At 51.0% G+C, this 222,923-nt stretch overlaps 4 protein-coding genes and 1 non-coding gene across 19 annotated transcripts; 2 read left to right on the top strand and 3 right to left on the bottom strand.

Moving 5' to 3' along the window:
• Positions 1-1,095: 1,095 nt before the first annotated feature.
• NELFA (negative elongation factor complex member A) lies at positions 1,096-27,128 on the top strand. The gene is made up of 11 exons (XM_008018126.3): positions 1,096-1,375; positions 17,656-17,827; positions 19,842-20,003; positions 22,021-22,110; positions 23,516-23,646; positions 23,735-23,804; positions 24,056-24,144; positions 24,990-25,101; positions 25,765-26,030; positions 26,183-26,282; positions 26,382-27,128. The coding sequence occupies exons 1-11, from the start codon at positions 1,133-1,135 to the stop codon at positions 26,564-26,566; spliced, it is 1,620 nt and encodes a 539-aa protein (XP_008016317.1). The 5' UTR covers positions 1,096-1,132; the 3' UTR covers positions 26,567-27,128.
• Positions 27,129-27,625: 497 nt separating this feature from the next.
• Positions 27,626-140,964, bottom strand: NSD2 (nuclear receptor binding SET domain protein 2). Of its 5 annotated transcripts, none has more exons than XM_008018127.3 (22): positions 140,818-140,964; positions 109,017-109,642; positions 105,273-105,435; positions 92,628-92,794; positions 91,019-91,501; positions 78,609-78,753; positions 74,307-74,425; positions 71,064-71,145; positions 69,847-69,971; positions 58,467-58,598; positions 57,506-57,629; positions 56,211-56,411; positions 54,446-54,625; positions 53,937-54,093; positions 53,598-53,803; positions 51,759-51,862; positions 50,047-50,316; positions 48,621-48,737; positions 34,944-35,085; positions 34,456-34,562; positions 33,107-33,311; positions 27,626-31,156 (listed from the first exon to the last, which is right to left on the bottom strand). In XM_008018127.3, exons 2-22 carry the CDS (start codon positions 109,611-109,613, stop codon positions 30,885-30,887), a joined length of 4,098 nt encoding a protein of 1,365 aa, XP_008016318.1. In that variant the 5' UTR covers positions 109,614-109,642; positions 140,818-140,964; the 3' UTR covers positions 27,626-30,884. The 5 variants fall into 5 exon arrangements, with proteins under 5 accessions (XP_008016318.1, XP_072868673.1, XP_008016319.1 ...); XM_073012572.1 differs by lacking the exon at positions 140,818-140,964 and adding an exon at positions 119,477-119,564; XM_008018128.3 differs by lacking the exon at positions 140,818-140,964 and adding an exon at positions 110,627-110,709.
• On the bottom strand, positions 35,186-35,310 carry LOC119618858 (small Cajal body-specific RNA 23). Its single transcript, XR_005235221.1, has one exon.
• Positions 140,965-156,947: 15,983 nt separating the features above from the next.
• On the top strand, positions 156,948-199,960 carry LETM1 (leucine zipper and EF-hand containing transmembrane protein 1). 4 transcript variants are annotated; one of them, XM_008018131.3, is made up of 15 exons: positions 156,948-157,320; positions 163,842-163,902; positions 170,688-171,138; positions 176,195-176,338; positions 177,829-177,966; positions 179,851-180,054; positions 185,199-185,318; positions 187,034-187,165; positions 187,681-187,824; positions 188,239-188,298; positions 188,516-188,647; positions 191,716-191,850; positions 194,283-194,470; positions 195,381-195,519; positions 196,811-199,960. In XM_008018131.3, exons 1-15 carry the CDS (start codon positions 157,239-157,241, stop codon positions 196,958-196,960), a joined length of 2,280 nt encoding a protein of 759 aa, XP_008016322.1. In that variant the 5' UTR covers positions 156,948-157,238; the 3' UTR covers positions 196,961-199,960. The 4 variants fall into 4 exon arrangements, with proteins under 4 accessions (XP_008016322.1, XP_008016323.1, XP_008016325.1 ...); XM_008018132.3 differs by having other exon boundaries at positions 188,519-188,647; XM_008018134.3 differs by lacking the exon at positions 188,239-188,298 and having other exon boundaries at positions 156,949-157,320; positions 188,519-188,647.
• A 2,652-nt stretch (positions 199,961-202,612) lies between these two features.
• On the bottom strand, positions 202,613-218,210 carry FGFR3 (fibroblast growth factor receptor 3). 8 transcript variants are annotated; one of them, XM_073012577.1, is made up of 18 exons: positions 218,008-218,210; positions 217,427-217,637; positions 211,911-212,180; positions 211,623-211,688; positions 209,901-210,070; positions 209,702-209,825; positions 209,422-209,612; positions 208,383-208,533; positions 206,935-207,125; positions 206,489-206,637; positions 205,990-206,111; positions 205,801-205,911; positions 205,527-205,717; positions 205,294-205,416; positions 205,141-205,211; positions 204,786-204,923; positions 204,537-204,642; positions 202,613-204,366 (listed from the first exon to the last, which is right to left on the bottom strand). In XM_073012577.1, exons 2-18 carry the CDS (start codon positions 217,533-217,535, stop codon positions 204,217-204,219), a joined length of 2,433 nt encoding a protein of 810 aa, XP_072868678.1. In that variant the 5' UTR covers positions 217,536-217,637; positions 218,008-218,210; the 3' UTR covers positions 202,613-204,216. The 8 variants fall into 8 exon arrangements, with proteins under 8 accessions (XP_072868678.1, XP_008016336.1, XP_008016335.1 ...); XM_008018145.3 differs by lacking the exon at positions 208,383-208,533 and adding an exon at positions 207,612-207,756 and having other exon boundaries at positions 218,008-218,209; XM_008018144.3 differs by lacking the exon at positions 208,383-208,533 and adding an exon at positions 207,612-207,756 and having other exon boundaries at positions 202,613-204,363; positions 206,489-206,634; positions 218,008-218,189.
• Between the last annotated feature and the right edge of the window lie 4,713 nt (positions 218,211-222,923).

The following is a 222,923-nucleotide window of genomic DNA, read 5'->3' on the forward strand; positions in this document are numbered from 1 at the left end:
CCAGCCCTGATCTGTAGCATTTGCGGGTTTCCACCGTGTGACTTCCGCAGGACTGCCAAGTTCAAGCCGCCAAGGCCAGGGCACTGCCAGCAGCTGGGCTGAGCCCTGTTCTCCCTGCGTTCCCACTGCCCAGTGGCAACAGCTGTGAACGGCGGCAGGCTCATAGCAGTGGAAGAACAAGGAAAAGACCTTTTAAAAAAAGATACTATAATACAGAAGCTAGGCAAGGCGGCCCCGGCCTGTAACCCCAGCACTCTGGGAAGCAGAGGCGGGCGGGCGGATCGCTTGAGCCCAGGAGTTTGAGACCAGCCTGGCCAACATAGAAAGGCCTCGTCAAAAAGACAAAAGAGTAAAATGAATTTAATAAAATGAGGTTCAACTTTTACTCATGTTTGTACCTAATGACAAGCTCGTAAAACTGAAAAGTTCACTATTGGCTCCTGCCCATAGGCTCCAGGCCGAGTAGGGGCCGGGGCCTCCCTGCACTGCGGGGTCACGGGTGCCCCGGGACCACTCCCCGAGCGCCCTCCGACCCGCATGCTCAGCGCAGCTCCGTTGGCGGCGCGCCACGGGCAGAGCGGGTTCAGCGGGGAACGGAAGCTCAGCGCGGAGACTGGGATCCCGCAGGCTCACTCCGCAGGGCCGCGGCTCCTCTCTGTGCAGGTGCTGGGCCCGCAGGGGCGGGCGACGAGGTCCGCGCCGAGACCCAAGCGGGGAGAAAGCGAAGAGCGGAGGACGGGGCAGGCGCACCGGGAACCTCCGCCCCTACGCACGAGCCGAGAGTGCGGCGCTTGACACCTGCACTGCAAACGCCAGGCCGCATCCCGAGCTCCCAAGCCGCGAATACGCGCGCCCGCTCGTGACGTCATCTTTTGCGGTCTCCCCGAGAGTCGGCAGCGGGCGCCGCCATGATGCGTTACGGAAGCCGATAGTTCTTGCCCGGCGTCACCCCGTCGTTCCGGCTCTCGACGTTGCCACAGAGCTTCCGAGAGACGCGGCCGCCACCCAGAAGCGCTCTCGTTGGAAGCCCCGCTCGTGGGGCCCTGCTGCCTGCGCCGCCTCTGCCGCCCGCAGCCCGACGGGCGCCGCCATGTTGGGGTCCTAGCCGGGGGCGTGTAGGTGTCTTCATAAGATGCCGGGGCTGCGGCGCGCGCTTTCCCCCAAGATGGCGTCCATGCGGGAGAGCGACACGGGCCTGTGGCTGCACAACAAGCTGGGGGCCACGGACGAACTGTGGGCGCCGCCCAGCATCGCGTCCCTGCTGACGGCCGCGGTCATCGACAACATCCGTCTCTGCTTCCATGGCCTCTCTTCGGCGGTGAAGCTCAAGTTGCTACTGGGGACGCTGCACCTCCCGCGCCGCACGGTGGACGAGGTGAGGCAGGCGGGGCGCCCCGCGGCCTCCAGATTCCCAACCTTCCCACCTCCGACCCGCACACCCTACTCCTGCCCCTGCTCCGGACCCTCCTCGGTCCCTCCCCCACCTTCCCATCCCCCTTCAGACTGTCAGCCTCCCCAGGGTCCTCAGCCCTCACGCCCCCTCCTCGCTCCTCCTAATCCCTCCCTCCAGTCCTCACCTCCCCCTGGGTCTTCATCCCCCGCCTCGATCCTCATCTCCCACCTCGGTTCTCATCCCCACCCTGGGTTCTCAGCTCCCCCACCCCGCACCTCCTCGCGCCCTGGGAATCCCCCCCAGGGTCCTCACCTCCCTACTCTTCGTCCTCACCCCTACCTAAGTTTTCACCTCCCCTGGGATCCTCAGCCTCCTCCGCGCCGGGCCCCGGGTTCTCACTACGACCCCCAGTTCCTCACTCCCCTCCTTGGGTCCCCGGGTACTCATCCTCCCCCGCCCCCGGTCCTCACCGCCCTAATCCCCCACCGTCCCAAAGCGACCCACTCTCGGGGTGGGGGTGCGCCGGCCCCAGCGGGGTCTCCCGTCGGGGACGCAGCCCTGGTGACCAGGGCGAGGGCGGGGGTCCCGAGAGAAACCCATGTGAGGAAGGGGCGGCCTGTGCTCTGCAGCTCCGGTGTCCGCTGACTGCATTCTCTTGTTCTCACCTCGCAAAGACCTCGGCCGCCCGGAGCGCTCTATGTCCATTTTACTCTTTTCTGCACGCTGTTTGGCGTCATTCCAATGAGTGGGTGTGTGAGGTTTGTTTTCTTTTTCCTCAACGTTATATTGTATCTCTTTCCGTGCGAAATAAACCAAGTAGTTTTGCAGACTATTGAAGCCCCGTGGTTGTTTAAACGTTCCCGGCTACTGGTGTATTATATTATAGGTTGTAATTGTTTTTTACTGAGATATGACAGGTATGGAAAAGTGCATTTTTGTTCAGTTTCACGAATAATAATAGCATCGTGAGCCACTCCTGTGATCCTCACACAGGTGGAGATACAGAACCATGCCTGTTCCTTGGAAGCCTCCCATTGGTAATCACAGCCTTCTTACTTTCCCCTCCCTCATTTTGGAAAGGTGATCATTTCTGTACCATCTCCCCGGTGTTAGCAATTATTTATGCACCCCTGAATGGCACAGCTTGATTGCCTGATTTGGACTTAGTGTGATGGTATCATAGTGTATTTTGTGTGTGGCGTGCATGTGCCCTTTTGGTGGACACCTTGACAGTTTCATCCAGGTTGCAGCTGACTTGGTTTAATTTTCACTGCTCTGTGGTATTCCTTTGAGCACGAAGCACTCTATCCATTCTATCACAGTGACACATTTAGCTTATGGCCAGTTGTGTGCTGTTGTAAATAATTCTGTTACTACATTATTGTGATGTGTTGCATCAGGTATTTGGAATCTTGGGATTTCTCTAGGGTATGATATCTAGGAGTGGAATTGTGGGGATCATAGGATTATGCCAAATTATTTTTCAGAGTGTTTTGTTTTTGTTTTTTTGTTTTGTTTAAGACCGGGTCTGGCGCGCTGTCACCCAGGCTGGAGTGCAGCTGCACAATCATGGCTCACTGCAGCCTTGACCTCCTGGGCTCAGGTGATCTTCCCATCTCAGCCTCCTGAGTAACTGGGAATACAGGGTTTCACCATGCTGCTGAGGCTGGTCTTGAATTCCTGACCTCAAGCAGTCTGCTTGCCTCAGCCTCCTAAAGGGCTGGGATTACAGGTGTGAACCATGGCACTCGGCCTGCTTCTTGGTTTTCTGTTTTGAGAATTGTATATTCAAATCTGCTTTTAAATTCTCTTTTTTCCCATTGTTTTGTAAGAGTATCTTTTTTATTATTATAAATGCTAGATGTCAGTCCTTTTTCAGTTACAAATATCTCCCAGTTGTCCTTTGACTTAGCTTCCTGGAATCCTTTTTTTTTGTTTTTTTGTTTTTTGACCCCAGGCTGGAGTTCTGTGGCCCGATCTCTGCTCACTGCAAGCTCCGCCTCCCGGGTTCACACCATTCTCCTGCCTCAGCCTCCCGAGTAGCTGGGACTACAGGCGCCCGCCACCACACCCGGCTAATTTTTTGTATTTTTAGTAGAGATGGGGTTTCACCGTGTTCGCCAGGATGGTCTTGATCTCCTGACCTCGTGATCCACCCACCTCAGCCTCCCAAAGTGCTGGGATTACAGGCGTCAGCCACCATGGCCGGCTTTTGTTTTTCATTTTTTGTTTTTTTTTGAGACAGCGTCTCACTTCGTCACCCAGGCTGGAGTCTAGTGGTATAATCATAGCTCACTTTAACCTTGAACTCCTGGACTTAAACAGTCCTCCCTCCTCAACCTCTGTACTAGCTGGTACAACAGATGCTCTACCACCACGCCTGGCTAATTTTTGTGCGTGTGTATGAAGATGGTGGGGGTCTTACTATATTGCCCAGGCAGGTCTTGAACTAGCATCAAGTGATCCTCCTGCCTTGGCCTCCCATAGTGTTGGGATTACAGGTGTGATCCGTGCGTCCAGCGTCTTCCTGGAATCGTGGATGAATAGAAACTCCTAGTTTTTACGTAGATGGTGTATTCATCTGCCCACTATCATTGGTGCCTATTGTGTCCCCAAGGGACATGCCCGGAACACTCCCTGGGTTATCTTGGCGTAGCTGTACGGTTTTGCCTTTTGCACTTGAATCTTCAGTCTGTGTGGAATTGATTGTGTGAAGCAGGGAGTCTAATTTTCCACGTGGATGTCCAGTTAGTCCAGCATCGGACGTTGATTGAAATGACTGTCCTTTTCCATTGATCTGCACTGTAACTTCTGCTGTGGATCTGTTTCTGGGCTGTGCTCTGTTCTTTTGGTCATTTACATATTGATGTGCTAATAACCCACTAAGTCGGTTCCTGTCACTTTATTTCTAAGTCTTGTTAGCTGACGGAGCAAACCCTCCCACTGTATTTTTCTCTGGGATCATCTTTGGCTATTCTTGTCCCTTCACACGTCTACCTGTATCTTCTATACTTACTTCTTCCACACATAGAGCCTGCCTGCTGGGATTTTAAGGCTGAACCGAATTTGCAGTTCATTCTGGGGTGTTGTCCTCTTTATATTGCATCTTATAATTTGTGGGTGTGGGCATATCTATTTAGCTGTTCTTTATGATCTCTGTAGAGGCCTTCCATCTCATATATTACCACCTAGTTAGTATTTTCCACGCCGTTGTACATGGGGTCTGTTAGTCTTAGTTTTGACTTGTTGCTGGTTTAAGAAACGCAGTTGAGGCCGGGCGCGGTGGCTCAAGCCTGTAATCCCAGCACTTTGGGAGGCCGAGACGGGCGGATCACAAGCTCAGGAGATCGAGACCATCCTGGCGAACACGGTGAAACCCCGTCTCTACTAAAAAAATACAAAAAACTAGCCGGGCGAGGTGGCGGGCGCCTGTAGTCCCAGCTACTGGGGAGGCTGAGGCAGGAGAATGGCGTAAACCTGGGAGGCAGAGCTTGCAGTGAGCTGAGATCCGGCCACTGCACTCCAGCCTGGGCAACAGAGCGAGACTCCGTCTCAAAACAAACAAACAAACAAAAAAACAAAAAAGAAATGCAGTTGATTTTTGTGTTTTGTGTTTTGGTTTTTGTTTTTGAGACAGAGTCTCACTCTGTCACCCAGGCTGGAGTGCAGTGGTGCGATCTTGGCTCACTGAAACCTCTGCTTCCCCACCTCAGGTGATCCACCTACCTCGGCCCCCCAAAGTGCTGGAATTACAGGTGTGAGCCACTGTGCCCGGCCTGATTTTTGGATAATGAGTTTGTGACTAGCATCTGTGCTAAAGTTTTGCTAGTTGCAAAAATTTTTTTCTATAGAATCTTCTTGATTTTTCTGTGCATTTCATATTATTTTTCTTTCTCCAATTACCTTTTGTTTTTTTCTTGTCTCACTGGACTGGCCAGGACCCTCCTTCGATCACACAGGGAGAACTTGGAATGTTTTGCCAGTAAGCATCATGTTCCCTGTTGTCTTTAATAAATACCCTTTATCTAGTTAAGGAAATTCTCTTCTTAGAAGACTTGTAAAAAAATCTTTTAATCATGAATTATTAAAAAATAGCTTTATTAAGATATAACGTATAGCTGGGTGCAGTGGCTCATGCCTGTAATTGCAGCACTTTGGGAGGCCAAGATGGGCGGATTGCTTGAGCCCAGGCATTTGAGATCAGCCTGAGCAATATGGTGAAACCCCGTCTCCATAAAAAATATAAAAATTAGCCACGGGTGGTGGCACATGGCTGTGGTCCCAACTACTTGGGAGGCTGTGGCGAGAGGATCGCTTGAGCCTGGGAGGTTGAGGATGCCGTGAGCCATGATTGCGTCACTGCACTCTGGCCTGGGCTACAGAACAAGACCCTGTCTCCAAAGAAAAAATATATTATTTATATTATTTATGTACCATATAATTATGCCAGATAGTTCACAATTTAAAATGTACAGTTCAGTGCTTTTTAGTATATTTACAGAGTTGATGATCATTCTAGTCAGTTTTCGAACATTTTCATCATCCCCCAAATAAATCCTATACTCATTAGCGTTTCCCCAGTCCTCTTCCTCCCCACTCCTAGGTGACTAGTAATCTAAGTTTTGCTTTATAGATTTGTCTATTCAGGATATTTTATATAAATAGAATCATACATTTAATGTAATTTTTTTTTTTTTGAGACAGAGTCTTGCCCTGTCACCAGGCTGGAGTGCAGTGGCGTGATCTCGGCTCACTGCAAGCTCCGCCTCCTGGGCTCACGCCATTCTCCTGCCTCAGCCTCCCAAGTAGCTGGGACTACAGGCACGCGCCACCATGCCCAGCTAATTTTTGTATTTTTAGTAGAGATGGGGTTTCACCGTGTTGGCCAGGCTGGTCTCTATCTCTTGACCTCGTGATCTGCCCGCCTTGGCCTCCCAAAGTCCAAAGTGCTGGGATTATAGGCGGGAGCCACTGAACCCTTTATTTCCTCTTTAAAAAAAAAAAAAAAAAAGGTTGCCTCTGCAGAGCATGCAGGTTTGTTGCATAGGTCTACGTGTGCCGTGGTTTGCTGGACCTGTTGACCCATCCTTTAAGTTCCCTCCCCTCACTCCCACCCCCAACAGGCCCTGGTGTGTGTTGTTCCCCTCTGTGTGTCCATGTGTTCTCAATGTTCAGCCGACTCCCGCTTATGAGTGAGAACATGCAGTGTTTCATTTTCTGTTCCTTTGTTAGTTTGCTGAGGATGGTGGCTTCCAGTTTCATCCATGTCCCTGCAAAGGACAGGATCTCATTGCTTTTTATGGCTGCATAGTATTCCACGGTGTGTATGTATCACATTTTCTTTATCCAGTCCTTCATTGATGGGCATTTGGGTTGGTTCCATGTTCTTGCTATTGTAAGCAGCGCTGCAGTAAACATACATGTGCATGTGTCTTTATAGTAGAATGATTTATAATCCTTTGGGTGTATACCCAGTAGTGGGATTGCTGGGTCAAATGGTATTTCTGGTGTTAGATCCTTGAGGAATCGCCACACTGTCTTCCACAATGGTTGAACTAATTTACATTCCCACCAACAGTGTAAAAGCCTTCATATTTCTCCACAGCCTCTCCAGCATCTGTTGTTTCCTGACTTTTTAATAATTGCCATTCTGAGTGGCATGAGACGGTATCTCGTTGTGGTTTTGATTTGCATTTATCTGAAGTTCAGTGACGTTGAGCTTTTTTTCATGTTTATTGGCCTCGTAAATGTCTTCTTTTGGGAAGTATCTGTTCACTTCCTTTGCCCACTTTTTGATGGGATTGTTTGTTTTTCTCTTATAAATGTAAGATCCTCGTAAATTCTGGATATCAGATGGGTAGATTGCAAAAATGTTCTCCCATTCTGTAGGTTGCCTGTTCACTCTGATGATAGTTTCTTTTGCTGTGAGAAGCTCTTTAGTTTTATTAGATTCCATTTGCCAATTTTGGCTTTTTTTCCTGTCACTTTTGACGTTTTTGTCATGAAGTGGTTGCCCGTGACTGTGTCCTGAATGATATTGCCCAGGTTTTCTTCTAGGATTTTTATGGTTTTGGGTTTTACATTTAAGTTTTTAATCCATCTTGAGTTAATTTTTGTATGAGCTGTAAGGAAGGGGTCCAGTTTCAGTTTTCTGCATATGACTAGCCAGTTTTCCCAGCACCATTTACTGACTAGAAGATCCTTTCCCCATTCCTTGTTTTTGTCAGGCTTGTCAAAGATCAGATGGTTGTAGATGTGTAGTGTTACTTCTGAGGTCCCTTTTCTGCTCCATTGGTCTATGGGTCTGTTTTGGTAGCAGTACCATGCTGTTTTGGTTACTGTAGCCTTGTAAGTATAGTTTGAAGTCAGGTACCGTGATGCCTCCAGCTTTGTTCTTTTTGCTTAGGATTGTCTTGGCTACACGGGATGTTCTTTGATTCCATATGAAATTTAAAATAGTTTTTTCTAATTCTGTGAATAACGTCAATGGTAGTTTGTTGGGAATAGCATTGAATCTGTAAGTTACTTTGGGCAGTATGGCCATTTTCATGATATTGATTCTTCCTATCCATGAGGATGGAATGTTTTTCCGTTTGTTTGTGTCCTCTCTTATTTTCTTTTTTTTTTCTGAGATAGAGTCTTGCTCTGTCGCCCAGGCTGGAATGCAGTGGCACGAACCAAGGCTCACTGCAACCTCTGCCTCCCAGGCTCAAGCAATTCTCCTGCCTCAGCCTCCCGAGTAGCTAGGATTACAGGCTTGTGCCACCACGCCCAGCTAATTTGTGTATTTTTAGTAGAGACGGGGTTTCACCATGTTGGCCAGGCTGGTCTCAAACTCCTGACCTCAGGTAATCCGCCTGCCTCGGCCTCCGAAAGTGCTGGGATTATAGAAGTGAGCCACTGTGCCTGGCCCCTCTCTTATTTTCTTGAACAGTGGTTTGTAGTTCTCTTTGAAGAAGTCCTTCACATCCCTTGTTAGCTGTATTCCTAGGTATTTTATTCTCTAGTGATTTTGAATGGGAGTTCATTCATGATTTGACTCTTTGCTTGCCTATTAAAATCACATTGATTTTGTATCCTGAGACTTTGCTGAAGTTGCTTATCAGTTCAATAAGTTTTTTGACTGAGTCGATGGGGTTTTCTAAATATAAAATCATGTCATCTGCAAACAGAGACAACTTGACTTCCTCTCTTCCTATTTGAATACCCTTTATTTCTTTCTCTTGCCTAATTGCCCTGGCCAGAACTTCCAACACTATGTTGAATAGGAGTGGTGAGAGAGGGCATCCTTGTCTTGTACCGGTTTTCAAAGAGAGTACTTCCAGCTTTTGCCCATTCAATATGGTATTGGCTGTGGGTTTGTCCTAAATAGCTCTTGTTATTTTGAGATACGTTCCATTAATGCCTAGCTTCTTGAGAGTTTTTAACATGCAGGGATGTTGAATTTTGTATCAAAGGCCTGTTCCGCCTCTGTTGAGATAATCATGTGGTTTTTGTCTTTGGTTATTTATGTGATAGATTATGCTTGCTGATTTGCATATGTTGAACCAGCCTTGCATCCCAGGGATGAAGCCGACTTGATCATGGTGAATAAGCTTTTCGATGTGCTGCAGGATTCGGTTTGCCAGTATTTTATTGAGGATGTTCACATTGATATTCATCAGGGATACTGGCCTAAAGTTTCCTTTTTTTGTTGTCTCTTCCCAGTTTTGGTATCAGGATGGTGCTGGCTTCATAAAATGAGTTAGGGAGGAGTCACTCCTTTTCCATTGTTTGGAATAGTTTCAGAAGGAATGGTACCAGCTCCTCTTCGTATTTCTGGTAGAATTCAGTTGTGAGTCCGTCTGGTACTGGGCTTTTTTTGGTTGGCAGGTTATTACTGCCTCAATTTCAGAGCTTGTTATTGGTCGTTCAGGGATTCAACTTCTTCCTGGTTTAGTTTTGGGAGGGTGTATGCACCCAGGAATTTATCCATTTCTTCTAGATTTTCTAGTTTATTTGTATAGAGGTGTTTATAGTATTCTCTGATGGTAGTTTGTGTATCTCTGGAGCCAGTGGTGCTATCACCTTTATTATTATTATTATTATTATTATTATTGGTGTCTATTTGATTCTTCTCTCTCTTCTTTATTAGTCTGGCTAGTGTTCTATCCATTTTGTTAATTTTTTCAAAAAACCAGCTCCTGGATTCGTTAATTTATTTATTTTTTTTGAAGGGTTTTTCGTATCTCTGTGTCCTTTAATTCTTCTCTGATCTTAGTTATTTCTTTTTTTCTGTTAGCTTTGGGGTTAACTTGCTCTTGCCTCTCTAGCTCTTTTAATTGTGATGTTAGGGTGTCGATTTGAGATCTTTCTAGCTTTCTAATGTTGGCATTTAATGCTGTAAATTTCGCTCTTAACACTGCTTTAGCTGTGTCCCAGAGATTCTGGCCCATTGTCTCTTTGTTCTCATTGGTTTCAAAGAAATTCTTGATTTCTGCCCTAATTTCATTATTTACCCAGGAGTCATTCAAGAGCAGGTTGTTCAATTTCCGTGATATTCTGTGGTTTTGAGTGAGTTTCTTAATCTTGAGTTCTAATTTGCACTGTGATCTGAGAGACTGTTGTGATTTAGTTCTTTTGCATTTGCTGAGGAGTATTTTACTTCCAATTATGTGATTGATTTTAGAATAAGTGCCATGTGGCACTGAGAAAAATACATGTCCTGTTGATTTGGGATAGAGAGTTCTGTAGACGTCTGCTAGGTCCACTTGATCCAGAACTGAGTTCAAGTTCTGAATATCCTTGTTAGTTTTCTGTCTCGTTGATCTAATACTGACAGTGGGGTGTTAAAGTCTCCTCCTGTTATTGTGTGGTAGTCTAAGTCTCTTTGTAGGTCTCTAAGAACTTGTTTTATGAATCTGGGTGCTCCTGTATTGGGTGCATATGTATTTAGGATAGTTAGCTCTTCTTGTTGAATTGTTCCTTTTACCATTGTGTAATGCCCTTCTTGTCTTCTTTGATCTTTGTTGGTTTAAAGTCTGTTTTGTCAGAGACTAGGATTGCAACCCGTTTGTTGTTGTTGTTGTTTGTTGTTTGTTTTTGCTTTCCATTTGCTTAGTAAAGTTTCCTCCATCCCTTTATTTTGAGCCTGTGTATGTCTTTGCATGTAAGATGAGTCTTCTGCATACAGCACACTGATGGGTCTTGACTCCTTATCCAATTTGCCAGTCTGTGTCTTTTAATTGGGGCATTTAGCCCATTTACATTTAAGGTTAATATTGTTATGTGTGAATTCGGTCCTGTAATCATGATGCTAGCTGGTTATTTTGCACACTAGATGCAGTTTCTTCATAATGTCTTTGGTCTTTATATTTTGGTGTGTTTTTTCAGTGGCTGGTACCGGTTTTTCTTTCCATATTTAGTGCTTCTTTCCGGAGCTCTTCCAGGGCAGAGCTGATGGTAACAAAATCCCTCAGCATTTGCTTGTCTGGAAAATATTTTATTTCTCCTTCACTTATGAAGCTTAGTTTGGCTGGATATTAAATTCTGGGTTGAAAATTCTTTTCTTTAAGAATGTTGAATATTGGCCCCCAATCTCTTCTGGCTTGTAGAGTTTCTGCAGAGGTCTGCTGTTAGTTAGTCTGATGTACTTCCCTTTGTAGGTGACCTGGCCTTTCTCTCTGGCTGCCCTGAACAGTTTTTCCTTAATTTCGACCTTTGATGATTATGTGTCTTGGGGTTGATCATCTCGTGGAGTATCTTAGTGGGGTTCTCTGTATTTCCCGAATTTGCATGTCGGCCTGTCTTTCTAGGTTGAGGAAGTTCTCCTGGATGATATCCTTAAGTGTGTTTTCTAGCTTGTTTCCATTCTCCCCATCTCCTTCTGGTACTCCAGTCAGTAGTAGGTTGGGTCTTTTTATGAAGTCCTATATTTTTTTAAGGCTTTGTTCGTTCCTTTTCATTCTTTTCTCTCTATTCTTGTCTGCATGTCTTATTTCAGTAAGGTGGTCTTCAAACTCTGATATCCTTTCTTCTGCTTGATGGATTCAGCTGTTGATACTTGCGGATGATTCACAAGGTTCTTGTGCTGTGTTTTTCAGCTCCATCAGGTCATTTATGTTCCTCTCTAAACTGGGTATTCTAGTTAGCAATTCCTTAACCTTTTATCAAGGTTCTTAGTTTCTTTGCATTGGGATAGAACATGCTCCTTTAGTTCGTTTTTTTGTTTTGTTTTGTTTTGTTTGTCTGTTTATTTTTACCCATCTTCTGAAGCCTACTTCTGTCAACTCGTCCATCCAATCCTCCATCTAGTTCTGCGCCCTTGATGGAGAGACATTGTGATCATTTGAAGGAGAAGAGGCACTCTGGCCTTTGGGGTTTTCAGCATTTTTTCGTTGATTCTTTCTCATCTTCATGAGTTTGCCTAGTTTCAGTCTTTGAGGCTGCTGACCCTTGGATGGGGCCATTTGTTGTGGTTGTTGTTGTTGTTGATGCTATTGTCATTTTCTGCTCGTTTGTTTTTCCTGCAATAGTCAGGTCCCTCTTCTGTAGGGCTGATGCAGTTTGCTGGGGGTTCTCTTCAGGCCATTTTCATCTGATTCACTCCCGTGCCTGGAGGTGTCACTAAAGGAGGCTGGAGAACAGCAAAGATGGGTTCCTGCTCCTTCTTCTGGGACCTCTGACCTCGAGGGGCGCCCACCTGATGCCAGTAAGATCGCTCCTGTATAGGATGTTAGTGGCTACACCATCTTACATTCTCCATAGTGATTTTTGAGTGTTCAGTCTCTCACATCCTTGCCAACATTTGTTATCTTTTTGATGTAGCCATCCTAGTGGGTATGAACACAAGGGAACTTTAAATTTTATCAAATGCTTAAATATCTATTGACATGTAATTCACCACATTAACAAAATACCTTTAATTGTAAACCAACCTTGCATTCCTGAGGTAAACCTAAATTGGTCATTTTATGTTGTTGGATTATATCATCCTGAGGTTTTGTATAGGGATTTTGTATTGTATCTTTGTTCTTGGGTGAGATTGACCCGTAGTTTTACTTACCCAGACTGTCTTTGTTGGATTTTGGTATTGGGGTTATGCTACCCTTAAAAAAGGATTTGTAACGTATCTGGTCTTTTCTTTCTCTTTGGAAAGTTTGTTTACTAATGGAGTGATTTCCTCCTAAATATTTGGTAGAACTTGGTAATGAAGCCTTCTGGACCTGAAATTTACTTTGTGGGAGGATTTTTCGGTATTGATTTTTGTTTTTATGAGTTTTGTTTGTTTGCTTGTTTTAATGCATAGTGTCACTGTCACCCAGGCCGGAGTGGCAGTGATGTGATCATAACTCACTGTAACCTTAAACTCGTAAGCTCAAGTGATCCTCCTTCCTCAACCTGCTGGGCAGCTAAGACTACAGGCATGTACCACCATACCTGCCTACTTTTCTTTTTTTTTATTTTTTTGTAGAGAGAGTGTCTCAAATACCCTTCTGTCATCGAGGCTGGAGTGCCATGGTGTGATCTTGGCTCACTGCAACCTCCACCTTCCAGGCTCAACAATTCTTGTGTTTCAGCCTCCTGAGTAACTGGGATCACAAACGTGCACCACCATGCCCGGCTAATTTTCGTATTTTTAGTAGAGACGGGCTTTTGCCACGTTGGCCAGTCTGGTCTCAAGCTCTCGACCTCAAGTGATCCACCTGCCTCGGCTGCCCAAATTTCTGGGATTACAGGCATGGGCCAACATGACCAGCTCAACATCTTCTTTGTAAATGTCAAAAACATGTGTAGTGATTATTTCTTATTTTTTCCCCCTTGATCCATCTCACCAGATGTTTGTTGATTTTATAAGAATTTTCAAAGTACCAGCTTCTGGTTTTGTTGATCCTTGCTTTCTGTTTCACTAATTTTTGCACTAATTTTCTTCTAATTACAGTGGTAGCTGCATCCCACAAGTTTTGATAGTCACAGAACTGTATCAAGTCAAAAATATTTTTAAATTTCAATAAGTTCTTCACTGATCCCTGTGTAATTTAGAAATGTTTCTTAATTTTCCTACATTGGAGGGGAAGAGATTTTAGTTTTGTTTTTATTATTAATTTCTAGTTGTATTGAGCTCTTGTCAGAGAATATGGTTTATATTATGTTAGTTGTTTGAAATTTAAGATTTGCTTAATGGCAAAATATATGGTCAGTTTTTGTAAATGTTGCAAGTAAGCTTGCGAATCACATATATTCTCTAGTTTTGAGATCCATTGCTCAGTGGATGTTCATTAGGCCAAATTTCTATAATCATGTTGTACAAATCTATTCTGTTCTTACTGTTTTTTGTTTTAAAGGTGTGGTGTCTTACTATGTTACCCAGGCTGGACTCAAACTCCTCAGCCTCCCAAGTATCACAGGCATGTGCAGCTTGATTTAAATTTAAAAAAAAAAATCAGTGAGAATAGGATTTGTTGATCTCCCCATTATGATTATGGATTTTTCTATTCTTCCTTCTCAGCTTATGCGGTATATATCTTGGGGCTGTGTTATTAGGTGCATCCAAGTTTATAGTTGTTATAGTTACCATGTGAACTCAACCTTGGATCTTTACATAGAGATCTCTGTATTTAGTAATGTTTTGTTCTTAAAATCTGCTTCTATCTAATATTAATGTAAGTATACCAGCTTTATTTTATATGTATTTTTCTTGGACTTTGTCCTTATGTATTTTGAGAAATTGTGATAAAGACCTCATTTAACTAGACTGTGAAAGGACTAGGCCATTCTGGGTAATTTACTTCTCTGAAAACAATTTTTTTTTAATTTTCTTGGTATTTAAAAAAAGGTTTATAAGACATTCTAATTTATCTATCTTAGTTTTCTTTCTTCATTTATTTAGGGGTCTGGTACCTTAGGGATATCATTCTGAAAATTAAACTTTTCTGCATAGGACCATAGATACAGGGTGACTAGAATAGATGACTGGGCTGGATGTGTTCCACAGTGTATTGGGCAGGATTCTCCAGAGAAACAGAACCAGGAGGGTATACAGACACACACATGCACACACACCAGGAGAGCCAGTGATGTAAGCCCTTAGACTCGAGACCCAGGAAGAGCTGATGTTCCAGCTTGAGTCTGAAGGCTGGAGAAGACCAATCTTCCATCTCAGACGGGCAGGAGTTCCCCTTCCTCAGCATTTTTGTTCTGCTTTGGTTTCCAGTTGATTGGATGAGACCCTCTCAACAGTAGGGAGGGCCCTCTGCCTCAGTACAATTCAGATGTTAGTCTCATGTAGAAACATCCTCACAGACACACCTAGAATCACGAGGGACTAACTGTCCAGGTACCCCATGGCCCAGTCAAGTTGACACATAAGGTTAACCTTATACATGGCATCTGCTACAACTTGTGTTTCTGAATGAAGTTCTGCAACCAGTTCACTGGTTTTGTAATGTGGGTGTTTTTTTTTTTTTAGACAGAGTCTTACTCTGTCGCCCAGGCTGGAGTGCATTGGCGCCATCTTGGCTCACCACAATCTCCACCTCCCAGGTTCAAGTGATTCTCCTGCCTCACCCTCCCCAGTAGCTGGGATTCCAGGAGTGCACCACCATGCCTGGCTAATTTTTGTATTTTCAGTAGAGACAGGGTTTCACCATGTTGGACAGGCTGATCTTGAACTCCTGGCCTCAAGTGATCTACCCGCCTCAGCCTCCCAGAGTGCTGGGATTACAGGCATGAGCCACTGTGCCCAGCCAATTTTTAATTTTTTTAAGAAATGAAATCTTGCTCTGTCGCTCAGGCTGGAGTGGAGTAGTGCCATCTTTGTTCACTGCAGCCTCGAACCTCTGGACTCAAATGATCCTCCTACCTCAGCCTCCTGAGTAGCTGGAAGCACAGGTGTGAGCCACTATACCCGGCCCTGTTCCTCTTAAAAGCTTAGTAAATAGCAGTCCTTTATACCAGGGACGAGGAGGAGAGATTTTAATGATGTGATAGTTTATTCAGTAAAGGGTACAGAAGTGAGTTAGGGCCCCTGCTCTCTCAGAATTACAGACCTCACAACATAGGCCCGGGCTGGGCATGGTGGTGGCGCCTGAATTCCCAGCACCGTGGGAAAACGAGGCAGGAGAATCTCTGGGACTGGGGAGGCAGAGGTTGCAGTGAGCTGAGATACTGTCATTGCACTCCAGCCTGAGTGACAACAGCGAGACTCTGTCTCAAAAAAAAAAAAAAAAAAAAAAGGCCCCAGGAGCTCGTTCCCCCCTTCCACCAGCAAAAGGCACCTTCCATGAAGCCGGAAGGGGCCCCCACCAGGCAGGGAATCTGCCAGCGCCTTGACTGATCTTAGACTCTCCACCTCCAGAACCATGAGAAGTAAATTTCTGTTGTGTGTAAGGCAAGCATTATCTTTTTTTTTTTCTTTTCTTTTTTGAGATGGAGTTTCGCTCTTGTTGCCCAGGCTGGAGTGCAATGGCATGGTCTCGGCTCACCACAACCTCTGCCTCCTGGGTTCAAGCGATTCCCCTGCGTCAGCCTCCTGAGTAGTTGGGATTACGGGAATGCGCCACCACGCCTGGCTAATTTTGTATTTTTAGTGGAGACAGGGTTTCACCATGTTGGGTGGTCTGGTCTCCAACTCCTGACCTCGTGATCCGTTCACCTCGGCCTCCCAAAGTGCTGGGATTACAGGCGTGAGCCACCGCACCTGGGAAAGCCGAGCGTTTTCTAACAGGTGTCCAAGTAGAGTAAGACAAGCTTCAACATACGCATTTTGGAGAGAGAAAACATTTACTCCATAACAGTGGTCCTTTTTGTTTTAAATTAACATCCCCGACTTTTTTTATCTTTACCGCCCACTTGCCTCTTGGCAGGCGTAGGGTTTCCCTGGGGCTGCTGTGAGGAGGCAGCACTGGCTGGGAACAGTGGGGCTGGGCGACTGCCAGAGTCACTGTGTGCGCAGCGCCTCCTGCAGCCACGTGGCATCTTCTCCAGCAGCGTGCGCTGTTCCCTGAACTCGGGTGGGCGTCGGGAGTGAGGGCTGGGGGCACAGGGTCAGAGGCCGAGGCAACACCCTCCCTAATGCCCAAGGAACAGAAGGGCTGGGCCACGCGGAGGTTCTTGACTCCTGAGGGCAGCTGGGTGTCCTGCAGGGCAGATGCAGGGGGGGCTTGGCAGCAGGCAGGCTCCCCTGGCACGACCTCTGACCTCTGCCCCTCGAGCCAACTTCCCTCCAGGCAGGAAGCCCATGAGGACAGTGAGGTCTGAGAGGAAGCTTTGGAAGGTCCTCCCACTCAGAGGCCACCAGGAGGTGCTGCTCGCGGGGACGTGATGGCCGCAGCCCTCTTAGTACAGGTCTCTGGCGCCTGACGCAGGGAGTGGGTGTCAGGAATGCCTTGTGCTGGGGTTTCAGCCCTGGCGTCCGGACAGGGCAGGCCGCTGTTGTTCAACCCCAGCTCCTGCCAGCCCAGCCATCTCACGCTGTGAGCAGCCCAGTGGACCCGTGGCAGAGGCACAGGCACGCCACGGCCTGGTTCTCTGCGTTTCCTTGTGGGAGGGGGTTTATGTGGCTGAAGCAGGTCCTGGTGTGGATGGATCTGGCCTCCCAGGCATTGAGGGAGCGCGGGGTGCACCTGCTTCCTCCACCCACATCGCCCGTGGCCTCCCAAAGGCCCTGGCCTCACTCCAGGTCCTGGGGCCACCTCCAGGCTCCATGCACGCCACCTCCCAGCGCCGTCCAGACCTGGAGGTGGCCATCCCTGCCCAGATGGTGACTAGGCTGACCAGCTCAGCTGGCACGGGTGCTGCCCAGGCCCCACCCCCTGCTGCCTGGGCACACACCCCCTGCGGCAGGTGACTCCACCCTGCTACTGTGCTCTGCTGTGCTGGGCACCTGCCTGCTGTACGCCCCTCATCCCCAGGATGCCCCGCTGGCAGGCTTTCTGTGGGGGCGGTGGTGGCCCCGGCGTCTCAGCCTTCAGGTTTTCTTGCATCTGCACACCGGTGGGGGAGAGCAAGCCCAGCAGACTGGGTGCTGCTGGGAGGTGGGAGGCTGCCAGGGGGGCACCAGATGCCAGGCCTTGCAACCTGGCAGTGGCTGTGGCAGCTCAGGGAAGCAAGGTGGCCCTGGGGTGAGGCCGGGGGCTCAGAGGAAGGAGAGCCCTCAGGAGGAAGTGTTGGGGGAGACTGCCAGAGAGCCCTGCCACTGCCCAGTGCCCATTCAGAAGCTCAGCAGGGAGTGGGCTCGGAAGTGGGCAAGGGCACGGTGGCACTGGCAACATCCTGTCTTGCAGATGAAGGGCGCCCTGGTGGAGATCATCCAGCTCGCCAGCCTCGACTCGGACCCCTGGGTGCTCATGGTCGCCGACATCCTGAAGTCCTTTCCGGACACGGGCTCACTTAACCTGGAGCTCGAGGAGCAGAATCCCAATGTTCAGGATATTTTGGGAGAACTTAGAGAAAAGGGTATGTTGTGTGGCTTTAATTCATGTTGGGAGGAGGGAAATGGATCTTTCTTGAAAAGTTTTTTTCTGAAATGCATTTGATTTTTAGACTGTTACGTTTTTCCATGTGTCCTGGTTCCTAAAATATTAACTGTGTACACACCTTCTTCCCGTGTAAGCTGCTGCCTGGCTTTTTGCCATCTTTGAAAACAAACTCAAAACTACCCACAGGCCCCATCCTCGCTGCTGCGGTGTCAGCGGGGGGCGGTGTTGGCGGCGGGGGGGGGGGGGGGGTGGCGGTGTTGGCGCCACTCGCGGTCTCTTCCTGGCTGGCTCCATGAGGGCAGGGGCTCTGCCCATTCAGGTTGTATCTGCAGATCCTAGATTCTAGGGCCCAGAACATTCCCTGGCCCGGAGTACATGCTCAGAAATGCATGTTGAAAATATCAGCAATTCAGTTGTTTAAATGTGAACTGAAAATTGCTTAGAAAATATTCGCAAGGCTAGGCTCCGTGGCTCTCTCCTGTAACCCTAGCACTTTAGGAGGCTGAGGTGGGCAGATTACTTGAGCCCAGGAGTTCAAGACCAGCCTGGGAAATATAGCAAGAACCCATTTCTACAAAAAATAAAAATTAGCTGGGCTTGGTGGCACGCGCCTGTCCTGCCAGGTACTTGGGAGGCTGAGACGGGAGGCTCACTTGAGCCTGGGAGGCCAAGGCTGCAGTGAGCCATGATTGTGCCACTGCACTCCAGCCTGGGTAACACGGTGAGAACGTATCTCTTTTTTTTTTTTTTTTTTTTGAGACGGAGTCTCACTCTGTCACCCAGGCTGGAGTGCAGTGGCGCGTTCTCGGCTCACTGCAGGCTCCACCTCCCGGGTTCACACCATTCTCCTGTCTCAGCCTCCTGAGTAGCTGGTACTACAGGCGCCCGCCACCACGCCCGGCTGATTTTTTTGTATTTTTAGTAGAGATGGGGTTTCACCGTGTTAGCCAGGATGGCGTCAATCTCCTGACCTCGTGATCCGCCCGCCTCAGCCTCCCAAAGTGCTGGGATTACAGGCGTGAGCCACCGCGCCCGGCCAAGAACGTATCTCTTAAAAAAAGAAAAAACAATTTGTAGATGGTTTTGAAGAACATGTGTTGATTGGATGCTTGTGCTTTTCTGAGTTTCTCTCCTGCTTTGGACAATTGCCACTGGTTCCTCAGAGCCCAGACGTTGTGCCCCAGCTCCTTCAAGGGCAGCACCCAGAGAGACAGGGTTGTGGGATGGAGACATCGAGGCTGCACACTCCTGCAGAGGCCCTCCTGGCCACCCCCCTGCAGGTGACACCTCTGCCCACCTGTGAGAGCACACACCACGCAGATGCCTCTGGAGCAGTGGTCTGGACAGGTCCACCCCACCCAGTGGTGTCTCTCAGGAGTGTCCCGCAGGCAGGAAGGCCGAGGGCGGTGAACTCTCATCTGCCTGCCTGGGCTTTTTCTCCAGGCGGGACACGTAGCCAGTTCAGGTGGGAGGTTGCCTGTCCCTGTGGGGCAGTTCCTGGGCTCTGAACCCTGGGTGACCATGCGGACTGAGGAGATGGATGTGGGCAGTTTGGATGAGGGCTGGGATTCCAGGAGAGACCACCGGCCTGGTTACCCTTGGGGATGGGAAGAGAGAAGCCCCAGATGGGGGGTCCTTCTTACATGGGGATGGGATCCATTAACATTTTATGTTCTAGAAGTGCCTGGAGCCCTCCAGGAATCACTGTACCATGTCCACTTGTGGTTCTCAATATCCACGGTGCCAAACTTTTTCCAGTTTGCAGCCCTCTCGAGGCACGCCCACCTCTCAGGCGTTCCTGTTCTGAAAACGCTCCTGGGTGTTCTACTGGAGCCGTGGGGAGTCAGTCTCTCGGGGACCCGAAAACAGCTGCAGCTCCCATGACCTAACCCTCGCCGAGGAGGGTGTGGGGCCGGGCAGCCACCAGCTCCTCTCGGCGGGGAGCTCTGCGGCCTGGGCGCCCTAACCGTCGTGTGGTTCTTACCGCGCAGTGGGCGAGTGTGAAGCGTCTGCCATGCTGCCACTGGAGTGCCAGTACTTGAACAAAAACGCCCTGACAACCCTCGCGGGACCCCTCACGCCGCCGGTGAAGCATTTTCAGTTGAAGCGGAAACCCAAGAGCGCCACGCTGCGGGCGGAGCTGCTGCAGAAGTGTGAGTGGCCACGGCCGCCATCGGGCCTTGTCTGTGTAGTTTCCACTCATAGGTTTCTTTAGGTTCTAAGGAACCAAGACTGCCCCTTCAGGATAGCGTTCTGGGCCGGGCATGGTGGCTCACACCTGTTGGGAGCCTGGGGCAGGTGGGTCGTTTGAGCCCAGGAATTTGAGACCAGCCAAGAAACCCCATCTCTACCAAAAATAGCAAAAAAATAGCGAGGCATGGTGGTGGCGTGCCTGTGCTCCCAGCTACTTGGGAGGCTGAGGTAGGAGGATCACCTGAGCCCGCGAGGTTGAGGCTACAGTGAGCTGTGATCACACCACTACACTCCATCCTGGGTGAGAGTGAGACCCTGTCTCATAAAAAAGAAGATGAAGTTCTGCCTGAAGTTTTTTTTTTTTTTTTTTTTTTTTTGAGACAGTCTTGCTCTATCGCCCAGGCTGGAGTGCAGTGGCACGAGCTGGGCTCACTGCAAGCTCCGCCTCCCGGGTTCAGGCCATTCTCCTGCCTCAGCCTCCCGAGTAGCTGGGACTACAGGCGCCCGCCTCCACGCCCGGCTAATTTTTTGTATTTTTAGTGGAGACGGGGTTTCACCGTGTTAACCAGGATGGTCTTGATCTCCTGACCTCGTGATCCGCCCGCGTCGGCCTCCCAAAGTGCTGGGATTACAGGCGTGAGCCACCACGCCCGGCCAAAGTTTTTTGTTAGAAGTTTATTTATCACTATATTAAACTTTGTGTTCTGAAAACATGCTTTAAAAACTTCAGAATTTAAGCCAGTCGTGGTGGTTTATGTAATCCCAGCACTTTGGGAGGCCAAGGCCAGCAGATCACCTGAGGTCAGGAATTCAAGACTAGCTTGGCCAACATGGTGAAACCCCGTCTCTACTAAAAATACAAAAATTAGCCAGGCGTGGTAGTGCAGGCCTGTAATCCCAGTTGCTAGGGAGGCTGAGGCAGGAGAATCGCTTGAACCTGGGAGGCGGAGGTTGCAGTGAGCTGAGATTGCACTCCAGCCTGGGCAACGAGAACAAAACATCATCTCAAAAAAAAAAAAAAAAAATCAAAAACTTCAGAATTTTAGGTTAAGGCATCTCTAATCTCTGTTACCAAATGAACTCTGTGCCAGCTGAGTCCCGCTGTTGGGCACGATGGGTGCCGTTGTGAATGGCTGGAGGGGCACCGTCCTTACTGTCACGTTGCTACCTTCTTGAGTGGCCAGTGCTCTCAATTTGACTTGAAAGATAGTTAATCATTTCATTTAACGTTTTCCCAAAGCACGACAAAGATTACAATAAAATCATTTTATTTTGAATGGTTATAGAATGAATATTTATAATGTACATCAATACCCCGTTTCTAGAGAATCCAAATGAAAGGCTGACAGCAGCTGTGCATGGGTCTTGGCTGGAACAGGCAGCAGCCGGGGCCCAGTGCTCTCCAGGAGGCTCTGTGCAGCCCCAGGGGCACTGGGTAGCCCATGAAGGACTCTGCTGGCCCCTTGGGCCCCACCCCACAGTGGAACACATCCCTTTTGAGGGCCAGCAGCGGCCTCAGGCTCTGCTTTGGGCACTCAGTGTCCCCTGACCCTTCAGCCTCACTGAACCAAGTCAGGAAAATCTCTTTGTTTGTTTCTTCCTCATATTTTTGTGTCTAGACCATGCTGCTGACCCTCAGCGAGGAGGGCACTCCCACTGAGCCAGGGGGAGGCCTGGGTCGACGGAGGGGGCCAGTGAGGCCCCTCAACTCCTCCTCTGCTGCTTCCCCCTGCCGTGGGGTCCTGGGAGGTGCAGCCACAGCCGCCCAGCTCCCGAAACTTGCTCACCTGAGTGAGTTTCTGACTTGTTGTAATGTGCGAGCTGGTGTCAGGCCCTGCTCGAAACAGCTGCTCATTAGAGAGAATGCAGTGTTCACAGCTCAGGCCGTCGGATGAATCCGCTTGACAGAGATGCGTTTACAAGGGCCAAGAGCTCTTGCTCTGAGGATCCCTGACACATGTGACCTCTTCCTTCCAGCCACGGAGACCGCCCAGCAGCTGAAGCGGAGCGCCGGGGTGCCCTTCCACGCCAAGGGCCGGGGGCTGCTGCGGAAGATGGACACCACCAGTAAGGCCCCCACCCCGGTGCCACGAGCCTTGCTTTTAGGGCAGTGCTAAGGGCTTGACCTGGAGACTCGGCTCCCTGTTGGGGAGGTGGTGCATGTGAATGACCCGCAGGCAGCAGTGTTGGGAGCACGCGGGAAAGCGAAGGCGCCGGGGCAGTTGTACCAGCTTCTGCCCTTGGGGAGCGCCCTGGGAGGGTGCGTGGGTGCTGAGACAGGAAGGCCGGGATCGGAGGACAGCGTTGGCCCCTGCTTCTCTGCTGTCGGCAGCGGCTTTCGGCCTTCCCAGCTCGGGCTCTCGGCCCCAAGTGCTGCTCTTGGGTTCCGAGTGTCCCTGGGAGGCTCCGCGGGGAGGGCGTGACCGTGTTCAGCCGCCCGCGGGGCTGCGCCCCTGCGCCCCTCCATCTGCCTTGTGCTCTCAGGGCTGGGTGTGAGCTTCAGCAGAATGGACCCTGATCACAGGAATACGGTGTGCCCTGGGAACCATGGCAGGGCATGCTCACCCCAGAGGGTGCTGGATAGTGACCTGGGGGCCAGAGGGCAGGACGGGTGCCGTCGTGTGCTGAGACAGCTGGGTGAACTTGCAGATGGGTGGGGCTGGAAGGGCACCCTGCATGCAGCCCCCGGACCAGCCTGGCTTAGTTTATTTGGGCTCCCATAATTCCACAGTGTTCACATGGGACCTAGTAGACGGCATCTTGGGTCTGCTGACTGTTGTCGCTGCGTTGGGGGGCCATCCCCAGGTCACATTCCTGCCCACCACAGCCAAGGTTCCACCTTGCTCTCCTCTGCCCCGCCTGGAGCAGACCCTTGTCTTTCCACCCCAACCAGGCATCCCAGTGCTGGGGCTGCACCTGCTGTCCCAGGGAGGGTGGGCCAGCAGTTGAGCAGTGTGTCCAGCCTGTCCCAGTGTGCTAACGGCATGGTCCGCCGGGTACCCTCTCTCCGGTCCTGGCACCATGAGAGCCGCGCATGCCCTGAAGGGTGTGTGTGGGCACTGGTGGGTAATGGCGTAGGCCTCAGGAGCGTCCTCGGGACAGGAGGACGAGGCTCGGGAGGGCAATCCTCGAGCCCAGGCTCCTGGCTTCGCGCCCCTGCCTGTGGACGCACAGGAAGGAGCCAGAGCTCAGCCTCCCGTGCTGGTGAGAGACTCCACCGGGTGAGATCCTGTGGCTGGGCTGGGGTGCCGCTGTCTTTGGTGTCTTGGCAAAGTGTGAGATTGTGGCTCCAGGCACTCCCCTGCTCCCTGAGGTCTGGGATTCTGGGGGTCCTGCCCGCTGCCCGCCAGGGATTTGGCCCTTCCCCACTGCAGCGCTAGCCTAGAAGGGGTGGGATGTTCTGGGCTCAGAGCGGGTGGAGGATGTTTGCCGGTCACTGCTGCTGGCCCTGACAGTTGCTGTCGTCCTCCAGCCCCACTCAAAGGCATCCCGAAGCAGGCACCCTTCAGAAGCCCCACGGCGCCCAGTGTCTTCAGCCCCACGGGGAACCGGACCCCCATCCCGCCTTCCAGGACGCTGCTGAGGAAAGAACGGGGTGTGAAGGTGGGCCCGTCCCCCAGCTCCTGTGGCGCCCTGAGGCCTGCCGTGCCCTGGTGCTGTCACTAAGGCAGGGCTGTGCTTGTCTTGGCAGCTGCTGGACATCTCTGAGCTGGATATGGTCGGTGCTGGCCGAGAGGCGAAGAGGAGAAGGAAGACTCTCGGTGGGGATTGGGGCCTGTGTGGAGGCGGCAGTGGGGGTCCCTGCGGGCCCTGCCCAGGTGGGGTGGGGCGTGTCCACGCTCAGCGGGCAGGGCTGTGCCCCTGTGAGGCTCCTCTTCCGTGGGTGGGCGCCTGCTTTTCTCCTCGCTCCTTGGCGGCCTCTCCTGGGAAGCTATTTGCTTCCCTGTTGCTGCCCCGAGCTGAGCCTGCAGACGCACCTGGGCACTGGTGAGGACGCCTGTTTTGTCCATAGATGCGGAGGTGGTGGAGAAGCCAGCCAAGGAGGAAACCGTGGTGGAGAACGCCACCCCGGACTATGCGGCCGGCCTGGTGTCCACACAGGTAGGGCTCAGGGCCGCACCCCACGTCTGGCACCGCTGCAGGTGCCCCTCTTGTTCCGATTGTGGCCACTCTAGTGTGTTCTGTTGGATAATATATGTATGTACATATGTGTGCGGTTTGTATTTATGCATATATGTGTATATGAGAGGCAGTGTGGGCCGCATCCTGATGTGGACATCAACTCAGGCTCAGAGCGGGAACCTGCCCCATGCTTGCTGGATGGGCTGCTGGGGGAGTCCTCCTCACCCCTGTGCCTCAGTGTCCCCTGTCAGGCAGGACTGGTGGAACCTGCCTTGCAGGTGGCCGTGAATGGGCACAGGACAGGCCTGTGCGGCTGCTGGGTGGTCAGAGGCCTCGGTGTCCTGGAGACCAGGCCCTGCCTGCGGGTAGGAGGCAGCCGTGGGGCGCGGCAGGTGCACAGAGGCTACAGTGGGTCGTCTGAGGCCAGGGCCTGGAGGAGGCCACACTGCAGGGTCACTTGGGGATAAGAAGCTCCTTCCTTCCCCTCGCGTTCGGGGTTTCTTTCCATGAGCCTCTTCCTTTTATATCAATGCTTCGTGGTAAGAAAAAGCATCAGTTCTGTCCTCAGAGATGGGCAGTTTGGGCTCCCCAACCCCTCCCCTCTCCTACACAGGAGCCGCTCAGTCCCCAACTCTGCTGGGGCACCAGGAGCCAGGGGTCCCTTTGCCCAGCCCAGGGAGCTGTGGACAGTGGCCCCCACCTTCCTGCTGTAGCTCGGGGCGGGGGCCACAGCTTGTGGCAGTGGAGCTCCAGGTCGGGCCGTGAGTTAGCACATGCCGGAAGCATGGCCTCTTCTGGGAGAAACCTTAAACTCTGTGTTCCAGAAACTTGGGTCCCTGAACAGTGAGCCTGCGCTGCCCTCCACGAGCTACCTTCCCTCCACGCCCAGCGTGGTTCCCGCCTCCTCCTACATCCCCAGCTCCGAGACGCCCCCAGGTGAGTCTGCTGGCCCCAGTCTGGAACCAGCTGAGCTGCCCACCAGGACGTGGCCTTGCCCATGGGCGCTGCCAGGACTGCGGTTCCCACTCCTGCATCTCTGTTGTCCCCCACCCGAGGCAGATGCCCTGCTTGTCAGCTTGAGCTCCACGACACAAACCAGCTGCTTTGCCCTGCCCGGCCCGTCCTGGGCACAGACAGCTGCCCCAGGACACCGCAGGAAGGGGATGGGGCTGGCAAGGGTCTTCTGCCAGGTGACCCAGCTGTTGTTGCTGGGTAGCCGGGAGGGGAGCCGAGGGCCATCCCCCCTAGATGGAGGGCACTGCCAGGCTCACGGCACCTCAGGCCATGTCCTGGGCCCCAGGGGCTTGAGAATACGGCCTACCTCTCTTCCCACCAGTGCCTGCGGTATGGTGACCTGCTGCAAGCCAGCAGCTGGCCAGAGTCCAGACATGTTATCTGCGGGTCTGGAAAGGCCTGAGACCACTGGCCTTGCTCTGACTGGGGCTCCTGGGCCTGTGCCCTGGCTGGGGGCCACAGGGAGTTCTCGTCCGAGGGTAGCAGGACAGAGAAGGGGAGCTGAGCCTGTCACCTCCAGGAGCGCTAGGGTTTGGGAACAGGGTAGCGGTCCAGCCCCCTCACCAGGCCCCGGTCTACCTGCAGCCCCCTCCTCCCGAGAAGCCAGCCGCCCACCAGAGGAGCCCAGCACCCCGAGCCCTACGCTGCCAGCGCAGTTCAAGCAGCGGGCACCCATGTACAACAGCGGCCTGAGCCCTGCCACACCCACGCCTGCAGCGCCCACCTCGCCTCTGACACCCACCACACCTCCGGCTGTCGCTCCTACCACTCAGACACCCCCGGTTGCCATGGTGGCCCCACAGACCCAGGCCTCTGCCCAGCAGCAGCCTAAGAAGAACCTGTCCCTCACGGTAGGTGTACCCTGGCGGGGCCCACAGGCCACCAGGTAGGTGGTATGGCCCTGGTCACCTGCTGTGGCATGGGGGTGCCACAGTGCCTGCAGGGGGATGCAGGAGGTGGTCCTGGTGGGGCCCTGGCACCCACACCCCTCTCCCCGCTGTAGAGAGAGCAGATGTTCGCTGCCCAGGAGATGTTCAAGACAGCCAACAAAGTGACACGGCCCGAGAAGGCCCTCATCCTGGGCTTCATGGCCGGCTCCCGAGGTGTGTTCATTAGGCAGGAGGGTCTGGGGTGCACCGGGCCGGGTGGGAGGCAGGCTCTTTGGCCCCAGACACCCACCCAGCAGCTCCTGCTCTCCGCAGAGAACCCATGCCAGGAGCAGGGGGACGTGATCCAGATCAAGCTGAGCGAGCACACGGAGGACCTGCCCAAGGCGGATGGCCAGGGCAGCACCACCATGCTGGTGGACACAGTGTTCGAGATGAACTACGCCACGGGTCAGTGGACACGCTTCAAGAAGTACAAGCCCATGACCAACGTGTCCTAGGGCCACCTGCCTCACAGCTGGCCCTCACTTGGGGGCTCCAAGGGACGATGGCTTTGCCGGCTTAAATTAACCAGACAGCGGACACCTGGCCCACGAGGTCCCCCAGCCACCGCCCTGCTGCTGACCCAGCCTGTTTTAAGTTCTGGATGCATTTCTCTGGGGTGTTTTGGGCTTATTTTTAAAATTTTAATATGGGTTCCTTTTTGTGTGATTTAAGACACTTTTTGGACTCAACGTTCCATTTTTGAATGTAGTAAATTAACCAAAAAAGTTACAACTTCCTAATTTTAGTGACAGCTCTGCCTGTTAGACTCTTACTTTTTAAAATCTTTTCTATTTTCCTCGCTGGGGCAGTGCCCTTGGCACGGTGGTACTGGGGGTGGGGCAGGGACACCTGACCACACCAGAGTGTGGGAGACGGCAGGCCTTGTCCCCTGCCAGTGCCTGCCTGGGAGTTTTGTATTCATCTTTTGTACAGTCGTGGACATTTAAGACAGTATTTGGGTACCTATTTTCATTGTAAAACTATCTGAACCATTAAAGTTTAGCTTTTCTAAAGAAAGCCACCATGGCTATGTTTGGGGCCAGCTTGTCCTCCCTGCTCCGGGGACCCAGTCCCTCCCTAGGCGGCCGTCAGGATGGGGTGGTCCAGGGCTGGGGGCTTCCTAGGACACCCTGGCCCACAGGGTGAGGAACAGGTAGGGTCAGCCCTCGGGGCACTCCCTTGACTTGGCTGCAGGCCTGGGGACCACCCGGCTCAGTCGACTGCAGGGCTGCAGGACAGCAGTGGTTCCTGCTCTCCAGACCATTTCGCCTTCAATGGGAATTTGGGAAGCAAATTATTTCTGAAAGAAGAAAGCATTTTTCCAAAGTCAGTTACGCCTGCTATTTCCAGTATTTGTTATACTTCCCAAGATGGCGCTGCCTCTCCCCAGCGGGTCAGGTCAAAGGCAAAATGACACGGTCAGGACAGGGAGCCCCACCCATGGGAAGCATCAGCGCCACGCCCAATCTTTGCAATTCAAAGTAACTGGAAATAAAAAATCAAACAATCCCATGTAAAATAAGTTAAGAAAAAAAGCCTTTAAAATGTTTTTAATACAAAAATACTCATACACAATTTTCCAAACACAGCTTTCCATTTTAAATGCTATTTTCCCCCAACTGGCAAGTCTCAAATCTCTATTTCAGTATATCCCCCCCCAAAAGTGAATTTCAAGTTTTTAAGTCTAACTATCAAACCTGGTGACAGCACCCAGTATTCCTAAAAGGAATCTGACCTTATATTGTATGAAGTTTAGACACCAATAGGCACATTTAAGTTTGTATTTAATTTCTGACAGGGCATTTCACACCTCAACAGGGTCTGGTGAGGCCGTGACACCCCATGGACACAGCATTTTACTCTACTGACTAACAGTCATCAACTACACTCATAGGATCAAGATATTTGGCAACTGACAGTCATTTGCATTAACTTGAATTATAAAACATTTAATTCTTGAAAATAAGGTAGTTCTGGAAGATGGGCACTGCGCACACTGGGGTTTAGACGTCAAGACAAACACCATGAAGGGAACCCAGACAGCCGCGGACGGGTGTCACCAAAAGAAAGGCTGGCCTGAGGATGGACAGCTGGGTTCTCACTTCAGGTGCCTGAAGAGTTTCCCCCACAGGTGACTACGTTCTAAGCTGCCCAATCGGACATATCCCCTGTGACCACACGCGGGTGGGTATGGGTTTAGGTGCAGATCCTGGTTTTGGATGCCAAGGAATCCTGAGGGATTGGGGCAGTTTTTGTGTTTTGCTTCACATTAATGACAAAGAATTGAAGCCGATGATCAGGAAGCCACCGCATCCTCAGAACAAAGCTGGGCAGGGCCGGGAGCCAACCACACCCACAGTCAGAGCTGGGGGCCTGGTCAGCCGCGGTGGAGAGAAGCCCTGCAAGCTCAGGGCCGCTACCCCAAAGCCTGGCTCCACCGAGTTATCAACGGGTATTCTAGAGACATTCAAAGTTAGTGTTATTTGCTCATTAGTTTAATAGGTTTTGGAAAGGGGGAGGAACCATATTTAAAATTTTTGCAGTATTTCCTTCAGAAAGATCATAAAATAATTTGGAAGTATTATCAAAGCGATTAAAAGTCACAATATTTCACTACTGTCAAAAATAAGTTAATATCTGCTCCCCAAAGTGCACTGCAAAGCCGATTCTGATGTTTTGACGTAAGCATTATTAGTCCCTTAGCTGCCGGAAAGGATCTTTCGGGCAAGTGACAGCGAGGCCCTGGAGCCTTAGACTCTAAAGGCCAGGGCCACACGTATGTGGGGACACTGCCCGGCCTGTCCCTATAACAACCTTCCAAGTTAGGGCATAAGGAGCATAAATCTATGAGCCGATCCAGTATTTTCTTAGGACAATTTGAGAGAAGTTAGAGTCTGAACTGGAAAGCACTCCCACCCCATCTTAACCAGCGAGTGCATCTCAGAGGCCACGGCCACACGAGCAAGTCAGTGGCCTCTCAGCTCGTTTCCCCTGCGTCCTCTGTGTAGTTAACTTTGCTGCGGGCTGTGATGGGAGAAGGGACAGCCACCAGTCAGTGAAACTTCCAGTCAGTGCTCAGGGAAGCGTGGGACCCTGTAGGCCACACACCCCAAACCCCACGCTTACAGGTCACAAAACCACAGAGTAGCCAGTCTCAGGTCCAAAGACACTGCAGTTTACCAAGGCATGAAAGATGCCACAGAAAATTAACAGGAGCCTCAGCAGCAGTTTTCAAGGGGAGTTTTGTAAACTTCTCTGCAATATGGATGTGTCCTCCTTAGGTTATTTTAAGAAAAGGCCATAAAAAAGCACCTGCTGCTGAATGTTCTCTCCCTCCTCCCTCCCAGACAAGCAGCCCCTCAGGGCACATGGGCAGAGGCACACACCGTGCCCCCTTCTCAGGGTGCTCCAGACTTCCCAGGGTCGAGGATCCCTCAAGAAAGAACCAATTCTTACAACATATGTAGTACTCAGGTCTCACTTTGTAGAACTGGACCTTTTAAAAACTAAAGTGAAACCTCACAGGAAAGTGGGTGTCAGACCTGGCCTAGACCAGTGCCCATGACACACGGGCAGGGCACACACACCTGCCAGGCAGGCCTCCACCCCCACGACCACACCTCTCAGTGGGTGCCCTGGCGGAGGGCGACTGATGAGCAGAGTCTGCGTCTTCCATCAGCAGACCCAGAGTGCTGAGATGGAAGCCACTCTGAGTCTCTCTGGAGACCCGCGGGTGCTGTGGTCCCTGGGGCCTGCCGCGCCCTGCGGGGCTCCCTAAGTTGTCACTTCCTGTGCTCTAAGCGGACTGTGGTCTCAGGCCCTGTGGAAGTCACTCCTTTCGCCATGGAACTCAGGGTCGCATCAGTAAAGACACATTTCAGTCGGTGGTGATTTGTGAAATAGGTTTAGCAAAAATATATTGAGAATAAAAATCAGAAACTGGTAAAGAAAAGCCAAATGAAAAAAATATACAAAGTTCTCCCCCAAATGTTGATAAGAACCTAGCGAGTTCAGAAGATAGGCCCAGGTGAGACGCGGCCCAACCCGGCCAGGCCTCGAAAGTGCTCCGCGGGAACTACACGCTGAAGTGGACGTGTTATTGGCATTTCATTCAAATCCACGAGGAGAAAAAACGACGGGAGGAAATCTTACAACACCATTGCTGCCACCACCTGCGTGGCCAGCTTCTCACTAGGATGGAAAAGAAGCATTTCTGAGGAACAATTCACATTAGTACAAAAAAATGATACAGCCGTTTCCAAAGAGCAGAGTAATGATCACAATGGCGGTTTCGAGGAATCCAGGGTCAGTCCTCACACAGGCCTTACCCGGCCTCTCCTGAGTGGCGACGGCGCTGAAAGCAGAAGCAGAGCAACGCGAAGCCGAGTTTCTAGCGACCCTCGGGAAAAGCCTACGCTACACATTTCAGAGGAGATTAAAACATTCCATATGCCAATTAACTTTAACCTAAAAAAATAAGAGTGGGAGGGAACCTTGACATTCTGAGAAATTCAAGTGTGGCGGTAACGCTGAGGAGTGAGGCTGTTTGTCCAGGAACGCTGAGCTGGGCTCAGACGGTCATCAGTGCAGACGCAGCAGATGCTGCTGAGGATGGCTCAGTGGTGGGGAGGCGCTCCCTCCCGAGGAGGCCTGTACGTCTGTGTCCTGGCGGCTCGAGCTGGGTCCTCTGGGCCAGTTCATGCTCGCCCTCTCCCGCAGGCAGGGCCGGCTGCCCTACACCGCCCGTGGATCCGGCCAAGCTGCCGCCTGGCGCTATTTGCCCTCTGTGACTCTCCGCCAGCCCCTCCGCCGCCGCCTCTTCCCCTTTGGCTTCCCTGGCTCTGGCGGGGGCTTCTCAGTCTTGGCGCTTCTGACCGATGCCGCCCCTAAGTCATGCTCACAGCAGTAGGACCGCCCGTCCGGGGTGCAGCTGAAGGCTGTCCCGTCCTGGTGCTCCTTACAGAATGAATTGGGGCAGAAGTGGCAAAATGAAGTTGAAGGTTTGCCACACACGTCACAATGATGCCAAGGACATTCCCACTTCCCTGCAACAGAACACAAGATATGAGCACACAGAAGTGACGGAATCACAACTTCAACTTTCTCATGGTTGAAGATGACTTACGACTGTCAGGTCAAATGAACACAAATTAAAATAGTGCTGGCTCCAGCTAACAGGATGGGCAGACAAATTGTCTCCACTGCAGTCCGGGCAGGCTCCCTGGCAGGGCCTGTTGACTCCACAGTACCTGTCAGGCCCCTAAGGACCACCTGTTAACATCTCTATGTTTCAGCAACTGAGACAGGAGCTGTGCCGGGTGCAGGAGTGTCCCCCGGCCCCGCGTGGACAAGCAGGGGCTGCTTTGCTCATTTTCATGCCACCTGTCCTCTCCCAAGAGACTGATTTTCAACTTGGGTATTCATCTTTCTGGCATGACTCTGTAAAGGCTCTGTCAGGTTAGGGACCACCCTCTCACACCCGTGGCCAACACTTTATCGTGTGTCATCTTTACCATACAAAAGTGTTGTTTTTCACACAAATATCTGAATTCTTTTTTTTTTTTTTGAGATGGAGTCTAGCTCTTTCGCCCAGGCTGGAGAGCAGTGGCACAATCTTGGCTCACTGCCGCCTCCGTCTCTCGGGTTCAAGCGATTCTGCCTCAGCCTTCCAAGTAGCCAAGATTACAGGCACCCGCCAGCACGACCAGCTAATTTTTGTATGTTTAGTAGAGATGGGGTTTCACCATGTTGGCCAGGCTGCTCTCAAACTCCTGGCCTCAAGTGATCCACCCACCTTGGCCTCCCAAAAGTGCTGGGTTTAGAGGCATGAGCCACCATGCCTGGCCTGGATTTTCTTTTTGTAGTTTTTTTGGTTTGGGATGGAATCTTGCTCTGTCGCCCAGGTTGGAATGCAATGGCACTATCTCGGCTCTCTGCAATCTCGGCTCACTGCAACCTCCACCTCCCGGGTTCAAGCATTTCTCCTGCCTCAGCCTCCCGAACAGCTGGGATTACAGGTGCGTGCCATCACACCAGTCTAATTTTTGTATTTTTAGTAGAGATAGGGTTTCACCATGTTGGTCAGGCTGGTCTCGAACTCCTGACCTCAGGTGATCTGCTCACCTTGGCCTCCCAAAGTGCTGGGATTACAGGCGTGAGCCACCGCACCCGGCCTCTTTTTGGTTTCTTGTTTTGGGTAAGGGCCTTTTAATTTTTCTTCTGTGATTCCACAGTCATGAGCCCCATGGCGACACACTGCAAGATTGTAACGGAGGCGGCTGCACCCTTAGGTGTGAGCCATGATGTTTGTGCAGCACCAGAGTCATCTCACGACCCATTTCTCAGACTGTCTCATCACCAAGTGGAACAAGACGCTACTGTTTCCCACTGGCGCCTGTCATCTCTGAAATGCGTGGTGCTGGAAGGTGGAGCCCACTCTACTTTCCTTCAAACGGAGCCAGATCTGCAGCTCGTCAACCAGCGGCGCCTCCTGGTGCACAGGTGTCTCTGGGGACAGCCTGCCCTGCGCATCCAGGACAGGGGCTCTGGGCCCCTCCGTTCCCAGTGTAGTGCAGCCAGGCCAGACCCTTCTGGCCTGCCAGGGAGACGCAGGTGCCGGGGCTGCTGTAGAGGCCTTTCTCCTAGGAGGGGCTTTAGTTCCCAGGGCCGCCTCCTTCCTGGCCGCCCCGCCCCCACAGCATGGATGAGAGCCCCAATTCTGCAGCTGGGCCTCGGGCTGCCTGAATCCCTCCTGGAGGTTCCAGGGGCTACCCCGTCACCACATATCTTCTCTGCTCGATGCAGAGATCTAGAATGTGCGGCTGATGGAACAAAGAAAGGCTCTGCCACCCTGGATCAGGGCCTTTGCTGCATGAGTGCCTGATGCGCCTGCACCCAGATGAGGCCTGGTCAGCAGGAAAAGCGGCAGCAGGAGCCACCATCAGGTGCCTGCCACACAGACACAGCCCCAAGCCACCATGAGGCTGCACACCCACCGAAGGGCCGCTTGCCAAGGCCCAGGCAGGACAGGTGGTAGGCCTTGGTGCAGAACTTGCGGTCACACAGCACCAGCTGCCCGCCATCGCCGCAGCGGAAGCACTCGTCCTCTGACTGCCTCTTCCCTTCCCCTTTTGCTCTGCGCCGCCTGGTTTTCTTCTTGGTCTTTTTGCCCTTTTCCTCTGAAGAAAGGGTCGTTGAGGTCTAGAGTCAAGAATTAAGCACAGATCACCGGAAAGAATTACACAGGCTGAAGCAAACAGAGAGAGAGGGCAGAAGAGCAAGTTACAATCCGGAAACTTCAGAGATCTCTGCAGGTGCCCAACACGAAGAAGGGAGGAGAGGAGTGTCCTCCCCGTGCTCCCCAGACATCCTTAGACTCACTCAACTCAGCGTGAAAAAGCTGAACAAAGACTACGACTAGAGCGAGCTTTGTTGGAAGCCTGCAATGATGCATCTCAGCAGCATCTCAGCAGACACGCAGCTCCAGGATCTGATGGGACTCACGAGCAAAGGAGGCCACCACAGGTGTCACAGTTCCCGCCCACCACCCGGGGTCTCCTCACTGGGAAATTCCACAGGCACGTGCCCTCTGGGTGGCAGTGACCTGAGGGCAGTGACCCTCCTCAGCAACAAGGCTGAGGACAGACGCCGGCTCAGGGCCGAGCTGGTGCCACTGTCAGGCTTTCAGGCCCAGGTTCTACACAGCACAGGGAAGGGGTGCAAGAGTGCCCCCCCAAATCTCTGTCCTTCCTGGAACCTTGGAAGGTGACTGTATTTGGAAATAGGGTCATTGTCAATGAGATCTGTTAAGATGGGGGGTCACACAGTAGTAGGGTAGGCCCTAAGTCAATAGGACCAGTGCTCTTATAAGAAGGTCAAGTCAACAGTCATGTTCGCAGGGAGAATAGTTGGGCGGTGCTGCCACAAGTCAAGGAGCGGCAAGGGGTGTGGCCGCCACCAGGAACGGGAGACAGGTCTGGGAAAGAGCCTCCCGAGGAGGATTCGGAGGGCGCACAGCCCTGCCCACACCCTGACTTCAGACTTCTGGCCCCCAGAACTGAGAAACGATATGCTCCTGTTAAGCCCTGCCGTCTGTGGGGCATTGTTCTGGCAGCCCCAGGAAACACTCTCAGTGAGGAACTCTTAACAACTGGCCTTTGTTGAGAGGCACTGTTGTGCCCTGCTTGGGGAGCCATCCTCCCCAGCCCACAGCAGGGACCTCGCTCCCACCTGTCCAGCAACAAACCAGCCTGGAGGAGGCCACTGTTCACGGTGAGGCACATGTCTCTAGGGGTGTAAAATGCCAATACAGAGCCTGGGCGGAAGGCAGGCATCACAGCCTTACCTTTGGTCTATCCCCGAGGAATCCACTGCAATTGGAGGCTCCACACCGACAGACCGTTTTTTCATTGCCCAAACAATCGAGGTTGTAGTTAAAAGTCAGCTCCGTCCCTGGGAGAAGAGCAGACAGACACCAAATTGGAAACACCTGCCTTTCTCTTCCAACGCTAAGGGCCGTGTATTAGGTCAACAAAAATACTCTGTTATTTTCGTATCTATACTGGCTTGATCCATGGCCTTTCAATTTTGTTTGGTAAAAGACATTCAAACCAAAAGAGACTCCACATTAGCACCCACCTCCCCCAGAGCCTTTCCAGTCCAGCCCCACGCAGCTCACAGCAATGGCCACTCTGCCCCCATAGCCGGAGCCCCACACAGGGTCTGGAGCTTGTACCTGCAGGAATGCCGCAGACAGCAAACAGGCCCACGCGAGTGTCCCCATAGCCAGGAGCCCCCACACAGGGTCCCCAGCAGGGTCCCCAGAGCTTGTACCTGCAGGAATGTCGCAGACGGCAAACAGGCCCACACGAGTGTCCCCGTTCACTGTCCACTTGAGGGTCTCACAGTTGGGCTGGCAGCTGTGATTCATAAATCGAGAGTAGTTTCCTTTGGGGCCAGCGTCAATTATACGGTCCTGGAAAGTCAAGCGATATATGAGATCAAGTGTTAGCAATCGTGTTATTTTTAAAGGGAACTTTCACCATCATAAGGCACATTGAAGAAGTTGTGTTCCTTGTTGTACTGAAAACCGTGGTGCCCCGTGTCCACTGAGACAGGACACCCCCAAACCAGTCCTGTTTCTCTTGCTCACAGAGGACAGGTCAGGACCACGTGGAGAGGACCGAGCCTTAGTGAGCGCCCAGAAGGACAGGACAGGGAGCCGGAGCTCCTAGCATCCTCCATGATGGCAAACAAGGGAGCTAAGGTCAACACCAACAGCCTAGCTAAGTGGCACTCAAGGACAAGAACAAGACTCACCCTGGCTGGGTGTGGTGGCTCACACCTGTAATCCCAGCACTTTGGGAGGCTGAGGCAGGCAGGAATTTGAGACCAGACTAGCCAACATGGTGAACCCCCATCTCTACTAAAAATACAAAAAAATTTAGCTGGGCGTGGTGGTGGGCGCCTGTAATCCCAGCTACTCGGGAGGCTGAGGCAGGAGAATCACTTGAACCCGGGAGGCAGAGGTTACAGAGAGTGGAGATTATGACATTGCACTCCAGCCTGGGCAACAAGAGCAAAACTCCGTCTCAAAAAAAAAACTCACCCAACCAAAAAACCAGCAAGGGATGCAAAGAAACAATTCGCAAAGAGCAAATACAGGCAAAGGTGGAGAAATGCAGATCAGAGTGACAGTGAGCTCTGACTTTGCACCATGGCGCTGATGTCACGTTGGCTGAGATGAGGGGGTGGCCACAGGGCTGGCAGGAAGGCTTTCGAGACAGCAATCTGATAAAGAGCCCTGGGAGTCACAAATGCAAGCACAATGTGGCCTAGAACTGACCCACTGAAATCCAGGTGCCTGGAGGCCAAAGGCAGGAACTGGAGACAATATATCCACCCAGCAGCGGGGGACGGACAGCCCCGGCCTCCACCCAGCAGCGGGGGACGGACAGTCCCGGCCTCCACCCAGCAGCGGGGGACGGACAGTCCCGGCTTCACCCGAGGAGCCGCCAGATCCACCACACAACCGCGTGGGGGAAAATCAAAAGGCCACATAAAGCATAATAGTCATGTGTTCACGCAAAACCACGTGTGTGAATAGAGATAAATACAGGCATACGGACATCCATAAGCTAGCTGTCTCATGGTCCCAGGAAGCAGTAGGCTTCGGAGACACTATTCGCACACCACCTCTGACACACCTGCCCACGCACCCAGCCCTAGTGCAATCTCCCACGGTGCCCCTGTCTGGGACCGCTGGCCCCCTGTCCTTTCTACATACCCACATAGGCCATCCCTTTAAAACCAGAAATGGTACCAGAATGTGGTTTTCTGCAAGGTGCTTTTCACAATAATGAAATACACTGATCAAGCCAGAGTGCCACTCTTCAACACCTGCATGACACCCCCTAACACAGAAGTGGGGGTGCTCATCCGCCCTCTGTAGATGCTTTGTCATGACGCACTGAGCCGTGGTGCTGACGTGCACATTGGCATGCACATCACTTCTGCAGGACACCAGGGACAAGGACAGCATGGGGCATGCACCTGGGACATGCCACCAAAGCCAACAATGACAACCCCAGCCTCTGACGCCTGGCAGCACCATGTCTAACCTACATTCCTACCATTACCAGCAAGGTCCAGTGCCACTTCCTTCTTATCAGGCCAATTTTCATCTGTGGGTTGCCTGCCATGTCTTGACCCTGTTTTATTTATCTTAACTGATTTTCAGATGGTGTTCCCTAGATATTCCAAACATCAGACCCCTTTATAACAATGTGTTGGCCGGGCACAGTGGCTCACATGTGTAATCCCAGTACTTTGGGAGGCCAAGCATCACTTGAGGCCAGGAGTTTGAAACCAGCCTGGACAACATGGTGAAACTCTGTCTCTACTAAAAAGACAAAAATTAGCCAGGTGTGGTGGTGGGCACCAGTAATCCCAGCTACTCGGGAGGCTGAGGCAGGAGAATCACTTGAACCTGGGAGGCAGAGGCTGCAGTGAGCTGAGATTGTGCCACTGAACTCCAGCCTGGGTGACAGAGTGAGACTCCATCTCCAAAAAGAAAAAAAAAATGTATCGAAACCTTTCCCATCACTTCCCAGCTCGCAAGGGAATCTTCCCTGCGCAATGTCTTTTCTCACAAAGCTGCAACTATTTTACCCTTTTGCTTCATGCATATTCGGTTTGCTGAATAGCTGCATGCAGCTTTTCCCACCACACAGATTATGACATCCATCTCCCCCTCTCCTAGCTGTTAGTCCATCTGGAATTGGCCTTCGTAAGTGGTATGAGGGGAGGCATCAGTGCGTGGTACATGGGCTGCCCAGCCCTGGCTTTGGCCACACTCCCCCTGGCCAACCACCTGGGTTTGGGCCCCGCTGGAGTCACAGGAACACCATGGGGAGCACTGTCACCCCCAGGGGACGCCCCTTTCCTACAGTAAGGCTTCAAGATAGAGCACTGGCTAGACCTGCAGATCTTTCCTTCTACGTGGACTCTGAAGTTGCCTGTCCAGGTATATTTAAACGTTTTTGCTATTTTTATTGCGCTTACAACGAGCTTGCACCGGGGAAGATTTCCACCCTCACAGCCTCTCCTTTCCCAGCTGGGACATAGCCCGTGTCACCACTCGTCCATGTCATCTCTCGTGTCCTTCAGTGACACTGCCAAACTTGCCAAAGAAGCCTGCTGCATTCACATACATGCATCAACGCTCTTTGTGGCTCTGCATATATGAGGAGGGTAGAGGAAAACCTGTGGACCTGGCCTCTCTCTGTTGTCACTACAGCTCACATGAGGCCATCACCAAACACCCGTCTCATTCTCCAAGAGACACCATTTGCCTCTTGCTGCTTTGCTGCAGCCTCAGTGGGGACAGGAGCGGCATGAGCGTCCTGACTTCTGAACCGGCCACAAGTGTCTGGCTCACCAAACATCAGCTGGCAGCCGCTGATGTCCTTTAGCAAGGTAAGCACAGTTGTAGTCCTGGTTTCTTGGAAGTTTTCGTCAGGAATAGGTTTGAATTTTCTCAAAGTATCTTCTGGTGTTCATGAAAATGACCCTGGATTTGTTTTCCTCCTTTACCTACTGACAGGGTTGCTAAGCCCTCCTTGCGGTCCTGGGGTAAACCCCACTCGGTCACAAGGAACTGCTCTCCATGCTGCTCAGGTGCGCCCTGCCGGCTGGCACACACCCTCACAGGTCCCAGGCCCCTCTTCCCATGTTCACACACAGGTCCACGCCCTGGCTCGGACCTCACGCCTCAGTACGTGTGTCTCTGAAAAATACACAGCACTGTTGTGGGTTTGTAAGAAGAGATTTACTTATTTCTATTGTTTGTTTTTGTTTCGTTTTTTAATTTCTAAGTCTCTGCTTGGTCTCTAAACACTTCCTCCAGTATATTCTGTCCTTCTTTTTGACGAGATGAATTCATGCTCATCATCTGTCCAGAATCTCTGCCTTCAACTAAGAGGCAAACTCGCCGTCAGCTGTCTTCATTGGCCTTTCTCCTGGATCCCACAGGCTAGTGGGAAGGCCCTAAATTTAGGGTGCATCTCATCCCCAGTGGTGGCTCTGGTGTCAAAAAAGCCGCCTTCTGTCTCACTGAAAGTGGTGGGGCCTGAATTCCACCTGGTCTGAGAACAACTCCTTTCTTCGACTCTACCTTGGCATACCTTTGCCCATAATTGTTTTTTTAATTGAGACAGGGTCTCCCTATATTGCCCAGGCTGGTCTCGAACTCCTGGGCTCAAGCAATCTGCCCGCCTCAGCCTCCCAAAGTGCTGGGATTATTGGTGTGAGCCACTGAGCCCAGCCTGCCCACACTTTTATTTTTAACCTTCCAGAATCTTTGTTCCTTGCATGCTGCAGGGAGTTCGGTTTTATGATCCAATCTGGAAGTCTTTTAAGAAGTAAGTGAGCCCATTTCCTCTTTCCAGATATGCTGGGCACAGTTAGAACACATTCATGTCTTGCTTGTTTCTATGGGCTTTCAGCCTTTCACTGTGAGGCAGAGGGGCTGCTGGATCTCCTGCTGTTGGGGACTCTGTCCTCTCCTATTGGCGGCCCTTTACGTGACCCGTCAACCTGCACGCCCGCATGTAATGTCCCGGACACCCTTGCCCCTGCTTGTGCACACTGAAATCAGCCGGGATCCCCTCCCTCAACTGCCCCTCGAGCCCAGCTCTCATCAGTGGCATTATCTTCATGCTCTCCTTTGCTCCAGAACACACCTCAGCTTCTGCTCCCACCTGACTCAGCGGCTCTGGCTCACCGGTGTTGGGGATGAACTTACCCTCCGTTCTCCCTGCTCCTCCCACTGCCCCTTCTGGTGGGGGCAACATGCTGAGTACGCTGCTGCCACTGCCCATCCTGTTGCTGGAGCTTCACCTGATTCTGCTGGAGGCTTGGAGCTCATCTCTTAGCAGTTGACTCAGGAAGGACGTGTTCCTTTAATTCTCTATGCTCCAACCTGCATCTCTGTAGTCGTTATACCCAGAGAGTCACATGGCTGAATGGACACCCCTGGCTCATTCCATGGAGCCTACCCTGTCCGGGGCACTGGGTTCTGCCATGAAGAGCCTCCAGCTGGCCCTATTTCTCCCCTTAGAAGCAATTTAGGTTTTGTTTGTTTTGTTTTGCCTGCCTATCTACAGGATTCTTGGCTGCATCCAGTAATCCTATTTATGATGTTGCCCAATCTGACTCAGCCCCGCTGAACCACTCTCTGGCCTGCTTGAATGCACAGTGCCTCTCCTCAGCAGTCTCTGCCCAAGGCGCCACTCTCATCCTTCTCTCTTTCCTTCCGACCTTCCTTCTCTCTCTCCCCCAGGTTCTTTCAGCTGCACTCTGCTCACTCCCCACATCCACCCTCGTGCAGTCCTTGTGGTTCCTACTCTCTAGTGTGTTCCTTGAGGTTTAGGCTTTGCTTAGAAAATAATTTTCTTTTCCTTGTTTCACTCCTGAGTTCTACAAGTTTCCAATCTAGCTCTCCTTTCTGCCTGGCTATCTCTGAATCCTCATATTCAAAAAATTTGTGATGAATATTAGGGTACAACTTTTATCTGCTTTGTGATAAAAATTTTTCTAAGTGGCTTTTCTCCATCTATAAGGAAGTTCTGCTGTTTTGGGTCAGGATTTTGTTTGTTTTAGAGACAGAATTTGTTGCCCAGGCTGGAGCACAATGGTACAGGACCTTGGCTCCCTGCAGCCTCAGCCTCCTGGGCTCAAGCGATCCTCCCACCTCAGCCTCCTGAGTAGCTGGGACAACAGGCACATGCCACTGTGCCCAGCTAATTTTTATTATTTTTTAGTAGAGACAAGGTGTTGCTGTGTTGCCCAAGCTGGTCTCAAACTCCAGGCTGGCCTTAAGCAGTACTCCTGCCTCGGTCTCCCAAAGTGCTGGGATTATAGGCACATGCCATTGCACCTGGCTGGGGTTTTCTTACATAACCTTTTCATCATTCTCTGAACAAGCTGGATTTCCTGGAGCGGGTACTGGCTGGACCCCAGGTTTGTCTCACTGCTGTCGGCTTGATGGAGGTCTCCTCACCACAGAACCCAAGTCTCTGTGGGCCCTCAGAGCCTTGGGTCCCTTTCTCTCTGCCTTCCAGAATGTTGCCTTCCTTTTGGAAGGTGATCCTTTCAAAGATGCGTCATCTCTTCTTCTCAGGAACTCCCCATGCCTTCTTTTCCCACTGCTCCCTTTCAACTCTCAGCTCTGCTGGGAGCAGGCCCAAGTGCTTGCTCTGGCTGCCAGGCCACACTCCCACATCACTGCACTCCCTGTGCTCAGGCGACACTGCAGGTCTCCAGTACTTTTCTCTGCCTGTTGGACTTCAGTGGATGGGTCTGTTTGTCCCATCGTTTCTTTTTTTTTTTTTTTGAGACGGAGTCTCGCTCTGTCGCCCAGGCTGGAGTGCAGTGGCTGGATCTCAGCTCACTGCAAGCTCCGCCTCCCGGGTTCCCGCCATTCTCCTGCCTCAGCCTCCCGAGTAGCTGGGACTATAGGCGCCGCCACCTCGCCCGGCTAGTTTTTTGTATTTTTTAGTAGAGACGGGGTTTCACCATGTTAGCCAGGATGGTCTCGATCTCCTGACCTCGTGATCCGCCCGTCCCGGCCTCCCAAAGTGCTGGGATTACAGGCTTGAGCCACCGCGCCCGGCCACATAGTTTCCATGAAGATGTACTTTGTGTATATTTTTTGTTCTGGAAGTGAGCAGCTGCCATCTGCTACCAGAATCCTATGAATAGATTTGTTTGGCTGTGAATCACATTCTCTTAGTTTTTTCTTTGAACACTACCTTTAGGATCTTTCCAAACTGTCAGATGTGCATCTCATCTAATTCTTCCTCTCCATGCTGTCTCCTGTGTCTCCTCCACTCCAATAACTACAAACATTAAGGCCTGTGGGAGCCTTTCCTTGTTGTTACTATGTACTAACCCTAATGTGAATCTTAGTCTTAACTTATACATTTAAACCACTTACATATATTGTGGTAATTGATATTTTGATTTTTTTTTTTAATCTGTGCTTTCCAATTACTATTGTTCCTCTTTCCCCCATCTTCCTCCCTCAGGTTCTACTAAATTGACTTTTCCTCACTCTCCTTTTTGCCCTTTAATGGTGTGGAAGTTACATCTTCCACTTCTATTCATTTAGCAGTTTCCCATGTAGATGTCACATGTATACTGTGACGAAGTCTAAGGTTAATAAACCTCTTCCCTCCACCCTCACAAAACAAGCAGCTCACCCTGGCGTCACCACAATCCCGATGCTCCCTGTGACCGTCAGTGTTCAATGCCTCCTCCTTTTCATCTTCCTTCTTCCTGCCATGCAGTCATCATCATCCACCATAATTTGACACAACCTGACTTATTTAAGACATATCCACATACCCACAAACTTGTCTGTTCACCTTTACTTCTTGGATCTCACATTTAACTTCTGACATTCAATGTTCTTCTTCCTAAAATATCTCATTATTTCATTCAGCTAAATTATACTGATGGTCAGCTCTCTCCATCTTTGTCTAAAGTCACAGATAAGCAGGGCACTAGAATGCAAGGTCTAGGGTTATGTTCCTTGGTGTGTAATTTTTGAATATGCTGCCAATTTGGTTTGCAAGCACAGATGCTCCACTTGAACCTGTCCCAATTTCTCTCCCAGACAGTATCAAAGAACTGAAATTTCCCAGATCACCCATCCCGACAATAAGACACCAGACTGACTACCTGCTGCCTGTTGACCTGTATAACCTGTATAACCACTTGAGTCAGCTGGGAAGACAGATTTGAGGCTGGTCTCCCGTCTGATGTCACCCACGTGAAAGCCCTTCTTCTCTGGCAATACTGACTGCCTCAGCGATTGGCTTTCCCTGCGGTGAGAAGGCAGACCTAGGCTGGAACCTCAGTGTCTGGCAACACTTACAATGGAGCTGTGTCCCAGTAAACCCACTGTTAAGTTGGAAATATCTTTTTTTTTTTTTTTTTTTTTTTTTTGAGACAGAGTCTCACTCTGTCACCCAGGCTGCAATGCAATAGCGTGATCTCAGCTCACTGCAATCTCTGCCTCTCGGGTTCAAGCGATTCTCCTGCCTCAGCCTACTGAGTAGCTGGGATTACAGGTACCCACCACACAGGCAGCTGGGATTACAGGCACACCCAGCTAATTTTTGTATTTTTAGTAGAGATGGGGTTTCACCATATTGGCCAGGCTGGTCTCGAACTCCTGACCTTGTGATCTGCTGGCCTAGGCCTCTTAAAGTGCAGGGATTACAGGCATTAGCCACTGCACCCAGCCTAAACTGGAAATACCTAAGTCACAAATGCATTTAATATACCTAATCTACCAAACATCCTAACTAGCCTGCCTACTTATATGTGCTCAATTACACTGGCTTACAGTTGGGGAAAATCATCTAACATAAATTTGAATGTCCCATGTAATTTACTGAACCCTATACTGGAAGTGGAAAACAGAATGGTTGTATGGGTACAGCTTCCACTGAATGGGTATCATTCTCACGCCATCGTGAAGTCAAAAAATCGTAAGGCAAACCGCCCTAAGTTAGGGGCAGCCTGTATTTTGGTGATTTTTCCATCAATGTTCATACGGGACATTGGTCTGTAGTCTTTTTTTTTTTTTTTTTGAGGCAGAGTCTTGCTCTGTCGCCCAGGCTGGAGTGCAGTGGCGCGATCTCGGCTCACTGCAAGCTCCGCCTCCTGGGTTCATGCCGTTCTCCTGCCTCAGCCTCCCGAGTAGCTGGGACTACAGGCGCCCGCCACCTCGCCCGGCTAGTTTTTTGTATTTTTTAGTAGAGACGGGGTTTCACCGTGTTAGCCAGGATGGTCTCGATCTCCTGACCTCGTGATCTGCCAGCCTCGGACTCCCAAAGTGCTGGGATTACAGGCTTGAGCCACCACGCCTGGCCTGTAGTTTTTCTTGTAGCATCCCTGTCTGGCTTTGGTATCAGGGTAATGCTGGCCTCATGGCATGAGTTTGGAAATGTTCCCTCCTCTTTAGTTTTTCTGAAAGAGTTTCAGAAGGATTGGTATTAGTTCTTTTGTAAGTGTTTGGAAAAATTTATCAGTGAAGCCATCAGATCCAGGGCTTTTCTTTGTCGGGAGAATTTTTTTTTTTTTTTTTTTTTTTTTTTTGAGACAGAGTCTCACTCTGTCACCCAGACTAAAGTGCAGGGGCACAATCTCGGCTCACTGCAACCTCCACCTCCCAGGTTCAAGAGGTTCTCCTGCCTCAGCCTCTTGAGTAGCTGGGATTAGGCACAAGCCGCCACACCTGGCTAACTTTTGTGTTTTTAGTAGAGATGGGGTTTTACCACATTGGCCAGGTTGGTCTCGAACTCCTGATCTCAAGTGATCCACCCAACTCAGCCTCCCAAAGTGCCGAGATTAAAGGCGTGAGCCACCACGCCCAGCCTGTCAGGAGATTTTTAATTACTGAGTCAATCTCTTTACTAGTTATAAGTCTATTCTGATTTTCTATTTTTTTTCATGACTTAGTCTTGGTAGTTTGTTTCTAGGAATTTATCTATTTCATCTCGGTTATCCAATTTATTGGAGTACCGTTGTTCACAGTACTCTCTTATAATCCTTTTTTATTTCTGTAGAAGCAGTAATAATGTCTTCACACACCCAGTTCTGATTTTAGTTATGTGAGTCTTCTCTCTTTTTTCCTAGTCCATCTTGTTAAAGGTTTGTCAATTTTATTGATCTTTTTAAAGAACCAACTTTTGGTTTCATCGATTTTCTTGAGTTTTCCAATTCTCTATATAATATTATAACTTGAATTTATACAAGTTGAACATTAATAACATAAAAACCCTGCTCCTTTACAGCTCTGTCCCCACCGTTTTCAGTCACTGATGTCACAAACTCACATCTTTATATACTGAGTGCCCTAAAACACAAGCTGGTAATTAATGAGTAAAACTAGTAATGCATGAGTAGTTTAAATTATACAGAAAACAAAATGTTAGAATTTACAAACTAAAATTAAAATACCAGCTTTTAAACTAGTAATTGTTTTATAAATGTATGTCTCTCTCTTTTTTTTTTTTTTTTTTTTTTTTTGAGACGGAGTCTCGCTCTGTCGCCCAGGCTGGAGTGCAGTGGCCGGATCTCGGCTCACTGCAAGCTCCGCCTCCCAGGTTCACGCCATTCTCCTGCCTCAGCCTCCCGTGTAGCTGGGACTACAGGCGCCCGCCACCTCACCTGGCTAGTTTTTTGTATTTTTTAGTAGAGACGGGGTTTCACCATGTTAGCCAGGATGGTCTCGATCTCCTGATCTCGTGATCCGCCTGTCTCGGCCTCCCAAAGTGCTGGGATTACAGGCTTGAGCCACTCTCTTTTTTTTTTTTTTTTTTTTGAGACAGAGTCTCACTCTGTCGCCCAGGTTGGAGTGCAGTGGCATGATCTCGGCTCACTGCAAGCTCCGCCTCCCGGGTTCACGCCATTCTCCTGCCTCAGCCTGCCGAGTAGCTTGGACTACAGGCGCCCACCACCACACCCGGCTAATTTTTTAATATTTTTAGTAGAGATGGGGTTCCACCATGTTAGTCAGGATGGTCTCAATCTCCTGACCTCGTGATCTGCCCGCCTCGGCCTCCCAAAGTGCTGGGATTACAGGCGTGAGCCACCACGCCTGGCTCTAAATGTATGTCTCTTAAATCATGTAGACAACAAACAAATGGAGTTATAAACCACTGTTACAACGATACAAACTTTTATAACTGACCATGTATTTACTTTGAGATTTTTCTTCTTCATACAACTTGTAGTTACTGTATAATGTCCTTTCATTTCAACCTACAAGGCTTCTCTTCATTACCTCTCTTGACCATTACTTGCAGGGCAGGGTCTAGTGCTAAAAAACTTCTTCAGCTTTTATCTGGGAGTGTCTTAATTTCACCCTTACCTTTGAAAGACAGTTTTACTGCATATAAGAGTCTTGGTTAACATTTTTTTTTCTTCTTTTAGCACTTTGAATACATTGGCCCACTGCCTGTAGGCCTTCAAAATTCCTGATGAGAAATGTGCTGATAATCTCCTTGAGGATCCCTTGTGGTATGGTGTAGCTTATTCCATCTTGAATTGTAATCCCCAGGTGTTAAGGGAGGAACCTGGTGGGAAGTGATTGGATCATGGGTCAGTTTCCTCCATGCCATCTCATGATAGTGAGTTCTCTCAAAATCTCATGGTTTTATAAATGGTAGTTTTTCTGGGGCTCTCACACACTTCTCTCCCGTGCCACCATGTGCAAAGGTACTGTTCGCCTTCACCACGATTGTAAGTCTCCTGAGGCCTCCCCTGTGATGTGGAACTGTGAGTCATCGATTAAACCTCTTTCCTTTATGAATTACCCAGTCTTGGGTAGTATCTTTAAAGCAGTGTAAAAATAGACTAGTCCACCTTGTATGTAATTAGTAGCTTTCCTCTTGCTGTTTTCAAGATTCTTTGTCTGGTTTTCGAAAGTTTGATTATAACATGTCTCAATGTAGGTCTCTCTGAGTTCATCTTATCTGGAGTTCATTGAGCTTCTTTAGATGTTTATATTCATGTGTTTCATCAAACCTGGGAAGTTTTCAGCCATTATTTTTTCAAAAGTTGTCTCTGCCTCTTTCTCTCTTTACCATCTGGGACTCCCACAATAGATATGTTGGTCTGTTTGATGGTAGCCCACATGCCCCTTAGGCTCCGTTCACTTTTCTTCAATCTTCTTTTCTGTTTCTCAGGCTCAACAATTCTTTTTTGTTTCTCTTTATAGGTTTTCTATTTCTTCATTGATGCTGCCATTTTGTTCATACATGCTTTTCTTGACTTTCTGCAGGTTTTCCTTTAGTTTTCTTAGCATCTTTAAGACAGATGTTTTAGAGTCTCTGTCTAGTAGATCTGTCATCCGGCCTTTCTTTTAGGGACAGTTTGTTTATTTTGTTTTCCCTTTAAATGGGCCATATTTTCCTGTCTCTTTGTAGGGTTTGTTGTTGTTGTTGTTGTTTTCTGAACACTGGACAAGTGAGTCTAATAAGTCTAATAATGTGGTAACTCTAGAAATTAGATTCTTTCTCCCCTTGCCCTGGGTTTGCTGTTTTTGTTATTTATTGTTCTTATTTTCTTTTGATTGTTGCAGGCTGTTTCTATGCAGAGGATCAACCCAAGATGTAAATTTAAGGTCTTTCCAGATCTTTTTTGAGCCTGTACCTTTACCTGAGCATGCATAGTCACTTTCTAATTTTCTAAATTATCTACTTTTCCCCAAAGCTGCTTTTTGAATGTCCTAGTCTTTTAATGTCTGGCTCCCAAAAGGGGAAAAACAGAAAAATGAAAGAGGAGGGCAATTGGTGCTGGCCCTTTAAATCCTCTTGAAGCTACATCAGCTGGAGGAGGAGGGGCTTGTAACAACTGAGGGAGGTGTAGTAACAACGGCAGCCCACTCTTTGTCTGCACCTCTGTGATCAGAAGCAGCAATCAGGGATCCTGAGCACAGATACCCACTATTTGGAGAACAGGATCCTTCTTGCTCACCTTGCACACAGCTTGAGGGGTTCAGGGTGTGTTTATGGAGATACATATGGATATACGTATACACACACACATTTTTCCCCGATCCTTTGAAAGTCAGTTACCGGTATCTGACCTCTGACCCTAAAAGCATCACAAGTCATTCTCTTGCGCAGCCACAACACCTTCCACACCTACAAAATTTAACATGAAGAACAGCGTCTTGTCCAAATTAAAATTTTTCCCACTGCCCCCAAAAGCATACTTTATAGCTCCTCATCCCAGATTCAGGCTCTGATCAAGAAGCACACACTTCCTCTGGGTAATTCTTTAGTTACTCTCTTTTAACTCAGGATTCTTTTGTCCTTCATGACACTGACTTCCTTGAAAGGTCTAAGCCCCACGACCTGCAGTGATTGACACAGAGCCCAGTGCTCGCCCGGAGCAGGCTCCACTGGCCACCGCTGCCCCACTACTGCAGCGGTAGGGGATTTAGCTTCACCAGGGACCACCTGACAAGGTCCCTGGAACCATTCTTATTTTCACAGCAGCCCTTTCTCTCTAGATCTCATCACATCTGTCTTCTATGAAATGTTCAACAATTTTTATCTGTGATCATTGTCTATCTGGTTTTCAAGCACTATTATTAATCTACTCTTTTAAAAATAGCCAGACTTTTCTACTAGATGACGAGCTTAAGGGCAACAAAAGGCAGAAACATGTATTCTATCTCCCTTCCTTTCAAAGACCACTCAGGCACTAAGGAGGCCACACTTCCCCAGCTGAAGTTATCCAGAAGCCAAAAGCCTGCTGTGTGAGGGAAAGGATGACATGCACCCCCACGGGGCTGTGGCCATTTAAGGAGCTGCCCTGGAAGGGCCCGGCAACACCTGTCAGGGTTGGGCATCAGGCCCAGAGCTGAGCACTCCAGATGCACTGTCTTTTATCCATGCCCACTTTTACACAAATCATCCCATCCTCCTTTTCCTGAGAATATTGATCCCTCTAGCACCTAGGTTCCAAAATGCTTAGAAACATGGGCTTCACACAAGCAACAACCAACCAAAAACGATTCTGCTACACAACAGAGAAGATGCTGAGACCTTACCCAAAGAGCACTGAAAATGAAAAAATAAAATACAATCTTTTTGAAAAAACAAAAGAAGATGCTCAGACTTCCTCGTCTGTGTCCTCTCTACTTCCCTGCCCTGTTCTAAGGCTGCTTGGAATGCTCTGCATGCACACCCGGACAAGCAGAGCCTCAGGGTGCCTGAGTGCTGAGAGGTGGTTAGCTGTAGCCCTCTGGCGCAGCTGAAAGACATGCTGCACCTCAGAAGAAAACATGCAGATGTTTGAAAATAAGCAGCCAAGGAGAGAAATGTTGGCGCCACCACAGGGCAAAGTCCAGTTCTACCGGTGACCATCAGGGCTCCAGGTCCAGGACACTGCAGAAGCTCACAGTGGGGTACCCTTCCACATTACCTTGTCTATAGTGAGCATGTAGAAGTGGGTGATGTCGTTCTCATGTGCGTGCTTGATTCTCGCCATGCACTCCTCCTCATCGATCAGCTCCCCGACGTACTCGTTAACAAATTCTCCCTGGAAATCACAAGAATGTGGCCATGACAAAAAGCGTGCTGACCAATCCTCAGTGTCGGGGCTCAAGACTCCCTATCATGATCACTTAGAACGGGCACCACACACATCAGCATACCTCCATGGAGGGCGCATACAAAGTCTTCATACATTAAATTCAAAGGATCTCAGACATATCTGTATGTAAAGGTTGCCAATGAAAAATGTATTAAGTATTCATGAAGTGGCAACATGCCAACCCTTGCTTCTTACATGACCTTGTCTCAGGAGGGCTGTCTGATAACCAAGCTTCTACATAACCCACTTTACACAGTGATCTCCACAACAGAAAAAATGGCTACAAAGTATCTGACAGGATATACAGAAAGTCTGGGTGAATCAGCAGTCAGGCAGGTGAGGAACAAGGATGCTGGGGAGGTGTTTCTAAGCAACCTTTTGTGCTGTTGCTGGAACTGGCACCAGGCTTATGAACTCTCTGTGCTGGATCAGCCCTGGTATGGACCTGGGGTCTGAGACCACCCACCCCTATGCCATGCCAAAACACATCAGGGTCAGCAGTTCCAAATGTCTCTTAGTCCCTGGATGTCCTTGGGATGCAGTCTGGAAGCAGATGCAGGAGGTCAGCAGTCCTGGTGTCTACCAACAGCTTGGTCCTAGACTGTGCCAGGACCACCCCTCACAAGAGCAATCTCCTTACGCCTGCCTGGTGAGTGCTCCCAAGCACCTGGCTGCTAGCCCAGAGGAAAATGGGTCACTTCACGAATCTTCCATTTCAATAAAAATAACCATCAGAATTCTGACATAAGGCATGCTTTAAGGGAATGTATGAGTTTTAGCAGATATCTTTCATGTAACATTTTAAAATATTCAATTGTAATAATTCAATTCAAAAAAATATTTCAGGTCAGGCACCAAGGCTCTTGCCTATAATCCCAGTGCTTTGGGAGCCCTAGGCAGGAGGATGGTTTAGGGCCAGGAGTTTGAAATCAGCCTAAGCAACATAGCAAGACCCCATCTCCAAAAAAATAAAATTATTAGGGCATGGTCGTCTATGCCTGTAGTCCCAGCTGCTTGGGAAGCTGAGGTGGGAGATGGCTTGAGCCCAGGATTCTGAGGCTGCCATGAACTACAATCATGCCACTGCCCTCCGGTCTAGATGATAGAGAGACCCTGTCTCAAAACAAAAACAAAAATCTTTTTTTCCAAAAAATACCATTCTCACATGAATACAAAACCACCACAAGCAAACCTAAGTCTAATTCCCAGTGAACCGTAATTTCTCAAAAGCAGGGGAGGCGATAATGGCACATACCTTTCTGATATCCCTCTTGGCGACCAGGCCCCACCCTTTGCCATCTGTCTTGATGATCTTGGTCTCTGGGTACTGGCGCTTGGTGAAGCACTGGTTCTGGCAGAACTCGCCTGCGGGACACACCTGCGGGTGGCACTCAAACATCAGCATCCTGTTCAGACACTCCGAATCAAAGCCACAAGGATTCTCATCTGTGGGCTTGCAGTTGCACTTAGGGATTTCTGAAATATCCGCTGTGTAGATCTGGACTTTCCCGTAAGGCTTATTCACCTGCAGGGAAGGAGTAAGCTGTCTTGGCCCGCAAATGAATGAAGAGCCTTCCAGATACCCTGGCACGCCCACCACGGCCTCTCCTTACCCAGCCTCCAGGTGTCCTTTTAGAAAGTTTCAGAGGCCCGACTGGGACACACTCCTCAGAACAGCCCTCCCCAGATCCCAGAGGAGCTCTCCTCTGCCTTCTTAGCACAGGAGGCAGGCAGGGCAACCAACGCCCTCTCACGTTATTTTATCTTAGTGTCTGTGGCTTCTCGTTGATGAACAAGAGCTGACACGTATCCAGTCAGGCCATTGTAAGATGAAGAGAGAAAACGCATGTTGACTGCTTAGTACACTGCAGGGTGTCCAGCAAACGCTGGGTAAGAGCTCTTCTGAGCAGCTTCCCGACCCATCTCTCTGACTCTTCCTTTACCAAGCACCAGCAGTGAGCCACATGGGAGGCCCCCCCGGGGGGAGCAGTGCTGGGCAGGGGGGCACACCCTCTGCTCTCATGACCTTGTGGTTTATCATTAGTGAAAGACAAGCAACCAAATAATAAAGCAGTAGAGATAGCTGAAAATCCGCTGGGGTAGAAATGCACAATCTTAGGAAAGAGGTGGCGAAAGACACCCCTTTCGATGCTGTAGTGTGACAAACTGTACCCTTCGGAGAACAATCTGGGAATATTCCCCAAGATTCTAAACATTTCAGGCTCTCTGACCCTGTGATTCTGTTTCTGGGAATCCATCCCAAAGAAAATACTATATAAAGATGAATACAGAGTGCTTTCTTTACACACAAAGATATTGACTGCAGCCCACATTTTACAAGCAAAGGCAGAGCGAGCACTTGACCTCCGGCACACTGATCACAAACACTCGTCACGAACGGCCACAAGGCTCCTGGGGATGCGGCCCAAGAGGCACCAGCTCTGAGCACAGGCAGCCCTGAGGGGCCTGGAGCTCTCACAGAGCCCTGCCCTGGCTGCACTTCCTCCTGCTGGGGCTCTGGAGCTCACTAGAATAAACAGAACTGGCAAGCCCCCCACCCCACACCCCGCCTTGGTCTCTGAGGTAGAGGATCTATGCCTTTGGGGCTCGGTCACTGAGCCCTGCTCCCATATGACTGACTCCCAGCACTTAGCAACAGCCTGGTGGAGATGGGAGGCTCATCCCTCAGCTCCTCCTGCTCCAAGCAGCCTGGTCAGGACTGTCACCCCAACCCCTTTGCTAGCTACCAAGCCAAGCCTCATGCTCCAAGGCGGAACCAAGAACCCCCATGCAGATCCCCCCATGTCATTTGCTCATCATCTCTTGCGTGGCCATCCATGCCAGGCACCACAGATCCTGGCTGGTGACAGTCCTCTCCCCAGCTATAGCCTGGGTGTGCCTGAGAACCGCTCACAGCCCTTGGGGAAAACTCCCTCCACACACATGCACACAGCTCCCACACGCCACCTTGATGTGCTTGTATGGTGGGGGCTTGCGCTCGCTCTCCTGTGTTTCTCGGGCTTCCCTCTGAAGCTTAATTTCACGAAAACGAGCTTCAGCTTCTTGCAGTGCTAAAAAGTCAATGAAATAGGAGTAAAGATTTTAGTAAATAAAGGTAACTACTTTCAAGTTCCATATTTTTATAGTTCACTCTAAACTTTCAATGTTAAGTATTAGTTTCTGGTTCCCATAAAACTAGACTCTATGAACAACTGTCAGTGGGCAGGTATTTTTAAATGCGGCCAAGTGTGTGAGGCAGAGGAGTGCTCAGAGAACAGCCATCACCTCTCTACAAGGCAGGCCCAGGGCGGAGTTCTATCAGGAGCTCCCTGTCCTCCACTATGGCCTAAGGACAAAGCACCAGGGTCAAAGCCTGGGACTTGCTGTTCTCAGACAGAAAATAAAAATGCACCTGAGGCCAGGTGCAGTGGCTCACGCCTGTACGCCTGTAATCCCAGCACTTTGGGAGGCCGAGGCAGGCAGATCACCTGAGGTCACGAGTTCAAGACCAGCCTGGCCAACATGCTGAAACCCCGTTCTCTACAAAAAAAAAAATTAGCCAGGCATGATGGCAGGTGCCTGTGGTCCCAGCTACTTGGGAGGCTGAGGCAGGAGAATTGCTTGAACCCAGGAGGTGGAGGTTGCAGTGAGCCGAGATCACACCATTGCACTCCAGCCTGGGCCACAGAGCAAGACTCCATCTCAAAAAACAAAAAGCAAAAAACAAACAAAAAAAAACATGCAGCTGAGCTCCTCTTGAAGCGAAAGGGGCTCTGAGAGATGAACCACAGGCTCAAGCAAGAATAGAGGAAACACAAACCCCTACAATCCGTCCCGAGGCGGCGGCCAGTCCCATGTCAACGCTAGACGTGTCCTGTGGTCTGCCCCGTTTCTGCGGCCGCAAGTCAGCCATAAAGGGGTCTGGCACTACAGGATACCCACATCCATAGTCAGGAGACTTCGCCGACAGTCGCACCAAATACATCAGGCCACCTCTCAATTTCATCTTGCCCTCTTAATAATTTTTAAAACTCTTTCAATGCCTACTTGTTCTTTATGAGGCCTCTGGGTGCCCACCATGCACTCCTACCACTCAGTGAAGCCTGCAAAGCTTTTGGCAGCACGGAGCTAACAGAGCTTTAAATGCGTGGGTCCCCGCCTGCAGCCACACAGGAGCGAGCACTGACCTGGCTGCAACACAGCGTGTGCTTCTCCCTGAATGAGCCATATGTACACCCTGGGTTTTCCCTGCTGGCCTCATTCTCTCTCAACCTGTGTCATAAACACCAGTTCCTCCAGTGAGGGGTCACACCCCATCCTGCCTCCCGCAAACGTGGGTCGCCAGCCGGCCATGCCACGTCGTTGCTCCTGCCTCCCCGCAGCTGGGGAATCAGAGGCCAAGCACCTTGTCTGCTTGACCACCCGATTCCTCATGCGCTGAAAGGTAAAGTGAGCCCCCAAGAGCCCGCTGCACAAGGTCCAGACAACAGATTCCTTCAGATCTGCATTTTACATAAAGGCAAGCCATGGAACATTTCTGTAAATTAGTACTAAAAATAATTTCTGAATAATAGGTTTACAGAATTTTAATGAAATTAATCACAAACCAATGTTACAAAAGTTATCAGTGTATCTTACTGTATGCTTAACAAATAAACCAGACTGCAAACTTTTCCCTAATTTAAAAATACAGATTGAATGTGTAGTCCAGTATTTTCTACAAAGATCAAATTTTTAAAAATAGAAATTAGGGGTAAGAAAATGCACGAGAGTGCTGTCTCACTCTCTATCTGAAAATCTCCATACCGTTTTTGAAGACTCTTCCGATCCCTCTGACCCCCTGGTAGCGGCTGCCCCGGTCCCCCTCCATGTACGGGAACACTCGCGCCTGATGCGTCCAGTAATAATCTTTAGACCCAAAGAAAAACACAGGGAATTCTCCAATCTCGTGCTTCATTTTCTGAATATTTGGGGGAACATTTTTGGGATGGCAAACTTCTGCCGGCCACCATCTATTATAAATATTAAAAACAGGATTCACAGACTCCTCAGAGAGAGCGACAATAATTTCAATACTTTAAGCACTGTAAAGCGAACACATGTGAACAGAAAAAACATAAAAGCATACGATTCTATGTCTCACACCTGTAGTTCCCAAGTTTCACCCAAATGATATCCTGGAAGTGCAGCTTCTTCCCAGCCCTGCAGTCGTTGCAGAACCAGCTGCCATCAGGCATCTCGATGTTCAGGCAGTCAGGGTGGAAGGCCGCTGGGCAGGACTCGCAGCACAGAAGGCTCCCCCCTGCAAGAGGAGAGCGAGGCAGCCAGGCTTAGCCTGTCTGTTATGGCTCAGCCCAGATTCAGTGCTTCACAATCTACAGCTATTACAGCCTTAACTTATAAACATCAGTTTAAAAACAGTGATCTGTACGTTAGCACAAAAGCAAACGTCATTTTCACCACAAATAATTTCCTGTATGTTTGCGAAATGATTACAATTAATTTAGAACTACTGCAACATACTATGAATGTGAAGACGCAGAGAACACTGTCAACATCAGTGAACACAGCACAGACAAGGAATGAACCTGCCTTGACACGTGGCTCCTGGGAGTGTGAGAGGCGTGTGCCGCAGACACCCCCAGGCCCCTCACCTTTGGAGCACACAAAGCACCAGCTCACGTTGACGTGGGCGTGGTGTCGCTTCCCCTTCCGAGCAGTGAAGTGGGCAGTGCAGATGATGCTGTTGGAGGCGATCACTGAACATCCTGCTGCCAGACAAGCATCCCCGCTGTGATAGGCAACGGGGCAGCGGACACACCGCATCATTTTACCTGAAGGCAAAGAAACACACCCTGAGGACCCCGAACATTGACTCCAATCACAGTGAAAAGAGCAATTAATAATTACTCATCCTCCATGAATTTGAAAAGTTAATGCTAAAATGAAATGGAGGTATTTGATTTTAAAAAAGCTTTCAGAGCAAAGGTGCTTCAAAACAATGTTTGAGAAAATGGTCATACATCTAAAAATGCTGTGTTTTTTCAGCCTGGGCACTGCAGGCATCTGGGGCATGTGGCAGCCATCCTAGGCAGTGTGCAGTGTTGAGCAGCACCCCTGGCCTCTACTCACTAGATCCCCAAAATATCCCCAGACATTGCCAAATGTCCCCTGGAGGACAAAATTGCCCGATAAAGAACCACTGGTGTTAAGAAGTACAGACAACCTGCCACCCTCACCCCACACACCTAACATTAGATAATCCAAATGTAATTTAATATAAAGATGTTTTCTTACATATGATGGGCCATTAAAAACAGAGCAAACAGGTTGGGCTTGGTGGCTCATGCCTGTAATCCCAACACTTTGGGAGGCCCAGGTAGGAGGATTTTTTGAACCCAAGAGTTCAAGACCAGCCTGGGCAACACAACAGAGAGACCTCGTCTCTACAAAAAAATAAACAAAATTAGCCAGGCATTGTGGTCCACACCAGGTGGGAGGATCACCTGAGCCTGGGAGGTCAAGGCTACAGTGAGCCGTTATCACGCCACTGCATTCTAGCTTCAGCAACAGGAGACCCTGTCTCAAAAAAAAGAAAAGAGGTCAGAGCAGTGGCCTAATAGTTCAAGACCAGCCTGGGCAACATGGTGAAACCTCATCTCTACAAAAAAATATAAAAATAGGCCAGGCGCGGTGGCTCACGCCTGTAATCCCAGCACTTTGAGAGGCTGAGGCAGGTGGATCACCTGAGGTCAGGAGTTCAAGACCAGCCTGACCAACATGACAAAACCCTGTCTCTACTAAAAATACAAAAATTAGCCAGGTGTGGTGGCGCGTGCCTGTAATCCCAGCTACTGGGGGGCTGAGGTAGGAGGATCGCTTGAACCTGGGAGGCGGAGGTTGCAGTGAGCTGACATGGTACCACTGTACTCCAGCCTGGGCAACAGAGGGAGATTCCATCTCAAAAAAAAAAAATTTCAAAAATCAGCCAGGTGTGGTGGCATGTGCCTGTAGTCCCAGCTACTCAAGAGGCTGAGGCAGGAGGACGGCTTGAGCCTGGGAGGTCAAGGAAGTAGTGAGCTGTGATCGCACTGCACTCCAGCCTGGGTAACAGAGCAAGACTCTCTCTATGAAGGGGGAAAGAGAAAAAAAAAAAAAAAGCCAGGACAAACAAAATCTATCAAAATGGTCCAAAGGTTGCCCCTCTCCTAAAGTTAAGCATCTTTAGGGTGATATTTAGGATGGAAAGAAGAAAAAGGGGGACAGGTCCTTTGTCAAAGAAAACCCAACCCAGCTGACGTCCAGTTAGTCACTCAAGATAATTAATGCTCTTTGGTGACAATCCCAAGAGCCCACCTTCCCAAGTGCCCATGGGCCTGCATCTGAATCCACAGCAAGGCTGCGCAGGTGCACCTGTACCTTTTGATGGCCTTGGGTTTGAAGGGTTGGAAGCGTGGCAGCTCACACAGCTGTGAAGGGGGCAGCGGAAACCTCGGCTCTCAAATACAGTCAGAGGGTATTTTTTCACACAAGCCTCATGGTAAAATTTTCCACACTGAGTTACCACACAGCGCTTAACATCTGTCTTGCTCTCTTTACACACGAAACATGAGTGAATCCCTAACAAAAAGTTAAAGAAGGGGTGGAGAGAGAGGTGCAAAGAACAAGAATTAAATTGCAGTTCTGAGCCACTAAAATCAAGCAGCTCCTCTTCAGAGGCAGCCACGTTGCTAAAGCACCTGGCCCTATTTCCAACCTTGCTCACTAGTCCAAGCATTCTCCAGCAAAAAGATCCAGCCATCAAGGATTACCTTGCTGTGATCTGAGCTCCAGCTTCACCTGAAATACAGGAGAATCTTACTAGGCAGCCTGGCTGGGAAGGCCCAGTCTAACCGGCAAGAAGCTTGAAGGAAGGGGCTCCTATGAAAAGAGGCCTTTCCTCCTCGAGAGCAGCCGGCCAGTGGTGGAGCCATCACTCATGATTCTGGGCAGGCAGACAGACACTCCCAGAAGTGAGGTGCTGCTGCGGGACTGCCACGGCCTGGGAGACTCTCCAGGTGTCTTCCTGACCCAGGAAGTTTTCTGACATGAGCTAGGAGACTCCTTGGGCCCGGTGAGTAGGCAGGAAGGGCCATGGCTGTGCAGCTGTCCTCTCATCATTCTCACAGACCCCAGACTGTGCCAGGCGACACCTGATGCAGTAACATGGAGGCAGAACAACAGCACTGACAACTCAGGACAAGCCTGGAGCTGTTCTTTCTGTTGAAACTGAGGATCAAGGTGACACTGTGTCTTCGTAAAGAACTCTATGTTCCTATGGACTTCAGTGTTTGGTGACCAACCAGGTTACCCGTACCCTTAATGTGGCACTGTCTGAGCGGCAGTGCCCTGTGGTGGCCGCCTCACACACAGCACAGGCTCAGGCCAGCCCACAGGATGAAAAGCCCATGACCTATCATCCTGCCCCACCCTGCCCGCCACCTGATGGAAAGGTACCAAGGGGGCACATATGATTGAAATCAGAGCAAACCCTGCAGCCACTGAGAGGTGGGAACACCTGCCAGGTGTGGGCTGCAAGCTCCAGAGAGGGCCAGGTGGTAGAGATGGGGAGGGAGCATGTCCACTGCAGGCACCTCAGGGCAGGACTTTGTGCAGGGGGTTGCAGGAGCAGGTGGCCAGCCAAGCTGCAGAGCTGCCCGCCCGTGGGAACTTGCCTGAGGCACACTCGCTGCAGGTGAACCTCCCTTCTGGCCTCCGGGAAAGCCCAAGGCAGGCGAGGTGGAAAGCTCCGCAGCAGGGTCCTTCACAGAGCAGGAGGCTGCCTGGCTTCTCACACAGCTGCGGGGGCAGAGCAGGCGGGTAAGCAGCGCCCAGCAGTCCCTTCTGCACCTCTTACCGCAAGGTAAGCCGTCTGCTTCTGTCTCCAGTAGCAGAAAATCCCATTTTGCTACTCAAGGATATATAACAACATGCATGGGCAAACGTCTGGCCCGAACAGAACGAACAAATACAGAATCAGATTAAAACCAGATGACTGTTACAGAAAGAGGCCAGTCCTTAGCAATGGCAAAGGAAATAACAGGATCACAACCCTGAAGGATACATCCAAGATATTTTAAATCAGATTTGAAAATCAACAGAAATCAAAGGCATCCTAATCCAGATGGCAGGTGCCACGCTGAGTGCAGGCAGTATTCACACTTCCCTCATCAACTGCCTGGCATGGAAGCTCCCATGCCATCTTCAGCTGACGGATGGGGCAGGACTGAAGCACAGAGGGTAGGTGGCCTGGCTGGTGTCCTGGGGGCAGACACAGGTCTAGTGATGGCCCCCTCAGCCCACAGCCTGGCCTGTCTGGTGTGCGTGTCATCAGTGAAGCTAAAGCAGGCCTAGTACCTCGGCTTTTCCAACAGGAACTTTATGTATGTGTGTGTGTGTATTACATGTGTATACAAATCTCATCCTACATGCGAATTATGGATGTTAATGGAGGCAACTTAATCCCAGGATTCCACCGGCAGGCAGTCTGACCCCTTCAAAACAGAGATCAGTGAGTGATGGTGAGATTGGGGAAGGGGTCTAGAGGGAAGAGAGAAGACACTACAAATTCGCTCTGCATACCGGGGCCCCAGTCAGACACCAGCACAGACACAGCGGATGCTGCCTTCCCCTCACCTGGCACACGTACTCCTTTTTGGCAGTAACTCCTCGCTCAGACTTTTTGGATGAGACAGACACTTCAGTTTGTGTTTCATCTGCACTTTCATATGGGGACTCCGAGGGCTCGTCTCCCGGGCTGTCCGAGACCTAGAGATGAAGGAGGCGGATGACAGTTCACTAGTCGCAGAACACAGTGGGTGGCCACGCCCTGCAGGCAGGCTTGTCCCGCCCAGCCCCACCACCCTCCAGTCTTTCTCAGCACTGGCCTGTACTGCCAGTGATTTCACAGTGGAACCATCATCAACTGGTTTTTGTGATAATAAAACCCGTAATTAGACTATGTAGAAAATTCAAAAATGGACTTTATTCTACCTAGTATTTAGTATATATATGCATATAAGAGGCATATTCCTTAAAATGAAGGAAGTGTTATGAACATCCAATTTGCTCTAGTAGGCGAACTAAGACAGGCTTTGGGAACAAGAATCTTGGCCCTTCTTACCTAGTCTGTTCAGGTTCTACTACTCTAAGGTGGGAGAAACATGCTAACACCAAACGAATGTGTAAAGGAACCACAGATGAAGGAAGTGTCAGCCTCATCAGGTGACCATGCTGTCCAGCTGCCTCCAGGGCGGAGACCATGTGTCCTTCCAAGTATGTGCCTATGCGGGGGTGCAGTCAGGAGAGTCTTCCGGACTCACACCACAGGCTGACCGTTCGGTTTCTCTTCTTTCTCCCATTGCCTATTTTTCCTGGTATTTCACAGTTCACTTGTTCTCCCCACCAGAGAAGTGAGGTGGGCAAAGGCAAGGTAAAATCTACCTACTTGATTCACATCTGAGTCTATAGGTAAAAGGTCTGGGATAGAGGCATGGAATCCCTGAGCGAGTGGAATGGCTCGCAGGTTCTATCTCTTCTGTCTCTGTCTCCCCTTCATTTAACAGAAATCACTGAAGACCAGGCTGAAGCCTCACCCTCATGAACACAGCGTTTCACCCTCACCTGACAAGCAGCATCAACAAATGTTTAAATGAATAAAATAGAGAATCTTCTCTTCTGTCAAATCAAGTGTTTAAAAAATTTGGTTTTTATTTGATGTTAGGTAAGTGTTGAACACTGAATTTTGGAGATGAAACAGAGCAAAAGCGTAAACTACATTTCCTGTACACCTTAATCATCACAAAAACAAGTAATCATGTTATCGGCTTGCTGTTTGCCAATGAACACAAAGTTAGAAATTGGAATTGGGCCACATTAAAAAATAAAAGCCAACCCCACCAGGGACTCTGACCAATCCTGTGACCTTATCAATGAGCTTTTCCACATTTAGCTGACATTACAGGGAGCGATGGAAGAAAAACAAATTAAAAACAAACACAGAAGTGTTTGCTGACTTCAGAGTAATGTTAGAGTGGGCTTTTTTTTTCTTCCCCCTCCAGACGGAGTCTTGCTCTGTTGCCCAGGCTGGAGTATAGTGGCGCAATCTCAGCTCACTGCAACCTCCGCCTCCTGGGTTCAAGCGATTCTCCTGCCTCAGCCTCCTGAGTGGCTGGGACTACAGGCGCCTGCCAACAAGCCTGGCTAATTTTTTTGTATTTTTAGTAGAGATGGGGTTTCACCATGTTGGCCAGGCTTATCTTGATCTCCTGACCTCGTGATCCACCCGCCGTGGCCTCCCAAAGTGCTGGGATTACAGGCGTGAGCCACCGCGCCCGGCCAGAGTGGGCTTTTTCCAAGGGCTTCCGTCGGCTCTGACTGGTGACTGTGGGTGGTGACAGATGTGAGCCGCTCTTCTCGTCTCACTAGATACATCTCCTGACAGCACAAAGTCTAAAGAAAACGCGGCCTCTTAATCTTGATTTCCTCACCTTTTCTAGGAAGATGGACTAGTGTCATGAACACTAATCAAAGCAGTACACATTTTAAGGCTTTGTTACTGTGAGGCTGCCGGGAGGGCCCTGAGGGGGCCGTAGCTCACGTCCTGCTCTTTAACACCCACGAAGGGCCACCTGACGTGCTCTGAGTTCAAACCCCAAATTTAACAATCCCTCAGATATGGACTCAGCACTGGGGACCTGAGCACTTGAGATGAGACTGGAGGGGGTGCCAGGGGAGCACAGGGCATCGGGAAGCAGTGGCCACACTGTCTGGGGCCCCACTCAGAGAGTCACCCACACAGTCGCCCAAGCTGACCCATCTGATGGGGGAATCAAGGCCCAGAGAAAGGGGCCTCCTGCATGGCTCAGAGGAGAGAGCCCCAGTGCTATCCACCAACCCATGCTCTTCCCTTAACGTGGTGGAACAAACTTAAAAAGCTTTAAAAATGAGGAAAAAAATGCATGGAGAGAAAGACAGAAAACACAAAGCAGTCCTGGGTCAGAGGAAGGAACAGCACCTTTTATTTCAGATTTACAGAAAAAGTTAGCACGTTTCCACTTGGAGAGATTTCCTACATTAACAAAGTCTGTTTTGAGGAAATAAACACTGAATACATATTTTGAATGGAAATATATAAATGTTAACGACACACATGAGGCTCATTTCCTGATCAGGGTCTGGGACCCACATACAGAATACAGACCTTACAATAGTACAGTCCATGACACAGATTGTAAAGATTCCGACTTTTTCCCACCACACCCCCTCCCAGCCACTGGACAGACAACTAGCCACAGTCGGGGAGGATCCAACGCTCTCGGCTCGGCAACCACCCGCAAGGAGAGCAAAGTACGAGGGCGTCCCACAGCGAGCCTTACTCCAGCCGCAGGCTCCACCTCCACGCACCAGGTGACGTGACTCACTCGGAGAAGCCATTTGTGGAGGTGGCACATTCACCTGTACGGTCCCAACACAGTCCCAAATCTCAGTCTACAATATCTACGATCTATTCCATATCCAACGGGATGCATTTGGAAAGGAAAACTGCAGGGACTGAGCAGACACAGACTGTCAAGAACTTTCCCGTTGCTTCCCACGTCCACCACAGCCATGCTGCAGCACTGAGCTCCGAGCAGCTTAGCTCCTGACTTTTCAAAGTTTTCTTCAGTCTGAAAATACTTTCTCCACTCTCTACTCAGAATAAGATAGTACCAAGTTGCCTATTTGCCTTAGAAATACATTCCTTCAGGGCAGGGAATGCAGTCTCCTTGATCTATTACAGGGACTTTTCAAGATGATATTACCAAACATAATGGAACCTAGTGAACACATTCCAGCCAACTGCTAAAAGCACATGGCCCTTCAGGGTGACCTATGTGAGCCGCAGTCAGATGCCACCTTCTGTGACTGCAAAACAGCCCCCTACTCTTCAGAGTGGTGTCATACACATTGAGTTTTTAATTTTTTGACAAAACAAATCCCTTCACAACTTGAATACGACATCGTTTTTGAAATACAATTACAGACCTTGAACAATAAATATTTCTATAAACTGACATAATTTTCATGTTGAAGTGATGCTTTTGTAAAGAAGGAAGTTGATGGCGAGAAGTACCTCCACAGTGTTTGCGTTTACAAATGACAACAGCCCTGTGCTCAGCAGATTAAATGACTGTGAAATCAAGACTAATCTCAAACAGGTCTTCCAAGTTAACAGCACAGTAAAATGTTAGTCAAAATTAGTCACTCATCATCTACAATACTATAGTTCATAACAATATTTATTAAAATGACCCTTCTAAGTTACACAAACTAGAAACTTCCTGGCTACCACTAAATTCTAGGGTCAGGGCTGGGGGTGAGTCTCTGAGAATAGAGGAAGTCTCCATTCACAGAGCACCGCTGCGCACCACAGTCATCTTCTAACCTGCACAGGCTTTTGTGTAGCCGTAGCCACACAGCCCCAAGCAGGTGGCAGCAAGGACCAAGTGTCACCTGTGGCCACAGTGAGGCCAGGTGGCTGCTGTTCCCAATTCAAGGCCTGCCCCTGTCAAAAGTAAAATGAGTCTAAAATATCCTATCAACCCAACTTTGTCCCACTGTGTCCTGAGCAGCGGCCATCCCACAGGGAGTGTGCTGGGGAGGAGCCTGGTCCGGCTGACTGCAGGCAGCAGGCTGTGCACTGTCGGTAAAGGTCTTGAGGACAATGACAAAACTGCCCACAATACACCTGCTTCCACTAGCGCAGTGCTGAGCAAACCCCCCATCAGCCGGACCACGACCCCCACCCCTACCTCAGTCGTTTCTTGAAAATACTATATGCCCGGATGGTCAGCATGCTTCAAAATATTACCCGAGAGTTATATGCAAAAAGGCCAACAACTACAGGTAGGCTAGAAAAAAACATAAATGTGGACCTAACACGTAACCATGGAGTTCAAAGGTATCTAACCAACAAGATGAGGCCTGTTGGGCTGCTGGAGAGACACCCTGCTGTGAGAATATCCCAAAGGAAGCATGCCCCTTGCTCATCCAGTAAAGGAATCAGATGAATATAATACAAATAATTTTCTACCTGCTAGTCAATTTGACATCACTGCCAGGTAAATTAGTGGCAATTTCTAATATTCTAGGTAAAACAATAAAAATGGTACCCAAAGTGATCAAAATCAATTTCGTTGACACAAAGTCCTAAAATATGAGTCAGAATATTTCTTTTAAAATAAGCAAGATCCGCCAGGTGCAGTGGCTCATGCCTGTAATCCCAGCATTTTGGGAGGGTGAGGCAGGCAGATCATGAGGTCAGGAGTTCAAGACCAGCCTGGCCAATACGGCGAAACCCTGTCTCCACTAAAAATACAAAACTTAGCCAGGTGTGGTGGCGGCTGCCTGTATCCCAGCTACTTGGGAGGCTGAGGCAGAACTGCCAGAACCAAGGAGGCGGAGGTTGCAGTGAGCCGAGATTGTGCCACTTATTGCACTCCAGCCTGGGCGACAGAGTTAGACTCTGTTTCTAAATAAATAAATAATAAATAAATAAATGTAAGACCCCCCCCCGCCCGCAAATTTTAGAAGCTAATAACAAGCCAATAACAGCTTTGAGAGTATTTTGAGAAACCTTTTCTAATGATAGTTACTTCAGTTTCTCTGGCAAAAGACTATAATTTAGCTTTATAATCTCAAATATAAACTGCAAACCTCAGCAATTACTCTGTTTGTAGATTTTTTTAAAACTAAGGTGATGAACCTATTGATTTTAAACGCATAAAATGTTATATTTTCACACTAAGTCAAAAGGGCTCTCACCTGGTCTGTATATAAAAGTTACCTGGTCAGAGGAACCTTTTAAATTAATTAACAATTTAAAAGGGCTAGATATGTTAGAGAAGTGTGTTATAAGTCAAATGAAAAAGAAATGAAGCAAGCTTGCCAAAGTCAAAATGACCTTATTTTTCATCTACTGCTATCAGACAGGAGCCTCTCCAGTGAGGGGAATCGTGGCTTTATAGTCCTCCAGGCACGTCTCAGGCCCAGATGCAGTGACTGATGTCAGCCATCAGAGGAGCCTCTGCCGCCAAGGCAACCCTTTCAACTCAACTCGATCAAACGAGCCAAGGACTTTTCCCTCATTTGGAAATGCTTATACTGGCTTCCATGCCGGGACACAGAGGAGGACAGAAGCCCAGCTCGCAGCCCTGCTACCACAGGTGCCACCTACTCACATCAGGCTTCTGGCAAGAGCCCTCTCAGGAGCACTTTCTTATCATCTTAATTTTATATACATCCACAGGCACTTTTTTTGGTTTTGGAACTAGATGCTAATTTATAATCTTACTTTTCTTTTTTAAACATTTCTGTGACAGACTCAGCACTTGTGCTGGCAGCCTCACACACACCTCTGGGCACAAACCGTGGGCAAGGAAGGCCAGGGCCAGGGTCAGGGCAGCACGGGAGCAGCAAATTTGCTCCTGACAGCATGGCTCTCACACAGCTGCCTCCCTCCTTTCCTCTGGTGTGCTCAGCTCTTAAAGTCTCCAGCTACATGAAACTCTCCAAATGCCCATCTTCCCACCCCACCCGCGTCTTGTTCCCCAGTCCCTGAGCACCCCATTTTAAATCTACCTAGGCTTCTGTGTGAAGTACTTAAACAAAAAACACAAAATCAGATCCCCCTAGAGCTGCGGGGACCCTTCGGAGATCCTCTAAGCACCACTCCACCCACTCAAGAAGCAGCAGTGGGACAGAGGACCCCCGGACTCCTGTCCGAGGACTCTGCACATCACACACAGTCACCCTGTGCCTTTCACCATATGAAAGATTGTGTGTCATGAAACCTCACTTAAGTTTCCTACTGGTTTTAAGGAACAGTCTCTTAAAAACACTGGAGCTGTTTCTAGTTGGGAGATACAGGTATAAGAAATAAAATGTATACTCAAGATAGCACTGAGATGCAACTACACCTAGAGTCCGTATGAATGAAAAAAGACATTTAATTTTTGCATGAACACTGAGGAAAGGCCCACAGATCCATCTAGAGCAAGTGGGGCAATTTTAGAAGCAGATATATAAAGGCTTGATGGTCCAGTGGCTCTCAGATCAGTCTTAGAAAAACAATTCAGGACCTCTATTGCCAATACGTGCACGACCTCAAGATGCCACCCTATTACAATGGAGTACTTACATTTTTAGAACAGCTACAATCTAACCTTCTATATACTCTGACAAGTTTTCACCTCTTGTGAATGCCTCAAGTTTTACACTAGAGAGCCACCTCCCCTCGCCAGGCACAGACATGGTGTGGTGTCCGAAGCGAGTCAAATGGGACTAAAATGGTTCCATGTATGACAACCAAAATTCATCTCAACAACCGGCAATTCAAATGTCTTAAGGCTAGAATGTATCACCATTATTTTAAGGTTCTTATGAAATGAAGGAATTCCATGTTAAATTAGTAGCATAATGAATTTCTGTACTCTTGGCAAGCCAATGGTCCTCTCTAAGTTCTTTTAAAACAAGAGCTCTTTCCAGCCACCTCCTTCAGGAAACCAGGAGATGGCCCTCTTGGAAAACTCCGCTCCTCTATGATGAGCCCACTCCTGGCATCTGAAGTGGGGCAGTGCTGCCACACATGGGACTGTCCTTCTCACTGCAGAGTGCTGAGTTCACTAACCCCCACCCCCCTTCTCAATGTCCCCAGGGAACGATGTCACCTCCCGCTGAGAAACACTGTCATGCCCGTCCATGTTCCCCCGTGTGCTCCTTGGGTATTCAGCTGATGCCGACGTCATGCTGCTCTTTGGAAACCATTTGGTCATTTGCAGGGTTTCACTTTCTCCATAATAGAGAGGGAGCACCAACACATTGGCTGACTTCTAATGCATCTATCAGTTATGGGCTAGCTGGCTGGTCACCCACGCAAAATTCATCATGCTGTAATTTCAAATGAAATAACCTTCATTTTCACCAAAAGCCTTTCAGGGTAGAGTCTTTACTTTGGGTGACTGCTTACTGAAACAGAGCCATTTTTATACCATCTTTTTTCCCCCCATCTTTAAATTTCATGATTTTTTTTGGAGAATTTTAATTTTACTCTTGAGCTTTTTCATGTCCTTTGGAGTAACATAGCTTAGATTGCTCCTAGGCCATCTTTGGGGCTACGTATCCTGCAACATTTGAGCACAGCCAATAGAGCGACCCAACCAGCCCTCAGCCATATAGTCCAGCACCCTAAAGCGCCACACACACAAATCCAGTGTTCTGCCACTTCTAGGTTTATTTCATCCTCGCATGCATAATGCAGTCAAGAGGACCACTGTTCATGCCAAAGCAAAATTTATGCTTTTGGATAAAAATAGAATGATGGCGATTTTATCATTTTTATTATTATAACCATTATTACTGTCACAATAGGAAACCATGGAGTCCTGGCCAGGCACCCTAAGCGTCTTACATGCGTTACATTACTTAATGGTTTACAACAAAATATTAGTCAGAAACGTTCATTAAAGATAAAACACAGCCAAAGAATCTGCTGGGAATGAACTGTGGGCTACTTGCATGGTACTGTGAATAGTACGCCTTCTGCTTTTATGAGCTGAAGGGCAAGTAAGCCTTTTCCTCGCCATGCAAAAATGCAGACACCTGGGGCAGGACACCAGGCTGCTCCCCTACATTAAGACAATGAAACATGAGGGCTGATGCTCTACAGAAGCAACTGATGCAGCAGTTGGTATAAATAACCTGATTACAGTATCCCCCTGGTCCGGGGCCTTGGATCAAAAGGGTTAAATGGTTCACAACAATACTGTAAATGGTATTTTTTTCTAAAAATTTACTGTATCTAGTGTCATAATAAAACTGTTTAGTAAAAAAGGATAGAATCAAAACTCTTCCTGCCTCTTATGTTGGAAATTAGTGTAGTATCTACAATACTGAACATATCTCATTGGCAATAAGAACAGCTGATGAGGACTCCTCCTAACATGTGCTGTTAGTTTGTTTCTGAGGGTACCGACGCTGATATTTTCCACAAAAATCCAGCGAGTTAAAAACTAGAGGAGAAGCAACTCTAAGAGGGCCACCCGTTCCGTGCAAGGCCCTGCTGCAGCTCTGGACAGCCCCCAACTAAAGGGCCTGCCTTTCAACTTGAAATCTACATGGACCACTGGAATATGAATGTGTTTCTATTATGAGATGAATGTGATTGATTAAATGGCCTTGATTAGGTATCTTACCTTGGTCTTAAAATTTGTTATCTGTTTTCTTCATTGTATGTGTTTATTAATACCAGTAAAAACAGATTATCACACATCTTCCATAAAATGATTGTGATAGAAATGTCACTGAGTGTGTACGATGATACGCCACCTGCAGCAGCATCCTGGAATATTACATCATTCTAAGTGCAGTACAGGGCAGCTGGGTTCAAATCCAACTTGACTGGTGTGGGCTCCCACAAAAGCTGTTACCAGTGAAGGCGAAAAAAATAAGAATTTGCTCTACTAAAGGAATAAAAAATGAAGTTACAAAACACTTAAATCACATTAATTCCTTCACAGGTCTTTGTCATGCAAGTGTGTAATTTTAATCTATTCTCTTCCTCAGGGTGATGTAGTACCATGTAATAATTATTCCAATAAAAATTTTTATCACATATACCTTTTTCAAGAAGAATTTAAACTATAACATGACCTAAAGTGTTCTGAAATACCAACCCTATGAAAGTACCTTATTTCAAACAAATGTGATGAAAGGGAGGAAATACAAACATGCAAAGGGGGTGTGACCCAAATGGGTGTGTGTCAGTGTGGACCTCAAACAGCAATTCTCATGGTCACCTAACTCACATCAGAATCGGGCCCAGCAGTCAACAGAGTGTTTTTTATAACACTACACTTTGCCTCATATGCTAACAGGCATTCAGTATTGGAAACATCACAAACATTTACTGTAGTTCAGTCGCATTAATACATAATAGACAAGTTTATTTGTTCACCTAAAGTTGTTTTAACAGCATAATTCTATAAAAATGAACACTAATGGAAGATTTATCTAAGCCATACAAAAGTAGCTTAATGGAAAAGACCCAGTAATTTAAATGTTTTCATATAAGGAACATGATGCACACTATGGGATCTATGCATCACCTTCAAAATGTAGGAAGGTGCATTGATTTCACATATTTAATGTTTTATATAAATGTATTTAACAAGCTATCAGCTTCTGACATTCTAAAGAATTAAAAGTTAAGTCTAATGATGATAAAATACTTCATCTAAGTCTTCTCAAGGTCAGAACAACTGCCTAGGCCAGGGAGACTGAGCTCCCCTGACTCATGGGCAGGCCTCAACCCCTGCTGCACTAGCCTCATGCATGACTCTGAATCAAAGTCTTCGATATACATGACTTAGGATTAGGAATAACAGACAAGATTCCAGCAGGCTCCATGTTCTCTCTATTGTACCTGACAACAGGATAAGCAACAACTCAAGTGAATAACTGGACCAAAATTATGATAACAGAAAAACTCATTAAAAATGTTGTTTAAAGCAAAAATCTCAACTTCAGTGAAAAATGTTTAATATTCTTCTTTGGAACTATAAATGACCTTTCATTTACTTTTCTAGGATTTTAACCTGAACTTGGACAGAAAGAAAGGAAAAATAATTTGTATAAAATTTGCCTTTCCATATTTCAGTAAGCTCCTAGATGTTTCCGTTAATAATTCTTACTGCATTTTCTCCAGTGTGTCCCAACGTCACAAATGCTTAGTTATCTACATGTATCAAACTGTAAACCAGCCCCAGTCCCACCATCCATGAGCAGGTCTCAACCACTACTGAGCTGGTTTGAGTCACTGCAGAAAATCCCACTCGGAGGAGTGGTCGCTATCTGCACCACCACGAAGGACTCAGAGCGGCAAGCCGCAGAGCTCTCTGAGGCCCGCACAGGCTGCCCAGGTCCCTCACCTTCCTGCACTGGAAGGCCTCCTCCTCTAACGAGTGGAAACAACTGAGGCACACCCCATCCTTCCTGGGGACCACAGCAGGGACCTGGTCAGAAGTGCCGCCTTCTGACTCAGCACAAGTAAGGGGCCTGTCCAGCCCTTGCCTCACTACCCTGTTCCAAAAGGGCCCCCAGTTATCATCCCCTCATAAATATGACAAAAACAGGACCCATGTCTACAATGAGAAAATCAGCATCACGGAGAACCAAATAACAAGAAATTAAAACTCCAAAGCTCTATGAAGGTAATCCCTAAAAATCAGGAAACCAAAACTACCTCTGAACAAAAAAGTGTCACACCTACATTCTGTGGCTATTTGTTTTGCTTTTGGCAACAGCAAAAATTTTAGGTTTGATAATAAAGTCTAAGTGTCATGTTACAATGATGGCAGGCAGCAGTCTCAAATGGCTTTATTTTGCTATCATATACTTTGCAAGTCCAGAACACAGGAGTCATATTACAGTGGTAGTTCTGACTCACCTCAACACTCAAGTAACTAAAAATGTGCCAGAATTTAAAGGATCAAAGCCATGAAATGCATGAAAACAAAGAAATCTTTGGCTTCCTCCATGAGCCTAGGTCTGGAAGCAACAGGAATCAGGTGTGGTGTGTGAGTCGCCCTCCACCCCACTCAGTATGTCAGCTCAACTGACACTGTGCCCTTTCAGAACCAACGCAGACTTACTTCCATGTGAACTCTTACAGTGTGAGGGCTACACAGAACACAACATTCTTAAGACAGATTTTAAGAACTATGAAACTGCATCAAGACTGAAGTATACCTGTACATGTACACACTGTGTGCGTGTGTATAAAAAGTGCTCAAACTAACATAGTGCACTGTTTGTCCATTTCATGAATGTGAGATAGCCATGAGGCCCTAAAGCATCTGCACTGGCAGTGAGCACCAATGCTGCATTTATGAAGTCTGAGCGTTACTCACACTGCAGCGTGGGCAGCTAAATGGCCTTCATACCAATGCCATGGTTACTGTTATTATTATTATTTTACCTCATTCTCAGTTAAGGATGCAGAAGGAGATGAACTTTTGCTAAACCCAAGAGCTGAAGATGCTGCCGTGGAAGCCCGATTTCGCTTCTTCAGTGGTTTGCAAGCATCAGACAGATTTTTCGTTGCTGTAAAATAATTTTGGTTTGTAAAGTTTCAAATCATAAACCCTTAATCTTTTTACCGCTTTAAAATTACCCCTCAAATAAGTGAAGTTCTAAAGATGAATCTTCTGAATTCCTTTGTCCTTCTGGCTTTTTATCATGGAAAAAATCTGAACATAAACAAAAGCAGACAAACTGTACAATGAACCCCATGTCCTCACTACTTGGCCGCCAAAACCATCAACCTGGGGCCAGCACGGCTCTATCCATATCCGGTTCCATGTCCCCCTGCCAGATTATTCTGAAGGAAATCCCAGACATATCATTTCATCTATAAAAAGTTGAGCACAAATCTCTAAACCTAAAGTCTTACATATAACCACACTACTCTCATGCTTAAAAGTAATAATGCTCTTATATCATCAGCTAGTGTTCAAATGTCCAATTGCTCAAAAATGTTAAAAAAAAAAAAAAAAAACAGAGTCTGTTTAACCGATTTTTAAAAGCCAGTCCAGCACCTCATGCAAAACAAGAAAAACAGAGCCATTCCCAATCCCCCCTCACTCTCCTCCCCCAAGGTTTTGTTTTCCTTTTAATTAAGAGTTGGAGAAGGTATAACTTCTTCAATAAGGGATCAAACAGGTATTTCAAAAAGATACCTAAAAGGTAAAAGGAAGTGTAATTTCCCCTTTTATTTTTTGGCAGTTATTTTTCATATATGTTTTAAGCTAGTTTCTTTAGCATGTGAAATATAAATAATGAGCCCTTACTGTTAGCTTACATGCAGAGGGTCAGGGTACTGAAGGGTGACAGAATCTACAGTAGCAACTGGCACCATCAAGAAACCTGAAAACTTCTGGCTGAAATCACTTTTCTAGTAAAATTTCAAACTGAAAATAATAGAGCCAAGTAAAAAGTAACTTTAAAACAGTTTATTTTTCAACTGCAAGAGAACCTCCCCTTCCTTCTTTTTCACTCCTAGCTTAATTGTGGATTCCTCCCCTGCCCTGTTCCCCTTCACCAGCCCCGGCCTTCCCCTTTCACACTCTCAACCCACCCACCCAGCCCAGCCTGGGCACCCAGAAGCCAAGAAGGAAAGGGCGCTGACCACATTACCTGCCTGGCTCTTGAGCGAGGAGGCTGCCTCCATGGCCTTGTAAGAGCTTGTTCTGGCCGTTTTGTCAGTGATTGTGTCTCTCTATTATTTAAAAAAAAAAAAAAAAAAAAAAAAAAAAGGAAAAAAAGAAAAAAAAGAAAAAGAACAACAAAAGGAAAAGAAAGGAAAAAAATCTCCTCATGTGAATGAACACAGGTTGCTGAAAAGTTTCGTGGCAGAAACTTCTTCCTTTGGAAATGTGTTCCACACACAAGTCATCCGTGGTTGCCCAATCTCAGACTTTTTTTCACAATCTGGACTGATTCTTTCTTCGCACCTCCCGCTCTCGCATCTGTCAGGAGGGCGAGGTGGGTGGGGCCACGCCAAGACCTGCTGCAGTCATGTGGTTAAGACACCTGATACAAGTCGTATTTAACATGCACCTAGACTCTCCACTGAACCCAGAGCAGAGCATGAACATGAGAAAAACTGATCCTTCCATTCAAGAGGTGCCCAATCAAGTTAGACTCAGCCCTGCTAAGTCAGGACCAACATTACTAGTATCACTACACTGAGGATTTCCAATTTTTAGACAAACTCCCGATACACCTAATGAACAAGGATCATCAGTAAAATATGTCACAACTGAGAAAAGCAAAAAAAGGGAGAAATGATCATGAAGCTTTTATCAAGGGCCAAGATTCTGAAGGGTGTGGCTGAAAAATGCCCTGTCCCCAGAGCACTAGAGCAGTGCTGCCCAGGGAACGACTTGCCACTCCTGCACTCATACCCAATCTCACCCACCTGCCTGGAACCAGAGCTGGTAAGACAGGATGCAGTGGTGTGGAGTCCAGAGGATCATGCACAAGGTGACAGGAGAATGCACTTGAGACGGTGCCCAGCATGTCAGAAGTGCTCAGTGCACATTGGGTGTCATATGTGGTTTGGATCAGGTTTATAAAACCCAAATCTGAAGAGACACCACTACTTCTTTTTATCATGTGCTATCTCCTGAGATAGTAGCTAATAAAACATTACTAGCCACTTAATGTGAATTTTAGTATTTTGAGTTTCCAGGGTCACGTATTTTTTAGGTATACTATTTACACAAATATTTCAAAGCAATCAGTTTCAGTATGATTGCCAGCAAAGGGCTACTTTAATAGAAGGTAACCTGGTCAGCCACAGTGGCTCACACCTATAATCCCAGCACTTTGGGAGGCAGAGGTGGGTGGATTACTTGAGGTCAGGATTTTGAGACCCGCCTGGCCAACATGGTGAAACCCCATCTCTACTAAAAATACAAAACAATTAGCTGGACATGGTGGCACGCACCTGTAATCCCAGCTACTCAGGAGGCTGAGTCAGGAGAAGCACTTGAATCCAGGAGGCGGAGGTTGCAGTGAGCTGAGATTGCACCACTGCACTCCAGCCTGGGTGACAAAGTGAGACTCGCTCTCAAAAAAAAAAAAAGAAACTTAGGCGACCAGAGCAAATATTAAGTGCACGCTTCCTGGTAACTATAAACCTTAGTGACTACAGGTGAATCTGACCTAGCTTACTGCTGAACACTTGCTCGCTCAACAACCTCACCTGATGGCAGGTGCCCCAGAAGAATGTTCTGTTGGCCAGAAAAATGGGGCAGGGCCTGCCTGCTCCTCTCAACTATAAATACGAGTTTAAAGAAGTAAGATGAATAATATGGTGTCCACATATTTACACCTTAGCAATGTGAGATTTATTTTCCATTCTTTGAAATAAAAAGAACATTTTAATTTAGATCAGTGAAAGACAGAATGAAGCTTTACTCAAAATCACAAATATACAACTACTCTGTCAGAACTTTTTTTTTTTTTTGAGACAGAGTCTCCTGTCACCCAGGCTAGAGTGCAGTGGCGCGATCTCCGCTCACTGCAACCTCCGCCTCCCAGGTTCAAGTGATTTTCCTGCCTCAGCCTCCTGAGTAGCTGAGATTACAGGCATGTGCAACCACACCTGGCTAATTTTTGTATTTTTAGTAGAGATGGGGTTTCACCATGTTGGCCAGACTGGTCTCGAACTCCTGACCTCAGGTGATCCACCCGCCTCAGCCTCCCAAAGTGCTGGGATTACAGGGGTGAGCCACCACACCCAGCCAGAACTATTATCAAATAAAATAGAAATTCAAAGTACTAAGTCTAATTAAAGTCTCAGTTCATGAAAAAGTTAACTGGACGGACATCTGAGACAGCTGCAATGAATGGCACTACTTCATACACGGAAAAGGGCTCACGTCTTCTACATGCATGGCACCATATGCTAGACAGGATAACCCAGGGCCTGCTTGGTTGGTCTCACTCCCCTGCAGGCACCAGGCAAACTGTGCCCCTGGACACACGCTGGCAGTAAGCGAGGAGCACAAGGACCAGAGGCTGGCTTTGTAGCTACGCTGCCCTTTTCCTGCACAGCTGTTTAGTATTCCCATTCAGTAAACAATAACATGAATTACTAATGAACTAAATGAGTCTATAAAATCTAGGTTCATTGCCTTTAATGAATTGTTGACTTTTTTACTGACATGTAACACATATCCTTAATGGACGTTCATGCCAGTTCATTACTTACATCCTGAATAATAAGCCCTATAGAGAGGTTATGGTGTTTGGGGTTTTGTTTTTTTGAGACACAATCTTGCTGTGTCGCCCAGGCTAGAGTGCAGTGGCGTGATCTTAGCTCACAGCAACCTCTGCCTGTCAGGTTCAAGTGATTATCCTGCCTCAGTCTCCTGAGTAGCTGGCATTACAGGCACATGCCACCACGCCCGGCTAATTTTTTGTATTTTTAGTAGAGACGGCGTGTCACCATGTTGGCCAGGCTGGTCTTGAACTCCTGACCTCAAGCAATCCACCTGCCTCGGCCTCCCAAAGTGCTGGGATTACAGATGTGAGCCACCACACCTGGCCGAAGAGGTCATTTTTAATGACAATTTTGTCCAATCTAAAAAACAAGTATTACTCAAAGCATTTGGATGTCTGTTTTCTTGGAAAGCAACATATCATCAGTTTCGGTGATAACACCCCTGGCGGGTAAGAACTTGCTTTCTTAAGCAGCCTTTCTCAATGGGGTTCTGTGAGCAATGCAAGCCTTCTGCTGAATACCAGCCTGGGAGGAGCTGAGTGTATCGCCACCCGCATTTCGTGTGTGCTCCCATGCAGGGAAAAAGTGGCACCAAGAGTCCCGCAGCACACACACTGACAGGTCGGGCAAACCTGGAACACAATTACCTTCCGAAGACTGTGCTTGTCTGTCCTGAGTCTTTTCCTGGGTGTGTCCTCAACTTCAACATCTTCTGTAGGGTCCTGTGTCCTCTTTGTGTGGTTTCTTTTTTTCCCATTTACGTTACCTGGAATGGGGGATGGGGAAAACGGAGATGAAAACCACTCCAAAAGCTGCCTTCGAAGCACTGTGAGAACATACCCAGGGCATTCAACATATAGATCCAGCGTGATGTGTTTCCTGTAACCCTGCTGATTTCCAGCGCTTATGTCTTACAGATCAAATCTCTTTACAACAAAAAAACTGGCGACTGTATCTAACCTTAGAGATTACATTCAGCTCACTTTGGCCTCCCAAAGTGCCAGAATTATAAGCATGAGCCATCCTGCCTGGCCAAGGATTCCAAGGATTGCTTTTCTTTTTTTTTTTTTAAAAAAAGATGGTGTCCTGCTGTGTTCCCCAGGCTGGAATGCAGTGGCGTGATCTCAGTTCACTGCCACCTCGATTCTCCTGCCTCAACCTCCCGAGTAGCTGGGACAATAGGCGCGCACTACCACATCCAGCAAATTTTTGTATTTTTAGTAGAGAGGGGGTTTCCCCATATTGGCCAGGATGGTCTCGATCTCTTGATCTTGTGATCCGCCCACCTCGGCCTCCCAAAGTGCTAGGATTACAGGTATGAGCCACTGCGCCTGGACAGGACTGCTTTTCTTATTCAGCAATCCCCCCAAGGCTACCACAGTGCCCAGGACAGGGGTGTAATAAATGGTTTTCAAATATCAGACTTACATTTTATCTACAAAACTGCTTATCTGAACCTTTGTAAACAAACCTGAGCACACAGCAAGTATGCAATATATTTTTGTCCAATTAGTGACTCACCTTACCCTAAAAGACTTCCAGAACTTTCTTTTTTATTATTTTTATATTTATTTATTTAAAGATAGAGACAGGATCTCACTATGTTGCCCAGGTTGGTCTTGAACTCCTGGCTTCAAGTGATCATCCCACCTTGGCCTCTGAAAGTGTTGTGATTATAAGTGTGAGCCATCAAGCCAGGTGGGGTGGCTCATGCCTGTAATCCCAGCACTTTGGGAGGCCAAGGTGGGTGGACCACCTGAGGTCGGGAGTTCGAGACCAGCCTGACCAACGTGGAGAAACCCCGTCTCTACTAAAAATACAAAATTAGCTGGGCATGGTGGCACATGCCTGTAATCTCAGCTACTCGGGAGGCTGAGACAGAAGAATCACTTGAACCCAGGAGGCGGAGGTTGCAGTGAGCCAAGATCGTGCCATTGCACTCCAGCCTGGGCAATAAGAATGAAACTCTGTCTTAAAAAACAAACAAAAAAAAATCTTTTCCTTACTAACATTCAAAGACTTGTGGAATTTAAGTTGAACTTTAAAAAAAAAACCACTTGCTACTTTTTAAACATTTCCTTAAAGAACCATGTTAAGTAGTAACACTACATTTATATATGCAAATTAACGGTTTCCTCCATGTTTGCTCAACTGTGCCATGTGCTAGGTGTTCCCAGGAATAGCCACTAATCCAAGACCTAAGGCATCCAAACAACACCGACCTAAGACAGTAAGGTGTGAAATAAGAGTGCAAATTCTAGACAGATGATTAATTTCAACATGCCAATGTTGATTTTAAATATAAATCCAATATTTTCATTTGCATGACTGCTTTACAGACAGGTTCAGGGTTTTTATTAATGGACTCTTCATAAAACATCTTGCAGAAGGACACTGTTGCCCTGAAGGACACTGTCACCCTCAAGCCTCACTACTGTTGGGACAGAAGACACCAGCAAAAGAGTGCTCAGCTCCACAGGGTCCAGCAAGGCCTCAGTTGGAGTTACAAGTAAGTGTCCATGCCCTGGTGCCAATGCTTTCACAGAGCCTCACCTCAGGTCTAGGCCAATGCAAAAGAAGTCAGCAGCCAGAGCATGGGGGCCCTTACCAGCTGCAGTTCCACCCTGGCGTGATGGGGGTCAGGTAAGCAGCCCTCATGAAAGCTCCACTCTTGGCCACACTGCTGCAGGCTGGTGTAAAGGCGGCCTGAGGAAGAAGCCCGTGGAATGGTTGGCAGCAGGACCTGCTCAGCCACTGCCAAGCATAGGCACCATATGGCACAGTCAGCCAAACTCTCGAGGACCCCTTCAGGCAGGTCTGTCTTCAGAACACCTGTTCATGAGCACAACGCCAGCCCCGCACCTCTGGTTTCCCACAGGCGAGGTCCTTGACACAGCACCTCCTAAGCACCTCTCCATTCATCCAGGATGAGGCAGCAGCAGCCGTTTCTCACAGAAATAAGCAACAATCCATCTGTATGGATTTTCGGTTTTTTTTTTTGTTTTTTTTTTTTTTGAGATAGAGTTTCGCTCTTGTTGTCCAGGCTGGAATCCAATGGCACGATCTCGGCTCACTGCAATCTCCACCTCCCAGGTTCAAGCAATTCTCCTGTCTCAGCCTCCCAAGTAGCTGGGATTACAGGCATGTGCCAGCACGCCCGGCTAATTTTGTATTTTTAGTAGAGATGGGGTTTATCCATGCTGGTCAGGCTGGTCTCGAACTCCCGACCTCAGGTGACCCGCCCACCTCGGCCACCCAAAGTGCTGGGATTACAGGCACGAGTCACTGTGCCTGGCTGGATTTTTTTTTGAGACTGAGTCTTGCTCTGTCGCCCAGGCTGGAGTGCAGTGGCGTGATCTTGCCTCGCTGCAACCTCTGCCTCCCGGGTTCAAGAGATTCTCATGCTTCAGCCTCCCGAGTAGTTGGGATTACAGATATGCACCACCACGCCTGGCTAATTTTTTTGTATTTTCAGTAGAGATGGGGTTTCACCATGTGGGCCAGGCTGGTCTTGGATTCCTGGCCTTAAGTGATCCACCCACCTTGGCCTCCCAAAGTGCTGGGATTCCAGGTATGAGCCACCGTGCCCAGACATCGTGTAGATTTTTAACACTGAGGCCATGGGCGTGTGACAAAGATGTGGTGTGCCATCTTAGTTGTTAGCACCAGGGTCACCTGAGAGTCACGATTAAAGGGCACCCAAGAACCTGCACACACCTGACACATACTGTGGGCAGAAACTCACCTGTCACTTCTATCCACTAAGCACTCAGCAAAATATAACACCATCAAATTTATGCTTACACTTCGAGGGTAAGCTGAATCTGGCTTCAGGAAGAGCCGGCTCATTTTTACATAAGCCAGTCATTTAAAGGGAACATGTCTCTAAATTTAGCATATTGATAGAGTGAGGAATATTTTCTTTTCAAGAAAATATACAAGTCCTAAATATCCTTGCTATTCTAAATTACAGTATTTGCAATGAACACTGAGCAAACTGAACAAAATTCAAGATTAATGAGATAGCTGATGAAGAGATCTAGAAACACCTAAATCAAGAGGAAAACATCTGAGAAAGAGAAGGGTGACAGCAGCACATGTGACCAGACCCTATCGCTTCTGGGCTCCGACTTTCTTTTAGGTGAGTCTTGAAACACTTTATGTTTGGTCTCTCCAGAGCTCCTCAATGATGAATCTTCAGAGATACAGTACTTTGGTATTTTTAAATTGATACCCAGATATGTCACTTATTTTTACATTCAAATATCAGTTTTCCACAACTTGTGTCCAAGCACACACATATCACGAATCTAACCATTGTTACCCATCTTCAAATCTTACAGTGTCAGCTCTGCCCAAGGCAAAGTAGCACTTTCTGTTTTCTAAGCCGAAGGCCTAGGAAGGACCAAAGGACACCTGAATTCAAGGTCAGTCCGGTCACCCTTCTTGCGCTATGAGCTCTCAGGCAAACAGGCCAGGAGCTGCCCACACTCCAGGCCCCTGTAAGGTGCAGACTATAGCCGAAACCAGGAGGCTCTCAGAAGTATGGGAAGTGCTGCCTCCTCGGAAGTCACAGGCCTGAAGGCTGACGCTACCACATCATGTAAGCCTGGAATCCAAGAGACAACCTTCCCTCCCCTTCCTTCTTCCGTCCTCTCTCACACAGCCCCATCAGCAGCAGTGACCACAGTGGCTGCTCAACTTGAGCAGGAGAGCAAGGGAGCCACAGGCCAGTCGGGACCACACAGAATAGCTCTCATAAGCCAGGAAACGCAGACGGCAGAGGCTATTTTTACTGTGACCACACGCACTTGGACCGCAGGTCCAAACCCCACGGGTCAGAAACGGGGAGAGTGGACACACTTCCCTACAGTTCCAAGACTAGAGCTCAGTTTGCTACACTACACACATCAACCCAAGCGGAGGACATCAGCATATGCTATGTTTACCAGAGTCTTCTTCAGCCTGGACAGGGGCCACCAGGGCAAACTTGGTGTTGTAGCGCGCTCTCTGCTTCTCACTCAGCAGACTCCACTGTGACCTGAGCAGCTCTTCAATCTCCTCACCTGAAGCATCTGGGTGCTCAGCCACCACCTGTGGGCACGGGAGAAGGTGCAATGAGAAGTTAAATCCGTAAAACTCACTGGGTTTTGTTTTGCATAAAATTAAATGCACGGCCCTTTAGAACTTAGTGTGTCGCATTTTTATTCCCACATCATGGAACTATGTCCATAAAAGCTTCAAAGAAAAGTAGTGCTTAACTGGGCCGGGCGCGGTGGCTCACGCCTGTAATCCCAGCATTCTGGGAGGCTGAGGTGGGCGGATCACAAGGTCAGGAGATGGAGACCATCCTGGCTAACACAGTGAAATCCTGACTCTACTAAAAAAATATACAAAAAATTAGCTGGCCGTGGTGGCGAGGCCTGTAGTCCCAGCTAATAGGGAGGCTGAGGCAGGAGAATGGCGTAAACCCAGGAGGCGGAGGTTGCAGTGAGCCGAGGTCACGCCACTGTACTCCAGCCTAGGGTACAGAGCGAGACTCTGCCTCAAAAAAAAAAAAAAAAAAAAAGAAAAAGAAAAGTAGTGCTTAACTGATGCTGCGACTCACTAAAAACTCATAAATGAGAACAGTGCCAGTGAAGACAATTCAACTCTACTTCTGTAAATGCTGGAAACAATACATGACAAAAACATATACATACTTTTCCAAAACCACTAACTAACTTAAGACCCAGCCTCTAGGCATCCCTGAAAAATTAGCTGTAGAGCCAGTGCCACAGGAACGAACGCCGCCCCTGAGCATGGAGGTGGGCTCAGCTCAGCATCCTCACTGGGCAGCACCCACTCTCGTCTTTCACGTACAGGCCCCGGACAGGGGTGAAGGCACACACCAAGGAGTGCAAGCTGGCTTCTGTCACAGCCCAGGTCAGCACACGGAGACAACCTTGCACAGCCAAGAGACGAGGCTTCCCTACCCGCCAGCCACACAAGGGATGCCAGCATCAGTACCCAGAGCATACTAGAAATGCAGACTCCCAGGCCCCACCCCAACCTGCCTACCAGGAATCTGTACTTTTACAAGGTCTCCAGAATGATCCGCAGACACAGTGAAGTCTGATCCTGGGGCCTTGGCTGCACCTGGTAATAACCTGGGGGTTTGAAATCCCATGGTGCTTAGGTCCCACCCAAGATCAACCCAATCCGGCAGGTCTGGCCTCAGTGATTTAAAGATTTTCCAGGGGTTGCTAATGTGTCCCCAAGTCGGAGAGTCACGGATATTGAGAGCAGGGCACAGGGCTGACACACTAATGCCTGCCAGCCAGGTGTAACCCACCACCTGCTTCTCTTCAATGTCTGAAAAATGTCATAATATTTCATGACACAAAAATTACAGGAAATTCAAACAACAGTGTCCACAATGTTTTATGGATCTCAGCCCCACACATTTGTTCCCATGCTGCCCATGGCTGTCTTCCTGCCACAACAGCAGAGCTGAGCAGTCAGAACAGAGCCCTCACTGCTCACCAGCCCTTTGGAAACAGTCTGCTGACTGGCTCGGTACCAACCAGCATGCTCCAGGGCCAGACCCAGCTCTTACGCTGGCTCCTCTACTAGGTAGTTCCGTGGACTCTGGCGAGTGAAGGCACTGTCTCTGCCTCCACTCTGTGAAATGGGGCAGTAACACTCCACCACTGTCTCTGCCTCCACTCTGTGAAATGGGGCAGTAATACTCCACCTGGCAGTGCTAAGGAACCATCAGGTTAGTGTTGGCTGGTTACCATCACCACCTGGACCTACCACCTGCCCAGCCAATATAGGTAACCTCTGCCCCCAAACCCAAACCCCTCCTTATAAGATAGTCACCACAGATGGCTTCTTATAGCCTCCTATGGCCCCACCATCTGCCCTCCTGTTGCCTGGATGAGTCATGGGCTCCACCCCCTCCTGTCCTCACCCTGGCCTGGACACCAACATCCACCAATGCCCACCCACTCTCTAGACAACCTGCAGACACCCCCAGCCTAATTGCCTGGGACCTCCCACCTCAAGGGCACCTTCTGCAGTTCCGGGTCTGGCTCTGACCTCCAGCACTCCACCAGTGTTCCCTGTGGGGTCCCTGTCCCCAGCCCTGCGTATGCCTACTCCTGCCACGTCCCTCCCAACCCAGCAGGCCCTGCCCTGATTGCTGCCATGACCCACTCCATGAGCCCACTCATGCCCAGCTCTTCAACCAGCGAAAGTTTCTGCACAGGGCTTCGGATCCACAGCACACCTGCCTCTCATCTCCTCAAACACAGCACATTCCTTCATAGGCCTGCTGCCCTTCCACACACCTCTGCCCCTAGCACCCCATCACCCACCATGACTCCAGAGCCCCCAGTTAGGATGAATCGTAACAGTGTCCTTTACTGCTCCATCAAAGCAGAGTCACAAGCACCCTGCAATCACCCCGCCTCACAAGACAGTCACCACAGACAGCTTCTGTAGGGAAGCCAGGAAAGTGTCATCATCATTTTAGGTTAACAGAGCAATGACTCCTCATTAAAGTCTCCCAGCTTCACAATGAAACCGTATGGTATGATGGTTACGAGTTCTGAAAACATAAAAGTGCACGCTTACACACACAATTAGGGTCAGGTCCCAATTCTACTTCCTGACTGCATCATCTCACTGAAACCTTACAACTTTAAGTTCAGGTTAGCCAGCTATAAAGCAGAGATAATTTATATCTGCCTTATAAGGTCATTCTAAGGAGTACTAAATATACTTTTGTACAATAACATACTGGCAAGTATCTGACATGTGGTAAGCACTCAATAGTCACCACTTCTTTATTCTTAACATAACAAAAACAAGCTGGACACAGTGGCTCATGCCTATAATCCCAACATTTTGGGAGGCCTAAGTGGGAAGATCACTTGAGGCCAGGAGTTTGAGACCAGCCTAGGCAACAGAGCAAGATCATGTTTAAAAAAAAAAAAAAAAAAAAAATTTATTTTTAAATTGGCTGGGTATGGTGGCAAGTGCCTGTAGTCACAGCTACTTGGGAAGCGGAGGTGGAAGCATCACTGCAGCCTAGGAGTTCACGGCTGCAGTGACCTACGATTGCGCCACTGCATTCCAGCCTAGGAAACAGAGTAAGATTCTGTCTCAAAAATAAATAAAAATTTAAAACATACCAAAAAACATGGAAAACCAAATTTCCACAATCCCACAGCTGACTAAAACATTGCCAATATAATTGGAGACTCTACAAATCAGAGTCTTCAGATCACATTCCCCTCCTTCATCCTTCATCCCACCTGCTCCCTACACATCTTTTTTTTTTTTTTTTTTTAAAGACAGAGTCTCACTGTGGCCGAGATTGGAGTACAATGACGTGATCTCAGCTCGCTGCAACCTCTGCCTCCTGGGTTCAAGTGATTCTCCCACCTTAGCCTCCTGAGTAGCTGGGATTATAGGCATGTGCCACCACACCTGGCTAATTTTTGTATTTTTAGTAGAGACAGGGGTTTCACCATGTAGGCCAGGCTGGTCTTGAACTCCTGACCTCAAGTGATCTGACCGCCATGGCCTCCCAAAGTGCTGGGATTACAGGCATGAGGCACTGCACTGTGCTCCCCCCAACATTTTTTAGAGTTTCCTTTTGCTTTCAGGCTTCAGTGAAGAATGTTTAGGTATCCATCCTCCAAGACAACTCCCCACCCCGCCGTGAGCCCTGCCTCCTGGAGCTCAAGCCCCCACTACTGCTTACAGCGTAATCAATATCACAGTGCAGAAATGGTTGCATATGACTCCAAGTGTAGAGCATAAAAGATATCCACCTTGCTCTTTTTTGGATCACTTGCTCAGGAGAAAGCCAGCCCCCATCAAGTTGTGAGGACACGCCAGCAGCCCTATGGGGAGGGCCACACGGTGAAGAACCGAGGCCTCCTGCCAGCAGCATGAGTGAGGGGAGGTACCCTGGAAGCGGACCCTCCAGCATCAGTCAAGCCTTAGGATGATGTAGCCCCAGGTAACATCTTAAATGCAACTTCAAGAGACCCTGAGGCAGAACCACTAAGCTGAGTGGTTGCCAAATTCCTGGCCCACAGAAACTGAGACAATAAATGCACGCTGTTGTTTTAAGCCACTAAATTTTGAGGTAACTTGTTATGCAACAATAGATAGAACTAATACCAAGGCATGTACAAAGAACTGAGACATAAAGCACTGGTTCCACTCCAATGGATGTATAAAAATTAGGACCAGGAAAGGTAGAAAAGGCTTTAAAAATTTAAAAACTCAGGCTGGTGCAGTGGCTCATGTCTGTAATCCCAACCCTTATGGAGGCCGAGGTGGGCAGATCACCTGAGGTCAGGCGTTTGAGACCAGCCTAGCCAACATGGTGAAACCCCGTCTCTACTAAAAATACAACAATTAGCTGGGTGTGGTGGCGCATGCCAGTAGTCCCAGCTACTAGGGAGGCTGACAGGGGAGGATCGCTTGAACCTGGAAGGCAGAGGTTGCAGTGAGCTGTGATTGCGCCACTGCAATCCAGCCTGGGCAACAGAGTGAGACCCTGTCTCAAAAATTAAAAAAAAAAAAAAAATTAAAAATTCAAACCAAACCAGGCACAGTGGCTCACACCTGTAATCCCAGCACTTTGGGAGGCCAAGGCGGGCAGATCACGAGGTTAGAAGTTTGAGACCAGCCTGGCCAACATGGTGAAACCCTGTCTCTACTAAAAATACAAAAATTACCTGGGCGTGGTGGCAGGCACCTGTAATCCCAGCTACTTGGGAGGCTGCGGCAAGAGAATTGTTTGAACCTGGGAGGCGGAAGTTGCAGTAAGCTGAGATCACGCTACTGCACTCCAGCCTAACGACACTGCAAGACTACGTCTCAAAAAAAAAAAATCAGGCCAAAAAAGCCTGCTAGTGAAAATGCTGCCTATACTGGAGCCAGGCAGGAACACTGGCTCATGCCTGTAATCCCAGCACTGTGGGAGGCTGAGGTAGGAGGATCACTTTAGGTTGAGGCCAGGAGTTCGAGTCCAGATTGGGCAACACAGCGAGACCTCATCCCTATAAAAAATAGAAGTTAGCCAGGCGTGGTGGCACATGGCTCTAGTCCCAGCTACTAGGGTGGCTGAGGTGGGAAAATCACTTGAGCCTAGGGAGGTCAAGGCTGTGGCAAGCCATGATTGCTCCACTGCACTCCAGCCTGGGCGACAGAGTAAGACCCTATCTCAAAAACAAAAACAAAAAATCTTTATATATATGTAAAGAAGTACATTTCTTCACTAGTAGGGAGAAACAAAGCTAGAAAGTGACCTCTAGGCTGGGTGCAGTGGCTCACACCTGTAATCCCAGGACTTTAGGAGGCCAAGGCGGGTGGATCACCTGAGGTCAGGAGTTCAAGACCAGCCTGGCCAACATAGTGTAACTCCATCTCTACTAAAAATACGAAAATTAGCCGGACGTGGTGGCGTGTGCCTATGGTCCCAGCAACTCAGGAGGCTGAGACAGGAGAATCGCTTGAACCCAGGAGAAGGAGGTTGTAGCGGGCCAAGGTGGCTCCTTCGCACTCCAGCCTAGGCGACAAAGCAAAACTCCATCTCAAAAAAAAAAAAAAAAAAATAGAAAAAGAAAATGACTTCTAAAGAGTCAGCAAGTAGCAACAAAAAGTCCTGAAGTCAGCCTTCCATCTAGGGACCCTAGAAAAGGAAGGTCCAGGAAACAGCAGGGAAGCTCCACCTGACTCTGTATCTCAAGGGATGGCCACTGGTTAACTGACAACCCAACAAAAACCATCCTTGTGTGCACCAGCGCTCCCAAAAAAGAAAAAACAATGTAGAAAGACCTAGGTTACAGATGGAAGCAGGGAGGAGCTTCCTCAAGTTTAGAATTGCTTATTACAGAACAGTTATAAAGAGCATGCTAATAGTCACTGCTTTTCTAATAGAAAATTCCTCAAAACCACCCAGCCAGAGTCCAGTGGAGGGAAGGGAGGCCCCACGGGCCTTCCATCAGTGACCAGGGGTGGGCAGGGCAGTGCTGGACATTAACACAGAGCTCCATTTTTTGTAGTTTTTGCTTCGACAGGGTCTTGCTCTGTCATCCAAACTGGGGTGCAGTGGCACAATGATGGCTCACTGCAGCCTTGACCTTCCAGGCTCAAGTGGTCCTCCTGCCTGGCCTCCTGAGTAGCTGAGACTACACGTGTGCACCATCATGCCCCATTAATTTTCTTGTTTTTTTGTAGAGATGGGAGTCTCACTGTATTGCCCAGGCTGTTCTCGAACTACCAACCTCAAGCAGCCTGCCCTCCTCAGCCTCCCAAGGTGCTGGAATTACAGGTCTGAGCCACTGCACCCTGCCCAGAACTCAAACTGTACACCTTCAGTTTGGTTTTATATTACTTTCAGTACAGTGCCAATCCAGACTTTCGTTTTTGGCACATTTTCTTAGCACTAGAAGGACCACCTGAGATCAACTTGGGTCCCAAAAAGCCAATAAGGTGGTCTTTGGACAGTGGCTTTCTCAGGTACCCACTTTTTTTCACAATTCCAAACTAGTGAACAGGTTGTGGAGACACAGCCGAGCAACATGCCAGAGTGGCTGACGGGGTGGTTCCCACCCGACACAGCCTCAGGGCCCAAGAACATACAGCACCTCACCAACCCTGTGCAGGCCTAGCTGTCAAACACTGAGGTGTCCATTCAGAGCTTGCCACTGCACCCTCCCCCAACATGCCTGAAACGGTGGCTGTCCACACATTGCTGAGTGCTTTATACCATTTTATTTTAGTTTAGTTTTGGTAGAGTTAAGATCTTGCTATGTTGTCCAGGCTGGTCTCAAACTCCTGGCCTCAAGTGATCCTCCCACCTTGCACCTGGCCTGCTTTGTATCATTTTATATCCAACAATGACCACAGTTACTCCACCAGGTGTTAATGGCTCCTCCCTGGGTAGACCTCTTGGCTCCTGGAGAGAGGCACACACCTTCACAGCTGCCCACTTACACTTTTTGGATGGACGCAGAGAAAGAGATAGGTTAAACTCAATTACGGGTATGTGGCCCTTTTCAAACTTTACACAAGTGATAGAATGTGCATACCCTTCAGCAATTTGTTTCTTCTTTGACATCCAATGAGTTCACTTTAACTGATGTGTAGTTACACCGTAGGAACACACCATAGTCTGTCACTCGGTAACTTTTTGGTTTTGGACACTGTGGTCTCTCTTTGGGTGCAAGGGCAAAATTACTCTAGGGTAAATAGGAGTAAAACTGTACGAGAAAAAAAGCACATCTTCAATTTCACTAGATATTGCCAAATTTCTCTCAAAACAGGTGTAATAAATGATGTTTCACCAGCATTGTACGAGGAGTCCCACTCTTCTCTGTTCCCACTGTTGCTCATCTTCTCAATCCCCGGCTGTTCTGAATTTGATGACTGCTCACCTGATGACTGAGAAGGACCACCCCACCAGGATCATAACATACAGCTCCCTGGGCATGGCCGCAGTTAAGCAGCATCTCTTGATGCACTTACTGGCTCTCCAAGAAATTTGCCCTTCTCCTTCAGAATTGTTTCGGCTCTTTACAGAATTTGTCCTTTCACTGTGTTCATGGTGTCTTTGACACATAAGAATTTTTTCTTTTTCTGAGCCAGGGTCTCTGTCACCCAGGCTGAAGTGGTGCAGTGGCTCAAGCAATCCTCCTGCTTTAGTCTCCCAAAGTACTGGGATTACAGGTGTGAGCCACCACGCCTGGCCTAGATTTTCATGTTAACATACACAGTTCCTTTATAGCCTGTTATCAGTTTGGCTTGTTTAAGAAATCCTTCCCTCTCCCATGGTGACAAAGCTCCTCTCCCATGCTGGCCAAGTTCATAAACCACCAGTGGTCCAAGCACCATGTCCAGTACAGACATACCACCCAGCTGGCCTGCAGCCCTTTCCCATCCATGTCCACATGCTCAGGAGCCTGTTGTGGGCCCCATCTTGGACCATATGACTGCCCTGCGTGAATACTGCTATTTTGTTTTTTATGAGACACAGTCTTGCTCTGTCACTCAGGCTGGAGTACAATGGCACAATCCCAGTTCACCGCAACCTCTGCCTATCAGGTTCAAGCAATTCTCCTGCCTCAGCCTCCCGAGTAGCTGGGATTACAGGCACCTGCCACCACACCCAATTAATTTTTATATTTTTAGTAGAGACGGGTTTCATCATGTTGGCCAGGCTGGTCTCGAACTCCTGACCTCCGGTGATGTGCACGCCTCAGCCTCCCAAAGTGCTGGGATTACAGGTGTAAGCCACTGCACCTAGCCAAATACTGTTATTTTAAATAACAGAACTTCTTATCTGGTAGACCAAGTCCTTAGGCCAAGCCTCTCTTCAAACGTGGCCACATGAGCATCCACTTACAAAGGGCAAAGAAATTCCTGTTAGAAGTTTTATTAGAATTATACTGAATTTATAGATTGTTAAAGGGAGAACTGACAACTTCAGAAGCTTGAATCTTCCCATATATAAATATATCTTTATTGGGGTCTGCTAAAATATGTTATTTTTCTCTAAAGTTACATGCATATTTCATAATACTGATTCCACAGTACCTGACATTTTTGTTTCTATTATAAATAGTATCTTTTTTAACATTACATTTCCTCTTTGATGCTGCACTTGTATGTTAATTTTATATCCACCAATTTTGGTGAACTCTATTAATTCTAAAAGATTTTCTGTACATTCTCTTGAGTTTTCTACATAGACTTCTGTAAACAACGACAGCTTTATTTATTCCTTTATAATATTGGCTAGCATTTTCTTAGAGACGAAGACTCGTTCTATTGTCCAGGCTGCAGTGCAGTAGTGTGATCTCAGCTCACTGCAACCTCTGCCTCCAGGTTCCAGCAATTCTCCTGCCTCAGCCTCCTGATTAGTTGGGATTACAGGTGCGCATCACCACACCTGGCTAATTATTTTTTATTTCTAGTAGAGACGGGGTTTCATCATGTTGGCCAGGCTGGTCTTGAACTTCTGACCTCAAGTAATCTGCCCACCTCGGCCTCCAAAGTGTTGGGATTACAGGCGTAAGCCACCGTGCCCAGCCTAATATTGGCTAGTATTTTCAGTACAATGTTTATTAAATGGTGAAAAATGGTTTCCTCATTCTTCTTTTTTTTTTTTTTTTTTATTTTTTATTTATTTTTTTGAGACAGAGTCTTACTGTGTCACCCAGGCTGGAGTGCAGTGGCATGATTTGGGCTCACTGAAACCTCTGCCTCCCAGGTTCAACCGATTCTCCTTTCTGAATCTCTCGAGTAGCTGGGATTACAGGCACTCGCCACCACACCTGGCAAAATTTTGTATTTTTAGTAGAGATGGGGTTTCACCACGTTGGCCATGCTGGTCTCGAACTCCTGACCTTCAGTGATCCACCCATCTCGGCCTCCTGAAATGCTGGGATTACAGGTGTGAGCCATTGTACCTGGCCCTCGTTCATGACTTTAAAGAGAATGCTTTTTTTTTTCTTTGAGACAGAGTCTTGCTCTGTCGCCAGGCTGGAGTGTAGTGGCACGATCTTGGCTCACTGCAACCTCCACCTCTTGGGTTCAAACGATTCTCCTGTCTCAGCCTCCCAAGTAGCTGGAACTACAGGTGCCCGCCACCACACCCAGCTTATTTTTTATAATTTTGGTAGAGATGGGGTTTCACCATGTTGTCCAGGCTGTTCTTGAATTCCTGACCTCAGGTGATCGACCCACCTCAGCCTCCTAAAGTGCTGGGATTACAGGCATGAGCCACCATGTCTGGCCTAAAGAGAATGCTTCTAAAGTTTCATCAGCAATATCCTCGATGAAAGCTTCTGATACATATCCTTCAACAGATTTAGGAAGCTCCCTTTTATTCCTGGTTTACTAACCTTTTATCAATAAGCAGTTTGTTTAAGACAGGGTCTCACTCTGTGGCCCAGACTAGAGTGCACTGGCATGATCATGGTTCACCACAGCCTTAAACTTCTGGACTCAAGCTCTTGCCTCAACCTCCCAAGTACCCGGGACCACACGTACATGCCATCATACCTGGCTAATTAAAAAAAAAAAATTTTTTTTTAGAGACAGGGTTTCATGTTGCCCAGGCTGGTCTCAAACTCCTGGGCTCAAGCAATCCTCCTACCTCACCCTCCCAAAGTGCTGGGATTACAGGTGTGAGCCGCCACACTCAGCCTTTCTTTTCTTTTTATGAGACAGTCTCTCACTCTGTCACCTAAGCTGGAAAGCTGTGGCACAATCACAGCTCACTGTAACCTCAAAACTCCTGGGCTCAAGCAATCCTCCCACCTCAGCCTCTCCCAAGGAGAAAAAGCAATGAACTTTAACACATGCACCAAAATATCACATATACCTCATAAATACGGGGTGTTTACTTAATAAAAAAAGCAATGAATTTTATCAAATGCCTTTTCTCCCTCTGTGGAGATGAGCATTACACAGTAAGTCACAATAATAGCTTTCTAACATCAGACCACCCTTGCATTCCTGCGAAAAGCCCTATGGATTACCCAGGCTGGAGTGCAGTAGCATGATTTCAGCTCACTATGGCCTCTGCCTCCCAGTTCAAGTGATTCTCCTGCCTCAGCCTCCTGAGTAGCTGAGATTACAGGCACACACCACCATGCCCAGCTAATTTTTGTATTTTTAGTACAGACAGGGTTTTACCATGTTGGCCAGGCTGGCCTCAACCCCTAACCTCAGGTGATCAGCCCACCTTGGCCTCCCAATGTGCTGGGATTACAGGCGTGAGCCACCGCGCCCAGCCATGGATTACTCTTGAAGATATCACTCAAATGCCTTTCTCTGGCAGAATTTCCAGATCCCATAGAGGGACAAAAAAATCATGTCCAGTAGATTTCTTAGAATACTCACAGTCACCCATTTATGCATCTCTGCCTGAATTCCTCATGGCTCCTTATTGTGCCATGCTGCCTGCCACAAAATACATGCTGGTTAAAGATTCATGGAAATTTTTCTGAAGACAGGCTTTTTTTTTGAGACGGAGTCTCACTCTGTCGCCAGGCTGGAGTGTAGTGGTGCGATCTCGGCTCACTGCAACCTCCAACTCCCCGGTTCAAGCAATTTTCCTGCCTCAGCCTCCTGAGTAGCTGGGATTATAGGCATGCACCACCACGCCCAGCTAATTTTTTTTTGTATTTTTAGTAGAGACGGGGTTTCACCATGTTGGCCAGGATGGTCTCGAACTCCTGACCTTGTGATCCGCCCATCTTAGCTTCCCAAAGTGCTGGGATTACAGGTGTGAGCCACCGCGCCTGGCCGACACTATTGTTTTTGATACCTTTAATCACCACATAGACTTAAGACTGCTGAATGGAAAATTCCTATGGAAGTAAATTTAAAATGAACACTTAAAAAATGCCTTTTAAGCACTAGACTATGACCCACTCCAAGTAACATAACCAAAAGTTGGAAGTGGGGAACCCAACTCCTTCAGTTCTTTACAGCCTTTATTATGTACTAACAGACTGTTTATTTTATGTAAACAATTAAGAAAATTATATAAATGTCTTAATCACATTGCTACCCTTTTAAATGTCAGGGAAATAAATCAACACCCTCAGTGCCAGCGAATACAATAGATGAATACAAATAGAGCTTTATAGATGAGCACATCCTGCACTGGAAGCTTCAGGACAGACTGCTGGAGAAAATGCTAACCTAGAGTCACACATTAAGGACGTGGCCACACACTTCAAGCAAAGCACAGCCTGATGAGACCCACTTCCCTCTGTGCCAGTTTTTTTTTATTTTTTGAGACACAGTGTCGCTCTGTTGTCACCCAGGCTAGAGTGCAGTGATGCCATCATGACTCACTGCAAACCCCACCTTCAGGACTCAAGGGATCCTCCTGCCTCCAGGACAAGGGATTCTCCTGCCTCAGTCTCCCAAGCAGCTAGGACTACAGGCATGTGCCGCCATGCCCAGCTAATTTTTGTAGAGATGGGGTTTCACCATGTTGCCCAGGCTGGTCTCAAACTCCTGAGCTGAAGTAATCCTCCCGCCTTGGCCTCTCAAAGTACTGAGATTATGAGCCACTATGCCTGGCCTGTTCTCGGTATCTTCTTATCCACATTACGAGGGATATTTTAGGAACCCAGAGTGCAAGTCAAGTATCTTTTCCCTCAAGGGTCAGAATGGCTGTTCACTAATAATATTTATTTATTAGATCTAAAATCTATGCAAGACTCACGCTAGATTCTCCTGATAATGCTGAGAAACAGATGATTCTGCACTGAAGGGATGTTCCCCAAATTCTGAAACTTGCTAGCATGAAACACAACTTAGTACTGACCTCATCCCTGTGTTTTTGACAGAAGACCAAAAACTGGGATGCTGCATCTCCCTTCCTGCTTCGTGGCGTAGAGGCTGTGGTCTTCTTCCTCCCAGGAGGAGACGCTACTCCTCTTCTGGGGTCAGCCTCTGCCGTCTTTTGAGGAGTACTCTTCACTACATCGGGGTCACTCTCCAGGGTCTCTGCAGAGCTACACAGTTTGGCCCTCCGCCTTCTCTTCATGGGAACGCCCTCTTCTCTCGCAGACTTGGGGTTTTCAGCAGCTTCTTCACCGACTCCTGAGGACTCTGCCATTTCTCCGAAAGACTCTGCAGCAATGCCAGCCTCCTTGGCTACTTGAGGGTTGAGATGAAGCTGGTCCCCCACGTATAGAAAGGTGAACTTGGCTTTCCGCTCCTCCACTGACATGCTTGCAGCTTCTTCTGCTTGAACAATGCCCATTTCCCACTGGGCCCTCAATTTCCCTGAAATAGGTTTCAATAGCTGGGGGGGGAAAAAAGAGAGACACTATAAGTTTCATTACACAAACATAAAAGTTAACTACTTTTGCTAGGCACATGATTCATGCCTATAATCCCAGCACTTACGGATGTCGAGGCAGATGGATCACTTGAGGCGAGGCCAGGAGTTTAAGACCAGCCTGGCCAACATGGCAAAACCCCGTCTCTACTAAAATACAAAAGATAAGCCAGGCATGGTAGTGCATGCCTGTGGTCCCAGCTACTAGGGAGGCTGAGACACGAGAATCACTTGAACTGGGAGGCAGTAGATGCAGTAAGCCCAGACCACGCCACTGCACCCTAGCCTGGGGTGACAGAGCGAGACCCTGTCTCAAAAAAAAAAAAAAAAAAAAAGAATATTTTTACATTTTCACATAATTTTAGAAACAAAAAACTTGACCAGTGTGGTGGCTCCTGCCTATAATCCCAGCACCTGCAGAGGCCGAGGCAGACGCATCACCTGAGGTCAGGAGTTCAAGACCAGTCTGGCCAACCTGGTGAAACCCTGTCTCTACTAAAAATACAAAAATTAGCCAGGTGTGGTGGCAGGCACCTGTAATTCCAGCTACTTGGGAGGCTGAGGCAGAAGAATCGCTTGAACCCGGGGGGCAGAGGATGCAGTGAGCCGAGATCATGCCATTGCACTCCAGCCTGGGCGATAAGAGTGAAAATCCATCTCAAAAAAAATTTTTTTTAAATAGAAATAAAAAACATACAAAAACCAATTTTAGAATTCAGCCCAACATAATACCTTTATTGTTTCTTTAAACCAGAAATCAATTCCTATCACATTACATTAATATAATCCCTCTCTCTCTGTGTTTGTGTGTGTGTGTGTGTGTGTGTGTGTGTGTGTATACATATAAAAATAAAAATTCTAAAGCAAGTTATCTCTGAGAGTCATCAAATGAGCAAAAAAAATAAGTTGTGTCTCTAAAAAAACTTTATCATATTGTAACATAGCATTCTTGGGCAAAAGTCAACAATGAAAGAGATTGTTAAGCCATTACAATATTTCGAGCAAGTAAGTATAAGTTCAAAACAAAAATAAGTTAACTTAAAGAATAAAAATTTCTGGTTTAAAAGTAGACTGAAGGGTCATCTATCACCTTAATTTTCTCAGCTTTCGTGGGTGCCTGCTTGGCACTTTCCTGGCATAATTTTTCAAACTGTCCTTCTCCTTCAAAAGCTACGAGGCTCTTCTCAAATATCCAAGCTCTTTCTGGGGCGTCACCAAAGAACTGTACGTGATACTGGCGTGCACTCTTTTTCTGACCTAGTTTTTAAAATAAAATGTTAGAAAATGAAAGTTAGTGCTGGGATGAAATTAGTCAAATCTACTGCTGTTTTGCAGTTGTTTTCCTTGGTGTTGTCTGAGCCTGTTAACCTCAAAATAAGTTCTATACTTATCCCTACCATGCCACACGCCAAAGAGGGAAACTAACTTACAAGAGACTCAGATAAGGTTCAAAAATTGACTGGGAAAGAAAGCCAACCAGGCCAGGCGCGGTCCCTCAAGCCTGTAATCCCAACACTTTGGGAGGTTGAGGCGGGGAGATTGTTTGAGCTCAGGAGTTTGAGACCAGCCTGGGCAACATGGCAAAACCCCGTCTCTACGAAAAATGCAAAAATTAGCCGGGTGTGGTGGTGTGCACCTGTAGGACCAGCTACTTGGGAAGCTGAGGTGGGAGGATGGCGTGAGCCTGGGAGGCAGATGTTGCAGTGAGCCAAGATTGTACCACTGCTCTCCAGCCTGGGTGACAGAGCCAGACCTGTGTCTCAAAAACAAAAAAAAAGAAAAAAAAAAGAAAAAAGCTAGCTAGCTGACTAGCTAAATACACTCCTTTATTTCCTCTTAAAAAGATACCAAATAAGACAAGAAAGCATCTGCAAGAAAAGAGTGACAGCAGCAGTGAAGGAGGCAGTATACTGGCATCACACGACCTGGGTTCAAATACCAGCCCTGCTACCTAACAGCTAGCTACCCCGCTGTCTCACAGTGCTAGGAGGACAGGAGCATCAGTGGCCTCAGAGAGCAGCTCAGACCAGAGAGTAACCCCACAGATGCCCACTACTCTTACTCTTAGCTGAGAGGAAGAAGCCATGTCCCACAATGCAGCCAGGGGGAACTGGATGAGGAAAGAAAGAGACAGGCCCAAAATCCAAGAGAGGAGGTACCAGATTCCACTGAAGTCAAATGAGAAGGTGGATACAGGTAAGCAGGTTAAAAGGTCAGATCTCTGTGCCAGGTGAGAAGAGGGAGGGGGATCTCCCTGGGGCAGTGAGGTGGGGAGGGTGGCGGTTACCACTCCCTGTCCCCTCATGCAGAACTGGCCCCGAGGAATCAAAGGATACTTCCTGAAGACCTGAAGTGCTCCAGAGGAAAAACCTCTCCAGTGAGTCTTTTGGAGATTCCCCTAATTAAGTGGCCAATGGCCAATCAGACCCTCTAACGCAAAGGAGGGTGGGATAACCAAGCCTCCCAACCCATGGGTGCAGGCAGCTCTAAGTATTGTGCTCTTAAACACAAGCCCAGCACCAAGGAACCCCCAGACCCAGGGAAGCATCAGTATGAATGAATCCAAAACACACAGAAATGAATGGCCCTCTGCAGGGCCACAGACACAAGACAAGGGAAGAGAAGATACCCAATAGAGAAACCCCGTGTACTACGAAAAGAGAACACAGAAAAACAAAGAGGTATTTGAAATTCTAAAATACAACTATGAAAAAAAAATTCAACAAAAAAGCTTGGAAGATAAGAAATCTCCCAGAAAGAAGAAAAAAATTAAGATGAAAAATACCTATTTCCATAGCAACCTGTAAGATCAATCTAGGAGGTCAGATACCCAAATAATAGGCTTTCTGGAGAAACAGAGAAGCTCCAAGAATAAACCTAAAATGAAGTCTCCAACTAAAACAGCCCTAAATGTCCCAACATCCACAGCAGAGCACACCCTGCTGAAATTCAAGCCGCTTGGGGTTGGGTGAAAGGCCAGCCTCCAACTTAATGGAACAAGAAATAGAATAGTAAGGTATGTGAATAATAGCAAACTATGTGAAGAATGGCCAAAAACTCTGGATGCTATAAACAAATGGAGTAATACCTTCAAAATTCCTAGGGGAATTTCTTCTCAACATAAAATTCTATACCCAGTCAAACCATCAATCAAGTGTGAAGATAGAAAAGCAGCATATTCTGGGCCAGGCACAGTAGCTCACGCCTGTAATCCCAGCACTTTGGGAGGCTAAGGTGGGCGGATCACCTCACATCAGGAGATCGAGACCAGCCTGGCCAACACGGTGAAACCCTGTCTCTACTAAAACACAAAAAATTAGCCAGGCATGGTGGTGTGTGCCTGTAGGCCCAGCTACTCGGGAGGCTGAGGTAAGAGAACCACTTGAAACCAGGAGGCAGAGATTGCAATGAGTCAAGATCACGCCACCGCACTCCAGCCCAGCAACAGAGCAAGGCTCCATCTCAAAAAAAAAAAAAAAAGTAGCATACTCTGAATTGCAAGGACTCAAATTTACTTCCCGTACAATCTTAAGATACGAAAAATAGCCTCCAGGAAAAAAGGAAACTTAACCAAGAAAGAACACAGTATAGAACTGTAGGGACCAGCCCTACAGGGCCCATGGGTTTTTTCTCCTTGTGTGCAGAGACGAGATATCATAGAAATAAAGACACAAGACAAAGAGATAGAAGAAAAGACAGCCGGGCCCGGGGGACCACCACCACCAAGACGCGGAGACCAGCAGTGGCCCTGAATGCCTGACTGCGCTGTTATTTATTGGATACAAGGCAAGAGGGCAGGGTAAGGAGTGTGAGTCATCTCCAATGATAGGTAAGGTCACACGAGTCATGTGTACACCGGACAGGGGGCCCTTCCCTGTTTGGTAGCCGAGGCAGAGAGAGAGGGGGGACAGCTTACATCATTATTTCTTCTATGCATTTCAAAGACTTTAGTACTTTCACTAATTCTGCTTTGGCTCTCTAGAAGGTGGAGCCGGGTGTACAGAGCGGAACATGAAAGTGAAACAGGAGCATGACCGCTGAAGCACGGCATCACAGGGAGACGTTTAGGCCTCCAGATGGCTGCAGACAGGCTTGACTGATGTCAGGCCCTACACAAGAGGTGGTGGAGCAGAGTCTTCTCTAACACCCCCAGGGAAAAAGAGACTCCCTTTCCTGGTCTGCTAAGTAACAGGTGCCTTCCCAGGCACTGGCCGCTAGACCAAGGTCTGCTAAGTAACGGCTGCCTTCCCAGGCACTGGCGTTACCGCGAGACCAAGGAGCCCTCTAGTGGCCCTGTCCAGGCGTGACAGAGGGCTCACACTCCTGTCTTCTGGTCACTTCTCATCGTGTCCCTTCAACTCCTATCTCTGTATGGCCTGGTTTTTCCTAGGTTATAATTGTAGAACAGAGATTATTATAACATTGGAATAAAGAGTAATATAATACTACAAACTAATGATTGATAATATTCATATATAATCATGTCTATATTCTATATATAACTATTCTTATTTTAAGTATTTTCTTTATTAGACTGGAACAGCCTGTGCCTTCAGTCTCTTGCCTCGGCACCTGGGTGGCTTGCCGCCCACATAGAACTACAGAAAACAATGTAAATAACTAGGGAAAGCAGCGTAAAGAAAGCCTAAGCTTACTGCAGTGCAAAAGGTTAAGAGTGCTAGCAAACCAGATTCAAGCAGAAAAAAGGAAGATTCTAGGAGAGAGCTCCAAGGGAAGAAAAGATGAGAGAAAAGAACTTTTTTACAAAGAAAGAAAATCTAAGTAAGGGAAGAGGGTTAAAAGATGAGTTCCAAGGAGCAGAAAGGGAAGATGAGACTCAAACCCAGGTTTTCATTTTTGTTAAGGAGAAAAAATAACTATATAAATATATAAACAGGAGAAACTAACTTCATAATAAGGATGAGTTTTAAGGATGAGGAGATGAATACTTTAAAAAAATTAAGGCTATATGGACAACATAGCACATGATTTCAAAAGAAAGGCAATAATTAACTCCAAGGAAAACAAAAGATTTTACAAAAAGGAAAATGCAATTACAGAACACAACTTGGTTTTTCACTGAATGATATTTACATAGTCAAAATTATGTAAACACTTATTTTTCATTTATTACAAATAGTGACTTAATTATATGGGGAGAATGGGGGGAAAGAAATAGAAAATGGCTGAAGAGCTCAATCTTCATTTTCCATGATAGAAAGTTAACAGAAAAACGTCTACATGAAAAATCAAAGTATTAGAAGTAGAAGAAAATGTTGAAAGAGATAAAAATAATTACCTCTGGGGAGGAGAGAGGAAGGCAGGGGATGATTTTTCACTATTAATCTTTCAGTACAATTTGACTTGTTTTTAAGTGTTCAAACTTCTTTGATTTGAAAATACCTAAGATTCAAGGATATGTCAAGGGATTTGTGACTTCTTCCATTACTTTAAAACTTCGTAAGAACTTTTTCTTAGTAATGAAAATGAATACAGGTATGTTATAGCATTTTTATAATAAAGAAAACCTGTAACAGTACACACAATATAAAATTAACCCATGTTTATAAATAATGACACAGATCAATGCTCCTTGCATGTCAGGTGGGAAAAAAAGCAGAAGAAATTATTGCAATCAATCCCAAGTTTGTAAAATAAATGAGTGTAACATTCTGAAGTTCCTTCCTATCTAGAAATTTGATAACATAACCGAATTTTCTACTATTTTTGTGGGTTTCTTTAATCCACATGAACTATCTTTTGGTCCAAGTTGAGAGGTGAATATCTCATTGTTTTTATTTTACCAATAATTAACTAGTTGTCTCAGTACTATGTATTAGTAATTCTCCCTTCCTAGGCAATTTCTTTCCTTTTTTTTTTTTTTTTTTTTTTGAGATGGAGTCTCACTGTCACCCAGGTTGGAGTGAATTAGTGCACTCTCGGATCACTGCAACCTCCGCCTCCTGGGCTCAAGCGATTCTCCTGTGTTAGCCTCCAGAGAAGGTGGGATTACAGGCGCCTGCGACCACACCTGGCTAATTTTTGTACTGTTAGCAGAAACAGGGTTTCATCATGTTGGCCAGGCTGGTCTCGAACTCCTGACCTCAAGTCATCCACCTGCCTCGGCCTCCCAAAGTGATGGAATTACAGGCATGAGCCACTGCACCTGGCCCTCTTCCTATGCAAGTTCTGATGTTCATTAATCACCATCTATATAAAAATGCATGTCACTGACCTCCCCACCTACATCCCCTTCTAAAAGAACCTGGCTTCTATTAACAGTCCTGGTACCTAATTTTGTACTATGTTCCTTTTCTCCCCATCACAGCCCATTAGACTACAGGTAGTCTGTGACTCTCTGGGCTCAACTAAGCCAGAGTTTCTCTCCAGATTTTGTGGAGCCTGTTAAGTTCCATGCATGCAAAATGAACCCCACCAAGAGACAATGCTGCCTCAGAGATAAAGCTCCAGGGAGGGAAGAGAAGCCATAAAGATGCAGACAAGGCCAGGTGTCTGCAGAAGCCAAGAAGGAAGCACAGGAGCAAAGTCACAAGGACATGAGACCACAGAGCTCCCTAGGAAACAAAGGACAAGCATGACCATGCCTAAGTTTCCCAGTTCAGTCTCTGGAGGGCACCAGAGCCTCAAAATAGGTAAAGCAGAAACTGCCAGAACTACAAGTAGAAAAACAGCACATCCACAATCCCATGGGAAATTTTAACACACCTCTCAGCAACTAATAGAACAAGCAAGAAACAAATCAGTAAGAAGGTTATACCATCAAATAGCACAAGACATGAGAAAGTCAGATTACCTGCAATATTTTTAGAAAATGCTGGAAGGATTTTTTTCCTATATAAAGCAATGAGCGTTAATTCTTAACATTCCCTTACATAACACAGAAAAAGTGACAACAAAAATCTCCACAACAATAGGCTGGGCGCGGTGGCTCAAGCCTGTAATCCCAGCACTTTGGGAGGCCGAGACGGGCGGATCACCAGGTCAGGAGATCGAGACCATCCTGGCTAACACGGTGAAACCCCGTCTCTACTAAAAACACAAAAAACTAGCCGGGCGAGGTGGCGGGTGCCTGTAGTCCCTGTAGTCCCAGCTGCTCGGGAGGCTGAGGCAGGAGAATGGCGTAAACCCGGGAGGCGGAGCTTGCAGTGAGCTGAGATCCGGCTACTGCACTCCAGCCCGGGCGACAGAGCAAGACTCCGTCTCAAAAAAAAAAAAAAAAAAAAAAAAAAAATCTCCACAACAAAAAATTATTTGATTCCAGACCACAGTTATCTAAAGAGAAAACCAGCGAGTGTGATATCTAAAACATATAGTTATCTTCTGTTTCCAACTTAAAAGGTTGTGCCTCGACCAGCCTGGCCAATATGGTGAAACCCCGTCTCTAGCAAAAATACAAAATTAGCCGGGCGTGGTAACACACGCCTGTAGTACCAGCTACTCGGGAGGCTGAGGCAGGAGAATCACTTGAACCTGGGAGGTGGAGGTTGCAGTGAGCCGAGATTGTGCCACTGCACTCCATCCAGCCTGGGTGACAGAGCAAGACTTGGTCTCAAAAAAAGGTTGAGCCTCAAAGCTGCTGGCCCACCTAGGTGCCTAGTAGATAGTAGCTAACACAGGTTCTGCTGCTATAAATTACAAAAATGCTATTAAGACTTTCATTAACTTAAGATTTCCAAAGGAAATTTTGATTTCCAAAAGAATCTAGATTTAGCTGTAGCTTATGAGTTATGTTCATTTTTGCATGTATATTACACTTCAGTTTTCAAAACTTAAGTATATTACTAAGATACACTAAGATTCGGCTGGGCACGGTGGCTCACACCTGTAATCCCAGCACTTTGGGAGGCCAAGGCGGGCGGATCACAAGGTCAGGAGATCGAGGCCATCCTGGCTAACATGGTGAAATCCTGTCTCTACTAAAAATATAAAAAATTAGCCAGGCGTGGTGGCGGGCGCCTGTAGTCCCAGCTACTCGGGAGGCTGAGGCAGGAGAATGGCGTGAACCCAGGAGGCGGAGCTTGCGTGAGCTGAGATCCAGCCACTGCACTCCAGCCTGGGCGACAGAACGGAACTCTGTCTCAAAAAAATATATATATATACACACACACACACACACACTAAGATTCAAGCTGGTCCATAAATCCCACACATGATAAATAATTTTTTTTAAATGGGGGCTGGGCACGGTGGCTCACGCCTGTAATTACAGCACTTTGGGAGGCCAAGTTGGGCAGATCACAAGGTCAGGAGTTTGAGACCAGCCTTGCCAACATGGTAAAACTCCAGCTCTACTAAAAATACAAGAATTAGCTGGGCATGGTGGTGTGCTCCTGTAATCCCAGCTAGTCGAGAGGCTGAGACAGAAGAATCACTTGAACACAGAAGTGGAGGCTGCAGTGAGCCGAGATCATACCACTGTACTCCAGTCTGGACAAGTGAGCAAGACTCTGTCTCCAGGAAAAAAAAAAAAAAAAAAAACAGGATAGGAATAGAGGGTGGAAAAATACAAAAGTACCGGCTTCACAGGACCCATGCTCAGCCCACTCCATGGCAGATCTCTTCCTCACATCCCTGCCCTTCCAAAATGACACTCACCATTCACTGTCTCACTCTCATCGTGGGGCGCTGCAGGCCAAGTGTTGGAGAATCAAAAATGGACCCAAGAGCTCCACTTGGAGCAAGGGCTCAGCCCTGCTTGGAGACCTACTGCACACAGAGTTTCCCTTGCAAACTCTGTCTCCCAGAGCAATGAACACAACCAGCGACCAGACCTAGGCTCCTACATACCATTCTGTACTCAAAGAACCTAGGCCTTCTCTGAGAAATGGCTGATGCTAGGGTTGGGGGAAAAAAAAGAAAACAGTACAAGATGAGCCTGGAACATCTTGTTCTACCAGAACATAAAGAGGTGCTCAGGGGTTGACAGGGACATGTCAAGGCATACAGCTTAAAGGAACTTTAATGGGACTCCCACTTGTCAAATTTGGGACAATGTGAGGATTCAAGAAAATAAGGACTAAAATACATAACTTATTTTTTTAAGGGGGAGCTCGTTTTCACAGAAAAATGACAGCTAAAAGGTAGAAAGTGCAGTAATAGCCAGTTACCATTTAACAAGTCCATGATGAATCATGAAGGACTGCTAAAGCCATGGTTGTTGGGGACAGTTATGGTGGCTCACACTTGTAATCCCAACAATTTGGGAGGCCAAGGCAGGAGGAAGGTCACCTGAGCCCAGGAGTTTGAGCCTAGAGTGAGCTATGATTGTGCCACTGTACTCAAGCCTGGATGGAGTAACAGAGCCAAGACCCTATCTCAAAACAACAACAACAAAAGCTACACTGTTGGGACAGACTACAAGCACAGTCCACAGGTCCCTCATTAGTGACAATGGGGACCTGTGCCTTTCCACAGAGAGCTCTGGTGGCCATCGCCTACCAGGGGTGGGTCGGTTGACACATAAGCTCCTCCTAATGTGGTCTGACTAGCACTCTGTCCTTCCCTCACTTCTCTTTGTTCTACTTACTTCCTTTGACTCCTTTTCTTAAGATTATCTAAATCTCCTTTCAGCTGGAGGGTATCTACCCAGGCTTGACTCCTTCTGAACAGCTTTTCAAATGTACGTATCTTTTACACTCTAATGCCGTCACGAAAAAAAAAAAGTATATATCAGTCTTCTGAAGTAGGCTTGCTTGTGCCTCCTACTCCACATTCCACAATAATTTCTAGAGAAGCAGACTGCTGAGGTGAGGAAGGCCACTGCCCAGCCTAGGCTGGTGCAGGACACTCCCTTCTTCTGCACACGGATCTTCAGTAAAGGGCCAAAGCTACCTTTCAAGGTTCCAACTTTGAGATACAACCTGGCCTTCTGACCTAGGTCTGATCATGAGAAAGCTAAAGCGGTCATGAGGAATTGGGGATTGGGAGTGCTGTTCTAGACTAGCAAAAGCTGAAGAGGCACATCCACCAGATGCAAAGTATGCATCTCAACCCCAAAGTGCAGAAAAAGGCAGGTATGGGGCCTGCTGGGGACATGCCCCTATACCTGCTTTTAGCACAATAACAGACCTTGTTACTGATGTGATGTTTCCCAAAATGTGGCTGGGTGCTGAGTCAACAAGGAAACTGTCCTTGTTCTGACGTATTTGAGGGTAACAGTGCCACGACAGCTACCAGATATCACGTAACAAAAGAGATGGAGGCTAGGCACAGTGACTCATGCCTATAATCCCACTGGGAGGCCACAAGGCAGGTGGATCACGAGGTCAAGAGATCAAGATCATCCTAGTCAACATGGTGAAACCCCGCCTGTACTAAAAATATAAAAACTAGCTGGGTGTGGTAGTGCGCACCTATAGTCCCACCTACTCAGGAGGCTGAGGCAGAAGAATTGCTTGAACCTGGGAGGCAGAGATTGCAATGAGCCAAAATCGCGCCACTGCACTCCAGCCTGGCAACAGAGTGAGACTCTGTCTCAAAAAAAAAAAAAAAGAGAGATGCAACAGGTAGAACAAGATGTTTCAAGGTGGAGAATCTACATGAGGGGAAAGGTGTCTGCTGTGCTGTTTGACTTGAAAGTTTTTAAGATAGATTAAAAAAAAAATAGATCAAATATTTCACACATACACACAAAAACTAGAATCCAAGCATGCCCATTTGGCATTATATATTGAAAACTGAGGGAATACCCGAGGACATGCAAACACTTAAAAACAGATACAAAACTATTAAAATTAACCAAATACTAGGTGGCTGCAGGGTTAATAACTGGTCAAACAGGAAGGTTTTCAGGAAGCAGCTATAGAAGAAACCAAGGGAATCAGGGTTGATAAAATAAAAACTCAGGTTTTAAAAGTAAAAGTGAGGATAATAACAATTGCTAATACAAGCGTCCGGTGGTCACTGCATTAAGACCTTTCCATGAAGGTGATGGTATCGTCTTCCTCATTTTCATATACAGGGAACCTGAAGCTTAGCAAGATTAAGTTCACTATCAAGATCAGCCAGCTGAACTAGACCCTGGCAGGCTGATTCCTGAGTCCCAGCCTCAATCACAGAGAGTAACATGACAGTGCCATAAGCACAAGAGTGAAAGCACTTAGCCACAGTGCAAGGTCCAGGAATCAAGCAAAGAAAGAGAGATGAGGCCAGGCACAGTGGCTCATGCCTGTAATCCCAGCACTTTGGGAGGCCGAGGCGGGCAGATCACTTGAGGTCAGGAGTTTGAGACCAGTCTGGCCCATATGGTGAAACCCTGTCTCTACCAAAAATACAAAGATTAGCCAGGCGTAGTGGGCGCACGCCTGTAATCCCAGCTACTCGGGAGGCTGAGGCATAAGAATTGCTTGAAACCAGGAGGCAGAGGTTGCAGTGAGCTGAGATCATGCCAGTGCACTCCAGCCTGGGAGACAGAATGAAACTGTGTCTCAAAAAAAAAAAAAGAGAGATGAATAAAAATAACAGTATATCTGAATGTCAGAGAAGCTGCTGTAGACTACAGGAATTACCTAACTCCAAGGCAGGGGAAAGATGCAATGATATTAAAGTTGAGCTGCAGCACTGTGGCTCACGCCTGTAATCCCAGCACTTTGGGAGGCCAAGGCAAGCAGATCACCGGAGCCCAGGAGTTTGAGACCAGCTGGGCAACATGGCGAAACCCCATCTCTACAAAAAAATACAAAAATTAGCCAGATGTGGTGGCATGCACCTGTAGTCCCAGCCACTCAGGAGGCTGAGATGGGAGGATCACCTGAGCCTGGACGGCAGAGGTTGCAGTGAGCTAAGATTGCACCACTGCGCTATAGTCTGGGTGATGGAGCGAGACTCCATCCCAAAAAAAAAAAGAAGAAATTAAAAGTAATAAACCCTAATAGGAAGAACAAGGAGACTTTCAAAAGACTACTTCAGTTTCACAGGCATGAGAGGCTAAAAGCTAAAGATGGCATCACATAAACAAGTAAATATCCCCAGACACTAAAAAGGAAATCAGTAAGAGCTGCTTGTGTGCCACACAGACAAATGACATGGGCGTCACAAGGTTTGCTGTGTGGAGACTGTGCCTGGTTTTAGAAAGCAGAGAAAGAATTAGCAACCCCTCACACACACCCATGTGTGCCTGCACCCGGGCTGCAAAGGCTTGAAGGTCCATCCCCAAACAAAGGGGAGACAACTTCTGTCTCAACCAGCATTTGTTTTTTCACATTCTGACCAAGTGTAGAGACCCTGGGGTACACCCTAGGGTTCCCGCAGCCCCTTGGAAAGGAAATCCCCCAATTCTGGCAAGCCAAGGATGCCAAAGGTCCTCCACGGAGACAGAGCTGAAGCCAGGCCATAGGCTCTTCTGCCACAACTCCTGCAGAGCACACATGCCTGTGCCTCACAGGACAGGAGGCCAGGGCGGGACTCAGGCAAGGGCGCCCAGGACTCAGCAGAGGTCTCTTCATCGTCAGCCTGCCCCTCTAACATCTACATCTGCCAGGGAGGCACCACTGTACTCCACTTCTAACAGCCACCTGCTCCCACAGCCAGTTGACAAACCTGTTTGACCATGCAGGTGTCAGTGCAAAGACGTAAGCTCATAGCAAAGGCAGCAACGCTGCCCCCACAGGAGCTCAGGCCTTCAGCCAGAGACCAGAAGGGGACATGTACGCAACGACCACCAAGGGGTCATAAGAGGCTGACTGGTCAGCAATAGTGGACTGGAGCACTGGCCTGGTCTGGCCTGGCTCTAGATGCCACACTTCCAGAGGGTGCACAGATCAGATCACAAGGTGACACTAACTTGCTCAGTTCTAACTCTGCACTCACCACATTGAAACTTGCTCAAACTAAATTCCAACTTCACTCTAGAAGAACTTTCAGAAAAACCTCAAACCACATTATCTTTTACTCTTCCTCTAAAAACACATTTATGGGTTGACCAACTATTATTTGCTCTGTATCAGGGACATAGAATATTCTTTCTTTTTGAGACATAGTTTTCGCTGTTGTTGCCCAGGCTAGAATGCAACGGTGCAATCTCAGCTCACTGCAACCTCTGCCTCCCGGATTCTAGCAATTCTCCTGCCTCAGCCTCCTGAGTAGCTGGGATTACAGGTGTGCGTCACCACATCCGGCTAATTTTGTATTTTTAGTAGAGATGGGGTTTCACCATGTTGGTCAGGCTAGTCTCGAACTCCTGACCTCAAGTGATCCACCCGCCTCGGCCTCCCAAAGTGCTGGGATTATAGGCGTAAGCCACCACACCCAGCCTTACATTCTTAATATGTTACATCAGCTGCTCCATGTAAAAATCAATTTATCTACCCAAGCTTCATAAGACAAAGATGATCATTTCCAGTGTTTTCCATCTTCCCATAGGCCTAATAAAATTCACTTGGACATTTTTACAACTTAAACTTAGCATAAAACACTCTTGTTGCAAATCATCCTGAAACAAGTAATCATTGTAACTAAATAATAAACTATCATAAAAACAGAAGTTATACAAGGCAAAGGTCATATCTCCCTTAACACTAATTCAATCAGATGCAGTACGTATTTGAGTTGAATATAAAAAGAAATGGCAACACATCACATGTGAATCAATCACTAACTTTAGGTAAAGCTGCAGAAATGAACCACAGCAGGGCTATTTAGAAAGAGTAAGAAGCTTGGAGATGAGAAAGATTAAGTGCAGCAGAGAGTTGGAAAAACAGCCCAAAGAACACAATACCTTTAAGTTTGGTATAGCTGTGAAGGAGTGGATCTGCAGAAACCATGCAAGGCCACCAAGGGTAACCCGACACTTTGGACCACACCAAATCACCGACATTGTATTTCAACAGGTGGTCTTTGTCTCTTCCAGTGTTTGGACAAGACTCTTTCTTAGCTGGAATCTGAAAATGAACAACAAAAGACAAACACTAACACATCCAATCACTACCTGTGTATCCAGAAGACCAAGGATTCATTAGGCTATAATGTCCAAATACACACAGACCCCCAAAAATGGAGTGTGCTCCCTTGCTGTGTTTTAGATGATAGCCTCAACATCGTTTCATTAAAATTTTGTCTCTCAGGCCGGGCGCGGTGGCTCACGCCTGTAGTTGCAGCACTTTGGGAGGCCGAGGCGGGTGGATCATGAGGTCAGGAGATTGAGACCTTCCTGGCTAACACAGTGAAACTCCATCTACTAAAAGTACAAAAAATTAGCCAGGCGTGGTGGCAGGAGCCTGTAGTCCCAGCTACTGGGGAGGCTGAGGCAGGAGAATGGCGTGAACCTGGGAGGCGGAGCTTGCAGTGAGCCGGGATTGTGCCACTGCACTCCAGCCTGGGCAACAGAGTGAGACTCCATCTCAAAAAAAAAAAAAAAAAAAAAGAAAAAGAAAAGGTCAGGCGCAGTGGCTCACGCATGTAATCCCAGCACTTTGGGAGGCCGAGGCGGGTGGATCATGAGGTCAAGAGATCGAGACCATCCTGGCCAACATGGTGAAACCCCATCTCTATTAAAACTACAAAAAATTAGCCGGGAGTGGTGGTGAGCACCTGTAGTCCCAGCTACTCAGGAGGCTGAGGCAGAAGAATCACTTGAACCCAGGAGGCGGAGGTTGCAGTGAGCTGAGATTGCACCACTACACTCCAGTCTGGCGACAGAATAAAACTCTGTCTCCAAAAAAAAAAAAAAAATTTGTCTCTCCCTCTCAGCTAAAGGATCAGGACAGTGCATGGCACACAGCAGGTGTTCAACATTATGAAGATCTCTATATAAATCTATTTCAGCCTACTATTAATAGAGGGTCTTCAATGGTGCTTTATTCAACTGGTCAAAAAGGAATTCTCACAGAATTCCAAATCCATACTGATCCCTGTCCCCAGTCATGTCTGACAATCAGTTCTCGGCAGCCCATGTGTCACCAACATGAACCATCCTAGAGTGGTGGGGGCAAGGGCAAGGAGGACTAGGAGCAAGTCTCGGCTCCATCACATGTAATCTGAGTCCCTGGGGCTCTCTGAGCCTCAATTTCTCCATCTATAGAACATGATGGGCAGGTTGAGGCTGAACATTCCACCAAAGAAAACTCCTTCCCACAAGCCACTCACAGTTGCGCTCTCCAGTGGAAACAAGCACAGCCAGCGTGGCTGCAATCCGCCAAGGGTGAATCCCTGGCCTTGCTCCTCAGAGTACTATACATATGGGTAGATTGTTCCACTGCCTCAGGCCTCAGTTTTCTCATCTGTGAGCTAAAGATGCTGGCCCAAAACCTTGCCATGAGCACGCTGGTGAGGACTGGCATGAGCTGCCACATGACACATTTTCATGTTTTTTTTATCCTCCCACCTCAGCCTCCCTAGTAGCTGGGACCACAGGCAGTGCCACCATGCCCAGGTAATTTTATTTTTTGTAGAGACGGGGTCTCACTATGTTGCCCAGGCTGGTCTTGAACTCCTGGGTTCAAACAATCCTCCTGCCTTAGCCTCCCAAAGTGCTGGGATTACAGGTGTGAGCCACTGCACCAGGCCTGACATACTTTCAGAACCGCTACCAGATTACTGCACAGCAACCCAGGTTTACATTTACTGACCCCACTCTGCAGATGGAGAGTCAAAATTCAGGTGAGTTACTCAAGTTTTAACAAAACCAAGGGACAGGGCTAGGAATAAAAGCCAGGTTTTTTTGTTTGGTTTGTTTTTTTTCAGTTGGAGGAGAAAGAAAAACCCAGCTTTGATGCGGGAGCATCGTCTGAGGCCAGGAGTTCGAGAACAGCCCGTGTAACATACCAAGACCCTGTCTCAAAACAAAACAGCTAGGTCTCTGACAACTTGCACAGGCCTCTTCCCATGCAAAACCATGAGGTTCAATACTGCCATGAGCACTTCAAAAAATCTTTCTAGGCTGGGCACGGCCCCTCGCACCTGTAACTTGAGTACTTCAGGAGGTGGAGGTGGGAGAATCGTTTGAGCCCAGGAGTTTGAGACCGGCCTGGGCAACATAGCAAGACCCCATCTCTACAAAAAAACAAAAAATTAGCTGGGCACATAGTGGTGCACACCTGTGGTCCAGCTACTCAGGAGGCTGAGGTAGGAGGATCACCTAAGCCTGGGAGGTCAAAGCTGCTATGAGCCATGATCACACCACTGCCCTCTAGCCTGGGCAGAGACCCTGTCTCAAAAAAAATAAATAAAATTAGGAAACTTTGCCACTGCAATTATATGAGCAAGAACTAAATAGCTCCTGAATAATCAAAAAACATTTTTTTAACCCTCAAAGCTCTTCATTATTTTAACAATTCCAAGGAGCAGCAACTAAAGAGCAACACCCTATCGACCACCAGATGAACAGAGACTGCTGCCCCATCAAGAGTTCCTTCCTTCTGCCAAAGCCATGGCCCCTCAGTTGTTTCACATGGCTTATATTCATCCGAGTGTCAGGGCCAATCTGAATGCCACGTGAAGGCATGGAAACACCAACCACCAGGCAGAATGGAGCAGCACCACCACATCTTTCCATCTCAAGTTAGGATGAGGAAACACTCATTCGCTTGTGTCCAGTGTGCTGGGCTCTGCCCTGGGAACCAAGAATGGGAGGCAAAAGACACATCCCTAGGCCTCAGGGAGGCAGGCCATCTGCTGGACCACCTGGCTGAGAAGACAGTAAGTGGACACTGGACCATAGGGTAAGGACAGCAGGCGCACCGCTGCACAGCTCTGCTTCCCACTCATCAGATGGTGCAGACTTAGGAAGTCACATTCTAGAGCCCAGCATGTCTCCACTGACCACACCAGGCTAAAGAACACCTTGGAGATGAGATCCTTGAAAAGTGTGTAACCTGATGTTGTCAAGCCAGGGCTCTGAAACTGGCAGAACCACATTAAGAAACAAGCATGGGCCGGGCGTGGTGGCTCAAGCCTGTAATGCCAGCACTTTGGGAAGCCGAGACGGGTGGATCACAAGGTCAGGAGATCGAGACCATCCTGGCTAACATGGTGAAACCCCGTCTCTACTAAAAAAAAATACAAAAAACTAGCCAGGCGTGGTGGGGGGCGCCTGTACTCCCAGCTACTCGGGAGGCTGAGGCAGGAGAATGGCGTGAACCCAGGAGGCGGAGCTTGCAGTGAGCTGAGATCCGGCCACTGCACTCCAACCTGGGCGACAAAGAGAGACTCCATCTCAAAAAAAAAGAAAAAAAAAAAAGAAAGAAATAAGCATTGCCTCTTTTTAGCCATTTGAATCTTGAACACTTAGCTCACCTCTCTAGACTTCTCAACAGGCTCAGCAGCCAGCTGAGAACTGAGGAGGCAGTGCCAGGGCATCCTGGAGCCCGCCCTCCAACCCACAGCCAGGGTTCAGGCAAGTGGCTGGAAGTACCAGACCTGTTCTCATCTCCTCCGCCCACCCCAGTACTCGTGCAGGTGCCCTCACACGGTGGCCATGCTCACTGCTCAAGGTCACGTGACCCCTGACACGCCTCCTAGATACCTTTTTATCTGAAGGACTCGAGATCTTAGACACAAGAGCTGCTTCGACAAGGCCCTGCTCCAGCAAGGAGTCATATTTTATGCTCCTCTTCCTGTTCCTTCTTGCTTTGTGTTCTGGTTTTTGTCCATTTTCTTCTGACTGAGACGCATCAGCAGCACTGTCACCACAAATGGAAGACTCAAAGAGAGGCTTCCCATTCATGTACGTTTTGGTGATCTTCAGCTTAATTTCTGGAGAGCCATTTTTGATAGGGGTAGTGTTAGGTGGTGTCCCAATCCCTTTCGTTTCCTGGGACTCAAAACGCAGTTTGGCATCGTGTGCACCCGGTTCTCCATTAAACACCCGGGAAGTAAGATCTTTCAGCTTGTCGGCTGGAATAAAGGGCAGGGCGTCGTGGCCGTTAAACTTCTGCATGACCCCCTCCTGCAGGCTGCTGGAGAGCTGGGCTTTGCTGAGGAACACAGAACACTCACGATTCACCTCACAGCTCGGAGTCTTCCCATTGGCACTGCCGAGGATTTCTGGTGCCTGCTTCATCTTTATGCACTTTACAACACTCTGAACAGAAAGGGGACTCTGCTTGATGCTAAATTCCATCCAGCCCAGATGCTTCCGTTCTTAGAACACTATGGTATTAAAAATAGAAAAAAGAAAGAAAAAGCAATTACATTTAAAACCTAGGACAGGTATGCCAGGACCTCTACAGCTTTGTGGGGTCTGATTTTCTTTGTAAGTAATTTATGATGTTTTTATAATAATTCAGGTCACAGAAGGCAGTGTTAGTATCACAAAAAAATTACATGGAATCAAAAAATGATAAAGCTGAAAGGAAAGAACAAGGAATCATTTTTTAAACGAAAAACATGAAAGTCAGTCAAGACAGCAAACTCCAATCATACCACTAATAATCCACAGCATGGCCATGGACGCATAACTTAATTTGTCAATCATCCCTGAAACACAGATTTCCACCTGTCCACCAGCATATACTTAAAAGAGCTAATATGTGTGAGGCAGCTGGCATAATGACAGGCCTATGCAAAAGGACAACAGAGAACAGCATAAAAGCAAAATCAACACTAACAGGAAAAGAGTTCGCCCCAGTCCCTCCTGTTACAGCTGAAGTATCAGGCTCAGAATGTGCCCAAGATGACCTGGTCAGCAAAGTGTAAAACCAGATATTCCAACTCCAAGCACAGGATTAGTTCCAGGTTGATGAAAATAAGAAGCAAAAAACCAAGAGTCTCCAAGGGTGAAAGCATTCCCAGTCAGGTCTGGCTATGCTCAACCCAGTATTCTTATCACAGTCCACTATCCCCTCCATGTTCAGGCCTAAATTAAACAAGAAAGAACACAGCAGTAACATCACATATTTTAGCTACTATCTGAAGATTAACTACTTGAGGACAACACTGCTGAGCCACTTTGCCAGTGCACCACACTGGCCAATGAAGCCCAAGTGCAGAAGTACGCAGTTTAGGAAGATGACTGGCTGCAGTGTGGTGGTGTGGGGTCTTCACTGTAAAGCTACAGTCCCTAATCTGAGACACCTAGTGAAGGGGCCAGAGCCCCAAAACACAGCTAGGAATAAGAAACAGGTAGGCACCCACCCCAGCTGGGAAGGCATCTCTCAGGTGTACACCATCAAAAGCTCCAACAAGAGCCCTCTGAGAAGGCAGAAACCAACAGCATCAGACACTGGGGAAAAACGGAATACAGTAAGGACCAGAGATGCCCGTGGATTAGAACAGCGGTTCTCAAACGGGGAGGATTTTGTTCCCCAGGAACACTTAGCCTCATCTGGAAGCATTTTTTAATTACCACGACTAGGGGGCGGCCCCTGACCTATGATGGGTGGTGGTCATGGATGCTGCACCTCCTGCTACGCACAGGATGCCCGGGCAACAGGGCTATGCAGCCCAAGAAGTCCACAGTACTGAGGGGGAAGACACCTGACGTGCAGCAATAGGGGGCCGCTGGTGTCTACAACCTGCAGTCTCCACAGAAAAGCAGACAGCCGAGGAAGGAGACAAGAAGAAAAGAGCAAATGTAAAACCTTGAAAGCGTTAAAGTCTCAGTTCAGTTTCATGTGCTTTGGACAACTCTTTAACACCAAAACACACACAAATGTGTTCTGTCTGGCCTGCACAATTTCTTAAAAAGGTAGAACGGCCGGGCGTGGTGGCTCAAGCCTGTAATCCTAGCACTTTGGGAGGCCGAGATCGGTGGATCACGAGGTCAGGAGATCGAGACCATCCTGGCTAACACGGTGAAACCCCGTCTCTACTAAAAAATACAAAAAAAACTAGCCGGGCGAGGTGGCGGGTGCCTGTAGTCCCAGCTACTCCGGAGGCTGAGGCAGGAGAATGGCGGGAACCCGGGAGGCGGAGCTTGCAGTGAGCTGAGATCCGGCCACTGCACTCCAACCTGGGCGACAGAGCGAGACTCCGTCTCAAAAAAAAAAAAAAAAAAAAGGAGATCAAAGTCAGTTCCTCTTCTAGCTCATATCATACCAACTGTCCCACAGGTAAAAACTATAACCCTGGACAAAATATTAAAAAAACACCTCCTGAAGGAACTGAGAGCAACCAAAAGCAGAGAGAAAATGGATGCAATCAATTCTTGAAAGAAATGGAACAGCACTGGGTAAACTCCATTTTTAAATGTGTGACTGAGGAGAGTCTGAAGCAACTGTAACAGCTATAAAATGAGGGGGGAAATCTCAAGGACAGAGTCTCAGAGGGGAGCCCCAAATTCTGCCTATAAACTCTGCCCAAATTCCAGGCTGATTCCAAGCAGCCTAGCTTATGAAATAACTGAAAAGAGATTCCAGCTGTTGGACACACACAAAAAAAACGGAGTCTCGCTCTGTCACCCAGGCTGGAGTGCAGTGGCGCGATCTGAGGCCACCGCAACCTTCACCTCCTGGGTTCAAGCAATTCTTCCGCCTCAGCCTCCTCAGTAGCTGGGGCTACAGGCACCCGCTACCACGCCTGGCTAATTTTTTTTTTATTTTTAGTAGAAACAGGGTTTCACCGTGTTACCTAGGATGGTCTTGATCTCCTGACTTCGTGATCCACTCACCTTGGCCTCCCAAAGTGCTGGGATTACAGGCGTAAGCCACCGCGCTCAGTCACAAAACCATTCTTAAGGGGAATGTGGCCGGACTTTGGGAGGCCGAGGCAGGAGGACCACTCAAGTCCAGGAATTCAAGATCAGCCTGGGCAAGACAGTGAGAGCCCATCTCTACAAAAAATACAAAAATTAGCCAGCCGTGGTGATGTGCGCCTGTAGTCCCTGCTACTCAGGAGGTTGAGGCAGGAGGTTCACTTGAATCCAAGAGGTCAAGGCTGCAGTAAGCTATGATTGCATTACTGAGCTCCAACCTGGATTACAGAGCAAGACTAAAAAGAAGGGAGAAAAAAAAAGGAAACAGAGCCTCACTGATCCGTGAAACAATATTAAAGCATCTGGAGTCCCACCCAGAAAGAGAAGGGGGAAAAAAAGGCAAAAATATTTGGAGAAAACAATGGCCCTCTAAAAGTTCCCCAATTTGTTGAAAAGTTCAGCAGCTGGGTGAGCTGGCTCATGCCTGTAATCCCAGCACTTTTGGAGGCCAGTGCAGGTGGATCACTTGTGGTCAGGAGTTTGAGACCAGACTGGCCAACATGGTGAAACCATAACTCTACTAAAAATACAAAAATTAGCCAGGCTTGGTGGCACGCACCTGTAATCCCAGCTACTTGGGAGGCTGAGGCAGAAGAATCGCTTGAACCCAGGAGGTGGAGGCTGCAACAAGCAAAGACCATGCCACTGCACTCCAGCCTGGGTGACACAGTGAGGCTCCATCTCAAAAATAAATTAATAAACATAAAAATAAAATTTTTTGTAGAGATGGGATCTTGTCTTGTTGACCAGGCTAGTCTCTGAGTCCTGGCCTCAAGCAATCCTTCCACCTCGGCCTCCCAAAGTACTGGCATTACAAGCAGGAGCCCCTGTACCCTGCCAAACAATTTTTTTTTTCCTTGAGACAGGGTGTCACTATCACCCAAGTTGGAGTGTAGGGCAATGGCACAATTTCAGCTCACTGCAACCTCTACCCTTCAGGGCTCAAGCAATCCTCCCATCTCAGCCTCCCAAGTAGCTGGGACTAGAGGTGCATGCCACCATGCTCAGCTAACTTTTTAATCCATTTTTTGTAGAGACGGATCTCACGATACTGTCCAGGTTGATCTCAAACTCCTGGGCTCAACGGATCTTCCCATCTCAACCTCCCAAAGTACTGGGATTACAGGCATGAGACACTGCACCCAGCCCAAACCACCTTTTTTTTTTCCCCGAGACAGTCTCACTCTGTCACCCAGGCTGAAGTGCAGTGGTATGATCACAGCTCACTGCAACCTCTGCCTCCCAAGCTCAAGTGTCTCCCGCCTCAGCCTCCTGAGCAGCTGTGAGGAGTATAAGGCACTTGCCACCATGCACGGCTAATTTCTGTGTTTTTGTAGAGACCAAGTCACCATGTTGCCCAGGCTGGTCTCAAACTCCTGGGCTCAAGCGATCCACCGGCCTTGGCCTTTCAAAGTGCTGGGTGCAGATGTGAGCCACCATACCCATGGATTTAACAATCTTTCTTATGTTGGGGAAGGCAAGGAGTGGGTAAGTTCTTAAGTTTAGAAAAGTATGAAGAACAATAGGACAAACGAATATACCCACCACCTTGAAAGACAATTTTTTGCATTCTGCCACATTTGCTTCCAGTTTTTTGTTGTGATGGTTGTTGTTTGAGATGGAGTTTCGCTGTCGCCCAGACTGGAGTACAATGGCCCAATCTCGGCTCACTGAAAGCTCTGCCAGCGGGTTCAAGTGATTCTCCTGCCTCAGCCTCCTGAGTAGCTGGTATTACAAGTGTGTGCCACCACACCCAGTTAATTTTGTGTGTGTGTGTATTTTTAGTAGAGACGGGATTTCACCATGTTGGCCAGGCTGGTGCTGGTCGTGAACTCCTGACCTTGTGATCCACCCACCTCGACCTCCCAAAGTGCTGGGATTACAGGCATGAGCCACTATGCCCAGCCACTTCTAGTTTTAACATGAAAGAAAAGAACTACAAATAATAACCACTACAAATGTGTATTTAGTGCTTCCTCTGTGGCACTCTGGTTTGAAGGCAGTCTCCAAACCTGAGAACTAGGAAAGGAAAGGAGGAACAGGAGCCAGCCCTCATGGGGCTGCCAGGTCCAAGAAGCCAGGGTCGCCTAGGCAGACCATCCACCTCCACACCCACAACACTGTAAGGTAGGTATGACTCTTCCACTCCACAGGTGCAGGGGCTGTGACACCCACATCGTACAGCTGGGAAGCAGAGGGGCAGCACTCAAATATAAGCACTCTACCTCTAGGTGCTGCCTCCCACCAGTCTGGTGAGGAGTGAATGCATAAAGCAAAGATGAAGTCTACCTTATTTCCAACGTATAAGTTCCATTTGCTGTCCCCCAGAGGCAATCTCCATCATGATTTTCCTATATATCCTCCCAGGTTATAGTATGTATCCATTAACACAGAACTGTTGCATGCAGTTTGTATTGCTATAAACACCATCATACCTTTGCTCTGCAACTTGATTAGTCAGTCAACATATCTTTATTTCCCCATGATGATATGTACAAATACAGCTTAGTCTTTTTAGCTATTGTATTATTATTCATCACAAATAATTTATTCTTATTAAGTTATTCAAAGATGATGGAAACAGGCCAGGAATGGTGGCTCATGCCTGTAATCCTAGCACTTTGGAAGGCCAAGGTGGGAGGATCATCTGAGGTCAGGAGTTCGAGACCAGCCTAGTCAACATGGCAAAACCCTATCTCTACTAAAATACAAAAATTAGCCAGGTGTGGTGGTGCACACCTATGATCTCAGCTACTAGGGAGGCTAAGGCAGGAGAATTGCTTGAACGTGGGAGGTGGAGGTTGCCGTGAGTCGAGATCGCACCATTGCCCTCCAGCCTGGACAACACAGCGAGACTCCATCTCAAAAAAAAAAAAAAAAAAAGATGGAAACATACATAGAACATGATATAAAGTTTCCCAAAATATTATGCAAAGTTAGCATAATCCTTATACCAAAACCAGGAAAAAAAAGAAGTATTAAAAAAAAAAATCTGGCCGGGCGCGGTGGCTCAAGCCTGTAATCCCAGCACTTTGGGAGGCCGAGACGGGTGGATCACGAGGTCAGGAGATCGAGACCATCCTGGCTAACACGGTGAAACCCCGTCTCTACTAAAAAAATACAAAAAAAACTAGCCGGGCGAGGTGGCGGGCGCCTGTAGTCCCAGCTACTCGGGAGGCTGAGGCAGGAGAATGGCGTGAACCCGGGAGGCGGAGCTTGCAGTGAGCCGAGATCCGGTCACTGCACTCCAGCCCGGGCGACAGAGCAAGACTCCGTCTCAAAAAAAAAAAAAAAAAAAAAAAAAAAAAAAAAAAAAAAAATCTATAGACAAGATCAGTCAAGAACTGACTGAAACTACCCTAAATAGAAGTCAATCAAACCCAGCCATCACTGTATTTAAAAAAAAAAAAAAAAGATACCATGGCCAAAAAGGGTTTATCCAAAAATATAAGGATAATTCAACATCAGGAATTCTTTTAATGTTGTCACAATATTAATACATTATGGAAATTTTCTGGTGAAGATGGCTAAAATGCTATTTTAAAGAAAAAAAAGAGGCCAGGCATGGTGGCTCACGCCTATAGCCCTAGCACTTAGGGAAGCTCAGGCAGGTAGACTGCTTGAGTTCAGGAGTTTGAGACCAGTCTCGCCAACATGGTGAAACCCTGTCTCTAATACAAAAATTAGCCAGGCGTGGTGGCACACACCTGTAGTCCCAGCTACTTTGGAGGGGAGAGGCAGGAGGATTGTTTGAACCTGGGAGGTCGAGGCTGTAGTGAGCAAAGATGGCACCACTGCACTCCCACTGAGGTGACAAAGTGAGATCCTGTCTCAAAAAACGAATAAAGGTAAGAAAGAAAGGTAAAAGAAAAAGACAGAAAGAGACAGAGAGAGAAAGAGAGAGAGACAGAGAAAGAGAGAAGGGAAGAAAGGAGAGAAAGGAAGGAGAGAAATGAAAGAAAAGAGTTCAGGAAGGAAGAAAGGAGGGGAGGGAGGGAGAGGGGGAGGGAGGCCGGGCATAGTGGCTCACCACCTGTAATCCTAGCACTTTGGGAGGCCAAGGAGGGAGGACTGCTTGAACCCAGCAATTTAAGATGAGCCTGGGCAGCATAGTGAGACCTTGTCTCTACAAAAAATAAAATTAGCCAGGCACAGTGGTGCACATCTACAGTCCCAGCTACTGGGGAGGCTGAGGTGAGAGGATGGCTTGGGCCCAGGAGTTTGATGCTGCAATGAGCTGTGACCACACTACTGCACTCCAGCCTCGTGACTCAGCAAGACCTTGTCAGCTACATTGCCTAACACAAAGCAAAAAAGAGAAATCTCCAGGTCTAGAAATGAAAAGAGAACAGCAGTCTGAGCCTCATAGGGTGTAGGTTGCCCATGGCAGGACCCCAGAGTTTAAGAGCTGGGGCTTGGCAGCCAGAATACAGAGCAGAGGTGCAGGACAGGGCACTGGGCCTGACTGGGCTTCCTGCACTGAGCCATAAGGAGAGGAGTCATGGAGAGCAGCTGGCTACAGCGATTAGGAGCACCAAGTGTGGAGGCTGCTACCTGGACTAGAATCCCAGCTCTGCCACTTACTAAACTGTGGGACCCCGGCCAAGTGACTCTACCACTCATCCTCACTCCATGTCCTGAGGACAGAGGACCCACCTTGCAGGGTACTTTCAAACATTAAGGAGGAAAAGAAGCCACCACCAGGCAGAGGACTTCCTCATCACCAGGTATCTGTAGTCACAGTGCTGTCATCATCACCTGAGCCCCTCTATCAGCCAGCCCAGGGCTGGGCCCTCAGCAAACACTCACCAGAGGCCACTGGGGTGACAGAGCCACCCTTGAGAAATGTGAACCCCAAGCCTTTGCCTAAGGCGGCTAAATCCTGAGACCAAAAAATGTATGTCAAAACAGGTCTACAATGAGTGACACTGGTAGGGCCTGCAGGGAGACCTGAGAACTGCTCATGGGGAGCCCCCGTCTCCCCCGGGAGAGCCACTGAGAGATGCCCCTGAGGTAAACACAGCCTCCCACCAGCAATGGGAGATCTTCCAGGAGTCAGGCACAGGACAATATGGAAGGTCTTCCACAGAAGAACAGGAAATCACTGTTTTCATGATTTACAAACTTGCAAAAAAAAAAAAAAGGTATTGGTATTGAAGTTAAAAACTCAGTTGTTGAGTTGAATATAACAGACCAGGCACAGCTAAAAATGTAATAGATTAGAAGATAAATATGAGCGAATCAGCAAGGAAAAAGGCTGATAAAGAGATGAAAACCATGTAAAATTAAGACATAACGATCATGAATGTTTCATTCTTTCAAATATTTATAAAGTGCCTACTATGTGCAAGACACTGATTTTAGGTGTTGGGATTATAACATTGAACAGAATGGGGTGAAAAACACTATCTACCCAAAAGCATTAAAAGCAGGAACTAGGCCGGGCGCGGTGGCTCAAGCCTGTAAGCCCAGCACTTTGGGAGGCCAAGACGGGCGGATCACGAGGTCAGGAGATCGAGACCAGCCTGGCTAACACGGTGACACCCCATATCTACCAAAAAAAATACAAAAAACTAGCCGGGCGAGGTGGCGGGCGCCAGTAGTCCCAGCTACTCGGGAGGCTGAGGCAGAAGAATGGCGTGAATCCGGGAGGCGGAGCTTGCAGTGAGCTGAGATCCGGCCACTGCACTCCAGCCCGGGCTACAGAGCAAGACTCCGGCTCAAAAAAAAAAAAAAAAAAAAAAAAAAAAAAAAAAAAAAAAAGAATTAAAAGCAGGAACCAGAAGATATTTGTACACCACGTTCACAGGAGCACTGTTACAGTAGCCAAAAGGTAGACATAACCCAGGGGTCCATCAACAGATGAACAGATAAGCAAAATGTAGACTATCTGCACAGTGGAGTAGTATTCAGCTTTAAAAGGAAAGAAATGCTATTATCTGCTACAATATGGATGAATCTTGAAGACACTATCTATGCTAAGTGAAATAAGGCAGACATGAAAAAGACAAATACTGTAAAATTCCATGTACATGAGGTCCCCAGAATAGAATTCATAGAGACAGGAAGTAGAATGGTGAGTGCCAGGAGCTGGGGGAAGAGAAAGGGGGATGGGGAATTATGGGGCAGACTTTCAGTCTGAGAAGATGAAAAAGTTCTGGAGATAGTGTGATGGTTGTACAACCACGTGAATGCACTTAAGACCTTAGAATTAAATGCTTTAAAATGGTTAAAATGGTAAATTTTATGTTACGTATACCCCCAAAAATACTCTACCTTCAAGGAGCTTACATTCCAATGCAGTTCTAGTTGGAGAGGCTTGAGAGGATGAGGGAAAGACAAGATTTCCATTTTTCTTTCTTTTTTTTTTTTTTTAATTGAGACAGGATCTTGCTCTGTTGCCCAGGCTAAAGTGCAATGGTGCCATCACAGCTCACTGCATCCTAGAACTCCTGGGCCCAAGCAATCCTCCCACCTCAGCCTCCCAAGTAGCTGGGACTATAGGCATGTACCACCACACTGGCTAATTTTTGTATTTTTTGTAGAGACAGGGTTTCACCACATTGCCCAGGCTGGTCTCGAATTCCTGGACTCCCAAAGTGCTGCGATTACAGTAGCCAAAAGGTAGACATAACCCAGGGGTCCATCAACAGATGAATAGATAAGCAAAATGTAGACTATCTGCACAGCCAGACTATCACCTCGGCCAGCTAACAAATTTCAAAGAGATGAAACATTTTCCAGAGATGAAAGGAAAATTAGGTATTCTGATTAAAAGAGTACCCTAGGTTCTCAGCAAAATAAATGAAAACAAATCATCTAGATACAGTGTATTGAAATGACAGAGCATGAAGAACAAATAGAAAATCTTTGCCAGGCATGGCGGCTCACACCTGTAATCCCACCACTTTGGGAGGCTGAGGTGGGAGGATCACTTGAGGTCAGGAGTCTGAGACCAGCCTGGCCAACATAGTAAGACTCCATCTCTACAAAAAATTTTAAATTTAGCCAGGTACAGTGGTACACACCTATAGTCCTAGAAGCTGATCCTAGCTTCTTCAGAGGCTGAAGGAAGAGGATCACTTGAGCCTAGGAATTCGAGGCTGCAGTGACCTATCAGCATGCCACTGTACTGCTGCCTGGGCTACAGAGCAAGACTGTCTGTTAATCAATCAAGCAAGCATTAAGGGAAAATAAATGCCCACCTAGTGCCACCACAAGTGTCCAGAATTTTATGCCCAGATAAATTATCATTCAAACACGAGGGATGGGCCGGGTGCAGTGACTCACACCTGTAATTCCAACACTTGGGGAGGCCAAGGCAAGTGGATCACTTGAGCTCAGAAGTTCAAGACCAGCCTGGGCAACAGGGCGAAACCCTGTCTCTGCAAAAAAAATACAAAAATTAGCTGGGTGTGTGCCCATAATCCCAGCTACTTGGGAGGCTGTGGCAGGAGGATCAGTTGAGCCTGGGCAGCGGAGATTGCAGAGAGCCGAGAAAGCACCACTCCACTCCAGCCTGGGGGACACAGCAAGACCTTGTCTCAAAACAAAAGAACAAAAACAAGAAAAAGAGGCAAAATACATCTTGTGATATGCAAAGACTGAGAGTTTATTTTTTTTATTAAAAGAGAGTCTCTCTCTGTCGCCCAGGCTGGAATGAAGTGGCACAATCTCAGCTCACTGCAACCTCTCCGCCAGGTTCAAGTGATTCTCCTGCCTTAGCCTCCCAAGTAACTAAGACTATAGGCACGCACCACCACACCTGGATAATTTTTTTGTATTTTTAGTAGAGACGGGGTTTCACTATGTTGGCCAGGCTGGTCTCAAACTCCTGACTTCAGGTGATCCACCTGTCTCCGACTCCCAAGGTGCTGGGATTGGAGGCATTTAAGTCACCGAGCCCAGTCTGAGAGTTTAATACGCATATCTCCTTCACAAAAGAAAGATGTAAAATCACAAGGACAAAGAACAGAAGGGATTAGAGTTAGAGATGTCAAACCTGGGAAGGCCGACTTAGAGGAATCAAATTTGTGCTGGAGATGTGCTGTTGTAGGAAGACGACTAATAACCTAAGAATTCCTCGTTTATAAATATTTTCTTCTTAAAATACCTTAAAATTACAAATGCAACATGACCATTATAAAAAGGATGAAAATAATTAATCACTCAGGTGAAAAATAAAAATATAGAGGTTAAAACAGAAATTACCAGTTAAGAGTTATCAGTGGTTCTAGGACGGGCACGGTGGCTCATGCCTGTAATCCCAGCACTTTGGGAGGCTGAGGTGAGCAGATCACCAGGTTAGGAGTTCAAGACCACCCTGGCCAACATGGTGAAACCCCATCTCTACTAAGCATACAAAAAATTAGCCAGGCGTGGTGATGCATGCCTATAATCCCAGCTACTCAGGAGGCTGAGGCAGGAGAATCGCTTGAACCCGAGAGGCAGAGGTTGCAGTGAGCTGAGATCAGGCCACTGCACTCCAGCCTGGGCGACAAGGCGAGACTCCATCTCAAAAAAAAAAAAAATGAGTTATCAGTGGTTTTCTAAGGGGGACAGGAACAGAGGTGGGAAGAGTTAAGCATCACATTGCTGTTTCTTAAAATAAGTGCTTAGGAATTATACAACTATTCACATTTTACGGAATATATACAATATGACCTGACACATTAAGGGGCTAGGGAGGCTGAACAGCCCCTATAGGACCACATGGACCTTGGGAGGTCTCCAACATGAGGGGAGGGACTCCGCTCTCCGAAGCAGGGGGAAGGCTCTGGACAACAACTGTCACCATTCAGAACCCACTCACTCAGGCCAAGTGTGGGGGACCCACACCTGTGATCCCAGCACTTTGGGAGGCCAAGAAGGGAGGATCGCTTGAGCACAGGAGTTGGAGACCAGCCTGGGCAACATGGTGATGGTGAGACTCCATCTCTAAAATTAAAATAAAAATAAAGAAATAAAAATAAAGAACCACTGAGTCCCACAAGTTCTCCAGCACTTGGAAACAGAGCAACAAACAAAATGCATTCCTTATTCTTGAGGTGCTTATATTCTAGAGGAGAGAGGCAGAAATTAGGAAGTGTAGACATGCTAGGAAAAGAGAAACGTAGAGGGCGGTGGGGAGGCAGGAAGACTATTCCTTCCTGGACTGGGGCTGGGTAAGTCCTAGTGCGCATTTCTGGTGAGGTTTTTTTTTTTTTTTTTTTTTTTGAGACGGAGTCTCGCTCTGTCACCCAGGCTGGAGTACAGTGGCGTGATCTCGGCTCACTGTAAGCTCTGCCTGCCGGGTTCATGCTATTCTCCTGTCCCAGCCTCCTGAGTTGCTGGGACTACAGGCGCCCGCCACCATGCCTGGCTAGTTTTTTTTTCTTTTTTTTCTTTTTTCTTTTTTTTTTTTTTTTTGGTGGTATTTTTGATAGAGACGGGGTTTCACAGTGTTAGCCAAGATGGTCTCGATCTCCTGACCTTATGAACTACCTGCGCCGGCCTCCCAAAGTGCTGGGATTACAGGCATGAGCCACCGCACCCGGCCCTCTGGGGAGCTTTAACACTTCAGACACAGTAGGCCTCGCTGCTCCCACCTTGCCCACTGGCTTAGATGTCAGCTAAAGCCCACTCTGATAATTTGTCAATCTAACTGAGCAGAAGGAGGTCTCAACACTAGGACAGCAGTTAGATCTTCAGGACATTCCCCAGAGCCTGGCCATGAGACGGACCGAGCTCCAACCCATTCCTCCAGGGGCGGAAGAGACTGAAATGGAAAACCCAAGTTTGCAAATATGATTTACACATACCTAAAATACCCTCATTTTCTAATATATCACACTAGTCTACCTGAAATATATTTCAACCCTGCTATCACTGAATGATGGAAGAACCTCTGTTCTCATAAAAACAATTCCATGTAGGTGGGGCACAGTGGCTCACGCCTGTAACCTCCGTACTATGGGAGGCCAAAGCAGAAGGATCGCTTGAGCCCAAGAATTCGAGATCAGCCTGGGCAACATGGCAAAATCCCGTCTCTACAAAAAATACAAAACTTAGCTGGGCGTGGTGGTATGTGCCTGTGGTCTTAGCTACTCGGGAAGCTGAGGTGGGAAGATCGTGTCAGTCTGTGAGGCAGAGACTGCAGTGAGCCGAGATTGTGCCACTGCACTCCAGCCTGGGTGACAGAGTGAGACCTTGTCTCAAAAAAGAAAAAAACGGCCAGGCATGGTGGCTCACCCCTGTAATCCCAGCACTTTGGGAGGCTAAGGCAGGTGATCACCTGAGGTCAGGAGTTCGAGACCAGCCTGGCCAACATGGTGAAACCCCATCTCTACTGAAAATACAAAATTAGCCAGGTGTGGTGGTGGGCACCTGAAATCCTAGTTACTTGGGAGGCTAAGACAGGAGAACCACTGGAACCCAGGAGGCAGAGGTTGCAGTGAGCCGAGATCGTGCCATTGTACTCCAGCCTGGGCAACAAAAGTGAAACTCCGTCTCAAAAAAAACCTTGTACAAGAATGTTCACAGCGCGGGAGGCTGAGGCAGGAGAATGGCGTGAACCCAGGAGGCGGAACTTGCAGTGAGCTGAGATCCGGCCACTGCACTCCAGCCTGGGCGACTGAGCGAGACTCCGTCTCAAAAAAAAAAAAAAAAAAAAAAAAAAAAAGAATGTTCACAGCAGCATTACTGATAATAGTAAAAAGCAACCCAACAGTCTATCAGCTGATAAATGGTTGAACAAAATGGTCTATCCATGCGATGGATATTTAACCATAAAAAGAAATGACGTCCTGATTTATGCTACAACACAAATAAACATTATGCTAAGTGAAAGAAGCTAGATACAAAGGCCACATGCTGTATGATTCCATTTATGTAAAATGCCTAAAATAGGCAAATCCATAAAGACAGAAGTAGAATGACTGCTAGGGGCTGGGAGAGGAGAGGGTAGAAAGTGACTGCTTAACAGTGCAGAGTTTTTTACTGAGATGATGAAATGTTTAGGAATTAGGTAGCAGGGACTGTTGCACAACACTGAACATACCAAAAACACCACTGAATTATACACTCTATAATGGTTTAAACAATAAATGTTATGTGAATTTTATCTCAATTAAAAAAAAAAAAAAAAAGGTTGGCTGGGCGCAGTGGCTCACACCTGTTATCCCAGCACTTTGGGAGGCCGAAGCGGGTGGATCACCCGAGGTCAGGAGTTCCAGACCAGCCTGGCCAACATGGTGAAACCTCATCTCTACTAAAAATACAAAAATTTAGTCGGGCATGGAAGTGGGTGCCTGTAATCACAGCTACTTGGGAGGCTAAGGCAGGAGAATCACTTGAACCTGGGAGGCGGAGGTTGAGGTGAGCTGAGATCATGCCACTGCACTCCAGCCTGGGCGACAGAGTGAGACTCTGTCTCAAAAAAAAAAAAAAAAAAAAAAAAAAATTATATACATGGGAAGCTCAAAAATAATAAAGCAGCCGGGAGTGGTGGCTCACGTCTGTAATCCCAATACTTTGGGAGGCCGAGGTGGGTGGATCACTTGAGGCCAGGAGTTTGAGAACAGCTTTGCCAACATGGTGAAACCCCATCTCTACTAAAAATACAAAAATTAGCTAGGCGCGGTGGCTCATGCCTGTAATCCCAGCTACTCCAGAGGCTGAGACAAGAGAATCACTTGAACCCCAGAGGAGGAAACTGCAGTGAGCTGAGATTGCCACTGCACTACAGCCTGGATAGAGCAAGAATCAGTCTCAAAAAAAATAAAAATAAAAACAATTTAAAAATAAAAAATAAAGTAATACCTTCAAAATTCTGAGGAAAAATATGCAGAGATGATGGGCATATAAAGCCTTTTTTTTTTTTGAGACAATCTCGCTCTATCGCCCAGGCTGGAGTGCAGTGGCCGGATCTTAGCTCACAGCAACCTCCACTGCCCGAGTTCAGGCAATTCTCCCTGCTTCAGCCTCCTGAGTAGCTAGGATCACAGGCGCCCAACACCACGCCCGGCTAATTTTTGTATTGTTACTAGAGACAGGGTTTCACCAGGTTGACCAGGCTGGTCTCCAACTCCTGACCTCAGGTGATCTACCCACCTCAGCCTCCCAAAGTGTTGGGATTACAGGCGTGAGCCACCGCACCCAGCCATACAGTCTTAATAAACATTGCCTCACACATATTTTAAGATAACTACCAGACTGCATATCACCAAATATGAAGGTAAACTAAGGAAGAAATGAGATCCAAAAAAACAGATGGTCCATCTCAGAAGATAATGGGAACAGCTGTGCAGCAGAATAGGGAGGAGTCCAATCTGGAGCAGGAAGACAGCTCTGGGAGAAAGGTCATCACAGAAGAAAAAAAAAAGAAAAAAAGGAACTGACAGATCTAGTGTAACTGACCATCCCAAAGGCTTTTTATACAGTTCATTTGAAAAACCTTAGGCTGAATTAGTAACAGATACATGGAAAATAAAGCCAACAGAAAACAAAAACTCATACAAGTATTATCCATCACAGTGTATGATTTAGCTGAACAATGTAACAATTTACATTCATTTAAACCAAAACTTGCTATAAAAGTGTGGTAGATTAAAGACAGCCAACAAAAATTAGCCAGGTGTAGTGGCTCATGCTCACACCTGTAATCCCAGCACTGTGGTAGCCTGAAGTAGGAGGACTGCTTGAGCCCAGGAGTTGGAGGCTACAGTGAGCTATGATTGTGCCACTGCACTCTCGCCTGCACAGGGGAGCAAGACCTCACCAATAAAATACAAATGAAGATAGCCAACAATTCTTTGTCACTCTCTCCACCAAGACATGAAGGTCTGCTTCCCCAGTCCCCTGACTCTAGCCTGGCCCTGTAGCTGTTTTTACCAACAAAAATGTCAAAAGTGGGGACTTGCTATAACTGAGCAAGGGGGATTTTAAAAAAAGAAGAACATGTGAAAAGTGATGACAGTTCTCACTCTAGCCTTTAAAACGACTGGCAAATCTCACTTCCTCCCTCATGGAACCAGCCACCATGCTGCAAGGAAGCCCAAGCAGCCTCATGGGATAGACCACATTGGCACATTGGGGAGAATGAAGTCCATGGCCGAAAGTCCCTACTGAACTCTCACAGTTGACAGCCAGTACCAACAAGCTGGCATCACATGGAGCAGGAGGAACAAGCTAACCCTGGCAGACCACGTCCCACTTACTAAACTGTAAACAAATACAGGTTGTTGTTTTTTCAGCCACTAAGTTCTGGAATAGATCATCAAACCACCACAACATTGGGAATATTGGAAAGAAGTAGGGAGGTAACATGGGAGGTAAGAAGGGCGGGTAAGAAAGCTAAATCTTCATCACCTTCCACAGACAGAACTGAACATATATCAATCTGGAAGTTCTAAAATTAGCAAAATAAGCAAGTTACTTTTTTTTTTTTTTTTTTTTTGAGACGGAGTCTTGCTCTGTCCTCAGGCTTGAGTGCAGTGGCACAATCTCAGCTCACTGCAACCTCCGCCTCCCCAGGTTCAAGCAATTCCCCACCTCAGTCTCCTGAGTAGCTGGGACTACAGGCGCACAGCACCACACCTGGCTAATTTTGTGTGTGTGTATATTTCAGTAGAGACGGGGTTTCACCATGTTGGCTAGGATGGTGTCGGTCTCCTGACCTCGTGATCTGCCCACCTCGGCCTCCCAAAGTGCTAGAATTACATGCGTGAGCCACCGCACCTGGCCGCAAGTTACTTTTTAAAGTACAGATAAATAGAAACATCTGAAACGCCAGGCGCAGTGGCTCAAGCCTGTAATCCCAGAACTTTCAGAGGCCAAGATGAGTGAATCACTTGAGGCCAGGAGTTCAAGACCAGCCTGGCCCACATAGTGAAACCCTGTCTCTACTAAAAATACAAAAATTAGCTGGGCATGGTGGTGCACACCTGTAATCCCAGCTACTGAGGAGGCTGAGGCACGAGAATTGCCTGAGCCCGGGAGGCGGAGGTTGCAGTGAACTGAGATCATACCACCATACTCCAGCCCTGGCGACAGAGTGAGATCCTGTCTCAAAAACAAAAAAGAAAAAAAGGAAACAGCTGAAAGAGCAGAGGTTACCTTGATGGAACTCTGAAAGGGAGCAGAGCAGGGGCTGTCACCTTTGATTACAAGACTCACAAAGCACACGTCTTCAATGGACGTGCTTTAGTTTCATAAAGGAAAAGATAAGCTGAAAATATGCTTCAACATTTTGGTTGGTGAGGGCAGAGTTGTATTTTTCCTTCCACTTTTCTGTATTATACAAATTATTCATAAAAGATATTTTCTGATTATAGAATTATGAAAAATAATACTTAAGCTAATTTTGCCATAATGATGTGTCAAATTGCACATCTCTGGAAATAAAATTTATATAAACTCTAGGCTGGAACTCACACAACTCAGTTTCTCTACTGAGTTGTGGAACTGCGACTGGAACTTCCCCTGGGGGAAGAGAGCAGTGAGGGACTGCCTGTATCAGGGCAGCTCTGTGGAACCTGGACCTCAGACACAGGTCTGCAGGGACCTCTGGGTGGTAACAAAGAGGAACAGCACATGGGTACCAAGAGAGGCAACAACAGCTCCTGAGACAGGGGCACCCACCAAGAAGGCACAACCATGAACAGCAGCCAGGCTCAAGGACCCAGAGCATGCCTCCACAATCCAGCATTATGCGTAGCCCCAAGTAGCCACTTGCGACTCCCCAGAGGCAGAAATGCAGAGCAAGGACAAGGTCCTATCAAAATACACATAAACAGGGGCCACTGAGACCGATGTCCTTTACCTCAGAAGTTTTACAAGAATGACCAGGGCCCCCTCTCCCAAAGAAAATGGAGAAGGCAATGACCATAATTCATTCTGTTACTATTTATTCTGAATCAGTAGAGAGCCCTCAATAATGCTCCACTGATCCGTAAGCAGGAGCCTGAGGGCACTGGCAATGTCTTGTTTCTGCTCTTTACTGATTTAATCCACTGATTTGTTGAAATGCCTATAGCAGCTGTGAACATACTGGTATATAAAAAATAGACATGCATTCAGCCTAAAAAGGTAGATACTGGACAAACAAGCAGCACTATTATTTGTTTCAAAGGAGTTACAGGCAGTTGAATTTTTTTTTTTTTTTTTTGAAACAGAGTTTTGCTCTTGTCACCCAGGCTGGAGTGCAATGGCACAATCTCGGCTTACTGCAACCTCCGCCTCCCAGGTTCAAGTGATTCTCCCGCCTCAGCCTCCTGAGTAGCTGAGATTACAGGTTCCCGCCACCACGCCCGGCTAATTTTTTGTATTTTTAGTAAAGACGGGGTTTCTCCATGTTGGTCAGGCTGGTCTCAAACTCCTGACCTCAGGTGATCCGCCCACCTCGGCCTCCCAAAGTGCTGGGATTACTGGCGTGGCCCAGGCAGTTGAATTTTAAAGATACACTTGCAGATTTCAGAACTCAACTGAAAAGAACCCAATACACTGTTAACACGATACATAATCCATTTGTCTTCCACAAATAAAGTATACAATTTACAGATAAAGAATGAGGCCAGGTGCGGTGGCTCACACCTGTAATCCCAGCACTTTGGGAGGCTGAGGCAGGCAGATCGTGAGGTCAGGAGATCGAGATCATCCTGGCCAACATGGTGAAACCCCGTCTCTACTAAAAATACAAAAACTAGCTAGGCGTGGTGGCATATGCCTGTAATCCCAGCTACTCGGGAGGCTGAGGCAGGAGAATCACTTGAACCAGGGAGTTGGAGGTTGCAGTGAGCCAAGATTGTGCCACTGCACTCCAGGCTGGGTGACAGGGCGAAACTCCGTCTCAAAAAAAAAAAGAACAAAAGGGGACTGCAGTGGCTCACACTTGTAATCTCAGTGCTTTGGGAGGCGAAGGTGGGCCAGATCACTTGAGCTCAGGAGTTTGAGACCAGCCTGGGCAACAAGGCGAAACCCCATCTCTACAAGAAAATACAAAAATTAGCCAGGCACAGTGGCAGGCACCCATAGTCCCAGATACTTGGGAGGCTGGCTTGATCCCAGGAGGCAGAGGTTGCAGTGAGCCAAGATCATGCCACTGCACTCCAGCCTGGGTGACAGAGCAAGACCCCATCTCCTCCCCCACAAAAAAAGGGGGAAAAATCTAATTTTTATGCCTGCAACTTTCTCAGTAATTTTGTAAGTTTTCATTGTAGTTAGTACTGCTTCTGCTGAAATGTCATTTTTTCTCTCCCACTTAAGGAAGAATAAGTTGTCTTAAGTTAAACAAGCTTCTCCATGCTCTCGTGACAGTTCCAGCCTCTATCCTAGGCTACTGTGTAGAAAAACATGAACAGATAATGAGAGGCAGCAGTGCAACTCCTGCGTGCAGCTCCATGTGGGCCACATTCACTCCTCATCGCCATCTAGGCAGCTCCTTCAGCTCACACATGCTGAGCACCCACCCCGGCTGCTCACTCTGGGAACGCAGTCATGGACAAGACACAAGAGCCCTGCTTTCATGGGGCTTCCACTGCAGCTGAGAGAGCAGATGGGGACAACAAACAAGGTGGGATCAGGAGAGCAGAGGAGGTACACTTTTTTTTTTTTTTTTTTTTTTTGGAAACAGAGTCTTGCTCTGTCACCCAGGCTGAAGTGCAGTGGTGTAATCTCGGGTCACTGCAACCTCCACCTTCCGGTTCAAGTGATTCTCATGCCTCAGTCTCCCAAGTAGCTGGGGTTACAGGTGGGTGCAACCACACCCAGCTAATTTTTTGTATTTTTAATAGAGACAGGGTTTCGCCATGTTGGCCAGGCTGGTCTCCAACTTCTGGCCTCAAGTGATCTGCTTGCCTCAGCCTCCCAAAGTGCTGGGATTACAGGCCTGAGCCACACACCCAGTCCTGCAGAGGGAGTACACTTTTTAATGGGGGGAGAGTCATCAAGGTGGGGTTCATTGAGAAACTGTCACTCTAGCTAAGGAAGTTCACAAATTTTTATTTCTTAATGGGCTTTCTCTTGTTTCTGAACCTTGAAATGGAAGGAAATGTAAATGCATACAGAAAGAACGCTATCTGGACAGTAAATGGCACCTCCATCCATCTGGTTCTGTCAGACAAAAACTTAGGGCTATCACTGGCACCAGAACTTCCCCTCATCTCTCCTTATCCCAAACAACACAACTTATCAATTTTACTCCAGAAGCCTTCCTAGCTAGGCCTGTCCACTTTTCTCCACACCCACAATCCCAACACTGGCCAACCACCAAGCTCTTTCACCAAGACTGACGCCAACAGTCTCCTGACTTATCAGTCAGGAAACTCAGACAGTAGCTCTCAACTCAAGGGCATCAGAATCACATGAAGGACACATTAGAACACAGATTGTTGGGCCCCACTCCAGAGTTTACGATGCAGTAGATCTGAGAGCCGAAAACGTGCATTTCTAACTAGCATCCAGGCCACTGATGCTGCCAGTCTGGGGACCACTTTGAGAACCACTGGAGATTGGTTATGGTACCGAAACAAACCCAAAACTGTTACTTGGCTCAACCCAAAGTTTTCTTTCTTTCTTTCTTTTATTTTATTTTTTTGAGACAGAGTCTCGCTCTGTCGCCCAGGCTAGAGTGCAATGGCGCAATCTCAGCTCACTGCAAGCTCCACTTCCCGGGTTCACGCCATTCTCTGGCCTCAGCCTCCCGAGTAGCTGGGACTACAGGCGCCTGCCATCACGCTCGGCTAATTTTTGTGTGTTTTTAGTAGAGACGGGGTTTCACTGTGTTAGCCAGGATGGTATCGATCTCCTCACCTCGAGATCTGCCCGCTTCAGCCTCCCAAAGTGCTAGGATTACACGCGTGAGCCACTGCGCCTGGCCCAAAGTTTTCTTTCTTGCCCATGGTACATATCCGTTTGTTTCCACAGTCAGAAACAAGAGAAAGGGAATATGATAAAGCATGTGTCTCAGCCCTTCCACTCAGAAGTTGCATATCACTTTCCACTGGCCGGAGCAAATCACAGGCCAAACCACATTTCAAGGAGACAGGGCTGTCCAATCCAATCAGGGACCCAAAGCAGGGACAACAGAAAGGTTTTCACCTGAACAGAGTGACCACAGATTGGGCTTCTGTACACACTCTTCCCGAACCTTCCCCAGCACCAACTCAATCTATAGAGCAATCTAAGGAATCCTCTTTCCAAAGCAAATAGATTCATGTCACACCATCACCCTTAAAAACCTCACACTGCTCTTAATAGGACCTAAAAGAACGTGCCCGACTCCCTCTGCTCCAGCCATACCAGCTTTTTCCTGCTCTATCACGGAAGTTCTGCACAGGCTCTTCCCTTCATCTGATACTCACCCCTACCCTCATGGAGCCAACACCCAATCCTCATTCTGCTCTCTGCTCCCTGTTCTAGTGTCTATCCCATCAAGAAGTCTTTCCCAAAGCCCTGTCAGGTATAACCTCCCTACTAGATGCACTTAGATCTTTCCTTCATGACTTGCTTTGTGTGATAAGGAACTCTAAACACACATAAATGTGGAGAGAATAGTTAGAACCAGGGCTCAGAGGAGTGGCTCACACTTGTAATCCCAGAACTCTGGGAGGTGCAGGCAGAAGGACTGCTTGAGTCCAGGAGTTCAAGACCAGCTTGGGCAACATGGCGAAATGGCAAAACCTTGTCTCTATTTAAAAACAAAAACAGGCCGGGTGCGGTGGCTCACGCCTGTAATCCCAGCACTTTGGGAGGCCGAGGTGGGCGGATCATGAGGTCAAGAGATCGAGACCATCCTGGCTAACACGGTGAAACCCCGTCTCTACTAAAAATACAAAAAAATTAACCGAGCGTGGCAGCATGCGCCTGTAGTCCCAACTGCTGGGGAGGCTGAGGCAGGAGAATGGCGTGAACCCAGGAGCTGGAGCTTGCAGTAAGCCGAGATCGCGCCACTGCACTCCAGCCTGGGTAACGGAGAGCAAGACTCCATCTCAAAAAAAAAAAAAAAAAAAAAAACACACATTAAAAAATTAGCCAGGTGTGGTGGCACACGCCTGTGTCCCAGCTACTCAGGAGGCTGAGGTGGGAGGATCATTTGAGCCCAGGAGGGACCCTATCTCAAAAAAAAAAAAGTTAGAACCCATGTGCCCATACCACTTTCAACCTAGACCAGTCCTGAAGTCCTGATGTAACCACAAATAACCGGCTCCCTCGCTCCCATAGGATCATGACACAAATCCCAGATGATGTACCATTTCATTGGTAAATGTCTGTATGCACCTCTAAAAGGTAGGAATTACTTTAAACACAACAAAACCACTATCACAGGTAAAAATAAAAATAATTCCTCAATAATAAATATAATCAATGTTCCAAATTCTAATTGTCTTAAATATCATAAATGATATTCAGTTGTTTCTCTAACAGACTGGCCTGACACTAACACAGATAAACCCTACGATAAAAATTAGTCCATGTACCTCCAGTCTCTTGTCATCAGTCCCCTACATTTTTCCCTGTTGATGAGTATGGGTTACTGGTCTTAGAGTTTCCCACATTCTCAGTGTTGCCAATGGCAACTCTGTAGTATAGTTCAGCATGTTTCTCTCACCCCTGTATTTCCTGTAGATTGGTTGTTAAACATAGGAGCTTGACTGGACTCAGGTTTGATTTTTTTTTCTTTTTGACAGAAGTATTTCACAGGCTTTTCAAAGATATGACCTTTGCTCACTGTCCCTCCCCATTTCATCCCATTTCAGGCCTATAAAACCCATGGGAACAAGGACATAGGTCTTGGCTCATCACTGGCACACAGCTGATACTCAATGAATGAAGAAATATCAGACAGAAGTACACTGCCATACTGACTGGCAGAAATATAATGGCTCAGTCTTCCATCCACATATACACAGCTATATGTTAAAGTTTTCCCTGAGAGGCAAAACAAGTTCGTTCCCAGGGCGCAGAATCAGAGGTCAGGCCCTGTAGGAGTTCTAACTCCATCACATACAGCCTTGTGACTTTGGATCAGTTACTTGACATCTTTGGGATTCAACTTCCTGCTGTGAGGATTCAATGAGAAGAAGATGCTTTGCTGCTCAAAGATTCATGTAGCAAGGCTGTACAAAGATTACACCAACTCCAAATTTTGGAGGGGAAAGAACACAGAAGCCTCCTATTTCTAACATTTTTATTTATTTATTTTTTTTTTTGAGAGGGAGTCTTGCTCTGTCACCCAGGATATGGAGTGCAGTGGCATGATCTCAGCTGTCTGCAAGCTCCGCCTCCCAGGTTCACGCCATTCTCCTGCCTCAGCCTCCCAGCGGCTGGGACTACAGGCACCCACCACCACGCCCGGCTAATTTTTGGTATTTTTAGTAGACACGGGGTTTCACCGTGTTAGCCAGGATGGTCTCGATCTCCTGACCTTATGATCTGCCCGCCCTGGCCTCCCAAAGTGCTGGGATTACAGGCATGAGCCACCACGCCCAGCCTCTAACACATATTTTAACCAAAAATCTAGAAATTCACGTATTTATGAAATAAAAATCATTAGGAAAACAGAATACCCAAAAACTATCTCCACTTGTTAACTAAGTGCTTTCCACATCTAGGCACTGAAGACAAATCAAAGGGCCCTCAACTTGAAAAATTCACATGGAAAAGAGAATGGGACAAGAGCCTGTGCAACAGGCTGTCATAAGAGGGCCCAGTACTCACGAAGGCATGACAAAATTGGGAGAAAACACACACACACACACCCCCCAAGTGCCATGGGCCCAGGGTCTGCAACACTTGGTTCTAGTAGAAATAGTGAAAGCCTTCACAGAGATGAGGGGTGAGCCATAAAACCACCACAGCAACACAAAATTAGGCAACTCAGGAAGAAGCAACAGCACATGCAAAGATCCACGGGACAGGGCGCGGCTCATCACAAGAGCTACAGGCAGCATGATGTGATCTCACAGCAACCACAAAGGACTGGCCAGCCAAGACGCTAGAAAGACAGGCAGGATCACTGGCCAGAGTCACAGAGGAAAGAAAAAATACACATTAAAAAAAAAAAAATGTGGTGTGTGTATACACACACACACACACACACACACACACACAAATATATGAAAGAAAGGCAGGAACCAAGCGCCATCCTCAAGATCCAGGGCTTTCTCTTCTAAGCAAACAGTGAAGTTCCAGTAACACATTTTTAGGCAGGTAGGTGAGATCAGAGCTTCCTTCTGGAAGGAAATGAGGTAGGTCAGAAGCCAGGCCCACTTTCCCTTCCCCTGGTTCACAGAGAGGTAACAGTGGTACAGCAACTACCCAATCTTTCCATCTGTAAGGTCTGGACAGGGACCCCGCTCCTGCACCACTCTCACGCTGTGGTCCAGGCCCGGCAATGCTGCCTCTGCTCATTCTCTCCCACCTGTCCACAGTTCCCCACCCTCGCCTCCTGTGCATTAGTAAAGTCACGGTTCTCCAGCCCTGCTAGTGATGCATAAGGCTCTTCTGTGACCTCTGCCACCAGTCCATGGCCCTCCACCCTTCCAACTCCACACCAAGGCAAACATGCTCACACCACTCCCCTTCATTCACACCATTGCTGGGACATATTATGCCCCCTAAAGCATACAAAGTACTGAAGGCTGTGTATGTATTCAAATAGTCACTGAATGCCTGACAGTCACTCAGGTACCATTCCAGGTGCTGAGGATATGACAGCAAGCCAAGCGAAAGGAGAAAAGTCCCTGCCTTCACAGATGACCCAATGCAGTCAGAAAGACACATGGAATGTCGGAGGTATGTGCTATGGAGAAAATCTAAGGCAGATGAGGAGTGTCAGATAGCAACAGAGTAATTTTTTAAATTGTTTTGGCCAGGCATGGTGGCTCACGCCTGTAATCCCAACACTCTGGGAGGCCAAGGCAGGCAGATCACTTGAGGTCAGGAGTTCGAGACCAGCCTGGCCAACATGGCCTAGTCTCTATTAAAAATACAAAAAAAAATTAGCCAGGTATGGTGGCACACACCTGTAATCCCAGCTACTTGGGAGGCTGAGGCAGGAGTATCGCTTGAACCCAGGAAGCGGAGGTTGTGGTAAGCCTAGATTGTGCCACTGCACTCCCAGCCTGGGTGACAAAGTGAGACTCCATCTCAGAAGTGTGTGTGTACATATATAATAATTTTTTTTAATTTTATTTTTCTTTTGGGACAGAGTCTTACTGTCACCCAGTCTGGAATGCGGTGGCATAATCATGGTTCCCTGCAACCTCAAACTCCTGGGCTGGAGTGATCCTCCCATTTTGACTTCATAAAGCACCAGGATCACAGATAAACTGTAATAGTACCTGGTCACAACAGAGTACTTTAAATCTGTGGTCAGAGAAGGTGCCTGAGAGGGAGAAGTATAAGCAAAGACCTCAAGGAGGGTGAGGGACAAGCCACAAAGATACCTGGAGACAGCATTCCACGTCAAAGGAGGAGCAAGGGCAATAGTCGGAGGCAGCAGAGCTGCAGGGCTTAAGAGCAGACAAGAGGCCCGTGTGGCTGTAACAGAATGAGAATGGGAGTGGGTGAAGATGGAAAAGACAAGGGTCTCCCAAAAAAGGCAGGGAGTCAGGGATGGCATTCAGGGTGGGGCCCAAGCTGAGACCTGGCAGAGGGAAGGAAGAGGGAAAGCACGCCTAGCCCCCACACACATGGGGTAAGGGGGCACAGGGGCAGAAGAAAGGAATAAAAACTGACCATGCAAAGGCCCAGAGGAAAAACATGGCAGAAAGAGATAAGCTGAATAACTGAGATGAAGGCAAAACGCATAGTGCAGTGAGAGTCAGAAAGCCCAGTGAGAGACTGGTCTTGGACCCCAATGGGCAGTAAGAGTCACCCCTTGAAGAGTAGGGACACATAGGACATCTGTATTTTAAAAAGACAAGGCAGTGTGTAGAGAACTACCTGAAGACAGTAAAACTGGAGTTGGAAAAATGCTTTCTGATCATTAGCCTCCATAATATAGCAGCAAAAATATATGAAAACCATCAAAATATAAGAACGTTATTAACATGCACAGATCCTCTAAAAGCGTAACAATTTTTTTTTTTCCTTGAGACAGAGTCTCGTGTTACCCAGGCTGGAGTGCAGTGGCGTGATTTAGGCTCATTTCAACCTCTGCCTCCCAGGCTCTGGCAAGTCTCCTGCCTCAGCCTCCGGAGTAGCTGGAATTACAGGTACCTGCCACCACGCCCGGCTAATTTTTGTATTTTTGGTAGAGACGGCATTTCACCACATTTCCCAGGCTGGTCTCAGACTCCTGACCTCAGGTGATCTGCCTGCCTTGGCCTCCCAAAGTGCTGGGATTACAGGAGTGAGCCACCGCACCAGCCAACGGCCTAACACATTTAATTCACATCATCAGCTGTCTCAATGCCAACCAAGTCAACTTAAAAACTGAGGTTCCAATTCCTTCCAGGAAAAAAAAGCATTTTTTCTACACACCCACTAGGGTAGTCTCACTATTGGGGTTTTGTGTTTAGGTTTGATTTTTTTTTTTGAGAGAGAGGGTTGTGCTATCTCCCAGGCTGCAGTGTGGTGGTATGATCATAGCTCACTGCAGCCTCAAAGTCCTGGGCTCAGGTGACCTCCCACTTCAGCCTCCCAACTATCTGGGACTATAGGCACACACCACCATGCCCAGTTAATTTTTTAAAATTTTTGTAAAGATGGGGTCTCCCTATGTTGCCCAAGCTGGTGTCAAACTCCTAGCCTCAAGCGATCCTCCCACCTCAGCCTCCCAAAGTGCTGCAATTACAGGCATGAGCCACTGTGTCTATCCACTACTGGAGTTTTTGAGCTGAGGCCATCACTCAGCTAACCAACACTGCAATTTCTATCCTTGTATATTTTGTTGAAACCATTAAGTATTACAGAAAGTAAGATGCTTTGAAAACTCATCTGGGGCCAGGTGGTTTTAGGAAGGCAGATGCTAATACAAACCTAATTTGAAATCTTTTTTTTTTTTTTTTTTTTGAGACCGGGGTCTCACTGTCGCCCAGGCTGGAGTACAGTGGCACAATCTCATCTCACTGCAAGCTCCGCCTCCCAGGTTCATGCCATTCTCCTGCCTCACCCTCCCGAGTAGCTGGGACTACAGGCGCCCACCACCATGCCCAGCTAATTTTTTGTATTTTTAGTAGAGACGGGGTTTCACCGTGTTAGCCTGGATGGTCTCGATCTCCTGACCTCGTGATCCGCCCACCTCGGCCTGCCAAAGTGCTGGGATTACAGGCTTGAGTCACTGTGCCTGGCCAAAACCTATCTTGATTTTTTTTTTTTTTTTTTTTTTTGGAGACGGAGTCTCGCTGTCTCCCAGGCTGTGGTGCCCTGGCGGATCTTGGCTCACTGCAAGCTCCGCCTCCCGGGTTAACGCCATTCTCCTTTGTCAGTCTCCTGAGTAGCTGGGACTGCAGGCATCCGCCACCACGCCCGGCTAATTTTTTTTTTTTTTTTTAGTAGACATGGGGTTTTACCATGTTAGCCAGGATGATTTCAATCTCCTGACCTCGTGATCTGCCCGCCTGGGCCTCCCAAAGTGCTGGGATTACAGGCATGAGCCACCGCACCCGGCCAATCTGTCTTGATTTTTTAACTAGCAAACCAAATTTCATCAAATCAATCAATTCCTTCAAAAGCTATACTGCAGGCCAGGCACGAGGCCGAAGTGGGAGGATCACCTGAGCCCAAGAGTTCATGACCAGCCTGGGCAACATGGTGAAACCCCGACTCTACAAAAATTAGCCAGGCGTGGTGGCACACGCCTGTTGTCCCAGCTACTCACGAGGCTGAGGTAGGAGGATCGATTGAACCCAGGTAGTCAAGGCTGTAGTGAGCTGTGATCATATGACTCCACTCTAACCTGGGTAACAGAGCAAAACCCTGTCTTTAAAAAAAAAAAAAAAAAAGGAAAAAGCTATACTGCAACTTGGCCAGGCACAGTGGCTCACACTTGTAATCCTAACACTTCGGGAGGCCAAGGCAGGAAGATCCCTTGAGGCCAGGAGTTACAGGGACCAGCCCAAACATGGCAAGACTGTCTCCATAAAAAAATTTAAAATTAGCCAAGCATGGTGGCAACTGCCTGTAGTCCTAACTACTTAGGAGACTGAGCTGGGAGGAGAGCTTGAGCCCAGGAGTGCCAGGTTACAGTGAGCTATGATTACACCACTGCATTCCACACCAGGTAACAGGTGAGACCCTGTCTCAAAAGAAAAGAGCAATGTTGCAACCAATAGACAAATATAAAATGCTGGAGTCCCTGGGTAACCAACGTTAGTCTTTTTCTCCCCCAAAGTACTCACTGCAAATAACCATTCATTAAAAAAGAATTAGCAAATCATACAGTTTTATAAATACAAGCCTAATCCTCTAAAGCCCCCGTGTCATCTCTTCTGTTGTATTCTGTGTACTTTTTTTTTTTTTTTGTCTTGACCAAGGATACAGAAATCGACAAGGTAGGTTTCTTGCTCCATCTTGGTGGTAGTACAGATCTGTCCTATTACTTGTTGTACTTATATACTTGCAATGTTTCAGAGTGACCTTAGCCAAGCCATTTCCTTTCTAGACTCAGCTTCTTCTCCCAGATGCTCCATTACTTACAAAACAGAGAGGCAAACAGGCCAGATACTGGCATTAAAATGGGCAGTTTGTTTACTCTAAGCCATATACCCATGTATTCAGCATTTACTGAGGGTCTGCCATGAGAAGGCACCAGCAGAGGCAATGCTGCCCAAGGCAATGACAGAGTCCTACCTCTAAGAGTTAACCCAACAGGGAGAAAGGTCACAAGTGGCCATTAAAAAGCCATGAATTATGCTCAAAGAGGAAGGACAGGTGGCAGGCAGTCCACACCCAAGAACAGCACACACAAAGGCCTGGAGTCAGGACATGGTACCACATATTCGGAGAACAAGGTCACATTTACCACAATCAAGCAAAACAAGAGACTGAGGTTCAGAAGACTAAAATGCTTAACCAAAGTTGTATGCATTCTATGCCCATGAGCAGCCCACCAAAAAAAAAAAAAGGCAAAACCAAGCACCTGGATCAGAATATATGAGTACAAAGCCTTATGGCTTCTGTTCCTGCTGATTAATTATTTACTTAGAAAGGTTATTTGCCCACTTGCCCCGCTAAAAAGGACAAGGCAGAGCCAGGAAGGCTGAGTGTGCCTGTAGTCCCCACTACTCAGGAGGCTGAGGTGGGAGAATTACTTGAGCCCAAAAGTTTGGGACTGAAGTGCACCATGATCGCTCTCCTCTGAAATAGCCACCACACTCAAGCCTGGGCCACATAGAGAGACTCTGTCTCTAAAAATAAATAAATAGCACAGGACAAAATAGGTTTGGATTATGAACTTCAGCACCATCTTAGCACATCCTTTCATACAAGTTCTTACTTAGTAAAGAGAATCCTGCAGCTCAGCAAGACTAATTCCAGCTACTTTTGCATGTTTTACATTGAATCTTCAAACTGTAAAAAAAAGTTCACATTCTGCTATGTGAGTAAACTTTGTAAGATTTGATTCCTTTTAGGAGAAGATAATCTGAATAGGCAGAAGGCTGTACCCATGTAACTCCCACAGGATTAGGAAGAGTGGGTAGTCTACCTATTCAGATTATCTTACTGACTCATTCCAGGATTCTGATTAACGCTTCGTTTGGGTCCCCACATTTCAGCAGGTACTGGTTTAAAAGCCCGGGATAAGCTGATTGCATAAAAACAAACCAAGTCACACCTACAGTCTGTTGACCTTATCATTTTATTCTGTATGTCTCCACAAGTTATATTAGTTTACATGTTACATAAGAATATGTAAGATAAATGAACCATCATTGTTTGAAATTGACAATTACCTCATACTCTTAAAATAAAATGTTTACTGTTAGAATCAGAGGCCAGACTCTTTGATAGTAAAGCAGTCAGGAGAGGACGATTTTTGCACTGAATAGATCAGAGCTGTTCACAAAAGCTTACAGAAACTCAAAATTGTGCAGTAAGTCCTCACTCTACCAACCATCAGCCCAAAACTGAAGGTTGCTGGGTTTGGGTGGCTGAGAAAATGGAAGGAAAGAAAAGGAAATGACTCAAAGTAATCGTGCTTACAGCATGAGTCCTCTTCATCTCCATTTGGCAGTTTAGATTTGAACCATCATCAGTTGTGGGGAATGAGAGCACACATCAAGTACACAAGGAAAGGCTGTGCTCACAGAACTTGTTTGCTTTATGTTGCTGGCATTCTGCTTTTTAAAATATTGTTGCTCTCATCACATTTAAATATGTAACTAGGGCACTTAAAATATTTTGGGAAAATTAAAAAGTTTAAGTTCCAAGTTCATAAATGGGATGGCTCCTAAGTTATTTTCCATGCTGATAATATTTAAAATACACAAAATAGAGTCAATATAATCAATGCGTGATGTTGGCATTTAACTCATTTAAAAACCAAGGCTTGAAAGTCTGTGAAGTAGGTGGGTAGTACTGAAGAGCTCCTCCTAAGCCAGGTCTGAACTTTATCAAATTAGTCTTGTCTTCACAGGGTCTGTTCACACACACACACACACACACACACACACACACACACTACACTTTATCTACCTAAAAATGACTAACGTCACCACATCAGTTTTGATACTATGTTTCAACTTGAATGTCAAAGCCCATCGTGGGCACAGAAAGATTCGTGCTGCAATGGGTCCTATATAATATCCTCATCCATTTTATTTCTACCGAAAGTCAAGACCAGCATTTTTTAAACGCCGAGATTTTAAACCACGGTTCCTGTGAGTGGAGCAAAACCAGCCATTCAGTCGCCAGGTCCCATCTCATGTCCTGAGGCTTCAAGGACTATCAATCTCTATCCTGGTGCAAGGGGAACATCCCAGGTGGGAGGCCCGGAGGCCGAGGGCGCGCAGCCCCCCAGCAGGGTACCCACGCCCGGCTCACCCCCGCCTCCACCTGCCAAGGGCCGGACCGCGGCCCGGCTTCCCGGGGGAGCGCCCGCGCTGACCAACGCCCGGGCGCCGCGAGTGTCAACGCCGGACACCGTCAGCAAACAAAAAGCGATCCTCGGCCCGACCCCTGGCCCCGGCGCCGGCCCCGGGACCCCAACCTGCCCCTCCCACCGCGGCCGCCCCGGACCGGGGGCGCCGCACAAAGGCCGGCCCGACCCGCTCGGCGCCGCGGGAACAAAGGCGGCCGCCACGGCCGGGCCGGGCACAGGTGCAGCCGCAGGGCCCGGCCGGGCCCAACATGGCCGCGCCCGCCCGCCCGGCCCCGTTAGCCGCCGCCGCCCGCAGGCCGCCGCCCCTCCCCTGCCCGGACGCGTCCCGGCCTCCGCGGTCCGCCCGGTCCTCCCGCCGGCCCTCAGGCCTCCGCGGTCCTCGCGGTCCCCCCGATCCCCACGACCCTCTCGGGCCGCTCGGCCTCCCGGTCCCCCATCCCCTGAGCCGGCCCCTCAGGCCTCCTCGGTGCCCTCAGTCCTCCCGGGGCTCCCGCCCCCTCAGGCCTCCGCGGTCCTCCCCGCCGCCCCTCAGGCCTCCCACAGCCCGGCCTCCCGGCCCCAGCCCCGGCGGTTGGCGGCCCGCGACGGTTGGGCGGGCGCCCCAGTGACCTGCGGTGCGTCGCATCCTCGGCGGGCGGCTCTCCGGAGCGGCAGGCTAGGAGGGGGCCGGGGCCGTGCGGCGTAAGGGCCCAGACGGGGAGGGGGCGGCGGCGGCGGGCGCAGCGCGGCCAGGCCGAGGCTCTCGCGCGCGGCGCCGACCCCGCCCCCGCGCCTCCCGCCCGCCGCCGCCGCCGCCGCCGGGGCCGCCGCCGCCTCGCAGAAGCCGCGGGAAAAGTGCGCGCCGCTGATTGGCTGCCGCGCTCGCGGGGCCCGCGGACCGGGCTTTTCAAATCCGCGCCGGGGCCGCGCACGGGCGGGGCGGGCAGGCACGCCGCGGGTGGCGGCCGCGCGGCCGGGCGGGGCTGGCAGCGCCGGGAGGGCAGGGCCGCGGACCCCGCGAGCCGCCTCAGAGGAGCGCCGGGCGCGCGCCCTGCTCCCGCTACTCGGCGGCGCGCACCCGGCCCAGACCCGGCGGCCTCAGGCGCCGCGCGCAGTGACGTCACGGTCCGCGCCCAATCACCGTCCGGAGCCGGCGCCCCAGAACCGTGGGCGCGCGGCCGCGTAGGCCGGCGTTGGGCGCGCGGCCCTCCCGCGCGGGTCCGCAAACTCCTGTCCCGTGAGAGGGGCGCGGGGCCCGGGGCCCGGGGCCCGGGGCCCGCGGGCCGCGGGAGGCGGTTGGCGGCGTGCGCCTCGTGGAGCGGCAGTGCGGGGACGGGTGGGGAAACCGTCGCAGAGGGTCCGCCGTTGCGGGCCCGGGGCCTCAGCATAGACGTGGCGGAGAGGGTCAGACGCCGCGACGGGGCAGGGCGTCGTGCTCTTCCCGCCTAACGGCCGCAGGGCGTGAACAACGAGTCCCCCCGGCGAGGGTCCGGCCCGGAGCTGGGTGCGGCTGCGGGAGGACCGCTTGCAAGGGGAGGACGCCGGGTCCAGGGGCGCTGCCCCATCGCCGCTGCGGTAGCGCCGGGCTTAGTGGGGGTGGCGCGGGCGTGCGGCTGTGGGAGGAGGAGGAAGCGGCGCGGGCGAGCGGGGAAGTCAGACGCTGCGAAAAGCGAGAGGGCCGGGCCGCTGAAGCCGATGTGATTTGCTGCCTGCCGCTCTTGAAAGTTCGGCTCCTGCCTCCAGGTGCTGCCCGAGCCGGCGGCCTTGGGTTTTCTGTCAAGCAGGTTCGGGGAGCCGGGGACACCTTCGGCCTTGAGCTTTAGTGTCTGCTCGAGCTTTACAGGCCCAGCTTGAGGCCTCGTTGAGAAGAGGGCCCGGGGAGCTTGGCGAGAGTTTGGTCAAGGAGAGCTTTGTTAAAGTGCGCCACCCGAGTTCCCCTCAAGAAGGGTCTTGCTACCCGGCCTCGGCTATAGAACGCCACCTCAGCCCAGGTCCTGCCTCCCCGGACCCAGCTCCAGCCGCCAAGGAGTGGCCACAGTTCATCTCCCCTCTTCCTCTCCCGTGCCGCCTCCACTGCTGTCCCTCCACAGGTGCTGGGCCCTGTATGGGGTGAGTTGTGCCCCGTCCAAAAAAACAAGTGTTGCTGCAAGACTTACTGTAAGGCTATAGTAATTGAGACATTGTGGTACTGGTGGAAAAATACACAAATAGATCCATAAACAAAATAGAGAACCCGGATATAGACCACATAATGGAGTCAACTGAGCTTGACTTTAGGAAATGGAGAAAAGACATTCAACAAATGGTGCTGGAACAACTGGATGTCCACATGCAAAAAAAAATCAGGCTAGACACAGACTTTACACCCTAAACAAAAATTAATTCAAAATGGAGCCAAGGCCAGTGGCTCACACCTGTGAGAAGTGTGAGCCAGCACTGTGGGAGGCCAAAGCGGAAGGATTGCTTGAGCCCAGGAGTTGGAGACCAGACTGGGCAACATAGCAAGACCTCGTCTCTATCACCAAACAAATAAATGAATTTTTTAAATGACGGCCAGGGCCGGGCACGGTGGCTCACACCTTTAATACAAGCACTTTGGAAGGCCGAGACAGGTGGATCGCCTGAGGTCAGGAGTTCCAGACCAGCCTAGCCAACATGGTGAAATGCCGTCTCTACTTTAAAAAAAAAAAAAAAAAAATTATCCATGCATAGTGGCGGGCACCTGTAATCCTAGCTACTCAGGAGGCTGAGGCAGGAGAATCTCTTGAACCTAGGAGGTGGAGGTTGCAGTGAGCCGAGATCATGCCACTGCACTCTAGCCTAGGTGACAGAACAAGACTGTCTCAAAAATAAAAATAAAAAATAAAAAGTGGACAAGCCAGGTACAGTGGCTCACACCTATAGTTGTAGTTATTTGGAAATCCGAGGCAGGTGGATCATTTGAATCCGGGAGCTCTGGGCTATGCCAATCAGATGTCTGCACTAAGTTTGCCATCAGTATGGTGACTTCCCAGGAGCTGGGAACCACCAGGTTGCCTAAGGAGAGGGGAGCCAGCCCAGGTCAGAAACAGAGCAGGTCAAAACTCCCATGCTGATCAGTAGTGGGATTGCACCTGTGAATAGCCACTGCGCTCCGGCCAGTACAACATAGCAAGACCTTCCTTGTCTTAAAAAGTGGACAAAAGGGCAGTGGCTCACACCTGTAATCCCAGCATTTTGGGAGGCCAAGGCAGGAGGATCCCTTAAGGCTAGGAGTTTGAAATCAGCCTGATCAACATAGTAAAATCCTGTCTCTACAAAAAATAAAAAAACAGCCAGGATGGCCGGGCGTGGTGGCTCAAGCCTGTAATCCCAGCAGTTTGGGAGGCCGAGACGGGCGGATCACGAGGTCAGGAGAGCGAGACCATCCTGGCTAACACAGTGAAACCCTGTCTCTACTAAAAAATACAAAAAATAGCCGGGGGAAGTGGCGGGCGCCTGTAGTCCCTGCGACTTGGGAGGCTGAGGCAGGAGAATGGCGCAAACCCGGGAGGCGGAGCTTGCAGTGAGCTGAGATCCGGCCACTGCACTCCAGCCTGGGCAACAGCGCGAGACTCTGTCTCAAAAAAAAAAAAAAAAAAAACAGCCAGGCATGGTGGTGCATGCCTGTAGTCTCAGCTACCCAGGAGGCTGAAGCAGAGGGATCTCTTGAGCCCAAGAGTTACATGAGGCTACAGCGAGCTGTGATTGCACCACTGCATTCCAATCTGGGCAACAGAATGTGATCCTGTCTATAGTAAAGTGGACAAAAGACCTCCACAGATGCCTCCCCTAAAGTAGATATCCGGATGGCAAGGATGCACGTGAAAAGAAGATCCTCACTGTCAGGGTGTAATCTCAACTACTCAGGAGGCTGAGGTGGGATGACTGCTTGAGCCCAGGAGTTTGAATACAGCAAGACCCCATCTCTCAGAAATAACAAGAGGAAGAGAGACCTGGGCTAGCAGTTAGTATGCTCAGCCCCCTTGTCATGGGACGCCTGGGATGCTTCAGAGAGTCCTCACCAGCAAGAAGGCTCTCATCAGACACACCCCTTGGACCTTGAACTTACCAACCTCCATAACCGTAAGAAATAAATTCCGGCCAGGTGCAGTGACTCATGCCTGTAATCCCAGCACTTTTGGAAGCTGAGATGGGGGACTCCTTGAGCTCAGGAGTTTGAGACCACCCTGAGCAACATGGCAAAACTCCATCTCTATTAAAAAAAAAAAACTGCAAAATCAACTGGGTGTGGTGGTACATGCCTATAGTCCCAGCCATTCAGGAGACTGGGTGGAAGGATCACTTGAGCTCAGGAGGTTGAGGCTGAGTGAGCCATGATGGTGCCACTGCCACTGCACTCCAGCCTGGGCAACAGAGTGAGACCCTGTCTCAAAAATAAGTAAGTAAATAAATTCATTTTCTTTTTGAATCATCCAGTTTCAGGTAGTCTGCTATAAGCAACAGAAAACTAAGAAGCCAATCTGAAAGGGCTACAAACTTGTATGATTCCAACTCCATGACATTCTGGAAAAGGCAAAACTATGGAGACAAAAAATTAGCCAGGGGTTAGGGCAGGGAGGGATGAATACGCAGAGCACAGATGTTTAGGACAGTGAAAATACTCTGTATGACACTATAACAGTGGATACAAGAATGTACGGCACCAAGAGTGAACCTAAAACTGGGTTTTCAGTGATAATGATGTGACAATGTGGGGTCATTGATTATAAGAAATGTACTACTCTAATGTGGAATGCTGATGATGGGGGAGGGCGGGTGTGTGGGTGAGAAAGGACTATATGGGACCTGGGTGCACTTTCTGCTCAATTTTGCTGTATAACTAAAACTGCTCTAAAAACTAAACTTTAGGCTGGGCACAGTGGCTCACCCCTGTTAATCCCAGCATGGGAGGCTGAGGCGGATGGATCACCTGAGGTCAGGAGTTCAAGACTAGCCTGACCAACGTGGCAAAACCCCGTCTCTACTAGAAATACAAAAATTAGCCAGGTGTGGTGGCAGCCACCTGTAATCCCAGCTCCTCGGGAGGCTGAGGCAGGATAATCACTTGAATCTGGGAGGCGGAGGTTGCAGTGAGCCAAGATTGCACCATTGCACTCCAGCCTGGACAACAGAGCAAGACTCCGTCTCAAAAAGAAAAACCCCACAAAAATTGAGGGGGTGACAGAGTGAGACCTTGTCTCATAGAAGAAAAAAAAGGCCGGGTGTGGTGGCTCACGCCTGTAATCCCAGCACTTTGGGAGGCCAAGGCAGGCAGATCACCTGAGGTCAGGAGTTCAAGACCAGCCTGGCCAACGTGGTGAAACCCAAGTCTCTACTAAAAATGCAAATATTGGACTGGGCATAGTGGCATGTGCTTGTAATCCCAGCCACTCTGGAGGCTGAGGCAGGAGAATTGCTTGAACCCAGGAGGTGGTGGTTGCAGTGAGCCGAGATCATGCTATTGTACTGCAGCCTGGGCAACAGAACAAGACTCTGTCTGAAGAAATAAATATATAAAAATTAAACTTTATTAGTTAAGAAAAAAGATACATTGAAGTCTTAACTCCCAATACCTCAGAATGTGGTCTCATTTGGAGATGAGGGTCTTTCCAGAAGTAATCAAGTTAAAATGTGGTCATTAGGGTGGGCCCTAATCCAGTATGACTGTATCCTTATAAAAAGGGAAAATTTAGAGACAGGCACACCAAGGAGAGGCCATGTGAAGATGAAAGTAGAGGTCAGGGTGATGCTTCCTAATGCCAATGACTGCTGGCAGGAGGATGGGACCCATTCTCCCTGGCAACCTAAGAAGGAACCAACTTTGGAAATAACTTTGATCTCACGTGTCTGGCCTCTTAAACTGTTTAAGTTACCCAGTCTGTGGTGTTTGCTACAGTAACCCGAGCAGATTGATACTGTCCCTAATAAGGCTTCTGGAGAACCTGACCTATGGCAGCTGAAGTGGCTGGATTAGAGTCAGGGACGTGGGGGTGAGGTGGCAAGGACAGCGGGCTTGGACTCAGGCAGTGGACACAGAGACGTTTACGAAGACTCGGGGCTGGGGCAGGTATGAGGGGCACAGGGAGGTGAGCAGTGGCTTTTTTCCTTCCCAGGATCCTGAGCACTGTCCCCACAGCAGAGGCACAGCCTTTGGCACTGCAGCTGTGGGAGCCAGGCAAGCCCCTCCACCCCTTGGAGGCTGTCTGTACAATGGGAAGCACATGGCAGGAGCCAGCCTGGGAGCCTCCCACATGGTGCTCAGCCCGCGCTCATTTCTTTTCTAGTAGACTGGGTTCTTGCCCAGGCCCCAACTCCAGGTGCTGGTGTGGGTACTAGAAGGGGTGCCAGGAGCTGAGATGTGAGCTTTCTGGACAAGGCTGTGTACCCACAGTCCTGGTTCCTGGGCCTCAGACACCTTAGGCTGCAGAATAAGACATCTGCTGGTGCAGCCTCCAGACTTTGCAGCCAGATCACCTGCAGATAGAAACAGGCACCCAGCTGTGCCCTGCTGTTGAGACCAGGTGCTGTGACCCAAGGCTCCAACCCTGGCCCAGCCTACCCCTAAATCCTCCAGGTCTCTCCAGCCACTCAGGAGTGCTCAAAGTCCAGTCAGTACTCCTTCTCCTGGTCTGAAAGGGATGAGAAAAAGGTCCTTAAGGCCAGGCAGGGTCCATTAAAAGCAAGCAGGATGAGAGTGGGGAGCCTGAGGTTTTAGGTCCAGGAAGAGCCTCAAGGGCAGGCGGACAAAACAAAGCCTGCTGGAAAAGACCCCTTGGTGATCAGCCACAGGCTACCTCTGCTTCCCACTAGAGAAGGGACTGGCCCCGGAGTACACTGGGGCCCAAGGAAGCCCTCCCCAGGGTCCCCACTAGAAGGGGTTACCAAATTATTTATTTTCCCTCCAAACCCTAAGTGATGAGGCCCTGCTGGGTCCTGTGCATAGTGTAGGCTTGGGCAGCTGCCAGGAGATGCCCCACAGCCGTCACTGCCAGAACTCACCTCAGGCCGCCAGAAGCCCCTAGAAGGTGTCTATCTGGGCAGTGGCCAAAACCCTCTGGCTATGGGGAGGAGGACAGGTGCCTCTCCAAGCCCTGGATCCCTCTAGGGCACAGGCCTGGAAACCGCCTGCCTCCCCAACACCATTTAAATCTCCGTAGCATAAGAGGAATACCACTACATCTCATTTTATTCTACGGATTTGGAATTAGGGCTCCTTTTCCCAAAAAACCTGCATTTTGAATAGTACAATCAACATGTAAATGTATTCAAAACATGCAACTGTGTGTTTGGATTTCCTGGAAGAAAGTTATCTGGGGCTGGCTGGTCTTTTCCCGCCCAGCACAAGCCTCCCTCAGCCCAGACAAGCTCTCTTGGGTGATCCTGAGCCCCTTGCAGTGAGTCTGGCCAGCTCTGTACCCCAGTCCCCACCCATACACACCAAGGGCCTCTCCCCAAAGGTGATGCGTGTTGTTGCTCTCAAGAGCAGGAAGGGGCCAGGGTGGTGGCTCATGCCTATAATCCCAGCACTTTGGAGGCCAAGGCAGGTGGAATGCCTGAGGTCAGGAGTTTGAGACCAGCCTGGCCAATATGGTGAAACCCCATCTCTACTAAAAATACAAAAATTAGCTGGGTGTGGTGGCGCATGCCTGCAGTCCCAGCTACCTGGGAGGCTGAGGCATGATAATCACTTAAACCTGGGAGGCAGAGGTTCAGTGAACCGAGACTGTGCCATTGCACTCCAGCCTGGGCAACAAGAGTAAGAAACTCTGTCTCAAGAAAGGAAAAAAAAAAAAAAAAAAAAAAGAAGGAAGAGGTCCACACCAGACACCTCTGGTGGGTTCCTGGGGGAAGGAGGCCCTGGTCTGAGGTGCTCGCCATTTGCAGGTGTGTCGTCCAAGCTCATCTGAGAGGCTCCAGGATGGGCTGTTGATGCTTCAGTCCCGCAGGGCAACGCTTTGGGTACACAGACTGCTGGGATGTTCTGACAGCCAGGGCTGCTTCCCCATCCCTGGAGGCTGAGAGAAGTTGTTCTTGGAGAGCAGGCCTCAGGCAGGTTGGTAGGGGCCACTGGGGGGGGGGCCTGGGTCCTGGGTGGGCCCAGAGTGACCCTGAGCAGGTGCTTAGGGACAGCAGCAGCCAGGCGGAGCCTTGTTTTGATCTCTTTATGACTCTCCTCTTTTCTCTAAAGAAAAGCTCCGTATCTGGCTGTCAGCTGTAGAGTCACCGCCTACTCGCGGCCTGCAGCCCTAGGAGGGAGAGTCCTCTTTCCCTCCATGTGGTTCTTCATGGCTGCATGTCTGGCACCCCCTGGCCCGCACCTCCCTATAAAGGCTGCTGCCAAAGGAGCCCCTAAGCCCCGGCTTGGCCTACCCAACCCCCACCAGGGCTGGGGTCCCCCAGAGGCCAGGCTCATTGCCGTTTCCATGGAGATGTGTGCACTCTGACCCCAGCCTTTCTCCATCCCAGGCTGGATAAAGAGGGCTTCCAAGTGGAAACCAGCAGTCTCAAGCTGCCCCGCCTCCCAGGCCCCAGGTGGCTCCTGCCTCCAAGGAGGGGAGGGAAGGAGGCCCCATCCCCTCAACTCAGGGCCCAGCAGGTCCAGAGCCGAAGCAGAGCTGCAGCCACGGCCAGAAGGGCCTCCCAACAACCCTTTCCCAGCCCTAACCACTCTGGTCTCCGGGCTGGAACTTCACCTTTCCCAAGATCTGGCTCTGTCCCAACTCCCACTCAGCCTGAAGGCCACATTGGTCCCCTGGGATGGCCCATGGGAGTGACAGCTGCAGCCACTGGAAGCCCACGGGCAGCACTGCAAGGCCTCTTGGGGCCATGTGAACAGAGCTTCCACTGAGTTGGGGTCCCCATCGAGTAGGGGTGATGGACATGGGGGCTGAAATCCAGCTAAGGAGACCCTCCCCGTGTCCTGGCTGAGTCCCAGTGGTCACCTCCAGGAATAAACCACATATCAGGACCAGGTTTCAGTCCTGGGGGCAACTGGAAATCCATCTCCCCACAAAGATGCTTCCTGGAGAGGCCACCCAAGCAAGCAGAGCCCCAGGCCTGAAAGGTGACCCCCACTGGTGTCACCCCTTGGACAGCCACAGACACCCACCTTTGGCAAGCACCAATCTGAACTTTACCCCTCTCACTGTGCCAGCTCTTAGCTGAGGGACAACTTCCTCCAGAGCCCTCTGTCATCCCCCATAGCCCCGTGAACACTACCTCTGGACTGGACTAGGGGCTCCTAGGCCTGGTTCCCCCTCCTACCGGTTTCTTAGGGCCACAAAACGCCAGAAAGTTACCCTCATCGTTCTGCAGGCTAGGAGCCTGAAAACAAGGTGCCAGCAGGGTGGGAGGCTCTGGGGAGGGTCCTCCCTGGTATCTCCTCAGCTTCCGGTGCTTGCCTCAATCCTTTGGTGGCAACCGCTGAACCCTGGCTCCGTGGTCACGTGGCCTCCGCCTTGCCTGAGTCTGTTTTCTCTTATGAGGACCAGAGATCTATTGGAGTAGGGCCCTTTCTAATAACCTTATCTTACCTTGATTACATCGGCAAAGACTCTATTTCCAGATGAGCTCGCACTTATAGATACCGGGTTAGGACCCAAAAATCTCTCTTTTGAGACAAGACCTCAGCTCTGTCGCCCACACTGGAGTGCAATGGTGTGATCACGACTCACTGCAGTCTTGACCTCCTGGGCTCAAGCGATCCTCCCGCCTCTGCTTCCTGAGTACCTGGGACTACGACCGATTTCATTATTGGTTTTTGTTTTTTTTTTTTTTCCAGAGCGGGGGGGGGGGGTCTCCCTAGTTGCCTAGACAGGTCTCAAACTCCTAAGGTCAAGCAATCGTCCTGCCTCCACCTCCCAAAGCAATGGGATTACAACCATGAGCACCTGGCTCTACAACACCTCTCTGACTAGTTGCAGGACTTTAGCAACTACAGTTGGGACCTTGTGTCAGGTCAGAGCCAGCCCCAGGGCTTGGGGCTCACCTGCACGCCAGGGCGTGCAGGGCGGCAGGGCTGGGACTGGTGACAGCCAGGTAAGCGCAGTGTCCAGGCAGGAGAAGAGGTCCCCGGGCTCCTCGACCGCCCACAGGGCGCCTGCTCAGCCACGACTCCCGCCCCACGGCCCAGTCCTGGCCTCACTTCTGTAGAGGCCCTGGCTAGGCTCCCCCCGGGCCCAGGCCCCGGTTCCCGCGCACCCCGCGACCTCGCCCCAGCCAGGCTCTCAGATTTTGCAGCTCGAGGTCCCTCGGAGGGAAGAAAGCGAGGCCTGGGTGCTGCGCCCCCCACTTCCTCCTGCCGCCCCCGCAGTCCCCGTTCTGCACAGGGACTTCCCCAGGGTCGGGACCACCCAGAGCAGGGCGCGCGGCCATTGCTGCCCACTCACTACAGCTTTGGCTAAAGAAACAGTTTCGTGCTAAAATAGCACTTCTTTTTTTAATTATGAAAATGGCAGGAAATTAAAACCCACAGCAGCAGAAGGAAGAAAATAAAAGTTCTTCCTAGATCCTGTGCCTGCAGCGACGACTCTGGGGAGCGCGTTGGGCCACTTCTTCCCTGGAATGGCGACCGTCTTTAGCAGCCTGAGTTAGGGACTGACCAGGGACAGCCAGAGTGCCACCCCAGCCAGTCTGGGACAGCCACGCAGGATGGAGGCTGCCTCCCCTTCTGCCAGTCAGCCAGATGTTGTACTATTTTTTATTGGAATAATTTTAGATTTACTGACAAGCTGCGAGGATCATAGAGAGCCCCCCAACCTGGTTTCCCCGAATGGTAACATCTTACATTTCCAGGGTAGCTTTGTGGAAACCAACACTGGTCCCTTACTATTAACTGATCACCAGGGTTTATTCAGAGTTCACCAGTTTTCCCACAAATGTAGAAGGATCTAAAAAGCAAATGTGGCTGGGCACAGTAGCTCCCACTGCTGTAATCCCAGCACTCTGGGAGACCCAGGCAGGTGGATGGCTTGAATCCAAGTTGAAGACCAACCCGGGCAACATAGGGAGACCTCATCTCTACAAAAATTTTTTTTTTTTTTTTTTTTTTTTTGAGACGGAGTCTCGCTCTGTCGCCCAGGCTGGAGTACAGTGGCCGGATCTCAGCTCACTGCAAGCTCCGCCTCCCAGGTTTACGCCATTCTCCTGCCTCAGCCTCCCAAGTAGCTGGGATTACAGGCGCCCGCCACCTCGCCCGGCTAGTTTTTTTGTATTTTTTTAGTAGAGGCGGGGTTTCACTGTGTTAGCCAGGATGGTCTTGATCTCCTGACCTCGTGATCCGCCCGTCTCGGCCTCCCAAAGTGCTGGGATTACAGGCTTGAGCCACCGCACCCGGCCTACAAAAATTTTAAAATTAGCCGAGCATGGTGGCATATGCCTGTAGTCCTAGCTACTCCAGAGGCCGAGGCGGGAGGATTGCTTGAGCCTGGGAGTTCAAGGCTGCAGTGAGCTATGATCACACCACTGCACTCCAGCCTGGGTGACAGACTCTGTCTCAAAAAATAAAAAATAAAAAGCAAATCTAGGTGCAGCAACCCACCATGGCGCATGTTTACCTACGTAACAAACTTGCATGTTCTGCACATGCATCCTGGGACTTAAAGTACAATAAAACTAAAGAAAAAAAAAATCTATATACAGAAGATGGAGCCCAGCCAGAGCGCTAGTGTGCAGCACCCCACTGACCTGGGGGCAGTAGCATAGCTGGAATCTGTGGGGAAGGCCCTGGAGAGGAAAGTGTTTGCAGGGAAGCCTGAGATATCCCACTGTCCTTGGCTGAGGAGTGGGCTGCACCTGCTCAGGATGAGGCCACCTGGACTTAACAGGAAGCAAGCTGCCATAGAAACTCTGGCCCAGCCTGCATGGAGAGACCTCATTCTAACCTCACTGATGTCCCTCATGAATGCTTTGGTACCTGGCTCCAAACCCGTCTCAGCCCACAGGCTTGGTATGCAGCTGAGACACCAGGAGCCATGCCCTGGGAACTGGGACGGTGTCCTAGAGCAAATTCTCTAGGTACATCCTGTCTTGGTTATCTATTGCTGAAAATGGATTATCCTCAGTTCTTCCCCATGTGTGCCTCTCTATCTGAGTGTCCTCGTGACCTGGCAGCTGGCTGTTCCCAGAGTGGAAATCCAAAAGGGACCAGGGAGTCTGTAATCCCAGCATTTTGGGAGGCCGAGGTAGGTGAATTGCTTGAGCCCTAGAGTTCAAGACCAGCCTGGGCAATGTGGTGAGACCCCATCTCTACAAAAAATACATAAATTAAGCAGGCATGGTGGCCATGTGCCTATAGTCCTAGGTACTCTAGAGGCTAAGGTGGGAGGATCCCTTGAGCCTGGGAGGTGGAGGCTGCAGTGAACTGCGATTTTGCACCACTGCACTCCAGCCTGGGCAAAAGAGCGAGACCCTATCTTCAAAAAAAAGTGGGTTCCATTGATTCTAATAACAAAATTTTTGAAAAAATAACAACAAATTTAGGTCAACATGGTGCCTCTTGCCTAATGCCAGCATTTCTTTGGGAAGCTGAGGCAGGAGGCTCACTTGAGGCCAGGAATTAAAGACCACCCTGGGCAACATAGTGAGACCCTGTCTCTACAAAAAATTAAATAACTAGCCAGGCATGGTGGCACATGCTTGTGGTCCCAGCTACTCAAGGAGGCTGAGGCAGGAAGACTGCTTGAGCCCAGAGGTCAAGGCTGTGGCGAGCCGTGATCATACCACTGCACCCCAGACTGGGCAACAGAGTAAGGCCCTGTTTCAAATATATATATATATACACAAATGCACAGCCCTCCCATGTCCCAGCCCAAAGCCACCACTTTTTTTTTTTTTTTTTTTTTGAGATGGAGTCTAGCTATGTCTCAAAAAGTATAACGTAGTATAGTGTACATGTACACTGGAATGTACTGGCACGATCTCACCGCAACCTCCATCTCCCAGGTTCACGCCATTCTCCTGCCTAAGCCTCCCAAGCAGCTGGGATTACAGGCGCCTGCCACCCCGCCCAGCTATTTTTTTGTATTTTTAGTAGAGACGGGGTTTCACCATGTTGGCCAGGATGGTCTCAATCTCCTGATCTCGTGATCGGCCCACCTCAGCCTCCCAAAGTGCTGGGATTACAGGTATGAGCCACCGTGCTTGGCCCAAAGTCACCACTTTTATGTGCAGGTGGTTCCTCAGTGGGGTGAGAGGAAGCTGGAGGCTGGAGGCTGACCTCCGCTTCTGCTGCATGTACCTGGCGAAAGTTTCTCCCAGCTGCAGGAAGGTGACCTGGTATCCAAGGTTTTTCTCCTGTGCTGTCACCCTCGCCCCTGCCATCACCAGCAAGTGCAAGCACCCTTGGTGTGTGGAGCATCCCACTCTCGTCAGCTTACTTGCTCTGGTACCTGGCTCCAAACCCCTCTCAGCCCGCAGGCCAGTGATCCTGCTATCTTCTGCTGTCTCCCACTGCCCCCTCCTGTTCTTCCCTTTCCCTCTCCTCAGTTTAAATTCCTGGGACAAGCCTCATAGTCTCTTGCAAACATCCTTGACTCTCTTCTTTCATCATACTTCCCAGCAAACCCCCAATCTGGGCAAATGCAACTCTGGCTGCTTTGCACCAGAGCGTGGGTCAAGTACAGCACACAGCCCTTCTAAGTCTTTCTCTAGTTCACTAACTGGTTTCCTAACCTCCCTGACTAGATCCCTAACTTCCTCCCTAACTAGATCCCTAGCCCCCTTCCCTAACTAGATCCCTAAACCCAACTAGGTCCCTAACCTCCCTGACTAGTCCCTAACCCCCTCCTTAACTGGATCCCTAACCCCCTCCCTGACTGGGTCCCTAACCCCCTCCCTAACTACATCCGTAACTTCCCTAATGCAGCCGTGTGCTACCTGGACTTCCTGCCCTGTTTCTCTGTCACTTGTATACACACGAGTGACTATGGAAGGTTATGTGTGATTTGTGAGGCACATAGGGAGAAGGAAAAGGAAGTTTCCCAAACCAAAAAAGAAAAGAGACAGCGAGAGAGAAAGGCTAAAAACAGTGCTTGCTATTAAACCCTGCACCATGGTTCTGTGACCTTGTTCTGCTGCATATGGAGAGGCGGGACTGGAAGGCCTCATTCCAGCCTTAAGGGTACACAGTCAGCTGGCTGGATGCCAGATTTCTACTTATTTCTTTTGACCTATTTTTTTTTTTTTTCTTTTTTGAGACAGAGTCTCACTCTGTCACCAGGCTGAAGTGCAGTGACGCAACCTCGGCTCACTGTAACCTCCGACTCCCTGGTTAAAGCAATTCTCCTGCCTCAGCCTCCCGAGTAGCTGGGATTACAGGGATGCACCCTAATAATCCCCAGCTAATTTTTGTATGTTTAGTAGAGACAGGGTTTCACCATGTTGGCCAGGATGGGCTCGATCTCCTGATCACGTGATCAGCCTGCCTCGGCCTCCCAAAGTGCTGGGATTACAGGTGTGAGTCACCGCGCCTGACCACAGTTATTTTAATTGTTGAAAATTAATTTATCTAAGATCCCACCCTGCCTGGGCTGCACAAGCATCGAAGACAGCACCTGCCTGTGTCAGTCCTGCTATTGTCTCTCCACTGCCAGGCTTTCCTTGTCCTGGTCCAGGGATGGTGGTTCATCCCAACTGCAGGCAAGGGTGTGTTCCACATTTCCTCACACCTGGCACTTTGGGCAGGGTGGAGGCCGCGGGGAGGGCTTCCCCCCTCGTCCAGTGTCCTTCAAAGTCCTGTAAACAGACACTAGCACAGATGGGGCAGTCACCACCTCCTGCTTGGCCTTCTCAGGACACCTGGGACCCCACGGCATCAACAGGAGGAGCCCTGTTTCTCCCCTCCCTGGGGTCTCCCTCCCTAGCTAGCATCGGGCAGGGTCATCTGGTGCTCAGGACCAATGTCCCGACCAGGACTAGGACAGTGTCCTACAGCTGAGCCATAAAAAGTCCAGTTCTTTCTGAGCCTGACCAACTGTCCACTCCAGCTCAGGCCTGACCCTGGGTGGGGAGACAAGGACTATCCTTCTGTATCCCCCTTTTGTCTCCTGAGGGATGTGTGGAAACGGGGCCCCTTCATGTCTGTTGGCAGCACAGGCCTAGGTCAGGCCTAGTTGTGCTTAAACTCAGTCTGCATTTGATGTCTGCAGTGCCCACTGACCAGTGTGGACACAGGGACTTACAAACGGCTTCAGAGTGCCCTGCACTAAACAATGTTCCCTTCTCCCACCTGAGATGGGGAATCCAAGCGCATCCAGGCCCAGTACCTGGCAGTTCCTGTTTGGGAAAACCACCCAGGCAAGCAGGCTAAACCCAAGTTTTCCTGATAGGTGAGGACCGACTGCACGGACAGCAGGGGCGGAGGGGACCCTGGGGAGGGAGCCTCCTAGGGAGATGTGCCATTCAACCAGCCTCTCAAGACTGGGGAGCTGGCTGGCATCTGGCGTTTCACACCCCATGTGCTCCAGGGAACAGAGATGCTGAGTGTGCGCTACAAAACCCTCCCCAGGCAGGGTCCTGAGGTGCCGCGGAGAAGGAGGCAGGTTACATCCCTGAACAAGACAGAGGGCAAGGCAAATGCCGTGCTGGGGATCTCCTAGCTGGAGATCTCGACCAGCTGGGCCCCCAGCGCCGCAGGTCCCCATATTTCTCACTGTCTGCTTTCTCTGCCCCAACTCAGGGATCCTCATCTTAGGGAAGGAAGGGGAAGGTGGGGCTCAGAGGTCACGGTCTGCTAGGAGGCTGCACGGTCTCTCTTCCCTGGACTGGTCAGGTTGGCTGTTAAAACGGGCTGCGGGGAGGCTCTTGGGAGACAGCGCATGAGCGGTCCGCGAGCCCAGCCCAGCTCTGGCGGGAATTCTGGAGACTCCGAGCCAGGTCCTTGGTGTCCTGGCCTTCGGCTCTTCCTTCTTGGACTGGGAGGTGGAGCGGACAGGGTTTGGCCCAGGTTAGGAAACCTGGCGCCCTTGCGGCGCCCGGGACCCCAGGGGCTGCTTAGGCCAGAGCGAAACGAGGGGTCCCCCCGCGCCCAAGCAGGACCCACGTCCATCCCTCCCGCTCAGACGGGAGGACGCGGTGTGCCGGGGTTGGCGGTGGTGTACTGGCTGCGCCGCCGCCCAGCCTAGTGCCCTCGCCTCCAGGGGCCGGCATGGCCCTGTCCTTTGGGGCGGGACCCTGCGCTCCCGTCCCCATAGTGGTGGCCGGGGACCCCCGACGCCGAGCAGCGCCGTATCTGGGGAGGGCCGCCTGGTACGCAGGGAAGAGGCACTCAGGGCTGCGCGCGCCGCAGTGCAAACCGCCGAGAGTAGAGCCACAGAGCAGGGGAGGCCGGCGAGGACCGCGGCCGAGGGCGACAAGGGCGCCTCTCCATCCCCAGCGTCCCCTGACTTGCCCTTGGAGCCCCAAGCTCTCAGGAGCCGTTTTCTACTCGTGGGTGCAGGACTTAGTCCCAGAAAAGTTCCGGACACACCGGGTGTTGCCGCCGCCCGGAGACGAAAAGACAATACCCGCGCAAGCGCGGCCGACTCCCTCAGCTCCTGCGCCGCCACGCTGCAAACGGCGGCGTCCACGGTACGACGGGAACCAGGATACAGCGAGCCGCGGAAGCCCGCTGTTCCGGTGCCAGTGCACGCCGGGAGCGGTAGTCCGCGCCTCAGGGTAGTCCGCCGCCCCGGTGCACGCCGGGATCGGTAGTCCGCGCCCCAGAGTGCAGGCCGTCCCGGTGCACGCCGGAACCGGTAGTCCGCGGTGGTGCGGTCCGCCCCTCACCTGGCCGGCGGCGGGCGCTGAGGGGCCCAATGGGAGCTGCGGCCTGGCCGCCCCGCCCTGCGCCTCTGGACGTCTGTGCTGGGACAAGGCCGCCGCCGGTGCCGGGTCCTTGAGCTGAGCGCCGCCAGTCCGAGGCCAGCCGCCGCCGTCAGCCGTCCGCACGGGCCGGGCCTGAGGCGCCGCCGGGACGGCATAGAGACGCGGCAGCCGCGGAGAAGGAGAAGGAGGCAGCTCGGGAGGCCTGAGCTGCCGCCGCGCCCGGGCACATGGCGTCCATCTTACTGAGGAGCTGCCGCGGCCGGGCGCCCGCCCGCCTCCCTCCGCCGTCTCGGATCACCGCCCCGCGGGGTAAGCGGCGGGCGCCCCAGGGCGGGGCCGGCTCTGGGCTGGTGGGTCGGGAGCGCGGACGACCCTCGGGTTCGGGCTGGTTGTCGCGTGATGCGGGGTCCCGGCGGTCCCGGCCTCCGGAGCCCCTGTGGGCCGGTGGGGCCCCGAATCTCGTTGGCGGGCTGGACCGCCAGCGCCGGGCGGAGCCGCTGGGCCTCTGCCTGGTGCTGTGACCTTAAGCGGCCGGGTCCCCGCGGGTCACTGCCTCCGAGACAGGCTTGGGAAAGTTCTGAAGGGCTGGGCAGCCCTGGCGCGTCCTGCGCGAGTAAGCTCCGTGGAACGTGTCGTCCACGCACGAGGTCGGCCGTGCCCTTAAGTCACGTTTGGGGTCCCGGAGACGAGACTGGATGGGCCGGGCAGACACCAGCGAGCAGGACCTGCTGGGCCGCAGGAGCCTTCCTGGTCCGTCACCCATGAGGTGATGCCAGCACCCACAGACCCCTGTGGTGTGATTAGGCCACGACCTGCACCCGGGGGACACGCGGACTCCGGAGCCCTGAGGGTCCTCAGGGTGCGTGGCCTTAGCCACCCTAACCTAAGGTGCTGCCTGGAGTGAATGCTCTTCCAGGGTGTGCCCACCTCCTCCTCCTCTCTCATTAACCAACTTATCTGAGTTTATGTCCTTATTTGTAAAATTGGAATAAACATAAAACTTGCTAAGGGGGACTCAAAGTAATTAGTGCAGTGGTGCGATCATACTCATTGCACCTCCAACTCCTGGGCTCAAGCTGTCCTTCTGCCTCAGCCTCCCAAGTTGTTAGTTGTACCACACAACACCCAGCTAATTGTTTTTTTTTTTTTTTTGTAATTTTTTTGTAGAGACAGGTCTCGATATGTTGCCCAGTCTGGTCTTGAACTCCAAGGCTCAAGTGATCCTCCTGCTTTGGCCTCCTGAAGTGCTGGGATTACAGGAGCCACCATGCCCAGACACCCAGCTTCAATTCTTGTCTCTGTTGAGACATAGATTGAAGTTGCCCTGAATGTATCCTCCCAATTCTTGGTTTTTTTTGTTGTTGTTGTTGTTGTTTTTTGGAGACAGTGTCTCTATCTGTTGCTCAGGCTAAAGTGCAGTGGTGTGATCTTGGCTTACAGCAACCCCCACCTCCTGGGTTCAAGTGATTCTCCTGCCTCAGCCTCCTGAGTTGCTGGAATTACAGGCACCCACCACCACGACTGGCTAATTTTTGTATTTTTAGTAGAGACGGTTTTCCCTGTGTTGGCCAGGTTGGTCTCGAACTCCTGACCTCAGGTGATCCACCCACCTCAGCCTCCCAAAGTGCTGGGATTACAGGCATGAGCCACCTCGCCTGGCCCCCAATTCTTGTAATTTTTTTTTTTTTTTTTTGAGACGGAGTCTCGCTCTGTAGCCCAGGCTGGAGTGCAGTGGCCAGATCTCAGCTCACTGCAAGCTCCGCCTCCCGAGTTCACGCCATTCTCCTGCCTCAGCTTCCCGAGTAGCTGGGACTACAGGCGCCCGCCACCTCGCCCGGCTAGTTTTTTGTATTTCTTAGTAGAGACGGGGTTTCACCGTGTTAGCCAGGATGGTCTCGATCTCCTGACCTCATGATCCACCCGTCTCGGCCTCCCAAAGTGCTGGGATTACAGGCTTGAGCCACCGCGCCCGGCCCAATTCTGGTAATTTTTAACAATAATGGCTGGTTAGCCACTAAAACTTTTGGAGTGGTGGGAGGATGTTGGGTGGTGAAACTGCACAGTCTGAAGGTGGAGCTCAGCATTTGGTCTTTCCAGTTGCTGTGTTAGATGTTAGAGCTCTCTCTGGACCTCTTGATGGTGATAAAAGTACTTTTGCCACTTCATGCTTATGTAGCAGGTTTTTGGTAAATAATAATAATTAACTTTTTATGTGTGATTCTGTCATTTCAGGAAAACAAATGTCTTCCGTAGGTACTACTGCACTTTGTGACAGGGACACTGGCAGGTCTGCTGTAAGAACAGTAGGGATTTCAGAGCCAGCACAACCCAGGGCTGGACTGTGGAGGAGGTCCCTGAACCCCTATGAGTGATACACCAAGTGGAGTGCTGCAGGCCCCTGCTACTAACATCTTACATGAGTAGGGTTCGTTGTCACAGTTAATGAACTGACCTTGATCTGTTACTGTTCACTAAAGTCCATAATGTATTCAGATTTTCTTTCCTCTCCTATTCTTCACTCTAAGGTCTTTTTTCTCTCCCAGGACCCATCTGTACCACCCATCTTGATTACTTCTCAGGCTTTCCTTGTCTGCAGTGACCTTGACATCTTTGAGGAGGAGTGCTCAGGGGGAGTGTAGGGTGCTTGCTGCTCTACTGGTATTTCTTGATGTTTCCTCATAATCAAGCTGGGAAAGATGGTTTTTCTGGAGGAAGACCACAGAGGTGAAGCATCCTCATCACATCATGTCTAGGCTCCATGCTATCCAAATGATTTGTCACTGTCGATGTTGACCTTGATTGGTAGGCTGAAGTGGTGTTTGTCAGGTTTTCAGTGCCCAGTTACTCTTCTCCTGCCTCTCCATATTGTCCTCTTTGGGAGGAAATCACTTTATGAGTAGAAGCGGGGTTGACCCTAAGGGCTGTGTAGGAGAGGTGACCTCTGGCCTGAGCTGCCTGGGGACAACAGTGCCATTTGTTGAAACTGGGGAGGACTTGGGGAGGAGCACAAGGCGGGGGGTGAGTTGAGAGTTCTTGGAGGTGTGGACTCATCAGACCTGTGGGGGGTGTGTATTCAAGTCAGGGAAGAGATTGCCTGGGTAGGAGGTGGAGGTCAGGTAGGGAGGATCTCCCAGGAGTGGCAAGGGGATCATTGTCTCCTGGAAGCCAGGTGAAGAAAGGTGTGTTATGATAAGAAATATATTTGTTCTTTGACCCGATCCTGGCACCAGCACTGAGGGCTGAAAACCCCGGAAGTTTCCTGAATGATGGGAGTGTCTTTTTTCATTTATTTGTATTTTGAGACAGGGTCTTGCTCTGTCACCCAGGCTGGAGTGCAGAAGCTTGATCATGGCCCACTGCAGCCTCTAAGCGATCCTCCTGCCAGCTGATTTTTTTTATTTTTTGTAGAGACAGGGTCTCTCTGTGTTGCCCAGGCTTAACTCCTCAGCTCAACAGCAATCCACCCACCTTGGCCTCCCAGAGTGCTAGGATTACAGGCGTGAGTTTGGGAGTGTCTTCTATTATTCATTATCACAGCACTTGAGTTTATGCTAATGAGGTGACTCTAGGCAAGCCCTTAGATAGATTGAGGCGCTGGCCGTGATGTGATTAGAGGGTGGGAACTTCCTGCCCCTTCCAAGGAAGGGAGAGGGTTTGGAGATTTAGTTCAGTCCCCATGGCCAGTAGGCCAATACTGTAATCAATCATGAAGCCTTGATGAGAACTTCCGGGTGAGGAGGCTGGTGAGGCTTCCCATTGGTGTTCACCCTGCTCCACAGGACAAAGGATCCTGTGCTCAGGACCTCTCTGGCCTTGGCGTCTTGGCCTTTCTATCTGGTTGTTCCTAGGCACCGTTTATAATAAACTGTGATAGTAAGTAGAGTCCATTGCTGGCATCTGAGTCATTCTTGTGAATTATCAAAACCAAGGCAGTCATGGGAACCCTCAAATTTGTAGTCAGCTGAAGTGTGGGTAGCCTGGGCATATGGAGTGGGGGCAGTCTTGTGGGACTGAGCCCTTACCCTGTGAGGTCTGCACTAACTCCGGGTAGTGTCAGTATGGAATTAAATTGTTGGACTCCTAGTTGGAGAATTCGTTGATGTTGGAAAAAAGAACAGAAGGGCTCCCAGCAGGGCCTGGCCACAGATGACATCTGTGCTCATGAGGGACATGGAACAGTGATCCCCGTCGCCCTGGATGGCCTTGACTGGGGGTTCCTTGGAGAGCTGGGGACAGAAGCCATCAGAACAGGTTTTGGGGAGAGCCTAGTAAGGAAGCCAGTGGGACAGCAAGTGTTAGAGAGAAGGTAGGATCACTGCGGGGGGCAGATCAGGGAGCTCTGGGGACCTGCCAGCCTTCCTGCTTGCTGGGCTGAGCCCTTGAGGCGCAGGAGCTGGCCAGGGCAGGGGTGGAGGGGCCGAAGGTGCCATGGTGTGGGGAGGATAGTGGAGAATGTGCTGGGCCCCCTTCATGTGGAGAAAGGTGAGGGACCAAAGCTGGTCTCAGCTGGAATGAGAAGGTTCACTTGCACTGTGCTTTTAAATTTTAACTTAAAATGTAGCTTGATGTGTATGAGAACATAGCTAACATTTTTCCCTTAACCCAGCTCCCAATTTACAGACCAGACTGTTACAAGCCCTAAATGTGGCACGTGCTAGGAATTTCCTTCCCCACAGAAGCATGAGGGTTGCCTCCTGTTAAATGAGGTGAAGTGACAAGTGGGTCCGCTGGGAGCAGGATCAGTGCCTGCCCTCCCCATCTTGTCCCTCCTCTCATGGTGGCTCTCGTGATTGGCTGGAGTGAGCTCCCCCATCTTAAACCTGCACTTTCTGCTCCCTGGCTGAGGACTCATTGCAACCCCACTGCCTAGAGGTTCAAGGCCACTGGGCATCTCAAGGTGCCACCTGCTGGCTCCTGGCACCACCTAGCCTCTGCACAGACTGGCCTGGCACCTCCATGGGCTAGTGCCTCTGGCCCTGCTGCTCCTATTCCTGTCTTGTTCCCAGCATGAAGTTTGACCACAGTGGGCTCTGAATGTCGGTAGTATGAATTAACTCCGACTTTATGCTTGTAGGAACTACAGCAAGTTAGGGAAAGCATCAAAAACATGTTGAAATCCTAGAAATGTGCTGTACACTTATCACTGTTGTTTATACAAGAAATGGCTTACTCTTGGTGTTTGTGGTTCTAGTAAATCTTTTTTTTTTTTTTTTTTTAGTGCAATGGCGTGATCTCAGCTCACTGCAACCTCTGCCTCCCGGGTTCGGGTGATTATCCTGCCTCAGCCTCCCGAGTAGCTGGCATTACATGCACCTGCCATCATGCCCGGCTAATTTTTTTTTTTTCCTTTTTTTTTTTTTTTTTTTTTTTTTGTGGAGATGGAGTTTCACCATGTGGGCCAGGCTGGTCTTGAACTCCCGACCTCAGGTGATCCACCCGCCTCGGCCTCCCAAAGCGCTGGGATTACAGGCATGAGCCACTGCGCCCGGCCTGTGGTTGTAGTAATTCTTACAGCTCTTGCCCCTTGGGGTCATTGCTTGCTCTGTAGGGCTGTCTGCATAGAGATCATGTTTCTCCCAGAGCCAGCTGAAGTGAGTGGGGATGGTGCCACCTGGTAGGAGTGCTCCCTCCCTAGGGCTGGCCTGCTTGGCTTCCCTCTTGGGGTGTCTGGAGCCAGTGTCTACTTGAGGCTCCCCATCTTTCTTTAGGACTACTTTGAGATACTGTTTTCCTAACTGGGGCAGACCCTTCACTTAGCAATGTTCTGAAACCTTCCAACACTCAGAACTGGGTTCCAGAAACTTACACACACAGGTTTCTACAAAAGAGATCTGTACTCTTTCAGACCTTTTTTTTTTCTTTTTGAGACGGAGTTTCACTCTTGTTACCCAGGCTGGAGTGCAGTGGTACAATCCAGCCCACTGCAACCTTTGCCTCCTGGGTTCAAGCGATTCTCCTGCCTCAACCTCCCAAGTAGCTGGGAGTACAAGCATGCGCCACCATGCCCGGCTAATTTTGTATTTTTAGTAGGGACGAGGTTTCACCGTAGGTCAAGCTGGTCTTGAACTCCTGGCCTCAGGTGATCCACCCGCCTTTGCCTCCCAAAGTGCTGGGATTATAGGCGTGAGCCACGGCGCCCCACCTTCTTTCAGACTTAGAAGATATCAGGCTGGGCGTGGTGGCTCATACCTGTAATCCCAACACTTTGGGAGACCAGTGCAGGAGGGTCGCTTGATGCCAAAAGTTGGAGACCAGCCTAGGCAAATAGGCAACAAAATGAAACCCCGTCTTAACAAAAATTAGCCGGGCATGATGGTGCATGCCTGTAGTCCCAGCTGCTTGGGAGGCTGAGACAAAAGGATCCCTTGAGCCCAGGAGTTCAAGGCAGCAGTGAGCCGTGATTGTACCACTGCATTCCAGCCTGGGCAAAGTCAAATAAATAAAAATGAACAAAAGGCTGGGCACGGTGGCTCATGCCTGCAATCCCAGCGCTTTGGGAGGCCAAGGCAGGCAGATCACCTGAGGTCAGCAGTTTGAGACCAGCTTGGCCAACCTGGTAAAACCCCGTCTCTACTAAAAAAAACAAAAAACACACACACACACAAAAATTAGCGGGGCATGGTGGTGGGCACCTGTAATTCCAGCTACTCAGGAGGCTGAGGCAGGAGAATCGATTAAACCCAAGAGGCGGAGATTGCAGTAAGCCAAGATCACGCCATTGTACTCTAGCCTGGACGCAGGAGCGAAACTCCAAAAACCAAGAACAAAAAAAGGTATCAGTATAAATCCCTGATTTACTACTTATTTATTTTCCCCTGTTCCTGTTATAGGTAGTCTGGGGGATCCTGCTCATCTCAGCTGTGCCAGCACCCTGGGGTTGAGGAGCTGCCTGTGAGTAAACCAGTATCACTCTGCACCTGTCTATTTGAAAATGGTTTGAAAATGGTGGAGAGTCACCAGTGACTCTTGACTTTTGAGGGAAACAGTGTATCCTACTTTCCTGTTCTTTGTTTCTTTTAAACCTTTATCTTTCCATTTTGAAAATGATTGTCACATGCCTCAGTTAATCTTTAGGAAGTATAGAAGCATTCCTAACCTCAGTGCCCAGTTGCACTTGGAGGGCTGGGGACAGAAGCCTTCCTGTCCCCTAACAGGAATTAAATGGAATTTAATTTTTAGACTCCCAGTTGGAGTGGGCACTGGCCACTGCACCTTCAAAGTGTCCAGTGTCAGTATTTTTGTGTACAGCAAGTCTCATTTAATGTCTGTTGGTTCTTTGAAACTGCAACTTTTTTTTTTTTTTGAGACAGCCTTGCTCTGTCACCCAGGCTGGAGTGCAGTGGCACATGCTTGGCTGACTGCAGCCTCTGCCTCCCAGGTTCAAGTGATTCTCCTGCCTCAGTCTCCCAAGTAGCTGTGATTACAGGCATGCTCCACTGCACCTGGCTAATTTTTGTATTTTTATTAGAGACGGGGTTTCACGACGTTGGCCAGGCTGATCTTGAACTCCTGACCTCCCGTGATCCACAGGCCTTAGCCTCCCAAAGTGCTGAGATTATAGGTGTGAGCCACAATGCCCGGCAGAAACTGCAACTTTAAGGTCCACAAATAGTGTAATTTTATTATAACTTTGGATGAGAAAAAAATTTGATTTTCTTATGTCTTTTTGCTTAAGGTTGCATTTTCTTTTTTTTTTTTTTTTTTTTTTTTGAGACAGTCTCACTCTGTCGCCAGGCTGGAGTGCAGTGGCGTGATCTCAGCTCACTGCAACCTCTGCCTCCTGGGTTCAAGTGATTCTCCTGCCTCAGCCTCTCTAGTAGCTGGGATTAGAGGCGCCGCCACCACACTCAGCTAATTTTTGCATTTTTAGTACGAAAATACAAAATTTTCACCACATTGGCCGGGCTCTTCTTGAACTCCTGACCTCAGGTGATCCAACTACCTCAACCTCCCAAAGTGCTGGGATTACAGGCATGAGCCACCACGCCTAGCTGCTCCCGTTATTTTCTTTAGTGAGTTCTCCAGCAGGTGTTCCTCCCTGGGGACCAATTCCCCCAAACCTCGTCTCTCTGGACTTTCCTTTGATTGTTTGTCTGTCCTTCTAGATGAGCTGAACCATTTCACTTCTAAAGCAGTCTTTTTAGGATCGTAACTGAAGTGTCATTAAACCCATCAAAGCAGTTGGGAAGGAATATTACTTTTTTTTTTTTTTTTTTTTTTTTTTGAGACAGGGTCTCATTCTGTTCATTGCCTAGGCTAGAGTGCAGTGGTGCAATCATGGCTCACTACAGCTTTGATCTCCCAGGCTCAAGCCATTCTCCCACCTTAGCCTCCTGAGTAGCTGGGACTACAGGCATGTACCACGACGCCTTGCTAAATTTTTTTCTTCTCGGTATTTTTTGTAGACAGGATCTCACTGTGTTGTCCAGGCTGGTCTCAAACTCCTGGACTTAAGCAATCCTCCTGACTTTGGCCTCCCAAAGTGCTGGAATTACAGGCATGACCCACTGCACCTGGCCTATTTTCTTTATATAGGTCACATGTATTGCATTTTAGATAATTTCCAGATGTTTATTATTTTCTATTTGTTTTCATTGTCTTTTCTAAGTGATTATTGCTGTCCCGTAAGTTGCTAAGTTGTACAATTTTCTTGTATCTGACCCCTTTCCTGTTATTTGTTCAGCTCCTGTAGCAGCCCAGGTTTAGTTTATGGGTGTGATCTTAGTACACAGTAATCATCTGCCTTTTCTTTCCCAGGGCTTCTGCTTCTGGGGTGGTTTCAGTTCTTAGCTCAGTAGCCAGATCTGTATCAGAGCAGCTGTAGTCAGTCATGCGGTATCACAATAGCAGAAAATACAGAATCTAGTGTTTGTGACATATGATGTTAGCTTTTGGGTTTAAGTAATCTTTGTTCTGTCTGTTACTCTTTTTATTAGGAATGGATGTTGAATTTGTCCGGCAACTTTTTAGCATTTAAATTTCATACTAAAACAAAAGCTGGCCAGGCACGGTGGCTCACACCTGTAATCCCAACACTTTCGGAGACTGAGGTGGGCAGATCACGAGGTCAGAGTTCAAGACCAGCCTGGCCAACATGGTGAAACCCCATCTCTAATAAAAATTTAAAAATCAGCTGGGCATGGTGGAATGTTGCTATAATCCCACTACTTGGGAGGCTGAGGCAGGAGAATTGCTTGAACTGGGACCCGGGAGGTGGAGCTTGCAGTGAGCCGAGATGGCGCCACTGCACTGCAGCCTGGGCTACAGAGCGAGACTCGCCTCAAGAACAACAAAACATAAAAGCTGTACTTTAGTCACGTAACTTTTTTTTTAAGTTCCCAATTTTGAACATCTACTTGAAAATTTAAACAATGAGGACTGTACAGCTGTTTTGATGGACTTGTTTGCTTATCAAGAATTATGGATGAGGCCAGGCACAGTAGCTCACATCTCTAATCCCAGCACTTTGGGAAATTGAGGTGGGCAGATCGCTTGAGGCCAGAAGTTCAAGACCAGCCTGGCCAACATGGTGAAACCCCGTCTCTACTAAAAATACAAAAATAACTGGGTGTGATGCTGCACGCCTGTAATCCCAGGTACTTGGGAGGCTGAGGTAGGAGAATCACTTGAACCCAAGAGGTGGAGGTTGCAGTGAGCCAGGATCACACCACTGCACTCCAGGCTGGGCAACTGAGGGAGAGTCTGTCTCAAAAATATATGTATAATAATTATGGATGAGGCCAGGTGCAGTGGCTCATGACTGTAATCTCAGCACTTTGGGAGGCTGAGGCAGGCAGATCACTTGAGGTTAGGAGTTTGAGACCAGTCTGGCCAACATGGTGAAACTTCATCTCTACTAAAAATACAAAAATTAGCTGGGTGTAGTGGCACATGCCTGTAATCCCAGCTACTCGGTGGCTGAGGCAGGAAAACTTTGTGAACCTGGAAGGTAGAGGTTGCAGTGAGCCCAGATTGTGCCACTATACTCCAGCCTGGGTGACAGAACAAAACTGTGTCTCAAAAAAAAAAAAAAAAAAAAAAGAATTGTGGATGGTGGTAATGTTTCAGCAGCCAAAAAATATTACTTTTTATTTGGTCACACAGTATAAACCCCTGGAGTCACCAGACAAGTAGCTATAAATGGTAACCATTTACATTAGTTTTTTTAAACAGTTATTTTACAGATGCAGGTAATCCTCAGTTGAAATGGCCCAGATCTCTGAGGGTGAGTAGGTGGATCATTTTTTTTGGGCGGCAGGGGACGGAGTCTCACTCTATCGCCCAGGCTGGGGTGTAATGGCACGGTCTTGGCTCACTGCAACCTCCGCCTCCCAGGTTCAAGTGATTCTCCTGCCTCGGCCTCCCAAGTAGCTGAGATGATAGGCATGCACTACCACACCCGGCTAATTTTTGTATTTTTAGTAGAGACAGGGTTTCACCATATTGGCCAGGCTGGTCTCAAACTCCTGACCTCGTGATCCGCCCGCCACAGCCTCCCAAAGTGCTAGGATTACAGGCGTGAGCCACCATGCCTGGCCTTTTTTTTTTTTTCTTCTGTAGAGACAGGGTCTCACTATGTTGCCCAGGCTAGGGTCGAACTCCTGGAATTGAGCAGCCCTCCTTCCTTGGCCTCATGTAATGCTGGGATTACAGGTATGAGCCATGGTGCCCAGCTGATAGAGCTTTTTTTTTTTTTTTTAAGACAATCTCACTCTGTTACCTAGGCTGGAGTGTGGTGGCACGGTCTCGGCTCACTGTAGCCTCTGCCTCCCTGCTGCCTCCACCTCCCAGCTTCAAGCAGTTCTCATGCCTCAGCCCTCCAAGTAACTGGGATTACATGTGTGTGCCACCACGCCCTGCTAATTTTTGTAGTTTTGGTAGAGACAGGGTTTCACTATGTTGGCCAGGCTGGTCTTGAACTCCTGGCCTCAAGTGATCCACCCACGTTGGCCTCCCAAAGTACTGGGATTACAGATGTGAGCCAGTGCGCCCTGCCTGAGTATTTTTGATCCAAGAGAACATCATGGACATTATGTATCAGCTTCCAGCGTTCTTTCCCATAGAAACAAAGGCAGAGAAGCAGCGCCCAGACTTTAGCTAAGCAGACTGTCAGACAGCAGTTGTGAGACCCAGCAAACGTGAATCTCATTCAGTGGGGAGACCTCAGCTGATGTGAGGCTATTTTTGTTTCTAAATCTGTACTTAGTGTGAATGCTGATGGGATTTACCGGGGGATGTTACTGTGGTGAGGACCAGGCCCCTGTGGGTGTATCCAACTCTGGATGGCTCCCTGCCTGCACTGAGTCCGCCTCGTGCTTCTCTGCCTGGTCTGTTTTTTTGAGTCTTCGTCTTTGCCTGTCAACACCCCGTGACTGCTGGCATCATGCCTTCTTGTGGAAGCCACCATCTTCCTTGCTAACTGAGGGTTGGGAAGTTGTGTAATTCAGCTTGATGTAGGGAGGAGGTGTGTTCCCATGCACGGGCACTGTCGTCACCCACACTGGGAGGTGAGCCCACCTCACAGAAGGAACACAGCCTGGCCAGGGGGCAGTCTGAGGCTGCGTGGGCTCTGCTGCATTCTGTGTGGCTCGGCCCTCGGCATGCCTTGACTCTGGACTGTGTGGATTCAGGGGCCTCTTCCTGGCTCAGAGGTGACTCCAGAGCTGGGGAGAACCTAGAGACATGGTGGGTGGGGCTGGGCCACCCTGGAGAGAGCCTGGAGCTGCCCTCACAGGGATTGGGGAGGTGACCAAGGGGGGGGTGCCTGTCCCCCTTTCTGCCCCTCCCAGGCCTCACTGGTGTCCACCAGGCACCTTCCATGTATCTGTTTCCCGTATTCTTGAGAACCTTTCCATGAGGTCAGTGTTGGGTTTGCTTGTCTGTAATTGAGGGAAGACTCTGAGCCTGGGAGAGTTCTTGTGGGAGATCTCAGACCATTACCCCATCTCTACTGGGGTGCAGAGAGGAACCCCCGCTGCCTGGGTTTCTGATCTTGGTGTGTGCTCACTCTAAGCTGCCCTGGGCTGACAGTGCCCTGCACCAGTTGCACTGCCCTCTCCGGGCTACAAGCCGAGGCAGGCCTGTGTCTGCAGGCCCCCAGTATCCCCATCTGAGAGACAAGCAGCGGGTCCAGAGAGTCCCCACCTGGCTTCCAGCTCTGATCGGTGGCTTCTCCGAGGCTGTGAGGTGGTGGTAATCACAGGAGCCACATCGTTGGTGGGTGTTCCCATGTCGCAGTTACCGTCCTGGTACTTAGTATCTATTAACACACGAATTCACGAGAAATGCTCCCAAAGCACAGAGAGGTTAAATTACTCAGTCAAGGTCACACAGCAGTAAGTAGTGGAGCTGGAATTTGAGCTCCAACAGTCTGCTCCGGAACTCTGGCTTTGCCGCTGGTGTCAGGCCAGGCACAGAGAACTGATGGAAGCAGGAGGAGCTGATGTGAAGTTATGCGACACACATGGCCTTTTAGGTGAGCTCGGGCCACCCAGGGGGGATTTGTGCCCAATTGCAGGGGAGTTTCTAGTGTGCCAGGCAAGACACGCAGGAGATCGTGAGCCTGAAAGGGCCTCGCACAGGTCAGCTGTTTGAATTTTGGACTGTAAATGGTGTTGTGGCACCACGCTGCGGTCAAATGATAGTCTCTGTGTTGCACACAAACCGTAGGTTCTGGGCCAGGCACAGTCCATGCTGCAGATGCCCGGGCTACAGTGGCCTCCTCAAGGCCTTTCTGTGATGGATACGGCACAGGCGGCTACTGGGGCCGATGCAGCTTGGACCGAGATGGGTCTGGGTTAGTGCCAGCCTCCCGCTGCCGCCTGTGAGGCCTCGAGCCTGCTCTCTGGCCCTCGCAGACCCACATTCCGGTTGGGAGAAAGCAAGTGTGGTGCACACAGTGTGCACCTGGTCTCTAAGATGGCCAGATGTCAGCAGGGCACCCGCTAGGAGGCAGCACTGTGGATGAGAGGCCAGAGCGGTGCAGTGGTCAGGGAGATCTGAGTGAAGCAAGGGCATGAGCTAGGGATGTCCAGGCAAGGGGGCAGGTGTGAGGCTCTGGTCTCAGAGCCTGCTGGTGCCAGAGTGGACAGGTGCGTAGAGGAGGAGGAGATGGGCTTTGGGCCTTATTCTTTGGATTTTGCTGTTTTGCTCCGGTGCCTGCAGGCAGCTAGTGTAGAGATCTGAGGTCAGTGAGCGCCTTTACTGATCTGCAGGTCTTGCTCAAGAGCCACGGGTCTTTCCAGAAAGTCACTTGTTGGAGGAGAGGACCTCCAAAGTCAACAAAGTCTCTACTCTGCCTCCATTCCCCCACAAAGTGCCAAAGCAATGCACCCTACCTCCCCAAGTCTCTGGGAGTGGACCTGGGAGACCCACCCAGGGATCCATCCTTTGCTGATTGTGTTTGTGTCTGACCTGCCTGCCCTTCTGTAGGGATCAGCGAGCCCATGCTGCTGTCCGACGAGGTGTGGGGCTGAGGGGGCTGCACGCTGTCCTGGCCTCCCTTCCGAAGGGCTCCCCAGGGGCAGTGCAAACATCAGGAAGTAGGTGGGACTGTGTGTGGTTGTGACATGGCATGGCACGAGGCATGTGGGTTTTGCTGCTGTTGGTGTTTGGTGCTGAGCTGTCAAAGGCTAGTGCTGGCTCTTACTATTGTTTTCTACTCTTCCCTTTTCAAGGAATGTTCCATTTGGCTGCTGCACTTCCATCCACCCTGTGTACCCATCCTTCAGAGGTGATCACCTCGGCTGTTGGACTCTGAGACCCGAGTGCCTTCGCACGGTGTTGGGAGCGCCATGGACCTCTACCTCTGTGGGTTTTGTGGTTGTGGGACCTCGGTGCCTTCCTGTGCGCGGCTGGCACTCTTCACGCCCTGTTGGCGATGACTCGGTAGTAGAGAAGTCCCTCAAGTCCTTGAAGGACAAAAACAAGAAGCTGGAGGAAGGTGGCCCAGTGTACAGCCCCCCCGCAGAGGTGGTGGTGAAGAAGTCCCTGGGGCAGAGGGTGCTGGACGAGCTGAAGCACTACTACCATGGCTTCCGCCTGCTATGGATCGACACCAAGATCGCAGCACGCATGCTCTGGCGCATCCTCAACGGCCACACTCTGACCCGCCGGGAGCGCAGGCAGGTAATGGGGACATGTCCAGTCCTTTCTTTTTTTTTCTTGCTGTATCACCCAGGCTGGAGTGCAGTAGCGCAATTTCCGGGGCATAGGCCATCCTCCCGCCTCACCCTGCCGAGTATCTGGGACCACGGGCTTGTGCTACCACACCTGGCTAATTGTTTCTTATAGATCCAGGGTCTCACTTTGTTGCCCAGGCTGGTCTCAAACTCCTGGGCTTAAACAATCCTCCCACCTCAGCCTCCTAGAGTGTCGGGATTACAGGTGTGAGCCGCCGTGCTGGGCCGTGCCCAAATTCTTTTCACTCTATAGATTGCTTGAAAGTTATTTTTAGGGCTTGCTTTCTGTTTGGTAGAGAAAAAAACCTATTGCCTAGGAAAAACTCCGTTTACCCGTGTATTTCATCTCCCCTCCACTGCAACAGTCATCCACATAGAAGACCACACAGCAGACACCAGCTGGGTGTCCTCTGATTCAGTTCTGACAACATCTACCTGGAGATAACATCAGATCCCACAGGGTGAGGACTCTGTCCCCAAGATGCCGCCCACCAGTCTCAAGTCCAGGCCTCTCGGAACTTCTGACAGACTGGCTTCAAGTTAGGTTCCCACCAAATCCTCTTCATTTTTTTTTTTTTTTTTTTTTTTTTTTGAGACGGAGTCTAGTTCTGTCGCCCAGGTTGGAGTGTAGTGGCACGATCTCGGCTCACTGCAAGCTCCACCTCCCGGGTTCACGCCATTCTCCTGGCTCAGCCTCCCGAGTAGCTGGGACTACAGGCGCCCACCACCGCGCCTGGCTAATTTTTTGTATTTTTAGTAGAGACGGGGTTTCACTGTGATCTCGATCTCCTGACCTCGTGATCCGCCCACCTCAGCCTCCCAAAGTGCTGGGATTACAGGCGTGAGCCACCGCGCCTGGCTTTCATTTTTATTTTTATTTTTTGAGACAGAGTCTCACTCTGTCGCCCAGACCTGAGTGCGGTGGCACAGTCTTGGCTCACTGCAACCTCTGCCTCCTGGGTTCAAGTGATTCTCCTGCCTCAGCCACCTGAGTAGCTGGGATTTCAGGCATATACCATCACACCCGGCTAATGTTTGTATTTTTAGGAGAGAGGGGTTTCACCATGTTGGCCAGGCTGCCCTCAAACTCCTGGCCTCAAGTGATCCACCTGCCTTGGCCTTGCAAAGTGCTGGGATTATAGGCATGGGCCACTGTGCCTGGCCCCCTCTTTGTTTTTAAATTGTTTTAATTTTTTATTTTTGTGGGTACATAGTAGGTACGTGTATTTATGGGCTACATGAGGTGTGATGGCACCCCCACCCCCACTTTGGGTTCGATTAATTTGCTGGAGTGGCTCACAGAACTTAGGGAAACACTTATCAGTTTAGTATAAAGCATAGTGCAAGGGATACAGGTGAAGAGACCATCAGGCAAGGTATGTACAGGGAAGGGGCATGGAGCTTCCATGCTTCCCGGGTCGCAACTCCCGGTGAACCTCTACCGTGTTCAGCTTTCTGGAAGCTCCTTGAACCCAGTCCTCTTGGGCATTCGTTCCCTCAGGGCATAGGGCGGAACCTTCTTTAGGGAGGGTCTTAAAACCCATAGTCAAGAAGTTGGGAAGATTAGTGACCTGCCTGAGGGCAGGTGAAAGCAGGGTAGGGAGGTCAGAGGCCTGCCCCCGAGGCCCGACACACCTAACATTATCACAAAAGACTGTAACAAGGGCAGTTGAGCCAGGAACTAATACCTGTCATAACACCACACCTATGCAAAGGCGCACCTAGCCACTGAATTGAATTGCAACACCGTCTGCTCGTGTTTGACTCTTTCCCACCAGCAGTTTTCAGCACACACCTCCACCCACTCTCTTGACCCTCTCGATGCCATTCCCCCTCCCCGCTGCTGTTTCCAGGGAGGGGTCTGCGTCGCCACTGTTGCACTTCTGGTGCAGGTGCAGGCCCTGTCTGTCTGATTGCTTCCAGGTTCGTCTGGAGGGCTGTGTGTGTCTGTGGGTGAGTTTGTTTTTATTGTTGGTATCCGTGCTCCTGACCCCAAGGCTCCACGTCTGCCACCTGCCGCAGAACCTGCTTGCTCACCAGTGGCCAGGCACTTGGGGCTCCTGGTTTGGCCTCTGGTGCACCAGCTCCTGCTGTCCTTCACGGTTCTAAAAAGATTCTCCATTTTCTGTCTTTGTCTCGGGGCTACAATCTAGATGTCTGCCTTCTATTTTACTCATTTTCTTTTCAGCTGAAGTAATCTTATTTAATGCAACCACTGAGGTTTTATTTTCAGTGGCTATGTTTTTAAGTCTAAAAGCTCGATTCGTTTATTTTTAGTTAGTTTTTTAATTTAAAAGAGATGGAATCTCACTTCAGAGGGGCACACCTTGTATGATGTAGGTGGCGAGCTAGTTTTCTTCAGCACAGATATTGTTTGCTTCTGTGAGAGCCATGGGACACCATGGGCCGCAGAGAGTGCAGCCCTGTGTGAGAATCAAGTCCACTCTCCCAGGTGCAGCCTCATCTCCTGTCCACTCCACCCTTTCCTCCCAAGAACACCTCATGGTTTCTAGCTCTTGGTGTTTATATCACGTTTGTGTGGTTCTAGTATTTATTTACTTATTTTTATTTTTGAGATAGGGTCCGCTCCCCTACCCAGGCTGGAGTGCAATTGCACCCTCAAAGCTAACCAAAGCCTCAGCCCTCCCGAGCATAAGAGATCCTCCCACCTCAGCCTCCCATGTAGCTGGGACCACAGATACTGCTGCCATACCAGGCTAATTTTTAAATTTTTTGTAGAGACTGGATCTCACTGTGTTGCCAAGGCTGGTCTCAAACTCCTGACCTCAAGCAGTCTTGCTGCCTCGGCCTCCCAAAGTGCTGGGATCACAGGCATGAGCCACTGCACCCGGCACCAGCCTTCCTTTTTAAAGATAATCCTGGCCAGGCGCCTTGGCTCACGCCTGTAATCCCAGCATTTTGGGAGGCCGAGGCGCGCCAATCAGGAGGTCAAGAGATCAACACCATCCTGGCCAACATGGTGAAACCCTGTCTCTACTAAAAGTACAAAAATTAGCTGGGCGTGGTGGCGGGCACCTGTAATCCCAGCTACTCAGGAGGCTGAGGCAGGAGAATCACTTGAACCCGGGAGGTAGAGGTTGCAGTGAGCTGAGATCGCACGACCACACTCCATCCTGGAGACAGAGCGAGACTCCGTCTCCAAAAAATAAATATAAAAAAAATAAAGATAATCCTGTGCACTTAAATGTGCTCTAAGAGGATGGGATTTGTAGTTCCGCTTTTGTGTTTAAAACATTTAAGAAGTTATTTTCTTATTTGGGTGCAGTGGCTCACACCTGTAACCCAGCACTTTGGGAGGCCAGCACTGCAGATCACCTGAGGTCAGGAGCTTGAGACCAGCCTGGCCAACATAGTGAACCCTGTCTCTACCAAAAATATAAAAAAGTTAGCTGGGCTTGGTGGCGCATGTCTGTAATCCCAGCTACTTGGGAGGCTGAGGCAGGAGAATTGCTTGAACCAGGGAGGTGAAAATACAATGATCCGAGATCGCACCATTGCACTCCAACCTGGGTGACAGAGCTAGATGCCATCTCAAAAAAAAAAAAAGAAAAGTTGTAAATTTGGATTTTAGTGATGATTTCACAATGTATAGATTTACCAAAAATCATCAAATTTATTTTTTGTTTGTTTGTTTGTTTGTTTGAGATGGAATCTCGCTCTGTCGCCCAGGCTGGAGTGCAGTGGCTGGATCTCAGGTCACTGCAAGCTCCGCCTCCCGGGTTTATGCCATTCTCCTGCCTCAGCCTCCTGAGTAGCTGGGACTACAGGCGCCCGCCACCTTGCCTGGCTAGTTTTTTGTATTTTTTTAGTAGAGACGGGGTTTCACCGTGTTAGCCAGGATGGTCTCGATCTCCTGACCTCGTGATCCACCCGTCTCGGCCTCCCAAAGTGCTGGGATTATAGGCTTGAGCCACCGCGCCCGGCCAAATTTATTTAAAATAGGTGAATGTTATGGTATATTAATTACACCTCAGTAGAACTGCTAAAAAAATTAATGAGGCATATCAAAAAACACGTACCAGCTTTAAGGATATGTCCTGCCCAAATACGGCACCGTTTGGGAATAAAGACAGTCATAAATTGTAATCAGTGAAAAATAGGAGTCCATGGGTCCAGTGCAATAATAAATAGAAAAATGAATGTACAGGAAGGCAGGGTTCTCCCCTCCTACAGATGACAGATAGGAGAGTTAGGCAGCTTCTGTTTTGTGTCCATGAGAGTGGAGGCTGGCTCCATGAATGCAGGGTCGGGAGAAAGAGGCTGAGGAGGAGGAAGAGGACATTGCTGCTCTCAGGGCGTCTCCCTGGGATTGCTCACTTGTTGCCAGTGGAAACGTAGGAACTACACGGAACACCTTGGCCAAAGGACCCATGCGAGCAGCACCGAGGAGGGGCAGCATCACCCACGCTGTTTTCCAGCAGTTGTTCAGGCTTCACAGGGATTTCTGATTGTTTCAAATTGGGTGTTTCTTTAATGGCATCAAGCACTAGTTTGTTTATGTCAATGAAATACTTGGTTTTTTTCCTAATGACTGCTTTGTAGTATAGTCTGAGGAAACACGAGAAAAGCCCTCCTTCTAGAGCACCCTCCAGGAGAAGGTATGGGTCAGCCCATCCTGGTGACCCCTCACCACTCTAGTCATGCCCAGTCCTCAGCCTGCAGCCCTCACTTGCTGGCCCTGAGCCCGGATTGCTGGCCAGTGTCCTTGGAGGACTAGATCGCCGGGAGCACCCAGTAGCCCTTGGTGTCAGCACTATACCCTCCTTTTCTGGAGGCTACTGGTACTTGCTTTGGACCCTGAGAAAGAAGTTGGTTTCGGTAGTGGTCTGCTGAGTGGTTCTAGAACTTAGTGTCCTCAGTGGGTCGTGTGAGTCGCTGCCTGAGGTTGTGCCTGTAAACCGTTATAGGAGAAATGCTCACACCTCTTGCCCTTGTTCCCACATGTGCTCTGCTCCCCTCTGATGGATTCCACCCCTTTCCAGTTTCTCCGGATCTGCGCTGACCTCTTCCGCCTGGTGCCGTTCCTCGTGTTTGTGGTGGTGCCGTTCATGGAATTTCTGCTGCCTGTTGCTGTGAAGCTCTTCCCCAACATGTTGCCATCCACATTTGAGACTCAGTCCATCAAGGTGAGGGCAGCATCCCAACTGCTTGTTTTGGAACAAGATTGAAATTCATTGTGGTAGCTTCCTTGTTTGTGACTATTTCAAGTGCTAGACATTTTTGAGACTTTATGTGTCTTCATATCGTCCTTGTACTGTGTGATAATTATTCAGTGGATGCTGGGTTTTGGATTTGTTTCTCTTTATTTATTTATTTATCTATCTATTTATTTATTTGTTTTTGAGACAGAGTCTCACTCTGTCACCCAGGCTGGAGTGCAGTGGTGCGATCTTGTCTCACTGCATGCAACCTCTGCCTGCCGGGTTCAAGAGATTCTCCTGCCTCAGCCTCCCAAGTAGCTGGGATTATAGGCGTGTACCACCATACATAGGTCTTGCCCTGTCACCCAGGCGGGAGTGCAATGGCGCGATCACTGCTCACTGCAGCCTCAAGTTCCTGGACTCAAGTGATCCTCTTGTCTTAGTTCCCAAATAGCTGGGACTGCAGGCTAAGCCACCATGCCTGACTAATTTATTTTGTTTGTTTTTTATAGACAAGATCTGCTATGTTGCCCAGGCTGGTCTCAAACTCCTGGGCTCAAGTAATCCTCTTGCCATGACCTCCCAAAGTGTTGTTATTACGGGTGTGAACCACTGCTTCCAGCTCAATGTGTTTTAAAATACAGGTTTTCTAGACCAGTGTTCCTCAGGCTGTAGGGGAGTTGTGAGGTCCTTCTGGGGCAGGGTCAGCCAGCTGCAGCCCACAGGCCAGATCTGGACCCTGCCTGTTCTCAGTCCCCTGTGGGAACCTGCGATGCCCAATAATGTGTCTTGTCTGTGAGGCACCAGCAGAATTAAGCAGTTGTTTTAGACCACACAGCCCATGAAGGCCAAATGCTTTCCTGTCTAGCCTGTTAATGGAAAGTGTGCCGACCCTTGCTTTAGGGGATCACACGAGTTTGTTTGTTTGTTTTTTGTTTTGTTTTGTTTTTTGAGATGGAGTTTCACTTTGTCACCCAGGCTGGAGTGCAGTGGTGCAGTCTTAACTCACTGTAGCCTCCACCTCCTGGGTTCAAGAGATTCTTGTGCCTCAGCCTCCCAAGTAGCTGGGATTACAGGTGTACACGCCTGGCTAATTTTTGTGTTTTTAGTAGAGACGGGGTTTCGCCATGTTGGCCAGGCTGGTCTCGAACTCCTGACCTCAGGTGATCCACCCACCTTGACCTCCCAAAGTGCTGGGATTACAGGCATAAGCCACCGTGCCTGGCCCACAGGGGTATTTTTTAAAACCATGAAATAAAAGGGTTTGAGAATGTATTGCACTTATATGAGTCAGTGTTTTGTGAAATGTTTCTGGGGGTGGGGGTTGGGCACAAACGTGAGATGTTTTCCTTGCCCAAACCACAGTCTGAGCAGTTGGAGTGCACTCCTGAGCCCACCCTCCAGGAGGCCCCAGGGTCTAGGTGCCGGCAGGAGAGGCCGGGGCCTGGAGTGCAGTGCCCTCTCTGCCCTTGCAGGAGGAGAGACTGAAGAAGGAGCTTCGGGTCAAGCTGGAGCTGGCCAAGTTCCTCCAGGACACCATCGAAGAGATGGCCTTGAAGAACAAGGCAGCCAAGGGCAGCGCCACCAAAGACTTCTCTGTATTTTTCCAGAAGGTGCTGTGATGCGTCTGAGTCCCTGTGACCTCACCAGGGAGCCTTCCTTGCTTTTCTGTTTCCCCTTCGCTGTGCTCAGCAGAGTGGAGCTCCCCCAGGTGGCTGGCTGGCGCTTGAGACTTTACCCTGGAGGCTCAGTTGGGGGCCAGTGGAGTGTCAGGAGTCTGGCCCCCCTGAGCTCCCAGTGAGTTGAGCTGTGGTGGCTGCTTCTCGTCAGCCTTCAGAATCACGGGTGTCTGTGTCTCATCACCCTGCAGTCCTCCAGGCACAGTAGAATCTGACCCATGAGGGGCCCGAGACCCTGATGTTGTGAGGTGTGGGTGGCTTGGCCGGGCTCCTCTGCTGGGCACTGCCCTCTGGCTAGACTCAGTCAAGAAGGTCCCAGGTCCCAGGGGCTGGTCAGAGGCCTGGACTGTGGGAGCAGTGGGGGCTCTAGAGGAGGAGCAGCCCTCGAGGTTTCCTGTGGTCATGTGGCCAGTGAGGTGAGGATGGGGGAGAGGGTGGGTGCCATGGATGAGATCCCTGAGGACTAGATGGGGCTGACGAGGCCAGTGTCATTGACTTGAGGGACTTGGGACACTTTGGAGTCAGAAGGATGTCTGAAGTGCAGGAAGAGCTTAAACCTGGGGCTAGAAACTCCAGCCATGCGTGTTCCTTGTCTGTGGGGTTTTCCCACTGCAGCACAGAGGCGAGTGGTTTCCATGGCTGCAAAGCCAGAAATACTTGCTGTCTGACCCTTGACAGAAAAGACTGCCAGGCCAAGGCCCAACCACAGAGAAGCCTCTTGGAAGGAGGCGGCATGGCCATGGGGCTGCTGAGCCCCCAAGGAGTGGGTGGTGGTTCCAGCAAGATGTTCTAGGGGGAGCCATGCTTTGGGAGCCTTGCCCAGGATATTGCACCTTGCAGAGCGGGAGGAGGGGCTCGTCCCAACCTTTCCTGGGCTGCCGAGCTGCCAAGAAGGATGTGCTTGCGGTCACCCGCATTTTGGTGTGCTGCGTAGGGCGGCCCCCAGGAGCACACCTGAAACCATGTCTTGGAGCTGGCATCCTGCATGTTACGATTTGAGCTGGGCACCAAGTCAGGCTCGTCCTCCCTCGTCTGTCCTCTCTGCTAGGGACCCTCCTAACCCAGCTCTTGGCAGAGACTGATCTGGTGGCTTGTCCCTCAGGTGGGGGGAACCACAGAGGGTCACCCAAAGGGCTCTGAGTGATCTGTGCTAAGGGAATCTAGCTCTCCCTAAAGAGCTAGATGGCACACCCCTCCCCCAAGGCTCAGGCAGTCATCTGTGGGAGATGTGGGTGCATACGGGTGCACCTCTTCCTGCCCCAGAGCAGCAGGGTCCCAGCCACTTTTGTGGCAGAGAGAGGATCACAGGACCTGCATGCAGCAGCCGGTAGGCCCGGGCCTCTCCCCCAGCAGACGGCAGCCTCAGCTTTACTGGCTCAAGCAGAGCAGGTCCAGAGGCCAGACACCACCTCTCCCCAGGCTAGCCCAGCACTTGAGTCAGAAGTCAGTGGTTTGAGGCTGAGCCGGGCAGATCATTTGAGACCAGCCTGGCCAACATGGTGAAATCCTGTCTCTACTAAAATACAAAAATTAGCTGGGCGTGGTGGCGCAGCCTGTAATCCCAGCTACTCGGGAGGCTAAGGCAGGAGAATCGCTTGAACCCAGGAGGCGGAGGTTACAGTGAACCGAGATTACACCACTACATTCCAGCCTGGGCGACAGAGCGAGACCCTGTCTCCAAAAAAAAAAAAAAAAAAAAAAAGAAGTCAGTAGTTTGAGTCCCTGAGGATGAGAGGCAGCACCTTTTGGGAATGTGATTGGTCGTGGGAGCTGGGTGGGCACGTACCCCAGGGATGACCCTTGTGACCACTTCCGCAGATCCGGGAGACGGGGGAGAGGCCCAGCAATGAGGAAATCATGCGTTTTTCCAAATTATTTGAGGATGAGCTTACCCTGGACAACCTGACGCGGCCGCAGCTGGTGGCCCTATGCAAGCTGCTGGAGCTACAGTCCATCGGCACCAACAACTTCCTGCGCTTCCAGCTCACCATGCGGCTGCGCTCCATAAAAGCAGACGACAAGGTAAGCCAGCCACACTCTGCGCCACAGCTATGGTGTTTTACCTTTTTTTTTTTTCCTGATGACAAAAGCAGCATGTCCTCATTGTAGAGACTCTGGAAGATGCTGAACAATGGAAAATAAGCTCACTAGGAGTCTTGCCACTTGCAGATTGCAGATCCTTTGAAGATGGATGTCTTTTCTCTGGCAGCTTCTCGGATGATCTCTCTGTGTTTGGATTTCATCCATTTTACAATAACTTGCTTAGGTGTGTCTGTCTTTGTGTTCGTCCTGCTTATTGATGACGGCGCCTCCGTGCCTCTCTCCTCCCATGAGGGGCCTCATCGAGGGTCCGTTTGCCCCTTTGCCCTGTCCCGTCCATCGCACGCGCTTGACTGTGTTTCACGCCCTTTTGTGCTTTCAGGGCGCTGCCCTCCTTCTGGGTCTGATTACTCCTTTTTTTTTTTTTTTTTTTTTTTTTTTTTTGAGACGGAGTCTCGCTCTGTCGCCCGGGCTGGAGTGCAGTGGCCGGATCTCAGCTCACTGCAAGCTCCGCCTCCCGGGTTCACGCCATTCTCCTGCCTCAGCCTCCGGAGTAGCTGGGACTACAGGCGCCCGCCACCTCGCCCGGCTAGTTTTTTGTCTTTTTAGTAGAGACGGGGTTTCACCGTGTTAGCCAGGATGGTCTCGATCTCCTGACCTCGTGATCCGCCCGTCTCGGCCTCCCAAAGTGCTGGGATTACAGGCTTGAGCCACCGCGCCCGGCCTTTTTTTTTTTGAGACGGAGTTTCAATCTTGTTGCCCAGGCTGGAGTGCAGTGCGAGATCTCAACTCACTACAACCTCCACCTCCTGGGTTCAAGCAATTCTGCTGCTTCAGCCTCTGGAGTAGCGAGGATTACAGGCACCCGCCACCATGCCCGACTATTTTTTGTATTTTTTGGTAGAGACAGGATTTCACCGCGTTGGCCAGGCTGGCCTCGAACTCTGGACCTCAAGTGATTTGCCCAGCTTGGCCTCCCAAAGTGCTGGGATTACAGGTGTGAGCCACTGTGCCCAGCTGATTACTCTTTTATTCATATTAGGAGCTCTTAATTTAAGATTTCAGTTCTCAGGTAAAACTGTTCGTTTTGTCATTTGTCGTCTTGAACGCACTAACTCTAGTTCACATTGATTACTCTAATAACTGGGTTATCCGTAGGCCTTTTTCTTTTGCTTTCCCTTTTGATTTTGTTTGCAGTGTTTCGTTTTTCCTGGATGCAAGCGTTGTCTATGGAAGATAAAGAGGTTCAGGGCAGTGTTGGCCTCTTCCAGGAAGGGAATGCCTGCATCTCTGGTGAGCAGGTTGAGGGCCAGTCATTTCTACGAATCAAGGCAAGGCCATGTGGGAAGCCTGTATCCTGCCCTTGCTGGGACACAGCAGGCACCCTACCCCTGGCGGGGATGGTGTCAGAGAAGGCTGAGGGGGGCCAGCCCCTGTAGTGTCAGTGGAGACCACGTCGGGGGCTTGAGCTTTCCTCTCATCTGATAGTGTGTCCGCCACACTTCCCCACCGCTGGGGTGGCCTTGGGGACCCAGCAGAGAGTTGGGACTTTGACCACTGCCCAGCAGGAACAAGGCCATGTCTATCATTGTGCCAGTGGGAGCCAGGTGGGAGACAGTACTGAGATGCTTCTGCCCTCCTGCTGGGAGAGGCACCTGTGAGAGCTGGAACTCCCACACACCCGCTCCCAGCGGTAGCAAGCAGCACCGCTCTCCTGCGGATGTCTGTGGAGGCTGGGTGGGGAGCCTGCACTTCTTCCGAGGCAGCGCTCCCACCATTTCTGAAATATGCCTAGGATTTAGCTTATGGATATGAATGAGTGACAACATGGAGAGGTCAGTGCCATTGGGAGAAATGTGTTACCCACAGCTTCCCTGTCACTTGGCCCCACAAAGCCTCCACACGCATGGGGAGCAGTAAGCTCAGGGGGACGATGCCTGCCTGCCTTGTGTGCAGCAGGTGGAGACATGTCTGACTGGGCAGGAAGGGAAACACAGACGTTGGGGTTTGTGGTTGGTGCTTGAAAGCTGGACCACAGGGAGGTGGAAACAGCTTTGGCCTTGTTAGCTTGGCCCTGGGATTAGTAGATGCCAGATCATCAATTGCAAACTCTGTGCAAATTAGAATACCCACCGCCCATGCCACCATGCACCAGAGGAGGTCAGCTGCGACAAACTGGAAGTCAGATCTAGATTCAAGAAGCAGGAAGGTATCAGTGAATGAGAAAAGGCAACGCCTGGTACCAACCCTGAGATGACAGTTAGAGACCCTGCACCTGGGCCTCAAACAGCCACCAGTGCAAAGCTACAAAAGCCACAACAGAGTAAAACACTTGAAAAATAGATCTTGGCAAAGAAAGAGAAGAAAAGATATTATTAAATATTAATATTAGAAGATATTTAGAGAAGATACTAAGGCCAGGTGCAGTGGCTCACATCTATAATCCCAGCACTCTGGAAGGCCAAGGTGGGAGGATTCCTTGAGCCCGGTAGTTTGAGACCTGCCTGGGCAACATAGTGAGACCCCCACCTCTACAAAAAAAATTTAAAAATTAGCTGGGCATGATGACTTGTGCCTGTAGCTCCAGGTACTCAGGAGGCTGAGGCGGGAGGATTGCTTGAGCTTGGGAGATTGAGCTTGCAGTGAGTCATGATTGTGTCACTGCACTCCAGCCTGGGCAACAGAGGGAGACTCTGTCTCTTAAAAAAAAAAAAAAAAATTAAAAAAGAAGAACCAAATGAAAAATACAGTATCCAAAGTCAAAACCTGGGTGGGATCAACAGCAGAATGGAGAAGATAAAATACAGAACGAGTAAACTTTAAGATAAAATGATAGAAATTACCCATTTGAACAACAGAGAGAAAATAGTAGAAAACGTTGAACAGAGCCCCACAGCCTGTGCTGTAGCAAGTGTTGACCATCTGTGTTATCTGGTGTTCCGGGGGAGAAAGGATAGAGCAGGGCTGAAAGAGTACCTCAAGAAATAATGGCTGACTGAAAACTTCCCAGGCTCAGTTAAAGATGTAAATCTGCAAATGTCAGAAGCTGAGTGAACCCTGAATAAGATAAATCCAAAAAAATTCACACCAAGTCACATCAGAGTCAAACTAATGAACCTGAAGACAATAGTTTTAAGACAAAGAGAAAAAGGCATCGTGTGTGTGTGTGTGTGTGTCTATGTGTGCGCACGCACACGTGTGTGTGTGTGTGTGTGGTTGTTGTTTCATTTATGAATGCCAGGTCTTTTTTTGGGTTTTGGGGGAGATGGTGTCTTGTTCTGTTGCCCTGGCTAGAGTGCAGTCCAGTGGCACAATCTCAACTCACTGTAGCCTTGACCTCCCAGAACCAAGCCATCCTCCCACCTCAGTCCCCCGAGTAGCTAGGACCACAGGTGTGCGCCACTACACCGACTAGTTTTGTTTATTTTTCTTGTAGAGATGAGGTCTTACTATTATGCTGCCCAAGCTGGTCTGAAACTCCTGGGCTCAAGTGATTCTCCCACCTCGGCCTCCCAAAATGTTGGGATTACAGGCGTGAGCCACTGTGCCTGGCCAAGAACGGCATCTTTACTATTAGGGGAAAAGTTGAATGACAATGGATTTCTCCAGGAACCGTGGAGACCACAGGACGTGGAGCATTATTTTTCAATTTTAATTCAAAAGAACTGTCAACCCAGGATCTATCACCAGCAAAAATATAGCGATGACGGGGAGCCAAGGCAGTATCACAGGGAAGGAAGCTGTCACCAGCAGACCTCCCCTAAAGGAAGGGCTGAGGGAAGCTCCTTGACCAGAGAGGAAACAGTAAGAGAAAGTACCTCGTGGCAGCAGGAAGAGTTCCCAGCAACCAGAGTGAGGGTTGACACAGCGGGCTGCGCTCTCCCTGCACCTTCTGTAGCAAGCGGGGCTGAGGGACGTGCTCCGTGGTGGGGTGGAGGTGACGATGCGGTGGAGGCAACAGCTGAGAACAGATGGAGGGGGAGGCTTCAGTGCTTGCCTTCGTGGGGGAGTGCCAACCCCACCGCACTACGGTGAGCTGCGCGCGTGGATTGTGTGTCGCGATCCGCAGAGCAACGCTAAAAATGCTGCACAGAGACTCAGACCCCCAGAGCGAAATCTAACAGAGGTCAGCCAGCCCACAGGAGGACAGGGAGGAGAAAGCAGAAAGAGCTTCATTGCTGATCAACCGGAGGAGCCCAGCTCGGTGGGCGAAGGGTTTGGCTAAGGAGGGCACGCGTGCCGTGGAATGCTGTGTGGCAGTGAGGGGCCTAACCCGGCACAACCACAGCACCCCCAGTGGGTCCTCAGGGAACCCCAGAGGTGGCGTCCTGCATGGTCCTGCTCAGAGAGCACTCCAGGTGACAGCTGCAGACGTGGAGACAAGGGTGTCTGAACGGGCAGCACCGGGAGCTGGGGAAGGTGGCCTCTGTCTCGACTGGGTGGGTGGCATGTGCTCACTGCAGTGCTGCTGGTGAGACTTTACACTAGGGGAGGCATCTTATGCACAGGAGCTCTGTTACTTGTTAAAACTGGATGTGTGTCCACAGTTATGTCAAGATGTTGCCAGCATCTACCTAGCGGTGGCTGTCATTACTTCTCCATGTCTCTCTTCACCTGTTGCTCCCTGTATGCCTTGGTGTCCTCTATCTCTGGGACTCCTGTTTGCTTTTCCAGTTGGGGTCACAGTGACCTTGGGCTGAGCAGAAGAGAGGGGCGCTTTGGGTATGGGGTCAGGATGTATCTTCAGAGTATCTGGTTCCCTCTCCTTCTGTCCCTCTTTCTTTTCCATCCTGGGCACACTTTGGCAGATGGTGGACTGTGGGGATCAGGAGAAACATTAGGTGACAGGAGTAGCCAGGGTGGGGCTGGTTCTGCCATCAGGACAGAGGGATGGAGGTGGACTTCTTTGTCTCAGGGGATTGGTCGTAGCCGTTCTGCATTTCCCAAGATCCTGACCCTCCATCACAGGGTTCCAGCCACTTCAAACCTAGAACTGGGCTTTGGTGGCAGTGGTTTGATTCTTGCTTGGCAAAACCTATTAGCCACTTACTCTGGAGGGTGTTCACATAGACACGGTGACCCACCAGCAGCTGTCCCGGATGATAATTCACTGCTTTGTTTTCTAGCTGATTGCTGAGGAAGGGGTGGACAGCCTGAACGTCAAGGAGCTGCAGGCGGCGTGTCGGGCACGAGGCATGCGGGCCCTGGGCGTCACGGAAGACCGCTTGAGGGGCCAGCTGAAGCAGGTGCGTGAATACTCGCCTTATGCCAGGCCAGCATTGGCTCGAGGGAAAAGTCAGCCTTGAAAGGCCACTTGGAGGCTTTTCTCAAACTCTGGGCGGGCCTGGCGAGGCGACACTGTGACCTCTCTGGGGACGGCTAGGATGTTTGGGCTGTTTCTCGCCCTTCTGGTCTTATCACATTCACACCCCTGCATTTTCGCTTTTCATTGCCTTTTGAATATTGCTTTGATTTTTTCTTGTTTGCTTTTAGTTGATTTTAAAGACCTTAGTAACTTACTATTTTGGTTATCTGTAGTCAGATGAGGACTAGAGTTCACCTCTGAGATGTCAGACATGTTCACATTTTGATTCTTTCTGAACTGGGGCCATGGAAGGTTTGGGTGGCATGGCGTGGTCTGACGTCTGGAGCTGCCCCCTCTCTTGGCCGTGCCCTGAGCAGGTGCCTGTTCCCAATGCTGTCAGATCAAGTGGCTTGTAGGTTGGGCAGGGGTGACCCCGGCCACTCACTCTTACATGGAAAGGTTAAGGGGTGCAGGGCTCCAGCCAGTTTCCTCCCAATGCCCTGGCACTGGCATGCCCTTGTTGGTCGTCAACCTCCTGCCGGGTTTTTCACACAACCTGCAAGTGTAGATGAAGGTGTGTGAACACACTTCCCCTCTCAACACAGACAGTATTTATGGTGTGATCCTGTGGCACCCCCTGCCTTCCACAGCTGCATCTTCCATCGATTCCCCAGCAGAGCCTTCTCTGTGTCTGGCATGGGTGCTAACCTCCCTAGCACTCTGCCCAGCCTTCTGGAGCTCCGTGGGGACATGGGCCGCACACACAGGGGCATCTGAGCAGGGGGGCAGATGCCGTCCCTGCCCAAGCCCCTCAGCCCCCAGGGAAGTGTGGTGCATTGGGGGCCCGAGTGTCATGTGTTTACACTTTCCTTCTCTACCCACCTCTCAGCGTTGCCTTTCTTCTCTTAGGGTTTGTTCTCTGTTTTGCCCCATGTTCAGTTTGTCTCCAAACATTGTCACGGTCTTTCTTGCCCATTTGGAGATTGTCTTGGTGTCACTCAAGCAGCCAGTCCCAGAACCTGGTCTGTGCAGAGCCTGCGGGGGCCTGAGTGCTGACCGGCCTCAGTGGCACTGCCTCTGCGGGGCCATTATATGTTGACCTGGGCTGGTTTTCTTTGTTTGAGACAGAGTCTTGCTCTGTCACACAGGCTGGAGTGCAGTGGCGCGATTTCAGCTCGATAAAATCTCTGCCTCCCTGGTTCAAGCAATTTTTGTGCCTCAGCCACCCAAGTAGCTGGGACTACAAGCGCGCCCCACAATGCCTGGCTAGTTTTTGTATTTTTAGTAGAGATGGGGTCTCGCCATGTTGGCCAGGCTGGTCTCTAACTTCTGACCTCAGGTGATCTGCCCACTTGGGTCTCCCAAAGTGCTGGGATTATAGGTGCCCAGCCCCTGGGGTGTTTTTAAGTGGAGAGTTGGTGCCCTGTTCTGAGGCCCTTGGGGTCCTCGCTGTGGGGGCTGTTGACCCCTGAACCTCTCTGGTGTTTTGTTTACTAAGGCCGTCATCGGGTCACACAGCAGAGCAACAAATAGACCTTTTAGAACTTGAGACACCATCTTCTCTGAGGGCTCTTCTGGTGATGAGATGGGTTGACATGCTGTGTTGGCGGTGGGGTTGAGGGGCTGCCCGTCTGCTGAATGTGGCTTTGGTTGCAGTGGCTGGACCTGCACCTACATCAGGAAATCCCCACATCACTGCTCATCCTGTCCCGGGCCATGTACCTCCCGGACACCCTCTCTCCAGCCGACCAGCTCAAGTCCACACTGCAGACCCTCCCAGAGATTGTGGTATGTGCTGTCGGAGACCCCTTTTACCTCATCTCTTCATAGCTGGCCCCGCTCTTCTGGGGTGGCTTTTCTGTGGTCGGGGGAGGCGTGCAAGAGCACTCATTCCTCAACCATGGGCAAGGAGCCCCCCCACCCATACAACCTCCCCTCTACCCCCTTGCTATTGCCCCCACCCAGCCACCTGTCCCCTTCCTTCCATCCCTCTTCACCGGCCCCTAGCCTGCCATCCCCCGTGTGGTCCTGACCTGGCCACATGTTGGCTGCTGTGGATCTGTGCTGCGGCCCTTGGAACTGTGTCAGCAGCGCCTGTGCTCCTTCCCTGCACGTCAGGAGTCGCTGGGCGAGCACAAAGGGTGGCCCAGAGGACTCCCAGCAATTGCAGGCAGCACCTCGGCAGTGCTTTCTGTCCTGTGTGTGAAGCCCAGCTGGTGACAGGGGCAGAGGACAGAGGTTAGGGGCAGCAGGGGCCTCTGGCAGTTTCTGGGGCTCACTCACAGGTGTACCCTCTTCTGAAGGCAAAGGAAGCGCAGGTGAAAGCAGCCGAGGTGGAGGGCGAGCAGGTGGACAACAAGGCCAAGCTGGAGGCCACGCTGCAAGAGGAGGCGGCCATCCAGCAGGAGCACCGCGAGAAGGAGCTGCAGAAACTCTCGGAGGTGGCGGTAAGCGGTGGCCCTGCTCCGTGGGGCATGAGGCTGTCCTGACCCAGCCTCCCTAGAAACCCCACAAGCCCACAGTCTTGGCCTCCCGTGTGCTTGGCCCCCCACGTGCATGGCCCTATAGCTCTGTCCTGCATTTTTATTTCCCCCTGGAGTGGTCAGGGAGACAGGGTGCCCGGGTGTGGGGGCTGCAACTCTGACTTTGGGACTCCCTGATGGCCACGGTGGTGCTCATGGGAGATGTACCTTAGCCGTCTCAGAGGGGCAAGCTGAGCACACAGCAGTGCCCACTCTCTCCTCAGGGACTTGCTGTGAGGGGCGCTGGCAGAGGAGCCTCAGACTCCCCCAGGCTCTGGGCTCCTCTTCAGCGCGGACCCTGTGGTCCTCTTGGGTCACATGCATCGTGCCCACCCACAGGCTCAGCCTCCTGCTCTGCAAGTGACAGGACAGCTTGGTGGAGTCATGGGGAGACCAGAGGTGGGTGAGGTGCTCTAGCCTGTTCCAGAGAGGGCCCCAGGTGACCTGGCAGCTGCATGGAGCCTCCCTAGGGACCTCCTGTGGCAGGTGTGCTGCCCGCTGTCACTGGCAGGCCTGCTCCCAGTGTGGCCTCTGCCATCCATTCTGAGCATCGGGGATTGAGAAGCCTGCTTCTGTGTGACGGCGGGCGCCGGGCCGGTGTCGCCTTGCCTTTCAGAAGGATGTTGAGCCCGAACGTGTGGTAGCCGTTCCCCAAAGGCTAGGGGCTGAGCTGCAGCCAGAAGTGTCTGACACAGTCCTGCGGTCAGAGACCCTGAAGGACACTGCCCCGGTGCTGGGGGACTTGAAGGTAACGAGGCAGGTTCTGGGGCACTGGAGGCTGAGGAGGGCGTGGCCTGGCTTTGTGGACAGTTGTGGGGCAGGGATGGGGACAGGTTAGCTGGGGCACCTATAGCCCTCAGTGAGAGGAGATGGTGCAAGGGGTTGAGGATGAGGCCAGTGGGCCCCTGGGAGGCTTGGTGGTTGGGAAGAGAGTGAGTCCGGCTGGGCTCCGCACTGTGCCTGGGTGCACGACAGCTGAGGCTGCCAGGAACTTGGCACCCTGGCCCACAGTGTGGCAGGTAGAGATGCCAGTCGGCAGGTTTCAGGGCCCTTTGTCACCTTGCCCAGACAATGGAGGGCAATGTGGCCCCTCAAGGTGAAGCCTCCTCCACAGGCCCACCTGCTATCACCTCCTGTGGGGTGATCTGGGCTTGCGGCATCTTCAGACTCCCCATGCCAGCCTGTGAGGTGCAGCCTCCAGGCACCTGTGCTGCCTACATGGGATGCCTCCTGGTGCCTTCCATCTTAAACTCGCAGGCTGGAGGGCAGTGACGCCATCTCGGCTCACTGCAGCCTCTGCCTCCCAGGTTCAAGCGACTCTTCTGCCTCAGCCTTCCAAGTAACTGGGAGTACAGCCGTACACCACCAGACCTGGCTAATGTTTGTATTTTTAGTAGAGACGGGATTTCACCATGTTGGCCAGGCTGGTCTCAAACGCCTGACCTCAAGTGATCTTCCCGCCACAGCCTCCCAAAATGCTAAGATTACAGGGGTGAGCCACCGTGCCCAGCCATAAAAAAAATTTTGGGGCCAGGCGCAGTGGCTCACACCTGTAATCCCAACACTTTGAGAGGCCGAGGTGGGTGGATCATGGGGTCAGGAGACTGAGACCATCCTGGCTAACATGGTGAAACCCTGTCTCTACTAAAAATACAAAAAATCAGCCAGACATGGTGGCATGCGCCTGTAGTCCCAGCTACTCAGGAGGCTGAGGCAGGAGAATGGCGTGAACCTGGGAGGTGGAACTTGCAGTGAGCAGAGATTGCACCACTGCACTACAGCCTGAGCAACAGAATGAGACTCTGTCTCAAAAAAAAAAAAAAAATTAAACTTTTTAGCAAATCAAATAGAACTATTATGTAAAAAGAATCATGATTACATGGGATTTGTCCAAAAAATACAAATTGGCTTGAATTTTTTTTTTTTTTTTTGAAATGGGATCTCACTCTCTTGCCCAGTCTGGAGTGCAGAGACGTGACCTCGGCTCACTGAAGCCTTGACCTCCCAGGCTCAAGTGATTCTCCTACCTCAGCCTCCTGAATAGCTGGGATTATAGGTGCCCACCACCACACCTGGCTAATTTTTGTATTTTTAGTAGAGATGGGATTTCACCATGTTGGCCTGGCTGGTCTCGAACTCCTGGCCTCAGGCGATCCTCCCACCTCAGCCTCCCTAAGTGCTGAGTTTACAGGCTTGAGAGACTGCGTCTGGCCAAAATTTTTTAAAATGTAATTTCCATATTAACAGACTAAATTGACCAGGCGCGATGGCTCACGCCTGTAATCCCAGCACTTTGGGAGGCCGAGGCAGGTGGATCATGAGGTCAGGAGATGGAGACCATCCTGGCTAACACGGTGAAACCCCGTCTCTACTAAAAATATAAAAAATTAGCCGGGCGCGGTGGCGGGCGCCTGTAGTCCCAGCTACTTGGGAGGCTGAGGCAGGAGAATGGCGTGAACCCGGGAGGCGGAGCTTGCAGTGAGCCAAGATCGCGCCACTGCACTCTAGCCTGGGCGACAGAGCGAGACTCCGTCTCAAAAAAAAAAAAGAAAAAAACGACTAAATTAGAAAAGCCAGGAATGTTTTATCTCGGTAGCTGCGGAAAGAGCATATGGCAGAACCCAGTATCCGTTCCTGATACACAGACGTCCTGCACACGTGGGCAGCTTTCTCAGCCCAGTCAGAAGCATCTGCAGAAACACCTCTAGCTGCCATCACCCTCAGTGGTGAGACGCTGATGAGGGTGTCTGTCCTCAGCTCAGCATCAGCTGGTGTCTGAGAGCTCAGCAGCAGCCTGGGGGTTTCAGTCAGGGCAGTCGGATACAGAAAACAAAACCATATAGATCAGAAAGGAAAAAGGAAAACTCTTTATTTACAAATGGTGTGAACATCAATTGTGCTTCACTATGGTAATGAGTAGTCAGAGAAGGTTTGAACGGTATGGCACCCCCCGAAATGAACTACTTAGGGATAAATTTGGAAAAAGATATGCAAGTGCTGTCCACGAAGTGCTGTAAAATGTTGCTGAGGGAAAGAAAAACCCAACAGAGGGGCTGGGTGTGGGGCCCACACCTGTGATACCAGCACTGTGGGGGGCCGAGGTGGGAGGATCATCTGAGCCCAGGAGTTTGAGACCAGCCTGGGCAACATAGTGAGACCCCGTCTTTACAAAACATTAAAAGTTGGCCAGACATGTCAATGTGTGCCCCTAGTCCCAGCTCCTAGGGTGGCTGAGGCAGGAGACTGCTTGAGCTTGGGCGATCAAGGCTGCAGCAAGCCATGATTGCACCACTGCACCCCAGCCTGGGCAACAGAGACCCTGTCTCAAAAAACAACAAGGAACACACGACCACAGGAGCAAATCTCAGAATAAGTGAGGGAGAGAAACCAGACAAAAAAAGAGCGTGCACTGGCTGATCCGTCTATTTCAGATGCTAAAAAACGCACCCAAGTCTGCCGTGGCAGGAGGTGGACCTGAGGTTGCCAGGGGTGGGCGGCAGGTCCCAGTGGGGACATGAAGATGCATTTGGAGGTGACTCTTTGACTGTAGTGAAGGTTTCACAGTACACGTGTCAATTCATAGATGACACGCTTTAAACAAATGCGGTTCGGCATACAAGGGCAGACGGTGACTGCATGCATGCAGCCAGCACAGCACTGAACCTGAACCCTGCTGGTCTCTTGTTACCAATGAGTGTCCAGTGAGACTCTTGCCCTGGGCTGTCCATATAATATGAACAGAGCAGCCGGTCACTTGGGAACAGGCCAGTTCTTTCCCTTGGCTCAGGCTTTATTATTTGACCATTTTTATCTCAGGAGGAACAGATCACTAAGGAGGAAATTGACATCCTCAGCGATGCCTGCTCTAAGCTGCAGGAACAGAAGAAGTCACTCACCAAGGAGAAGGAGGAGCTGGAGCTGCTGAAGGAGGACATGCAGGACTACAGCGAGGTGGGTGGGATTTGCTCCCTGGACTCTGAGACTGCAAGAAGAGTAAAATCGCTGTACTGGCCCCAAAAGTATTACATAATACTTCCGTCAGATACTTGATAAGCTGGCCAGAGAGTATTTGGAGAGGAAAGCAAATTATAAATAAACCTTATACAGTAACTTTTCCATAGCCATTCTGGCTGGACCAATCTTCTAGAATGTGGCTGTGTGCCATTCTGGCCACAGATGCATGTGCACCTTTTTTTTTTGAGAGAAGGTCTTGCTCTGTTGCTCAGGCTGGAGTGCAGTGGCACAATTTCAGCTCACTGCAACCTCCACCTCCTGGGTTCAAGCAGTCTTGTGCCTCAGCCTCCCGAGTAGATGAGACGACAAACATGTGCCACCACGCCCAGCTCAAGTTTTTGTATTTTTAGTAGAGACAGGATTTCACCATGTTGACCAGGCTCATCTCGAATTCCTGGCCTCAAGTGATCCACCTGCATCGCCCTCCCAAAGTGCTGGGATTACAGGTGTGAGCCGCCGTGCCTGGCCACGTCTTTTAGTCTCTAAACATGGGAAGGTGTCTCATGAAGAGTTTGGTCACTTGATGATGAACTCTTATTCATGATTATGTAAAAGTGGCTTTTCTTTTCTTCCATGGTGATTTTTTTCTTTCTTTTTTTTTTTTTTTTTTTGTAAATATTACTTCCTAATACGATTTTTCTTTCTTTCCTTTTTTTTTTTTTTTTTTTTTTTTTTGAGATGAAGTCTAGCTCTGTTGCCCAGGCTGGAGTGCAGTGGCGTGATCTCGGTGGCTCACTGCAACCTCCGCCTCCTGGGTTCCAGTGATTCTTCTGCCTTAGCCTCCTGAGTAGCTGGGACTATAGGCACCCACCACCACGCCTAGCTAATTTTTTGTATTTTTAGTAGAGACGGGGTTTCACTGTGTTACCCAGGATGGTCTCGATCTCCTGACCTCGTGATCCACCCGCCTCAGCCTCCCAAAGTGCTGGGATTACAGGCGTGAGCCACCACGACTGGCCCCTAATACGATTTTTTTAAAACTGTTTTCATAGCTCTGTTGGTAGTGATGACTGATTTTTCAGTTGGCAAAAATAATTTGCCATTTCTGGATTTATGACAGCCTCATGCCTTGTGGGTTCTCCACTGGATGTGAGGTGCTTATCACCAGCTCAGCTTGTTCCTTCCCTCCCCTCTCCTCGCCTCCCCATGATGTTTATTCGTGGGGAAAAAAACAACTTCGAATTTAAAAAGACACTTAAAGCTGGGCACTGGCGGCTCAGGCCTGTAATCCCAGCACTTTGGGAGGTCAAGGCAGGAGGATCACTTGAGCTCAGGAGTTTGAGACCATCCTGGGCAACATGGTGCAACCCCATTTCTGCAAAAAATACAAAAATTAGCCAGGCATGATGGCGTGTGCCTGTACTCCCAGCTACTCCGGAGTCTGAGGCAGGAGGATCACTTGGGAGTCGGAGGCTGGGAGTTGGAGGCTGCAGTGAGCTGAGATCATGCCACTTCACTTCAGCCTGGGCAACAGAGCAAGACCCTATCTCAAAAAAAAAGACACTTAATTTCCTTGATTAATTCGTTCACTTAATTTTTCTTTAACAAATGTGAAGGAAATTGAGATTCAGAGTAGATTCTGTATCTTTTGCTAAAAAGGCAGTGTACAAAAATAAGAAATTTGTATGATAGAAATACAGTTTGTAACTTTCTCTGGTTTGAATTAATGGATTTAATTACCTTTACAAGTTAATTTATTAGCTTTTTTTTATTTATTTATTTGAGATAGGGTCTCGCTCTGTCACCCAAGCTGGAGTGCAGTGGTGTGATCTTGGCTCACTGCAGCCTCGACCTCCCGGACTCAAGCAATCCTCCTGTCTCATACTCCTGGGTAGCTGGGACTACAGGTGTGTACCACCACACCTGGCTAATTTTTTGTTTGAATTTTAGTAGAGATAAGGTCTCGCTATGTTGCCTGGGCTGGTTTCGAACTCCTGTCCTCAAGTGATCCTCCTGCCTTGGCTTCCCAAAGTGCTGGGATTACAGGCATGAGCTACTGTGCCAAACCAGATTCCTTTTTTTCTTTCTTTTTTTTTTTGAGACAGAGTCTCGCTCTGTTGCCCAGGCTGGAGTGCGTTGGCGTGGTCTTAGCTCACTGCAGCCTCTGCCTCCTGGGTTCAAGCGATTCTCCTGCCTCAGCCTCCTGAGTAAGTGGGATTACAGATGCCTGCCACCATGCCCAGCTAATTTTTGTATTTTTAGTAGAGACGGGGTTTCACCACGTTGGCCAGGCTGGTCTTGAACTCCTGACCTCAGGTGATCTGCCCGCCTTGGCCTCCCAAAGTACTGGGATTACAGGCGTGAGCCACTGCACCCGGCCCCCTTTTTCTTTTAAGACAAACTTTTTACAACTAAAATAATTTTATTAGGACTTGCAGGAGATCAAGAAGGAGCTTTCAAAGACTGGTGAAGAAAAGTATGTGGAAGAATCTAAAGCCAGCAAGAGACTGACAAAAAGGGTGCAGCAGATGATCGGGCAGATTGACGGCTTGATCTCGCAGCTGGAGATGGACCAGCAAGCTGGCAAGCTGTCCCCGGCCAGCGGCATGCCCACGGGGTGAGTGAGGTGGCGGGCGTGGGAGAGGGATGGGAGACTCACGCAGGATGCCTGGTCCCTTTGCTGGATCCAAGCTGGGCCCTTCTGGCTCCAAAGGGCACGTCTTGGCCTCTGCCTAGCTGCCTCTCCTCCTTTGACCCAGCAGTCCCAGCCAGGGACCCACTGGCATCTCAGTCTCTGCCTCTCTGAGAGCAGTTCCTCCCTTCCTGGCCCCTCTTCCTCTTCCCACAGCCCTCTCCCCTCCTGTTCCAGCCTCTGCCTCTCTTGGCTTCTGTTTCCTTGAATTACCAGGCTCTCTCTTGCCTCTCCCTCTTCCTGACCCCACCCACACTCAGTAATGACACCAATTCCAGCAGTCGGCCTTCTCTTTGCCCGACATGTCCCAGATTGCTGCAGCAGTGGCTGAGGGAGCTGCCATTGTGTGAGTCCCTTCTGGGCGAATGAAACAGCTGTTGGGCAACAGCTGGTGCCCTGCAGGCTCCAAATCTCCACCCCCACCCCCACAGCATTATAGGCGGGCTGCGTGTGGCACCCTGCTCATGCTCTTGTCCCTGCTCTTGGAGGCCCTCATCTGCCTAGAGCACCACAGCCTCCATGATCATGAAAGTATTGCCAAGTGGCCACAGGCCTGAGGACCACTGCCCAGCAGCCATGGCCCCGGAGGGGTGGCCGCTGAGGGGCAGACATGCCCACGGAAACCCTGGAGCCGGTGGTGTTTCTGTGTTTGTGTCCAGGCTGGCTCTGGGAGCTCTTGGCAGGGTATTCAGGATGGGATCATGCCTTGGGGGTTTCCTGGCTCACGTGGAGCTGCCTGTGTCAGTGCTGACCACTTGCAGCCACAGGTGTGGGCAGTGAGGCCCCGTGTAGCAGGACACCTGCCCGTGGCCACATGCAGCCTCTGCTCCCACAGGGAGAACGTCATCAGTGTCGCCGAGCTCATCAGTGCCATGAAGCAAGTCAAGCACATTCCTGAAAGCAAGCTCACCAGCCTGGCTGCAGCACTGGATGAAAACAAGGACGGCAAGGTCAACATCGACGACCTGGTCAAGGTGGGCCTCACTGCGGACCGCGCGGGCCAGCTGCCACCTGCTCTGGGGTGGGCGGGGCAGGGGGACTGTTCATTGCATGCCCGGCACCCTCCTGGGCAGCTACCCCTTCCTGTCGGGTTTGGGTCTGTCACTGCGACTGCTCCTTTAAGCCACTGCTCTCATTGGAAACATCAGAAGTGAGAAATTACTGGAGTTACAAACTCAAGTGTTGAGACAACAAACGCGCTGAGTGACCACAACGCGCCTCCCTGGACCCCACCCCCAGCTGGTGGCACAGTGGGGGCCGGGGGGCGGCAAACACCTCTCAGGAGCCCCTGAAGCTGAGAGGCAACTGCACAGGGAACCGGGTGGCGGCTCATAGCCGCCAGGGTCCCCCAAGGCTGAGAGGCGTCTGCACAGGGAGCTGGGGGGCGGCTCACACCTGCTGGGGTCCCACGAGGCTGAGAGGCATCTGCATAGGGGAGCCAAGGACCTCTGAGACTGAGAGGTGTCTGCGTAGGGAAGTCGGGGACACCCGAGGCTGAGAGGCGTCTGCATTGGGGAGCCGGGGACCCCCGAGACTGAGAGGCGTCTGCATTCGGGAGCCGGGGGGCAGCTCACACCTGCCAGGGGCCGCCGAGGCTGAGAGTTGACTGCTGGGCTGAGCTCCCAAGTGCAGCCACTCAGGTTCCAGGGTAACCCGGGAGACCCTGGCCCAAGATCCAGTCTCTGGAGGGAAGGCAGGGCTGTAGCCTGAGTGTGGACACCAATTTTCCCAATCACAGACATCTCTGAGGGGAAGCTGCCTCGTGGCTCCCAGTGTATGTGTCAGGTTAGTGATTTTCCAGACATCTATCACAAGCGTTGGCTGGTTCAGGTTAGTGATTTTCTAAACGTCTATCAGGAACATTGGCTGGTTCCTTGCAGTTCAGTTTGGAAGCAAGGATCCAATATCTACTGCACAGCTGCCCTTCCCTTCCCTGCTGCTCTGGGTGGCAGAATGGGGACAAAGTCCCTGCATGTCACCATACTCTGCCCTGAGAAGCCATGGCCCAAGTTCCCGACCAGAGCAGGAACTTAACCCTGGCAGCCCCATTGTGCTGTCTGCCACCTGCCAAGGCAGCCCCCTGGCTCCTTTGTCCTCCCACTCTCTGAGCCCCTTCCCCAGGGCCTGTGGCCCCCCTTGGGGGAACTGGTGCTCTGAGGACCCCGGGGCCCACAGGCAGCGGTTGCATGCGTGCTGCTGCCACCCGCCCCGCCTCACTGCTGCAGGGTGCAGCCACTTGAGCCTCTCCCTTTCCCATGTGTGTAGGTGATTGAGCTGGTGGACAAAGAAGATGTTCACATCTCCACCAGCCAGGTGGCCGAGATTGTAGCAACACTGGAAAAAGAGGAGAAGGTGGAGGAGAAGGAGAAGGCCAAAGAGAAGGCAGAGAAGGAGGTCGCAGAGGTGAAGAGCTAGAGCCACCGGCCTGGGCACCTGTCCTTCTGCTGTGCCGCCACCCTGGTGATTGCTTTGTGGTGATTCTTAGTGGCTCATTTAATATTTTGGCTGGAATAAATCAGAGACTTCCATAATCAAGTAAATTTTAATTTTCATCATTCCACGGAGATTTAATCTGTCTGGAATCCTGGAATCCGTCCACAGAATCGTGTCTGGAGCCACACTGTGGTGTGGCTGCCACAGCCTCCTGACTCCAGAGGCGGTCGGGCTAGGCCAAGGCAGGAAGGTGCCCCCCTGCGTGTGGCCTCACGTCTCAGCGTCTGACTGTGCTGCCCTGTCCCCAGGGAGGGGAATAAGGACCACGTGGACTCTGCCCACAGGGAGCTGGCTGCTGTGCCCACCCTCAGAGGCGTCAGGAGACACAGCCTGGCCTCCTCAGGGCTGAAGATGCCCCATTCACCTGTGGACCTTGATTTCTGGATTTCAGCGTCAATAGACCTGGCTTCCTGCACACTTTCAGTTGGATCTGGGTCACTGTGGAGACAGAGGTGTCTGCCATCTCCATGGCCTCTGGAGAGTGACATGCCCCTGCTGGGAGTGCCGGTTCTCACATGCGGTTTCCCTTGTGTATCGGAGCCCTTTCTTGACTTTGTATTTTCCCCAATTATTTAAGCAGTTGATTGGCATAGAATTTTCCCACACCGGTCTGCCTGCCCCGAGAGCTGTCTCTGCCCCAAGTGGCGTGACTGACACAGCCCTGGCCATGGGGCTCCCTTGGGTGGTGCTTGGGGTGTGCGCCACGGGGGCTGCAGTGGGTTCGCTGTGTCAGGGATGAGCCTGGCTCAGGGGTTGGCGGGACTCTGAAGTGCATTTGGGGTTCTTTGTAACTTCTGATGTGAGGTTTGAGTCCGGTGCACCCACAGCAGCATGCTCTTCTCACCCCTCACGGTGTTGCAGGCTCAGGTCCCTGGGCTCCTTTAGCAAGCAGGCTGGTCAACGAGGCACAAGGATGCGGCACAGCGCATCCCCTGAGACTTCACGGGCAAAACTCTCAGTGCTTAGGGTTTGCCCTGTGCCCTCTGGGTGGGGCGGCCTCTCAGCACTTGGCAGCATAGTCGCGCTGGCCAGGGCATGGGCAGACTCCTGTGGCCACCTCCACCCTCCTGCCCAGCCGGCTGTGTCACACTCATCTTTTTAACGTCAGGTTGGTTCCTGGCAAAAATGTCCCTCCGGGGGCCTCCAAGCATAGGATTTGGAAGACAGAAATGGCACAGGCAGCCAGGAAAGCAGCTGCACTCAGATGATGCCTTCTCCATTACTTGAAGCTTCTTTTTGTTCGGCCATCAAAGAAACTTGACAAAATAGGAACAGGAGATACTTCTCGATTGTAAAACTTTGTTCAGGGACAGTTGGCTTCCAAAAGCTTTCAGATTTCAATTATTTGAGAAAGAAGTTTGTTTTAGATCCTTAATTAATATTTATGAACTCTCTCACCCTGTGTAAGTAGCCTCGTGTTGGTTTGTCCAAGTGTACTTGCCTTTGAGAAGAAGCCTTGCAGTTGCAAGGTGTGTGCAGACGCCCCTCCTGTGAGCTGTATCCTGGGCCCAGTCAGCTGCCCCGGCTCTCGTCCTCATCCTCACTGCCTCGGCTGAGTGCTGTTGATGTGAACAGCCACTGCCACAGGCAGCCCCTCCCACTGTCCCCTCTGCCCTGGACTCCGCATGGCCTCAGGAAGCCGGCTTGCCCTCCGGGTGCTGCAGGGGCTTGGCAGGTGGGGAAGGCTCTGGTGGGTGCCTTTGGTGGCTTCCGAGACATCAGCCGTGCTCATGCAGGCTTGCTCCCTCCTCATCCTCTCTCGTTCTGTGTGCGTTTTTCTCTATGTCCTGACCTTTCTTCTTGCACCTCAAAGTGGTGTCCGGGTGCAAATGTAAGCAGTGGTGGATCCAGAAATAAGAGCTTTGTGTAATAAGGTTCTTAAAACAGTCCTTTCTTACACCTGCCCCGTGCCAGACCGTCAGTCTTGGCCTTTTTCAGGAGCTGGGATATCTGTGCCTGGTGAAAATGGAACTGGAATTCCTGACCTGGGAATTCAGTATTTCCTCCTCACTCCAGCTCAACACTCACTTCTTTTTTTTTTTTTTTTTTTTTTTTTTTTTTTTGGAGACGTAGTCTTGCTCTGTCACCCAGGCTGGAGTGCAGTGGTGCGATCTTGGCTCACTGCAACCTCCACCTCCTGGGTTCAAGCAATTCTGACTCAGCCTCCTGAGTAGCTGGGATTACAGGTACCCGCCACCACGCCTGGCTTTTTTTTTTTTTTTTTTTTTTTTTTTTTTTTTTTTTTTTTTTTTGAGACAGGGTCTCACTCTATCTCCCAGACTGGAGTGCAGTGGCCGGATCTCAGCTCACTGCAAGCTCCGCCTCCCGGGTTCACGCCATTCTCCTGCCTCAGCCTCCCGAGTAGCTGGGACTACAGGCACCCACCACCACACCCAGCTAATATTTTTTGTATTTTTAGTAGAGACGGGGTTCTACCATGTTAGCCAGGATGGTCTCCATCTCCTGACCTCGTGATCCGCTCACCTTGGCCTCCAAAGTACTGGGATTACGGGCGTGTTTTTATTAAGAGACGGAGTTTCATCATGTTGGTCAGGCTGGTCTCGAACTCCTGACCTCAGGTGAGCCACCCGTCTCAGCCTCCCAAAGTGCTGGGATTACAGGCGTGAGCCACCGCGCCCAGCCTAAACTCTCAGTTCTAGCGTAGGGATTCAGGAATTGGGCATACAGCTTCCAGACTCCTTTTGGAATGTCACAATCCAGACTTTTTTTTTTAATAAAGGACAACCTGCAGTGGCTCCCAGTGGGTCCCGGTGCTGGCAGGAGCGTGCTGGCGAGCCGGCTTTGTCTTTGTGTGTCCTTCAGGGGTCCTAGGGCTGACCACCGGAGAGCCCGTCCTGGGCTGTGTTAAGCACCTTTTGTAGAACTCGTATTTTTATTAAAACATCAAATCTGTTCCTGTAACAGTGCAGAGTAATAATATTTCTGAACCGTTGGGCACACAGGAGCCAGTGGAAGCCGGCAGTGCTGTCCACATGGCTACAGGGGCTGGGCCTTGGTGTGCGCGTGGCTGCGAGGCCAGTTCCGGAAGGAGCCTCACCATCCCTGGGGTTTTGAGTGCTGGGCCGCCCTCCATGGGTTTAGCCTTTGGCTTCACGCTTCCTGCTCTGCAGGATGGTCTGCAGGGTCAGGAGGCCCACGTTCCCAGGTCCTGTGACAGCGTGAGCTGCTCATGGAACAGTGTGGGACGTTCTCCAGGCCAGTGGCCCTGTCACCTCGTCATGCTCTCCCTGCTCTGGGGACCTCCGTGTCTTCTTGGGAGTATTGGAGTTAGCGGCTGGGACCCTGGCCGAGGTGTCACCCAGGAGGGCCAGCTCTTCCGAAAAACTCCTCAGGCAGCTGAGGGGAAAGGGCACCAAGTACTGCCCTAAGGGGTCCTGGACGAGGCAGGGCCTTCAGCCTGCAGTCTAGCCCACAGGCAGGGCCCAGACACCCTGAGGGACGTGTGATGGCCTGGGGGCATGGAGGGCAATCCCCTATCCGGACCTCTGGATGCCTACCTGCCTCAGCGTGGCCCGGCTGCAGGAGTGCGTGGATGGTTCCAGTGCCAGGATAGCAGTGTGGCGTCTTCCAACCCTTCTCAGTAGACAGAAGCCATCCCTTAGGTGGCTCTGCCCACACTGGGACCAGGCCCTGTGGGTGCCTCACGGGCTTCTCTGTGGCCCTGGCTGCTGGTTTGTTCACACTGAGGGTCCTCCCTCGGGGCCTCCCTTGACCCTTAGGCCCTTATTGATCAGAGGAAATGATGGACCCACAGCTGGGGTGGGAGGTGCTTATTCATGGGGACAGCAACCCCAAGAGCTGTGAACAAACCCGGTGCCCTTGGGGACCCCAGGAGCCACGAGTTGTGTCCTGGAAGCCGGGCCTCCCATGAGACACGTCCCCCTCAGAAAGCCATCAGCAGATGGCAAGGGCGGGGACCCTGCCAGCCTAGAGCACGCCCAGCCACTAGAGGGTACCCTGATGGTGGAGGTTCAGCTGTGCTGACAGCTGGGGTCTCTCATGGGCTCACCTTACGGGACAGGGGGAGGCAGCTGGGGAGCCCCTGGTGGGGCAGCTTCGAGGACTGTGCCCTGCCATCTGGGTTCTCTAAGGAAGCGCTCTGAGGAGGAGGAGACTGGCCCACTAGCACCTTCATGGGCCACTGTTCTCCCGGTGGCCCAGCCCTTTGGTCCCCAGCACCCATTCAGGGTCCCACTGTGCCCACCAGAGGTCCACCAGGGCCCTGACTGGAGAAGTGCCTTAAGTTGTAGCAGGGACACTGCCAGCCAGCGCTAGGTGGCGCCCCCGGCCTGCGCTCTGCCGGCCTTGGTGTGGCTGCTGTCACTGCCTGCCTGTTGGCCTGGTCGCCCCACTACCCTGCAGGCCTCAGCCTGTGACCTTCAGGCCCATGTAGGCCTCCCCATCCTGCCACTGTCATCTGGCGTCCCATCGTCAGGCCTGCCTCCCGGCCCAGCATGGGGTTTCTGGGCAGGTGTGGGCATTAGGGAAAGCCCCTTGTGGGGTCACTGTGCTGCCTCCACCAGGCCTGCGCCCACATGTGCTTCCCTGAATGGGGTTGAGTTAAACCCTTGCCTGACCAGGAAACGGGGACCAGGAACGCCCCCTGACCTGAAAGGTGAGTTTGGAGCCAGAGTATAGAGTGAAAGTTCATGCAGCCCATGGTTGGGAAACCCTGCTCTCAAGCCAGCAGAGGGGAAGAGAGACAAGGAGGATGGCAGAAGGGACAAGAGCAGCAGGGAGGACAGCAGAGAAGAGGGAGGATGGCAGAGAGGACAGAAGGAGGTGGGGAGAACAGAGGGGATGGGGGAGGAGAGCAGAGGGAGAGCGGCAGAGGTGGGGACAGCACAGATGGGGAGAGCGGAGGGGAGGACAAGAGAGGGAGGAGAGCGGAGGGGAGGACAACACAGAGGGTGGTGGGGAGTCAGGAGATGGCACTCCTCCTCCAGGAAGCCCTCCCAGACTTGCTCTCACCAGGCTGTCCTCCCACCCTGCTAGGGCTATGAGCTTGGACAAGGGCCCGGTTCCATCTCTGGGTTCTCAGCACCCCCATCAGCACCTCATCTGCCCAAAGGTGGTGTCACTGTGGGGGACCCTGATGGAGCCCAAGGCAGTGGGGGCACTGGTTGCCCGGCCTGGGAGGGCAGAGGCTGACCCAGAGAGTGGCCACCTGTGTAGCCCCCCAGGGCCCCAAGAGGGTTTTGCTTACTTTTGGCTCCATGCGGGGGATGCCCAGAAAGCTCCCCAGTTGACTGGGAAGGCAGATGCCAGGGGTGGGGTGATGAGGGAAGGTCTGCCTCACAGCTAGTGGGACAGGACCCTCCCCACTACCACCACCTCCGGAACCCACGAGCTGGGCGCAGCCAGGGCAGTGCACCCCCAGGCACCCTGCTCCCTCCCACCAGGGCCCTCCCGTAAATCTCCTCGCCCTTGGGGCTCCCAGACCACCAGGGACCTTCGGTGCTGCTGCCAGCATCCACCTGGGACCACCTGGCAGCCAGTAACCCCTCCCTCCCCTATCCCAGAAGAACGGGAGGCAGAAACCTCAGAGCCAGGTTAGGAACCAGGTGTCTTTATTTTTTGCAAAGTTCGTCGCTGGGTTAACAAAATCGCACCTGCAGGTTTGGGTGACACCTCTGGCCACCATGCACTGGGTCTCAAGAAGAGACCACCCTGAGCCATGCCCTGCAGGCAAGCAAGGGACAGCCGCCCAGACTCAGTGCCCAGTAACAGTACAGAACCAACCAACTGAATTCACAGCTTCCCTCCAAGCTTTGAAAGGTAGCAGTCCAGGCTATAAAACTCTAGAAGCATTGCGTAAGAAGTGTTAAGTCTACAGCAAATACATCTTGTAAAAACTCAATAAATTATATATATAGATATATATAAACTTGTAACATCTAATAACATCTGAACCTGCATGCAGGGCCGGCCCCTCCCTGGAAACCATCTCCCCGCCTGGGACACACAGCAATTAGAAGAATTTGTATGAAAATACCAGCTTGCTTTGAAGTCCAAAAAATAAATCTCCTAAAGAAAAATCCTATAGAAATCTAATTCTCCTGAAAAAGAAGGACGAAGGAAATAAAATATCCTCACTCAATGGAATCACCTCCAACTATTAACGACCTTTTAGGCTTGGAGGGAATCCTCCAGCTCCGGGGCAGGCTGGACGTACATTCTTGGCTGTCCCTCTATAGGCAGGATAAACCTTCTCGGCTGTTAATAAGTTAAAAATTAAAACTCTCCGCCACGTGGCTGGCTAAATGCTAGAAGTGTTGGGGTGTGGGAACGAGGGTGCCGGGGGCCCATAAATAGCTTTACAAATATACAGGTCCAGTTTTAAAACAAAACTGCGGTGCCAGAAAAGGCCCCGCTCCTCTGCTTGCATGGGTGAGACCCCTGGGGCCTCCCTCCCCGCCCAGGGCCACGCCTGCCTCCTGTGCCCCCAGGGTCGCAGGCCTCCGTTGTACCAGTCTTTTCCTCTTCCATATATTTTATATATATGTATGTATGTATATATACCATATACACAGCATCTATTTATAGAAATGTACACTAGTTTCTGGAATAAACCTTTTGGATAAAAGGTAGAGGCTCCCATCTTCAGGTACCCGTAATTTCAGTCTCTGAGGGGTAGGGTGGGAACTGGGAAAGCCTGGAGGTCGGGGGGCAGTGCCACTAACACCCCCAGGAACAAGGTGCTCAACACTTGGGGCTTCCCTGCAGGCTCAGCTTTGGGTGTGGGAGGGGTTGAGGCCCACCCTGTGATGTCCTGTGGTGCAAAGGCAGAGGCTGGGGCCATGTTGGGCCCAGCTCCCTGCCCCATGGGGGTCCCACCGGGTGGGCCCGCTTACATTCTGCACTGGGTCCCCCCAGAACAAAGGCCCCTTGGTGCTGCAGCACGTCAGGAGGCCGTTGCACAGCAGCAGGGACACCCAGGGTGTACCTCTGCACCTGGAGGCCACGAGATGCGCGCGCACGCACGCAGACACACACACACACACACACACACACACACACACACAGATGCACACAGACTGAAGCTTTGTGTAGCTGTCTCTCCATCTGCACTGAGTCTCATGCCGGGGAGTGGCTGTGCACCAGCAGCAGGGTAGGCTGCTAGGGACCCCCTCACATTGTTGGGGACCAGTGGCCCTTCACGTCCGCGAGCCCCCACTGCTGGGTGGGGCCGGGGGCAGCAGGTCGTGGGCAAACACGGAGTCATCCCCTGAGGAGCTGGAGCTGGGGGTGTCCTGGCCGCCGGGGGAGTACTGCTCGAAGGGCGCTGACAGGTCCAGGTACTCCTGCTGGTGGGAGGCGGGGTGAGCACTGTCCCACAAAGCCCCTCTTCGCACAGCCACCGCTGTGCCCAGGCTGTGCCCCAGAGGGCCTGCCCCACACCTCAGCACTCTGGGAGGCAGGATGGCTGGGGGCAGGGGGGGCATGGGGGTGGCACTAGGCCAGAGCCAGCACTCACGTCGGTGGACGTCACAGTGAGGACACGGTCCAGGTCCTCCACCAGCTGCTTGAAGGTGGGCCTCTGGGAGGGCGCAGCGTGCCAGCACTCCCGCATGATCATGTACCTGCAGGCAGGGTGCTCAGGTGTGAGCCCCGCCGCTTCCCATCTTATTCGAGAACAGCCTGAAGGGCTGCCAGTCCTTACCCCGCCCAGCCCTGGAGGGCCTCCCACCCGAGGAGCCAGTGGAGGGCCAGGGATGGCGCTCACAGGTCGTGTGTGCAGTTGGCCGGCTTGTCCATCCGGTGACCCTCCTTCAGCAGCTTGAAGAGCTCCTCCACAGGGATGCCGGGGTACGGAGAGCCCCCCAGAGTGAAGATCTCCCAGAGCAGGACCCCAAAGGACCAGCTGCAGGGGGAGGCGAGGTCAGGCTGTCCTGAGACTCCCAGGACAGACACCTGGGCGGGCACCAGCGGAACAGGCCAGGGCTGCGCTGCTGCCCCAGGGAGGGGTAGAGACCACGCCCATGAGCCCCAGGGCACAGGCGTGGGGGCTGCAGCTGGGGTCCTGGCTCTGCCCAGTTCCCGCCTCCACCCCTGAAGCCAGGGGTCTGGAGAACACATACACGTCACTCTGGTGGGTGTAGACTCGGTCAAACAGGGCCTCAGGTGCCATCCACTTCACGGGCAGCCGGCCCTGGAAGGGATTGGTAAGGCAGTGTTGGCGCCAGGTGTCCTCCTAGCATGGCCCCCACCCCCCACCCCAGGGCCGGGCTCACGTTGGTTGTCTTCTTGTAGTAGTCAAGGTTGTGCACGTCGCGAGCCAGCCCGAAGTCTGCAATCTTCATCACGTTGTCCTCGGTCACCAGCACATTTCGAGCAGCCAGGTCCCTGTGGATGCACTGGGGAAGGGATGGGAGGCAGGGCTGAAGCCTCTCCACCTCTCCCTGCTGCTCCCAGCATCTCAGGGCAGTGCCCAGCCTGCTCCACCCACACCTGCCACCCTGCTCACCTTCTGGGAGGCGAGGTACTCCATGCCTCGGGCCACCTGGTAAGCACAGGATACCAGGTCCTTGAAGGTGAGCTGCTCCTCAGGCGGTTTGCAGGTGTCGAAGGAGTAGTCCAGGCCCGGGGGCCGCCGCGCCCGCAGAAACTCGCGCAGGTTGCCCTTGGCCGCGTACTCCACCAGCACGTACAGGGGCCCTGGGGGCACGGGCTCCTCAGAGGGGCTGCCAGACCCAGGAGGGCTGCCCACCTGGCACCACCGCCGCTACCACCACACCTACCGCCCTGCGTGCAGGCGCCCAGCAGGTTGATAATGTTCTTGTGTTTCCCAATCATCTTCATCATCTCCATCTCAGACACCAGGTCTGACAGGTCCTTGTCAGTGGCATCATCTGTGCAAGGAGGGAGGGCCTGTGTCAGGCGGCAGCACCCCCAGCCCGGCCCTGCACCCCTGGCCGCCCCCTCCTCACCTTTCAGCATCTTCACGGCTACGGTGACAGGCTTGGCGGCCCGGTCCTTGTCAATGCCGATAGCCTCCGCCATGACCACCTGGCCGAAGCAGCCCTCCCCAAGGGGCTTGCCCAGGGTCAGCCTGGCAGTGGAGGCAGAGGGGCCATGAGCATGCAAGCTCATCCACTCTCAGCCCACCACAGTCCCCACCCCCGCCTGGCCCAGCCCTTGAGGCCCAGAGCCACCACCTCCAGGAAGCCCTCCATGCTCCCCCTACAGCCTGCTCGTAAGGATGAAGAGTGTCACCTACGGCCTCCCGCCCTTGCTGCCCCTCCAAATACGGCACCTTGAAACACTGCCATGCACCCACCCCAGGAGCATCTCCACAGAGCCCCAGCCACACCCAACATCCACCACATCCCTGATGGCCCCTAAACGCGGCCGGGCCCCTGCCTGGCGGCTGTTTCACCCCCACCACCGAGCCCCCTACAGCCCACACCAGCCCTCAGCACCACTGACCGGGCCCGAGACAGCTCCCATTTGGGGTCAGCAGGCAGCTCAAGCTCGGAGACATTGGCCAGCGTGGGACCCTCCCCTGAGGACAGCCTTGCGATGCGCACCAGCGGTGTGTTGGAGCTCATGGACGCGTTGGACTCCAGGGACACCTGCTTGGGTCAGCAGGGGCAGGTTGGCGCCGTGTGGGCAATGGGGCGTGGAGGTACAGCTGGGGGTCAGTGCTGGGCCGGAAGCGGGGGCATTCTGACTTCCACCAGCATTGAATGAAGGTTTTTAGAATGTTTTGTGTCCCAAAGTACCCTGGGCTCTACATGGTGACCAAAGACAAGGAGAGGTGAGCCTGCCTGGCTGCAGAGGACTCGCACAGCCAAGGACCAGCGTGGGCCGAGGGGGACTCCGGGAGGCCCGGCGGGCAGGCAGCTCGGAACCTGGTATCTACTTTCTGTTACCTGTCGCTTGAGTGGGAAGCGGGAGATCTTGTGCACGGTGGGGGAGCCCAGGCCCTTCTTGGGGCTGCTGCGCAGGCGGCAGAGCGTCACAGCCGCCACCACCAGGATGAACAGGAAGAAGCCCACCCCGTAGCTGAGGATGCCTGCGTACACACTGCCCGCCTCGTCAGCCTCCACCAGCTCCTCCTCGGCTGCAAAGACACGGGCATTGAGGCCTGGCCTGGCCCCCACCCCGGGCCCCCATGGATGCCCCTGGCTCAGAGCTGCAGGCACCACTGGGAGCGGGAGGGGGCTCAGAACCTCAGCACCCGCCTTGTCTGGAAGGTCTTGCGGTCAGTAACTCAGGTGAGTCTGGAGGACCAGACCCTGGAGAGGAGGAGCCCAGCAGAGCCAGCCAGTCCCACACCGCCACCAGGCGCCCAGGAGACACCAGAGCCGCAGGAGGGGCCTTTGGGGACCCAGACGGGAAGGGGGATCGAGGGGGCTGATGGGGCCCCTCTGGGACCAGGACCGGGCCAGGCCAACGTTGCCCCCACACCGGGCACACGGCCAGGTGTGAGGGCTCGAGGAGCGGGGCGGCCATAAGCTATAGGATTCCCGTCCATCCTGGCGGCTGTGGCATGTCCCGAGCCAGCGTCCCCGAGACAGTGCGGAGCAGCAGCAGCAGAAGCCGGTACCTGGCAGCACCACGAGCCACGCAGAGTGATGGGAAAACCCAATAGAATTGCCCGCCAGGCAGGTGTACTCCCCGGCGTCCTCAAAGGTGACGTTGTGCAAGGACAGAACCTCTAGCTCCTTGTCGGTGGTATTAGCGCCCGCCGTCTACAAAGAGAGAGCAGAGCGATAGGCGAGCGCCAGCACCGCCCTGCGGGCACCGCACAGAGTCCACACGGCAGGATCCAGCCGCTGCAAGGAAAACGCCGCCACCACCAACTCCTCAGCCACCGCCAACTTGGTCACTGCCACGCGGCCGAGGGCCCTCCGCCTGGTGCACCGGTACCGAGCCCGAAGCCAGGCCCCTCCACCGGCGAGTCCTCTGTCCCAGGTGAGCGGCAGGCGGGCAGGCAGCATGCGGGTTAGCGCAGAGCCGGGCGGGTGCAGGTGGAGGATGGACACACGGACACACAGGCTGCGGAAGCGAGCAGGCAGCGGGCGGGGGCGGAGAGGCGGAAGGGGGCGCTCACAGACGGCACGGAGCCGGCCCGGTGGGCACCGGGCACCTCCTGTGCGGGGCGCAGGCGTGCGGGAAGGGTCGGCGTAGACCACAGGGCTCGAAGCGGATGGTCACCGTGGAGGCTGGAGCTGCCAGCCTTGCCGAGGCGGCCACGAGCAGAGCGCGAGCCGGGGGCGGGAGCGAGCAGGGCTGGGCGTGCGGGGCGTGCAGGGCGCGCGGCCAGGGCCTTGGAGCTGGAGCTCTTGTGCCGGCCGGCATGGGACAGAGTCGTTACCTGCTCGGGGCCCGTGAACGCTCAGCCAAAAGGCCTTCTCGGCCACGCCTATGAAATTGGTGGCTCGACAGAGGTACTCGCCCCCGTCCCGCTCCGACACATTGGCCAGGCGGAGGCGCACGTCGGCCTCCACACTCTCACTGATCCAGGACTGCGGGGACAAGAGACCTGGCTCAGGCACGCCCCTGACGCAGCCCCGCCGGGCACGAGGCAGGATATGGGAGACCCCCAAGGTACAGACGGAGGCTGGGCTGCGTCAGCCCCGAAGGCTGCCTGGAGGAGGCGTGGAGGCACTTCACGGTGGCTGTGGTTCCACAGGATGCACATCTCTGCCTCCACCCCAACAACCCAGCCCAGACCCTCAGACAGCCCCTGGTCGCTGGCCTGCCCTCCCCGGGGCTCTTGCAGAACCTGGGCCCTGGACAGGGCCGGAGGTGGCCTCTCTCTGGGCAGGGTCTGGACTCCACCCTCGCCCTGGGCCTGCTCCCCACCCCCATCAGACCGTCTTCTCTCTGAACAGATGTTTCTCTTTGGGCTTTGAGTGTCGCAACCGTCCCAATTCAGTGGCCCCCACCCGGCAGCCGTGGGAACAGAGCTAAGGGCTCCGGGAGGCGGGCAGACAGTAAGCTCGGGCCCCAATGCACACAGCTGACGACTGCCAATTGGCCAAGTCGGGGCTCAGCCACTGCCTCTGAGGTCCAGAGGGGGCCTGGAGGGCTTGGCCACTGCCCTCCTGTCCTGGGGCACCACTGCTGCCCGAGTCACACCCACCCCCGAGAGGCCCCTGTGGGTAGCTCCATGTCAGGGATTCAGTGGCCGAGGCTGGCCCTCTGCAGACACAGAAACAGCTCCCACCGCAGCTGCCTGTGGCCCGAGGTGTGGGGTGGCTGAGACTTGGCCCCACGAGCACCCCCACAGCTTCTTCCCCCGAAGCTCCAACCCCTAGGCCCCAATCCTCATGCAACCCCCAGCCATGGGGCACCCTTGGGGCCAGCCCAGGAGCCTGAGCCGCGGCACCCATGAGCACACGGTGGCCCACCTTGAGCACGGTGACGTAGGGTGTGCCGTCGGGGCCCACCTTGCTGCCATTCACCTCCACGTGCTTGAGCCACTGGATGTGGGGCTGTGCATCACTGTACACCTTGCAGTGAAACTCCACATCGCTGCCCAGCACCGCCGTCTGGTTGGCCGGCAGCCCCGCCTGCAGGATGGGCCGGTGCGGGGAGCGCTCTGTGGGGGCAGATGATGCTCAGGGGCCACCCCTCCCTCACCGCTGCCACCACTGCCGCCCCAGACCCATGCCAGCCCAAGGCCCTCACCCAGCACGTCCAGCGTGTATGTCTGCCGGATGCTGCCAAACTTGTTCTCCACCACGCAGGTGTAGTTGCCACGGTCCGAGGGCACCACACTTTCCATGACCAGGCTCCACTGCTGGTGCCGCAGCTGCAGCGGGGCACAAGTGAGTGGAGGCAGCAACCACCGCGCCCGCCAGGCCCAGAGCCACCCTGCCACGCCCACCTTGATGCCTCCGATGCGGTGCTCGCCGCGGAACTCCTTGCCATTCTTCAGCCAGGAGATGGAGGGAGTGGGGTTGCCAGCAGCCGGGCAGCGGAAGCGGACGGTGTTGGCGGCTGGCACAGCCAGCAGCTTCTTGTCCATCCGCTCGGGCCGAGTCCAGTAAGGGGCCCCTGCTGGCCGAGGTGCACGTGAAGGCCATGACCCGAGTGGGAGCAGAGGCCCCTCTGAACAACCTCCTTCCCAAAGCTGCCCCTGCCCACCCCCAGTCTCAGTTTCCCCTCCTGTGTAGGAAGAGGGTGGGATGAGGCTCCCAGGAGCCTCCACACCATGTCCCCACCCCGGGGCTTTCTCAGAGCTGGGCCATGTTTCCCCTTCCCTTCCCTCCAGGATGCTCTGCCTGGACCTGTGAAGTCGAGGGGCACAGGGCGTTGGCCAGGGGTGCCCACCCGCCCAGAGAGGTTTGCCAGGGGCCAGGCCCCCCAATGGGGAGACTGAGAACCAAGGGGGCAGCCTGATGTAGTGGACAAGCCAGGACCCGGGAGCAGTTTATCAGGAGAGGAGCCCAGTCACCTGCAGAGCCAGGAGCCTTGGAGGCAGCTGTGCAGCATGGGCCCACGGGAATCAGAGACCCTACACCACCCTCTGCAGAGCTCCGAGTCTGACGGGCACCCAGGCCCTGCCTCCTCCCATCTCGATGTCCAGGGCTCCCACCACCCCTCCCTCACAGCCCAACTGGTTTTTCTCCTTCCTCAGGGCTGGGACTGCCTTCCTGCCAGGACTCCAGGCAAGGCTGAGCTGGCATCCCCCAGGAGGGGAGCAGTCCTCCCCTCAGTGACCTCACTGCCAGCCCCCTCCAGGGACACACCCATCAGGGGCACTGAGGCCCAGCAAGAAGCAGTGTGGACACAGGCTGGAAAGAGGCACCCCAGGGTGCTGAGCTCCCTCCCAGGCCTCCTGGAAACCCCCAGGGTGAGTTCCCCCAACTCAGTTTATCTCATGGACTCAGCCTCCCCTCCTCACCTGCTCACCCCACTGACCCAGGGACCCGGCCCACACACCATCAGTCCGCAAGTCGTGACTGCCCCCCACGTCTGTGCCATGATGACCCTCCCCTGCACGCACTCACCTCAGAGTCCCTCCAGAACCAGAAGTCCCACCTCCCCGCTCTACAACTTGGCAAAGTCCGCCTGCCAGGGTTCCAGGCCGGGACACCAGGCATCGTCCCTGACAGCTCTCCCACAGCTGCAGCCCACCCGCCAGCCACCTCCTGCCAGCCACCCTGCCCGCCACTGGCTGTGGTAGGTGCCCCCGGCTGGCGCCCTCACCCTGGGCCCATCCACCCCATGGCAGCCACCTGAGCGCCCTGCTGTGCTATGCTCATACCTACAGCGTCCACCTCACCTATGGCCAACACCAGAGCTCCACAGGCCAGCCCTGGCCTCCTCCTGCTCCTAGAACCCCCAGGGCCCTGTGCCTCAGTCTCCCCATCAGCAACACGGGTGTCCCCGTGCACCACAACCCTGCCACCAGGGAGCCAGGGTCGGGCATCTAGAGCCATGTCAGTGGCTCAGCCCCTCCTGCATCCTGAGGGGACTGGACCTTTGGGGTGACCCCAGGGAGGTTGTCCCAGGGCCTTAGGCCCTTAGCTGCCTGTGGAGGGCAGGACTTGGCGGTGGCAACAGGCCCCACCATGGCCGGCCTGACCCTGGACCCTGCTCCCACCTGTGTCCACACCTGTGTCCTCAGCCTCGTCCTCCCCGTCTTCGTCATCTCCCGAGGATGGAGCGTCTGCAAGGCAGAGATGGCCATGTCCAATGCCCAACCTGCCCCAGGAGGCCCCCAGGTGCCCCTCCAGGTGAGAAAGAGTCCCCTATTTGGGCAACACTTCTTGGGGGTGCCCTCCTCTCCACCAATGACCAGAGAGACCCCCAGCCGCTCCTAACCCACACAGGGACTCAGGGAGCCCGGCACTCGGTTTGTTTCTGTAGCTGGCATGGCCCCAGAGCTCACCTGTCACCCGCACACTGAAGTGGCACAGTACTCGCTGTGTGAGCCGCTGCCGGCAGCTGTAGGCCCCAGAGTCCTCGTGGGAGGCATTCAGCACCTGCAGCCGCTGGGGCCCCACCAGGACACGCTCCGAGGGCACCAGCCCTGTGCCATCCTTGACCCAGACAGTGGGCCCCATGGGACCACCCCCGGGCGGGGGACAGCTCAGCTCCACAGCGTCCCCGTTGCCGAAGACCAACTGCTCCCGCTGGCTGGGCTCCGGGCCGGGGACTTCTGCGGGCAAGATGGGCGACCATGAGGCAGGCACCCCCAAACCTGGCACCGTTTACAGACACAGCAGTGGAGGCCTCAGCCGCCCTGAGTGAGGAAGGCTCTGACCCAGATCCAGGGTCCCACCAGACCAGGGGCTGGAAACCGTGCCCCGAAAGGGCCAGAGGTCTCTATCTTCAGCTTTGCCAACCAGTCTCTGTCTCAAGGACTCCGGTCTGCCTTGGTGTGACAGCCACCTTCCCCACACAACCTGCAGCCAACCCCATGGCGGTGCCCCCACAACGCTTCATTCATGGACGCGGAGAATTCAAATCTCAAAGTGTCACAAAGTGTGACTCTTCGTTCTTTTGATTTGCTCAACTGCTTGAAAACATAAAATCCACGGTTGTCTCACAGGCGGCACCACAATGGGCAGGTGCTAGGGGCAAAGGGGACAGGCTGCCCTTTGCTGGCCTTCGGCTGAAATGGAGCTCGGAGGATACTGAGCTCGACAGAGGTACTACGACAGCGTTAGTCGGCCAGGCCCCCACGTGGCGCAGATTCACCCCAGGAGGGGTCCGTCCCTCTCAGCAGCCCCCGCACCCCATATGGGCCTGAAGAGCAGTTCCGATGGACAGCCAGGGAACAGAACAGGCGAGGAGGAGGAGGTGCAGGGTCACGTGACCATATGGACGGATCTAGGGGGCAATGCGCGGGTTCACCGGGCAGAGCGCAGGCCGGAGCAGCGCAAGGGGGCTGGGGCGGGGGTGGGGGCTCCCTGGGGCGGACAAGGTTCTGTATCCTGCAGCTCCTATGGAAGCTCCACACAGCAGTCATGACAGAAAACACACGGCGAAGAGCAAAGTATGAACATGTCGCTGGGTCCAGCCGGGGGGTCTCACAGTCCCTCACAGGCCAGGAACTGGGGAGGCCTAGGCGGGCCCTCAAGGGGGCCTGGTGGTGGGGTCCTGCTGCCTGCAGGGGGACTGGGGCCCCCTCACAGATGAGGACCAGGCTGGGGCCAGGAAGCTGTGAGAGCCACAGAGCAGGTCAGCAGCCCCGGTCCCTCCCTGGGGGCTGAGAAGCTGGGGTTGGGGCTCACCCACAGGGGCAAACGTGCAGGCGGCCCCTGGGTCCCTCCCCAGCAGCTTCCCAGCTCCCCGGGGCCACCAAAGCCTGTGACCCAAGGACACACCACGGGCAGGGCTGGGGGGACCATCACCCCTAGGCTTCCCTGCCAGGGCCAGACAATGCGTGCAGGCGGGAGGCCTGGGCTTGGGGCCGGGACAGGGGTGGGTGGTCCCCCAGGCAGTCTCCTTCTTCAGACCCAGCTGGGCGGGTTGCGCCATCACTTGTCATTCTGCAGACGCGTGGCCTAGATTCGGGGACCCAGCTGCCCACTCTGGCCACACCAGTCCCTGACTGCCTGGCCAGGCCCTATTCTCCCCAACCCACCTAATCCAGCCACACACGCCCAGTGCCCAGCGTGACCCTGCCAGCCAGAAGGGCCCACACTCATCCCCTGAAGCATCACGGGAGCCCTCACCCCACAGGGACCCACAGCTCAAAGACTGCCCCTGCGGGGACCCTGCAGCCAGGGGGGCTCCTGGCCTGACCTCCAGCCCTCCAGTTCTGGCCAGTGTCTTGTGGGGACCACCCAGAGCTGGGAGCTGCTTGAGGCCCCCCAGAAGGCCGAGAACAGGCTGGTCATGGCAGCCTCAGCTGCAGGCCTTGGCCCAAGGGCAACAGCTGGTTGGTTCCGGTTTGGTCTGAGTGGAGACAACAGGTCAAGCCATCCACACAAGTATTCGCTTCAGCCTGGTCCAGCGCGGGGGAACGGGGGACAGAGCAGCCCCAGGCCAGCCACACCGATGGCCATCTGCCCGTGTGTGGTGGGGAGGGTGGAGCCCTGACTGCCCCCCTGCTGCCTGCCTACTAGGTGCCAACAGAGGCCAGGGCACCCCAGGAGGGGCTGGGTGGGGAACACCAGGTGAAGGACGCTGTGACACAAGGCATGAGTGGCCACTATGAGCTCAAGGTCTGACCCCCCTGGGGAGTCAGCAGTTGGGTGGGGCCCCCATACCCCACCCAGCTGCCAGGCATGACAGAGCTTTAGCCTCCCAGCGGCCCCAGGAAGGGTTCTTTCTTTCTTGATCAACAAAAGGGAGGCCCCACTGACACCACACAGACACTGGTGCCCAAACACATCGCAGACAAAACTCCTGCTGTACCCAAGGCGGGGTAGCCCCCCCTTCTATGGATCCCACAACACACGCTCCTGCAGGCGCCCCAACCCCACACAGTGCCAACCTCTACTTGGGCTCCACATGCCAACAACAGCCCTCTGCTGTGTGCCAGAGGGGCTGTGCTGGACCTGGGGGATGTTTCCTAGTCCCAGAGACTCTGCCACTCACTGGTCATGTACCTCAGTTTCCCCCATTGGGGCACAATGTGAAAATCCCACCCCACAGGCCCAGGAGCTCAGGGAAGGCACCACACCCTGTTGGGTGGCTGGAGAAGTGAGAGTGGGGGTGAGAGGCGCTCCCTGCCCTGGGTCTCTTGCCCCAGGACTGATGTCCGTTAGGCCAGGGTGCTGGGGACGGCCAAACTCTGGCCTGGGGAACCTTTCTCCAGGTTCCGGGTCTCTGCAGGGGAGGCCCAGTGCATGTGAAGGAGCATGGGTGAGAGGGTGGAGGAGGCTTGCTCCATCATAAGCCCCTTGGGTTGACCCCAGAGAACAACGAGCAAATTCAGACTCACTTCCAGAGCTGGCTGCCCCAGGGGTTTATTTGGGTTTTGGGGTGAGATGAGGGCTTAGGGTCAGGGAACAACACGTTTTGGTTTTGGATGCACATGAAGTTCTCTGCAGCTCTCTGGGGGGCAGCAGGTATTGCCAGGCAGGGGCCATAAAATAGCCTAAGAGGAGGAGGACTCCAAAAGTCCAGCCTCCCTGTCTCCCCACCTGGAGACATTCCTCTTCAGAGTTTCACAATAAAGTCAGGAAAAAAGGGATCTGGGGGCTGGGCAGGCTAAAGAGGGCTTGCCAGGGTTATCCGGCCTAATCCTTCAAACAGTCTGCCATTATCGGTTCTCTTGGACAGGTGAGGAAACTGAGGTTCGAAGAGGGCACCCGAGCCTGGGCTGGCAGCCTGGAGGTCCAGGCCAACCCCCTACCCCACCAAAGGTGGCTCCACTCCCAGCTCATTCACTCCTCAGTCACTCAGATGAGGGCTGCCTGCCTCCCTAGATGGGGTGACTTTGGACCCCCCTCCTCCAGGGGACCCCCGAGCTCCTGGACTCCCACCCAAGCTCAGCTGTAACAAGGAGTGCCCCATTCCCAGTTCCAGCTCCAAGTACCTGAGAGCTGGGGGGCTGGGGGGTAAGGAGGGGTTCCTAGACTCACACAAGGACCTGGAGGCCAGGCTCAGCCCAGGTTAATGAACCACCCAGAGGCCCACGCGGCTCAAAGTCCAGCCCGGCAGAGGAGGGGTGGGGGAGGATTCAGTCAGCACCTTCGGGAAAGACCCTGCACCCTGAGACCCCTGCTGGGGGGTGTGGGGCTGTGGGAGAGCCGACCTTGTCTTCCTCCCTGCACCCTGGGGGGTCCCCCTAGGTTCCAACCAGGAACATGGCCCTCTGGGGAGATGGCGGTTGTCCTGGCAGGGCCTGGGGTGGCCAGGGCAGTCCAGGGGCCAAAACCTTCCCCACCGCCCTTGACCATCGCCAGCCAAGGCTCCATAATTTATGTTCCCGGGCAAGCGCCAGCCTAGACCTCAGTCCATTTCACGAGGTCTTTGTATTTTTACTGCCCGGCCCATCTTGTTAAGGAACCGGATTAAGTTTATTGACCCATCAACTCACTACCTGTTTCACCAGCTCCAGTGCGGGCGGGGTCGCTGCCCCAAGGCGGGGGGCGGGGCGTTCCAGGGGCGAGTGGGGGAGGCCCCGCGCGCCCGCAGGGGGTCCGGGAGAGGCTCCGCAGCCTGGCCGCCGCCCCTCCCCGGGGCTGGCTGACATTCCCGGGCCGTAGGGAGTAATATCTTTATCTGAATGAGAATACGAAAGCCAGGCTCCCCCCGCGGCCGCCCCTCCCGCACCCCTGGAAGCGGGGCCGCCCGAGCAGGCGCTAAAAGCGCGCGCTGACCTCCCGACGGCCCCTGTCACGCCGCTGAATGACACGCACATTCAAGCGGCGGGCCACTTTCATTCATAAAAAAAATGACATTGTTCCGGGAGGCTGCAGCCGCCGCCGGAGAAGGGGGCGCGGGGGCGCGGGCGGGGCGGCCGCCATCTGCCTCGGCCCTCCCGGCGCCCTCCCCGGCCCGCCGCGCCCGCAGCCGCTCACACCTCCCCGCGAGCCGCCGCGCCGCCATCAATGCGCGGTCTGTGGCCGCGCCGAGGTACAAAGGAGCGGCTGTTCGGGCCTGGGCCCGGGTGGGGCGCGAGCTCACCGGGCCAAGGCCTCCCTCCGCGCGGCCGCCGGGCTGGGCTGTGCGCGCCCCCTTCCCCGCCCGGAGCCGGCAGCGTGTACGGGGCGGCGGCACCGGAGCTCTCGGCCCGACCCGCGAGGAACCGCGGCGCGCGTGCAGGGCGGGCCGGGCGCCCCTTCCCCTCAGTTCCCTTCAGACCCTCGACGTCCTGCAGGACTTGGACCGCCAGCCCGGTCTAGGGCCCGCGACGCTGGGACAGGCGCTCCTCGCTCGCCTGGAGCTCGGCGCGCACCCACGGGGAAGCGCCCTCAGCCCCCGGGCACCGGCAGGGTCGGCAGCGGGGGCGCTGGAGGCTGCAGCCTCGTCCGGCGGGCAGGGGCCGGGCTTCGCTGACGCGCACACCCATCCTCAGAAGTCCGGCCTCTCCCCTTGGCCGAAGCTGGCCACAAACTGGGGTCCGGGGGAGGGGGACGCCAACAATGGGAACTTTCCGTCTGCGCAGAACCCGAAGAACACCGGGAATCGTGGAAATGGGGAAACCCGCGCCCTTCCGACAGGCCAGGGCTGGGGAGCCGCAGGGGACGGGGCTGCGGACGCCAAGCCCCAGCCTGGCTCCCCGTGGCGGCCTCGCATTTGGGGGGTACCTGCGGCTCCAGGCGCCCCACAAGTCGCCGCGCTACCGCTGGCCGCGCTCTCCGGGAAGGAGGCAGCGGAATCCGGGCGCTGACCCCGGGGCGTCACTCACACCCGGAGTCCCCTCCAACCCGGGGCCGGTTCTCGTCCCCAACGCCTCTGCCCGCACGGGCCGGCCCCTCCCGTGCCCAGTGGGTCCCTTCTTACCTGCCACTCGCCCCACGACGCGCTGCTCCGTCCCCAAGGACTCCGAGGAGGCGCCGGCCACGATGGCCACTGCCACGCAGAGCGCGAGGGCGCAGGCAGGGGCGCCCATGGCGGGGGCGGGGGCCGCGGCGTCCTCAGGCGGCGCACGCGGGCATACTGCCCCCCACGGCCCGGCGCGGGCACCGGCGGGAGGCGGGCGCCGCTCGGGAAACTGCGGGAGGAGGAGGGCAGCTCGTTAGCGGCGCGGGTAGGGACGAAAGCGGCGGTGGCCGGCTCCTGCGCCCCGACCCCTCCGACCCCCAGCCGCCCCGCCCGCCGCCGCCGCCGCCCAGAGCTCCCGGGCCGCCTGGCGCCGGCCGCCTCCTCCCCGCCGCGGTTCCTCCCTCCTCCCCCTTCCCTCCCTGGCTGCTGCAGAGCCCTCCCAGGGCGGCGGCGGCGGCGGCAAACTTTCCGGAGCGGGAAGCCCGCGCCCCGGCCCGGCCCGCCGCAGGGACTGCTGTGGTTCCGCGACTGCCGCGCCCCGGCCCCTCCGCGCGCACCGTTGGACCCCTCCGCGCGCCTGCCGGGACCCAAGCACCGACCTGGCGGGCGCCGGAGTCCGGCTCGCTAGGCGCGGCTCCCGCTCCGCCTCGCTGTCCGCAGGCCCAGCTCCCGCCCCGTCCCTCCGGCCGGCGGCCCGCCGGTGCGTCCGTGCGACCGGCAGAGCAAGACCGCGCGGCGCCAGCTGCTCGCGACGCCGCCACCGCCGCCGCCACCGCGCACTGAGCCTGGGTTGCCCCGCGCGCCGCAGCCAGTGGGGGACGGTCCGCGCCCCGCCCCGGCCCCGCCCCGCTCCCGCCCGGCCCCCGCCCGACTCGCCGGGGCACAAGGCACGCCCCCTCGGGGCGGAGCGGGGTATCCGAGGGGGCGTGGCCGGGCGGGGGCGCCCGGCGGTCTCGAGGGCGTGGGAGCCGGGGCAGGCGGGCGAGGCCCCCAATCGCACCGCGGGGCGGCCCGGGGGGCGGTGGGCACGGGGCGCACCGAGGGCGAGCGCAGGCCTCCGTTTGCACAGCGCGCGGCTCGGGTCCCCTGGGGCTGTGCTCAGGAGCTCAGAGGGGAGGTCTCGGCGGGGGTCGGGATGTCAGGAGGCTTGGCCAAGACGCCGCGGAGCTGAACCCTGTGGTATGAGCGGGAATTCCTCAGGTGGAGGAGGGCAGGACGGCATTCCAGGCCGAGCCTCCGGTGTGCGCCGCAGGCCTGGGGCTGCCCGGCGCGGCCTGCGTACCTGACTGGCGAGGAGCAGAGGCTGCGTTGACTAACCTGGGGCCGAGCCGCATGCACCTAAGCCGCCTGAGTTCCCGGCCCCAAGAGGTCCCTACCCCTGCCCCCCAGGAGGACACAGGCCTGGGACTGGCTGCCTGCCCGGCCTAGAATGAAGGGCAGGGGCTGGAGACCCCTGGCTTGGGGAGCGCAGCCCGGCTCTGAGGGAGGATGATGAAGAGCTGGTGGCAGAGCCTGAGCTGGCCCGAGGTTCTAGGCTCCACGGGGCGAGCTCAGAGTCCAGCTGAGGAGGGTTGGGACTGGTGAGGTGGGTTCCCAGGAGGGGAAGGTACTGCCCTGCGGGGGACGCTGCGGGTGTCTGGGTCCCCTTACCCCACATGACTGTTAGCTTCTGTGTCCACCCTCACAAGGAAAAGCCCAACTGCTCCCATCTTCAGGCAAAGCCCAAGGAGGTCCGGGGCCCATGGGAGCCAGTGAGCTGGGAGGAGGGCCGGCCGGGTCTGCTGCCCGCCTGGCTTGTGGCTTCCAGGACTAGATGTACTCATCAGGAAAAGGGGCGCTAAAAGCCCCTCAGTGACTGGCTGCTTGCTCACCCTACCCAGCCCATGCACAGCCCAACCCTGCAGCTCCCAGAGGCCACGGTGTCCCTGGGCTGACCTCAGGGCCTTGGAAGGGCTCTGCTCCCAGGGAGCCCTCATGCCCACCCCTCTGTGCCCACTTGGTGGCTCAGCACTTGTCCTCGGCCACCCTTGTTTCCTGGTCTGGCCAAGTCCATGTCCCCAGACCATCTTGGGGCCCAGCCTCACTAACCTCCAAGTGTACTGTCCAGCCCCCTCCAGAGCACAGCCCCAGGCCACTGCCAGTCAGGCCCCTCCCGGGACACCGCTCCCCAGGGCACAGCAGCACACTGGCCCTGCTCTTTTTTTTTTTTTTTTTTTTTTTTTGAGAAGGAGTCTCGCTCTGTCATCCGCACTGGAGTGCAGTGGCACAATCTCAGCTCAAACAATCTCCGCCTCTCTGATTGAAGTGATTCTCTTGTCTCAGCCTTCCGAGTAGCTAGGATTACAGGTGTGCACCACCACACTCAGCTAATTTTTGTATTATTATTAGAGACGGGGCTTCGCCATGTTGGCCAGGCTGGTCTTGAACTCCTGACCTCAACTGATCCACCTGCCTTGGCTTCCCAAAGTGCTGGGATTGCAGGTGTGAGCCACCGGGCCCAGCCTTAGCTCTCTTAACCAGCTAAGTCATCACGTTCTGAAAGCACCAGGATGCGTGTGGCCATCTCCTGACAGTCTTGCCCCTCCCCCTGGGGGACTGAATGGGACTGTGGGAAGGAGCTCATGCATGGGGCAGGTCTCCCTCAGGGAACATCTGCTGAGCGGGGCCCCTTCTGTAGGTAGAAGGGCTCAGTGGAGCAGTCGGCTCCTTTCCCACTACCACCAAGAAGGACCGGCTCCCTCTGCACCCACGGACCCTGGTCTCTGGGATGGGAGCATCCATGCATCTGTGGACACATAGCTTTCTGCTTTCTTCCCCACCAGGATCCTCTCCTTGGCAGAAATGCCCAGTAGGGGTCTGTTTCTGGTGTGTCCCTACCCCAGTCCCTCTCCCATTTGTCCCTGAAAGCCTGATCCTGCAGACCCTATCTCTCAGGGTCCCTTAGTCTCCAGCTTCTGGATGGATTTGGCCAGTGGGCAGTGCTGGCAGGAGGAGGGACTGGGGACCGAGCACTTTGACGACCCACTCCCTCTCTTCTTCCCCGCAGCCCTGGCCCCGGCCTACCACCTATCCCTCCAGTTGCAGCCTGGGACTCCCTTGTTCAGTAGCATCCTGCATTTCTAGGTTGCCCTCACAAATTACTACACACTAGTTGACTTAAATTTACTTTCTCACAGTCTGGAAGACCAGATGTCTGGAATCAAGGTGTAGGCAGGGCTGCACTGCCTCCAAAGGCTCCAGGGAGGACCTTCCTGCCTTTTGCAGCTCCTGGGGGCTCCAAGTGTCCCTTGGCTCACGGCCGCATTGCTCCAGCCTCTGCTTCCCACTCTGACATCATCTCTTCCATCTCTTATAGGGATACTTGTCGTTGGATGTAGGGCCCGCTTGGATAATCCAAGATGATCCCCCCATCTCAAGATTCTCACCTTAATTACACTTGCAAAGATCGTTTTCCAAATACGGTCAGGTTCACAGGCTGCAGGGATGAGGACATGACCATGTCTTTTGGGGACTGCCGTTCTGCCCACTATGCACTGCGTGGCAGCTGCCCCCTCTGGCACCCTCCACGATCTGAATGGCTTCTCCAGTGGCACTGTCTGGGAGCAGTTAGGTCAAAAGGCAGGAGCATTTCCATGACTCCGATAATTTTGCCAAATTGCTTTCACGGGGTCCTAGTGCCACCATGGCCACCAGCAAGTTGCTGGCCACTCTGCCCCAGGGCTGCCAGGGCCAAGGGAGGTCTTGCCTGAAAGCTCAGTTTAGTATTGTCTGAATAATTGGATTATTCAAATGAGTTGCTTCCAAGCCCACAGGTGCAGGTAGCATTCCCCCGACACTGAGGTGAGGCCAGGCCGGCTGGTCGACTCCTGAATTTTGGTGACTCTCTGCACATTAGCCGTCAGTAGCCACGATTTCATCACAGTGCCCTTGCCCAAGCGTTTCCACAGACCCTTTGCAATATTATCCGGCTTCATCCCCCTGGCACCTGATGAGGTAGGCCCTTCTGGGGCCCTTGGGGCAGGGAGGGCAGGCGAGGATTGGGGGAGCCTGCTGAGGGTCCGCATGTGCAGGAGGCTCCGCATGTGCAGGAGGCTCCAAGCAGGTGCTGGCTGGACAGGAACTTCCCATCTGCTGAACCCCAGTTTATACTTCCCTACCCACTCCCCCTGCACCCCCACCCACCTCCTGAGGCCCACACCCAGGGGTTCCCCCCGAAGGTGAGCGTGGGAGGCAGGGGCCAAGGCAAGTGGCACGTGGGGCTGACAGCCTGGCCCAGCCCAGCCCCGGTGGTGACTCAGAGCTGGGCGGCCTGGTTTGCTGGGTCCTGTGTGGGTGAGTGGCAGAGGGTGCCTGGGAGGGAGGCCCATCCTGGGTGCAGGGCCTCAGCAGGTTGCCCACGGCCCTGCTCACACCCACCTCTCCTATGCCTGCCTTGCAGGTACTTGGAAAATGGCAGAGGCGCCTTCGGCAGAGGGGACGTTCCTAGCACAGACTCAGCTCCACACCACCTGCTCTCCACAGTGCTCCCGTCAGGCAGCTGCCGCCGTTCCCGACAAGGAGGCAGGCAGGGAGGCCAAGGCTTGGAGACTTGGAACCCAGGGCAGGGGAGCTGCCAGAGAGAGCCTCCTGCCCGGCTCCCCTCTGTGATCAGAACCTGGCCTAGGGCAGGGGCTGCTGCGGGGAGCTTCCCTCGGCCTTGCCATGAGGCTGAGTGGAAGGACAGGGGACACGGAGGTCCCGAGGGGGTATCAAGTCCCTTCTGCCCATGGGACCCCTGGGAGCCATGCGATCTCCCCTGGGAGCTCCCCATCTCCTACCACCTTCCCCAGGAACCACTAGTGCCCTTCCACACTGGCAGGGCACAGGGTTGGGTGCCAGGGATCAGGGCAGGCCACCATGGGATGGAGGAAAAGGGGCCCCTGGATAGCCCTGCTGAACTGGGCTGGGCTGTTAGTGGGGCCGTAACTGTTACAGTTTATGCGTAGTTTCTGCCTTCTATTTTATTTTTGAGACAGGGTCTTACTATGCTGTCCAGGCTGGTCTTGAACTCCTGGGCTCAAGCAATCTTCCTGCCTCGGCCTCCCAAGTACAGGCATGTGCCATCATGCCTGACTTTGCCTTTTAAATTTATTCTCAGGGAATTTGAAGAGTATTGAGTTAAAAAAAACAAACTTTGATTTGCTCATTATGACAGAAATGAAATTTTAAAGAACATGAAGAAGAAGAAGAAAAAATTCCCAAATCCCTAACCCAACGAAGCTAGCAAGATCCTAATTTTAGCTCTGAGCTTCCTGGCAGGCTGAGGAAAAAGGGTAACACCATAAATCATGAGCTGCTGGGAGGCTGTCGACTTGGATATGCCAGGACAGTCCCAGTTCAAACATTCTGGCCTTTTTGCCGTTTGGTTCTCTCAGACCACTAGACCTCAAGTTCTGACTTTGGTTTGGAAAATGTGGCTGCTCCCAGATGAGCAAAGAAAGGAAACCAGAGCTGTCTGCAGACACGAGAAAGGTGT

Source organism: Chlorocebus sabaeus, chromosome 27 (assembly GCF_047675955.1).
Source record: "Chlorocebus sabaeus isolate Y175 chromosome 27, mChlSab1.0.hap1, whole genome shotgun sequence".
NCBI lineage: Eukaryota > Metazoa > Chordata > Mammalia > Primates > Cercopithecidae > Chlorocebus > Chlorocebus sabaeus.

What these genes read in the sequence shown, in the direction of transcription:
- NELFA (XM_008018126.3), top strand. Translation starts at nt 1,133, where the DNA reads ATGCCGGGGCTGCGGCGCGCGCTTTCCCCCAAGATGGCGTCCATGCGG. An exon ending in CGCGCCGCACGGTGGACGAG is followed by an intron (nt 1,376 to 17,655) that starts GTGAGGCAGGCG and finishes CCTGTCTTGCAG; the next exon opens with ATGAAGGGCGCCCTGGTGGA. An exon ending in CCGGCCTGGTGTCCACACAG is followed by an intron (nt 24,145 to 24,989) that starts GTAGGGCTCAGG and finishes TCTGTGTTCCAG; the next exon opens with AAACTTGGGTCCCTGAACAG.
- FGFR3 (XM_073012577.1), bottom strand. Translation starts at nt 217,535, where the DNA reads ATGGGCGCCCCTGCCTGCGCCCTCGCGCTCTGCGTGGCAGTGGCCATC. An exon ending in CCTACGTCACCGTGCTCAAG is followed by an intron (nt 208,534 to 209,421) that starts GTGGGCCACCGT and finishes TTGTCCCCGCAG; the next exon opens with TCCTGGATCAGTGAGAGTGT. An exon ending in GGGCGCCTGCACGCAGGGCG is followed by an intron (nt 205,718 to 205,800) that starts GTAGGTGTGGTG and finishes CCGTGCCCCCAG; the next exon opens with GGCCCCTGTACGTGCTGGTG.
- NSD2 (XM_008018127.3), bottom strand. Translation starts at nt 109,613, where the DNA reads ATGGAATTTAGCATCAAGCAGAGTCCCCTTTCTGTTCAGAGTGTTGTA. An exon ending in CTGCAGCGAGTGTGCCTCAG is followed by an intron (nt 56,412 to 57,505) that starts GCAAGTTCCCAC and finishes ACTTTTTGTTAG; the next exon opens with GGATTCACTCATGTTTCGTG. An exon ending in TCCTCGGGGATAGACCAAAG is followed by an intron (nt 33,312 to 34,455) that starts GTAAGGCTGTGA and finishes TCTTGACTCTAG; the next exon opens with ACCTCAACGACCCTTTCTTC.
- LETM1 (XM_008018131.3), top strand. Translation starts at nt 157,239, where the DNA reads ATGGCGTCCATCTTACTGAGGAGCTGCCGCGGCCGGGCGCCCGCCCGC. An exon ending in TTGAGACTCAGTCCATCAAG is followed by an intron (nt 176,339 to 177,828) that starts GTGAGGGCAGCA and finishes CTGCCCTTGCAG; the next exon opens with GAGGAGAGACTGAAGAAGGA. An exon ending in GCCAGCGGCATGCCCACGGG is followed by an intron (nt 194,471 to 195,380) that starts GTGAGTGAGGTG and finishes CTGCTCCCACAG; the next exon opens with GGAGAACGTCATCAGTGTCG.